Source organism: Pteropus medius, unplaced genomic scaffold (genome assembly GCF_902729225.1).
Source record: "Pteropus medius unplaced genomic scaffold, Ma_sr-lr_union100, whole genome shotgun sequence".
NCBI lineage: Eukaryota > Metazoa > Chordata > Mammalia > Chiroptera > Pteropodidae > Pteropus > Pteropus medius.
In genome coordinates, this window is record NW_024344241.1 from 2,867,536 (window position 1) to 3,155,893 (window position 288,358).

The following is a 288,358-nucleotide window of genomic DNA, read 5'->3' on the forward strand; positions in this document are numbered from 1 at the left end:
CTAGATTCAGAAACTCCAGGGTGGGTTTGAAAAGTTGGTGTTTCTAACAAGCTCCTAGGTGACCTATTGATCACACTGCGTAATAAGGCTCTAAAGTCCCACCTTCCAGATTTGTCTGATTGTTTTCTCCTGGTGTCTTTTAGCTAAAATTTATTTAACTTTGAAGATTATAAGCTTGATTAGATTTAAATTGCTCTTTTTTGGCTTCATAGCATACATCATATGTAGTTTATGAATACTTTTTACATCACATCAAGAAACAATTTATGATTGTTTCATCATTAGTGATGCTAAATTGAGCACTAGATTAGGGTAGTAGCCATGTAATCCTCCCATGTGACCAGGAAAAGTGAGGTCTTTTCTGCTTGTCACCTAGAAATTACTGTGTGATGTTACGTTGTTGTCACACAGATAGATGTCCAGTTCTCTAAACCATTCACCAGTTAATAATTCTCTCATGAAGTAATGTTTCAGAGGCTGTTACAATTCTCAGTTGAATTTTCTTTGGTTTTTACTAACTGCCATTATTTTGTAGAGTTTTTCCCTCATCAACTGGGACTTTTTGGTTTCCCTAAAAGACAGTTCCTACTGAAAAAGCCAAGTTCTTCCCTTTATTTTCCAACTTTCAAGGTAAAGAGTTAGTCTAAAAGCCACCCCAATGGTGACAAATGAATTTTTTTCCTTATTTTCTTCCTTTGTTTTTTGATTATCATCTCTAAATTCAGATTTTCATACAAATAGTTTTAGTTAACTATTTCTTTGTTGATGCTCAAATTGTCACAGTTTTGGCTAATGGCTGCCTTTTTGAACTGCCTCGAACTTTATCCCTTCAATCTTTGCATGATCTCTTACTTGCTGGCTCAACAAGATATTCCAAACTTGTACTTCTCTACTGTAGGCGTGGAGTTAGCTGTTTCTCCAAGGACCCCTGGATGACACCAGAAGTGAAAACTTAGACTTTAAGGATGTCATTGATACTGGGTGACATTGTTTCTAGGCCTGTTCTGTGAACCGAACTAGAAAATACATATTTTTTAATCATAAAATCATTGATATTTTCAACTTCAATAGTATTTTTAATTTTATGTGCTTTTTTTTTTTTTCTTACTACACTTGATTTCTTAGAGCAAGTCTTAGACGTCAGCATTTATCAGAATCAACTGGGTTGCTTGTTAAGCTTGCCTAGCCCAATCCCTAGAGTTTCTAGTTGAATCTGGCTCGGGTGAGACTCAAAAATTTGCATATCTAAGTTCTCAGGTGATTTTGAGGCTGCTGGTCCAGATGACACTTTGAGAACCACTGTCTTAGACCATGGTTTTCCCAGAGTAAAGGAATCAAGCCAAATTGCAGGTAATTTAGAGAAAAAATAGCCATTTCTTTCTAAGATAGGACACATACTTTGCATATTTGAGAATAGAATGGAGAAAACGAAGAGAAATTTTGGTGCAGGAGGTGTGCGTGGAAGTGAAGGTGCCTCAAGCTTTGAGGAATTTACCTTTGGAGAGGCATGTTGTGAGAAATAGGATATTTGAGAGGCTAATACTTAATTTGGCAAGAGCTTTTTCTCATCAGAATGTAAAGGAGGGGTGGTTTGAACCAATTTGGATCCATTATTAATAATCTTTTTCCTGATATGTTTTGTATTTCAGATTAGGGCGCTTCAACTTCCTTAAAGTCTTTTTAATTATATGCGGCAAGTTAGCTGATTTTGATAAAGACTATAGGATCTTTGCTTAATTACTCATGATCTAAGTATATATAGGGAAACCTTAATCAGCAACTATAAAAATGAAGTCTTTTATGTAATTTGACTTTCTTGTTTAACTCATGAATCTGTCAGAAAACTTGCGATTTAGATCTCATTAATGAAAAAAATCCATTTGGAAGCTATTTATATGGCACTGCTCTCTGTAGGTAAGGTAGGAAATTAGATTATGCTATCTAAGAAAGAAGAACAGGTTTAAGTTTCTGCTAACATTTTGCCTTTTTCTTCTAAAAAGGAAAAAAGTTGCAGTAACAATTTTACTACAATTAGGTATATTTCTTTAACATCTTTTAAATGGGCAGTACAGGCATTTTCAGATCTCCATTCAACATCATGTTTAGGTTTTTTTCTCACTTAAATGATTTCTTTTTTCGTAAATTCTTTTTCTTGAAACGTGAAATATTTTGACTTTAAATAATTAGTTAGATTTTTCTTTTTAAGTTTTTTAGGATTTGAGGGTGGTGGTGGGAGATTGGGCTGAAAAGCATCGTTATACATATCTGTTAATTGTTCTCTGCTGAAATAAAATGTTGCTTTCTGGGTGTTTGAGATATTTGAGCCATTTTCCCAAAAGCTCAGTGACTCCAGAATGCTCTGTTATTATTCCTTATTTGTCTGTTTCTTAACTTTGATGAGCTAGATGGGTAGGTGATGAAAGTTTTTTTCATGCATTATCATGTTTAAAAGCCTACTGCAGGTCATTGAAACTGTTGGAAGTCAGTAATCACCACTTAACGTCTGCCTGGTAACAGCTGTGTTCACACTGATAGCTGTTAGATTCTTAAGTACTACTTGAATCCTCAAAAATTATATTCAGCATATTGTTTATTTTTAAAAATTATTTACAAATTGGTCAACTGTGTAAAGGCAGTAAGTAGTTTAGCCTTTTTTTGAAACTGATGAAAGTTGTAGGCTATCTTGATCAGAAAAATGCTTCTATGCTCCATTTTAGGCAAGCTGAATCCCTTAAACATAACATTACTAACCTATTTAATAAAGGCCAGTTTTCATGTAATTTGTAGACTCAATATTTGAGTCATTAACTCTTAAGCAGATTTTTAAAAAGAACTTCTATTTTCTAAATATGCTTGATAAAAATCTGTTGTGTATTTTTAAATAGGTATGATCTAGTGATTTTAGAAAACAAAAATTAAGATCTTTTAGGCACATTATTTTTTCCATGCCACTGTTCATGAAATGCTTACAAACGAACCTCATATATTGACAAAAACTACCTTTTTCCAGCCCACTTTTTAACTGGAAAAATAATTATAGTTTGCATTTTGTAATTTATTCCACAAAGAAAGCTTATCTTCCTAATATGAAAAGTGTTCCTATAATATAAAAAGACAATGATCAGAGAAGTTAGCCCTTCTCTTCTTAAAGCTATTAAAAGATTACTCCTCTTACTGAATGAAAGTAGAAGAAACCACCAATTTATTTTTTAATGGACTCCGCTAAGACTCTAACAAATAAAAAGAAAGTAAAAAAGATAATGTTTATAGGATGGTTTTAGTATTGCTCTATACTGTCTAATGTCCTTTATCCTACTTACTCCAGATAAATTTATGAAATTACTAATATTACACAAACTGCATGGCTATACTTGTAAATGTTGTCTTTAATTTGTAACCAATAATAAATTTTTTTGAGCTGCAAAATACCTTTTATACTGTTCCAAAAGTGTTTACTTATGCATGTATAATCATGTTAATTTGTAGAACTCAGGAAGATTTTGGGTAGTGGCTTCATTACGGTAACCAAGATTAGATCTTCTCTTACTCTAATTGCAAAATTTTTCTTCATTTTAATTGAGTTACTTCTTGAAGGATTATTTTAAAGGTTAAAATATCTAAACTAAATAACCATATATTATTAGATGATATTTTTGCATGTTTTTGGGGTTTTTTTAACTTAATTATAAAATTGAAGTTTCGGAAAAATGTCTTTTGACTCCAACATACTTATTATATAGTCAGGCAAGTTAAAACTTTCTCTTTTCTTCCAGATAAAGCTTCACCAAGAAGGTTGCCCAGGAAACGGGCACAGAAGAGATCAGTGGGATTTGATGAGTAAATGTTCCTTTGTGCAACAATTCAGTCTTTACTTAACCTGCCCTAATGTTTTTCGGCCTGATGGGAATTAGTGCAGAGAAGCCATATCACCATAGAAGGCAACTACTACTTATGTGTGGACTGAGCAATCAGAGTCTATGGCGATAATATTGCTGAAAGTGCACTGCATTCATTTTTCTAAAGTAACAAATTTAGAAACCATTAAAATCTATGTGTGTGCGTGTGTATGTATGTGAACAGTTGGTCTTACCAGAATCATTGTTGAACTACCTGAAGCATGCCTTTAGAATACTAAGTATATTGTCTCTTCCTTTTTAACATTTTCTGATATTTTCTCCTCAAAATCAATATTTACCCAATATGATTATAGATGGTTCTGCCTTAGACTGTTTTAAAGAAAACAATTTGCTTTTTCCTTAGACTAGCTCAAATCCCAGTTGATGGTACAGATTAGTATTTTGTTATTGTTGCTACTTTACAACAGTATTCTAAAGGCACAAACAGGAGCGGCTGCTTTTTAGCAATAGAATTGTTTTGGTATTTTGCTGCTGTTTACTTTAATAACGCACCTTCAAAAAACTTCCCAAATGAGTTGAAGGAATTTGGGGATCTCTAGCAACAAAATTGTGAAACATGAAAATTCTGCTGATTTTGATATATAAAATCAACCCCACTCTCTTTTTATCAAAAAGAAAATGGTATATTTGTGGAAACTGAGTTGTGTTGTCCATCATTGTTCTATTTCTGACCCAAGAGATAGCTTTGGAATGATTTTATACCTTAGTTTTTTTTAAAGAGATTATTTTTCTCTCTTTAATAGAAGCATTAAGAAAAGTGGCGTTGGTCTATAGACTAAGCACAACATCAGTTAATAATGGCAGATGCCTTTCAACTAATTCTAATCTGTTTTAAAAAAAAAAATGAGTTGGGTGTTTTTTAAGTGGTTATTAACCAGTTGCTTTTTATCTAATCTTTTGGGGATTTTGGTTGTTGATATAATCTTTTTTAAGTTAAACTGAAGAATTCCAAAATTTTAAGCGCTTAAAATCTAAAGAACTAAATTGGACTTGATAAAATCCTCGTACAGAGTTATTCGCCCTATAGGTAGTAAATTAAGTTTGGCATCATTGTCAGACTGGATAAAGGATAAAATATAATAGCGTGAACAAATTAGAGGCTTTTTCCTCTGTCGTTAAGCCATATTCTCCCACATATATTTTGTAAGGAAATGATAAATGAAATTTTATCAGCTGATTAATTCCTGGTTGTCTTCATTATAATGAATTAACCCCTCTTCATTATAATCCCCACCTATACCAAGGCCCACACAAAAACAAAACACCAAAAAAAATCTTTCCAAGTTGCTTAAGTATTTACACATCTGAGCCAAAATCAGTGAAAATAAAATAGAAATTATTGGGTAGTTATTAATCACATTGCAAGTAGGGGCTATGGTGTCAAAATATCTGTGTTGGCATTGGTGAACTATAAACTTTCTATACCTGTAATATAAAATGTTTGAGTTTTTAATTGAGCTGTATGAGCAGTAGTTTATTTTGAAAAGGCTCTATGAGCTCTAAGAAACTGCATGGTTTTTTGTTTAATGTAATATAGGAGACCCTCCATTTTCTCGAAGAATATATTCTCCAGATATTTTTGTGAATGTCCAAGTTCGTGAACCTACTAGAACATAATGCAGTGAGGTGTGATTACAAAATTTAAATAACCTCTGGAGAGTTTTATTGAATACCTGGTGACAGGTGCCAGCCCTTCTGACTCCTAAATAATTTGCCTTACATGTTAGCCCTTCCACTTCTGAGGTTCAAATTAGTGTCTCAGAAATAATTTGTCATGTTTTATTTTTTTAGCATAGATCGGGAACAGTTGAAAACTCAGATGCCAGGGGTCTTCTCTCGTATCAGTTAAATGTTTAGCAGAAACTAACTCCATAATAATTGGAATTCAATTCCACACATGGTTTGTTCAAGCACACTTAATAAGTAGCCTATTTTTAAATGTCTTTTTTAAATGTAAATATTTGGATGAAGTTTTTGTTTGTTTTGATATATTCATTTGCTGCATCAACCATGGTTTCAGAATTTACCTTGAACAGCTTGGTTTCAGAATCTGTAAAATGAACTAAGAATCTTGTGTATTAATTCAGACATGTGAGACTAATGTGTTCATAAAGCATGGATCTTGCTTTGGTTGTATAGCTTCATCATTCATTTCATGGTCTTACATAGTGACTTTTAAAAGCCCTCTAAAGTGTTGGAGGCGGGAAAAGGAAATGGGACCTCCAAGGTAGAAGCAGAAAGAAGCCTGAGGCCTGAGGAAAACAGAAATCAGGAAGAAAGGAACCTTGACTTGATTTTAGTAAAGTTTTTAATTTTAAATAAGCCTCAGAAAATAGTTACTGACAGAAAAAGGCAAATTTAGATCTTAAAAAAAGAAAAAAACATTAAAAAACCGGTGCCTTACAGATGTATTTGCAGTGCAACAGCATGGAATTGTATTTTGGCTCTATTTGGGAGAACTAAATGATGGTAATGTGACTTCTAAACCTTTATTTAATGACTTGTGTTATTTTGGAGCTATAGTAGTGGATAAATGTAATATGCGAGGCTCATATAACATTTTTTGTGGTACAATGATATCCATACCCTTGGTATGAAGGAGATTTCACTTGGTTAATGCATTTAAATAATGATGTAGTTTTGTTTTTTTTTTAACTATGAGTTGCAATACACATCTTTCACCAAGAATTGGATAGGTTATACCTTCGTTTTTCAGTCTTAATTTTATTTCCAAAATTAGATGTTAGCTTAAATTTTAAAACATTTCCAAATGTGCTTGAAGTAATTTACCAGTTTGGGACAGCATCGTTTATAGTTGTAAAATTAATAAATTTTTTCTGATTTTATTAAATAAAATCCTACTTTTCTTTGAACTATCTCCAGAATAGTGGAAAAAAAAGGTTGACACATAAATAAGACCCTTGTTACTAGTATAAGTGAAATGTTAGGTTTTTTGTTAAGCTGATCTGTTTATAAAACATCATCATCCTTAGAGGACATTAGGAGGGAAGGGTATAATGTAAGGTTTTACAAACGCCTAAATAATAGTTTCATTAGGACTCATGAATTTTACTAATTAGTATTTGCATGATTTTATCCTTTTTTTCATTTACACAAAAGCTTGGCCTTTTACAGTTATGTAATCTGAAGCTCGAGTTTTTTTAGATTTTGGATTTATTTAGGAATATGGCACTAAGGTTTGAGTACCATTTAGCTGCCCTTTATTTATTTATTTATTTATTTTTTTAAATCAGCCCTGCACTGCTTTCTGTTGGGACTTTTCATTCATCATCTCAAACCTTCAAAACATCCCACTGAAAGAAGGTGATACTGTTATTATATAGATGGGAAAAGAAAACCTGAGTGCTCAGGGTCATACATTGAATATGGATTCAGAGCTATCTGATTCTAAAATTCACACATTCTTTCCCCTTCACTGTTTAAGATAGAAATTTTTATAAAATCAAGCATTTGGACAACTTAAAAATACTTCATTTTCTGGAATCCAGTCAGAAAGTCCAAATAACCTCCATATCAAATATACTATATATAGACAAATGCACATACTTGCTGTACTGTACAATAGTGCATAAATGCCACTCAACTCTAAAACAATATAAAACCCCAAAGAGTCTGCTGAGCTGTTATAAATTGATTGTGTTGTTTGTGATATGTATCTACAATTTGAAATTTAAGACTTCATTTTTTATATTTCAGTTAATCCCCAATACCCTATTACATCTCACCAATGACATATTTCTTGAAATGTCCCACTGATTAACAAAATCATGATCTTTAAAAACATTTTCGTCAAAGTAGACTTCCTAGTTTAACTGGGTTTTCAAGTTAGAAAGGGTTGAAAGATTCATCTTCATGTTAGAGATGATAGCGAAGTAAGTATCTGTTCTTGGGTTACACAACCTAATAGTGGTAGAACTGGGATTACAGGTTAGGTTTCTGTTTGTCTTCTTTCTGTTCAAATAAGGATTTCTCTTAATAGGCACAATGGAGCATTAAAGAGAACACATGAAGGAAAACTCTTATTTGAAATGCATAAGTCACAGCCAAAGATGATTTGACAAGGGCTTCTTTTTGTTCCCCTGCTGTCCTTTATGTAGATTTTTGTTGTACCTGTGACAATTATCTTATTGACATACCTGAATCCCTCTGCTGGACTGTGAGTTCTATGTCTTGTTTGCCTTTATTCCAAGCTTCTAGTTCACAATTGCCAGGGGGAAACCTATCACGGGTGTTAAAAGAAAGAACAAAAAAATGTGGCCCAGTTTCATTTACCATTCTTCTGTGGGATTGTGTTCAGAAGTATTGCTGGTGATAACCCAGTTCCATTGGCAGTTCTACAAGGTCACACAAAGAGAGGTGGTATGGTATGCTAGTTTGGGGATTAGGGTGTGGTCAGCCCTCACCGCTAACCAGTGATGACCTTCAAAAGGCAGCTCATATCCGGATTCTTAGTGTATGCTTCCTAAATTGAGAGATACTTGAAGTGTCAGTCCCAAATTGTCTGATTCTGTTAATTACATACCCTTACCTAATACAGTGTTATTAAATGATTCTTCCTTAAATCTCCTTTACTCAACAAAGGAAAAAAGAACTAAAGTATCAGGCTGCCTGGGTTCAAATCCCAGCTCCCTCTTCTTAGTTGGAGGCAAGTTATATAACCTCACTGGGCTTCAGTTCAGGGTGTTTAGAACATTGTTTGGCATGTAGAAAGCCATGTAAGTGATTGCTGTTGCTGTTGTAAGGCACCATATTGTCATAACATTCCAGGAAGTATATGAGGGGGAAGTGAATATGGTCCTTTTGGGGCTTTGGTGTGGAGTGATAGTTAAAAGTCTACTGAATAGAAAAGTTAAACAGTATTCTAACTAAAGAGTAAAAGTCTTAAGATGGTCATGAAATGTAGTTCTGTGGATTTAATAATGAACAGGAATAATACGGCTGCCAAGAGGAGTTTTGTTGCTGTAATAAATCTGTTAAAGCCTGCCATCTAATTGAGAATTATCTTTTTCAAAACACTTGAAAGGCTCCATGTTTTCCGTATCTCCGTTTTTGAAACTCAGAATTTCTTTCAGCTTCGGACTGTGAGCCACCCAAAGGGATTCAGTCTTCATATATTTTTAGAAATCCATTTGTCTGGTCACCCATCCTATTCACATTTGTCAAAATAGGTGCTCAAGCTTTAAAGGCATTTTAGAAAGCAGAGTGAGAAATATTTTAGTCAAGAATAGTATTTGGATTGAGCAAATATAAAGCATCTGCTCTGTGCTCTTTCACATACATTCTCATTTAATCCTCAACTACCCTAGATAGTGAATAACCCCATTTTCCATGGTGAAACAGCCTCAAGAAGACCAGCGGTACCCACATTGTAGATTTGGTCCATTGCTCTCTCCAGCTTTGTTGGAAAAAGGTACATGAACACTTCATCAGGGAGCACATTCACATTAATGCACAAAACATATTTACCTGTGTTCTGATTGGAACATTTAGGATTTGCTTGATATTTTCTCTGAGGTAAACATCTGTCTCACCACCCAAAGTCAAGCTACATTTATAAATACTCTTGACAATGGCCTCTTGAAAGGACCCGTTGCCTTCATCTTTGGTAGAAGATTTAAAGCAGTGGTCCTCAGTGCACATGAGAACAATATAAAACCCCAAAGAGTCTGCTGGACTCTCACCTTGAACTCTCCTGGATTTACTATCAGAGTTGCATGTATTTTAAGGTCTTGCATTTAATATCCCATTCATAATCGTTACCTTTTCATGGCTGAAAGTACTGTTAATGTATTTTTAAAATTTGTACAAGCCGATGGCACTCTTGTGTCTACACTAACGGGAAATAAGATCTAGAGTAGTCTGTAATCTGCTCGTCCTGAAGCTTTCTGCAGAGAAGACAGTGGCAGAAGATCACTCTAGATGTTGGCGTGAGAATGTTTTCTCTTTCGAACTTAGTTGAATTCCACCTGGATCACACATACTTGGTTTGTACTGAAGCCTCTGCCTAGAATTACTCTTTCTGGTACTACAGTGGCCTTTGACATGTGGCCGATGGCCTGATTTCAAGGAGGAATCCTGTACGTGTGCTGTCTTGGTCATGTTCTGTACAGTGAAGACTTTACTGTGCCAACTGCAAACTACACAAGGCTTTCACAACTATTAACTGAGTCTTACTCATTGTCGCCAGGTTCTGTCTTCCAGATTCTTGAGAAACCTTATCTCCAGGTGTGCACCCCTTTTCCTATCGCCCTCTCCATCTCTGATTTCTTTCCTGTTGTATCTACCTATACGAAAACCTTCCTGCCTTGAATCTTTTGCATAACCTTTCCTTTCTAGCTACATTCCTCTTTTTGTTATGTTTCCCCCTTTTTGTGAAAATATCATCTAAGCTATTGGCTTCCTTTTCTTTACCAAGCTTTCAATCTTTTAAATTTCCCTCACTTTAGCTTCTTCCCCTACCCCCCCAAAAAATCCCGTTCTCTTGGGATCTCATGGCTCTCTACTTGCCAGCCTTCTTCAGTCTTAGTTCTTCAGCCTTGACCTGTGCATATAACTCATTGACTACCAGCCCCCCAATTCTCTTTAGTTTCTGTGACCGGCTCTTATCTCTTTTTCGTTTCCATTGAGTAACCCCAAGCTCAGGCTCATTGTCCCTCTCTGTTAACTAGCCTTGGGAGAGTTCTCATCACACTTATCATAGCTTCCTCTGTTAACCATGTTTATTACCTCAACTCTAATTTTCTAGATATAAATTATTTTCTTAGTGACATTCTGTGATTCGATTTTACTTACATTTACTGTGACTCTAAACCAACAAATTACGGGTGTTTATTTCCCTCCGTAAGCCTCCCCAGTCTTCTTGTCATTCTTCAGTAACATGACTCCCATTTGTCCAACATTAAATTTTAAAGAGCCCAAGTATGGTGACTTACACATAAGTATATATTAAATACTTACTAATTTTAGCTCTTTTATGAATTAGATTTCACTTCTTTTTGCTTCAAAATTAACAATTTTAGAACTTTAAAGAAATTTGAATTCAGTGTAAGCAATGTACCTCTGGTTCAAAATATATATATTTACTAATTCACTACAGGAGATCTCGGGTTTGCTATTTTAATTCTAGCCCTTGCACACTTGCAATGTGATTTCTGGCAGTGTGTATTAATCAGGTTATTTATGATAAAAACTTCTGCAGTGTGAGGTGTTATCTGTTGACTGAGAATGTTATCTTGCTCTCTTTTAGGACTTTGTTTTTAGTGAAAGTGAGAGTAGTAAATCCAGAAAACTCTTGAGCAGCTTTGAGAAATGTTCCTGCTCTATAAGTATCTGGAAATCAGTTTTTTCAGTTTGGTAACCCCAAGAGCACCTTTTTTCCTTGGTTACTTCCATCAGTCTGCTTAAACACTTCTGCTGTCCCATCAGATGTATCTTTTTTTAATTAGATTATTAAAAAAATAACATATCTCTTAATTAAAGGTGATCTTCAAAGTATTTGTGTGTAATATGAAGTGTTTCCTAAAGTGCCAATGCATATTACTGCTAGGTCTTAAAGATGAAAAGGACAAAGTGAATCTAAAGTATTAAGCAAAATAAAAGAAAAAAAAAAACTACAATACTGATCTTGATTTTCTTCTGAATTTATAAAAAGTTTCACACATTTCTGCATATGAAATTTAGACGTTTTAAGTAACAGTCTTGTTTTAGAATAAAGATGATTAAAGACGAGTTTTACATGTGCTCTTTGGTTGTCAGCTAGTTGACTTTTCAGGTGATGGTCATAAGACTGCCTGCCGCCCATCCACACAGGTGTGGAGAGTTTAGGTTCACAGTAATTGTAAGGACTGCATATTCTGACCATGTAAACATTTTTAAGCAAGCAGAGATGAACTTGGATTTAACTTCCTAGTCTGTTTATCAGTAAGTTTTCCTTTTCAAGATTTTACTGTAAGTGGTAGAACTGAATTATGTGTTTTTCATAGAAAAAGTAACTTCTGATTAGAGGCGGTGCAAAATGAAAATTTAGTCTTTGTAACTAATGTTTTTAGTCTTTTCTGTTGAAAAAAACGAATCAAAATATTTAATTAGGACAGTTAAGAACCATTTAAATTTCTTCTTTGCAGTGCTTGAAATGTTTAGTATTAAATTTCAAGATTCATCCAAAATCTGAAAAGAAATATAAACAATGTTAAAGCAGTTTTTGCGGTAAGGTGGTGGATTTTTTTCCTTTTTAAAATGTAATGTGCGTATATTTTATAACACAAGAAATAAATGTAAATGTTAAATTCACCTGAGCTTCCTACAATGAGTATAATCACTGTGCTTGTGAGCATCTTCTGTAGCCCAAAATGAAAATGAACCCATCTTTAAAAGTTGAGTGTACTATCACTTTACATATTCAAACAAGTCAGGGTAGATTATTGCTTGAAAATACTTGAAATTATTTTTCCTTTAGAGGAACCCAAGCTTCCCATTTGTTACTTTTAAAAATTCTAAAGCCACCTGCATCGACAGATGGGTTTGTGCCAGGCACTGTGCTAAGTGCTGCCTTTCCTGCCCCACCCTTTGCCTTCCAGTCCCTCTGCACACAATAGCAGATGAGCCCAGTCCTGCCCCGGCCTGGCTGGAAACCCTCTGCCCCCAATTGCACTTAGGTAAACATGACCGAGGCCCTCCAGGATCTGGTCCTTACCTGCCTCTCGACTCTGTTTCCCTCCTGCCCCAGCCTTGGCAGTAAGTGCCTCTGCCCAGGTCTCAGCCCCTATACTCAGCCTCTTCCCTGACCACCTTACCTCACTGAAGGCAAGCACCAGCATCACACCACCCTGTCTATTGTCCTTCCATTGCCTGTCACGCACTTAAAATGTCAGCTTCGTGACAGCAGAATTTTGTCTTGATTCTGTTATCAGATCACCAAGTCTAAAAATAGTGCATGGCACATGGTAGATGTTTAATAAATACAATTTATTTATCACAATTGTACAGTGAAGTAGATAAATCCCATTTTGCAAATGGGGAAATTGAACACCCAAGTTAAATAACTTAATATCACTTAACTATTAAGTGGCAAAGCTGAGATTGGAACACAGCTTCACATGATTCTGCTGCTTCTCTTATAATAGGGAAGTTCTCTAGGTGGCCCCCTGGTCACAATTCACTGAAAACTCAAAAGAAAATACTAGGTTGAATCGTCATGCTTCGGGTTCGCATATGCCAAGTCTCCTGTATGCACTTACGCACAAAACTTTCAGGCTCGTGGCTGCATCTTGAGGATTCTAGAAAAAGATGAGAGGTTGAAATGGCCTCTTAGTTATACATTGCTGCTCTACCGGGAAGCGTTTACCAAAACAAAACTAAGGAAACTGGCCAGCAAGTGCCCAGGAGCTGCTGTAAGTGTGATTCCTGTGAAATCCCTTAGGTGAGTTCTAGAAAAGGAAGTGAAACAATAGAACACAGCCGGAGTTTTGGAATGAAAAGTTAGTTCCTAAATTGTGAGTGAATTGTAACCTTAAATATTTTTCCCTTAAATGCATGACAAGCTTAGTGAATTATACCAAAATGAAACAACTAAATAAGCTCTCCTGAATGCACAAATTGGCACACCGACCGTTATGAGAATGTCCTGAAGAAAGAGACCAGAAGGCACTGTCTGTAGACATGCCCGCCCCCTTCAAGTGGTGTTTCAAGTCTAGAGACTAGCTGTGTCATTAAGACTCTTTTTTTTCCAATGGCTGTTTCTGATAAGGGAATAATTCATTCCTGTGACTGTGTTTTTGTTTTCATAATTCTAAATAGGTAGTGTTACTCTGCAAGAATTCTCCAAATGATATGAAAGCATTTTAAAGGCATAACTGTTACTCCCAGGCCCCAGTGTTACTGGTCAGTATGAAGTGCTTTGCTGCCCTCTGCTGCTCATGATTGGTACAGCAGTGAAGAACCCGTTCCCAGGGCTGCCCCTTGGCTTTACCAGAAAGGTGGAGAAGGATTGGGAAGAAGAGAAGACTGTGTGTTAGGAATTGTTCTCTCCTAAACCAAACTACCTACTGCAACCAGCTTGTGTGTGCCTGTGCTCCACCTCTACCCCCAAACTAAACAAGTTAAAGTGAAAAATACTGCTTTTGCTAAGACATCAATGAAATTATTCGGACTTTAAAGCGATTTGAATAATCATGTCAGTAGAAAAATGAATGCTGTAAGAGACACACCCCTGTGGGTCACCTGTAGAACTGGCCGACCCCACTCAGAATGTGCTCTCTAGATTATCTTGTCTCCCAAGAGAGAGACACACCCTCGGAGGACAAAGCCAACTGCCCCTCTGCCTCCCTCCATATATACACACACATACATGTTTCTTTTGGATGAACTAATTGAATATTTTTATTTGTTGAACAGTATAGTATGATGGTTAGTAGCTGTTGAAATTAGCCCTTGTTTGAATCAAGACTTACCCACTTACTGGCTGGATAACTAACCTTTGACAAGTCACCTAATTGGTCTCCTCCTATTTCTTCATCTGTAAAATGGGAATAATAGTAACTAGAGTTATTAGTTATTAATAGTCCATGAACGTCAAATGGTTTTGTTGAATTTTTAAAGATATTGCACGTAAATAAGAACCCCAATGCGTGGCTCAGAATAACCTAATTTTCCCTACAAGGAATGTTTATTTTCCTCATTACACAAGCAATATTCATTTGTCAGCCAACTAAAAACTATCATCAGGAACTTTTTTTCCTAGAACTATGAAGTTCTGTTTAAAAGGTGTGGTCCTCTTATTTTTTTCTGTACTTAATGGAGCCTCGTGTAACAGTCATCCAGTTTCGCTTTTTGCCCAGTGCAGGACTCTCCTCCTTACTGCAGGAGCCCTGTACGGACACCCCCACCCGCGGTGAGGTCTCAGCAGCCCATCCCATCTTTGGATAGCTCAACTGTTAGTTCTTTCTTGAACTTAAATAAATGTCTTTATAATCTATGTCCTGGTTCTGCTCCCTAGATCACCTGAGGGGGAAAAAAAAATCTTTTTCTTATGACAGCTCTTTATATATTTAAAGAGATCTATCACTTTTTCCTTGTCCGAAATCATCTTTTATTCAGGCTAAGGTAAAAATAATAACCACTTCAACCTACATGAACTCTTTTGCTAAAACATTCTCATAGAGTAAATTTTCTTCAGGGAAACACTGCCTTTATTAAGATGATGGGAATTGCCTGGCTACATAAAACCTTACATATTTTATTGAATAATAGAAATTAAAGGGTCCCAAATGATTACTTGAGATACAGGATAAAAATAATTGCCCTTAGTTCTCTCCCTCCAAAATGCGTTACTTCAACAATTATTTCTTGATCTTAAGCAGCACTCAAAAACTTAATTGCCCATAATTGTGGGGGAGATGGGGGGAAAAGGAGGCATGTTTGAAATGCAGAGTTCAGGGCACCATCCTCAGAGCTTCTGGGCTGAGGCCTAGGATGTGCATCTTAATAAGCACCACTGGTTTCCCAAAACCATATGCAAAACGTTCCCCAGGATCCTGGAGGCACTGCCTGGCTGCCACATGATGAGCTGGTGTACCCTGCCTGCCCTCGGGAAGTCCTTAACTAGCCCTATGGCAGGACGGCACATGCACCACAGACAGTGATGAGCCTGGACCGGATTAGGCCCTTTTTCCTTGTGCAGAAGTGGAGCTGCTTCCTTTGCCCCTTCCTATTGTTTCCTATGCTCTTATTGGATGCCTGAGAGGCCAACTGAAATTGGTAGTGGTGGTGGTGGCGGTTGACTCTCTTGTGTACTTCCGCTGTTCCGGGGACTCTGCTAAGCCTTTTACCTGTGTTCACTCATTTCATTCTCAGGGCAAACAGCCCTATTTGACATAGGTTCTAATATCACCATGTTGCAGTTGAGAAGCTTGAAGCACAGAACGATTAAGCAACTTGCTCATGGTCACCCAGCTAGTAAGAGATAAGGCCCCCCAAAATTTGGAGACAGGCAGTGGGATGCCAAGAGTCCTGCCCATCCACTCTTAGACTGCTCCTGGGAGCCTCAGACTCATCCAGCCAAACACCCACTGTCACAAAGGCCCCTCAACCTCAACATGGGAACTGGACATTTTCCTTCCCTAAACTGCTTTCACTCAGTATCTGCTCTCTCAGTCAGTGCCATCACTCCCACAGGAGATTGCTTTTCTACAGGTTCCCCTCCATCCTCTTACCTCTTAAATCCAACTCTTCTCTGTCCCCGTTGCACCGCCCTGCTGCCAGCCCTCATCCTGAATGTATGGGAAGCCCTTAGCTTAGTTCCTGCATGTGAAGGAAGCACTTGACGCGTGCAGTAGCCCCACGTGGTTGTGCTGGCGTGGCCTCAAGGGCTGTGAGAGCTTGGACCCAGTTTCCTGCTGCCATCTCATCCCCTTCTAAGCCACCACCCACAAATGGCACTGTGATCATTTTAAAATTACCTTCTTTAGCTGTTTCCCCTGCTTAAAACCTTTCAGCAGTTCCCCACAGTCTGCAGGATGCAGACCAAAACCTCTACTCTTGCCTCAGCCAAACCTTCAAACCTGATCTCTCACTAGTCCCAGCTCTGAACTTGTACCCCAGCTGAACTGTGTTCCCTGCATATACCTCTCACCATTACACAATGGGACCTCCCCCTAGACAGAAGATGCTGATACCCTGCACCCTACCAGTTTGAGAGTAACTTAATTTTAATGCAATTAAAATAAATTTATAAATACAATTTTAAACTTACACAGAAGTTGCAAAATAGTACAAAGAAATTCCCTGTACCTTTCACCTTCACCTAGATTATTAATTTGTTAACATTTTCCCACACATACACATACACACATACGCACATTTTTTTTTAATCTATTTGCAAGTGAATTGTAGACATCATGCCCCTTTGCTCCTGATAGAGCAGAGTTTATCTCCTAACAACAAACAGTCTCTGACATAACCAAATTACAGTTATCAAAATCAGCAAATTTAACATTAACGCACTGTTTTCTAACCCACAGGCTATGGTCAGATTTCACTAGTTGTCTCAGTAAGACCCATCACAGCTATTTTTTTCCTGGTTCAGAATCCAGGCCCAGGTCACATATTACATTTAGTTGGCATGTCTCCTTAGTCTCCTTTAATCTGAAACATTTCCTCGGTCTTCCAGGACGCTGTTGTTTTTAAGGAATACAGGGTAGATGTTTGCTTTGCAGAATGTCCCCAGCTTAGAGGAGCAGAGTGTGCCACTTCCTTGTGATTAGATTCACATTATGCCCTTTCGGCAGGAACCACATGGAAGCAAGGCCCAACCCTTCTCAGGGCAGCCCATCAAGAGGCACCTGATGTCGCTGGCGTGTCCCTTTATTGTTGATACTGGTGACTTGGGAAAGGTGGGGTCTTGTTGAGTTTTTCAACCTCAGTTTTCTTGTCAACCCTTCAAAAGAGGCTTTCATAGGACCCCATCCGCATTCTAGGAGCCTATAGTTATGTCAGATGTCTGTTCCCATCATGCCTTAGACTTAATCTCCATTCACATGACTTGACTGAATCCTGGTAGCTATGTGCCTGTCTTTCCCACTCTACTGGATGCTCAATAAATATTAGTTGAATGAATGAAAGAATGAGTGAGACTATTGGGGAACTGATTCAGTTACAAAGCAAAAACTTTCAAATCTCTCTAGATGAATCTGGGGTTTTTTTGTTGTTTCTTTGGTTTTTTTCTGCTTTATTTATGGAGCATGGCTAAATTTTTGGATTTCTTTTTATGCCAGATTCTCATCAAATGCATGAAAGTCTGACAAAATCCCACTGTAGAGACACAGTATTTATCCTTCCTTTTGGGAATCCCAGAACAGGCTAATTTTCGAAACTTGGAACCCCCATCCTAGATTTTGCCATTTGTTTCTTCGTGGGAGGAAGGGTGAGAATGAAGCGGGATTCTCTGGGTCTTTTATTGTGTGAAATATTTGGACTCTTAAGAGCAGCATGAAGTGTCTTTCATAGTAAGACAGGCCCTCGGCCCCCGTCCAGACACAGCCCGCACACCCCAGTAGAGAAGTGATTTAAGGGCTGTCCCGAAGCCTCTCAGGAGATCACTCTCTCCCTTTGTTGTTTCAGACGCAGGAGGAGAGACACGCACTGATGTTGTTATCAGACCTCTCCTGCAGCTCTGCCACCTTATGGTCTCCTGGTGCCAGGGCTACGCACTTCTCCAAGGCTGCTACAGGAAAACCCCTGGACGTGTGGTTCCTGGAGACTGGCCATCCTTTTTGCACCGTTTTTGCTATTTGTGAAACTTAGGACAGCACCAGTCCACTCAGCTGGATCTTCAACTGCTCCTGCTGAGATGTCACCGCTGGGAATGGCTGTGTAACCAGGGCTTTGTGGCTTATGAATAATAGCTGTTGTGCATTGTTTCTGGGTGGAGATTTCACAGTCAATCAGGCCTCCTTTGCCAGCCAGTAGGATGGGGGATATGTGTCCCCACCAGAGAGGACTGGATGAACCCTGTGACCCAAGCTGTAGGTTTATTCAGTTCAGCTTGCTCTTACATAGATGGTGACTGAGGTCAGGAGACAAATGGCTCTGGGTGAAGTGAGCTCATGAGCCCCTGTGACATGATGGTTACAACACATGCAGCTTCCAGTTTCATCTTAAGGAGATGTTCGGAGATGAGCTAGGTGGGGAGGGGCCTCCAAAGAGCTTGGGCAACTGCAGCAATCACTGGGGCCTCCGGTGGAGGAAGAGCTTGTTGCTCGAATGGAATAATGCTTCATGTGAATACAAGTCTTCATGCCTTATCAGTGAGTGGGGTCCTTCCACCCTTAACTCTCTGAGCCCTGATTTCTGTGTATGAGTACTCATAATGGGCTCCCCAGGGCTCCTTTATTATGCTGACATGAATTGAGTTGCATTGCATTGAATCGAATTGGACTGAAATAAATTGAATTGAAAGGCCTACAAACAAGTATGAATCTCTTGCTGAGTGCCTGGCCCTGGGGGATCACAGAGGCATAAGACAGTCCCTGTCTTCACTCTAGTTGGGCCTGTAACTATGTTAATGTGGACTTGTGGCAAGAACACTTAGAGATCGTGGAGAGAATAGGGAGGGCAGATAAGAGGCTTCAAAAGGAGATGATCTTTGAACTGAGCCTTCGAGTACAGAGTGGGAATTTTGGAGAAAAGCAGGTAAAGGCAAGAAGGACAGTTTGGACTCCAGGAGGTAGCAGGAGCAAAGGCCCACTGTGTTTGGGGAATAGAAATGAGACGGTGATGAAGCAGATGGTAACTCTCCAGCTGATAGATGATACAGATAGCCATGTGCTCAGACATACTCATGTGGAGAAACTGCATCGCAAATGTGTCTGGTGAACCACATGCGTCAGAATCACTACAAGCAGAATCTCAGGGAGCTGGCCCAGGAATCTGCATTTTAAAACAAACTCCACTAGTGAATTCAAAGTTGGCGACTCATTGTTAGGGGGCGGGAGTGAGCCTCTGCTAGATGATAGGGAGCCACTAAATGATTTTAAGGCGGGAGCATCAAGATTAGTTCCTGTGTCAAGACACTAATTATAACACTTGAGTGCACATCAGAACCCCCTGGAGGGATTACTGACATGCAGACTGCTGGGCCCACTCCCCGAGATTCTGGGTCAGTAGGTCTGGGGAGGGGCCTGGTTATTTGCTTTGCTGGTAAGTTCCCAGGTAGATGATGCTGATGCTGTTGGGACACAGGCAGTTCAAAGGAGACTGATCTTAGAGATATTTCGAGGAATCCAGCCAAACTGAAGGAAGCCTCACTGGCTCTTCTGAGGCTTTGAGGAGTCAAGACGGTCGCAGTATTTGGAGCACTTAGATTTGACCAGATGCACCTTTCTTATTTATACACCCACCCCAGGTCTTAAACCTTCTGACAGAAGTGTGGCACTTGGGCATGTGACGGGGCATTTTGGCATTCCACCCTCAGGGCTATGCTGTCTCCCAAGCAGACCGTGCAGAGGCCTATGAGCTGGGTGCATTTCTAGGGATCCATGCAATGCCTAGATTCCTGCAACCAGAAACAGTTTTGCTTTCCCCCAGGATAACAGATAAAATCCCCATATGCCCCTTGGAAGGGCTGTGCTTACCATCACCCTTGGGCCCAGTCACTGCCTAGAAGTGTAGTAGGCATTTAAATATTAGCAGCCTACACAGAAATGAAATCAGGCTCCACTTGAAATGACAAGTCTGTTGCTGCTACCATCCCATTTCCCACTGGCAAGGAGCTCAGCGCTGCACTCAGGCCCAAAAGCACAACAAACCAATTCCTAAATCCCAGCCAGCTTCGTGGGTCTGTCTCCCGGGACCGTTCGCGGTATCAGGTCTGTATCAGCCGAGGTCCAGTATTTGAACAGGGAAAGTTTTATGTCGCTCTAATGAGGTTAGAATAATAAGGGATTGGCTAGTAAGAAATAAAGAGAACTCTAAACAGTATAGGAATGACAGCTACAAGGAGAAGCCTCTCCCCTGGCGCACTGGAGGAAGAGCCCCACCTCTAGCGCCACGATCGGCGCTCATCTGAGAGAGCGCTGCCACCTGCAGGTCACTGAACGGCTGGCAGGGTGCTGGTGGTGCCACATTCACGAGGCTTGCTGGAAATCCAGCCTCTAGGCTCCCAGGGTAAGCTCTTCACAGGGAGGTGTCTTACTAGAGGAAGCTTGCTACAAATCTTCTGAGGAGGATGCCAGAGGAAGGACTGGGTGCTGGGTGCCCGCATCGTAGGAGGCTGGCACTGGAGAATCCCGGAACTACTGCAGGAGTCAGCTGAGTGAGCACACAGTAACGCAGTCCTCTCGCAATATCTCTCCACTGCCCTCTGCTGACGAAACTGAGTGTCGTGCCAGCCAGCAAAGGACAAATGTTTAAAGGGCCCAGATCCACTTTCTCAGCGCAACCAACAAATGGTGAACTTGCAACTGCACTAAACTAAATTGACAAGTGACACAATTCCCAAAGATTGTTTAGTTCTTGACAATAGAGTCCAGGTTATGGGAGTTTGGCAAATCTATTCTTTGATCAGAGGAATTGACTTGTGGAATTGGAAGGGACATTTAAGAGCTTCTCTGTCAAATCCCTTCACATTATGGGTGCCAGATGATTTGATTCAGGCCATACAGCTAGTTAGGCTAGTCAGAGTGGGAGAGAGGGACCGCCTAACCCTGTTTTCCTCACGTTCTCACTCTGTCTTCCATAGGGCTTGGCCATTTAAAAAGGCAAGTAGACCATTAACACTTCTTTACACCCAAGTTGAAAAACCTCCTTTAAATGAATAAATACTCCCACCCCAAAGAGAACTCAAGTCTCAGGTTGTCTAGTTATAAGCCAGGGGAATATCTTGACTTCCAAAAAGCAAAACAAAACAAAACTCACTTTCTTGTTTGTCTGATTGTACAGAGTTATTTTTAATGAAATGTGAGGAAAAGATAGTATGACAAATGCAGCCCTTTACAAACTGAGCTTGGCATTGTAGGGCCCAGCAAAGATTTGTTGATTTGATTTATGCCTCACCTGGCACAGTCCTTGGAGGTTGGGCCATGTGTTCTCTTGTGAATATCAAGATAACCATTTTCATAGCAATGCCAATAACAATTCCTAACATTTATTGAATGCTTCTTGTGTACCTGACCTCCTGCTATATGCTTTGCAAGCAGGAGCTCATGAGACTCCACTTTCTTTTCCTCTAATTCTAAAATAATTTTCTCATCAGGTATCAAGTACACCCAGAAAAATCAAACCAGGGAAGTATCTTAATCTGCTAGGGCTGCCGTGACAAATATCACAGACCGTGTGGGTTAAACTACAGAAATTTATTTCCTCACACTTCTAGAGGTGGGAAGTCCTGGATCAAGGCAGCGTTGGTCTCTCCTGAGGCGTCTCTCCTCGCTTGCAGATGACTGCCTTCTCCCTGTGCCCTCGCACGGTCTTTTTCTGTGCACGCATGTCCCTGGTGTGTCTGTGTGTCGATTTCCTCTTCTTTTAAGGACCCCAGTCAGACTGGATTAGGGCCCACCCTAATGGTCCCATTTTAACTAATCACCTCTTGTAATGTCCTGTCTCCAAATATAGTCACATTCTGAGATACGAGTGGGGATACAATTGAAATCTGGAGGGGTACGATTTGTCAAAAGTTCAGAAATCACCGAAGTAAAATCAATGAATCACTGAGGTAGTGGTAATTAATAAAAGTTTATTGTGCACACACCAAAAAGAGTTTACAAACTGGAGCATTCAAACCAAAACATGGGATGAGGCTCAGGGGTGCATCCTCATAAAGCAGCTTACAGGGTTAGAAAGCGTGACTATTTATTCTTCGCAGTGAATGGTTAACATTTTAGAACTTTCAGTGGTCACCTCGTCTCAACCTTGGGAACCAGTTCAAGTTCTGCCTGATTTTGAGGCATAAGCAAAAAATAACCCAGGTCAAGTTAGTCTTGCTAAATAAGCTAAAGTTTGTATGACTAAACTGGTTTGTCTGCTCAGGGAATCTTCAAGGCTGGTCTCTGTTTTTTTATGTTAACAAATCGAACATATGAATATGAGGTGAATTCAGCCCATAGCAGGCAGTATTTTTTTTTTTAACTATAAACTTGAATATATACGTGGTTAAGGGCTTTGAGTAACAATTTAAGAAACACCATCTGTCAAATTTCAGCTGCCCTTCTGTACCTCATGATCCTGTTAAGTTTGTCTTCTGATAAACATGTAAGATTTGTGGCCTCCAAACTCTTAAAAATATGTGAAGCCCATTCTACTTTTAAAATTCGAAGTGGCTTCTTGAAGGCCTCTCTCTAGTACCAATAAAAAATTGAACTCTGGGCCCAGAATTTCTGTGATATAATAGTAGAGGATCTTGTCCAACCGCCCTGGGACACAACAGAGACCCATAACTCTTATTGACTAACGCTCCTCGCACACCCAATAGGTGAAAGGGATTATTCGCTGCCTCCCACAGACAGTGCAGACTTGGAAGAAGAGCTCACACTCCCTCACGGAGAGAAGGGGGAAGGGACATTGTCAGAATCCAGGCCGCTCCTCAAAGCTCAGGTGGGAGCGATGCAGGACTTGCCAACAGCAGGACTCAGCACTGGGCTTTGCCACAAGCTGGTCGCCTGCGCCCAGACCCAGGGTTTCCTGCCACCTTTTAGAAAATGACAAATTTTAAAATGAATAGAGAATAGATGATAATTTTGTATGACGTGAAGAAGCATTTAAATGGGCCAAGTTAGGGAGACTTTTTCTGTATAATCAGAAATGAAATTAAGGCTTTTCTTGTCCCACTCTGTGAAATGACTCTGGCGCCATTGTCTGAGTCACAGCACCCTCTGAAAAAGCTTCGTTGTCCCCATGTGATCCTAGATATAGAAGACTGAAGGTCTATCTCAGTGAAGGCCTTAAGTACTCAAAGAGGCCTGGGGACTGTCACTTTCAGGGGCTTCTACTTATTCGAAGCTCTATACGCACCTTACATTCTGGGAAATGGCATTTTATACCCATTTTGGAAACAGATATAAAGGTCCAGAGGAGCGGGACTGCATGCAGATTGTGGGGCTGAGATTTGAACCCGGGGCTGTTTGGCTCCAAATCCCAGAAGCTTTGTACCGTATCACCCTCCAGGACACCTGTCAGTGGATGGGTCCCAGAGTTCTGCATATTAGAAAGTTTGGGGTGGGAGGGGGTGGGGGTGGCGGGTAGGGTTAAAATTCAGCATGTAGCTGAACCTCAGAGACTCTGATGAAATTGGCCTGGGGTAGGGTCCCATCATGTGGGATCTAAACAGTCCCCAGGTGAGTCTAATAGGCAGCTAAGGCAGAAAACAACCGCCTTCCATGAAAAGCACTTGGGAAGGTCAAAGCTACCAAGTGTGCTCTCTGTGAAGTGAGTAGGAGTCATTAATTGAAAACTTTCACATCAGCTTGGCTTAGGCAAAGACACCAGTCCTGCTACTGGCCTACTTTAGGGATGAGCCAAAACCTAGCGTCCCACCCACTGCCCAGATTACACAGCCGCTCGGGGGTGGTGAATCAGCTTCGTTCCCATCCATAAAAATACAGATACTGAGTAGCTAAAATATGTGGGGCACTGGGCTAAGTTTTGGAGGGAACACAAAAGAGAAAATTGCTCCTGCCCTGTTCTTCAGTCTAGCTAAGACAGCTCAGTCAAAAAAAGAAAAAGAAAAAAAAGACAATATATTCCAATATATGATAAAAATAAAGAATGAAGTAAGTGATCTTTCAAGAACCAGAGTAGTCAGGGAAGGCTTCCAGGAGGGGGTGAGACTGAAGGAGCAGAACTGGACTTGGAAGAATCTGCCAGGAGGGCATGGTGGTGCAGGGGCATGGTGGTCATTAATGGAGTGGTCCATCAGGGGACAGGGTGGGTTGCACCAGCTTTGGGAATTAGAGTTTGGAGGTCATCCTCCAAGCTCTGAGGCCATTGGAGGTGTTGGGTAGGGAAGACTCTTGAGAAAGTCTCATCTGGTGTGTGCCAAGACAGGTGTTTGCTATCAAGAGACAGGTGATTGCGAGCCTGTCTTAATTTCCCCAAACCCCACTGCCCCCCTCACACATACTCGCCGGGCTTCAGTGTGAAGTGGGTTAACCTTTTTCCAGGAACAGGAGAACTATACTGCTGCTTTGGGAGGCTCTGCAGGCAGGAGGAAGAGTGTTGCTGTTTCTCTGCCACAGGGGGACCTGGTAAAGCTACCTCAGATGTCCCCCTATTCTACCTGAGGCGAGGACTGGGGGTGGAGCACACAAATCAGTTCCTAACCTGCGCCTGCCCCTGCCCCGGGCTGCGGGGCAGGTTGGGCCTTTGCCTTCTTTGGCAAAAAGAAGAGCTGTTCTCTAGACCTTCTTCACTGGCTGCTCCAGCCTAAAAGCTTGAACTCCCCAGTCCTGCCCCTTCTCCCAATAGGGCAGACCCTCTTGAGGCATTTGGCTTTTTTACCTTGAGTTTCCCTTTTCTAGAAACATCCAAAAACTCAGGGGGTTGGCCATGTCCTGAGTCCCTGCCCTTGGCCACAGCTGATTGATCCAGCTGATTGATCCAGCTGATTGACCCCAGCCAGCTCAATCAGATGCACTTGCCTGGGAATTCAGAGGTGACAGAGAGAAACTCAGAGTCCCTGAGGTGCCCAGCAGAGAGGAGAACCTGGACATCCATGGGAGTTACGCCAGTCAGAGTCTGTTTCTGCTGTTTTTCATTGAAAAGAGCCCACACAACTCCACCTGTCCTTGCCCCACCTCACTGTTCCACCAGCTCTGTCTCCCTTTTGGGCTCGCCTGCTTCCCTAGCCACTCCTTTCTTCCAGACCCATCCTCAGGCCCTCCCTGCCCTTCCAACCCTGGGGGACTCTACCCTGGAATGTTGCAAAGCTACGTGGGGTCTTCGGTGTTCAGCTGCATCACTATCGTTCCAGCCCTAACTGATCCCTGTCACTTGGTCTCAAGGAGGGCTGCTCTTTGCAGACGATCTCCGACTGCACTGAAACGAGGGAGCCTTCTCATCTGAATTTCTCAGCGTTCCTCCTCGCCTCGATGTGGGTCAGGGGCCTGCATTTTCTTCTCTTCCTGGGTCCCCATCTCAGAGGAATCTAGCCCTTGTTCTTTAGAGCCAGGTCATCCCTTCTTCCCTGTTTGCCTCCTCCAGGACCTTGGTCAGCTTTCTCCCTTGCCTTATCAATGATTTCCCCCCAACTGAGAGAGGGAATTTTTCTCAAACTTCCCCCACCCTGCCCCCCAAAATGTTTTCTTTGGTCCTTAAAAGTCTCCCCAGCACTCTGCAATGCCCTCCGATAACAACCTAACTCGCTCCTCCCCTCCAGTCTCTGCCAAACTCCCTGTCCTCACATCTTCACCGCTACTCATCCCAGCTGCGTCCATCAGGCTTCTGCCTCCATGCCCCTCCTGCTGGTCGGGTCACAGCAAGTCACCAAACCCAACAGCCTGACTTCATCTTCCCTGTCCTGGTGGTCATGGGCACCCCGTCTCCCTTTTTTTAGGCAGTACTGTTCTCACTGCTTCTCTGAGCTTTTTGTCCTCTTATCCTCCGACTCTTTCTTCCCCGGGGCATCATGTCTCTCTCTGGGTCTCTGTCTCTCGGTCTCTCTTCCCCTCTTTCCCCTCTCCCACTCCCCATTCGCGATCTCATTCACGCTTAGAGCTTCGGCTCCCACGTGACTCAAGTCCTGCCTGAGCTCTCACCTGTCTCCTAGCTGCAGGACATCCCCACCTGGATGCCCATAGTGGACCCTGAAAATGCTCCCTCTCCTCCTGGTGGCCACTCTTAGTTCTCCTCTTGAGGAACTTTCTATTCAGGAAGTTCAGGGACATCTGACTTGTCCACTGCTCCAAGAATGGCATGTGACCCAGAGATGGGGCACCTGGCTCAGACCAGCCAGAGTGAATAAATCCTGGTGCCTAGTGAGAGAGAACTCACTGCTGGGTTTGCTAAACTGTTGAATGTGAGGCTGAGTTCCTGGGGCCACTATCGCTGCCATTCTGGGCACCTTCCTTGAGGATGAAAGCAACATAAAGAAAGTGGAGGGGGGAGAAGGGACAAGGCAATTCCAGCGCCATCCTGTGAGCATCTGAGTCCGGCTGTGTGTAAAGGCCCCACTTCGGGACTTTCTGCAAGATAGCTAACCCAGGCCCATTTGTGTGTAAGCTGGTCTGGGTTGGGCTTCTGTCATTTGCTATCAAAGGCCTCCTATAGGCACCGCAAACAAGACTGAACCCGCGATGTCCATGACCCAACAGACCAGCTCCTCATCTGGCTTCACTCACGGCCCCGCCTCTTCCAGCCACACACCTGCGTCTCTGACTGTTGACCTCTCCCTCCAATCTTCCACGAGCAGTGCCAAGAGTTCTCTCTCCATCACTCCTGTCTTCTCCATCCCACTCCAAACCCTCATTATCTGTAGCCCAGATGATTTTAATACCTTCCTTGCTGGGCTTCCTGCCTCCACTCTACTCTATACTCTGCTGCTTGGATGTTTTTAGACTGCAGCTCTGACCTGCTTGCTAACTGACGTGCTCAATGACCTTCTGTGACTCCACTTGCTACCAGAACCCAGCTCAAGTTTTCAAAGCTCTCCCAATTCCCTAATTCACTTATTCATACATTTTTCACTGTCCAGGGTGTGAGTCAGGCAGGATCCCTACCTACTCTTCGGCCATTAGCTCACCCTACTCCGGCAGGCCCCTCACCCTGCACCCCACTGCTCCCTGAACTCTCCCCAGACCTCCCTGGTGTCCCAGCCCCACCATGCCCTGCCTGTTGAAACTTTCCAAGGTGCCTCTCTCCAGGAGCTTCTGAGTCCCCATCCAGAAGTATCCTGGCCACCTCTGAGCACCCACGGTGCCCTGTGCCTCTGCGCCACTGAACAATGCTGTCCTCCTACCAGGTTACTTGCCTACATCCCTCCCTCCTAGGCTCCTAGAGAGCAGTCTGTGTCTCTCTCCTCTTTGGGCTTCCTCCTAAGGAAGTCTCTGCACACCCTGGGTGCTCACAGGGATTTGCTGAATGAATGAAGGAATGGACACACCTGACTGCGACGCCTCCTGGGCCCCAGGTTCCTCTTCATCCTCTGGCCCGGCCTCCTTCCAGGTGGTTCCAACATGCCAGAGAGCCCTGTCTGCTATTTGCTTGGCCGTGCTCCCCTAACCCTGCTTTCAGAGATAATCACAAAACTCATCTCAGAGAAAGCCAACCTGCAAACACTTCTCCTGCTTCTTTCTTCTCCCACAGTTAAACACACAAACTTGCTCACTGCAGTGTCCCCAGATCTCCCTGGGCTTAGAGTCCCACACAACACAATGCAGGGAGAGAGGGCTGAATGGTGGAGCACGGGGAGTTTTTGGGGCAGTGAAACTACTCTGCACAATACTATAATGGTGGATACGCGTCACCATACATTTGTTCAAACCCACAGAATGTGCAACACCAAGAGTGAGCCCTCATGTCAACCATGGACTCGGTGATGATGTATCAACGGAGGTTCATCGATTGTAACAAACGTCCCGCTATGATGAGGGTTGTTGATAGCGGGGGAGGCTGCACATGTCGGGGCGAGGGGGTGTACAGGAGATCTCTTTATCTTCCTCTCAGTTATGCCATGAACCTAAAACTGCTCTAAAAAAATAAGTCTTAAAGAAAAAGAGATAATACGTAACAGGAAAAATTGGCATGGTATAATTCAGTTTCGATAAAAAAAATTACTAAGTGTTTTCCTCTTTTTATTTTCACTGCCCACACCCTCCAGGCCCTATGCCACATCCTCCCTGGCTTCTGCTGTCACTCTCTTCTTGGCACTGGCAGGTCCCCCTGTGACTCACCTTGCGTTATGCCTCCCCTTCCTTCTCCCTTCGCTCACGGTCACAAAGCCTTTCTCACTTCAGCCCTACCTTTCTCCGGCAGCATCCAAACTCTTGAGAATCACTTACTTTGGGTGAGGGAGGCGGGCTGTTCTGCTGGCCGGTATGGCCCCTGCTGGCCCACAGGTCCCAGAGCTGGAGGAAGGGTGTCATCGGCGAGCGGGCACACGCCACACACGGCAGAGTGCTACACTTTCACTAAGAGCTCAGGGCAGGGATTGGCACAGGCCTTGTGTGGTGAAGATGGAAGGAAGACAAACCCGACATTACTGCTGGCTTGACAGAGCCTCACTAGTTCTGATCATGAAACCAGAGACCATTTTCCGTAAAGCAGCAAATACCACTGCGTGCAGACCCAAGGGGAGCAAATATGTTCTGGGCTCAAGGTTGGTGGGGAGACAACAGCCCCTCAGGAAACCAGTGGACTGGCCTGAGACACTGACGTGGGTGCTGGGCACTGGGGCTGAGGCCAATGAAAACACACAGTCTGGGTTCCGGACCTCCGAGGCGAGCGCCTCAGAGAGAGGAGGAGAATGGAGCAGTGTCACAGTACCAGTGCTTGGAGTTCGGTGCTCTGAAGGCACCATCTTGAAATTCTTTATGATTTTATCTCCGAACTGGGTTTTGTGAGTGAAATCCCGTGACACGATGGCATGTGCACTGGGGCTTAGAGCCTTGGCTCGTGCTTGGTCCTGCCTCCCTCCACCTCCCGCCTTCCTGGGATAGAGTCTTGGGTGCCTGCTCTCTACCCTTGTCTAGAGATTGCCGCTCCCTTGGTCCCCTAGTGGAGGCCTGGGTATGGGTGCATGAAAAGTCAGAGTGTGTCCCACATGCCCAGTTTCAAGTGAGGCCTCAGGTAACCTGTGGCCACAAGGATCCCCATGCATGAGGGAGTGTGACCTTAGTTAGCAAAGAAACACCAGAGACAGACAGAGAGGGAGTCGGGGGAGAGGGAGAGAGAGAGGGAGAGGGAGGAAAAAGGAAGAGATGAAAAGGTTTTTTTCTGCTTTTTGAACCAGGGCTCCGCATTTTCATTTTGCACTGGGTCCTGCAAAGCATGCAACCAACCCTGGCTGAAAAACCAGCAGGGGTCAGAAGACAGGTGGCCCAGAGTTTTAGGAACGCAAGTTACGTGGAGGCACTTGCTTGCCGAACATGGTGCCGGGTACGACTGAGGGCCAGGAGTCTGGGACTGTCTTTGACTTCTGGAGCAGTGGTTTTCAAACTTTCCTGGGCTTCAGAATTCTCTGGGAATTTTCTAAGATAACTAGGCCCCACCTCCTGGGATCTTGAATCAATAGGTCTGAAGCTGAACTTTTAACAAACAATTCAGGGAATTCTTTTTAGTGGGTGGGTGACTCACACCGAGGTGCCTGGCGAGAGGGAGAAGAAAGTCCTCCGGAGGTTCTGGCCAGTAGGTGCAGGTGGGGCAGAGGTGAGCTCTCCCTACAGAGCCCCGCCCACTGCCGAGTTCTGACCCTACGTTTTGATGTCATTTGTTGCACGGCAGAAGAGAGCTGGAATGGTTGGGAATTCACTGAATAACCTTGTGAATATATGGATGGCACCCAAATCACATCTGTTTCCATGTCTCACAGAAGCATATGTTGGAGGAGGTCATTGAGAGGACATGACCTCTGGCTGACCCTTGAGCCGGACCTGGGCAATCGGAGGCTCCCCACCTCCTCTCCGTCCTTGGAATGTATGTATGTTCTACTCACTGTTCGCACGGTGGGAGCCATTTTCAAGGATGCAGCCTGGAGAGGAAAAGGTGTCGTTGAGACCACCCAAAGGTGCATGTGACTGAGCCCTGCTAAGGCCTCTCTACACACTTTTAAGATCCCAGCAGATAGGTGTGAAGATCTGCTGTCTTGCAGTTGCCGAAGAGGAGCCTCGTATGTCAGCTCCTTGCTTATTAACCTGCCACCTGCCAATCTGGAGCAGTCTGCCTCTTCCTTCCGTCTCTCCTTGCCCTCTGTGTGCAGGGGCTGGTTTAAGAACCAAAAGCACGTGCTCCTGCTTTTCTGTAGCTGCTCTTTAAGTGGACAACACACCATCACGGTACCCCATACCATCCACATTCAGTTTAGAATTTTTCTGGTGGGCAGTTTCAGCCTAACAAGGCCACGCATTAGCTGGCCAACCTGAGCAAATCATTTCAACCCTCCTCTCTGCTCTGAGGCGATAAGGATTTTTTTCCTTCCCAACTTATGGGACGTGGGTGACGACAAAAACTAGATACAGGAGCACACTCTTGCAATGTGCAAAGTGCTGTAAAAACAGGTTTGAGAATGAGAAAGGCCAAAAAAAAAAAAAAAAAAGTTGTGGGCCTAATTAAACAATAATATTCAATGAATAAAAAATGGTGTCCGAAAAGCAAGATGACTACTTTAATTTTTCTCTTCATATTTTCCTGCAGCGCCCAAATTTTCTAAACTGAGCAGCTATCACTTTTATTTAAAAGCCCCGTGAAAGATCTGTCCCAGGTCCAAGGATGAAGGCAGGGCATGGAGAGCAGATGCCTGCCTCTGGCCTCCTCCGCCAGCCTGCGCTGACTCTGCCCCGACAGCCAGTGAGGCTTGAGGCAGCCAAGAGCAAGGGCCACCAGGTATGTCACTTCACATTTGGCTGTGGCTTCCTTCCCGTAAAAGTAAATTGGGAAAGGAGCGCCCGCTGGTTTCTTATTTAAGACACTGACTTCGGCAGCCTGGAATCGAAGGGGACTGTTTTGTTGTTGTTAAAGAGCAACCTTCAATTTTAAGTTTAAAATAAACCCAGTCATCCTCTCTAGTTCCTGGCTCCTCAGGGAGTTTGGGATGGAAGAGGAGGGGCCAGGCAGCTGGGCTGTCAGCAGCACGTTGGAGTGTCTTTCTCCCCACTAGGTCCCTTCAACGAGCCTTTGGTATCCAAGAGTAGGACAAAAGTACAGAAACTGTGAAGGAGATTTTGGGGTGAAGCAGGGGCCGGGGGAGTTGCCACCAGAAGGGCCCAGAATCTGCACACTTCAGAGTCCTTTCTGGCTTCGAATTCCTCCTCTCGATATAGATTCTCTCTTTTAACTGAGAATCTACAGCCATCTCCGCAGCGTCTGCCAGGGCCATCTTCTTCGGAACCCAGCTTTGGGGCTCTGGACCAGACTTCTCACACATTCATTGTGTGCACGAATCCGCGGGGCTCCTGTCACCAGACAGGGCTGTGGACTCGGCAGATCCGGGCCGACCAAGGGGCTCATTTCTAGCAAGCTCCGGGGGTGCTGATGCTGCAGGTCTGCAGCCCACACTTTGTGTAACAAGGCTGAAAGGAAGGGCTGGGCCTCATCCCGGTGCTGGGGCCGCCTCACCCCCGTGCCCTCCAGTAGACAGACTGGGCCTGCACCGCAGTGGAAGAGGCTGAGATTTGGGACTTCCTCTGACGCAGCCCTATGTGAAGGAGGAGTGAGAGCTCAAGGCCCCTCCCTCCCACACCCCCAGGGCGGGATGTCTGATAAGCACCAAGGCCAAAACAGAGTTCCGGTCCACCGTGAGCCCGGTGGCTGGGAGTGGCGGGTGACTGAACTACAGATCCAAAGGGGGCAGCCACTGTCTGGGACGCGCCTCCGTGGAGCGTTTTGATGGGCTGGGTGAGGTTGCGACCCCACGCTTCTCCAGCCCAGGTGGGCAGCAGAACAGGTTGCCCCAGGGTGAGAGGCTCCCAGGACTCTCTCCTGGGCCTGTTCTCTTCTCACGGTCAAATTGGCAAAAGCCAGGCCTATGGAGGAGTGGGAAGAACCGGTGTGTTCTGGCAGCCTGGGGCTGACTTGGGATCTTGGGGACTGAGTGTGGTGCCAGAAATTGTTCAAGATCAAGGACTTTCCCTATGAAGAACCCCTTCCCTGCTTGTTTGTCTTCTACCCCCCACCCAGGTGTCCAGCCAGCAGGGCTTTCTGTCAGCCAGGGAGGAGGAGGTGGCCTTGAGGGCCGTTCCTAAAGCTCAGTCATCCCCCACAAGCCTCCTCCTCAGGCCATCCCTTCAACATCTGTGGAATGAATGTGTCCTGTGCAACGTCTGCCCACTTGCCTCCCCAGGCAACAGGTGCAGCATTCTTACGCGGAGACGTGCACAGAACCCACAGTAATGAGAGACGATGACAATTCCTGTCATGCTTACTTGGCAGCAGGTGCTGTCCCAAGCACCTTATGTGTATTAAGTCATTTGGTCTTCCCCCCAGTCCTATGTGGTGGGTACTATTGTTACCCTCTTCTTAGAGATGGGGATGCTGAGGCACAAGGCCATTCATCTGGCGTAAGAAGCAGAGCTGGGATTTGCATGCCAGCCAGCTTGCCCCGAGACCTGGCTCTTGGCCATTTCTCTACTCTGCATCTCTTATGCAGGGCAGATGGCTGGCTGTGTATTCAGGCAGGAGGACCTGACATTTGAGACCCTCCCCCCAGAGCTGGCTCCCCTCCACCTGCACCCTGGATAAATTCCCTGCGTGTCCCTCATCTGAGCTCCCACATATCAGTCTCTCAGTGTGTTGATTAAACTCTCTGTCTCTCAAGGGTTTAAGGTTTGCCTTTTATAGAGATATTCAAGAGCAGGTCTGCAAATGGAATACTACATAGCCAGTAAAAAAATCATATTGTAGTAGTAGAAAAATATTTCTTGATGGGAAATGTTTACGATCTGTTGCTTAGTAAAAAGTAACAGCTTCCATAACAGTGTGCATAGAATGATATCCTTTTTATAAAAACTATAGCAGGTGTGTATATGTGCGCATATGATATATACGTGTATATTAACATAGACCACATATATCTAAGTGATGAAATGATAAAGCAGTCATCTCTGGATGGTGGGATTATCTGTGAGTTTCTTTTTCTTTGTGCTCTTTTGTATTTTCAAAGTTTCCTGCATTATGCATGTATTACTTCTATAACTAGAAAAAAAAATTTTTTTCAGAAAAAAACATTCCCTCTCAGACATGCGATGATGTTCTTTCCATGAATGTGAGGTTCCTAGGGTAGTCAAATCCATAGAGACAGAAAGTAAAAGGGTGGTTGCCAGGGGCTGGGGGAGGGGATGGGAGTTAGTGTTTGATGGGACAGAGTATCAGTTTTACAAGGTGAATGGTGGTATTGGTGAGTGGACTTAGTACTCCTTGAAAAAGGGTAAGATGGTAAATTTTGTTGTGTATTTTCTCACACTCACACAAATAACATGTGTCGTTCTAACTTGAGATCAGCAGCAAGAGGTAAGTACTCGCTCCTTAATGCTATTTCTGCGGGGAGAGGGAATAGTGATAAAAGGGGCTGCTTGGATCTAAATCTTCAAGGCACAGAGGGACTGATGATTGTCTCATGGGTCAGCAGCACTGACCTTGGAATCAAGGAAGTCAAGGTCAAGCCCAGCCCCACCTTTCACTGGCCATGGCTGCTCCAGCAATGGCCAAATCAGAGAGAGTGATCAGCACGACTGCCCAGGTGGTTGATGTGCTCATGCCCATCTGTTATGTGGACTCATTCCCTAGAGAACGGCGACCAGAAATTGCAGGCAGGGCCATTTGGATTAATGTCCACTCAGCCCATCAAAACTTATCCTACTCAGGCAGAACCACCAGACTGTAGTCAGGAACTTGAAATTTTCAGGCTTTCCCTCCCCCTCGGGAACAGTCCCATTAAGGGCACGGTGTCTGGTGCTCCAGTCTTTTGCTCTGCCTCTTGTCCCTCATGCACATTTTCAGGGAGTGGCCTGACCAACTGCAGCTGTAGCTTGCCCTGGAGCCTCTGCTGGGTTCGTGACCTTCAGAAGACAAACAAGCAGGATGGTCCTAACAGTGAATACATAAGGATGAGGGGCAGGTGTCAGGGTGGTGGGGCAGGCCCAGAAATCACAATGGGGAGGAGGATGCTGTTTCTTTAGGACACACCACAGAAAGACTTTCATGCTCCTAGTCACAGGGACGTCAGCAGCCACTTTCCAGAAACAGGGTGCTTACTTGGGGTGGACAGAAAGGATCAAGGATTTCTTCCCTTTTTTTCTTTTTCTTGGCAACATATCCTCTACCAGGGTTATTTTTTCAGGAGTGAAGTTCCCTCTTTTAAAAGTTAATTCCAAACATCTAGAAGTTACGGCTAACCTCCAAGCCTGTTTTCTGGGTAAACTTTCAAAGCTTTGACTTGTCTATAGCTTCTGTATCTGTCCGATTTGTCATCCATTCCCTGGTGGCTCCCCTTGAAAACATATCCTAAACCAAACTTCTTCTCGATGACTTCGCCCCCATCACTCTGCTCCAAGCCACTGCCATCTCTTGCCTGCATTACTGTGGCTGCCTCTTGGGGGTCTCTCTGCATCTGCCCTTGTCCCCATCACTCCACTGTCGATATGCAACCACCATGCCCTTCCTTCTCCTCATCCATTATCACCCCCTCCCCCTGCTCACCCCTCTCCAGTCATGATGGCTTCCGGAGGGCCCAGGATGATTCCTGGGGCCTTTCTGTCTGGGGTCCTCCCCAGACATCTGGGTGGGAGACTTTCTTACTGCTTGCTGTCCTGCGACCTTTCTGGTCATCCTGCCCCGTCCCTTCCAGGCCCCACCCTTTCGTGGCCTACTCTTCCCCTTCAACTTGCACTTACTCTGTATCATCCTCGTCCAGTCTATTTACTATTTCCCCCCATTAAAATCTAAGTTCCACAAGGAAAAAAATTCGTTTTGTTTTTTTTTTGTTGTGTTCTGCATGCCTAGAACAGTGTTTTTGGCACAGTGGCTGCCCAGCAAACGCTTTGTGGAATAAACGCTTAGACAATGTCACTTGGATACCAAGCCAGAAGACTCGAACACCCCAAGCTCGGTTTGGGTCATAGGCCTTAGCTGCAGTTCGACAAAAACGGAAGTGAAACTGACTTTTAAACATAAGCTCCTTCCGTTGTCTCCGTTGTCTCCGTCTAACTGGGAAAGTCGACACCAGTGCCAAGAACACGGCTGCAGGGCAGAGGCAGAAAGAGCATCATGGCCCCTGGCTCTGTGGGCTACCTGTGCTTGACTGGGATTCTCTGAAGGTACAGCAGAAGAGAAAACTCAAACCCAATTTTTTACCTAACAAACATTATTCTTAACGATGAGGCTCAATCGCTACTGGAGTCGAAAAAGAAATTCTGTAAAAAAATGTCCATCTGCCCGTGCTTGCTTTCTCCTCTTCTGAGAGCACTACCTGGAAAACAACACAACCCGAGACCTGGGCCTTCTCCACCATCCGTCCAGGGTGTCAGCCAGAGTGGAAGAAACTCACCGAGGGCGTAGTGACGGAACGCAGGGGAGAGTGAAGGGATGTGGGAAAGAGAAGGGTGGCAGTGGAGGGCAGCTTATTCCGAGGCTGGAGTCGGCTCACAGGTACCAGTCTCGATGCACTGCATCTGCTCGACATCAGATCTCAACAGGCAGAACTCTTGATAAATTCCATCTTTTCATCTCTGATAGGCTTTCCCCCAACGTAACCCAGACCCAGGGGCTGTGCTCTGAGGACGGGCAGGCTTTGGGTGGGTACTTTTCCCACATGGTCCACACTCCGTTTTTTTCCTATCACACTCCAAAGGGCCGCCCCTTCGCCCTTCATGTGGACCAAGCACAGTCTGAATTCCCAGGCAGGAAAATGATTCCATCCATGTGGGTGGGTGTGTGTGGGAAATGGTGCTCACTGGTGGCCAGCAGCACCCAAACCCAATTGGAGAGGTTGGGGGGCTTGTTTCTTGTGAGCTGCTTATGTTATAATCATTCTTGAGTTACTTGGTTGTTTTTCTTAGCACAAGTCAGTACCCTTCACTGGTATCTCAGCACAGCCAGTCTCCTGGGGCTGGTAAGGGAGTGTGTGTGTGAGCACAGGTGCGTGTGGTGGTGAGAGGACTCTGGGAAGCTGTTAAGGGCCATAGCATTGCAACTCGTCTTGCTGTGACCTAGTGCTTAGGAACTATGTGTGGTCAACACATTTGAGCAACATCTACAATCAGCTTCCCCTGAGGCCAGCATCCTTTAAGAGTTGCTTTTTGAGAACTACTCACAGCTTAGAAGATTCAGGACTCTCTCTGCCCATTCACTGCTTTACAGTGCAGACCAATCCCCCGGCCCCCCCGCCCCCCGGGTTTGAACCTGCTCCATTCCCCTGGGGTCACCGTTATGTCCAGAACCCTCCCTTAGATTATAGAGGTTCTTCCCCACCTTAGAGGCAATGCTATCCCTTGTAAGTGGGAAGGGGAGAAGGCAGGGTAGACTTAGGAGTTGCTGCCCATAAAAAAAAAATTACTGGATTTAGCTGTTGCTAAACCAACTCGGGGCCTGCCCACTGGCCCTGGGAGAGCCCACCCTGTGCACTAGGGATGAAGTCATGACCACAGCCAAGCACGAGGGGCTGCTGGGTGATGGAGCTTTCGTGGGTACCAGGGATGTCTGTGCTGATGGTAAGCAGGGCAAGCTGACAGGATTACAGCAAATCACAGGACAACGGTGTGACAGGCAATCTGCCATCTTTAAAATATAACATTTATTGCTTAGATGGTTTGATACAGAACAGCTTTTCTTCTCATTTTGAATTTGGAAGTACTATACAACTGAATACAAAGAGGAACAAAAAGTACCAAAACCAAACTTGTGATTCTGTTCATGTGGCATAAACCAGTTTTGTACATAACATGTAGCAGCAGTTTTTAAGTTCCCTTTAGAAAAAATATGAATTCTACACATCTATTATTGTTTCCTGTTTAATGCATGGGCTGAAATCACTAGGATCAACTTCCTTCTTGAAGAAAGAGCGGAGAGGAAAGAGACGAACAGAGGGTTGAAGGTATGATGATTCTTTCTGAAACTGGCATCTGACTGTCACGTAGCTTCCCCGGGGCTGCTTGGAAGAAGAAGAGCCCTTTGGGTTTTTTGTTTTGTTTTCACAGCCAGTAGTTTCTTGTAGTGATTGAATCTCTGCATTGTGTCCACAAATCAAAGAGAAAAACAAAAGAGAAAAACTTGCACCTCAAAAAACTTTTCAAAAGATCCATATATATATATATGTATGTGTGTGTGTGTGTGTGTGTGTGTGTGTGTATACACACACACACATATATATATATATTTTTTTTTTTTCGTAAAAGCCCTGAGAGAAGGAGAAAGAGAATCAAACAAAATGTATGGAAACAAATTAGCTGGACATGCAAACTAAGCTATGATTCACCCAGAGTTTAAACAAATCACAAATTTCACAGTTTAATATTGGGGGTGGGGGAGCAGAACAACCAACAAATAATACATCTCTCAACCTCACTAATAAAATGTGGCAAGACCTTATTGACTATGAGGGTACAGATGAAGGCTAAATAAAGCTTTAAATCAATAGTGATTATTGCGAGCTGCAGCCCCAGCTGCATTTGCCAGGGCGATTCCTGCTACATCTCACTGCAGCGTAGAGTTAAGTCATGGCTTCTCCCCACATGTTGCAAGTTTTAGTGTGGAGAGTTGCAAAGAAAAACAAAACACAAGAAATCCCAAATAATAATAACAACAAAAATAACAACAATCATCATAAAAAATTAAGGGATGCATGAACTGGTTTTAACTGAGCAGACCACACCTGGTATGAAGTGATACAAGGGGATCATTGGTTCTGATGTGTATTCATCTAGAGTAAATAAAACCTCATTTTGAAACTGGTTCATACATCCCTAATACAGTTAAAAATCATATATACCTCAACATTTTTTCTTTCACATGCAAAGATATCACTTTTCATTATCTCAAGAACATCTATCTTCCTTTGAAGTCTGGGTGGTAGGATTTTGGCCACCAGAAACTGGTGAGGAAGTGGAGAGAAAAGGGTGTGTCTGCACACTTACACTCTGAGTGTCAAGGGGGAACACTTAGGGACAAAGGGCAAGGGTCCTGGGAGGGGCGGACAGGGGCTGGGGAGGCTCCCCCAGGGCAAGGCGAGAGGATCTGAGTGGTGGAGCAGCACAGGAGGCCCTGGAGTCACTAAGCCTCGGGCATCCTAGAGGTTCCGGCTGAAGGACAGGATGCCGAGCACAAGCTCAGCTACAGTAGGATATATTTCTTTTCACTGCTGGCGGCTACAGTGAGGGAAGTCTATTGCCTGCATAAGATGCTCACAGAAAAAAATCCTGCCTTTTTGCACCCAGGGGTTCAGGCTATTTCAGACACTAGAAACAACATGTTTATCACCAAGCACCAATCCCAAATCGCAGGAAGGTAAATATAAATCTACTTCTCATCTTCGACCTTTCTTGCATGTGCAGTTTTATTACCAGTAGTAGTATTTCCTTGCTTTGCAAATGACAGTAGCACAGGAGGGTAAGGCTTGGGCTGGGTCTGGCAGAAGACCGGTGAGTGACAGGTCTCCTTGCTGCCTGGCTTTCTCAGAAGCCCCGGGCACATGCGCCCTCACGCTCCCCTCTCTGAGCTGCTCCTCAGCGCATGTGGACAACTGCTCACGGCCCCTGCTGGATTCTGCAGTCACAGAAGAAAGGCTTGTCTAAGTACAGTAGAAGAGCTCCCACCCAAGTGGCGAGGAAAGCTGCGGGCAGACGCTTACACGGGGACCTGGGGACAGCCCAGGTCTCCAGGACAAATATTGCCCATTTGTTTCTGCTGACTGCAGAGACCAGCAAACTGATGAACTAAAAATAATAATAATAATAATATTAATAATACATATACCGAAAGGGGGGAAATCAGCTATATGACATCTGAGTATGTTCTCCATAGATTAAGTTGCCAGGGTTAACTCTTCTCTGTAAATTAAGAACAAATGTCTCGAGACTTGAACAGTAATAGCGTGTCTGACGCTGAAAGAGTGGAAACACGTATGAGGTTGCAGCTAGAATCCTTCCTGGTTTTGGCTTGAACCAAACTGGAAACCTTCATCAACCACATCCTGCAATACCTAGGACCAAATTTTAGCTCCACCATGTAGCAGACAAAGGAGAAAGAAAAAAAGAAAAATAGGGCTATCTGAGAAATGAGCATCTTATCCATGTTTCCTCTGGGAATTTACACGAAATTCACATCATTTTCTTCCAGTTATTATTGGCTGTGGGTGTCCTAGGGCATGTTTTTTTCTTCTGTTTCCAGCTCACAGAACAAATGTTACTATCACAGATTCGCAAGAACAAGCTCACACACACCAACACAGAAGGTAACGTTAATGCTTAAAGGAAAAGGTCCTCTCCAAATAATTCATTAAAATATCTGCTTTGTTTTTTAAAAAGTCAATACACTGTAACACCCAGGACGACGCTGAAGGGCTGGTTAAGTAGTTAAGGCACTCGAACTGTCCGTGCTGTGCTGGTCTCTCGCACGGGCACGTGTAAGGCTATGGCACCGAGCGGGTCGGCCCGCTCCTGCTTGGCTCCCTTCCTCCCTCTCTCTCGCTCTCTTTTACTCCCCGACAGCTGAAGGGCACTGAGGGACCCTCATGAAACAAGATTCAGGACACTCTGCTCTGCTGGTTCTCGTCTGCGTGCTGGGGGACGGGACGAGCCGTCATTCCACTCCCAGGAGTGGCGAGGCGCCATCGGCGGCGGCCAGCATGGGGCGGGCAGGCCTCTTGGCGTGCAGCTCCAGCAGGTCTTGCACAAGGGCTGCCGGGCTCTCCGGGTCAGGGTCACCCTGAGGCGCCTGCTCCTTGGGGCTGCCCTCAGAAGCGGCCTTGGGAGCGCTCCTGCTGGCTTCTGCCTGCCCGGTAACGGCTGTCCGACCTGCTGCCACCCTCTCCTCCCTGCGGCTGGCATCCTTGGCCAGGCTCTCCTTCCGGCTCCGGGTGACAGCCACGTGGTTGTTGGCCAGCAGGGCTGAGTCAGCCTCGTTCTCCGAGACGGGGTTGTTGCCGCTGTGGGTGGACTCGCTCTCACTGTCCTCCTCACCCCGCTCGTCCTTGTCACTGTCCTTCCCATGGTGTTTGGCATGTCTGGCTTTCTGGTGGACCCGCTGATGGCGAACCAGGCTGTGCTTCAAGGTGAAGGTTCGCTCACAGGTCTGACATTTATATGGCCTTTCTCCTGGAGCAACAGGGGAAAGAAATTGTCTGTTAACAGTAGGCTGCCAGTTACCACCTCTCTGTTCCACACAAGAGCAGGAATGAGAAAAAACCAAGGGGCAGTGGGTGACAGGGGCCTGGACACACTCCTACTCAAGGAAACCCTCTTATTTGTCTGAACTGGCAAAATGGAGAAAAAACAGATATGCCAGGGGCTAGCTATGCTTTCTCTCTTCTTTGCATCTTTTAACCCAGGTTTTTCACATACTGATCTAGGAACCAGTATCTCAGAAGTGGAAGCCTCAGAGACATCCGGACCAGTCTGAGAAGAATCTCATGGAAAGACAGCAGCAGCATCCCTCCCACAGGGACAGGCACCATTTGAGGGCTCTGCTGACAGTGGCACCTCCTAATTCAAAGGCACTAGACATGGTATGTTCTGTTATGAAGCAGCTGGGGCTTCCTTCTCATTCACAAACCTTGGGCTGTAAGCAGCTGAGACCACCACCTGCTAGGAACCCAAGAATATCTCTGTTGGGGGGCCAGCCCCAGAGCCCTCCAAATCCCTCAGCCGAGGGCCGAGCTGGCTGTACAAGGTGGGGGCAGGGTACAGGGAACGTGTGTGTGCACCATGGGCTGCAGCCGGAGGAAAGAGGAAAGCCAAGACCAAGATACAGGGCCTAGATGTTTTTCTTTGTGTGTGTGGCGGGGAGGGGGGAGGGCGATAATATGTTTGTATCTTCCGGCTTCATGAGTATATCTAGGTCTCCTTCTTTCTACCAAAACAATGGCCCATGCTGTGGAGTTAGTTTGTGGCCTCAACTCCGTAGCTGGCAAATTCCATGGGAGGTAAGGACATGTACAGAGCACAGACACGACGACAGGCCTCTGCGGCAACCAGGTGAGGACCCTGTTCAGTCACATCAGCCCAGCTGCTGCAAAGCCAGGACAGGAAAAGCCCCTCACAGGGCAGGTCTGCAGCGAACTTCCCACCTGAATTTGTAATAATGATGAAACAAACCCAGGTGTCTCCCAACAGAGCCCCACAAAGCACCTGTCCCCACTGCCTGTTCCCCAGGCCACACCCTACAGTCCTTACAGGTTCAGGACTTGATGAGCCACAGGCTCCAAATGCCCAGCAACCACATTCTTTTAGGTGCTTATATGAAGACAGCCATCATCCCCATTCTAGAGATAGGAAGACGGAGGCTCAGAGGGCTAAGCGACTCTCAGCGTGCTCTCAAGACCACCACTGCTGATGGACCACTCCACTGCCTCCCTGCACAGAGCCCGTTACAGGCACTACGAGAACTGGTTACATTCCTAGTTTAACAGGCACATGTGCAAGCTCAGGCACTGCTCTCTGGCCCAGGTTTCCTCACTGCTCCAGGGGAGGCTCCTCCTGAGTTTCATGGGTCAGAGGAAGAAAGGGGAAGCAAACTCACCTTCTTTAACAGGCTTGGGAACGGGTTCCCCTGAACCACCACCACAGCCCCTCAGGAGGCCGGGCCCGTCCTTACCTGTGTGGGACCTCATGTGCCGGGTCAAATCTTGCAGAGACCAGAATCTCTTGTTGCACACAGTGCAGACCTTCTTCCTCTTGTCTGCCTTGCTGGCCACACTTCGGGAGGAGTCTGTCTTTGGCTTCTTGTCATCGTCACTTTTTGAGGACTTCTTTTCAACCATGCCTTCCCCGTCGGAGGTGCCCTCAGCCTCCTCACTCTGCTTCTCCGCTGAGCCTTCGGACGTGGCCTCCCCTTCGGCCAAGGGCTCGGGCTTCTCCTCTGGGTCTAGGGCAGGGGTGGTGGGGACAGGCAGCGGCCCTTCGGCCACCCTGCCCTCACCCTGGCCCTCCCGAGGGAGCGTACTCTCCTCCCTGGGCTCCTCACGGCCATGGGCCTTCCTGTGGCGGCTCAGGGTCCCAAGGAACTTGAAGGTCTTGCCACAGATGTCACAGGCGTGCTTCTGGTCCTGCTGGGCAGAGCCTCCACTGCCCATGGCACCGGCATCGCCCTCGGCCAGCTTGAAGCCCATCAGCTTGCTGGCAAGGTTGAGGTCTAGGCTCTTGTTGCTGACAGTGTCTTCCTCAGGGCCATCTGCATCATCGCCCTGCTCCTCCACACCACGCTTTCCCTCAGGCTCCAGGGTCTCCTCGGCTCCCTGTTCCTCCCTGTCTATGGGCTCGGCTGTTCCCTGAGTCACCTCCTCTGCGGGGAGCTCCTCTTTGACCTGGCCAGACTCAGACACGCCCACTGATGATGGCTGCTCTTTTTCCCGAGAGGTGAGGTCCAGCACTTCGCCTCCTGTGGCTGATGTCTCCATGTCAGACTGGCTGTCTGTGGGAGCAAGCACAGGGGGCACGGGTTGAGACCAAATGCTACCGCACACGCCTCTCGCAAGGGCTGTTGTGACTCTCGGCTGGATTCCACCCCCGCCACCCAACAGAAGCCTGTATCCCAACCCCAGCAAGAACTTGTCAACGCCCTGAATCCTCATCACCCCAAACTTCCCTGGAGGACTCAGATGAATCTGGAGTTAACTTATTAAAGGCAGAAAGAGCCTCTACATATACACAAGCTGGGGTCACAGGGCTGACTGTGCCTCGGAACCCCTTCCACACACAGGGATGTTCAGGCCCCAGGAAGGTGTGAGGGACTGAGGGCAGCGCAGACAGAAGGGACGGCGAGAGAGGAAGAGTTGGTGCATTCCAAAGATTCGCAGCGCTAGGGAGGTTGAGGAAGCTGAGCTGTAAAAGTTATTTTTCCAGTGCAGAGATTATACAAACATGCAACATACACAAGACCACCCCAAACACCCCAAACCCCCAAATGTGATGTCTAACGAGGAAATGACCCAAAGCATGTACTCTGCGCTGTGGTACATGCTCTCGCCAGACGCCCAACTTCTAGGTAGAATTCCAAGGCAAAAGGAGACACATGCACACCTGTGGGCCTCTATGGCTGCTGTCGGGATTCTGTGTGGGGAGTGGAAACATTTCCTGTCTCTTGATTTGTTCCTAGCTGTCCACTCTCCACAGCAAAATCAGATGTGGACAGTCCACCACCTTCTTAAAGGACGGCACTGTGACAATACCACGACATCAAACAGATGACAATTTTCATTAGAAACACCATCTTTTTTTGATTCAGGGTGAACAAGGGCTTAATGACTTTTGAATTATATCCTATAACAAGGAAGCTGTCTGCTGAGACCTACTATTAAACTACAGATCCGGTGGCCAGTTTATTAGGCTGACTAAACTCACTGTTTCACAGCAGATAAATTAGATGCGCCTACCTTACGAGAGATCCCTGATTACAGTGTGTGAGCCAGCAGATTCATGCACCCTATCTGGACCCTCACTTGATGTACAACAATGTCCGTCCGTGTCCATCACTCTGAGTCACGTGCTCGATTATCTGTCATCAAGGTGGTCCTGGGACTGGGGGTAAAGGAGCTGGCACTGCCCCTCCTAGGGTCACATCTGCCTGGGGCTTTTGGCTTATCTACAATCCTCTGCTCAGCACTTATATCATTTCCTTGGTTTTATGCTGATGGCACCTTTTGGCAGAGATTGTTTATCTCAAGAGATTTCAGAAAAAAATAATTATGGTGTGAATATAAAATTTCTGACAATGATTTTTGAAAATTATCTAAAAGCTTAAAGATGAATCCTGAGCTATACACACCAATGTCTAGGCTATATTCTAAGGAAAAAGTAGATGCTCATTTTCTTGAATCATTCCAATAAGGAACATCTATTAAATGGAATTTGGTATAAATTCTACAATAAAAATATAAAATGCTCCGTTTCTTATTTGTTGGCTTTGCAGTAGTTGCATTTTTAAAAAGAGGTATAATCTCTGGCTACTTCCAATTTATCCCAGTACATTCTAGGTTGTTTCTCTTATTTTTTTTTTCACCAAAGAATACAGATTATTTTAAAGTTTAACTGTAAGACATATTAAGATGATCTTGGGAAAAGAAAAATAATGAATTCTGAAACAAAGATCAGATTGTTCTTACTCCTAGGCTCTTCTTTAGTGACGATAATGGAGAGATTCACCCTAAATGCAATGGAAGGGCAACTCACTACACCTCTGGGGAACGAAAGGGGCTTGGCTGTGCTCTACCAAACCTCCACTAGGGGGGGCTGTTTTAGCAGGGCAGCCTACGCCCTTCAAATTCCAAGCAACCTCAACTGATTTTTATTAGTGATTTTTGGGGACAATACACTTAACTTCTTCTCGTTATCTTCTGAATACCCAGCTTATAATATCAGGTCTCATTTTGATCCCTGCCCTTCTCAACAACTCACACTTCCAAATGAAGGTAGCCGAGCTGATGACTTTTATAAGCACTTCCTGTGGTGCAGTCCATGCCAGCACATAGGGTTCTGGGCTGGTAAGGGTTGCCACCATTCAGGGACAGTTTGAACACCTCCACATTTACGCTGATTTGAAGAGTCATATGTAGGTGCCCACAAATACAAAGGCTCCTATAAGCACCAGCAGAGAAAGAAGCACCAGTATTCCCCAAGGGCAAAGTGGGCCCACCTCTCTGCCCACAAGAAAGTAAACAGTTTCATTTTAACTCTGAATGATCTATATACCCCTTTAAGCTACAACTGCCTCAATTGTAGTATTGTTAGCATTTCTTTGGGGGAAAAATCTAGGGTAGGTTTTCATGAAAGACCTGATGTAATGAAAAAGTCAGACATACATTATAAAACACATTTAGGGATTTTAAGAAAATGCAACCCAGGCATATAAACCTAGAAACCCCCTCAAGAACTTCCTTGGTCATTTCCTGCCTTTGCTTTTTTACGGTCTTCCTGTAAGGCCTCACTTTTAACCTCATGGGAGGGAGGCCTGAAGGAACCCTTCGCCCCTCCATCACGCTCACCTGGCTTTAAAAATTCTCCTTGAAATCACTGAACTTCACCTCCCTGACCCTTTTTTCCCCTTCTTAAACCCCAGTCCTCTTTCTTACCATGGATTGTGACCACAATTAAACCAAACATATATTTTCTCTTTGCCGGTTTCACATTACAACTTTCAGTGAATTCTCTTTTTCCAGAAGCTTTGTCCCTTAAAGAAAACCTACGGAACTCCTGCAGCAGGGCAGAAGTAGGGAAGGACTTGGAAAGACAAAAACTCTTCACTACAAATTTAAAAACTAAATACACCCACAATGTAAAACTAGGTGCTGAACCGAAGCCAAGACACAGATTCCGATTAGCTTTGTGTCTGCAGGCTTCTACTACAGCTGCCCCCTCAGAGGTCGGCAGGAGTCCGGTGTTTGGCGTTCGTCCTCATGATCAAGAAGTGGAACCCAAAATGTGCATCCAGCATATGGTTATTACACTTTAAGACCTGTCTGCAAACTTGGGAAACCAAGGGGCCCCCTTGACTATCTTAGATAGCCACTGCTCTCCCTTCCTTTGGGACCAGTACAGGTAAAAGAGTCACATAGCTGCTTTCTAAACCAGATTGTGAGGAAATGTGCTAGCCACTAGGTCACACGGTGCCCACTGTTTAAGAGTGATCGTCTGCAGCAAACTCAAGTTCTGCCAGCATTGCTGTGGGTTTCCTGGGGGTTGAACAGAACAGATCATCCACCGCCTTTGGCTCAAGTGGATTCAAGTCACGGCAAAATTCTGTGGGCGTCCACATCTTTCTTTACTCACAGATCCTGGCAATTTATGTGGAAATGGAAGCTAGGGGTGGAGCCAGCACACTAGTCTACATTTTTATACCTTAGAGGGTTTGATCTTAACTGAAGGGCCTGGCAGTTCAAGGACTTGTTTCACTAGGGTTCAGTGGGAGGTGCAGGGATAAAGCAGAAGGTTCTGGATCAAATCTTCTTCCTGGACATGCTACCCATCCAGATGCACCCCTCTCCCCCCGTAACTGAGATAAAGAAAGGGGGCTGACCCTTTAGTCTACAGTAACTGGGGGGTAAGGGAGGGGCAACAACTCTCAGACAACGCAGAGCCCCTTCCCTACCCAATTCTGAGGGAGAGAAGCACAGGACTCAATTACAATCCTAGAAAAATACACCTGGGGAAATCTCATCTGCTTCAAGTAATCAGAAAACGCCAAGCTTTCAGGACTTACAGAACTGAATCCACACCTATACAACTGTTACTAATCAACAGCCAGCTAGCTGTGTGTCTAAGTGACCTGCAGCAGCCAATTTTTAGACTGTGGAAACGGCGAGTGTACTGAATAGAGGACATGAGTAAATACAGAAGCTACAAAAAAAAAAAAAAAAAAAAAAAAAAGGTGGCACGAGAGCACTGGCAGCCGTTAATGTAGCTCAGTGGGCTGGAGGAAGGAAGCGCATATCAGCACAGAAGAATAATACCCGGATTCAGGTCAAGCAGAAATGTGATTAAAGAAAGGACATGCAGAGTGCTTTTTCAAACAAGGCAAAAAAAAAAAAATTTTTTTTTTAATAACTGGGAAGAGTTATTGAAAAGAAAAACACTCCCAACTCCACCCTGCCCCTCCCTGTCAAGGGCTGGGCTTCTAGTTCCTGCAATACCCTGACATCTGGGAGCCCACCCCTGCTCTGCAGGATGCAGCAGAGGCTGGGGTTTGAGAAAACAACAGCCCAAGCCTTTAAGGTTTCACATCCCTTTTAGTTGGGTTCCTACCAAGAGCTAAATCTGTACACCCTCCCTCCTATCCCACCTCCAGCAGGGCCCAAAAACCTGAACAAAGGGTTCTGCTGGAGAACGACAGATCTTCCCTAGTAGCTCAGAAAAGCAACCTAGGGGCACTGTCATTGTTTCCCACATCCCCATCCTGCTGTATGCTCCTAGTGCTTGGCAGGGCCCAGTCTTCTGGACTGTGGAGTCCTACAGGGAGGTGGCAAAGGCAGCCCTGCCATGCTTGGAGGGCTGGAGTTTGCTAGGCATCTAACCAAGGCTATGGAAGCTAACCAACTGGCCCTCCTCTCTCCCTCTCCTCCTCTCCATCACCTGGAGGCACTACCTGTGCTATCATGGGGTCCAACATCACTCTCTTTTGACTGGGGGATAAGCCCGTTTCTTCTCAGGGAACAGTTGTTAACTCCGTGTTTGCGCAACTGGTGGCGTTCACAGTTAGATTTGGTGGAAAAGGAGGCGTCGCATTTTTGACAAGGGAAGGGTTTCTGACCTGAAGCAGGAAAAAAAATAGATATTTATCTGGCTTTCTACTGCAATGAAAAAGAAAGTCGCTTTCGATTCACTCTCCTGGGATTATTGGCATTTGTTTCCCCCCTCCTCCACCACGTTTTTTTTTTTTTTTAAATAAAGCACATTAAAAAAAATACTGAGAACACCAACAAGTCAAATGATCATCTTTCCTTAACCTGAGTAGATGGAATGAACGTTTTGATTTCAAAACACTAAGTTAACAACGAAACCAAGATACATATGTTTAAAGTAAAACAGTATTACAATTAAAAATCTGATATAACAACAAAAAGTACATAGATTTTAGGGTACAGCAAGAAAACACCTGTAGTCTGTCATAAGTTGAAGACAGCTTTTAATAATTTCTGGCCTGGCAAATGCTATGCATTCTGGAAAATCAAATGGGATGCCCAGCCCTCCGGGAGAAATCGGGAATCCCCTGCATGTCTTCTAAGGCCGGTCCCCTCTTCCAGACCTGGATGAGCCTGGCCTCCCACAGAGGGCTGGAAATAGTGAGTTCTGACCTCTCAGGAAATCCTCCTGTCTGACTTGCTAAGCAGTCCTGCAGTGACCTCTGCCCAAGGTCACCGTGGCCCTAGCCAGCAAGTCAGAGGAGGCCTGCCCACTACATGAAAGGATCTTTGTTCCCCTGCTCTAAGCTCTTGCTAGTAGTAAATAAGTGACCAGCAAAAACTGAGTCTGTGTTAGGAGATCATATCCTCCACTCAACAGACCTGCATGCGAAGAGAAATCACTGACCAGCCCCCAGTCCTACCCAACTCCACTAATGGGGTTACCTGTTGAGGAAGAACCATGCCCCTCCTTCCACCCAGGAGTAATCTGCTTTGGTTTGCCTATCCTCTCCTCTTATTTGGATTCCTTTGTGATGTAACACGTTTCAAAATGCAAGCCAGGCTCCTTTGCAACTTGTCCCATTTTTGTTTGGATGAGTGTCAGGGGGGAAAGCAAGAGCCAGGACAGAAAGTGTGGACAGAAACAGGGAAGGGAAGTGATCAGATGGGCCTCAGGAGAGAGAAGATGGGGGTAAATTATTCACTATCACTGGATTCTTCTGTTTCCCCCCAATTTCCAGATTCTAAGGTCCCAGTTTCTAATTTTACAGGGGAAAAGGTTTGTGTACTAACAAACCAGAGTTTAGAGCTGCAGCCCAGTATGCTGTCTGGTAACCTTGGGGTTGCTACAATCCCAGTAGCAAACAAACAGTAATTTGAAAAGGTATATGCACCCCTAGGTTCACTGCAGCATTACGGTTAACAGCCAAGAAATGGAAGTAACCTAGATGTCCATCAATAGATGAATGGATAAAAAGATATAATACACACATACAGTGGAATATTATTCAGCAATAAAAAAGAATAAAATCTTGCTATTTGCGACAACATGGATGATCCTAGAGAGTATCATGCTAAGCAAAATAAGACAGACTAAGATAAATACCATATGATTTCACTTACATGTGAAATCTAAAAAACAAAACTAATGAATAAATAAAACAAAAAGACCCACAGATACAGAGAACAAGCTAATGGTCGCCAAAGGGGAGATGGGAATAAAAAATAATAACCAAAAAAATAAAATAATAAAAATAAGGCATGACACTAAATGCAAATATATCAACCCAAATTGGATTATAGACGAGGAGGAAAAAAAATAGCTCAAAGGACATTTTGGGGTTAACTAATGAAATTTGATTATGACTGTGGATTACAGGGAAATAAACACTGGCAGGGAAGTCAACCTGTGCAGTTCCCTCAAAATACCAATCACGGGGCCTTTGGCCTTCTGTTTAGATTACTATGGAAGCACAGGTGCACAAGTCCAGGCACTCACTGCTAATGGATAGCATGGGCCTGGCACTTGGGCTTCGCAGAAGGAAGGACTAGCATTAGCATTAGCAGTATTAGCAGCAGCAACAGCAGCAGAAGCATTGCCGCGTCACAACTCCAGAAAGTGCCGTTCACACAGAGTACACTGGTGTGCAACCCAGCACCGCCAGAATCACCAACCCGCCAAGTTAGAGCATCAGCATTAATCAAAGAAAGGAAGCATTTATTCCCTCCTAAGCTAAAAGACCCTTTCAAGTGATGGTTCCTGAGTTTTTTAAGAATACGAATGCCTGGAACAATCAAAGACCAGGGAATTAGAAACCTGGGGATAGTGGAATCAGAAATCCAGGAACCCAGCAAGTGTACCTGTAAGGAGTTCCACAAGGGCCTATAGTATAAAGAAGCGAACCCACTGACCGCTTTAAAGTTTCTTTACAGAGCTCAGTAGGCGTTTTCTGCTAAAATTATAACAATGACCATGTTTTAAAAAATTACACTTTTACGTGAAGACTAATTTTAAAAGTGTTTTAATGTTCATTGTGCACCCTCCAAGTTATTTTTGCTTTCCACTAAAAATTGAAAATAACAGTTAATTATTTGGGCTCTGTTTTAGGTAAGAAGAAAATGCTTTTCCTTTAGCATTTTATTGCCAAGAGGCAACATCATGGCTTCTCTGAGTCAGGCCAGATGAGAAGAAGAGAACTAGGCCAAAAGATAAACAAGTCAGAAGCTGTGACTATGAACTATGACACGATTCTCAATTTCAAATAAAACAATTGGTTTCTTGCTTCTGCCTATTACATGATTTACTCTGTAATTTTCAAGTCGGTAAATGTTTCACTTTTATAGCTGCTTTGGACAGCTAGGCTGATGTCCCATGATGAAGATTCGTATTAATGCTAAATTCAGAAAACAATTCAATGACACCAAAGTATTGTATCAAATTACGAAGATTCCTAAAGCGACACTAACGGGAGTCTTTAAAAGTTCTTATTTCACTACATACATAAGTCTTACATTTTAAATAGCAGTATACTCTCTAGATTGCACCATAGGAAAACATAAACTTTTATTATTTTATAATCCTATAGGTTTTAAAAAAACTTAATTGGTAACCTATATAGAAAAGTATCAAATGATTTGGTAACTGGCACAAATTAACTCCTTAGCAGAATGTTTTTAAATGTACCTGTAACTCTAAGGAGTTACCGTTGTGTCAAAGACCTAAGACAGCCCCTCTACTTCCCACTTGCCAGTTTTCATTCTCATAGAACAGTCAAGGAAGAGAAGAATTTTATACTAAAAGGAATTATCTGGCAGGCACTGGGGCAATGAGAGTAGAAGGAAGAACAATGAGAATAATAAGGTTCATGATGTGGGTTCATGCCTCAGACTTCTCTCCATCACCCCTCCACCCTTGTAGTGAAGGTTTCTTTCTTTATTTGGCAGAGGTGCATATGCATGCAGGGCTGGCGGGGTTAAAATGGCCAAAGCTGCCACTTAAGGAAGTTAAAGGCAAACAAACACACCTGGTATCAGAAGTGATTGCCGCACTTAGGTTTTCACATCTTATGGATTTCAACTATGATGCCTGTGAGTAGTGGGTAGGGAAGGTAAATGGGGAGGGCCCCAGACTGGCAAAAAAATGGAGGGGGGGCAGTGCGGTTAAAACCAATCATGAGAGAATGAGTGAGCCAGGGCTCCCAGAACGTCAGAGCTGGCAGGCGTCTCAGATATCACAGGGTCCCAACTCCTTCATGTTATGAGGACAGGGTAGACATGGGTTGGCTATGTTTTTCTGGCACTCACACCTCTACTTGTGGCCTAAAAACACATGAGATGCTCACAAAGGGGAAAAGGAAGGAACAGTGGACTGTCTCCCCTAAAGAGGCAATACTGTGCAGGCAGAGAGAGGTAAGGAATCAGGAAATGTCCCCAATCAACAGGCCGCTGTGGGCTAGGAGAGGGGTAGAAGGAGGAAATTCGGTTGTGTGTGGAGAGCATGCCAGGGGACATGAAATATGACAGCCAACACCAGCTTCCTCATAAGACGCAACTCCTAGAACCTGAGCCATGCAGACAGGGTTGAAACCAGGTGCCCCTAACCTGCAGCAACAGTGAACCCCTAGCTGGACACTTAACACCTGTTCTACTCAATGCTGCCTGTTTGGAGGGTGGGGTGGCCTGGAAACTCGTCTATCACAAAATGTACAGACATTATGATAATGTTCGCCGAGTGGCTAGGAGAAGACTGACTCTCAAGATAGACACAGTTTGCCTAAATATAATCTAAAACTGGACACTGCTCATAGCTTCTGGCTGGAAAGCAGTTAGATTTTAATGCTACGATTAAAAAAAAAAAAGAGTACCTCTTCTCTGTATAACACTTGTTCACAGGATCATTTCAGAATTCATGTTCAATTTCTCTTAATTACTCTTAGTGTGAGCCTTAGTCTCATTTCAAAGTTCCTGGAGGGAGCATGTCACAGAAAGCTGGGGAGCTGGGAGCCAGGCAGCTCAGAGATTCTTCAAAGCAGAGTCGCCTACCAGGAAAACATTGGTCTGTGAAAGAGGGGGTGGATCGGATGACTTCCTAGGCTCTGTCAAGCTCTCACACTTGAATAGAAAATGTTCTAACATAGCACCAGACATAGCCAAGCACTCTATAAAATGATTTTAACAGAGGTGATGCTGAGACTGTCACTGGAAGATGAAGCAGTGAAACACAAAGGAAGTTAACAGAGCCCAGTGAGCGCCAACTTCATGTTTATGTGTGTGGCTAATGCCATTCCGTAGTCATTAAGTCTCTGATTAATAGTATTCTCGTCCATAACTTCATGTTACCTTTTTCTCAGACCTCTTCCCAATCTTCCACAATGGGACATATGAGAGGAAGGAGGGATGCCCTGTACATCTTCAGATAGAGGACCAGCAGCCACACCATCCTGACCATGGGGCAGCTGCAGGTATCTGGACCCTGGCTTTGAACTCTAGCTCTACTGCTCACTGTTCATATGATCATAGGCAAGTTACTCAGTCTTCCTAAGCCTCCATTTCCTCAGGACAAAATGCAGACACCACCACTCTCGTGAGGTGGTCATAAAAGACTGGCTCTGAAAGTTTTCTCTACCAACCCTGAATATTTCCCTCATGGGTCAAGGCCTATAACCCATTCACTACAAGAACATAGTGATGATGGGATGTCAGAGACAGGGCTGAAACAGATACAGGCTACAGCCATCAACGGTAGAGTAACAGTGAAGGGAGAGGTAGGAGAACATCTGTATTATTTACACCCACTCTGCCCTGCCCTGTCTTCAACAAACCTTCCATCTTTCTTGCCCGCTTTCAGATGCTACCAAATTTTAAACCAACTAGGAAATTTTGGCATTCAAAAGCCAGGCAATCAAAATGACTGGATTCACAGGGGGAACTTATACCAGGCATCTGCAAAGACATGGGCACAGCTCTTGAAAAGGAATCCTGGCTATGCCAGCCCTCCTGAGGAGACAGTTGGTTCACCAGGAAAAGAACGTTTGGGAATGAATAGCCTTATCTGAGGAAAATGTGCACAGGCTCAATCTACTAAGCACAGGACTCCTAGCTGGAGGAAGGTGGTAGGGAGGCTGGGTGATGGCAGTGGGAGTGGGGAGGGTGAGGCAGGGCAAGAGTGACACTCATCATCAGATCCAGACCTTCGGCTTTCTGAAAAGTGAGAACAGAAGTACTTCTCCAGACTCTGCAGTTGACAAATAGGTGTAGCAAGAGAGATGGCTGTGTGGGGCACTTTCTCTTTAAGATGCAACCTTTCTGAACTGCTTTCCTTATAAGAACTGTTATTTTACTTCGTCAGGCTTAAATGATTTTAAATGGAAAGAAAATGATGGCCTGATAATGCAGCATATACTTTACATATCTAGAAATTCTGGTTCTGGTTAAATGAACCTCTATGGACAGGCACGCTGGACTGTCACCTTTGGATTCTTGGATGCAACGTCCTACACCACACCAGAGAGAAATGCTGCATCTGTGTGGCAACCAGCCTCAGAGAAACTCCACAGCTTGTGCTCCCTTCCCATCCCCTCTCTGCACATTCTCGTCCATCTCCCATTCACAGCAACAGCTTTCCTCTGTTGGCTTCTCCAAAGCATCAAGTGATGATCAACTCTGACTGAAGCATTTCAACCTGTGTACACAGCGTGGCTCACACCCAGTTCCCACCACCTCCTCTCACTACACCGTCATAGGCCTCCTAATTACCTAGGGTTGTCAGACTAAACAATTAAAAATACAGGTTGCCCAGCTAAATTTGAATTTCTGATAAATACCAAATAAATTTTTAATCTACCCCAAATATTGCATGAAAAACATGTATACTAGCAAAATTTTTGTTACTTAATTGAAATTCAAATTTAACTGGCATTTTGTATTTTATCTGGTAATTCTATACCATATAATTCTTTATTTGGTTTTAGGTCATACCTTATTAATAGTTGGGTTATCCAAATATTATCTAAAGGTTAAGGATCTCACCCAATTTATCTTAGTTCAATGATATGAATCTTGTGTGAATAATCAGTAACAGAATTAAGATGAGAGTTGTATAGTCTTTTGAATATTAAAAGTACCTGGTATAAAATTTTTTAAAGTATATTTATCTTAAACTTCTTTTTAAAAATGAACATATGGAAATTTACATTTAAAAGATACTTTGAGGCTAACATTTTGGTAATTTAAGTCTGTTAATTATATTTGTGTGTTTCTCTAGAATAGCACAATTTTAGTACAAATAAAATTTTTTTGAAATTCTAGAACTATTCATCACTTATTTTCACAATAAACAGGGGAAGATGTGACCACTTTAGTAAACTGAAAAATAACTGTAAAATTTGTAATATTTCCCTTTAAAAATACATGGCAGTCAAAAGAACTTCACAAAATGTTGAAAATTTTAAAAGATGTCTTGAGAATACCAAGATGCAATTTATTATAAAATCCTGGCCGAATATCCTGATACCGAAGTTCTACTTCTCTCTAGCTGTCTGCTGCGGGTAATCAAGTGGATAATCTTGCTACCCTCTCCAGAAGGGGTAGGGTGGATCCAGTGAGTGAAACCTATGGGCCTAAGACCATTTTTCACCTAAAAACACTTTACTTTTAACACTTCCCTTCACCAGCAGCCCCCCGAGGGCTCAGACAATATGAACAGGTCATTCTGGTTACCTGAGCGCAGGGCCCCACCAGGCAAGCCCGCTGCTTCTGAGACCAAGGAGGAAGAGAAGCTGGAATGGGGCCGCGGGACAAAGGTCCCACGCTTTCGACCCCCCTTCTTGTTCTCCCTCACTCTGGCCAGGGGCCAGGCTCCCTGCTGGGAAGTAGCACTCATGGCCTGGCAGGCCTTCTTACCAGTGTGTGTGAGCATGTGCCTCTGGAGGGAGCTAGCCCAAGGGAAGACGCGGGGGCAGTGGGGACAGTTGATCTTCTGCAGGCAGTTGGCGTAGGAGTTCCGCTTTGCCCTCAACAGCTTGTCTTCTGGGGGGCTGCCCTGCTCTTCATCACTGGGTCCATTTTGGTCAGTGGGGGCACCGGCCACCTCATCCTGAGCATCATCATCCTCCGTGGTCTGCAAAAATGGACTGAACTTGTTGGTGTCCGTGGTGGCCAGCATCTTCTCGATGCTGGCAAACTCGCCACTAGAATCCAGGTCCACCCCGCCACTGCTGGCACGGGGCCGACTCCTCAGTCCCTTTTTCCGGCCCCTCTTCTTTGACAAACTAGCTGGCCCCTGCTCAGTGGGCGAGGCTGCCTCTGGACTGTTAACAGCAGGGGGTGAGTCGCTGGATTCTTTTCGGCTGGTGATATCAGTGGGAGCGGTGGCAGCTTTGGGGATGGTGCTTCCTAAGCTGTCTGAAGCTGTGGTGTTACTGTTGGTGCTTGTAGGCCCTGGGTCAGCCACCTTGGTTTTCAGCAAGGTGGGGGCCGAGGACACGGATGAGATGATCTGGGCAATGGAGGCCAGTGGGGGCAACTCTTCTGCCACGGGGGGCTTTGGCAAGAGCAGGGGAGGCTTGGGGCGCAGTGGCCGCAACAAGGCTGGGCTACTTATGAGAGTGGAGTTGCCCAAGATGGGGGAGCTGTTGACGAGGGCTGATGAGTAAATGGGGACAGCAAGCTGAACGGAGCCCTGCAGGGGCTGAGCATGGGCTTCCAGAGTGCTGGCTGCCAAAGCTGCTGCTCCTGCAGAGGCCACAGGTTTTTCTAGGATCCCATTGGGCCCCAAGGTCACTGGCAGGGCTGGGCATGGTGGTGGACAGGGGGAGGGTGGCTCCCTACTCCCTGGTTCCTGCTCAGGCTTCTTGGCTTCACTGGGAGCAGCCAAATCCTTGTCTCCTCTCCTGAAGTTCTTGGGGATGGACAGGTCAATGGGTTCCATGGAATAGTCATAGGGGGCTGAAGAAGAGGGGCTCAGAAATAAGGCTGCGTTTTCCTGCTTTACTTGGACCAGGGCCAGGCCCTTCTGGGAAAAGTCCAGGGGCTCATTAAAGTCCACTGTGAAGTTGCTGGCGGGCTCCAATTTGACCGAGACGTGGTGAGGCGGTGGTTGGGTGGGGCCTCCATGAAGATAGCCATTCTGGGACTCCAGGAAGGTGGCAAGGGGCTTTAACTCTCCAAAGGCCCCGTCTCTCTCCTCCATCCTTCCAGAGGCCTCAGCCATCGGGGCCTCCTTGGGGCCTAGGCCATCGGCTGCCAAGATGTAGCTTTCAATGTCGTGTTCCGGAACGTGCAGGTGCTGCTTAAGGATGTGGTGGATGCAGTTGCGCTTGGCTGAGAAGGCGGCGCTGCACTCCTTGCACTCGAAGGGCTTGCGGCCTTTGGGGCAACCGCCCAGGCCGCGGCCACAGTGTGTGCGCATGTGAACGCGCAGGGCGCGGTAGTGCTTCAGGTCCTCTCCGCACAGCCGGCACACGGTATCCGGGGAGCAGAAGGCATCCACCATCTCGGCCGCACTGCTCGTCACGTACTCAATGTTCTTCTCAATGTCCTTCCGGGTGGCCTTGAGGTGCTTCTTGCGCAGGTGCCGCTCGCAGTTGGCCTTGACGGTGAAGGGGTAGTGGCAGATCTTGCAGATGTAGGGCCGCTCACCACTGTGTGTGCGCAGGTGGCGGATGAGCGCGGCCTTGTCGGCGGCGATGTAGTCGCAGATGTTGCACTGGTATGGCGAGATGCCCAGATGGGAGCGCACATGCGCGCGCAATACCCCCGAGAAGGCGAACACCTGGTTGCAGAAGCGGCAGGGGTAGAGCACCTTGCGCATGGCCGGCGATTTCTTGCTGCTGGGGCCCGTCATGATGGCCTTGAGGTCCCCCTCCGTTATCTCCTGCTTAATTTTGGCCTCCATGTTCAGGGGCAGCAGGGCCTCAATGATGCTGTCCTGCTCCAGCTGCGTCTTCATCTCGGCCTGGCCTGGCAGTTCCACTCGTGGCTGCTGCAGGAAGAGCTGCATGGCCGTGTTTGGCTGGGCCCCGGACTTGGACTGCAGCAGGTGGGTGCTGGAGGCCACCTCCACCGAGCCTTTGAGGAGCTTCAGGGGCGGCGGGGGCAGGCTGGGGCTAATGCAGCCCGGGGAGGCCTGCTGGGCATTGATGAGAGGAGGGGGCGTGGAGGTGGCCACCACCGTCCGAGGTGTGACCAGGGGCTTTGGCTTCAGAGGGGGCATGTGTTTGAAAATCGCCTGTAGAGGGGTGGCAGGGGCCTTGGAGAGAGGCGGAAGACTGATCTGAGGGGGCGCTGAGGCTGCCATCTTCAGGATCTGCTGGATGTCAGCCAGCTCAATGGCAGACTCGCCAGAGATGGGCTTGACCACAATACTACTATCGGGCTGGATGATGAAGCCCTTCTGGAAGGGCTGCAGGGACAGGTGCTTCATGCTCTCCTTGGTAGCCGGGAGCACTGTGAGCGAGCCACCCAGGGAAGCAGCTTCAAAAGGAGACAGCCTCAGCATGTTGGTGCAGCCGGGGTCCTGAGGTAGCTGACACTTCAGTGTCTGGAGCTGTATTGCTTGGTTGTCATCTGGTATGGGTTCCTCGACCAGGACGGGCCTGATGTCTTTGGTGTGCTGCAGGCCCAGCAAGGCCAGGAAGACCTTCTGGTCCAGGGCGTCACCAGGCAGGGTCTTAGCTTGCAGCCTTTCCTGTCCCTGGTCCGCAGCGACGTGGGTCTGCTTATGCAGGGCGAGTGAGGAGAGCATGGGGAACGCCTTGTCGCAGATGTCACAGACAAAACGGTGCTGCTCGCTGATGCACCTTCGCAGGTTTGTTTCACACCAGGCCTGCAAGGAAACCGGGTCAGCAAAAGCAAGGAAATAAAGAGGAGGATTTAAAAATCATCACTAAACTGAGATGCAGGAAATATCTGTTGTACAACTGCCCCAGTGTCCAGCCTTTCTCCATAACATATAAAGAGCTGACCTTTCCCTGCTTGCTAACTCCCACGAAGGATAAGAACCACAAAGCATCTTAAGAATCCTGTTTGCCTGATGAATGGCATCAACTCCCAAAGTATCTCAGCAGAGAAGCGATGCAGTGGTTCTCTGCTTCTCTACTGAGAAGCGATGAAGTATGGTTAAGTAATACTACTACGAAGGTAAGATTTTCTTTTTAAAAATAGGTACCCTGCAAAACTAACTGATGGGGACTACCTACCATCAGTGGAGAACCAAGTACCTCTGTTATACTGGGTAAGCAGGCATGGACTGGGAAGGGGCACGAGGGTGTGCCACCCGGGGATTACATGAGTGTACACGTGTGCCTACATATAAGCACACATACGCGGAATAACTCATTGAGCTTGAGACTTATGCACTTGAAGAATTTCACCCATCCATTTGTCTTTTTTGTTGTTGCTTCATTTATAAATGAAAATAAAATGATATAACAAATTATAATAAATGAAAAGTAAAAATGATATTTAAAAAGTACAAATTCAATTCTGACAGGGTTGGGGTGGTGGGGGCAACAATCCAAATCCTAAGAACAGGCAAAAGCACTGATGAGCTAGACTCAGATGCAAATGAATATGAAACCCAACCACCCAATGAAAACTAAAAAGGCCAAGCTGAATTTCAAGAGGAAAAGTGTTATAAAAAAAACAAAACTCAACGAACACTTTAAGGAAAGGATACCTCAGTGTAAGGAAGTTTAGTCCAACTATGTGGACCACAGAGGTGGTGGCCAATTCTGCCCACCAATCAGCATACCTGAGAAATCCAAGGGAACTTCCTACAGGAAAAGTCAGTGAATCCTAAGTCATGGAAGCCAGCTGGAATGGAAGGGTTGTTCTGGATGAAAGGCCTTCCCAATGCATCTCTGGGAAGCTGTTTGTGGACGAGCGCATTGTGGCGTAGCAATCCTCGATGTGTTCGAAAGGTGATGCAGCAAATGTCACATCTGGGAGAAGAAAGGACAGGATATAAGGAGGCAGCTAAGACAGAATTTCCACCCATCCATTTATCTTATTTTTTGTTTTGCTTCATTTATAAATGAAAATCAAATAATACAACAAATTATAATAAATGAAAAGTAACAATGATATGACATCAAGAAGCCAGTATGCTCACAGTTAGCAATAAAAAAAACCCCTCCCTTAAAAAAAATTTTATATCCTACCAACTTCTAGATATCCAATCTTTGCAGACAGTACAGTTGATAACCACTGTTGCAGGCCTACTTTGTTCTTATCTGAATTATGGCACATAGAGTTACATTTCAAAGGCTTTCTCCTTCCTTCTGCTCAATGGCTTCTAATCATCAAAAATGTTTAAAAGTCAGAAACACAAATTTACATAGCATCTGCAGCAATCACATCAGCATCTCTGGTACCTGATCAGGATAAAATGATAATCAAATTCTCCAACTGAAGTAGCAGCATGTGACAGTGATTATGTACTCAATTCTGTTATCATTACAATCATTATCTGAAAAATAACCAGAGCTCCCACCTTTTGAGCCCACACTAAGTGCAGGACACCCTACAGGGGGCAGTGGGCATGACCTGGCAGGTTGGCAGGTATCCTGACGGTCATTTTACAGATGAAAACACTGAGGCCGAGGTCACATAAAAGCAAGTAAGATGCAAAGATGAAATGTGAGCCCTGTTCATACTCCACCCTCACCTATTACAAGGATGTCTCTTTCCTAGAAAGATCCCACAAATGCAGTCCCTCTAAAGATTATACTTTACTTTAGAGATGACCTCCTCCATCTTAAATGTCCTAGGCCACACCCAGATGCATAACAAACCCCATTTTAAAATACTTTCTCTACTTTTCACATGAGCGTCGTCTTCTAGCTCTTCGCTGAGAAACATCATCTTAAAAACTACACAATCATTAGGATATTATCAACGACCCACAGACTGGCACTGAATACAGGAGTCACTAGAGCCACATATGGCTATTTAAATTTCCTCAATCACATTAGCCTCATTTCATGGGCTATCATGTCGAGTAGTGCCAACCTAGTACATTTCCATGACCGCAGTGCCATGTGCCAAGCGTCATTCCAGTATTTACATGTACAAGCACACCTGGCCCTCCGAAAATCTTTTAAGGAAGATCTTATTGTTTTATAGAGAAAGAACTTGGGGCACAGAGAAGTAAAGCAACCTACTCAAGGTCACACTGCACACACCTTAATGGAAACTTTTTTTTGCTTTGAAATTCTTCTCTGAAAATAAAGATAACAAAATCACCCGTAAAGCAGCTGAGCTCATTTTCATCTGGTGATGAAAGAAAGAAGTGCCAAGTATGTGCAACTCTGCTCCCCTTATCATGCTGTGGCAGGATACAGCCAATGCAGTCTTGTTGTGTATCTGCCTCTCCTATCTCTCCTGCTAACTTGGCTGCATCTTGTCATCAAGATTCCTGTCATCATTCAATTAAATTTAGAATACTAGGTTCCTCAGAGCCACTCAAAGCTCAAAACTCCTTTTGAGGGAATTATTCTTAAGCTCGTCAACTGTGATAAAGGCTCTGGGGAGGAGATGGCTTCAGAGAGCCCAGAACACCTTCAGGTAATCAAAGTTCTCACAGCCCTGGGCTAAGACAATGCAGCGTCCCTCCCTCTCCTGGCTCCTTTCCATGGCAAGCCCTGTAGGCCATGCTCTGGGGGAATGAACCCCAAACCACAGGAACTATTCCCTGCCAAATGTACCAGAGGGCTAAATCACAGGCTATGAGACAGTTAAGTAGGGAAGCTGAATGGCTGCAGCCACTCTGGGCTAGGCTCTCCTGGCTGGAATGTATCCAAGTCCCACACTGCATGCTCCAGGGGGCTGCCATTCTTTGGGCCTCACAACTGCTCTGTCCTTTCCTACTGCCCTGGATAGGGTGCTCTTTCTCTTCTATCACCTTGACTCTAGTCCTAGGCTCAAGTTCAAATGCACACTCCACGCGGTCATCAACCCATCATCACACCACTGGTCAGCTGAAAGCTCTGTACTGAATTGAAAGGATGAAAGTAGAGAAACATCTGAATTGGGGAAATTTATCATTTAACCAGATATTAGATATTAAGATATTACCGTTCACTTTTTAGTTACGATCATGGTATTTTGGGTATGCTTTAAGAAAAAAGTCCTTTCCCTTTACAGATATATAGTATTTATAAATGAAATGTGTTGCCTGGGATTGGTTTTGAAATTATCTGAGGTGGGGAAGAAATGAAACACAATTGGCTGTGAGTTGAGAATTTCTGAAACTGGGTGATGAGTGTGTGGGGGATCATTAGACTATTCTATTTCTACTTATGCTTGAAATGTTTCTTAATACATCTAAAAGAAAGATCTCATTACAGATAGCTAGTGACAGTGGGTTGACTTTTTGCCTCTTCAAGTTTTAACAATGTCCAAACCACTATTTTCAGAAGGTGTGTGTGTGTGTGTGGGGGGGAGTACTCAATTTATAAAAACTCCAGAAGAGAAGTCCCTACACTGTCTCACTGTGGCACAGGCAGTGTGAAGGAGCCCATTTCCCTAGCAAGCGTACTGGACAATCGGAGCCTCTTGGAAAAGTGGAGGGGCCAGGGGTCTGGAGGGAGGTGCTGAGCCCAGGGCTCAGAAGGCCCCACAGGCTTGCAGAGAGAGCCACCTAGGACAAACAGGGAGGTCAAGCCTATGGCCCATCTGGTTTGGTGCTACATGACCTGGAGATAGTCCAGATTTTCTCTCTCCCTTCCCCTTCCCCTCTGTCCTATCTGAGGCATAAGCAGGTGAGGTCTGGGGAGCTGTGGAAGATGGATGCTGGTCTGTGCCTTCCCTGGAAAATGAGAGTAGGAGAAAGAAGTAAAGAAGCATAGGCAAGTAAAGGCAGTAGAGAGCTGTCACCCAGTAGGCTCTACAGGCATCTTCCCCTCTAAGCCTACACTCACACTTCCCAAATTCATAATTAGCACTGCCTACGTACATTTTGTGTAGAACATTTGCAGAATGTTTTAAATTAAAGTTTACCAGTGACCAGCACTGTCTTGGATACTGGGACATTGCAACAAATATCTAAGCTCATTCCATCCTAACAACCCAGTGAGACAAACATCATTAGTAAGAATCAGTGATTGTGTGTGATCAATCACACCTGAAGGTCAAGGCCTGTTCCAGCTTACCTTTCCCCTATGAAGACAGCAGAGCTTACGCTGCCTTGCAGAGAGGGGCTCATTAATCAAAGGCAAGAAAAAGGGGGGAGGGCTCATAATTCATGCACACCTTAATTATTTTATTTAACGTATACAGTTAAATAAACACATACAGTGATCCTCATTACTTGTGGGTTCTGTATTTGTGAATCTGCCTATTTGTTAAAATTTATTCGTAAGCCCCAAATTACTACTCATAGCAAGCACTTTTTCGATTGTTTGTGGACATGCCCAGCACAGTGAAAAATCTGGGTTGCCCTATGCACACATTCCCAGCTGAAGTCGCACCAGGAAATGCTCTGCCTTCTTATTTCAGCTCTCATACTGTCAACGAGTCTTTCTTGCAGTCTATTTAGCGCCACAGTCTATTTAGTTGTTTTTTGTTGCTTTTTGTTGGTAATTCTGCTGTTGAAAATGGTCCCCAAGCACAGTGCTGTAGTGCTGTCTAATGTACCTAAGTGCAAGAAGGCTGTAATGTGCCTTATGGAGAAAAGATACATTAGATAAGCTTCGTTCAGGTATAAGTTGCAGTGCTGTTGGCTGTGATTTCAACGTTAATATGTCAATAGTATTTACTAAATAAGGTGTCTTTAAAAAGAAATACACTTAAAACAAAGTAATAGATCAACTGATGAAAATGTTGTGACCCTGTATTTTCTGTAGGAACGATCGTTCAGTATGCACTAATTCTGTATTCCCAGTGACTCTATATAACATAACTACTCTGTCTGAATAAAAAGGATTGACTGTACATTCATTCACCCATCTTGTTTGAGTTTAGTTCCACTGAGTGAAGTTCCATGTCTCTGTCACTGCATGAATCATACTCATAACATTTTTGATTTCCAATTTTAGACTCTTTTAAGGCCGAGCAAGAACCTAGATTTCTGCAAACCAAACTAAGCCAGAATTCTACATTTTTACTTCTCTCAACTATTCATAGATATCTTGCCCACTCTGAAGCTGACAGCAATGAAACAAAAGAACAACCCAATAAAACAAACTGTCCAATTTGAACTATACACAAGTCTGCCCAACTCAGTTTTCAGACTTTTTTTTTTAAAACAGTATTTCATTGGCTCATATAAAATTTAATGAAATTATAGCAACTAATTACAAGTATTACTGACAAACAGGTTGGGAAGGAATAACCCGGACTCACTTTGTAGCACGCAAATCAACCATAAAAAGTGAGCAGGCAGGCCTAAAAAGTGGGCAAATTTGTGAACAGTACACCTTATAGTTATTTTTGAGCATGCATCCCATATCTGTTTGCTGTTTAACTGAAAAATGTGTATTATGTATAATATGTACTTATATACACACACACGTACACATTTCTATGAATATGCCTCTAAAATTTTCTATTTTTATATTATAAAATATTAGAAAATATGGAAAATTTTAAAGGGTGATCTAAGAAAGTTCTATTATTTTTTCTTGTACCTCAGATTTTTCCGAACACACTCAACTTTTGAGACTATTCCACAAGCGCACAACCTACTGGCCACGAATATTCAGTGTGAGGGGCATCGTAAGTAGGTTTTATTAAAAAAAAAAAAAAAAAGAGAGTCTCTCTTAATAGAGCCATCAGAATGTGCTGCACTTCTATTGTGGCAATGAATTTTTAGTAACACTGAATTTTCATCACTTATTTCTACATGTCTATCTCTCCTCTATTCTCTTGTTTAGCTGCAAATGAAGGTCATTGTACATCTGGCATCTAGGACAGCGTTTCATACATAGTAGGTACTCAATAAACACAAGGCAGCGTGAACCAGTGCCAGCCACAAGCTGTGTCCTCTGTGGAAGGCAACTATGGAGCCATGGGGGGATGGGCACAGGGACTAGAGACTCTGGGAGGGGAAGTACAGCATGTGTGACCTTGGACGACTTATTTCTGCATTTCAGTTGCCTGCTATGCAAAATTTCCCAAACAATCCTGATAGGAATCCCCTCATGACTTTATTAGGAAACCAGAATCCAAGTAACCAGAGGATGGGCCTAGGCATCTATATGTGAACGAGCACGCCAGGCGATTCATAGTTAAACAAGTGTGGAAAACAAATTATAGTGAGAATTAAGTGAAAGGATTTCTAATCTATAAACATCTTAAGCTACAAGCCTGATGGAGCCCTTTACTTTTCCTTCTCTAAGCCTCTGTTTCCCTCATCTGTAATATGGGATCTTCAGAGTTACTGTGAATAACAGATATCAACATGCTTTGAAAACTATAAGGTGCTATTTCAAATTTAACCATTATTTTATATTGCTAGGAACAACAACAAAAAAATCAGAAACAGCTCATTTCCTGGCAATTAGAACTGAAAATTCAGGAAAACAGAATTTTAATTTCAAAAGCAAGTATTCTCTCTTTTCACTCAAGAACTTCACAATTGTCTCTACTACTTCTGCTTAATCTTGAGACTCATGGGGAGAAACGCACGTTCTTCCTGGTCAACCCTCTGTCCTACATACAACACCAGCTTCCTCACCACCCCCTGCGACCCCTCCTGGAGCCACAGCTCATGAAGAGAAGTGAGTACCATCCCAGCCCACATGCCCACTCAGAACCTTCTAATAAAGTCTAAGTAAGGCCTTAGATCTACAACTTCACATCTCTATTTTCATGGGATTTCAACCAAGGTGCTCCCATTTCACTTCTGAAAAGATAAAGAATGTCAACCCACAAACGAGTCGCTTGAAAACAGCAGAGGAAGAAAAATCTGCTTTGAAACCAGAAGCACATCGTGAGGCTGGGCAAAAGGAATAAAAAAAACCCCACAGGAAAACACTGTTTCCCATCTCTCGCTCGAAACCTGGTGATGGATCTTACATAAAACCAGTGTGGAAACCCATCACCCAGGAACATTTGAATCAGCGTTGTCAGCCAGAGACACTCTAGTTTAACCAGCCCTCCCAAGGCCCCAGGAAGAATGCTTTGCAACTTTGTTTTTAAGAGGCTCTTCAAGGACAATGAAGGTCACTGTACATCTGTAAGCGATGCTGCTAGATGCAGAGCTGGCACAGGCACCGTTCTAACCTTGCTTGGGCCTGTCAGTCTTCATTAAGGCCACAGCCACTGGTCAAGTGGTCCCTACTATTCTCCCCTTACCCCAGTTTGGGGGACTCTCAACTCTGCCAGGAACTCGTAAACATGGTTGCAAAATATTTTGATGGAGCAGAACTGTACTTGTGTTGTAACTGTACTTAGAGTCACAGAAGAGGGGAGCACTGTAGGACAATTTCATTTTGCAAAGTGATTCTGACGATGTGCCAGAGGGAAATTTTACAAACCCAAGAGGCTGCTTTCTGACTTTATGGCAACATAGATGGCCCTATGTTGGGAAACTGAGGGTAACTTTTCCAAATGGAAACTTCGCTGTCAGTAACAAATACATTTGGGAGAAAGTGTATCTATCTAGCTATAGGATTTAAACAAACTAATAGAACCCCATCTAGTTCTAAAAACAAAACCTGCTTGCTTTCTTAAATCACATATGGAAATAGGTTACTCTAAGGAAAATAAAAATTCATCAGTGTAAAACTGCAAAAGACAATTTAAATAAAGGTGAGATACATATGAAACACAGGGATGCATGCTAATGTAGGCATTCAGCCCGTCTTCAAGTTACAAAAGGATTATCACTGGTATGTGAATGCTAAATCATTTTGCTCAAAGAAATAGTTTTTCTGTACCTCAAGGCAGTTCACCAGAGCCTATTTCACCCAGAAAACACCTATATTTCAGCACATGTTAGCAAATTCTGCTATAACAGAGTAAGAAAACTTAATTTAGGATACTGGAGTAGATTTTAGCATTCCCCACTCCACTACATGTGACATCCTAGCCCCTGAACCATGGGTTCTATCTCTCGTAGGGCCGCTCTGTCATGGTGGTTCCTAAAACTGGGGCAGGGGCTCCAGCAGCTCTGTTAGGGGTGGGTGGGAAGGGAGGAGCTATAGTTTTGGGAGCACACAAGTCAGAGCTCTCTCGAGCAGCAGAGGGGAAAAACAGCTGCCTGCAGCTTATCTCCTCTCTCTCTCTCTCCCTCCCTTAGTACCACTTGTAATGTCACTGAAGGGGCATGAGTAGGTGTGTAGCACATACAGGAGAGGATTGAGGCAGGGGTCCAAGGGCAGGGAAATGGCTCCTGGCAGCATGCAGAGGGGTTAGCCCAGCTTTCACTGTGGCCCCTGGTATACAAACAGACAGATGACAGGAATGGAGGAAGCCGACACTGGGGGCTGGAGGGAGGCACCACAGAGAGCCTGCAACACATACTTTTACCCTTCTTGTCCTTTCTCTTCTGGAAATCAAACACATGACCAAATCCCACAGCACACCAGCAACGGCCTTGAGATTGGCAGCGTTGGAAAAGAATGCATTACTGACACGGTCATAGAAGTCTGACTTCTACAACAGCAAACTGCTCTTGGTTCTGAAGGCACAGAGAGAGACCCAACCTGCCAGCCAGTGTTCAATCTCTGCCTCTGGCTGCCACAGCAAAGTAAGGGCTAGAACAAGCCAGCTCCCATTGGGTAAGGAAATACTCTCCTTAGCTGAGGGTTTGTCCTTTCAATTCTCAAAGGATTTTACAATAAATGAATGATGTTCTTGTTAATAGTCAGATCTACTAGTCTTGAAAAAAAAAAGTTAAAATTTAAAGTCATTGAATTGAGAACTGACATGTACTATAGATTGTCTAATGAGGCAGGGCACCGCAGTCTTTTCTTTTTTTTTTTTTAAAGAAAACTGCGCACAATTTTGGGCTGGGGTAGAAATGCAATGTGATGTGCTATTATGGTATTGGCGTTCTGTGTACAGAGTAAGGGTATAAGAAGCCTGAAGTAGTCAGCAGTTTTGATGGCACTTATCTGAAAAAAAACTGTCACCATTTAAGGTATCAGCCCTGATAACCACTGACTGAAGCATGTTTCCCAAACCACCTTCCCAAAGATGCTGAAGTGAAAGGAAAGCATGTAGATACATAAAAGATTAAAGAGTCAGGCCGGGAGGCAAATTTATCAGCAATGGGATTTACAGAAATGGAAAACAAGGCCACCAAAAGCTTTTTTTTTTTTTTTTTTTTTTAAACTTGTGGCTAAACAATTATGGGATTAGCTCCTCCCCAGTGCTTGCTACCATAATATTTTATTCATCTGGTGACCTTAACTCTCCAGAACAAGATGAAAACCCTGAAGTCAACAAAAACAGCTCAGAGTAGCCCAAAACGATAAAAGCTTGGGTGGCTTACTTTTACATCATTCTATCAATTCTACCATCATGGCAGGTTAAGGGACTTCAGATGACCCCATCAAGGGCAAAAATAATTTTTTTCCTATGCTAAACATATTTTCAAAAGAATGCTTTGGCAAATTTCAAACATCAGGAAACACATTTCTTTAGAATCTCAGGTTTCCCCAACAATCTAAGGAAAATGATGGTGGTTCTCTTACTTAAAGGTATCAAGTCTCTTCAAGCTTCTAAATATCTGGCTTTCAACACAGGCGGACTACAAAATTTGGTAGACAGGACTCAAACCAAATTTAAATAGTCAGTCAGTTTCCCAATTGTTACAAAAGCAAAACTACATAAAAGTGGCTTTTTATAACAATAAAGACTAAAGGACAACCTGCTTTCATGTTCCCTGTCAAGTATATAGTACCTGGGAGAAACCTGGGAAGAATTTGACTTCTCAGTTTCATTGGAATGGGGCACCCAAAGAATGGCACAAAACCATAACTATAACCGTAACTATAAATGTTGCAAGCCTTAAAATATTAAAAAGGACACATTCCAAATAATAGTATTCATTTAGCTCTTGTTAAGGACTGTGAATTGCTCCCTTCATCCTCACAAGAATCTTCAAATCCATTTCCCAGATGGGGAAACCAAGTCTCAACTTGCCTGAGGCCGTGGAGCTGCCAGGCAGTTGGGATGCAGCCAGTGGCTTAACTCCCTGCTACACTGCTAAGCTGTCCATTCAGAGGACAGTTATTTGCAGATGCCCAGCTCCTTCTATAACTCATACCACATTCTTAATGCCTGGACACTGGACAGGGGCTCAACTGGGAGCCTTTCTTAGCATGAAGCCCAGCCCGTCATCAGAACCTGTGAAATATCATGCTGAGAAAGCTGCTGCTCGACCCTCACCACCTCCCTGAGATACTGGATTTCTTGCTCATTATAGTGTTTTAATCAAGAGACTGACATTCCTTTTTTAAAGGGATTTCATGCTTCATTTTTCCTGCTCTGTCTCCGGAGGCAAGAAGGGCTAAGTACAAACAACCTCTCCTCGGAGCCCTGCCCAATTCAGACATTCCTCTCTCCTTGAGCCCACCCTCCCCTCTAGCCCTGTCCCAGCCGAGAACTGACATCCAACAGCTGCACTAATCTCTCCCAGTTGCTGGGAGCAACAGTGCGGGCCCTGTGACAGGGCTCTGGCCAGCAGCGGGTGGCAGCCTGCCCTCCCCACACCCAGGAATCCACCACCCTGCACACCCTGCTCAGACTGTTCAACCAAACCAGTGTGGCGTGAAGCCAGGGCAGGTCTAGGGACTTCACAACAGTGGCGGTGGGGGCGGGGTAGAAGGTGGCTGGGGTAAGCCCAAGTCACAGAGGCCCCTTGGGCAGGGCAGAGAGAGGGCAGTCCTGAAAAAGGTGCCTCCAGCTTCCAGGCCCGCTGGGAAGTGGGGGCAGAAGGGGGAGGAAGGAATGTCCTGCCTTCCACCCTCAGCCACCAGCATCCTTTTAAATCTACTTCCACCTGGCCGAGTCTCAGACCCCTGAGACTCTTGAATACAAGATGCTGACAAATATTTTGTTATACTCTTTCCCTATTTTTAGAATGGCACTTAACAAGCATGGGATCAATGCCATGTTAATTAGTTTGAGGGTCTTCCTGCAGGTGATGGGTGTATGTGTGAGGTGGGGGATACAGTAAAGGGAGCTGAACACTCAAGAATCCAGATGAAAGGTTCTGGTACCTCTTTCTGCTACCAACATGAGGGGTGGCCCCCAGCTTACCCTCCACGCCTGCAGCAGCACTTAACCTCCCCTCACACAGCCATGCCTGTCAGAGCCCACTTGGGTTCCCCACATACTAATTTCTGGCATAGATTTAAGAGCATCACGTTAAAATTTAAAATCACCTCACAGACAAAATCAATAATTTGATCAGAGCGAGGATGGCCTCTACTGGAGGAAATGCAGTGAAGCGCCCCATGACATCTGATGTAAAGTGCTGAGGAAAGCTTCACCCCAGCCGCCAGATCAGGCTCCCTCTGTTTGGACAATAGGCTCCCATGCACCCCTTGGCCATAAAGGGACCCCCCACCCCTTTGCTTTGTTTTATAACCACTCCTTTACTTGTTTTCTTACTGGTCCATAAAGGGCCCTATCTCCAATGTCACCATTTTTTTCCTCAAGTCTGGTCAAATGCCTGACACATAATAAGCATTCAATCATTTCCTGGGTCCATTTTAACTAAAGTAATTTAAAAATTATTTATTACCCTATCTCCTTTAATCAAGAAACCATGTAAGATTATACAGCTTTTGCCAAATTTTGCCCCCAGCTGCAGCTATATTGCCACGGTGACCAGCTGCCATTCTGGCCATTCTGCCCTGGTCAGCCTGAGAGAAGCCATTCATACATAAGGCCAGGGGCTTCCGAAGCAAAGCCGCTGCCTTGGCACCCTCTCTGCCATAGGTGGCCTTGTGTTAGACCTGCACTTGTATGGTGAGCTGCTGAGCACTTGAGATACACCTGTTCAAACTGAGATGGCCTGTGATCAAACCACACACCCTGGATTGCAAAGACTTAGTATGTAAACAAGAATGTAAAACGTATCACTGACAATTTTTATACCATGTCTATGCTGACATTATATTTGGAACATACTGGTATAATCAACAAAGCATGATCGATTTCACCTGTTTCTTAAGTAGCTACTAGAAAATTTAAAATGATACACATGGCTCTCATCCTACTTGTACTCGTCAGTGCTGACCTGGACTTCCCTCTCAGCTAACTTTACTCGCAGCAGTGTACGGCCTGTTACTCTGTTCTATTCTTATAACCAAGGAAGACATTCAACACCCTGAAATATCCTCGCATAGGGATGTCCTCTTTGCATCCACCTGCTCGCTGAACACTCTTGTCTGTCACCTCCAATTCCAAATGCCAGTTCTCAATAAGCCCTGTGTTTCTCCTTGTCTGGGGAGCTGTCCAGAGGGGCTGATTTATCTCTGGTCATGCCAGGGTGCAAGCAATAACGGATACCAAGAACAAGAATCAGTACAAGCAGCTTCGTGTCTTCTTTTTGCTGTATGCTGATACTTCATTAATTTAAAACACAAGAGAATGGAGATCGGCTTCAGCATTTATACAAGTTTGGATTTCCAATACTTTTTGTTAAGAACAACAGGCACCTTGCCAGCTTTGGGGGTGGGGGTGTAATGGCAGGAGAGAGAGAAGCCAACAGCTGTTTTGAGTTACAAACTTTCTGTTTAAACTGGTAGCGTCCATCCCACTGTGGTTCTGCTGCCTTTGGGGTTTGCAAATGGAGATGGTGTCTATTTTAGCTCTGGGTTAACAAGCAGTTTCTCCCACTAGCTCCTGTCACAGTTCATTGCCTGGCTGGGCCCTGCCGGCTCCTGCCTGCCCCAATGGCCTCCCTCTGATAGCAGGCTATTATGTGGAACAGCAGAGCAGAAAGGAGAAAAGGGAAATTAACTATGTTCTGTAATCAACTCCTTTTGGTTTCTAGACATAAGCCCCACCCCACCTAGCAAAAGCCACTAGACAGGGGACGGCCTGCTTGTTCCCCACAATGGACACAAGGCAACCCCTTCTTAATGGCCACTGCCAGGCACTGTTGGGTGCATGGTCCAGGGGCTCCAGTGAGAGGGAAGGCTGCCAGGCAACAAAAACTCTCCAGTCAACCCCTCACCAAACTACAGAGTAGGCAAGGAAAACAGGCAGGACTTAAGTTTCAGATTCATAGCCTGTTGACTACTCTGGTGGCCTTGGAGTCATGATAATGATAAGTGAATTAACCACCAAACTGTGCAGAAAGGAACAACCAGTGTCAGTGCAATTCCTATCTCAATCCACCCTGGGTAGCAAGCCCAGCCTGTCTCCGGAGTAGGTGCTCGTCCAGAAGGCCCTGCTCCAGAAGAATCCATACCCATGTCCAGGCTAGCATTTAAGAAGGGGAGACTTGAGACTTTCATCTCCCACTGCTATACACGGTGTTGTGGAGGCTGCAGTTACCCAGAAATCTCTCTGGAGAGTCAAGTTATTTTCCCTGTAGGATAGAATTATCTGAAAGGGGGCAAATGGGTAGTTCTTAATGATATCTGAGCACAGAATAAAGTATGATGTGAAATAAAACATAGGAGGGAGCAGTGTGTTTACTTTGCAGTATTCGGTCAGAGGCTGTTTGGCAGAAATGGGAGTTGGGGGTCCTATGCGCTATCCTTGCCTTTGTCCGTGACTGGCCATGTGAAGCTCATCTGGTAACTTCACCTCTGTTTTGCTCAGGTCCTCAGTCTAGAGAACTATTTAATATTCATCACCCACCACAAGCCCACATCCTGGAGATGCTGTGGACATTAATGAAACCATGAAGACAAGTTCGTAAATCTCACAGAACTATAGGCCCTATACAAAGAAGAGCTAAATGCTTTTTCTTGGTAGACAGAAGAACAACTGTTTGGAGACAGGTTTTGGAATCACAGAATTTAAGGCCTGAAAGGGAACACAGAGGTTATCTGGTCCAGCTCTCCTTCGAGGTTCATATGCAGCTGGTCGAAGTCCCAAGTGAGCAGAGATGAAACTGGGATCCAGGGGTCTGGACAACAGGTCCATGCTCGCTCCCACACATCGTGCAACTTCCTCAGACGGGGGAGTTATGTAAAGACATTTTATAGCACTTCAATTGCTCAGTGGTTAAAACTCTTCATAAATCCTTTTTCCCTTTAATGGAGAAAGGTCAAGCTAATAATGATTAAGGATTATGATATCTGACATGGCTTTAAGTTACTATACAATTAGGCTCCCCCCATCCAACATGAACGTCTTCTCTCTTCGGCTTGCTCAGACCTTTTCACTCCTAAGTCGCAACCAAACACGTGTCTTCAGGAAGGAAATGTGGTCCATATACCGGTGAGTCACACACACAGATGTCCAGATTTCTACCCTCCCAAGCCGTCTTCTGAAACCCAAGCTGCAGCCATGTAAGTGCTCGCTTCTGCCCTAGGTGACCCTGGCAGACATGCTACTTTCCAGCTTTGTACTGTACCAGAGATTCCCCGATGGCGCTGTTCTTTTCAGTGCTTAAAAACTATGGCATAGATTTTAAAAGTGGCAGTTCTGCAGGAAGAGGTTCCAAGCTAAGAACACAGGACTTTCTGCCTGATGAAAAAGTTCTCAGAGAAGATAGAGAAAGAAAGCTGAGTACCCTGCCCCTCAGAACCCCACACTTTGCTGGAAAGTCACATTACCATCTACGTTTTCTGCCTGGGGAGGCTGAGGATCAGAAAAACTAAAACCAGTAGAGTCCTAAAATTGAAGCTAGACCAGCAGAACGAGCACCTACCTATCACTGTTCTTCTGTGATGGGCTTTACTTTAGGTTGAATGTCTTACGCAAAATAGAACTTGGACTTATCCCAAAATGCGTTCTTAGTGTTCTGTGCTACCAGTCCAGTCCAGTCCAAACACCCACGGACAGCTGGTATGCCTTTCGTGTCCTTATTACAAACTCATGCACAGCTAACAATCATGTGGGTTGCAACACCTTTTGTGAAGACAATGTGTCTGCTGCCCAAAAGCCCCCTGTGAGAGGAGACTCCCCATGCACCAGGAGCTCGTGGTGATGGTTTCAGGGGCCTCGTTGAGAGTGAAGGAAGCAGACTGAACCTCAGTAAACACATCCTGTGGCTACAGCCGCCTTCTCTCACACCCTTCAGCCCTACTTCTTCCCCACACCACACACCATTCTGAAAGGCCTTACTAACGTCATCATATCCAAGTCATTTCAGCTGAGTGTGGAGTAATGGGAAATAAGGATGTGTCATATGCCAGAACAAACAGGAATGGAAAAGAGCTTCCAGGGGACAGGTACATTCCACCCTTTCTCCTACCTTAGTGGGTTATCTGAGTGGGTCTCCATGTGGGTCTCCAGTCCATACTTGCAAACAAACTCCTTGAAACATACTGGGCAGTGAAAAACTTCATCAGCTTTCTTTTCCAGGTCACCTGACTTCCCATCTTCCACCATCTTAGGGGGAAAAAAAAAAAGTGAAGTCATGAAAGAGGCCTCCCACATGAGTTTGCTTCTGAAGACAACATGAAATCCAGAGGCTATCTAAAGAGAAAAGGATGCCTCCCTCCTAGGTATTAAAAATGCTACTGACCAGTCCTTTATTCATATAACAATACTTGCTGAATTCTACCATCCATCCGTCCACCTATCCTTCTATTCACCCTCAACCCACTCATTCATTCAACAAATATTTATAAGAGCACCTAGCATCTGACAGGCACTGGGAATAAAAGAGGACAAAAGAGTCCCTAACACTTATGAAACTTCCATTCTAGCTGAAAAAATAAAAAAAGCACCAAACAGTGGAGCAAGCTCTACATTTCATCAGTGGGCTCAGCGAGGAGGCTCCACAGAGGAAGCGCAAAGGTACGTTTTTCTGCAGACACTTTACAAAACAGTGTGAAAAAACAAAAGTTAAAAGCTTAGGATGGATGTCTGCCAGGTCCCCAAACTGCGAAAATAAAGACTAGAGGTATTTCTGCCACAAGTCCTGTGGTTAGGCGCATCTGTGTTGGGAGCAGAAAGGACCTTTTTAGCAGGTGCTGGGTCTTCTTTCTCCGACTCAGCATCATGACTCAGTTTCCTTTTGGATGATAGCCGCCTACGTTTCAGTGGGGATGGAGGTGCTGCAGTTGTAGCACTGTTAGGGTCCTTTTCATGAATCTTCATATGTCTGGAGAGCACAAACACACACACACACACACACACAAACACAATGTGATTTAGCAAAAAACTGAATTGGTTTATTTGGAATTTTCTATATTTTATCATTAGGGATTGGTAAATTTTCTTAAGAGATAGGGAGTATAATTTATACAGCGACTTCTGTCTTTTTAAAACCTTATAACCTGAACCCCTCTTGAAGCTCTTGCAAGGGCTATCCAAAAAATGTTGCTTAATGCCTTGTTACCTATTGAGAGACATTCGTGAACTTCACTGGCACTAATGAGATGAAAACAAACTATCTGATGACCAGTTCTAATGCAGACAAAATATTCTTCCATAAAGAATTCCTAGAAGCTAACCAAGTAATTAACCAAGTAATTACTTTGTATTTGCCCCCTGGAACTCACACCTCCATGTACCAGTTAGTGTATGTTCTCTCTCTTCTGCCTTCTGAAGCATGTTAGGGGTAAATGTGAGAAGTGGTGACAGAGCAAATATCTGGAGTGCTTATTAAGTCCTGAAAGCCTTTCCATGTTGTTCATGGTATTACATGGATTAACAGATCATGAGAGTAGCTAGGACAATGAAGTGAGTTAATTACATGTTGCGACCCTGACATCTACGGGACTAGGAATACACATATAAGTAAGTAGCACATATACATACAATTTGTATACATATATACGTATTATAAAGAGGGTTTTATGGTGACCTGATTTAAGTAATCTAACTTTATCAAGTTCTAAAACAAACATCCTAACAAGGTCCCAAGACCTACAGGGAAAGAATGACATTACAAAAAAATAGTCTCAATTTCCTTACTTTGTGACGTAAAAGGTCGAGGTTTCCTAACGACAATCATCACCACCATCATCATCATCTTTGACCAGGGTTAAACTGTGCCAGAAGTAGGAATGTAGCCATAGCTTTTTATAAATAGCTCTTTTAGAAAAGATTATCATAATGGAGAAGTTCTTAGGAATAGAAAAAGACAGCAAAGTTTTCATAAACCACCCTGTCATACTTACCAGGAGTAGCAACAATTCAGGCTCTCAGGCCACTGGCGTCAATGACATTGCTAAGATAACACCTTTCCCTCACGTAACCCCTGTCCTGCGATACCCGTGTTTTTCTGAGCATGTGGAAGTAAGACGCTGACTGCTCTTGTTCTGGTTCTACAGACATACTCTAGAATGTGGAGGGGACCCCACATTAGCCCCCTGCCCAAAGAGCACCAGCCCAACCATCTGTCAGCAGGTTGGATGTGGCCTAACTTTTGAGGAAATGGGCCTCAGGGAAGGAGGCTCAGGCCAAACCTCTGCTTCCTTAGTGGGAATCAGTATGGTGGAACAGAAACACACAGTGGGAGAGAATGGAAAAGAATCACAACCATCATGCCCACGTCCACAGAGTTCTTCACTTCGATTATTAGGGAAGGAAGCTTTGTTACTAGTTTTTGGTTACTTAAAGCCTCGGGAAAGTTCATGGAAATAAACAGTGCTTTTCTAAGTACCTGCTCAAGTCTAAGGTGATTTAAGGAGACCATCACTTATTTTCAGCATTTGGAGGGACATTCCAACTTTAGAAATGTAAAAAAAAAAAATTTTTTTTTTCACAGCATGTAAGAATTGAGGAAGTATGATAATACTAAGGGATGTAAATTAGTACCAAAACCATCCTTTCAATAAATCACTCAAAATCAATTTAAAAAATACCTTTTCAGGCCAAGCCTTTAGATCACGGGCTACAATCTTACGGCTTGAACCTGAACCTGAACACTTCCTTTCCGAGTAACTGTGGCCGGCCTAAGGTCTAGCAGTTGGTACAAAACCAATAACCAAGTTTCATCAGGGAGTGAAGGGCCCAAGGTCAGTCACAGAACATTCCCCACCTCCAGTCCTGCCTGTCTTATTCTGAAAAACTGGGGCTTCCCCTGAACTGTGAACTACCAAAGGCAGGGAGAGGAGACCAGGTCAAAGCAGTCTCACTCAAGGGCCTGGTGGCAAGTACAAGGCTGCTGAACACATCCACCCACTCCAAATTTCCTACTGAGCCCAGCTAGAGCCCCAGGTTTGAAGCCCAAGCAATGTTCCATTCTAGGGTTAAACCTCCAGTTCCTGACCAAGACATGGGGTGTTGCCAATCTTTCCTTTCAGCTACATGGTGACCAACAGCTGCAGGCTCATTTAAGAACTTAATTCAGTCAATAGCTGAACTGCCAGAGTTGGAAGCTCCAGTAATTTCTGAAGTCGGGTGAGATCTATAGTTAAAAGATTCTCCCCACCATGACCCCTACTTTTCTTCCCTGGCCTCTGATAGCAGGAACGGCAATCTTAGCTGTCCATTTCCTTCTAAATGCTCACAGGAAGTGGGGCGAGTCACCATGATGAGCCAGTCATGGCCTTCTTCCCACGGAATGTTACCAAAACAGAGAAGAGGGCTGGTGGGGAGGAGAGAATTCTATTCCTCTTCTTTAGAAAGCCTGGGTCTGTTTTTGTCTTAGGTTTTATTTCAAGGGCTAATTCATCTAACTTCCAGGTATCTTAAGAATCAATAAATTACAACAAGCCTCAAAACTGGGAGGAAGCTGAGATGCCATCCAATCTCCCACTCAGCACAGAAAGTCCTCTCCACAGCACACTGGAGAGACCATCGTTTAGTCTGCTTGAATACTTCCAGCCACAAGGACTTCTCCATTTTTAACAGTGCTAATTACTAAAACCATCTTCCCCATGTTGAGTCAAAAATTCCATTCTTCCTTTAAAGTCTACCTGTCCTGGGGGACAACACAGAATCATTCTATATTCTCTTTTATGTGACAGCTCTTCCAGTAGTTCAGGAAGATGACTGCATTTCATTAAAACAATACTCCAGCTCCTTCAACTAGGCCCAAGTCCACTGAATTATACCAATCACTACTAACCTGGGATTACGCTCCAGTTTGTAAATGTCCTTCATAAAATGCTGGATCAGAAGTGAACATCAATTTGGATGTAGTCTGAATGAAAGCCACAGGACTGGGCCCACCACCTCCAGAGGCTGTGTAAACAGAGCTGGAATATCTTTCTGAGTATGTAATGGCAACATTGCACCCTCCATTCCTACTAAGATCCCCATGATTTCTTCATTCAAACTATCGAGCCACGTCTCCTCCATTCTGTACCCTAAACAGTTAACACCTTTCATACCTCTCAGATTGGCAAGGATGAGAAATATGCAATGTCGGTGTGGTGAAGTATCTCTCTTGTTCTCTTCACTAGTCCCTGGTGACACCTAGTAGGTGGTCAATAAATATCTGCCAAAAGGCTAAGTGGGTGAATAAATATTTGTTGAATCATTGACTAGAGAGATGAATGGATACATGAATGAAATACGTGCAGAATATGTTACCCTTGCAGTATCACCACAACACATGTACTGGAACTCTTAACACATTATTGACAGGAGTGAAAACTGGTAATAATAATAGCCCTTCTGCAAAGTGGCTGAGCAAGAGGGACCAAATTTTAAATATGTACACTCTCTTATCTCATCAATTGCACTTCTAGGAATTTGTCTCAAAGAATAATAATTGGAAGAATGTGCAAAGATTTATGTATAGGTATTGATGTATCACAATTCACAGATGGATACAGTGCAATAACACTAACCACAGAATTTTCAACCAGTTGGTCTTAATATTTTAAACTCACCACCTTGCTTTTCTTCTTTGCCCTCCTACTGTCCACTCTCTACACAGCAGGCAGAGTAAGCTTCTAAAACATGGATCAAATCATACCACTCCTCTGTTTAAATGCCTCTGACAGTACCATTCGTAGAAGGAAATTTGGTCTCGGCCTATTTTTCTGACCTCGTTTGTTAGCACCCAAACCCAATCCCACAGCCTTTTTAGACATACTAGCTCTCTCTGGGTTCTTCAAACCTTTCCAACTAGTCCGACCCTCGGGCTGCTCCACCAGACTTTTGAGGGCTGGCACCTGGCATTCATGTTTCTCGTCAAGTGGCCTACCCCACTCTTGCAGATGCTCACGAGTCTACGTTTTTTTTACTTTCTTTACAGCACACAGTAGTAATTGCAAATATCGTGTATTTACTTGTTGGACTTTCCCTCGGCCTCAATTGAAAACAAGTTCCATTACAGAAAGAATCCTCTCTCCCCTGTTCTCTGCACTAGTCCCTGGCAGCACATAGTAGGTAGTCAATAAATACCTGCCAAATGGTTGAATGGATGAAAACAAATGAAATGAATAAGTATTTGCTGAATCACTGAATGAAAGGAAGGATGAAGTATATGCAGAAAACCTGTTATACTTGCCGTATTACAACATATGTCTTCAGTTTCCAAGACATCTTATAATTTACTAGGGTTTAATGCTAGCAAACTTGATAAGAGACTATAAATAGCGCTATACTGAAGAGACTTTAATGAAAAACACCCCAAATGAGGACACATGCTAAGTTTTTCTCTATTGGAATTAATCTGTGTTCAGGCATTCAAACACATCTACATTTATAGTAGAGAGAAATTAAAGTCAAAATAAGTGACTGCTTTTAGCATAAAACTCTAGAATTTTCTTTTGGAGGCATGCCACATTAATATAGAAATCCTGCCACACCGTGGTCTTAGAAAGGAATTTTATCAGAACTCTTTCAGGAGTCAAGTAGTTTTCTCTCATTCATAACACCAGGAGGGGCTTTTACAGTAATGAACCAAAACAAATATTGCAGATGTTTCTTAAACTAGGAAAAAAGTCTAAATCTGAGTACTTTTAAGCACTTGATAGGAGTCTACTTTGAATTTTGGGATGGATATTTATTTCCTCCTGTAAATATAATCAGTCATTTTCTAAAATGTGAAAAGATCCATTGTAGCTAGGGTGGGTTATCTGCAAGAATATAGAATATACCAGAGCCAAAACAAATACACTTTGTATAAGAGCTGCATGCCAATCTAGTAAAGCAGGCAAAGGAGACAGACCCATTTCTAAAGCACATCCCTCCTTTCCTTCCTGAACTTCATTGGTTCCAGTTCCAAATACAGGAACCCTCTGCTGACTTTTCTTAGGTATGTAAATATGCAGATTTGGAAATGGAGGTAAACTCAACCATTCAAGCACTGGCTTGCTCTGAGAAGCAAGCAGGAATGGGGATAGATGAAAAAGCAAATTTTAGTGGAAGATGGTATAGGAGATAGACCATATGATGCCAATGAAGTCTTGGGGTAGCCTCGGAGGTGTGAGACATGTTAGAAGCTACATTCTAGTTTTACCATCTAGTAACCATGGAGACTCCTCAAATTATTTAGGTGACCTCAGCTTCAGTTTCTACATCTGTAAAATTCTCAGGAGAATACTATCAGTCTTCCAGAGTACTGATTTTCAAACTGTGGTCCTCTGATGAGCAGCACTGGCATCAGCCGGGGAACCCATTACAAATCAAATGCGAGTTCTCAGGCCTGGCCCCTGCACTCTGGGTTTCCATATGCCTTCCAGGTGATGATACTCATGCCAGGTCAAGTGTGAGAGTCATTGGATCACAGGGAAATTCTAACCCTTCATACTGTTTGTGGGTCTAGTTAACTATCTAAGACAATGACCTTTTTTTTTGGATGTAAACATTAAACCTCTCCCAGGCTCACTTGACAACATACCAGCAGTCCCTGCGCAAATTGAGCAGTATAAATACCTAACAAAAAACGTTGTGATGTTTAACATTCATAAAATATTTGGGATAAAATCATTTGGAAAACTCTCAATTTAAAGGATCATCTAGTAGAAGATGTCAAGGCAAGTTTCAACCATTCTTCAAATTTTCCCAAATCTAACTTACGTGTGAAGGTCAAAGCTCAAGTGAGATCTAGATTATTCCAGTATTTGCTAACTTTTCAGTCTTAATTTCCTCATAGGTTTCATAAATCTAAGAGCTGAATTATTTGATCCTCCAAGTGAATAGCATTATAAGAAAGGTCATTCTTTCAGGACAAAGGACACAAACTATACACAAATAGCACACAGCACCACTCAGGCCTCCAGGCGGCCAAACTGAAGTCAACAGGCTCCAACAGGATTTTACGGCCTGATTATAGATACATCTCCACCCCTACCTGTACTCTGTATTAGCTTTGCTTTTCCAATAAAGCCTTGTGATAAACAAAGAGGGAATGAGTGAGATTTAGAAGCATCGCAGCTCTACAACCTATGTTTTGGGCCAAAAAAAAGTAAGCCTCCAGAAAGATGTGTGTATGTTTTGAGGGGGAGTTTAAGGGTGGGGAGCTGTGAGTGACACCTGTAATGTCAACCAAGTCTTGTGCCAGCAAATAAGGGGATGGGGAGTGAAGACAGAGGATGGAGATGGACTTGGGGGTGGGAGTGGGGGTAGGGAAAGGATGGCATGGTATCAACCAAGCCATTCCCAGTGTGGCTCCACCTTTGCGCTCAAAGGTACCTTCTAGTAATTCGGGTGTTGTTAAGGTTCAGTCATGCTTATCCAGAAGGCAGGTCACACCAGCTGTGCCCGGGTGCGGAGGAAGGTTGGACAATAGTGTAAGTAGCCTTGCTGACCAAGGAGACAGCACTCCCATAAAGATGTAGATAGAAGTCAGCCTCGCATGAAGTGCAAACCTGAGAGAGGCGTCTCTGCTGTCTGCATGCTGGCTGTGGGAACACCTTGGCCAAGCTGTCCCCAGAGCTCTTGAAATGCACTTAGTGAAATGCTGAGATCCTGTGCCTACCGCACCAGGAGCCAGTAAGATTCCATGACCTCTGACGCCAGCACTGTGACTAACATAGGCTAAGGGAAGCTTTGCACCTTAGTAATAACACTCAAGTTTACTCCTGCTGCCTCTGCCTCCACTCAGGAGCTAAAGATAAGGGTGGTTGACTGTAGCTTTGTTGACTGTAGCCAGACACTCTATGGAGCCATAAATCTAAAGTGCATGAAAAGTTAAAGAATCTTAATTCAAAGTAGAGGTGTGCCTGGGATTCAGTTTCACATTACTCATTAACAATTGCATTTGCGCTATCTCTTAACACTCCTCAGCCCAGAGCTGCTCTCCAACCTCAACTCAAGGGTGCAGTTCTGGATGGATCCCCACTTCTGCTCTCCTGTCCCATCAGCTCCTGTCTCCTTTGTCATGTTTGAGAAGGCAATTCCCTCTCCATCTTGGTCTTGGGTAAGACCTTGGTACAAACACTGACTCATTGATGGACAAGGCTGGGAGGATGACTCCTAAAGAATATTTCTTCCTTAATGTTCCCAATCTTCCAGCCACACTTCAGGTAGGAGAAAGATAACCTTTTGGCTGTTGCATTCCTCCCCTCTACATTTCCACATTGATACTGGAAGCCGCTGACCTTGAAACGGAATTGAGGTACAATGTTTTCCAATTGCTTGTCTACTTCGAAAACGGAGGACCCTTCACCGCTCATTTTAAAGCTCCTTCCTCCTTTCCTGACTTTCAAACAGTACAGGGAGCTTGGCAGGCGGCCCATGTCAATAAATATCAACCTGTACAAAACCTTGATTCTAGATCTGTTCCTAACTGCCATGTCTTTGAATTAGTATACCCAAAACCCTTTGTATAATTTTTCCTTTGCCTGCTCTTGTTTTGTTAAAATGAATTTTTATTTGTTATAACATTCTCCATATATTACTTGGCTCCCTGGACACCTGTATATATCCACAAAAATACATAGCACATATTTCCATATAAAATAGATTCTTAAAAGACAATTGAAAGGCCTCAGAGGTTGGATGAGTTGACCTCTCTCTTACCCAATGAGCACCTTCTCATTCATGCAAAGCTGCTACTGGCCTGCCTGGACCTTCCCTGTGTTAATCCGGAGAAATGATAAGTAGAAAGTTCACTTTCTTTTAGCTATTTTAGGGCAGCCACCATGTTGAAATGGATTCTTCTCTTTCCCCACACTGTACTCCTTCCATTTCTTCAAATTTCCCATATAGGCCAGGAGACTGATCACATACTCAGAGCCGGCCCTGTCCCAGGACTCTGGCACTCACAGTCTTAGGTGACGGAGCCCATGTGAAGTTGACATTCCCAAAAGGGCCTCATCAGCTCAAGCCATTACCTCTGAAGGAAACAATCACCACCCCTACGGCTGGAGAATGCCCTTCTGTGGCAAATGACTAAAAAACTACAGTCAAGCCAATCCCTAAGCCTAAACTTCATGGTAGAATAAAAATGCTCAAGTCACCAAGACCTTTTAACACTTCAACTCTGAGGGAATTTGCTTTAGCTTTCTTAAGATGGCAGAAGCTAGTTATTCACATCCTCTTTCTTCTTGCAGAAGAGGAAGAGATGATTATCTCCATAATAAGGTGGTGCCAAGTCACTGTTTGCTGCTCCTCAGACACTTGTTCCAAAAAAGGAACAAAAAATGCTTAGGCCAGGCCCTTTGAGATGGCCTGCCACGCCAAAGAGGGAAATGGAAGGTGTGGGCGGTGGAAGCAGAGATGGAACACCATGAAAAAGAAAGTCATCACCCCTATGGGGACACCATTTTATATTATTTAGAGGCTGTAAAAAATAGCTGAGAAGGAACAGGGTACCAAGATCATTTCATCTCTGATTTGAAAGAGAATGAAAATTAATCTAAAGAGAAATGTCACCTGAAAAAACCAACTAGGCAACAGAGCCCCTGCTTTTATCTAAAATGGGATGAATATGGTACGCATGGCCTCTGCTTGCCACAGATGACAACATCATCAAATACTGTTGCAGAAAGAGAAGTATGCTGTTCTAACAACAGGAACCCAGAAAGAGAAGGTGCTCAGGAAGAAGGGTCCAAGATTTGCTTCTGATCTTAGCTGAACCACATAACGTTGCAGACCTCAATTTTCCCACCTGTAGAATTAGAACGATCCTCTTGAGTGAGCTGGGTTATATAAGCGTAAAGAATAAGAATTAAGTGCTGACACCACATACCAATGAACTAATTATGCAACTGAATCTCTGGTTTAAGGAAATACGAAATCCCTCCTCACTGAAGGCCAACAGGCTCTCCATCAACCCAGAGTCTTGGAGGAAGCAAAGGAGAAAGGCCCACGGGTGCGCACACACACCCAAGTGGGTTCCAGTGTGACACATACATATGCTAAGGTTTCTGTGCTGCTGGTTCATTGTTTAGTAGAGGAGTGGGGGCAGATTTTATTGCTAATCACCTTCCTTAACAAATCAGAAAAACGTTGACAGTGAGTGGGCACGTTTAGACGTTTGCTAGCACCAGCTTGTTCACCCCAAACAGGTTGGACAGGTTGAATATTTAAACAAAGGCGGAAAAATGCAGGTATAAAGAAGGACGTGCTGCGGTGGAACTGCAGCCAGCACCTGCAGGTTTACATTTGTGATCTCATGCTGGCGATCAGACTTGTTCTCCTTCTCCTCCTCTTCCTCTTTACTTTAATACTTTTGTATTATAAAACTATATGGGACACACACTCGCGATCTGTTCAAAGTTCTCAGGACATCAGAGAGCACGTGGTGAGAGAGAAGAACAGGGCCTGTCACACTCTGGAGCGGCAGCCAGCTCTCCGCTCCTCATCCTACCCTCAGCAAATACATACTCACCTTCTGTGACCTAATTTCTAGCTCACAATTGCCAGGTTGTTCAAGTGTGGGCAAGCAAGGATGCTCCAGGTTGGGATGCCATTCACCAGTTTTACCTGGTACAACTGAGCTTTTGAAATATTTCAACGAGATATGTCAAAACTATCGTACTGTTTGCATTCAAGAGAACATTTCTTTTGCATCTGCTTAATCTCAAAATCAAACTACAGACAAACACCACCTCTGCCAAAACAGAAGAAAATTTAAGTTATAAACAACAGCTTTCCAGTCGGCAAAATGATAAACTAATTATGAAGCGAGATTGTGATTTCGAGAATCAGTAATAGGAAGAAAAAGGCCTGACCGGTGTTTAAGACATCCTGAACTTGGATAATTTTATGAGCGAGCATTTTGGCATTACTGATCTTGAACTGCTCCGAGAGAAAAACACAGAATCAAAAGTGAGCACCAGCCACAAGCACATTTTTTGAATATTCTTTAAAAATACAAATAAATTATTCTGATTGTTAAGGAGAACAAACAAACAAACAAAACCCCAAACGAAATAGAAGGGCAAATGTTTTAGAGAATGTCAGTTTAGGAAACACAAAAAAGGCTTCAGAGACTGTCAATCAAAATGAATACACTTGCACTTTGCTATTTTTTAATGCTTTTTATCTTATTTGAATAATAAAATTATCTGACAAATCACTCTGACCTTTCCTTTTTAAAAATTTGAGGTATAACTGACACAGCACTATATTAGCTTCTGGTGTACAACATCACGATTTACTATTTGCACACAGATCGTTTTTTCTCAGGGAATGGCGGTAGCTTCCTATTATTTACAGATTTCTAAAATGTAAAGAATTCTGAAAGGAACCACAAATGCTCATCCAATATAAATGCTAATCCACATGAAACATACAAAAATACTACAGAACAAGCAATCCCCAAAATGGTATTCAAATAATAACGAGGATTTTCACGATTCGAAAAAGGAAATTCAGGTATAGGGCACACAACTACTCTATATAACACCACTCAAACACTGCTGGCTTCTTAGAACACAGCTAAAGGTAGGTACTCTTGTGGTTGGAAGGCACAGAGTCTATTTTCTTGGTTTTGTAAAATATACTTGCTTTCCAGCATGCAAAAAGGAACTGATAGGTTAAATTCTCCAAAGGGAGACAAGAAAGGAAGGGAACTACAATTTGTTAAGCATCTTCTGTGAACCAGAGGCTTGGGTATATATTATAACATTTCGTTCTCACAATAACTCTGTGAGCAAAACATTACCCTGATAAAGCTGAAGAGGAGGAGGCTCCCTTCGCCATTCTGCAAGCAACTTTTATCGGTCTTAGCCAGAGAGGAAGGAAGAGCTCTCAGGACACACAGAGAGGTGGCCTTTATTGAAACCACTATTGAAGTTAAAATAAAAGCAAACAGGTTTCAATTCTGGCCAATGAGATTTAAAGAGAGGCCAAAAACATTTAAATATAATCAAACAACAGAACTGTGATTATTTTTTTTCTGGTTAAAAAGGGTTTCGACTCTTATTAAACAGATAATTTTAAAATTTATCTTAAACTTTAATTTTAAACTTTAAAAGTACGTCTGACTATTTCAGTATACAGAGGACTAAATGTACAGAAACAGCTCTGATATCCAAGTGCTACCATCAGGAAACTACCAAACATTCACTGAACACCACTATATGGAAGAATCGCAAGTCCGGCACAGTTCATATGGTTATTGTGTCTATATCAGTCATTGAAATCTTGTTTATACAAACCCCTTAACCACCTTTGTACAGAGCCACATGTGTGGTCACAGAGCACTAATCATAAGTGGAGCTGAATATGTTACAATCTTTGAACATCCTTGAAAGACATATTCTTCTGATTTACCTTTCTCCCAAGGGAAAAAGACTTAAGTGTAGGTAACTGAAATATTATTATATAATGATTTTTTTCCTTCTTTTTAAAATAAATGTACCAAATAAAAGCAGATGTTCATACAGAAGGGTGATCCACAGATTTTTATCCTACAAGAAATTTCTTCCCATGTGAACTCGCCTGGAATCTTCCTTCCCTCTCAGGAGTTTGTCCGGGGAGCAGGCACCTGGTGACTAAGACTCATTTTACAAGATGGAACTAGCTGAGCCTCTGAGTGGTCACCTTTACTCTTGAGAAGTAGCAAGTACCACAGCTAGTCACAGAGTGTTTTCGGAAACTCAGTATTATCACGACAGAAGTTCACGGGGCCCTTCCTCTTGCTGAGCTCTGAGGGTAAAGAAGTGACCGACTATACCCTTCCGAGACACTGTCCTACCTCTGCTCCTTCTGTCCTTTAATGCTGGCCACCTGTTTGGATACCCAAGTTCAGTTGTGCATGCCAAGGGCTGGCTCTGCCTAAGCATCTGAGAGTAGCATGCTAAATTCAGAGCCTCTGAGGTCTCATTTGTCATGGAGCAGGTCACATTTCTGTGCAGCGAATGTTTTCTTCCAGCATAATAGGAACACATAAGCCTCTGTTCCTGAAGACTGTCCATTATCCAACGGCATCCTCAAGGGCTATGTTCCTCTACTTAGCAACAGAAAAAGTCAGGCTCGCTGCAGGAGGAAAGGAAGCCCTTAGCAAACAACTAGAGGATGTTCTAGGGATTTCCCTCCCTCATCTTCACCCTCCCATTGCCACAGCTGAAATGAGAACACATCTTGCTCTTTAAAGAATAAATGGAGAAGTTAGTTAGGGAAGTTTGCTCCTACCAGTTTTCAGCGTGTCCTTACCCATAACACATACTCCATAGCTCTATAGCTTAAAAGTCTACAGTCTGTAAAACGAGGAGCAAAGTATGAGTTAATTTCCTATCTTCCCAAAGCAAGTACATTCTACAAAAGAAAAAAAATCCCTATTTCTTTTCAAATGAGGTCTGTTTTAACCCTCTCTTTTAAGTATCATCACTTCTTCATACCTCTGCAGTTCAGCACTTTCTGGAAAGTTTTGCAAATTGCAAAATGCTCAATGCCCTTTTTCCTACAACAAACTCTCCCAGAGGGTGTGTTCTGGCTCAGTTTCCCAAGTTTGTTTTGGAAGACGAGCACCGCGCTATCCAAATTTTCAACGTGGGAGCAACTGATAAAGAGTTCTGGAAAGTTAAAAGCTGGAGCCATGATGATGTTTCCATGATACATGTTTTGTACTTGATGGCAACCTACTATTCTGCTCAGGAACTAAGCTGTGGTTAGAAAGGTTTGGGATAAAGGATTTTAAAACCTCAAAAACGTGAAAATCCACAGACAGGGAAGTGGCAACTTGAAACACTAAACTATGGTAATAAACTGAAAAGGTCTCTACCCCAACCATTTTCAAAATGAGCTAGATATTTGTATTGCTCTTGTCTCCCCAGTTACAAAATATTCAATTAAAAATATTTAAATTTATTTACTAGAATTAAATTATAAGACGTTATGAGCTCTATCAGAGCTACAAGACAACTGCCAACATGATTACACATAACCTAATTTAATGTGCTACCTGCGTAATTTAATGTGCCAAGTTTATTTTCTTTTACTAACATAGCAATTCTATTGCATTATGTGCTTGCTGATGGTACTCTCATCAAACTAAGATAAAGGAAACTCTACAAAAAGACTGACAAGCCTTGTAAACAAAGATAACTAACACGTCCTCATCAAATGACTAGTGGTCAAAGGAAATTGAGTTGTTCTATAAAGTAGGTGGCAACAAAGAGTACTTCCATATCAGTTAAGAATAACCTGAAACTGAAAAGGAGGGAGTTCTTGGGGTCCATGTTGTAAGATGTATAACGAGGCCTTCCTACTGTTGCAGCAACAAAAATCTGGGATGGAGCCCAGACCTGCCTCCTACAGGAGGCTGCTCAACAATAAACATGAGGCAGGCAAGGCTTATCTGCAGCAATGTGCGCACACAGAGATATCCATCACATGTGCATGTACAGGCGACCTTCAGGATAGGGGCGTGAGCAGAAGGTCAGGGCAAGTGAACTATGTACTCCTAAATGCAGCGTGTTCCAGACCAGCCTTGTGGGATCGAGGCTTGAAGAACTGGACCTAGAAATCCACACACCGGGAATCCTGTCATAGCAGGGGTCCTCAACCTGTGGCCCTCCGTGAAGAGACTGAGAATCAGACAGAGAGCCATGTTACATGAAGCTGGCACAGAAAAGGGGGGCTGGAGCACGGTTATAAATAAGATGAATGGGGACACGGGATGGGGGAGTGGTACTCAGGGCGCAAGGGAAATGCAGGCCAGAGGCTCTCTAATCACTCCACTAAGCAAGTGCTCCAGTGCCCCTCAAGTCAGCTCCTGGTTCTACTCAATTCTAGCTGGTCCACAGATCTTGGGAATTGCAGCGGCAAAAGGAAAATGAGAAAAAGAACTTTGTTCTTCAACACATGACATCCTTCCATGCTTTGAAAATCAAGCAAGGATGCAGCTAATCGGTTTGGATTTTCACGATTCTGTTTAATTCCTGCACACACATCCCAGGGCAGCTCTGGCCCCTGATTAACGCAACACAGGTATGTGCTTAGGAGAGATCACAGCTCACCATTTGAGTCTCGGATTCTGGAACAGATCCACTAGGACAAATAAATCTAACTCCACTTTCTCTGGCACATTTTTGTAACTGTTTTCACATTTTTATAATTTTTCCCCCAAAACTAAAGTTTCACCAACAAATAAAAATGGTAATGACTGTGATTGCTTACCAAAAATCAAATATTCTTTTAATCCATCATTTGTAATTTTCTGCAGAGAACATGAAAGTAGTGTGATAAACTCCAACAGTCTAAGATTTTGTTAAATTACAGATTTTGTATAGCAAAAAGCAAAACAAAAACAACCGCAATTTATTTTCTGGCATTATATGAAAGTTTACTTGGTATATTTTCCCTCAGTGGCACATACAACAACAATAACAACAGTAGAGTAGTGACCATTTCTTTATAAGTACTATTTAACAAACATCATCCTAAGTGCTTTGAACGTATTAATTTGTGATTCCCCAGAATGCTCTCATGATGTCAATAAAGGTATCGCTGCCTTCTACAGATGAAGTAACTGAGACACAGAAAGGTCAAATAACTTGTTTAGGGTCACACAGCTAAGAGTGGCACACCTCTCACAGATTATCACAAATGTGCCTTTAGCTTTGAAAATACAAACTCAGAAACATTCCCTACCTGGGACATTTCCATAGTACATTGTAAGTGTTCAGAATGATTTCAAAATATTACTGCATTTGAGCACAAGCTCTAAATGAGGTTTTACTATGCCATTTTGTTATAAGAAGAGAAAAAATAAAGAATTCTGCATAATTAGGACTAGAACTTAATCCCATCAATTAGTCCTTTCCTTCAAATCAAGATGATTCACAATAATAAAATGAGTACAAAGCCCAAACAAAACATCTCTAAGGCCTGCTTTTAAAAATATTTATAAATAGTAATTTACAAACAACTCCAATTTACACTGTTCATAAATGAGAAATGTATCTTAGGATAATATCAAGGGCTGTACTTTAAAAAATTCAAAATCATTTCTAAGTCTATTCTATTCATGTATACCCAAACAACACATCATAATAAAATTCAATAAAAAGCTATTCCATGCTCACCAAATACAGTTATGCTAGTAGGATGGCTTAAGTAGTTTAACAATGAAAATAGGAGACACCAGCCAGACCTAACAGCACTGTAATGAAAACATGGAATTATTTTGAGGAGGTGGGAAAGAGAGCTTTTTTCTAATATGCCAAGTAACACGAAAACTACATCAAATATTCCTCAGAGTAAGTAAAAGCATGGCCTCTAAGCCCCACTACCTATGTTCAAATTTCAGCACTGTTACTTTGATCCTAAGCAAGTTTCCTCATCTGCAAAATGGGATAATAATTCTACAAAACTTACAGACAGAGCATACAATAATAAATGCAGACATACATAGAAATAGAAGACACCAGCCAGACCTAATAGCACATCTAGAGAACACTCTACCCAGCAACAGCAGAATACACATGCTTCTCAAACGGATATGGGACACTCTCCAGGATGAACCACATGCTAGGCCATAAAATGAGTCTAAATTTAAAAGGACTGAAATCATACAAAGTATGTTCACCAACTACAATGGAAATTAATAACTGAGAACGAATCTGGAAAGTCACAAATATGTGGAAATTGAACACATTCCTAAATAACTAATGGGTCAAAGAAGAAATCACAAGAAAAATTAGGACATACTTTGAGATAAGTGAAAAAAAAAATACAAAATACAAAAACTTGTGGGATGACACTAAAGCAATGTTTAAAGGAAAATTTATAGCTATAAATGCCTATGTTAAGAAAGTAGTTCTCAAATCAATAACCTCATTTTCTCTACCTTAAAACACTAGAAAAAGGGCTAAATAAACCCAAAACAAGCAGAGTGAGGGAAATAATGTTTAGAGTAGAAAATTAATGAGATAATATTAAAGCAATAGAGGAAAATCAATGAAACTAAAAGTTGTTTCTTTGAAATGACCAATAAAATTGACATATGTTTTGCTAGATTAACTAAGGAAAAAAATAGAGAAAACTCACATTATTAAAATCAGGAAAGAAAGAGGGGACAATACTACTGATCCTACAGAATGAAAAGGATTCTAAGGGGATACTATGAACAACTGTATGCCAACCAATTAGATAACTTATATAAATGGCCAAATTCCCAGAAAAAAACAAAGTACTGAAACTGACTCAAGAAGAAATAGAAAATGTGAGCAGACCTATCACAAGTAAAGAAATTGAATTAGTAATTTAAAAACGTCTCAGAAAAGAAAGTCCAGATGGCTTCGCCGGTGAACTCTACCAAATATTTAAAGAAGAATTAATATAAACTCTTCACAAACTCTTTCAAAAAACTGAGGAGGAAATACTTCCCAACTCATTTTATGAGGCTAGTATTACTCTCACATAAAAAGCAGACATGGACATCACAAGAAAACTATAGATCAATATCTCTTATGAATGTAGGCAAAAATCTTTAACAAAACACTAGCAAACCAAACCCATCAATATATGAAAATGATTATATATTGTGACCAAGTGGGATTTATTCCAGGAGTAAGGTTAATTTAATATCCAAAACAGAATAGAATGACAAAAAAAACTTGACCATGCAGGAAAATAATTTGACAAAATCCAACATCCTTTCGTGAAAAAAACACTCAAACTAGGAATAGAAAGGAACCACAAACTGATAAAGGGCATTTATGAAAAATCCACAATTTCCATCATATTTAATGGGAAAAGATTGAATGCTTTTCCCCTAAGGTCAGAAATAAAACAAGGATGTCCATTCTCTTCACTTCTATTTAACCTTGTACTGGAGAGTTTAGCCAGGGCTAGCAGGCAAAAAAATAAATAAATAAAAGGTATCCAGATTAGTTTCAAAGGAAGAAGTAAAACTCTTTGCAGCCAGAATGATCTTGTATACAGAAAATCCTAAGGAAGTCACTAAACTATTAGAATGAATAAATAAGGTCAGCAACATAGTAGGAAATGAGGCAAATATAAATTTTGAATTGTATTTTTATATACTAGCAACGCATAGTCAAAAAATGAAATTAGAAAACAATTCCACTTACAATACCACCAAGAAGAATACAACACTTAGGAATAAATTTAACAAAATACAAAACTTGCACTCTGAAAACTAAAACATAGTTGAAAGAAATCCAGTAAGACCTATGACAATGGAAAATATCCCGTGGTCACAGATTTAGTATTGTTCAGATGGCAATGCCCCCAAATTGATCTACATATTTTACAATCCCCATAATTATTCTAGCTTCCTTTTTTTCAAAAATTGACAAGCTGATTCTAAAATTCGTATAGAAATGTAAGGAACCCAGAACAGCTACAACAATCTTTAAAAAGATCTAAGTTGGAGGCTCTATATCTCCCAATTTTAAAACTTACCAAAAACTACAGCAATCAGTATACTGTTAGCCTCAGGATAGACAGAGATCAAGAGGACAGAACTGAGAGGACATAAATAAGTTCTTACATTTATGGTCAACTGAATTTTGACAAGGGTGGCACGACAACTCAGTAAGTCTTTTCAACAAATAGTGCAAAAAACTGAACTTGGACTCCCTCCATCCTTACACATACATAAATATTAACTCAAATAGATCACAGACTTAAATCTAAGAACTAAAATTATGAAACTCATGAGATTCTACTTCATGCCTATTAGGATGGCTGTAAAAAGAAAGTTAATAAGTGCTGATGAGGATGTGGAAAAACTAGAATCCTCATACATTACTGGTGGACACATAAAACGATGCATTTGGAGAACAGTGTGGCAGTTCCTTAAAATGTTAAACAATGGAATTACCACATGACCCAGCAATTCTAGTCCTAAGTATCTACCTAGGAGAAATGAAAACATGTGTCCATATGAAGAACTGTTCAATAATGGTCACAGCAGTATTATTCATAATAGGCAAAAAGTGGAAATGACTTAAATGTCTACCAATTGATGAAGAGATAAGTAAAATGTGGTATCCATACAATAGACGATTATTTGACAATACAAAAGAATGAAGTATTGATACACGCTACAAAATAGCTGAATCTTGAAAACATTATACTAAGTGAAAGAAGCCCGTCACAAAAGACCACATGTTATGATTCTATTTATATGAAATGTCCAGAATATGCAAATCCAGAGACAGAAAGTAGATTAGTGTTTTCCTAGACTAGAGGGTGAGAAGTAATGGAACTGCCAATGGGTGTGGGTTTCTTTTTGGGGTGATGAAAATATCCTAAAATTAACTGTAGTAATGGTTGCATAACTCTGAATATACTAAATCTCACTGAACTGCATACTTTAAAAATGAGTGAAACGTATAGTATATAAATTATATCTCATAAGGATGCAAACAAAATAAAGTGTTCAGTTCAGTACCCGACAGTGTACCATAGGTTTAGTTATGATTATCTATAAAATGCATTGTCAGACACATCATAGTAGAAGATAGTAACTTCTACTTTTATAGGTGTGTTTACCATTTGTCATATTCAATCATGGATATTGTCTCAAAATGGAAATTTTCCAAATCAGGAGTGACCGGGCCTAATACCAGCAATGGCTCATGGAGGATCATATGCAGTAAGTGGTCAGGGTCAAAGCAGCCAGGAGGAGGGTACTTCTCACTGATGTACCCTTATCACTCTCTACCAATTTAGATCTGGCCCCTGGGGAGTTCTACTGAGCAGGGAGGGCTCAGGAGGAGAAAGTGGAGAAACTGCCCAAGAAGGGAACAGGCAATAAATATTTCAAGGACCAGATTTGGAGAGGGCAAATATGTAGAGGAGGACCTTATGGGGGGAACATGGGGAAGATAAGAGAAGCAGGCAAAACAAAATAAAATGACAAAAAGAAGGCAAAATGATACAGGCTGATATGGTGGTAAAAAGCAAACAGCTGAAATGTAAACTATCAGATTAAAAAATGGCTGCAGTGTTCATTTCCTTCATTGTACCCAAAAAACACTCCTGGAGGAGATGAGGGGGCAAAGAGGATTTAAAGTTTTACATGGGAAAAAAGGAACAAAAGGCACTTCGTAAAAAGTCTTTAAAATGTTGATACTTTCAGAAAGTCATACTATACTACACTTCTAACAGTTCAGATTGAGAAATCTATAGACTTTACATTATTGCAGAATTACTTAGAAATGTAAATAATAATAGGAAACATTTATTGAGTGTTTACCATGCACTGAAATGATTATTTCCTAATCCTCATCCTAGTCCAATGACATGGATACTATTAAAAATCTCATTTTAAAGAGGAGGTAACTGAGGTACAAAGATTCAGTAACTTGCTCAAGGATGGGAAATATACAAGTGGCAGAGCTGAGATTTGAAATCAGGTGCCTAATTCCAAAATCCAGAAATTTATCACTATATCAGTATTCCCAAGAAATCATTTTATATTCCCAAGAAACCATCTTATATTAGTGTTTACATATAATAAAACACAAATTTCACAATAACTAATATAAAGCTTTCTTTTGGAATAAATACGTTAAAAAAAAGATGTTAGTCAATTTTTATAAAGAAAGCAGCCTAATGTGTAGAAAGAAACATGGAAAAGTAAAATTAGACTGATTTTCTGAGAAGGAAAAATTTTGTATCCCTTTAAAAATTTTTCTTGGCGTTCTAATGTTCCTAAAATGTGTAAAAAAAAAAAAAAGAACATTAAAAAGTATTTCTGTTCTAATCTCGCAAAACATACGTATATTTTATGAAGTACATTTTCCATTGGTTCATCCCACAAAATTTTAATATGCCTACCACTCAGCTCCTTCCCACTTCTGAGTGAGCCTCTTTCTCCCTCAGGAAGTAAATTCCTGACATTTAGCAGGTCTTTTTTCTTCATTTTATCCTATCTTATCCTAAAGCTCCAAGACCAGGCCACTTAACTATTTATTAAAAAAGCCCAGAAATTTTCCACAATGAAGAGACCTGCAGGGAATCTGGTAGGCATATGCAGGTAGTTTTAAAAAGGCAAGAGTTACTGTGTTATTCCTTGAGGGTTCCTCTATATCTGATATGTTGTCCACATCTGGCACCCAAACAATTGGAAACTCCAATTGGCAAAGGCAGAAGGACTATATTTCATCCTGATCCCCAAAGGACCAAAGACCTAGCCCAGGTACTTCTGTACTCTGATGAGATACCTCTAATGCACTGGAGATAGTATGCACAAACAAAACCATCTCTGGCTTTTCCATACAGTGAACAGAACTCAGAACTCTTAACGCCTTTGGGCAAGTCCTATGATGGCTAAGAGGCCACCTTACTATCAACTCCCAGATGCTAGCCTCCAGGCCAAGGCAACCCTCACCCACCTGTGCATGTTCCCATTGGTGGTAAAAGACTGGCCACACACAGTGCACTTGTAAGGCCTCTCGCCAGAGTGAACCAGCATGTGGCGGTCCAGGGAGCTGGCCGAGCTCAGCGACTTCCCGCAGATGCTGCATGAATGGTCTGCTCCTCCAGTGTCCGTGTTGTGCTGCAGAAAGCAATCACAGTGGCCACTTAAGAAGACGGGTCAAACTTGGTAATGAAAATCCAGAGCTTTATTAAAAACACCAGTGAAGCTTCTTAGTTATTTTTTTTTGTTTCATTTTAAATACCTCCCTGAATGTCAAAATCTAGCAGGAACAAAGGCAAATAAATACTTTGTATGGTCTTCTTCTACTCCCGTGTTCCGTTTTGAAAAATACTTCTGCCAAGGCTGAGAGAGAGGTGGAATCTTTGAAGGTCTTCCTTGAAGACACATACAGATTAACTGACCACATATATTAACATGAACAGGAAGACTCTCAAGTATGAAATACGGTCCTCACATTAAGTATCAAAGTCCATTCATCAGCTTTGATGACCCAGTCTTGCTCTCAGGGAAAGAGAAATGAAACTTGAGTTTAGAGCGTTCTGGCCTCTGAAATATGTTAAGAAGGAACATTTCTATCCAAATTAAGTATACTTTGTCAGGAATCAGGCATAGCAGCGAGAGACAAGGAAAAAATCTCATAACAAAGGAGAAGAGCCAAAAGAGATCCCAATCAAGTCACTTCCCTGCTGCATGAAGTAAGGTTATTGCAATATAAAAAATAGGGGTCTACGCCTACACTCTCACTGTTCTGTAAGGGGATGTGGTTTATAGTGACAAGTCATGTATGATGCAGTCTTCTGTTATATGTGGTCAGTGAACTCTATGTTTGCTAAATTTTGAAAAGATATTCTGTGTTGACCTGGGGCTTTGATACAATAACACAAACGCACAAAAATTATTTCAGAAGCACCCTTCAAAGAATTAAATATTTAAATTAAATATTTAAAATAATAAATCTAAATTAAACACAGCCACAATGCATCCATTAAGATCAAATCATCTTGTCATCTTTTAATGAAAAATGATTTAAAACAAAAATATAAAAGCAGCAGCAAACCTGACGAATGTGCATAGTTAACTGATGCTGTGTAGTGCAAATCTTTTCACACAGGGGACAGTTATAGGAAGACTTCTCCTCTTTCGTTTCCTGAAAAGATAAAATAAAAGGGAGAATCAATTTCACCTCACAGTAAACTAGTGCCTTTTATTTCTGTTATGAGCATCTGAAGCAATGAAACAACTGAAAGCATAGGTTCTGGGGCCTGTCTGGGTAGGAGCTTGGGCAAGTCATCATCCTGTTGTCCCTCAGTTTCCTCGTTTGTGAAATGGGAAGAATAATAGCATCTACCACATCACACCATGATGAAGATTAATTCAATTAACATGCATAAAACACTGGAATAGCGCCTGGCACAGGGTAAGTGCTCAATTAAGTATTAGTGTTATTAGACAGATTTCGTTTAATTAATAATCAGTGCTGGTGAAAAATTAAGCATCAAGTCATGGGAGAGCTAGAAAAGGAATATATTTCTCCCCAAGTCCGACCCAGGATCCAGTCACCATTTTCTACCTGGTTTTGAGGTCCCCAAGAACACGTGAGAGGTAACGAAGATCTCATGACAAACACTCACCCTCTCAATGGAAGGACTCAGTACCCAGCTGTGTGCCCAAGAGGCATCGACATGACCCTTTTCACTTGCTGCTAGCATCTGCTTGATGCTGCTCATAAACAGTAATTAAGAATAAGAATGCTGGCCTGTAGAAACTGTGATAAGGAATGACAACCCTATCACAAAGGTGATGACAAAAGGACCAGCTCACTACTTGGTGTGGAGGCTCATTTTATGTTTTCTCAAAACACACAGGACAAGCTTCCCTGAAGCAATATATTTTACCTTTTTAAGAGAAATGACAAGCTTCTTCACTAGCCATATATTGTAACTCCTCTTACAAAGTAATTCATCGAGGGGTGCCATGGATGTACCCCATTATTGCCTCCTCACCCACATAGTCCCTAAGCACCACAGGGCTCTGTCCACATCCCCAGAACTAATGGGATCAAGGCCTGGACACCTCTCCCAGTAATATGGAATTGAGATGCTTAGAGACCTTTAAGATCAGCAGATTTCCAAAGATTAGGAGAATCACCTGGGGAGCTTTCTGAACTACAGATTTCTAGACCAGACTTGTGATAGGCTGAATTAGAATCACTGGGGCAGAGGGCCTGAACCCCAGGAATCTGTTTCACAAGCTCCCCAGAACATGTTGGTATGTGCCCAGGTTTGGGGATGACTAAGTTACTAAGTTAAGTCATCATGAGCACTTGAATTAAAAGTTCACGTAGCGTTGGGACCAGACCCAGCACTGTGGCAAGCCAAAGCCACGAGATGTTGGTGGGAAAACGGCTAGCTAATGAAAGTGGGAGATCAGGCAGCCTAAGAGAGAGGGAAGGGCTGGGCCCTTGGGCATCTTTCAACAGACCTCTTTTTCCCTGTACTCATTTGAATGAGTTTCTGTTCCTTTCCCAAATACCAATTATTGAATGCATACTACGTGCTAAACTCTGTACATAACAGAAACGTCGGTTTTTTCACAATCCCTAAGAGACAGCCACTATTACAGATCCCATTTTCTGGATGAGGAAACTGGGGTACAGAGAGGCAAGTCACCTGCCCCAAATCAAAAAACTATTACATAGTAGACCCAGGATTAAAACTCAGGCCAGCTGCTTGACAGTCCAGGCCCTAAACCACTATGCTGTATAAATCTGACGGGAAAAAAAAAAAAAAAAAGATTAACTCCAAGGCACAGAAAGGAAACACCCTTGTGGGTGGCTTATGAGAAATGACAAAAATAAGTCACCCTGAAGACGATAAAAACAAATGGCACCATACACCAGATGCGGTGGAGTGAATGCATGATGATGTCAAGTACATAGCTGCCTACAGTGGTTCTCTCACTCCTCTTCAAAGACTAGTAAGTCTCATTTTAAGCAATACAATAGTCCACCCCTATCCTCAGTTTCACTTTTCACGGTTTCAGTTACCCAGTCAACCATGGTCCAAAAAAATTAAGTGAAAAATTCTAGAAATAAACAATTTATAAGTTTTAAATTGCGCACTGTTCTGAGTTGTGTGATGAAACCTCACACTATCCTGCTTTGCCTGCTTGGGATGTGAATCATCCTTTTGTCCAGCATCTCCATGCTGTATACACTCATTAGCCACTTAGTAGCCAACTCAGTTATCAGGTCAACCATTACGGTATCACTGTGTTTACGTTCAAGGAATGCTCATTTTACTTAGCAATGACCCCAAAGTACAATAGTGATCTGGCAATTTGGATATGCCAAAGAGAAGCTGTGAAGTGCTTACTTTAAGTGAAAAGATATGTATAGGAAAAAACATTACATATATATATATATATTTGGGTTCGGTACTATCCGCTATTTCAGGCATCCACTGAGGGTCTTGGAAAGTATCCCCTGTAAATAAGGAGGGACTACTACTGGACAACCCTTTCTCTAGTCTGTGGCAATGGGTCTGAGAACTAAGTATACTATATATTTTTTCACTCTCAAATTTTTTAAAAATTACAGATATGAATTCTAAGGAAGTTGTTAACCCAGAGACAACAGAAAAGGGAGCATCATGATACTGGAAGAAGCTACACTAGAGAATTTTGAATCCAGTTATTGGGGCCGAGCTTGTGGAAGAAGCACACTTCCTGAGCTGACAGATAAAATTAGCAGCTAATGTGATAACTAGCCATTCCACAGTGAAACAATCTGGCACCTGTGTCAGCACTGTGCAGTGGCTAATCTATCCTGGAACTCGGTGTACTAGCGCCAATGAGACTTCTCCCCAGGGCTCCTTCTCTCAGCCCTCCCCACCCACTCTCAGGTGAGGCTAGAGAACCCTCTCCCTCCAACTGCATTGTTTTGTCTTCCGTTTTTTGTTTTTGTTTTTTTTAATGCACTGCTCTTCCCATGCTACCTCTGGTCCAGACCTCCTTTCAAAAAGGAAGCCAGTGCCCCAGGGAACTCTGAAGGGCATAGGAGGGAAATGAAAAATGGCCCAGGCACATACCTCTACCATCAACTTCACCACATTTAGAGTCACCTCCACTTACCATATAGGGATGGAAGTGCTGGTTGTCTCCTCTATGGCTCTACCTACAGTCCGTGAACCACTGGGAAAGGACTGGAGCCCAGACTTGTGCCAAGTCTGCTTAAGCAGGGGCAATGCTGGGCTATTTAAAGAAGAGCTCATTCTTACCCACTCCACTTTTTCCTTGTGGAACAGAGAAGAAAGAGGCCTTATCTATCTCATTCACCCTAAAATGCTGACACCTGACACAGTATCTGGCTGAAGTAGGAGCTAGGTGTATGTTGTGAAGTGGGAAATGGATGAAGAGATGGACGAATAGATGGATGGATAGAGACAGTCATGTCAGAGTGGAAATAAACCTTTTCTTCCCAGAGCTAGCACTCCTTCTTGCCTCAGGCCACATTCACACAGGCTGAGTATTTTCTCAGGTACCCATAGGAAGAGAGGCATGCGGAGACAAGGGAAAAAAGAGAAAAAGGTATCAATGCTCCAATCCTAAAACATTAGTTAACTCTGCCAAATCTTCAGCTCTGAGAAAGATATGGAGAAAACAGACACTCTCCTATGCTGCTACAGGGATTTTAGGCTGGTACAATTTTTCCTGGAGGGCCAGTTATATCCAAAGCCTAAGAATTTATAGAAAATCTTCACAGATGTGCTCAGACAATTCTGTATAAGAGCAGTCACTGTAGGGTATTAATCAAAAAGAAAATTCACAAAAGCCCAACAGGTTTACTTTTGTTTCTATCCTTGGTATCTAGACAAATTCATAAACTTGCCTTCTCCCCAAGGGTTTGGTAAAACCTCATTAAATCAGGTAAACCAAAAACTAAATGTGGAAGAATCAGTTCATATTGCGTGGATTCAGAAAAAAAAAAAGAAAACTATTTATCCCCTGCCTCACTCCTTGAGCTTCGTTGAACATCTTGCTAACGAGAGCAACAACTTTTCAAGTGCCCCATTTGTACATTATCTAAAAGATTCATCTTATTTCTCAAGGGAGGGGACACAGACTTTTGTAACATCATTAATCCTCCCAATCCCTGCCCGCTCATTTACTCTTTCACACTTCTTTTGATCCAATGCCCACTAAGTTCAAAAGGACTAACTCGCCTCTTAAGTGGAATTCTTTGGAGCTAAATTTTGTGCTTTGTCAAGGATGGAAAGCTGGATAGTGGCTCCAGCACAGCCAATACTTATTTGCTCCTTAATCTGAAGACACTTAAAAAAATCATCAAGGAGGTGGGTTCGATAAACAAATTAACCAGCTGTGAGCAAGAAAATGAACCATATCACAGTAGAGAATGAAGTCAAGTTCTTTGCCTTGGCCATCACGTGAAGAAAGCTGGCATTCAAATCAAATTACAGGACAGAGAATCAGGGAGCCTTCACCAGTACTGACAACACAGAAGAGAAAATTTTCTCCGTGAAAGGGAACTGAAATAAGCTATGAAAAGCTTGCTCTTAAAAAATGATTATAATCTCTGGGTATGTCTATTTGTTCTGAACATATCCATGATTTGGTCTTAGGAAGCTGGGGCTCAAGGGAACATCCTTCTCTCAATGTTCTGAGACTAAAGCCACCAGACGTCATCGCCTAGTGCACAAAAGCTTACCTGGTTCCTTCTGCCAATCCGATTTGGTCCTGGAGGCTTCGTGAGGGACTTGATGCTCTGGGGGCTCCCGCCATTCTCGGCGACCTTCCCTACACTCATTACCGCTGACATCATGGTGTTGATGGAAGACAAGTCTGAACCTTCCAAGCCAATGGGCGAACTTGACGTCATTGGGACAAGGGTTTAAGCTTCTAAGAAGCCTCTTCTACAGAACTGAAAATTGGAAATTGCTGATGTGATCACTGGGAAGTTTAGGCTTCTGTCAGAGCCAGGTGGCACTGGTCATGGCTACCGTAACTGTGAGTCAGGTCAAAACCTAAAACCCTCCTTCTTCAGTTCAAGCTGATACTCACACTCATAATGACTTAAAAGCTTTCATCTAAATAAAATGTCATACCAAAGAATAATCTTGCTTCCTTTCTAAGCGTATGCCAATGCAACTCCGCAACTCCCGAAGCCACCTGAGGCAGGTCTCTTTGTCTTTCCTAATCTTCCATTAGGCAGAGTAGAAAAGGCTGACCCAACAATTAGGAAGCTAAGGGAGCTGCCACTTGGCCAGCACTCTCCTAATAATCTAACTCATTTGCTATTACACGAATGTTGTATACCTGACAACTAACAATGAAAGTTATCAGGTTTCACTTAACTCCACTGCTGCAATCCAGCGATTTCAATGGGGAGCCTGCATTGTATAAGACAATTGAAATGCCAATCCTACCAGGATTACAACCAAATTTCAAATTAACATAAAAAGATTGTTTCTTTAAAAAAATACAAGTAGGTAAGATACCTATACCCCAGAAGATAGACAGAAGAAAACCCAGCCCGCACTGTGAATTACCTCCATTTTCTGCCCCAACTGCTATACTATGAGATTTTCCCCTGCTATAGCTATCTTCCACGTGGAGTAGGAAAGGAGTCTGTGTTTCGCTTTTTTTCTTCTCTTGGTATCACTCTTTGACACTAGAAGGGAAACAAAGGCAAAAATGTTCAGTGAATGTCTTTTCATTTAGTGAAGAAAAAACCGAAACCACTTATTTGCCATAATCTCAGACCACGATATTCATGAGAATATAGAAAACACAAATGAGAGGCAATTTCTAAGTCTTCTTTTTCTTCCCAAACCACATTTTGTGGTTGTTTTTCAACCTTAACTGATGTTCCCTACAGTCACCCTCACTCCCAACAGCCAAAACGATTTTGTGGTATTTTACTTTCTGAAGCCCATATTTATATATATGCCCCAAATTTTCTTTCATATTTTAAATTCCCCTCCCCCCATAAGGATGCTCAGACTCTGACTTGACCCATCTGAACCTAAAACTGACCAAAGACAAAGCAGTTGAGGAATTCATTAAGGCTCACTGTCTAGAAAGTACTGGGTTAGACCTAAAGGAAATCAGGTAATGTGAAAAGAACGATCAAAGGGAAAACTGTGGCCCATGGCCACATCAAAACTTACTTCTTCAGGCCTTTTCTAGTTATATTCCTTACAACTAGAAGTACTATGGCTTCTATACTATAGGTTTGGCCACAAATAAGTCTACAGGTAAATGATTCCCCTCATTTTATCTGAGATGTTTTATAGCTGAAGCTCTGCCATAAGCCACACACACTCTTATCCTACAGTGTGCATTAGTAAATTCGACAAATCCACAACTGTGAAGATCATTATCTCAGCAGCAAAGTGAATGCTTAGGAACAACACCAGAAAGAACATTTCTTGTGGTTTCCTCCTCCAACTTTAGGTGATGTGACCTAGGATATGACAAATGGTAACACCCAGAGCAGCTACAAATGTGTCCAGCACCAACCAGAGCAGGAAAGGCCTGGGAATATAACTTTAATAAGTGATGTTGCCATCAGCTCAGAAGTCCCAAGCTAAAATCCTACCAGAAGAATCATAGAGGATCTCAGGAACAGTACTTTTCTTGTCAACAGACAAACTGTGCCTTCTTGTTAAAAGACAGCTTGAAGATATGAACTCGATGGTTTTCCAAATGGCAGGCGAAAGGACTAACTGAAGAAACATACACCTTAAGGCAACTAAATGCAGCCTCACCCTTCACATATTTCCCCGTAAAGAAAGTTATGATCAAAATGAAAGAAAAAAAACCAAACTGCTATCTTTCCATGAAGTTTCCTCGTGCTAGAAGACCATTTAAACTTATTAAAAATTGTCCTTCAAATGTCCCATTTTTAACTATCTTTTAAAGTTTATTTGGGAGATTTCACTCTAGGAAAGAACATGTGACAGTGCACACACGTGTGCATGCACACGCATCTCATTTTCTTTTAATACAGTTCTAACAAAATTATCATCAGTTCCCTATAATTGCTGTAGTCAATCAGCACATAAATTATTTGTTTGATTCAAATAAGTGGACACCTTCAATACCAAAATCACCTTCATTCTTTTAAATATACTTCTCCCACAGTTTTAATGTACAGCGAATTATAAAATAACTGACTAGAATTCTTCTTTACTATAGTTATGTTATATCAGTAAAAAGAAAACCTTTCTACCCATTATGGTAGTTTAGAAGATAGATGATTTTGCTTTTGTCCTATGACTATACTTAGAAAAAAATGTGGTGAGACTTTATGCAAATCTGGCAATAGGTTAAAGTAAACAACCTGAGGACTAAATGTAAAATTTTAAGTTACAAAAAAATATATTTTAATTCTCATCTATACACTAACCAGAAGCCAGTAGCCAGTGTTAATTCCACCTATTGTATGTCTGGCCCTGGACTATACTGGAGTAATAATCCAAACTAACAAACCTAAAACTGTCAATACGCCATTCTCGGGGAATGAAAGATAAGTTTAACAGTTTAAAGTTCATTTACAAAGCACATTTTTCTTTATGGTTATTTATAGTCTTAAAATTTTCATTCTCTCCTTTGCCCCATTTCTTCTTCCTGATAGCACATCAGCATCCCCCCTTCTCCCATTGCAAAAAATAAAAAATTAAAAAATTAAAAAATTAAAAAAATAAAAGTAAAAATCACTGGCCCCCTTCTAATACAATTTCCTCCAACTGGAATCAGAGAGGACTGGGAACCAAGATGAAATTCCCAAATCACAGATATGAAAAGAAATCATCATCTTCATTGACACTGCCAAGTGGATGGGTCTCGTGTTCCAGTTTTTAACACAAACAGTCTGGATTGGGGGTGGAGAGAGAGAAGCAGGGAATGGGGGTGTCTTAAGTGTTACTTCTTGTGAGATAAACACTAGGCACCCTTTCTGAGATTTCTCATCCCACACCCAGGCCCAGTAGGTCAGGAAGAACTAGCAATTCAGTTACAATTTCACTGTGGTTTTTCGCCAAAGCCTCGGGAGGATCTGAAGAAGAGGGAGGGCAACTCAAAGGGAACATGGGGAGAAAGAGGGAGGGAAAGGAAGACTCAACATTCAAAGTTATTGTGACTCAAGGAAAGCCAATAAAGTTTTACCGACCTGTTTTCTCCGTCTTATCAAGCTGGCCCTTCTTACTAAGGGGCTAGTGCTGGCTGGGCCCAAACGTAGGCAGGGTCACACCTTAAAGCAACCACCTCTGGAGCAGAGTCGAAGCAACCTACAAAAACAGGAAAAGGTGACATTATGAGGGAGTCAGCATCAAAAACAATCCCATCTCTCTATCTATTTCTCTACTCAATACCACCGTGAGTCACAAATTAAGGACAACAAAACATTTTCCATCCCCCGCCTGCACTTTATAAGCAAGTTTCCAGCTCCTAGGTTGATTCCACCCATTCGTCTATCAGCATCCAAGCAAGAACAGCTGGAGGTGAGTGTGCCCTAGACAGAGAGGAACTCCCAGAGCATGCTCCAACAATGTCACGGGCAATATCACCTGAGAATGGTTTGGACCACTGGCTCCAGGTGGAGCTTCTAGCATCTTAATGGCATATTAATGCTGATGGACAGCCAGTTTAAGGAGTAGAGAAGGGCGAGACATCACTAAGCGCTATCAGAAATAGATGAAAAAAGAAGAGCTGATGAAAGTAAAAAACATAGAATTAAACGGTCCTGCAATATAAAGGAGAAATGATTATATCTTTTCCTCTAAGCGATGGGGGAAGTATCCATAACAATTCAAATAAGACCAAATGCATATTTTTGTTTTCTGTGGAGAAGATGCAGAAAACTACTCAAATTACAAGCACCCTTCAAGAGATTGAGAACCTCTGCTCTGGGTACAAAGGCCTCAAATGCCTGACCTAGGAGAAAGCTGTCTGGCCCTCTACAAAGTGAGGGGAAACTGGAATGCAGCATTTCCAAGAGCTACAGCGTTCAGCCACAGCATCCCATAGCTAAACTGAAGAGCAGAAAACTGGAAGAAGTAAAGAAGTAAAATAAACAGCCACATGGACAAAACCTGTTGAGAAATATTTGCTTGGCATGTTTTCTCATTTTTATTCCCTTCTGGAGAGTTGGGGAAAGCTGCCCAATAAGGTAACATGCCCAGCTATCATCTTGAATCTTACTCACTTTGTCCACACGTAGTTACTGAGCACCTGAGGTGGCAAATTCTTGCTAGACCGGTCTGTTGGGGGTGAGATAGCTCCACCAGCCCTTTCTGTTAGAAGCAGCTCCTCACGACTTGACACCATGAAGTTTCTGTCTTTACACATCACTGCTTCAATTTGCCGCTGTTTTTCTTTGGGCCTTTCTCTTTTGAAAAGTTCTTTGGATTTTGAACAAAGTATCAAGAAACAAGGAGTGACTCATAGGGAAAGCCCCTGAATGAGGCAGAGACCCTTGAAGCCTAGAGGAACCCTTACTACTACCCCAGTAATTCTCAACATTTCTTGGGGCAAGACCCTCCTTAAGATCTTATGGAAATTATGGACCCTCCCACAGAAAAACATACATAAGCAACATCCAACATTTTCTTTCATGATCAGGAGTGTCTGAAACTCCTGGAACCCATCAGGGATAAGTAGGAGAGGAATCCTGGTTCTATTTGATATATAATGCACCTTCCTTTAAACTATGAATCAAATCGATTTTATTAAAATTCTCATGCATTTTCAGAAATACGGGTGGGGGGAGAGCCACTTTTTAAATCATCTCCACATAAAAAAAAGGTAAGGTTTCCCTGTTATTCACTTTTTAACTAATGGTAATTTTATTAGGAAGAAAGTCTAGAAAGGAATAGCTGCATGGTTTTTTATTTCTAGAAACCACTAAGACCTCAGAATAAGTGAACTGTAGTTCTCTATATAATAAAAACACACATCAGAAACAAAAGTCTCTGGAATTAAAATTTTTCCAGAACATAACTAAGACTCTCATTAAAATTTAACCCACACCCTCCCCTCATTTAAAAAAAAAAAGATACTTTAAAAAGTCCAAGGAACCTCCTCAGCATACAAGAGGAACCAAGGGGAGGAGAGGGCCAATCTGAGAGACTTGACCGTGAAACTTCCATCATCTGATCTTGGATGTAAATGATGTGAATACTGAGAATGTCTTGCAATTAAGCTGAGTAACAAAAGTCACTACCCTTTTTGTTTTGGGTTCTATAGGGCAGGAGAGATTCACAGAACTCAGAGTGGAAAAGTACAGGCACTTCTTGGAAGAAAATTCAACATACTCCTTACCTCTATCAACAACGCCTCAGGGGAAAAAAGAAAAAAAGACCTGTGAGGAGAGGCTGTGCCCTAGAAGATGATTCCAGTAGGGAAAATGTGACAGAACACAGGCTGGGGAGGGGTGGGAGAGGGGTAGGTCTCTTGGCTCCTGAGGGAGGATGCTGAATTTCTGAATTTGCATTCCCACACAGGCTTTGCCCAGATCCAATGCAAGGAGGATAACTTGGAGAGGGCAGAAGTCCATCTGTGAGGGGGAAGAGAAGGCCAGCCCCTAGCCCCAGAGGAGATAAGGGACAATGCTATGTAAAGCCAGAAAGAAAAGATTAAGGAGCATGTCCCCAGGTCCAAGATAACAAAGAAGAGATGAAAGATAAAAGAGAAGATGCTCTAGAAACAAAGCTTTTCAGCTTTTGAAAAACCTGCAGATTCTTTAAGTGAAATCTAAAATCTGTCCTAAGGCTTCCAGAAAAGATGGTCTTAGATGCCTGAGATGACAGAAGAGGCCCCTCTGGACAATAGTGAGCTTTACAACACCAAATCAGGATAGATGCCGTGCTGAGCCTGCACAGATGTCCTCAAATACTTGGGATGGTTGATCCACTGATTAGAACAGCCTAGTGAACAGCCTTGTTGGCCAGTTATGGCCAGCCCAGGATAGGCTAAAAGATTTTTAATTGGAGTTCAGATACTAAAATGCTGTGAGCTACTATGGAGTTTAACAACAGCAAGGACAACTCTGGAAAGATGGGCTGAGGCAGAAAGTAAATATTCTTCCCTAGTCTTGGCTAGCTGGGGACAGAACCAAACCAGACTAGATGTTGCACCATGGCACTGCCTGTTCTCCCTTGCCTGCCAAGCTCAGGGCAAAACCATCTCCTCTAACCAGGACAGCCTCGCGTGTTCTCTGAAGGCTAAGACAGCTGTGATGACGCTCTGAGTTCCAGGAAGTTGATGTGTTTCTTGGCTTAGGGTTCAGTCTATGCCTTGGATAGGGCGGCAACCCATCCAAGTTACCCTCCCCCACTTGCTGACATGGGCTTTGGTCAAACAGAGCCTTAGAGTGTCACACAGAGTATTTGAGCAGGCCCTGCACAATAAGTACCACGAGCTGCTCCAGCCAGTTCTGGATCTTCCCCCCCTGGGTGAGGAGGGACCACTAAAAGGGGTGATGCACCTCTCAGCTGGCCCACATTCAAGAGAACAAAGTGTGGAGGGAAGAGTGGGGAACTGTGGCAACCCTGGGACCCAAGACCAGAAATGAGGGCCTCTCCTTGGGTTGTCTTCTGATCTCTGCCTCAAGACCACAGAATGGAAATGGTCAGACTTTTTAAACTGCCATTCAAAGCCCTCCATACTCTGGCCTCAGTTTACCTTCTGGCCTTCTCACCTATCAGTCCCTATGGTTATCTCTCTGTCTAGTTTCTTCCCCCAGAACATTCCTCTCTCCACCCTATCCCTCAGGGGCCACTTTCCACATGCAGCCTCCCTGATTCCCACTGACCCCAGGCTCTTTCTTCCAAACTTTAACTCTAGTAGTAGTAGGAGCTAACACTTTAAATACCATGTGCCACATGCTTTAATCTTTATAACAAACGTGCCATGAGGGGTATAGATCAGAAAACTAAGGTGTAGGGGTTAAATAACTTGCCCCCAAGATCATGGGGGTAGAGGGAAGTGAATCCAGTTTCTAATCTCTATTAAGTTTCTTTTGGACAAAACTTGCAACTCCTGGCACATGGCTTTAGAGAACAGATGCGCTCCCCTCAGTCACATTCTCTGACTTCTAACAATCATGTTCTGAGTCATTTCTGCCCTTCCAGACTGCGCAGCGCCTGGCCTCCCATTTCCGCCTGTTTCTAGGCAGGAAAAAGGAGCTCTCTCCTCCTATCTTCACCTCTGCCTTTCTCTCCGTGGCAGGAGGCAGGACTGGACTTCCATCTCAGACTAAAAAGCTCATTGCACAGAGTAAGAGTTTGCAAACCATTCACTGCCCTCGCTGCACAAAGGAAAGAAGGACTCCACAACCGGCACCGTTGTCTTCTAGAAGTACCCAGGCAAGGAGACGACCGGATGGAAGCCACCAGGCTCTGCCTGAAATCCCGACAGCCCGGTCCTGTCCAAGTGGGTGGATCCAACTGATCCACCAATGTGAGCTCGGGCTCAGAAGTGACCTGCATGTGCTCCGGGTCACTTCTGCTTCCGTGGAAACTGAATGCAGACCTGGAGTGAGAGGAATCTCTGATAGGGGAGCCCACACTTTCAGGTGCTGGGGTTCCAACAAGGTACGTGTAGGAAGAAGGAGGAGGCAGGAGATGGGAAACACAGATGGTGGGGATTGAGTGGGCAGAACTACACAGATCAAAAATTAAGCAAACACCACATGAAAGAAATCTTTTGGTCTCATCTAGTGATTGAGCAGTTACCTGCCACTGACCCTCCAACACAGCCACCCATCCCAAAGAATAGTCCCCATCAAGAGCTTTGTTAGAAATGTAGATTCTCAATATATGGAAGTCATTATGTGGTACACCTTTAACTTACACAGTGCTGTATGTCATTATATCTAAATAAAATTAAAGAAAAATGCAGATTCTCAGGCCACACTCCAGAACTGTGGCCTCAGAAACTCCTATGGGGGCGGGCTCTGCAGTCTGTGTATTTGCTCCCCCGGGGACTGTGATCCATCCTTGAGAACCAGCACTGGCTTTTTGAAGAATTCTGAAAGAAGTCACCGTGACACAAAAACAAGGATTTCTCTGAAAAACCTTCCTTCTGTGGGGATTTGGAAGGGGACACTGATTTATCACATCTCCAGAACGAAAATCAAGGCGCTGGTTATAACTTCGGCTTTATTTACTACAATAAAATAATAAATAAGGGGGGATTCATCTATGCTTCCTCAGGAATGGGATGTATCGGATGGATGTGAGCATCAAACAGGGCAGGCCAGCGTACAGTGCACGAAAAACAAAACCCTTTAGCCCGGGCCTCCCTGCAGCTCTAGATCCTCAAAGCCATTTGTCTCCAAAGGCAAGCCCTTTGGCAAGAATTTCCAGTGCTTCTGGACACCCTCACAGTCCCCTCGAATTCCTCCCCTTCTTTGCTGCTTCTGGGCACTAAGAATGCCACAAAGGGCGGGTGAGGAGGAAGAATTAGGGAGGATAACCCCAAGGGGAAGTAACCCTACCTGTGGTTCCTCCCAAGGCCTCAGAACCACTTCACCATCTACTGCAGTTTGTCTCTCAATAATGACACACCGATGAAGGAAGAAAATTCAACCAGAGATTTTTCCTGCAGCCTAGAGTGACTGCCTCTTACTGACTAGGTTTCAGGTGCCCCAGTGAATATCAGTACTAACACAAGCTGCTGATGTGACTTTTCAAAAGTTATGTTTACTGTCCTCAGGTAAAGGAACATTTTGATATTCAGCAAATTGAGGGGGAGAAGGACCCGCTTCCTGGAGAGTGACAGGTTCCATGCTAGAAGCAGTTTCTCTCTTAAAAACTACTTAAGACATTTTAATTGTTCTATTACATACAATTTCAGCAGGCAGGCAAGTATTGACTGGGAAGACAAGGTTCTCGTTTACCAAATTTATCTACCTAAGTCAGATTAAATTTATTATTTAAAATATGAACTGCAAAAAAGGTAGATCTTCTGGTACATGCTAGATAAAACCATCCTATGATACTCCATTCTTCTTCCTGTACCTCTCTGAAGGGCTCTTGGCTTCTTTAGAGGGAGGAAATGGGGCAAAGTCTTGATTATAAGCTTTTCTGTCAGTAAATAAGACGGAAGAAGCTGGCTCCACTTCTTGCAGCTCTTCTCCTGGGGAGCAGGTCTTACTGACAGTATCTAACTATTGCCAGACTCCCGAAGGCAAGAAGTGGCTACCACATGGCAGCCATTTGTTATCCAGCGCCCTGCTCTTTTGAAAGGGGGCCCTGTTCCTCTCCCCAGGTGAGCCAGTCTTTTCCTAAACATTACATTCTGCAGGGCCACCAGGATCTGGTATTTCATCACCTTCTTGTCCAACTTAGTGGAAGCCTATATGGTTCTCCATTCTGCCTGAGGAAGCTGGTGAGAAAGGAGGTGGGTAGCAAAGGGGGGCCTGAATAAGAGAATGCTCAAGCTGGGCAGAGGGGTACAGGGCCCAGTAGTTAGCTTCACCTACCCCCAGGGCAGGGAAGGGTCTTCCAGGCTAAGACAGAAGTAGTCTCAGGAAGAATGTCCTGCAGGGAACTGAGTTCAGGAGTCAGGACCCCGCCCCACCCTAAGAGATACTGTTGGCTTATCAGGAAAGGGTGGGGGAGAGGCCTCCAAATCACACATTGGCAGGGGAGTTTAAAAACAGAAAAGAAGGACATTGCTATAATAGAAAATAGGAATTGAGTTAGAGAATATCAGAAGACTAGTTAGTGTATATCCAATTACACGTCCCTTCCCCAATAACTAGGGGGGTATTAGCTATTTGTGATATAAACTCAAGGCCAGAAAATATGTTAGGCACTTTACATATATCTATAATTCTTCCCCAAATCTTATAAGGTAATGATTATGTTATCTGCTGGGTATCACATAGCTCCTAAGGGACAAAGCCAAAATTCTTGTACTTTCTGCTGCACCACAAAAAAGATCATTGAAAAATCATTCAGAGAAGGGAGATTAGCAAACTAGAGGATTGGGAAACCAAGTCGGGGCAAAACAAGAAATAGTTGAAGGAACTAGAGATGCTCGGCCCATCACAGAGAAAGAACATGCAAGGCTGAGTGCAAACACCTGAAGGCCTAGTGAAGAGGGGTACACTCTTCCCACATGTCCACTATGGCAGGAACAAGGTTTGAGTGGGAAGCACAAAGGAGCAGGTCTGGGACCATAATTCTTTATACCAAAACTTTGAAGGGCTGATGTTGCCCATAAAAAGAATGAGGCCTCATAAGGTAATGAGCTTGCTATCCCTAGGAGTATTAAAGCAGAGGGTACTGTTGTTAGTGGGAGACCAAATGAGATCATTCTCTTAATGTCCAGAATCTGTGCTTCTAAGAGGATGGTCCCTTTTTCATAATACTGTAAGATTCCGAAGCATGTACCAGGAGCATAAACTACATCAGTATAACTAAAAAAGTGCATGATGTAGAGTCTTAAATCTTGGACTGGAAACTCTGCTTGCCACCAGTGGAGCAATTTTCAGTCTCTGGGCCTCAGTTCTCTCATCCAGAAAATAAAGCTAGTGATATCTGCCCTCCATTCCTTACGGTACAGGAATCAAAGAAATATTTGTTAAAACGCTTTATAAATGGTATAGCATCAGCCAGGACGAGCTCCTGATGTTTTGCTCTTTACCTCCTAAACATTACAGTTTATTTAGACCCTGGGGGCCAGCTCTCCCCAATTCCTTAATTTACCCACGGGCCTCCCCACTGGACTGCCAATTCTTTCAGGGCAGAGGCCAGTTTGATAACCTTAAAAATTTTCTGCTCCAGCCCCTAAGTTTAATAATGAAATATACATATAATTTAGTTTAGCACAAATGCAATCCCACTGACAACAAGTAGAGCACGGTCTGTGACAAGCAGGAAATAAAACCCCTCCCGATTCTGTTCACCCACTGAGACACATCCTAGTGAGTTTCAGATTTGCTTAATCAAGAAAGTTCACACTGCTGGCTCCCACAAGGACAAGGGTCACGCTTCCATATTCTCCCATATCAATTCCCTCCTAGCTGTAGAATGTGCTACAGTACGGCTGACATCCAGCAACTCGCTCCAGACTCTCAGGCAATGGGACCATAGTAAAGGGCTATTTGGACACTACTCTGAAGTGGATCTCAGTGCCTTCAGTCACAATTTACAGCTTAGGGGAGGAAGCTGGGGTAAAGTTCAGTAGCAGTTTGCTGAGAGTTTTAGGCAATATCCTGCAACTCTTTCACAGGCCCTGAGGTGGTGGGGCTGGCCTTTCTGACATGCTCCAGTATAGGGTCAGCAGCTGCAGAAACAGAATTCTCTACTTTTCCCCTAAGGTAGAGCTGGATGCAAGCTAAGTTCACCCAGGGCCGGTGGTTAACCTAGGATCTGAGCTTTAAATTCCCAGAATTCAGGGCAGGTCAGCAGGACAGCCCTTATAAAAGCAAAACTACTTTGTGAAAGACAGTGTTGCTTGAAATGCTTCTACTCTAACAGCTCAGAGAAGGCAGTGGAAGGAGATCACATCTTTTCTTGCCCATAAGAAAAGCGGTCAGCTGTGGTCAAAATTTCACAGTGGGTAACCAGACATTACAAACCATCAGCTGAGAATGACTATGCTCGGTGAATTTACCAGTAGTTCGATGGCCTGTTTTCTATGCTTTCTAATGGATGACCTTTTTCCCCTCTATTTTGCCTCTAAAAAAGTTATTCACCACTGTATCTATGAAGAAAAACAAATACTCCAAGATATAAAGTGGTTGATAAGTGTTTATCACAAGCCGACCAATCAAAAACACTAGCGAGCCAATGGATTTTCTTAAAGTAAACTGAGCAAAACCTAAAAGCTACTGCGGGGCATTGGGAGGGAAGGCTGCATGTGGGGCAGGTTTCTGTCCCCACCCCAGCACTAGGAGCACACCAACAAAGGCACCTGGAAAGGAAGGCAGCGGTGTGAGATTGGCATGGTCCTAGAGGAAGTCTGAAGCACTCAGGCCTCTTTGGCATTTCTCCCCTAACCTGCTGAGGGGAGGGTGATTAGTTCATGACAACTGCACTCCCTGGGGTGTCTAATTGCACTGTGCTAGACCAGCACAAAGGGCCAAGCCCCATAGCCCAGCAGGGTCTGAAACAACCATAATGTGCCCAAAGCACATTTATTCCTTTGTGTGTTGAATAAGCTCACACAGGGCACTGACCATGACCTGGCTCTTCAAGGTGGGTTCACATTTTACAAACTCCACCCTGAGAAAAAGATAACCTATTTGCAAGCTCCTAATGCCCCACCCCAGACAAAGTTACCAAGAACAGAAAGGAGAATCTGAAAGGGGAGATCATCAGGAGGACAGGTCTCTTCCCTTACCCTCTCCTGTACCTGAGTGAGAGTTCAGCCAGGTTAACAGAGTGCTGGCCGGCGCTCCCACTGGCAAACCTGGTACATGGCCACAGTGCAGGGCTGCTCTGCTCATCTGCTTGGCCCACAGCCTGACATTTCTACCGGGTGCCCATGGATCAGACACTTTCACAGGTTAATCTCCAGAGCACAGAGATTTGGAAACCCAAGCCAATGCCCATTTATTTCAGCAGTATATAATGAAAACACTCCTAGTCCAATGGAATATTTTGGTTGAAAAAGGACTGGCCTCTACCAATATTTTCATGACAGGAAATTGTTTTAGTGCATTTGTGAAACCATGTCCTGCTTCTTGCTCAAAGAGTTCTTTAACGTACTTGCAATCATAAAGCTGAAGATCTCTTGCTCACCCCCTTCGTTTTACTTGAAGGCCTGTGATAAAGGCACCCTCCTGTTGTTCAAAAAGAACATCCCTGCTCTTTCCTTTTATCTTCCCTTAACAGTTTGCCATCCACTGATAGGAGGGGCCTTGCCTTCAACAGTCCACACTTTTATCTCCCGCTGACCATGCAGCAACATGAAGCCAAGGGCTGGATTTCCTGCAGCTTGCCTAGAGGGGCTGTTTGACTTGTTTAAAATATTACTGGCCTCTAGAACCTTGGAACAATGCCCAAGCAACACCTACCCAGCATCCATTTCAGCTCCAACTTTAAAAGTCTCCAAGTCCAATGTACCAGCACTCCCTGTGCCTCAGTGTGGGAGAGGCTTGGCCACTTCCAAGAAAGGGAACTCACTTTCTGGGCTCACATACATATTTGCTTCCTGTCTGCAGCAAACGGTAAGAACTATCTTCATCAAAGTCCACATACCCCAGAAGTTAGTACCAGTAGCTCAAGTATAGCTCTCTGAGCTCTTACTACTATTATTAAAATAATTCAGTAGCATTAAATAACCCTTTAACCACTGGAACTTGGAACAGTACACCACGTGCTTCCTTGCATAAGCAAATGGCCGAAAACACAATGAACCCCTCATCTGCAGAGTAATGAGGCCATGACCTTTGACATCCCTCCCAGGTCTGAATCTGTGTATTTGAGTCAACTCTACTGAAATGCTTGCATGTTTTTGGGTCCAGTGTCAAAATCACTTCCACCTGCCTAATGCTATGAGCATTCTGGTGAATATCCAGGACTGGGAATAGCAGCAAACTCCACTTCTTAATCAAGGCAGTTGTGGGGACTGTGTGCCACTTTTTAGGCTGGGTTGGCCAGAGGGAGTGCACACATTAGAGCAGAGGACCCTGACTCCCTGCCATTCAAGGCCAGGAGTTCCATTTTATTGGCATCACACCAACATCTGTGAGGTTAATGGATTCAGGGGATAAGATCAGATGTTTAAAACAGTCCCCCAGTGTTCCTTCCTAGAGTATAAGGAATCTTTCCAAAGTCAATTAAAGAAAAGAAAAATGTCCTTGCCTAAATAACCCTTCACCCCTACAATTGCAGAGGTAAGAAGGCTGGGTGGGAGAAAGAGTGATGACAGCATAGGCAAGGTGATAGAGAAAATGGTGGCAAATGAGTGGCAGAAGCCAGGTTACAGATTAAATTCACAACATCAATTTCTATGCCAACACTGCGAAACGAACCTGATATTTTTAGGATCTTCTTTTTATATAAGGCTAGATAACAGAGTAACAAAGGGTGCGCAGAGACCAGAGCAGCCATGCTGTCTTCCTGCAAAACCTAGCACGTTGCATTCTGTGTGGCCCTTCTCCTATAGCCACAGGACTTGGCTCTGTCATTGGCCCATCTGAGAATAGGAGCCAGCTAACCGGTTTGGCGGCAAGCACTCTTTAACATCCTCAATTTCCTCCCAGCCATGAAGTCAGGAACAACCTGTACAGACAAAGAAAGTAGAAAACTTGCGAAACAACGGCATCTACCGTGCTCACTAAATATGCCCGAGGAAACTTTCAAAGCCCTTTAAGATGCGATGCTTCATTACAATTCTGGAAAGAAAAAGCAGTCCACTACACCCAAGCATGCACACGTTCATACAAACCCAATTTCATGCTCTGCCGGCCCCAGAACTAAAGCGCAGAATTCAAACTATAACTCGAGAGAGTGGCCCTCGTTGCTTAACAGATTTAGAATTGTAACGGGCACTTTTCCATAAACTCTATTAGAGGCCAGTGACATCCTGGCTTGTTCCCAACCTGGAAATAGAATTTTCCTAAGGAGGGGGAAAAAGGGTCTAACAGATTATACAACAAATGCTACCTGGCCACGGTGAAAATGCTGTTTACAGGATGTAAGAAACAAAACCTTAGTGTCTCTTTATTCCTTGTAATTAACCCCTAATGCTGTGCTCTGGCCAAGGCAAGAATAATCCTTTCAAGGCCTCTCCTACAAAAAACTAATTGTTGTGAAGACTTTTTGGTTTTTTTTGTACCCTACTAGCCAAGATTCATTTAATAGGATGAGTTTGGAAGACAAATACTGAAAGTAATTCTGGTTCTGCCTATTTTACATAAAGATTTTGAAAGAACCATGCTACTCCTATTCTGTACAACCCAAATTTAAAGCCAAATATTATTTTCATTCATAACATTAGGCAAATGCTCCTTTAATTTTTTTTTTTTTTTATCTTGGAGAAAGAGAAAACAAAGAGACACATTAATCCATCAAAGTTCGAGGCCTTAAAACTTTCACAGCTTCTTCATACGTATCTATGGCTCTGGCCAACAAACAAGTTTCATTTCAAAAATGGGTCTCTTTAGTTTTCTGCAGCTGGATTCCAGGGCCACCCCTGCTGCTTTCAGAATGCTCGAACCAAAGTCTAGGAGAGAGAGTACATGGAAAAATGTGCATTCTCTGCAAGGGGTTAAAATTAGTTGCTGAAGATGTTCTATACCATTTTTGTACCCTAGACATAGAGCAAGATTTGGTGTCAATGTAAAGACCTGAAATAGGATGAGGATTGTTCTTGGGCATGTCTACTACTGTTCCAGCTGTTAGAACCACCAAAAGCTGAAAGGCAGAGCCCCTGGCCTCAAATGCTTATACTTAGGCTAGGGAGATAGAGTAGACATGACACAAAGAGATAAATTCCAATCTAGGGGAAAATGTATTATGAGCCAAACACTCTGAGGGCTGCAGGGCTCCCCAGAGGTAAGCCATCAAGCATGATGGCCGTAGGGCAAAAGCAAACCTGAGCTCGAAGGAAAGATCTGGCTTTCAGAAGATAGGGCATTCCGGTTAGAAGGAAATGCAGAGGGAAAAGCACAAAGATCCAAGAGGTACATCTGGATGGAGCACACTGTCATGAAAACATTCTCCTGTCTGTGTTTTTACACTTCTCTAGTGAAATTTAAAAAAAAAATTATTGAGATTCTCACAATGCTGAATTCATTTTTTTTAAGGTTAAAATGCCCCGTTTTAAAATGTGATGATAAAGACAGTAGATGGTAAGACTGTTTTTTAATGCCCTTATTTGGCAAAAGAAAAAAGTGGCAATCCTGTGTCTAACTGCAAAAGTTCTGCCTTAGGTTTCTGGTCCATGAAAACAAAGCCCTTGGGAGACCTGACTACATTGCCACATCATGCTGAAAGGAGGAACAGGAGTAGGGGAAATGGCAAAGATGGGGCTGGCAAAATTATGTGGAGGTCAGGGTTCTGCATCACAGGGATGGACTTTATCGAGAGGGAGAGAGTGAGCAAGCGGTGGGGAAGGGGAGTGGGGGGAGAGAGAAAAGAAGGAGAGGGAGAGGAGAGGAAAGGAGAAAGGAGAGAGAAAGGAGAAGGAATAGAGAGGAAAGGAGGGGAAGGGAGGAAAGAGGAGAGGGAAGAAGAGAGAGAGAGGGAAAAGATACTGACTGGGCTTCTAGCATTAGGAACAGAGAGGGCAAGGCTGCAAGGCCGTTAACTGAGATGCAGAAAAAATTTCCCATACAGGAGAGAATAAAGAGAATACAGCAGGAAGAGACTGGTTGTCCAGTAGCAGGATTAAGAGAGGAGTTCTGTTTAAAAGAAAACAAAGAACTTCCATAGAAAGAAAAAGATAGGAAAAAGGAAGAGGTCCTGGAAAAGGTAGGAAAAGAGGACCAGGGCGCTCCCAGGTACTGGGAAAATGAAATACCTGTGATCACAGAATCCATAGCATATGTAGCCATATAAATATCAATAAGTATCACTGTCCCATCAGACTCTGCTAATGAAAAGTGACCATCATAAGCAGCTGATGTGGGGGGAAGTGCTTAAAAAGCCTTAAGGTTAACTTTACCTAAAACAAGAAAAAAATCTAACCTTTTTCTCACTTTCACTAACATTGTAGATACTGAGTTAAAATATTTTATTAAATTGATGTGATCTACAGCAATGCTGTCCAGATGAAAGTTCTATAAGGATGAAAATATTCTCTATATGGGCTCTCCCATGCGGTCATATCCACTAGCCACACATAACCATTTAGCATTTGAAATGAGACTAATCTGGGTAAGGAACTAAATTTCAAATTTTCATTTAAGTTTAAGTTAAACTTAAATAGCTACATGTGGCTAGCAGCTATCTGCCTATTGTACTGGATAGCACAGGTCTATAGTATTTTTTCTTTCACCAGTAATCTTGGGTTTCTAGATTGTAGTCCTTATTTTGTTTGCTGCCTTATTTTGTTTGTTTGCTATCTGGAGTTTTTAAGCCCTGAGGCAGAAATAAAGATGATCTAATATGATTTTATCTGCAGGCAGGGGACAGGATAAGCTGATCCCAGAAGTAACTTACTTTACCATGATTCTTCATTCTTCTGGTGTTTATCAGCTTCAATGTATAAAGAGAAATAACCCATGAAATCAACAATAGAGGGACATCTCCTAAAGTAGACTGACTTCTCCTAGGTGAGTCATCGCCACCCTGTCCCATCTACTCAAAACCTGCTCAGGCCTGGTCCCACCTCAAACGTGAAAAGTAAATGTGTGAAAACATGGGACAAAATGTTTTTAAAATCAGAGCAAGTTTAAAAAGCAAGTTAGTACATTTAAGCAGTCTAGTATGATAATGGACTTAATGGATAAAGTCTGGAAGATGCAATCTGAAGTGTCATTGGAATATAGTGATTTTCAAAAAAATAAAAGTATAATGTCACTGTAAACTTGATTTTTGTAATTTAAAATTAGTTTTTTAAAATACACAAGAAAGAAAATAATCAAACTGCATTTCTTCTTAAAATGTGAAACTATTCCCCTTCTTCCCTCCCCCAATTTATATCTAGTCATAGCCCAGTACCTGGCACACAGCAGGCAGTTGCTTAGTTAATTCTGCAAATATGAGCCTACTATGAGCCACCTATGAAGGGTACAGATATGCTCAGGTTCTACAGACAAGTAAAAGATTCATACTGTACATAAAATTTATGTGATACTCATTTTTTTTGGAAAAGAGTCCATAAATTTGATCAGACTTTCACAGACCTTCCTTTTTTCTATGATGATGAGATCAACCATGCAATTCATTTTAAATAGTATCTGACACATACATGGCAATAACAATAAAAGTTAGTGAAATCAATCCCCTAAATTTCCCACTGGCTGCCATAAACAGTTATAATTTCAGAATAGAGCTCATCCTACAGAAAGGAAGGGGGCGGATTCCTGTGCTCCCCTCTATGTCCTGCATTTCTGTGGTTTTGTTCCATCTCCTCCCCGCTACCCCATTACTCCGGGAATAACAACCTGTTAGACTAACAAGAGCTAGTTTCTTGACTATTAGATTTAAACTTTCTAAATGCATATTATCACCATCTCTAGGCCATCAAAGGCATGGAGGTTTTTCATAATCCACATGTAAGTGTAAATGTGGCCCAAGCACTAGCAATTCCTGGGAATCTCAAAGGGGTCCCAGAATAGTGTGTGGTCTTGTGGAGGATGTTTGTTTTGCAATTAACAAAAAGGTAATGGAGGTCTTAGTGAGCCTTTTAAATTGAAGCCAAAAATTAAAACTGAATCCTCTATGCACTGAATAGTTCCTACCTAAATTGCAATGCATAAATAAAACAAATTGGCTATAAAAGGATTATATCAACTATAAAATTCAAGAGTCACAACCAAGGGAATGGGGAAAATGACTGTAAATAAAAGTGGTAGGTGGGGTGGGGGACGGCTCTGCCCTTTTCTCACGTGTCCTGTGAAGGTAAAAAACAAACAAAAAACCCTTCTGAAAAAAAGAAACCACACAAATGAGACCTGCAATCTCTCTTAAAATGATTTCTGGGGGAAAATATTCCACTTAAGGTCTTCATATATTTCTTGATAAAAATGCACTTGTCATATACCTCAATTAATTAACTATCCATCTACTAGTAGACTTTGGATGTGGGGTATTCCAAGAGCTCACCACCTAACTGAGAGTATAAAAGAAAACATGAGAAAATAAAAGAATTAAGCAGTGTCTATGTGATACTAATTTTAAATCCAGAAAAAAAACACTGGCCTGTGTAAGTGAGGGGGTATCAGATATGGGAGACAGGGTGGAAGGAGCTGATACCCAGTAAGGATCACAAGAAGCCAGGAGCCAGGTCCTAATTACAGAGGGTGCATGGGGCAAATTATGGGGAGCTGGGAAAGCTGGGGCAGTAGGGGGTGTCGGCTCGGTGCAGGTGTGAGCTGATGATGTCAGTTTTAAGAAAACCTGTTTGAACACGGTATGGGACTGCAAGGGAGAGAGACCTGACTAGAAATTAGAACAAAGAGAACAGAGAGGGAAAGGTAAACCAGAACACCTTTCAAAGAACTGTGGGACCTGGAGGCAAGCAAAATACACAATGGAAAGAGCAGAGAGAGCTATAGATAAGTCGCTTATGCACCCGCTAGATTTCCTTGGCACTACCAATGGTGACTGTTAAGTGGCTGGGGCACTATGGTGGTGACTGTTAAGAGGTTAGGCCAAATTCTTTTCAGACACTTGGAAAGTGAAGAAAAGAAGAGGTAGCAGAGGGGAAGGTCTTGGTACTACGGTGTTAGTATATTGGTGAGAGATTGGAGTTAATGAGTGCTTTGAGATAGATCCCTCCATAGAGAGGTGAGCCCTGAGCTAGATGAGCTGAGATTCAGAGACAAGAGGGACCAGGATGGAACATGACGAACATCAATTTTAAGCCAGTGAGCTAGGAATAAAGGCTGTTAGTTAATGAGAGCCCCAGGAAGGAGGAGACTGTGTGTGGTGTCCAAATAAATGTGAAAGCATTAGCAATGAAGGGGCATAACCTTTTGAGTTTAAAAAGATGAAAGTAAAGAAAAGAACATTTGTCAGAGTGCTCAAGGGAATGCATGGTTAGATGGTCTTAATCTTGAGCACACAGTAGGCACTCAACTATTGTACTGATTAGTAATCTCAAGAAAACAGGCAGTGGATCATATGCTGTGAGTAGGAGGAAGAGAAAAGGGGAACTGATGGCTTAAGGAGCAAGGGACTCCAGGGAGCTAGCGGGAGGAGCAAAGTGGCAGTCGGTGATAGTAAAGGCCTCCCTGTGGCCAGGGACCATGAAACTGAACAGAGAAGGGCTGGCTCTCAGTTAGCTCAGGTATTTACAATCGCATGGTCTGGAGGTGCTCTGCAACAAAAATGGGCTCAAGGTAGCAGAGAGAGGGCCCTCCGGAACACTCTCCTCCTCCTGAGGGTAAGTATGGCATCCTGTTTCCTACTCTGGCTGGCTGGCTAAGGAGAAGGGAGGAAAAGCGTGTTATTTCAAATGGTTGCATCTTTTATTCCTGCTATTTGAGGCAAGCCTGTTAACAGTTGCCCAATTCACACATGTAGCTGTTCTCCTAAACAGTAAACAAGTGGATTCTCTACAAATACCAGGGGCACCAGGTCTCCCAGAGAGAAAACATTTTCCAAACACCCAACCCAAAATGGTTTTCACTTTTTTTTCAGGGTGCAACTTTGCGACTCTAACCCAGATGCACTTCAGTGCAGAATGCCACTGGGACACCACACAAGGCTTGCACACAGCCCACCAGGAGCATTGGGTTCACGGGGTTCCCTGCCTTTCTCCCAGGGCAAGCTGGTCTGAGCAAATCTGCTCACAGGGCTCAGTGATTCAATTAGTGTGAATTCAGTTGCTCTTTTTTAGGTCAGTTCTTTCCTCCTTTGTTTAGATCTGACTAAAGATTTACTTCAATTATCCACACCTCTGTTAAAGCACCTAAGCAAATTAAACCATTTCAAGTGAGGATGGGAAAGGAAGTGACAAAGGGAAAAAGCAAAGGAACTGAATCTTTAAAACAGCATAAGCAAATATTCTCTACTCTCTCCCCTCCACCATCTCTATTCTCTTAAATTACTAAACTCCTAGACAAGGAATTATTTCTCAAAGGAAAATTCTAGACTCTAAGTCTGAATGTGAAAACCCCGTGGTTAAGCCCTGGCTTGCAGAAAACTAAAAATTTCAGCAATTCTGGAATGAAATGTTATGTTCAGAGCTATACAAAGCATAGCAGCTGTTCCTAGCCAACATGAAAACCGAAAGGGGCGATGCTATCTTTATCCTCTACCTAGAGTCAAAGCTGGTACCGTCCTGGGCAGAGCTGCCAAGAAGCCGTCTCAGTTCTAGTTTGCTGAGCACAAGAGACAAAGGAGGCAAGGGCATGCATGGGCCATCAAAGTACACCTAAACGACAAATCATAAACTCTCCTGTAAGAAAGAAAATGCATTTAATAATTAAAAATGTTGAAGAGATACAAGAAAACAGAACTGCTTGAAAAGTAGTTTTTAATGTCATTTGGAAAATACTTTTCAATCAAATCAGTTCAAAATTCAAAAGATTAGATCACGTCTAACTCTACCTCAATTTCCCAAGTGGAAGAGGGAGAACCTTTTTATCAATTTTCTTGGAAGGACAAACACTATTTCTCCATTTAAACTCAAGTCCTGCTCATAAAAACTTAACAGAAATCTTCTTCAGACCACCTCATGGGATCAGGCCTCAGATGAGCATCTCAGAGAGGGCAGATGATGATGGAAAATGAAAGACACGAGAAGAATCGAAAGAGAAGGTTATGAGAACAGGCTTTTCATAAGCCTGAAGCTCACACACAGGTTAACTGAAGAAAATGTTCTTCTGGTGAGACTAAACTATCTCACTCAGAAAACACTTCCCACTAGTAACTCCATTCAACTCCTAACAACCCCATTTTATTTATTGTTCAGTTTTAAATGTCTGGGCTACTGCTGCCTAGCTGTGCATCTCCAGGATTGGCCAACACCATCACCAGCCCACCACACATGTAAACCACCAACGAATGAAGCTGGTGGTAAGCAGACTTAACTTGTAATGTGAACTGCCACTGACACACACTTCCTGCTAATTCTGACACTGTCTCCATTCAAGAAAAAGTGAAAAACTACCACAGGGCCTAGTGGGCTATCACTCTAAGCTCAGCAAGCAGAATTGCACAATTGTTAAGGAGAGGACTCAGGGGCTGCATTGCCCAATTCAAATCCTGCTTCTTCCACTTGCCAGCTACGGTAAGTGGCTTGACCTTGTGGCTCCGCTCTTAAGACAGTTATAAAAATTCTGCCTCAGTTTCCTCATCTATAAGATAGAGGCTGATAATACCTACTTCACTTGGTTACTGCAAAAAACAATGAGTTAAATAACCTGTAGTGCTTAAACACAGTTTAAGACAAATAGTACAACCCCCTTAAGTGATTGCTATTATCATGTTACGCGCTCACATCTGAGCATACCTTTACTATACAAATACACTAGGCAAGTGCCTACCAGCGCTTCAGGGTTGATTCACTAATTATCAGTTAACAGGTGGTAAAGACATTCCACTCATCAGGGCAGTGGTTTTCAAATGCAGTGGTTTTCAAACTATCATGCATCCAGAGAGCTTTTTGTTAACAGATTTCTGGGCCCCACCTCTAGAGTTTCTGATTCAGAAGGTCTGGGGTGGGACCTAAGAATCTGTGTTTCTCACAAGTTCCCAGGTGATGCTGATGTGCTTGCTTGTCTGGAGATCAAACTTTGAGAAACATTACTCTAAGGAACAGTTAACTCCTTATGTTCTATGCGTCAGGTCTACACTTTACCCAGTTTATGTGCACAGTAAGCCTACAATAAGAAAGAAGCAGCAAATATGCCTGTGGCAAAGAGGTTTACTGCTCAGAGACTATATGTTCTTCCACATTGCCAAGCACCCCTACACCTTTGCATGTGGCAGACCACATGACGAGTTCTGGCCAATCGGCTATAAGCAAATATGATATGCATCACTTCCAGTTTGAAGCTTTTAAAAGCTGACACGTGACCCGCTAGCCTTTCCTTACTACAGTGACCTGGATGCATGTGTAATGGCAGGGGTAGCTATAAGATGACAGCAGCCTGGGTACCTGGGCTACTGCTTGGAAGGGAGCTTTACTAGAGAGCTGCTAGACCTGTAGTGAATTTCTCATGAACAATCAAGAGCATTTTATGGGTTGGGCCACTGAGATCTTAAAGTTGCTCTGATACTCAGCAAAGTTTAGCTTATCCCGACTAAAACAATTCCTATCATCATTAGAAAAAGGACCTCCACATCAGTATTAGATCCAATCTACCAAACACAGATGTGAAAATAAAACTGGCCAGGATTTCTACCCTACTCTCATTCACTTCAATTTGTTTGTTTCTTTGGTTTTTGTTTTTTTTTTAATTTTTTAAACTCCTATTGGGGTCTGTTTCTCACCAAATATAAAAATTCTTCACTGCAACATGATTATGTATGTAACGGTTGCCAGTAATTTAGAAAGCTAAATTTAGCATAATTTATATGCTAAGAAGTGTTGAATATGTGAAAAGTAAATACCTGAAGGATTCGGATCAAGAACCCTATGAAACAAAGCATATAAACACACACATACACTACTGGAATCCCTTGACTCTAAAGGGCAGGCCAGGAAGAAAGGACTTCAATTTTATTTATTAAATCATATATGAATTGGTAACATTTTGCCCAAATGGGAGGAAGTAATTTCTCAAAAGTAAAAACGTCACCACTGAACCACAAAACTGTTCTTAAAATACATAACAATTTCTAGTCAATCTAGAAGTTTGCAATTTACCGTGCAGGTAATGAGCTGCCCATGGTATACTACCTTCCAGGCCATGTGGAATTGAACATGATAAAAATTCTCATCTCAAAAAAATTATCACCACCTATACACAGCCAACACAAAGTATAATCGAGAACTCAATTAACTTAAACAAGAAATTTATGAAATACAAAATTAAAAGAATTAAGGACAGAGAATTTAAAAACATATACTGGAATCACATAAGTCCTTCCTGGTTTATAGAGCAAAACAGCACTTCTTTGCAGAGGACTATGAGTGGGATCTACAACCAATCTCAAAAGTGAGAAAATTCTCTAATTCTTCCTACAAATGGCAGAAGAACAGCCCCTTTGTGCACACACACACACACTGCACACATTTGCACACTTTCAAACTCATGTTCAAAGCTCTGTGGTCCTCTGCTCTGGCAAAGCTCAGTGTTAAAATGAGAGATCTTGCTGCTTCTGGCCTTCTCAATTTCTGAGGCCCTTTGAGTGCCTCATTCTCTGGGTGTGTCACATTCCATCTCTTTAGGTACTTCCACGTAGCCAAAAAGGAAAAAAAGGTAAACACTCATGCAATGCATCTGGTCACATATTAAAACTCAGCTGTAAAATCAGAGTTGAAAATAATAAAAAGGCCCCAAACGCTGAACTTCTCTAATAAGTTTTATAGCTATTCAGCAACTGTAAGTTTTTTTAGTGAGTAGATTTTTTTTTTTCATTTCTTTCAGGAGGCATGAAAAACAAAAACTTGAAAATTTAAATATCTCTTTTTAAAAAAATTGTATGACACACTACCTTTAAAACATCAGAGAGACCAACAGTCTCCACGCACAGCCTAAAACAGGGTTACTTCTGTATTTTTAAGGAGCTAACACTAGGTAACATTCTCATAGGATACCAGAGATAATAGGAATAATGTACAATTAGATAATAGGCGGATGTACTAATAATCAAAGAGTTAAAAAAAAAAATTCTCAGCATCACATCTTGCTAATACTCTCCCGTAAAGCCCCTTAAAACTTCCTATTATTTAGCAAGTTGATTTTATAGCACTCATAATGTATCCTCAAATTAGTCACTGTGTGCACCCTGCAAGAGAAACATAATAGGAACATCCACCTTTAGAAAATAAAAGCCATATAAAAGCAATCTTATATGACTTTTGTAGTTCAACTTGCTCAGATTTCTTCCATAGTCATGTTAATTAAAGAATCAAGCTATAAGTAAATTCCTAGGAGTTTATAAACATGCTTTATATAACCAAAAGCCCTTTTCCATTTACTTATGCCTAAAGAAGACTGTGGTTGCAGACTTTTTTCTACACATTGTCCACATGTCAGGAATTTACTTGTGAGCTTAATTAACAAGATGGTTCTCTCTATTCCCCCACGCCATCCCAGCAGGGCCAGCCAGCTTCTCCCCAGTAGCACAAGAACTGCAGTGTGCTCATCCGCAGAGTTGCTCCCTTTGCTCTCACTTCTGCTGCCTCCTCCAATGTTCACCCAAATAAATCTTAGGCCATAGAAATGTCATGTCTCTGCCATGTGCAACTTTTATGCAGACCTAAGGCCATGACCAAAACCCGTTCTTGGCTAAATGAGTCCCAAATCAGCACATCCCACAGACTCTGAAGTTGCTTCTCTCCACACACTCCTCAGCAGAGACTGCTGCGCGTGCTGCTCCTGGGGGCTGGTGTGCAGATCATATGACTACTGAAATCCCTTGGATAAAAGCAAGCATTGTCCACTTTTCCTTAAAATCTCAAAATCCTGGATAAGATCAGCAATCAAGTAACATTTCAATCCTTTAACAGCCTTAAACCAATTGATCAAGTTCTTCTCTTTGGCTCTCAACATACCCCTCCCCTAATAAATAGGGAGATGTCCAGGAAAAGCCAGGTTTAGTCAGCTTTTAAAGCGGACTGACAGTATTTACTTTAAATAAAAGATTAGGATTACGAGAAGAAAAGCTTCTAAACAAACAATGTACGTTATGGACTGAGATGCTAATAACTGCCCAACATCTCTGTCATGCCTTTAAAGTACTCTGAGGGCATCAGAGTGTTAACTTAAAAGCATGCTCCCTTCCTTCTTCACATTCAGTCTCCAGTCACACAGATGAGTTCTCTGTGCCTGTGTTTGATTCATAGAGGCTGATCTCCAGGCAGCCAGCAGCTGTTTAAATCCATGACTGGATGTTTTCCTCTCCTGCACCTCCAGCTCCACACTTGTCTTTGAGGCTTGCCTACCTAGTGGATGCTATAAAAGCACGTCATCTTAAACTGAGCCAATGTAAGGAGCTGCAGGTCACTTCATAGGTTTACACACAGAACGAGACACAAACCTTTTCACCCTCTGCCACATCTCTCCTGCAAGCCTCTCTGTGCTGTTCCCACCCAAAGAGTCGGCACGAAGCTCTCTCCTCAATTCCTAGGAAGTAATGGTTTTTATTATGTTTCCATCTGCTGTGAGTCTCTAACACCCAGAGAACTATTTCCTATTCCTTATATGCAATTCACATACATTTCCATTCCCTGACAGAGGCACAAACGTGACCATAAGAGAATACTTTCCCCCTTCAGCATGGCAATCAGGAGGCAGTTTCCATGGACACTCAGAAAGCCACATTTCAAAACTAATTAAATTTTCAAAGGGAACAATTTCTCTTAAAAAAAAAATAACCTATTTGATTAATGAACAGAAAAGTTTGTACCAACCTTACCCATATGTTAAATGAATTACAGCAAATCTAAGCACACGACTTAAATTTAATACTATTAGAAGCTAATATGTGAGTATTTAAAATGCATCTGTGATTATTAAAACTTAGGCCCAGCAATGCTCTCAGAGATAATCAAAATGCTTGAAAACCTTTAGTAGGTACTGCCTACCCTGGGGCATTTTCAACCCTGAAATTTCCATGAAAATGCCCGTAAATACCTAACAATGTCTAGAGAGATTTTGGTGTACCACCATGGAGTGCTGTGGTCATCTCCATCTGTAAAATGGAGCCACTGAGAAAAATAAAATTAACAACCTAAAAATTATAATAAACTCTACCAAGTGAACACATTTAATTTTTCAAGTTAGGATTATTTTTCCTGGTTAAAAAAAGTCACATGGACACTACTCCAGGTGACATATTCAATTCTGAGCACAGAAATGAATTATGGAAGAATGTTGAATAAAATGAAGGCAAATTAATGAAAACAGTCCAAATGACTGCTAAAGTCCCTTCCAGCTCCAAATTCTATGGTTCTTAGAATGAGCCTATAGTTGGGTTGAGAAGGAAAAATACCATTCCTTCTTTCTAATTGTCATTTGATGGTTTAAAGCTAATGCATTTAAATATTTATTTTCTAAGGCTTTCTTTAAGCTTGGAATTCCTTTTCTTAGAGATTGTATCTCCCAGGGTATCGATGATTCCTCTGCTACCTACCAGATAGAGGTTTTCACCACCACCTTCTTTTCAAAAGACATGACTTTTAATGTATTATTTTAGGTAAAAATATGAAAGAATAATTCACATTAGGAATACAGATAAATGACCTAGTAATGGTATTTGGACATCACTGGAATCTGTTAATGAATTACTTCTTTCTCCTACAAATATGGACAAAATAAATTATATTTTAGTAACTATCTGAATACACTGGAAGGTTCATCCTAACCCTTTACATTAACTCATAAAGCAGCTGCACATTACTCAGGGGTGTTCAGAAGTTACTTTTCTATATAAAACTCTTGGGTGTAAATCATTCTAAAGTATCTTTCAAACTTCCCCCTCTCCTTAAAGCAGATCATGGTGAATCAATGTATGATTAATCCAACTTTTTTGGGCGGTGACTAAGGATCATTACAATGAACAACTATTACACAAGGAAACTTCTTCGGAAACTAGCACAACATCCCTTCTGCTTCAGTTCTGCCCTTGTACCACATGACCTCAGTCAGCCATGCTTTTTTTTTAACTGACATTTTTATTGAGAACATTGTGGATGCATATGCAGTTGTAAGACATAACACAGAGGGCTCCTCCACTGACTTTGCCCAGTTTCCCCAATGGTAACCAGCCATACTGTTTGCACTCTTCTGTCTCATCTGACATCCTTTCTTATTGCTGTCACTGTACTTCCTTCTGACAGCTTTTCTCCACCCCCAACTACCAACTTTGACTTCTAATTTATTGTTGACTGGAAATGGGAGAAACAAGGTGATCAGGGCCATACCTACAGTAAGAATAATCTGCAAAAAAGTGTGGCCTAAAGGATCATCATAAATCAAGAGGAGGGTTAGTACCAGGACTTCCTACACCTGCAAGGCTTTTTCAAAAGCCTTATTTTGCATACCCCCACATCTCCTGCTGGTTTTCCTTCACTCACATGCTGCATATTCTGGCTCTAATAATGCCAAATAAGTGACCTCCACATAAGTGATATATTACTTTTTACTCAACTGAATACTAGCTAATTAGTTGCTGTTTCCATACTGGTAATTGGTACTTTTGGCAGTACCCAGGATCGTATTCTGAACATTTTTTACCAAGCCCTCTTAAAACTTTGAAATGAATATACGTAGCCTTTAAAAAAATTATTTTTTTTCTGGACTCGCTGATATTTTTGAAGACGTTTTAACTCATCAGTCACTTGTACTAATTGGAACGATTCAATTATATAAGTTGAAAAAATAAAGTTCTAAAAAAGATATGATAAAGAGCATAATAAATGTGCTTTAGAGACTTCAGTAAATAAGAAAACTGTCACTTTGTTCTATTGCATTAGGAACTTCTCAAACAAAGAGGCCTGATGGAGGCAGACAGAAAGGGGCTTAACAGCTTATGAAACGGGAAGGATGGTACAATTAACTGTCACACAGTCAGATATAATTCACTCTGATGAGGCCAAAGAAAGAAAACAAGGCAAAAAAAAGTGCCCAACTTGTCTCTTTACTTAATACCCAGATATTCCAGCATTGCAAACCACCTTTTCCTCAAGGGTTATCTATGCAAGTGGCCTGAGAAGAAAGGAAATTGCCTTTAGAGGGAAGGAGAAGGAAGGAAAAGAAAAAAGGAAGAGGAAAAAGTCTCTTATCTGAACCACAAATGCCTCCCATGGCTCACTTCAACAAACTGAAGTGGCTATCCTAGGTATTTCCAAGGCAAAAAACAGCTGCATTTCTTTCTTATTACTGCGTCCTCTCTGCTCCGCAGACCCCACCCTGCCAAGTGCAAAACTACTGCCATCAGTTCTGTGGAGAGCTGCATGCTTTGCCCTGGCAATCTGAGGGTGAAGTGTTATGAACACACTAGGACAGTTCAGGGAGGATGGAGAGGAAATGGGGGGTGGGAGGGACAACACAAACACTAAAGCAACTTCTCCACTGGTGCCAATAATGCATGCTACAGAGGAGAGCTCACTCTCACAGTGTTAAAAGATGCTCCCAAAACAAACAGTTGAAGACTAGGGATCATAAAACACAAAACGTGTATGATGTTAAAGATACTAAGAAAAACAAGGTTTTTATTCTAAAACAGATGTAGAAAGAGAATTCAGTTTCTCCTCACGTGACAATACAGTTTCTTTAGTTTTCAGAATGCCAGACAAACTAGGATCAAAAACATGTTTCAAATAGTGTGAAGATGGAAAGAAAAAAAGCCTCCTTCCCCTTCCCTCCAAAAAAAGAAAACAGCAAGCCACACCAGAAATAGTCTGAGCCTGCTGCTAAGCATGGGACGATCCGTGCATTATGAGAGGCTCCTTGCAATATGTGTTATAGGGAGCTCAAGCATGCCTATATATGGTATGTTTACTGTGGGATTAGACACAAACATCATGCAGACATATCAGACCAGAACCGGCATTTAAAGAGCACCATTTCTCCGCTTTTTTGGCACAAGATATCCGCTAAATCCAAGCCAAGCTAACTTCAGATGCTTCAAGGAGCAATGTCTCCAGACTTACTGGCCCTTGGAGCACAGGGACTACCACTCACGGCCCTCCACTCTCCTTCCCAACCTCTCCTCCCCTCTCTGCCTCCCACTTCCCTCTCACAGGCCATCCACCCCGCAGTCCCACAGAGGCATAACTGCACACTGAAGAATGTCTCTGCTGAATGGGGCCAATGTTATATGATGAAGGGCACAGACAAGCGTGCCATCAATTTCTCAAGAAACAGCTGGGAAGGCTGAGGCCTCTTACACAGGCTGCTCATCATCACAAAGTATTTTCATCACATCAAATGTTCTGCTGGGGGTAGGGGGTGGTGGTTAGGGGATAAGCTGAAGATGTTCTAAAGTTCTGGAGAGGTAAGGGGAACAGAGGAGGAAGGAGGGGGAGAGGAGGAAGGAGAGAAGGGGTATGGGGGGAGGGAGGGAGGAGTGGGGGAGAGAGGAGAGAGAGAGAGAGAGAGAGAAAGAGAGAGAGAGAGAGACAGAGACAGGAGACAGAGACAGAGACAGAGACAGAGACAGAGACAGACAGACACAGAGAGAAGGGCTTCCTAACTGGCTTTAACAGTCTTGCCCAACCTGTTCTGCGGTATGTTCTGTTAACTCCTTTCTGGCAAATGGATGCAAACAGCAACCCCTTTCTTTCCTCCTCTTTTCCCACAACCATATTGCAATTTAAGGCAGACTTGTAGAGAAAGATCCCAAAGAAAAAGGCTAAACCCATTACTGACTGGACTCAAACCCATAATTTTTATCATATAGTGTGCAACCTTCACTACCAGCTCCTTGGGCTGTCATCTTGCTGAATAATATCGATTTCCCAGCCCTCCACATCTCAACTCTCCTCCTCCCCTTGAAAAAATATAAATTGAGGTTAGGTCCTCAAAAACAGGTAAGTCAAAGTTAGGCTGAGCTAGGCCTAGTTTTCATTCACTTGAACAAAGCACTACATAAGAAGGAAGCATAAAGGTGATGGTTTTTCTTTTTTGCTTGACATTGGGCATTTACAGGGTTAACAGATGGCCTGCAGACAAGAAATCTACCTGCTTAGAAACAGAAGCATCAACTAAGCCACACTGGTTGTTTTGACACAGGAAAAGCAGTTTCTACCTGATGAAAATACCTGGTGATCTTTCAGTTACTGTTTTAAGCAACACACATATTAATCACATGAGAAGAGCAGTCAAGAAACAATGTAATGGGAGAAAAGTCCAATGAGAGTTTACCCAGCTTAAAGGTACAGATCAAAACTAATCATAAAAAAGCAGGACTACATACGGAAAATGCAAAGAGCAGACTCAAGGCTGAGAAAATTGCTCGTGGAAGCGGTAAAACCTGGGCTCACTTTCCCTTGAACTTATAACTGCTTAGTCTCTACATGGACCTTGAGGACTATTCAGGCAGTGGGAAACTTAATCATCACAAAAAGGCCAATTTCCCCTTCCATATAGTGAGAAGAAAAAGCATGAATCTAACAAAAGATTATACTTTTTTCCTCAATAAGTTAGTATGTCTCAATATTAACAAAAATGCAAATGAAACCCAGGCCTCCACAACCTCTTTGAAAGACAACAAATATTTCTTAAAACCTAAGTATCTACTTTAAAATTCAACTACAGAAAGCTTCTTCATTTTCAGCAAATGATTATTTCATTTTTGAAAACTCCTGGATGCTGAGGCTAGTAGAGTTGATTGTTGTAGGATGTTTACTGCTTTTTTTTTTTTAACAGAAATTTGTCTTCTTAGCCAGAGCAAAGAAGGCCTAAAAGCAGTTATAACTAACAATTTTGCCCAGTTGTTGAATAAGTAAAACACAGCAAAAAAATGTTAATACACTCTTTTAACTAAAATACAATTAAATAAAATGTGAAGAAGGAATACTGTCAAAGTATATATAAATGACAAATATAATCGCAGGGCCCAAGAATGTATATGTGAAAGAAACAAAACAGAAGTGAAAATTTTAACATTAATGGTATCTTTGTACGTGACCCTGTTTCAAGAGATGAAAAGAATGATAAACTGTTATCTGTAATGACGATATTGAAATATTCTAGAAAATCACATTAAGACTTTGGTTTTGATTGCTTCTCTAAAATTCTAAACTGAAGACACTACTTGATGACAAAGAGACTGTGTATAAAGCTTAAGAAGAAAATATAATGACCCAGGAAAAAAACAACTTTCTAACTTCAAGGCGATTTAAAATAAAAATTTGAAGTCATATGGTTCTTTGAGGTTATTTTAAAAAGCATGTAAGCAAAATGAAGCCACAAAAACAATTTCCTTTAATAAAGCAAAAGACGTGTGCTCATTCAGAACCCCTAAACTAACAATTGGAGCAAATTAAACCTTATTTCTGAACTCACATTTCGAAAATGTAAGTTGGGTCAAAGAAACTAGTTTGGATAAAATGGTGGTATTTAAAGCAAAAATCTGGCCTATGCAGAAACTGCCTCCCCCACCCCCCAAAAAAAGGGAAAGAAAAGGGGGAAAAAAGGCCACAGTGATGCACTCTGGTCGCAGGCAGAGTGGGCTGCAAGGCCAGTTGTATCTAACAGTTGTGCTCAAAACAACAAATGGTGCATTCATAAACTGCAAAAGCAGGGGCTGTTCAGAGGCTGTAAAGTCTGCACATGAAATGATGAGCAGCCGACTTTGCTGTTGTTCCACAGTAAAGGAGTGAAAAAAGGACTGAATTCAGTTAGAAGCACAGGCTGTTCCTTCAGCTGTGGCAAAGTGGTGAGCAAGAGGGTCTAGATAAAGAGGTCCCAAGTACCATATACTCTCTTCTAACAAGAGCTGGGCCTAATGATAATTGAGTAAACACCTCTACATAAGATAATACTGCCAAGAGCCTTACAAGGAGAAAAGGTCAAGTAGAAACTAGAGCATTCGGCCTCTCCCTACCCTTTTTCATACTCTACCCTTTTTAAAGAAAATATTCAGCATCCCAAACTCCATAGCTTCAAACCAAAAGATTAAACGCCCATAGCCTTATTACCTGTGACATTATCTCTCCATGGTTTTAACAAAAGAAACATCTGGTACCAGCTACTCAGCATCCCTAATAATTGTCAGACTGCCAACTTCTTAAAAAATTAATTAGTGGCATTTACATTTGCCAGTGCAGACAGCCTATCAGGGTTCTAGCATAGGTATTACAATATGTCACTTAATAGGAAACTCAGGGTTGCAACAAGCAAGCATTACATGGAATAATTTCAAGGTTTATATGTCCTTTCCTAACTATTTAAAAAAAAAAAAAATTCCCTATGGCTTAAATGTATTCATTTGCCTCGTTAGAAACAACTGTAAAAGTAACCTGTTTGAATCATCTAGGAAGCATTTTTCAATGGACAAGCCCCAGCCTTACAACTGACCTACTGAATCGGAAACTCCTGGGGTGAGACTGGCATGTGTGTTACAGAAAAGTTTTCACCCAGTTTAAGAATCACTGTTTTGGAATCTGCAGCCAGGTGAAAAGTGATCACAAAAGAGAGCACACCAAAAATAAGACAAATCACAACATGGAGAGGCTGTGCAATGTAAGTAACCGGAATTGTTCTACCATACTATGTTTGTTGCTCATGGAGTAGGAACGAAGTCTCCCTGGTGCAGATGGCAGTGTCCGTGGTTCAGTTAGCTGGCCACCTCGGATTTTGCTCCAGCCACACATCCAAATGGAGAAGCAGGCAGGAGCTGTGTGCATCGTCCACTGTGCCAGCTCATAATGCAGGGCCGCCCAGGGAAGTAGGGCACACTCAGCAGGGTGTCTCGGTGGCAGGTGTAAGGCTAGTTACCAAAAGACCTGTTGTCCTTACTGGTCATGTACCACAGTACAGAACATTAAAGAAATTGAATGGGCTCAACATTAACCACTGATTCTGGAGGGAGAATGGGGGCATGCCCCACTTTCAGAAGAGGTACCCAGGGTCTCACTCCAGCACTGCTGGTAAGTGGTCGAGATTTAAAACCTGAAGCCAGTATGGCTTGTTTGGTTCTATTTCCTTGTTCTGCTCCATTCTCAGAAGGCAAGTCATACTACAAAGGAGAAAATAACTGCCCCATTACTCTTTAGAAAAGGACAGAAAGGACCAGAAGCCATCCTGCTTCCAAGCTCAATGTACAGATTTTGTCTCATTACACACAAGCTGCTCCGTTCTTTCTCCTCCACACATTCCTTTTCCTTACAGTTTCAGGCTTAGTGCTGGTAATGTCTGCACCCCTATTCCTTGTACTGAAGGGCTCTGAGGATAATTTTTTAGCTACATGCTGTCTTCATTTTTTTAAGACAGCAATCAGGTAAACCAAACGTCTTAACATGGACTACTTCTGGGAAATAAATACAAAATGTGAGTGGGCAAACACACGCCTATCCTGAAAGTTTAAAAGTGGTCACAAGTTAAATGGCCTCAAATTGCCCCCCCAAAAAAAGAGGGGGAGGATTTTGCCCAAAGTGCACATATTAAGAGGAATTCATTTTTTAAAAACGAGCTCAATTACTGAATGGGTTCTTTGAAGATCTCTGGTTGTTCATTAAATTGCTGTTCGGCCGATGCGGGCTGAGGAGAGCGCGTCAAGGTCTTGGAAGAGACACGGGGCTGCCCACCGAGAAGACCAGCCCCGGGCACCGCCCCTGCCCCGCCCCCGCTGGGCTCTGGGGCAATAGGCGCCCGCAGCCCTGACTGACGGCCCCGCTGCCCACTCACGGGGCCGCCCAGCGCGGGGGCCGAGGTAGGGCGAACTGCCCAAGAGGGCCGGGGCTGAACCCGCGTCCCCGCAGACCCCGCCAGCCCGGCCGTCTTCCACCTACTGGTTACTTGCCGCACTCGTCGGGGAATTACACGAACGAGACCCCCGGGACAACGGCCGATGCGCTTTCAGCTTTGCGAACACTTCTGTTGAGACGGCGTCCTAGTGCACAAAAACTCCTTGGCCCCAGGGCAGGGTCGACCTGCCCAGGCCGCCTTCCATCCCGGCGTCCTCCTTGGGCCCAGCCGGCCGCCCACCTCTCAGTGTGCCTTCCTGACGCCTATCCAGGATCACAGGACCCAAATCTAGCGTAACAACTTCAATTCAGTGCTTCCAGGGAAGGGACACGACCCTACGGAACAACTCGTGTTTTCTCCTTTACCCTTCAGAGTTGTCTGCTATAGTCGTCAGGGCAAAGGCAGGGACGACCATGTGGCCAGGGAGCAAAAAACGATGCCCAGTGGCAAATTTTATTTACCTGCTTCCGTATATACTACACTGAATGGCAGGAAGAGAATAATTTTGTTGTCAGTAATTTTTAAAAACTTGCATGCCCTTTTAATTAAAAAGTAAAAAGCATATATCATATTCCTATTTTCGAAAAGGATACAGAGAGGAGTTTTAAAATATTGCATGATTTCCAAAACAAGCATGTTTATTCTATATTTGGGCAATATTTCAATCTAGCACTTGGTTTACGATTTAATGTGCTAACTCCAGAAATGAAATTAGTTACTAGAAGGTAATCCCAATAATTTTTGAGAAAGGAAACAAAGGAAATCTCTATAAAACTGAAAGAATCACCATGATAAATGTTATATTTGCTGGGACCTTGAGAATCTTTCATCCTAGAAGGCAGCCCTATGAATAAAGCTAATTTTTTTTAATGGAAGAAAAAATGTTTTAAAATCACTTGCCTTGCCATTCAGAGGGAGCTTCTGAAGAAATCTGTTTTAACCCCAGTACGTAAGTGCTAGGCAAAACAGCCTTGTAGTAGGCCCACATGTCTAAAGAGAAGCTATTTAGTGTGAAACAATGTCTTTTCCTTAAATTCTCAATGATTTTTAAAAATTCGACATCCATGTGACCTTGGACTCTCATTTTCATCTGTTTCTTGCAGTTCACTCTGCTAACCATTCAGCACACTGCGAGCTCTGATAAACGTAGTTAATGTTTACTAAAACCTGTGCATGAACTGTACTAAACCTGATAGGAGTGAAAAGGCAAAGTTCTGTTAACAGCATCCATGCACAATAAAAGGTGGGGAGGTAGGAACCAAGAAGGGAGGAATCGTTTTCTTCTTTTACTTTGAACTTAAAATTTCTAACTGATGAATAAGTTGCTATACATCACCAAAGAGGCTTTTCATCTATTTTGTTCTTTTTGGGAAATTTTTGACACAAATATACTTAAACTATTTAATAACATTTTTCTAATTTTTTTTAACAGAATTTAAAACTGAAACTAATCTATTTATATCTCATGTTCCCGCTCACTTTTTTTTGAAGACCTGATCAATAACCAGTTTATATTATACTCTCATTTATTCATCTGAATGGCTGCTTATAGGTAATAGCTGAAGAACTATTTCATGCAAAAATAAATTTAACATTTCAAGGGTTACCATCTAAAATTTTTCTTCTCTTGACTCTTTAGTTTTTCAAATGTAAAGTTAAATTTCAGTCTAATCAGATTTTTAATTCTAACATTTTTTAATATCATATGCAATCTAAGTATACTGAGTTAAATATCAGAACTTACTGAAATTTTTACCTTAGTGATAATTTCTTTTTCTCTCATTTCTACACAATCCACTTTTCTCCCATTATCTTAGTTAAAATATTTCAACTTACACACACACACACACACACACACACACACACACACACACACACACACACACACACACACAGACTGTATCCAGAACAGGATGCTCTCAGGTGTTTAAAGCCAACTTTCTCCCCCACCCCCCACCCCCTTGCTTAAAGGGCAGCAATAGAACCAGTCACCTTGGAAACAAACATCACCCAGTGTTTGCAGAACAAACAATGGTACCTTTTCAGCCAGTACCAGGCAGGCAGGCCAAGGGGCAGCCAGAGCAATTCTGGGCTGTACAGGAGTGTTAACATATTGCATTCATTCTGCACACGAGAAAGTAGTTCAATACTGAAAATAAAGTGCTCTCAAACGTGTGAACCTTTGGCCAGAAACCATAGACAAAGTGAGTAAGTTTTAAAGTCAAATAAGGTTACCCCTAGTTAGAAAAAAAAACACCTTTTCATTTGTAGAATTGTTTTACCTACCTTATAATACATACAAGAAACTACACTCTCATCACTGAAAACTACCTTCTCCAGCAACTAGGAAGATGCTGCTTATATTTTTTTAAAGCATGTTTTATCTTATTACTCCTACAAAATCATGTTGTTTTTCCTTTTAACATGCCACCATATGTACTGCTTTAAAAACGTATTGGTGTTGATAAGTCTGACTGTAAGCTAGAAAATTAAATTCAAATTTTTTAATGGCACCAAACAGATGTACGAACTTATAAGGGCGCTGAGTAACAATAACCACTTTTTGACCTTAGATAACAATTACTAAGCTTCTATTTATTGAAGACTTACAAAAGCTAATCATTTGTGGTAGCTCAAGTTTTAGGGGAGATTCCTGTCACTGTTTTTAAAAAGTTCTACTGAATAGTTAATTTAAAAAATATGCAGGTGTTCTTCAGAAATTTTAAAATGTTAAATTTAAGTAACAGTTTCCTCCTTATTCTGGGTGTGAGTGGAAATTTTCCTTTTCTCCAATTAAGAGAGAAGGCTGGGCCCAACTGTTATTTGGACAGGAGTTTCATGTCAGTTAAATACCACAGCATTTTCTATCACCTCCAAACTAAAGGACAAATGCCTAATTAACATGGACCAACATGCAGCTTAAACTGGAAAAGTGCCTGTCCTTTTTCTTTCTTTTTTTTTCTCAAAGACTTAGATCTTTAACATCCTTGAGTTAAAGTACACAAAAAGTGTCTAACGTCATCTGACTGAGGTGTAAAAGTCTAATTAACTAATGCCTTTTTTGCAGTGACAGTAAATCAGTTAACATTATTAATCTTCCTCACTGGGCATAAGTGAGTGAGGAGGGCTATTGAAACGGAGCTAAACGGTATACTGGGTGCCCTTGAAAATGAAAAGAAACTCTGCAAGTGATGACTGATAATCCTGAAAACTACTGAGAAATACTTTAAAGCACAACCGCTGGGCGCAGCACCAGGCCCGATACTCTAAAAAGTGAAGCTGTGGCTCCAGGGCAGGGAGAGGAAGAGGAGGAGTCAGACAGGCCTGGCGGCTGAGGAGTGACTCTTGTCTCCCATCCTTTCCTTCCAGCATCATACACAGAGAGCAGAGCGGGTGCCCAATGAAAGCAGAACTGGAACCTTACACTCCTTTATCTGATACTGTACCTTTCCGAGTATTTTTTTTAACTGACCATGCAAAAATTACTACCCAGAGTGGTTTGGGCAAATGAATCCCATATTTGGGTCAGTTAGGCTAGTTTCAATTAGTAAAACAACAACTATTTTAACATTTGGCTTCTTAATTTTACCAGTTTAGTACTCCCCACAATGTATTTGTATATCACACTCATATCAGCAAACCATCAATTTATCGAATGCATTCACTGAATGCCAATACCCGCAGACAAAAAGCCAACAGCTAGACAACTTCCGAACCACAGCTTCGTCAGTACTGAAACAATGGCAGTAACTGGGATCAGCCTATCCATTCTCTGCTCTGGATTCCAACTCCCTGTCCCGCTCCCTGCACCCATTTCAGAAGACAGCTCCTTCTCTTGTGGCCAAGGGGGCAACAAGGAGGGCATGGACGAGTAAAGCACTTTCTCAATCCTGGTTCTGTCTCCTCCCAAGCCTTCCCAGGAAACCAGGGGACAGTTCTGAATGTGAAGAGTCAGCGGTGGACTTTGGGGAAGGAACTCCCAGTGCTGAGAGCCACTCCCCTCCCAGATCCAGATCCAGGGTAATGACCCCAACTGCAAGCAGCTTCCTCCATCTTCTCAAAGAACATCTCAAAAGGGCAGAGTTGGGAAAGGAAGTGAAAAAAGGCCCAGGTGCCACCGTGACTTTATCTTTTTCCCTACTCAGTATTTCTAAGTTTCTGTTTCACTGCCCCCTCCCATAAAGGGTATGTAAACCAATGCATACCTTTTAAATGAAATTCTGCGGAAACACAACAGGTTTGATTAACGACATGCTTTTACAAGCCACCTGATAATAAAGCACTCTTGGAAGCGGCAGGGTTCAGAACTCAATCCGTTTTGAATATAGTTATGCTTTGTAGATTGTAGATTTAAATGTAAATGTCTTTAGAGAATGGTATACATTACTTTGTGCGCTATTATGCCTAAAAATCATTTTTCTCCTGTTAAAAAAAAAGTTTATGGAAAACCCCCCTCCTTAAATAACATCTCTTACAAAAAGCTTAGTTGTTTGCTATTATTGCCTAATCACTGGGACCTGCAGCAAGCTACTAAAGAGGGAAAAACTCTAGTTGATTAAACAATTATTCAAAATAAACTACACTGAAATCTTTAAAATATAATTTATAACTATTTTTTAAAAAGATAATAACATCTATAAAACCAAGGCAAGAGAAGTTGCTGATGGAGTCCCTTTTCAAATCAAACCTGTTAGAATCAGAATTATAAAATTACTTTGGAATTCCTGAAGTTATGTTTGGAGGGTTTTTTCCTTGGAAACCTTTATGAGGTCAGTGTCCCTCAAGTGTAAGCATCACCTTCAGTGCATACACAGGAGCCTTGCAGTGGCTGAGTGCACCAGTCAGGGGAAGTATGGGTCCCACTGTTCAGATGGCCACACCAGCCTGTAACTGAGGTCAGCTGACTCTAGTCACATGCCACCTTTCTCACCAGATCCACTTAATGTAGTACATAATTCTTTCTGCTTACTTCGTAAGAATCCAGTTTTAATATTTGTGGAAAATAATAAATAATGGTCTTTTGGGGGCAGTAGCTTCCCAAACCCTACTCTTCCCCAGGCTCAGCTGATACATGCTTATTGTGTACCCTGATTTGCTAAGAAATTGAAGATTCCCTAGAGCAATTAGAAAAAGCTACCGAAGCTTGAAATAAAGATTATATTCAATATTCACCACATAAACGGAATGCCTGCTCCCAGCCCTGACTCCTAAGAAAAGGTGGAACACTGGGATGAGTTGCCTTCAGATAACAAGGCAATATCAGCCATGAGACAGCTTCTTCTACCAGAATCTCGGGAGTTAAGCAATACAAGAACTTTGTTATTGGAGCCCAAGAAGAGGAGTATAGGCATCACTGCTGAATAACAATTACTAAGCCGCTAACACCCCCATTTTAAAGAGAATAAAATAGGACCACAGGAGAATAGAGATAAGGTTTTCGAGAAAGGTCACTCCACTTGGCTGGTCTTTTGGTTGCTGCCCTGCCTTAAACTTTCAGGACACTTAGAATTCCCAGAATGTGATGGTACTTCTCTTTTATACGAAAACAATAGCTTCTAAATTCACAAAGATTTTTTTCTGTTTGTTTTTACTAATTAAAAAGAATGATAATGCTACCTAGGGCATCATATGTCACTTCTAACGCTATGATAAAGAGATTTTGCCCATTTTACAGATGGATAACCTGAGGTGCAGGGTATGGTATCTTTTCATTAACCATAATCAAAGTTGGGCTGGGTGTAGGATCTCACTCAGTCTCCTAGCTAACAAATCTGGCCCTCTCTCTAAAGATCATATGAAATTAATTAAAAGGGCAAAGGAAGATAGGTAACGAGGTATGTTGAAATGTTTCTGATTCAATTCACTTCAACATTCCTTCCTTTGAAATTATGAGAATGAGGTGAGGTGGGCAGCTCTGGAAACTTCAGTAGTGAGCAGGTGGGAACAAAATGCATCTTCCTAACTTATACAATGGCCCTCAGATCCTTCACCCACACAGTCAGTCAGAGAATTTCACTTGGCTTTCAGAACTGGTCTAATTGTTATTTCCCTAATATTAGATCTTATAGTTATTCATATGCAGAATCTATTTTCCTCCAACACAGGGGACTCCAGGGAGTTACTCTGAGGGGTCTACTTATTCATATGTTCATCATATATCTTCAAACCAAGTAAAACATACACATATTTGTACTATTATTTGGCTAGTGTATGAAGATGCTGATGTAATTAATATAAATTCCACTAAAAGCATTATTTTAAAGAATTTTTTAAGAGCTTCCCAAAAAAATCTAAAAACAAAATTATGTTTGCTCTGGAAAAAAATTTTACAGTAAAAGAGGTCCTTATATTTGAAAAGATTGGGAATAACTGCTCTTAAATGTCCAAATAACATGACATTGATTAAAACAAAATATCTAATGAAAAACATAACCACAGGTAAATAACATATAAATTCATCGACTAACTTCACAATACAGTATCTTATAAGACGGAAAACACCCTCCTCTCATGAGAATTTGACCCTTTAGAAGGACTTTTTGAACTGCTCGATTTGTTTTTCCTAGGTAACTCATTTGTTTGGAGTAATAAGATGACAGATCATATGCTAATAAAAAAATAAATATATTTTGTTCAGTGTAGTATTTTCCTCTACAGAATAAGTCGATTCTGGATTAACTGTATATTGATATATTTAGAGTAAAAATTTTAATCCCACATTGGCTTCATTTAACCTAAGGAAAATACCTTTCCTTACCTTACACAGTAAATATCCAGGGAATGTAAAATAATTAAAACATTAGCTTAACAAATTATGCCACATCAAAATAATGTTGATTTTCATGTCTAAGAACATTTGACTATATAATTTCACCAATTTTTAATAGATATGGTATAATTTAAGGCATGTACAAAAATGAGCTTTTTATTGTCCACATATATAATAAATCTCATTTCTGTAATATGTCTATATAGCCATACAGGACCATTTAGAAGGAGATATATAATAAAGTTATCTCTGACTCATGAGAGGAAATAATTTTACTTTCTTTTCCTTTATGCTTTATTAGATTTTTCTTTTTCATTCATTTAGAATTTTTCTATGGTGAATATGAGTTATATGTGCAATGAAATAAAAACCTAATGGGAAAAACAATTTTTATACTTAGGAATATTCCTTTGTAATCTGACTGACAGGATGACAGCTGGTTTTTATTTTCTTCACACTCCCTCGTATTATCTACAGTGAATATGAACATTTTACAATGAGAAAATGTTTACACAGTATATAATTCTGATTTATCACTCTTGGTGCGTTATTGATATATAACCTGATAACTAACATCCTTAGCAGTATTAATGATGGCTTCACCACACAAGTGTTCAGATGAGCCCACAGAGGATCTAACTCCAGGCACCTAGACTTGGCAGGGTTGCTAACTTTGAAGAGACTCTTACACTCAAGACTAAGGTTCTCCTCAGCCCTGCCCCTGCATCTCTCTCAGCCTCATGTTCCTCACCTGCAAATTACAGGAGTATAAGGAGAATAACTAACTGTGACACCTGAGGCCCCTTCTAGTACAATATTCTGATTGTAAACAGAGAAGATGAAAATATAGTTTAATCAAATCTTGCCAGTCATAACCACTTGCCCAGAGTAGATTTAAACTGATTTCACCAACTTTACTACTTATATCACTTGATGGATAGTACAGCAAAGACAGGAACATCAGATTAATAAAACATGTTTTTTAAAAGTTTTAGTGGCTAGCAAATTTTCAGCTTGCTAATTTGTATGGCAACTCTGCCCAAAATGAAGGCATACGCAGACAAGAGTCCTGAAATACAACAAATGCAACGCCACTTATCGAATGTTTACACTGTGTCAGGCCCTGGGTAAGTATTTATAGTGCTTTATATCATGCTCTACGATCCCATGACATAGATCTGATTACTCCCTAAATTTTACAGGTGTAAAAAAAAATCTGTTAAAAAAAAAAGTCTGTGGCATGAAGAGCAAAAGTTGTTTTCAGCTGCAGTGTGTGCCTATGGGCAAGTTATCCACTGCTCTGTCGCAATAAAACAGGTAAAATAACCCCCGCCTCATTCACTCATTCAACAAATACTGACTGATCATCCAGGATGTGCAGACACCAAGGTAGGTGCTTAGCATCATGGGTGAACAAAACAAATAAAAAGGGACAAAAAGCTCTCATGTTACACTCTAGTACAAAGAAAACAAGTAATAAATAAGTGCCTAAAACATAGTGGGTGTTTGATGAACATCGGCTCTCTCTCTTCCTCTTATAGAAATGGAAAAAACATTGGAAAACAAATCCAATAGAAGCCACCAGCTTTAAGTCAGCCCCAAAGTTGAAATTTGTATTTAGTAAACAAGAGCACTTGTATTGAAGTACACTGGCTGAGCTCAAAGTCTGACTCTGTCTTATGGCTAGAGTGACCTCAGGCAAGTTATTTAAACTCTCTTAAGCCTCAGCTTTCCCATCTGTAAAATGGGAGACGATGACCTCATAAGATTGATGCAATGATTATATAATGCAAAGTACAAAAAGCAGGGAGTACAGTGCCTCCTATACATTAAGGGTAGCTGGTATGATTAGGGCCTCCTCTTCAAACCCCATCTTCCGTATCTGCAAAATGTGGACAATTACACCAGCTTGGTAAGGCTGTTGTGAGGACTACAAATATAATGCACAGAAAGCATCTAACACAACTGGCACATAAGATGGTGCATATTTACTTCTTTAAAATGACTATTAACACGAATGAATGGGGAGGGAGGATGGATGGTATCCCCATCGGCAGAGCTCCAAGAGAAACAGCTGGGAAGGCCATACCCGGGGTTAGAAGCTAGGGAAGAGCACTTTGCTCTTAACATAGGTATGAGTTATGTTCACAGAGCGGGATCAGAAGCAGATGATTGTGAAATGACAAATCAACCAAATCTGAGTCACCAGGGTGGCATCTAGAATGTGTGGATTATGTAGGCCCTGGCTCTGGCCACCTTTCCTTCAGCCACTTCCAGCTTCATTAGAGGGCTGAAGGAGTAAAGGAAAGGAGTGGAAAGGGATTTATACTTTGCAGATTTCTAGAGGGAAGAAAAAACTGGGGGGTTTATCGGTAAAGCTCAGATATCCAGACTTCCTGTTGCCCTCAGGGCAAGAGAGGGTACCCCTTCTCTCTTTTTGGGCTGTGGCAGAAAATACCAGCTTATTTATCACCACCAGGAATGCCAAACACTACAAACCTGAAAACTGGGGTAGGTAGGGGGCAGGCTGGGCTCAAGTCCCACCCATAGCTGCAACACCTGGGCAGGTGTGCACAGTGCTGTGGGCCAGGTCTCCATATACCACAGAACACACCAGCTAGGAAAGCTTTCAGCTCTACCTTCAGTTAGCCAGTGTTACTAACATATAAACCAATACGCCAACATTGTAAACATGATACTTAAGTAAACAAGCCCTCAAAGAGATATACCAGACCAAATGGATCTGAACCCAAATCTCCTATGTCAGGGCCCAAACTGAAAACAGGTCTCCTGCTGCCCTATGTACCCTTCTCATCATGCATCATCCTCTCAAGGGTGGCTCACCAGGAGTTAGTAGCTAAGAAGTCAAATTCTAAGCCAGAGTATGTGATTCACCTTTAAAACAAGTCTATGGCTGTAAAGAAATAAAGCCTGCCTGTGTGTGTGCATCACTCCAGTGGCCTTAGGCAATTCAGAGATCCTGAGTGCTACTTGGTTCATCCTGTACCAGCTGACGTGGGATTCGCTCTCCGCCTCCGGCCAGAAATAAACAGTGAAGTGAGCCACAACAGCCACCCAAGCACAGGCATGGCCTCTCCCCCGCCCCCCGTTCTGAGGATACCTCCAAAGCCTCATCAGGTCAACCAGTCACTTCTTGACTTAAAAGCTTAGGACTCCCTCCTACTTACAGAAAAAAAAGTCTCACTTCTGCTCCACGCCCCCACTCTGCCCCAGGTGGCCCTCCAACCCTATCATCTTCCAGTATGCAGTCCTCGGCCCCAAATTACACCTGAAACTCCAACCCACCCTGCCTGGACATCAGCCTATGCTTTTGCTTTTTCTGTAAGCCTCAGCCTTTTCAGGGGAATCTGGCTCAGGGTCTATACTGCACTGCGAATTCCATTCGTAATGTAAACTCCCAAAGGCAAGAACCACCATGCTCTACCATGCCTAAATGCAGGAGTTGCTCAATTAGAGATACTACAAACGAATTTTGAAGTATTCAAATAATGTGTTATGCTGTTTAAAAATCAAGACAAAAGAACCAAGTTAGGGTTAAGAATTGCTGGACTAGAACTCTCCAGGTACCAAGTTCTAATGAGATTTTGTGTAACAAAAGAATGTCCCTTAAGCCTGTGGAGATGCGCCATAAACTTTCCTGGTAGTCTAACTGTGGCTGCAAGATCTCAGAAATGGGAACACTTCTAAGCTTGTTTCTTGTCTTTAAAAAAGGAGTATAATACCTATACCTCAACCATGGAATAACACATGCAACCACCCAGCACAAGCCCTGGGCATAACAGAGCTTTCCTTCTGTCACCAATATGCCCTGGCTGGTCACACAGGCAAAAGGAACTCGGCAGCACTTTCAGATTCCTCCCGGCACCAATTCCCCTCCTGGGCCCCAAAGCCCTGCTACAGCTTACCAGCATCCCACTTCCTCCTGCATAATTCTAGCTCAAATGAGAGAACACATTAAAAAACAAAACTAAACAAAAAAGGTTGCCAACAGTTCATTAAATCATAACATTTAAGTCATTTTTAGGTGATGAAATTGTTAAATTTAAGGTATGTATTCTATCCAGCCTACCAAATCCACAGGGGCCTACCCAATTTTTCACAACCTTCTCAGTCAAGTCTGTGGGCATGTGCTTTGAAATGTATAAAATCACGCATACAAAAAAGTGATTATGTCCTCCCCAGAGAACACTCTAAAAACCTAAGAGTAAAAGGCAATATTGTATCTCTATAATAATTAATAAGCCACTAATTGTCTTTGAGGCCTGCTGATTCCCTTCACATCCCTCATCCTGGATTTTTTAAGCCTTGGGTGGCACACAGTAGCACTCCCTTTTCCTGGCTGAGCTCATCTGTAGTGAGGGAGTTGGAAAGCCCAGCAGAGGGGCAGAGCAGTTACCGAGGTGAGTGCAAATACTATGCAGGTGAGCATGGCCTCTGCTCAAAGATAGCCCCATCTTTATAAACAGATTCTATCTCCACCAGCAGCTTTCAGCCCCTAAAGCCTTCATCCGCTGGGTCATCAAGATGGCAAACAGCTAGCCCCCACCTGCTCTCTTTTCCAAGCCCATATTCACTCCCAGCTGACAAACTGGTGATAATAATGAATAAACAGTCCCTTCCAACAACCAATGTCCACCCTCAATATTTGAGAGAAAAAAATGATTCTCTCCTCTAATTCCACTACCCGATGAGCTTAAATACCAGCGAGTACAACACAGCTAAGGGAGTTTAAACACAATTAAATTGAATTCCATTTGCTGAAAATAAAGGTCCCATCTTTCTAATTATTTATCAACACTTCAGATGGCTGCCCACAGGTTCTGGGATGAAAAATCTCTTGGGGTTAAAAAAAAAGAGAGGGAAGAAACTACTCTGTTAAATATGGCACCAAATTCCAACTTCATTCTGCACTTGGCTGAACTGTCTCCTCTACAGACTGCCTAATTTTTCTAAAGGGTTAGTAGTGTTCTCTCTAAGACAGAGCTACTCACATCACAGCCCTGCTTCAAAGCATTTGACAGCCCATAACTGCCTACACAACTGAGCCTATCTGTTTTTCTAGTCGCCTCTCAACATCCCTCTCATCCCAACTCAACACAGCACCTCCAACCCTATTCTCTAGTCACTCTCCTGCCCCATCCTGTCCCCAAAGAAACCTCATATTTTTGTACTACTGGGTCTGTAGTTACACTGTTATTTTGCCTAGAAGTTCATTTTCCTTTCCCCACATGTTTCTCCACATGGTCAGCTCTTCACATCTGAAGACATCACTTCCTCTTTTCCAGACCACTTCTCACTTCCAGGTCCTCTGCCTGTCCTGGTGTCTCTGCTGTTTTGATGCACTGGTAAATTTTAGGGCAATATCCATGTTGTACTCATCCTTGCATCCCCAAAGCCTGGAGATACAAGAACCGGTTCCTGATACAGGGAAGCCAATGGTGGTATTCCATAGATGAGAAAAAAGGAGCACAGAATGCTGATTTCCCACTCCAGATTTCTTTTCACTACTGTTCTGCTGTAACTAGCAAATGCCAAGAGCAAACTGACAATTATTATAATAACAATAGTAAACAGAAGATAGCTCAGTTATAACTGAGCTGGTGGCACAAAAGGCTGAAATTTTCTATTTGTTACTAATTTCAAAACAATCCTTCTCCATAGACCCACCACAGAAACAGGAAATAGGCCATCAAGTACTCATCATTAATTCAAGATCTGCCAGTTCCATAACCTGCTCAGGCACACCCACAAAAGGGCAGGAACAACACACACTGGTGACCCCCCCATCCCAAAAACATCCTAAGAGAGACTGGACGTTCTCTTATTACTGTTCTGTGGTGCACATGGCTCCTACTGCTTAAAAAGCAAAGCAAAGGAAAAAAAAAAAAAACCAAACCCACAAAAATACCTTCTACAGGCTATCTCCTTCGAATACACACAAATTTTAAGATCAGGTTAGTAATTATATCGATTCAATTGCTGCTCCTATTTCACTAGTACCCCAGATCACTGGGTCTCCTATACTGCTAATCCTGACTACCAATACCGATTTCAGGACAAAATCTTGAATTTATACATTAAATGACAATAATCTATTATAACATAAAACAACAAGGAGCTTATTTACAAGGCACTGGCCTTACAGAAACCCAAAGCAACATAAAATCCCCTAAATGCTTACAGCGCTTATAGTAAAGTTGCCAGGCTCCTCAGAAGTGGCTGACACAATATTCTTACTTTCAAGCAAAGCTCAAGGACTTTTAGTGAAGTTAAAAGTGGGTATCCACAAGAATTTGAGAGACTAATGTGCAACTCCTCTGCCCACCACAATGGACTAGCAGAAGCCCCACCATGTGAAGACAATTTCCCTTTCATTGGAAGCCCTGGAATGGTAACTTGGGGAAAATTTTACCCTCCAATAGGATTTGTACAGGGCTGCACCCTACCTCTCCACAGAATCTCTCTCCTACAGTGCTGGCCCGAGACACTCTGGAGACAGCCACTTCCCCACTGGCTGACCTGTGAACCAGCACCATTTCTGCAAGTCTCCCCTCCTGATCTTCCACAGAAGTGATGGTCTAACTCACTTTGTCAAATACTGGGTAGAATGACCTGCTTCACAAGTAAGTTTTAATCTGCTATTTCCAGAAGCCAGCAATCCCATCACACACTTGTTCTTGCCCATCTTTCCCCTTGAAGTGTATTACAGAGCTCTCTGCACATTGCATGTTTTCAGGGGATATTTATTTGGTGACTGTATCATGTCATTATGAAAGGCAGTTTGACAGTGGCTGCAAGCACAGGCTCTGGAGTCAGGCTGCACTGCTTCCTACTAGCTGGCTGCCTCTCTGGGTCTCAATTTCCTCATGTGAATAATGGGGTTAATAATTGTTCCTGTATCACAGGATCAAAGACTTGTGAGGAATGAATGAGATGACTGATGTCAAGGATTTAGGACTATGGTAACTAGTACCTGCTCAAGTAATGCTAGATCTTATTTCTACTATTCCCACTACTCTCATGCTGAGAGTTTTTACACATTGAAAAGCCTAATGACCAAAAAAGGGTGAAAATTAAAGTGGAATAACTAAATGACTTATCAGATTGGAGTCATATGAATTAAGTCTAGCAAGGGCAGAAGAGAAACTGAAAGACTTAACTTCTGGTTTATCTGACTTACAGCAAATATAAGGGAGTCTTGAATAATGATGTTTTTCCACCAAACGAGGTCTATAACTCAAATACCATGTTTAACTTATTTAAATGTATCCTTGGTAGATTCTCTTGTAATATGAATAACTACATCATCGTTTCTGCTGTTTAAGGCTGGATTTCTATGTATTATGTTTTCTGTGGAGATACAGGAAGTAGTACTATCTACTATCAGACTTCTCAGAGGCAAGCTAGCCAAAGATGCCTTTCTAAAATTCCATTTACCATAAAAATAACAATGAAATAAAGTGCTGGGCCATTTTGATCATGTTCTCTAAATAAAATAATTTGACCAGTGCTAACCACACCATCTCCTCAATATACATAAACTCCCCCCTTTTTATCTTGACTATACCACAACGTGGACACATGACCACACACCACCTACTCTCCAGTGGACTGGTAAAGACACAAAGCAAGCTTCAGAAGACATATGCCACGATTATTCACCCACATCAACATCAAGAGATGCTCAAAAAGAAAAACAAATCAACAACAAAAACGAGAAGAGGGGTAACCACCCCCGTTTCCCAGCACTTACCGCCACAACATGACCCACCATGTATGACACTCACCCATTCTAAAGCAGAGCAGCCACTTTCCTGAGGAAAAAGTAGTATTTCCAGCATGTATCCCAATGCCACACTCTTAGCATGATCACAATGGCTTTGGGTTCAAAATGAAGGGACATATCACAGACACTCTTAATAAGCATCACATGATGTGGGCCTGTTTTTGAACTTCTCTGAAGAAAGCTCACTAAAATTCCAAAGGATGTACTTCTTTATTAACCTGTTTAATCAACCTCTTCAAGAGCTTTACATAAATATATTCAATTTTCATTCAGTTGGTCTTAACACAGCAGATGGTCTAACATATCCAGAAAGCAGCCAAGAAGAAGACATTCTAACATCCCAAAGGCTAGGGAACCTAACGCCACAAGCCCCTCAAAAGCCAACACCAAGGATGCAAGTGCACAACTGTTTAAAGAGAAGGAAATTACCCAATAGATAGAGGCATCATCACCACTATCTAGCAGTTATGGATGGGTTATCTAAAAGTGAGCTTATATATGTTTGCCACCAGTACTGACACCAATTCTGGATATCCATTACAAGGTTGTTATCTAGCAAGCTACATTTGCAACAAACTTATTAGACCTCCAAATCCACCCTTCTGCTTGGGTCACAGTGAAAGACTGAGCTGTTTGCTCAATACTGTAAGATTAAAATTTTCTAAAAACATGTTTAAACCTAGTTTTAAAAACTTTTCTTCCCAGCATCTCCTTACCAAGCTATTTCAATTAGAAAAAAAATGGGAGGGGGCAAGGTCATTGCTGAGTTTTTCCCTAATCAGTTAATCTTATCAAAAAGTAAGACTGGAATAAAGTGTGACCTGTTCCATGCTCCCGAGCAAGAGATGGAAAATCATGTTCTCCCCAATGTAAGCAAGTGACCAGTGTTATCTGGTGTCCAGTGAGAACTTCAGGTTAAATTGGTCAAGACTGATACCATAAAGAAGCGTCTCCTGAGGTTTTCAGGAATCATTTGGATGACATCAGAGAAAAGCATTACCCAAATCTAGGAGCATTGCTCAGACTTTCTTGTGAGATAGACTTAAAGGATGGGTGTCCCAGCTCACACACAAAGGAATGGCTGTGTGGGCAAAAGAGGCAGGCACTCCCTCAGAAGCAGGAATTCCAGTACAGGGGACAGTAACTGAGGGTGGCACTCACGGAGTAGGCCCAGAACACTCACTGATGGAACTCCCCGAGGATCATGGTGCACAAGGCAGCATGCCTGTGCTCCAGTTTATAGTTTTTACCTACTCAGCGGAAAACACATCACTTTCTATCTGGTTCCACAAAGATTCTGTTTGCCTTGAATAAAGTTAATTAACACAGTGAAAAAAAAAAGGACTGCCTGGGGGTAACAAGTCTGCCATCACCAGAGGTGTTCGAAAATAGGCTAGACAATTGCTCAGTGGGGACAAACTTCATTCCTTATGGAAGAGATTAAATCTTTTTGACACCCACACATCTAGTGTAAAGCCCTAGCAGACAGCAGATACACAAGTCTTGTTTACTGAATGAACCTTGTTTTCACAGATTACTGGTCAAGCAAAATAATATGGTGTAGGTCTAACTAAAACACTCAGAGCATCAGGTGACCACTGGGAAACTAAGAAATTGGAAAATCAGGACATGAAAGCAGTCCTGACACTCCTAAGTAAAAGGCTCCAGCAATCTGAGTCCTAACTTTGTTCTTATCTGAAGCCTCTTCCCCAGTGCTTATGAATCAAACAGATAAACCATCGCTAAAACAAATAGCAACTTAAAGGCTCTTCAGATTTAATTTTATATCTCATCTGAAAATCATTCAGAAGCTCAGGCTATCTATAAGAAATCATCCATGTTCCTTCTGGCACCAGGAAATTAAAAGGAAGAAGGAAAAAGAGAAAAGGGAAGAAAGGAGGAGGCCATTCATTTGTTTCCACAGTAAGGAACATAACTTCCCTTTTCACTTTTGTAAGTACTTTTTTTAATGCTTCATCCATGCCAAGTATATAATTTTTAACCAATGAAAACGTAATACAAGTAGAGAAAATGCTTTAAAAATCTAAAAAAATAAAAATTTAATACTTTAAAAGGGTAAGGGATGTACCTTGCTCATAATAAACCTCGCTTTATCCTGCTTTCTGATGTCAGAGAAAGGTGTATCAGCATCCACTCACCACAAAAGCCAGAGACCTGGAAGTCATCTCTCTCTTCCCCCACCCCGCCCCATTCCGCCCCACCCAGCAACAAGTCCTTCCTACTGCTTAAATCTCTATCAAACCCATTTTAGCCTCCCTATCTCTCTTGCCACCATATTCCACTGGTTTTCAAGGTTTTGAAAAACTAGTCTTCTCATCAATCTTGAAAACAGAAAGCAAATTAGTTGACTCCTTCTGGTCTAGTCTAGTCTATTCTCTGCTCTGGGCAGGAACAATATTTTAAAATACAGATCTCACCATGCCATTCCTTAGCCTAACACTCTTATGGTTTTCCAGAGTTCTTAAAAAAAGAAATTCCAAATAAATGTGAGCTACAAGCAGTGTGTTTTAGCCACCACCAACCTTACTATGCATGTCATTCACTCCTTCTGTGTCTTTTCTCCCTCCACACACACACTGCGCTTCACACTTGTGAGGACAAACCCTCCACTCCAACCTCAGAATCTTTGTATAAGCTGTTCTCCAACATACTCCCATTCTCTTCACCATCCTTCAGCTATTAGCTCAAATGCTACTTCTGTGGGATGCCTTCCTTAACCTGCCTCCCAGCTTCCTCTGGCCCTCCCACAGATACAGAGGCCAAACTTCACTTCATATGTTCTTTTCTTAACTTTTAGCACTTAGCACGGACACAAATGGCTTAGTGTTTGGATGTCTCTTTTAACATCTATGAAGCAGCTATCAACTGTCTCTTTCTCATATTAGTAACCTTGGTGCTTATCACAGCCCTCACATAGTAGATATTGAAATATTTATTAAATAAAAATCAGTAATAAAGATCTATAAATGTTTTTATTTATTTAAAAAAATAACACCACGAGGTTGGCAAATTTAAGGCTGAGAAAATGCCTGTTTTCCAAAAGGATACTGAATCTGATGTTAAATCCAACTTGATAAAATATTTTAGTTAAAGGGGGTTGTGAAGTTTTGCTAAGCTCTTGAACCACAATTGTTTTTTAGAACCCTTATTTCCATGATTTTAGTACAAATTAAATTCAGAGATGTAAGAGTTAAGCCTCCTTTAAATTATACTTGGTTTAAAATTTTAAGTAGAATAATTTAATGCAATATAGGTTTAACTAATCAAGTCGTGAAAAATCTGTTTGCGATGTTCACTGAACAGTTTTATATAGTTTTCCCTTAAAACAACAATTGAAAGCCCTATAGCAGATGCGAAAATGACTTTAAAAATGTTTTAATTCCCTATTTTAAAAGGAAACCCATTCGCAGGATTCAAAAGTAAAGGTACAAAAGCAAAACACCTCTCACCCCATCCTCCTGGTATCTCCTCTATTTCTGGAGATATAGGTACCTCTTTTAAAAGAAAGCTCCCCTAAAACCATGAAAATCATTTTCTAAAAAAATGATCTATAATTAATTTCTATCAAGTATGTATATTATGCACGCACACAAACCAAAAAAGCAAGACTCATATCCCACAGGTTTCTGGTTTGGTATTTTGTTTTAAATCCAAAGAGTAATGGGGAAAAAAATAAAAGTTAAATTATACATAGCTCCATTAACGTATACCACTATACATTAACTTATACCACTAATGAAACAAAAATTTAATTAAGCAGAGAAAATGGGCCCACATACTCTGAAACGATTCTGGTCTTTGATCGGTGTGCCCATCTCTCCTATTTTAACATAAAATTCAAACCAAAAGCCATGAAAAGTGGTTATAAGTAGTAAGGGCCCAAGTGTGATCGTTTTAGTTCAGACACTAACAAAGACTTTTTTCTCTTAAATTTCGAGTAAATTAAGTTGAGAAAACTTTTATTTTAAAATGCCTGTAATTAAAAATTCTTTCTCACCAGTGTGCACTTAGCACCAAATTTCTGCATGATGGGTGTGCTGAAAATGTTAGTTCTATTTTTTTCTCTTACTTTGTACTGATATTTAGGACTTAGCTTCTAAATTACATGTGCTATTCTCTAAAAATAACCTGCGCTTCTTCAAAAACGTTTTTGTATTAGAAAACGGCTCCAATCAACACACATTATCGAATAAGAACCAACTATGCAACCTTTGAGCTAGGTACAGAAGATGGGAAAATATGATTACAGTCCCTCCCTATTCTCGAGGTGGGGATAACATGTATGTCAACAGGTAAATTACAACAGACAGACTGGACAGACAGGAGTAAGAGTTATTCTGGGTGAAGGATCTAATTCTCCCTGCAAGAGGTGGTATTTGAGATGCATATTAAAAATAAAAAATTAAGGATGTGGTTCTATAGTGTAGCGATTAGCACATTTGCTTTACACACAGAAGGTCCTGGGTTCGCACCCCAGTGGAGCCACGGTCCATGGTCTATGGCCATGCCACCCTGAACAAGCCAATGTCTGATCTCAGAAGCTAAGCAGGGTCAGGCCTGGTTAGTACTTGGATGGGAAACCACTTAGGAAGATCAGGTGCTGTAGGCATAAATAATAATAATAAATAAATAAAAAGATTTAAGAAATGTTTGCTAGAAGTGGATGAGGACAAAACGGAATGACCAATCCAGGCAAAAGCAGAAGCAGTGAGGTATTATTCAGGTATTATTTAGTGTGGCAATTATATAGAAAAGAGAGTAGCAAGAGCTGAAACTAGAAAGACAGTTTGGAAGCTGATGATGACGGTCCTTGTGTGCCATGTTGAGGAATTTGGATTTCTTCCTGTAGACAAAAGAGAGCCAAGCAATGTTTTACAGGAGGCAAACACCATTTCCAGCTTTAGTTTTAGAGCAGAGAATGAACTGGAGTAGGGAGGCATCGGTGGCAGGAAATTAACTTAGGAGGCATCTGTGACATAATAAGGGCCTTAGGTCACGAGCAGTGGGACAGGCAATATGAGTTATATTGGACAGAAATTCTGGGGAGGGTCTGGTGACTGAATGTGGGGCTGAGAGAGACGTGGGTCAAGGACAGCAACATGCTTTCTGGCCTGGAAGACTTAGGTAGATGGTGCATTTCAGATCACCTTCTAGAAGTGAGGGAGATGACTTATCTTTACAAGCTGCCTCTGAGGTTACCTGCAGGTAATCCAGGTAACAATATGTCCCAGTTTGGGAAAAGCTGTAAATGGAGATAGGGAGCAGGGAGTTGCCTGTTTATAGGGTTAGAGAAAAGGGAAGAAAGGCACCAGAATTCACAGCTCTAAACAGGTACAGGAGGGCACAGGCAGCTTTAGGGCAGGTCACTAAGCACGTTCAAGAGATACCCTTCTAGAAGGTTAAGTGGGAGTCCAGGTCGTTTTCGGGCTAATTATCACTTCCCACCACAGGCAGCCCTTCCTTTTCAAGATTCTGTCTCTCCCTTCCTGCCTGCCTCCTTCTCTGCACCAGAGTTTGTTTCATCCTCGCCTCCTGCCTGTGTGATAGGCTTGGGAGGACCCAGAACAAATGTCTCCTAAGGCTAAAATATCACTCCTGTCACTATCCAAGACATTTCTGGTCTGAGGAAATTCAATTTTATATTTGTACGCCACATATTTTTTTCTTTAAATCAACCACCTTTTTGTGTATTTGAGGTCCAGGAGTCCCGAGAATATAAAAATAACCATGGTCTCTTCCCCATTGTTCCCTGCCAGCTCCTTTCCAGTCCTGGTAGCAGTCTACTTATCCACCCTCTCAAGAGATGTATAGTCAGAAGACCAGACTCAAAAACACCACCCTGTAAAAAGGGCGGTTAGTTATGTAAGAATTTTGCAAAAACTTGAAAAAACAAAATAAGGGAGACTATGAGTGCAGAAACATGAACTGTCAGACGAGTAAGGGCTAGTTCAGATGCTTTTTTAAAAGGGTGGGTGGAGGTATACTCTAGATAAGTTAAAACATGAGGGTGGACTGGCAGCTGACAGCACCAGAGCAAGGTTCCTAAATGACTAAAGAAACGACTCAGAACACTGAGCCACCTACCAGAACAGCTTCCCCGTGCCAATGAATCTGGTTTGTTTTAGAAGCAGATGAGTTCTAGAACTTTTATTTATTAAGAGGTTTTTAAAATACATTTAATACCATTTAAGGTTTCCCCAATCCCAAATTTTCTGTGAAACCTTGAACTTGCCAACCAAGGTATCCTGTAGGCATGTAATAATTACTTGGTTTATGAAACTTCAGATGTCCAAATATATCACATGCAATACTGTGAGTACACCAAGGCTACCTGTACATACCACACAGACTGGACGACTACAGTACCTTTAAAGCAGGATTTCTCACTCTCCACTGACATTTGGGACTGGGTAATCCTTTGTTGCGGGGCCATCACTGTGAGATGGGTAGCAGTATCTCAAGCCTCTACCCACTGAAGGCCAGTAACACCCCTCCCCCAGCAATCAAAAATGTCTCCAGACACTGTCAAATGCCCCCTGAAGGCAAAACCGCCAAGTTGAGAACCACTGCTTTAAAGGGAGAGTCCAAAGCTTACAGCCTGCCTTTCCTTAAAATCCAGCCCTATGTGAAGTTTGCTAAGAAAAATTTGCTAGTTCTGTTTGTCTATCAGCTCTCAAAGCAAAAAAAAAAAAAAAAAAAAAAAAAAAGTGCTACCTTCCCAGATTTGAACAAACTCCTAGGCAAATTCTGCCTAAAGGAATGGAATTGTGCACAATTCTGGAAAGGAAATCCAGAGTGGGCACCCACAAAGCTTCCTGAGCTCAAAATATACCACTTTCTTCCATATATAGATTTTGACTTTCTGGGATATTTATTTCATCCTTACAACAACCCCGCAAAGAAAACCTACTGAAAAAAACATGTAAAATCTCATTCATCAACAGAAATGCTGCCAAAGGCTTAAAAGTTTTTTTAATTGCCTTACATCTTCAAATTCAACCACAGAATGAAAAGGATCTGGTCTCATTTTAAAAATACACACAAAGATAAAGAGGCACTGTATAATGCTCAGTCTTCTGAGGCCAAGCTGACTTTAAAAAACAGGTGTTGTACCGAGTTAGGCTGGGGTTAGAAGTTTTAGGTCCTAGGCTTGATTTATTATCAGCTACTGGGTGGAAATTGGCACAGTTGTAAAATGGGTTAATATACTCACTCAACCCTCACTGTGCTGCTCTGAGGATAAAACTGGAATTTTTCTTAAGTGCCTTTATAAAAGCAGGAGAAGTTAACTTTGCCCAAGGTACACCCTAACGAAAAAGAGAATTTTCAAAGTAATTAAAAAACTAAAAGTCTCAAACATTCATGTAACAATCCTATCCCCACAGTCTCTGAAAAGGGGGTAAAAAAACAGATGAGATACGAAGCAGGCCAGGGAAAAAACAAATAGAGCCATTTAAAAGCTTTATCTAATTACCCCCACTGAGACTTTTTCTCTGCAGTCTGGCTGGCTGACAAAGAATGTGAAGGTTTTCATTGGGCTTTCTCCACCCTATCAGGACCACCCGCTCTCATGGAGTCTGAAAGGCCTCAGGTGAATCCTGCAGGAGCAGTCAGTACCCAGTCTTGGGGATTTTACAGAGGCTTTCAAATTCTCTTAGCATTACTTGCTTGAATCACACTGAACAAACAGTCTCCACCCTCTCCCACTTCTTTTGTCTGAAGTACCTATTCACAGGCAGTCACCTTTACTGATGGCTGACTGGCTCACCTATACCTGAAGTACCATCAGAAACAAGATGCACCAGTAGCTGAAAGGAACAGCTCCCTGTGCCCACCTCTCAGGGCCTCCCTTCCTCTCCACTCCACCCCATCTCCACCAACCAAACATCAGGGTGCAAACTCCAGCTACACTTGGCTTGACTTCATACTAATAGTCAACACCCAGGGAAGGTGACGAGAAACTGAGACCAGCACAGTCAACGACACTGTCCCGCAGGATAGCTAACATAAAAGGAAAAAGTTCATCACCCTCACTCCCTATCTTCCTCATTCTTCTACCTCAGTCATAATGCAAACACAGCAGATGGTTTTCTTCTCTGTATTCTGCCTCCTATGGGAGTGGGGGAAATTAAAAATAAGTGATGCATTTCAGAAAGCACATCGTATGCCTCCCTCTGTGTTTCATATGGTACACCTTTTACCTCTGATTTATGGGGAGGCCCCCCAGGGTGTGGAAATCACAATATGACTCCTGCTTTTTGAAGAGGGCCATGGCTATTTCTACTTAAAAATCCCTTCCTAAGTCAGAGAGAGAAAACTCATTTGCCCTGCCCTGCAAAAGAGCCCATCCAATTTCTTAATTATATTTGGATATAAAAAATATTACTCAACTTTGCCTGTTCAGTAGGTCAGATGTACACAAGTAACCCTGACGCAGGGAAACTTCTGACTTATGGTGGAATTGCCCTGTCACAAAGGATGGTTTCAGTCTGATTTCAACCATTTTATCTCACTGAAAAACTCCAAGATCCTTTGACATACTTACGGCAAAAATATAATGTAAATCACAATTTTTTTCCCTAACATTTGGTCAGTCCTTCCAAAGATACTCAAAAACTAATTTTTTTTTTAAAGGAATTAAGAACTGGGCTGACTAAAGTGAGATGGAGTAGTGGAGTGAAAAGGAGAAAGACCCCTATCAAAACCTAAGGGAATATCAGTAAAGGGAGAAGAAAACTATCATCCTGTTATCAAGAGAGACTATACTGCATACTTCCTATTGATACTATATTGCAGTCTATCTTTTAAATGCTAATCTGTTTAATAAGAAGTGAAATATGACATCGCTTTATGTATTAGGTAGATGTTCCAAAACAAATTAAATGTTCTGTTATTAATAAATGAAATATGGTAATGTTACTCGCACATATCCTGGGAAAGAGAAAGTTCAACCTAAACACATGGGTAATAGACAAGAAGTCTACTCAGACAAGCTGCCCCATCTGACACCAGAGTTGGTCAGAAAGCATGAACTTCAATTAAAAGACTTACAAAAGAAAGAGAGATTATTTAAATATGATAAAACTTAACATTTTACTTTCTGGGTCAGAGGATGCGGAGGACTCAGAAATTAATTAAATCTAGTAAATAATGTAAAACGAGGAAGGACTCCCTTTCAAAAATGCTTTGGTTAATTTTAGCATCCTTCTGTTTAGCTGCTTAGCAACCCTTATCCTATGACCTTTTAAGCATCACCTACTTTTCAGAAGGATAATGAATAGAAACATCAAAAGAATTCACTCGGACTGATTCTACTGAACACATTTAACCAATTTTTATAGGACTTAAATTTATGTTAATTATGCCATACAAAACCCTAAAAGAGTAGAATTTTTAAAATTTTACTAATCATCAGGAAATATCCTTTGCTGAAGGTAATAAATGATATTCACAACTGAGTATGAGATAGCAAGCAAAGATTGCCAAACTGACCTAGGTCGTGGACCAACACAGCAATTCAAAATTGAACAGTAAAAATGAAAGCTACATAATGGCAATTAGCTACTAACTGATATACAGCAAGTAACTAATAAACAGCTGTTGATCAGGTGCAGGACTAAGAAGGTTAGGTTTCTTTTGTACCTGTCTTGGATGCAAATGAGACCTCAGGAGTCCGCCTGAAGAAATTTAAAATAAAACACACTTCAATCAAAAGGTCACTTGTTGGGTGATGTAAATAGTTAGGAATGGATGTACCACCACCTTGCCAGGTGAATCAGACCCATCTTCTCCAATACATTACACTTTTCTGCCATAAAGGCTTAGACTTTTATTTTCTGATGAGAAATAATGGGAAAAAAAAAAAAAAACAAGAGAATGATATGCCATAGAACAGTTACCATCGGCAGCACTTAAGAGTATCATATAACCAGCAAATTCTCTTTAAAAACAAAACATCCTAAAATGCAACCAGTTTAGCAGTATTTTTAAGAATGATAAAACAGTGCAAGTTCATTAACAACCTAAAATGGAGCACAAGCTAAACAAATAAATCAAAGGGTTCTCCCTTTCTTTTGTAAAAAGGGTGTAGGAGGGAAGGTATTTTTTCACACATTTAAAACTTGATAAAAGCCATTCAAATGTTTAATTCATCAGTGTAACCAAAGCTCAAAACACATCAAAGCAGGATCCATCAGCCAGTACCCAGAAGCCTCCCTCCAAAGGTAAAAAAATACACAAAAATAACCTCCACCCCCAAACCATAAAATTAGTGGCTCACCTTTGCAAAAATTATTTGAATAATAATTCTGAACCCATTCCTTCAAAAGTTCTTTTTGACTATTGAAGGAAGCACAGAACAAAACGTTTGCAAAAAAAAAAGTTCAGCCAAGACTTCGACCTCTTAGACTTCCGGGTTACATTATGTCTTAGAACCATACCTGCCTACTCAAAAAAGCACCAGATCTGGAGGATGCTTTTAAGGACTGTGAAGGGGGGCATATCAAAAAACAAAACGAAAACCATTCTTTTCTTTGCAGTTCCCTTTTCTCCACCTTCCACTTCAGCTAAATTTATTTCAGAATCCACGCACACGCATGCACATACTGCGCATCTAAAAGGAAAAAAGTCTCAAAAAATATGGGATGCACATTAGCAACTCAGCCTTTGCAGAAATTACCTCATGTCTCCTCTTAAAGACAGTATCCCTATCCAACAGGCAAACTTTATTTCCACTGACTTTCAAAAGGCTAAGTTTAAATCTAAACTCTAAAACAAGCATAAGGTTTAATTCTGCTACTGACGAAAACCCTCGGACAGGTTTTTCAGCATACCAAAAAGTCATATTTTTTATTCACCCTTCTATCTCTCTCCACCACCATCACCATCCGCCCAAAAGAAGAAAAAACTCCAAAGTGCCCCGAATGTGTGCTGCTGCTGGCTCTGAAGCCGTGTAGAATTTCGTAATGGAATGTGAACTGCTCGTCCGGATCTGGGCTCACGTTCTATCTTCTAACCAGTAAGGAGCGAGGGAGGGCAAATCTGCTGAGCAAGGAGAAATACTTTCCTCCTCTTTTATAACCCATCACGGATGCACCGCAGACGCTGGACGCGAGCTGCACGCGGCGCCTGTCAACCCGCCCGCCCGCCGGCCAGTCCTCGCGACGCCGGGGTCCTCGCGCCCCTCGTGCCCCGCTTCTGCCCGGGGCCGCCCCCGCCCCCCAGCCCCCCAAAGTAAAGTAGCTGCGCCGAGAAGCAGGCTCGTCTGCCGCGTCCTACACTCCTGTGCCTCGCCCGGCCCCGCGAGCAGCCGGGGAACAACTCACCACATCCTCGACGCGACCCTCGGCCCTGTTCAGAAAACACGCAGCTTCCCAGGGAGGGGGCCGGCGACGGGAAGGACCTCCCCTGCTCCTTAGCAACCATGAAGGTCGCAGTTTCCTAAGAGACCGCGAGCGGGGAGGGGGCGCGGGGGGCCGGGCCAGAGGTTGGGGGGGCACACTGGGTCCCCAACCTCTCGACAACACCGCCCCTCCGCCCCGGCTCGGCACTGAGGGCCGGGATGGGAGGAGGAAGGGAAGCCCCAGAACTCGCAAAAAATTGGTCCAGCGGGCGGTGGACAAAAGTTTCCGAGCGCGCTCCACAGCTGGGAGGCGAAGCGGGCCCCGGCGGCCAGCCCCGCCTCGGATGCTCCCGGCCTCCTTCCTGTGCTCGTGACGGCGCCGGCCGCCGAGCCCCCCCCTCCGCCCCCCCGCGATGCAGGCTCCGCTCCACACCGATGGCTCCCACGAAAACACGTACACCGCCAACGGAAGGGCAAGGGAACAATACGCGGACAGGGCTCCGGCCCCCTCCTCCCCTGGTCACCCGGGGCGGTGGTCTGCGTGACCCCCAGCCATGAGCCCGGAACGGGCGAGGGCGCAGGGCTACCCGCGGCCCCCTCCCGGCCGGCGCCGTCCGCCGGCGAGGATCAAAGTCCGCAGAGCAGGGCGCGGCGGATGCTCCCACCGCTCAGCTCCGAGCGGGCACCCCCGAGCCAGCACCCCAGGCGGGCACCCCGGGCGGGCACCCCCGGATACCTTGCGGCGGCGGGCGGGCGCCGTCATCTCCGCGCAGCTCGGCCCGAGAGGGACTCGAAAGTATGTAGGAGAAAAGTTTCCCCTCCCACATGGGGGGAGGATGTCGGGGGAGCGAGGGCGGAAGATGGAGAGCAACGCTGGGAAGATGTTTCTGGTCGGCTGTGCGTGCACCATCCAAGTCCCCGCGGTGCTGGTTAAAAATAAATTGGGCAGCGGGCGCGGCGGCGCGGGTCGGGCCGGATTCCTGCGCTCGGACGGCTAATATGGATGCGCATCAGGTCCCGGCGGCGGGGCGCTGCGGCGTCCGCGGCGGCTCGCGCTGGGAGCTGGTTGGCAGAGCCGGCAGCTCGGGAAGGGGAAAGGAGCGGAGGAAGGGGAGGAGGAGGAGGGGGAGGAGGAGGAGCGGCCCGGCGCGCTGCCCGAGGGGAGAGGGCTGCCCAGCTCATCCCGGGCCGGCCCCGCCGCCCGAGCGCACGCAGCGCGGCGTGGGGCGCTCGGGTCCTCGGCTCCGGCAAACGGCGAGTTTGAAAAGTACAACGCGCTCTGCAGACTTCACCCTCCTCATCCCTAAAAGTTCTTTAAAAGGTCGCTCCCGCTCAGCCCCAGACATCTCGCTGCCACCCGAGTCCCGCCAGCCGGAACCCCGGGCGCGTACTTACGGCTGGGCAGGGCTCTTGGCTCCCAGGCATGATGCCGTGGGGACCGGTGGGCTTCGGGAAGAGAATGAGGAGAGATGCAAACTTGTTCCGGAAAAGGAATCAAAATGGCGTTTCTGGATGTGCAAAGTTCATCAACTCCGCAGTCACTTCCCCTCCTCCTCTTCTCCCACAGGGAGGGAGGTGGGCGAGGAGCTGGCGACCCCGGCGCCCCAGCCGTCGTCCCGGCCCCCGCCTCGGCCCCCCGCCCAGCTTCCTCGCCCGCACGCTCGGAGACTCGCTCTCCCCCTCTCACCCTGATAAGTAGACACATCACGTGTTGCTCCTGCGAGTCTCCTGGGGACGTGTTACTGAGCGGCCGCAGCGGCGGCGGCGGCTCAAGCTGGAGGGTGGGAGGGACCGCGGTACCCGCCTGTCTCCCCCGTTCGGATTTTAGCGGGGTGACCGCAGTTTCCATCCCGGGATGGATGGAGGTGGAGTCCCCCACCCCACCCCCACCGCAGACCCAGGTTTGCCTCACGCCCTCCGCAGGCGCCCCGGGCTAGGGGATGGGCCGGGCCGCTCCAGGGAAAGGGTCTCAGCGGCCGCAGCTGAGCGGGATCACGATCAGCCCAGTGCTCGCCCGCCGGCCACCTTCTGGCACCTCCGCGCCCCCTCCCCTCCAGACCCTCACTGCAGGCTACTCTCCGCCCCCAGCTTCCCATCACTTCACTCTACTGTTTGTTTCACTGTTTTAACGAAGGGGGGGTGAGAGGGGGAGACAGGCAGCAACGCCCCAGAGACGCGAGAGGAGCGCCTCGGAGGCCAGGAGGGGGTGACGTGGGGATCGGTGTCCCTGACCTGACGCCTCCCCTCTCAGTCTCTGAGGCACATGGGAGGGTGAGCCCCACCCGCGCCATTTCATCTCCACGCGGTCCTCGCTCTGCATCCAGGTGGGGCGAATAGATGATGAGGCAGGAGATTAAGGAACCCGTGCTTCACCCCGCCCCCAACTTCGGGCAGTTTCTCTCCCAGGGCCCCGTCCTTCTAGCTCTGGTGCTGCCGTCCGGGATCGTGTCCTCCGTCCAACGAATTCAACGCTGCCTTGACTTTTGTCACATTTCCTTCACTACAGTACACAACTGATGCTTAAGGGAGGGTTGCTGGCCCCCAAGGGGCCAAGGATGGCAGAGGCTCCTACTGCCACAGTGTCCCCACCCCGCGATGGAACGGCTGATGCTGTGTCATCCACATCGCCCTCGGAGGCATCAGGGAAGCCACATGCAATATCTCTTTCTCTCAGAGGGCTCCAGTTTCAACTCTGAAATGCAGGGGCCTCCCTCCTCTGAGCCGCTCTCCATCTCTGCAGCTCCCGCCACCAAGCTTAGCCCTGGCTGCTGCGGCCCAAGTTATCACAGAGCCCAGGGTAACCAGGCCTGGGCTGTGCTTCCTCCCTGAAGCAGCTGACCTGTTTCCAACTGTTAAATACTTTTCCTACGGAGGTTCTAAAAAGGCCTGTTCTCAGCCTTTGGAAACATCTTCAGACAGATAAGGATGACTGTAGTTGTGGAAAATAAACACCATTCACACCCCAAATCCTAAAGACAAATATGCCTCTTAACTAGTTGCAGAAACTACTACTGTAAAATTACACATTTAAAGACTAGTTAAGCAAGATGATGGTATACATACAGAAAGCTGGCTACTCTCTACTTACTATGACCTTTGACCCTGACTCCACCACACCAGCTCCTCTGAGGATACCTGCACACCTTACAAAGTTCCAAGCCCAAACATAGGCCTTTAATTTGCAGCCTTCAATGGAACTCTAGTTTTCAGGGCTGCAGATAGAAGTGTCTGTTTAAGGACAAACTAAATGGATGGGTTCTGGCCAAGACAGAACTCTCTAGAACCAAGCAAAAGCAGTTGGACCATTACCTCTGACTTGAGATAAGTAGGCTAAACCACAGCCCAAGAAAAAACTAATTCAGCTGGCTATTTTTCTCTGATGTCCAATCATCAACATTAAGTTTTCAGAACCTGTTATGTTTCCCATGGTATACTGTTTACTGAGGAAAGCTACCCAGAGAAACTTTTAGTGCTTGCATTTTTCTAAGTCTCCCCTTTCCCCTCCCCCATGTCCTCAAATGTATTATCAAATGCTTTTTTTTTTGAAGACAGGCCTGCCCCTGGAGGAAATGGGCCAGTCTCTAAACAGGAGTAATAGTTCACACAGTCACCACAGAATTGGTGTTTGGAGCTTCCAAGTTGTAACGTGTTCTGATTAGAAGGCAAAGGAAAGGTCATTTAGGGAATGCTACTTTATTCATTTGCCCTGCCTTAGATTCAGGAGTTAACCTTTCCTGGTCTCCCTATTCAGTGGTAGGGTCTGAGCAGGAACAATATCAAAGTTGCAATTTTGCTTGGAATTTAGCTTATTCTGTAAAATACAGTCAAACCTGCAACGCTACATTACAAATCACCTTTACAATGTCACTTAGATAACACTAGCAACTAAAAAAGAGAGAAAACAGTATAAAAGTAACTTTTAAAAACTGAATTCTAATGATAGTGGGCTATGTTCATCTTTTTAAGCTAATAAACTTGCAAGTCAAATGACCTCTTCAAAGGTCTATTTGTTAATATTACATATAAATGCCATTTATCTGACAAATATTTATCAAACATCTAATAGGTAAAAGGAGTCATGCTATCAAAACCACAATGAGATGCTACTACACACCCACTAAGATAGCTATAATCAAGATAGATAATAACAAATGTTGGTGAGAATATGGAGAAATTGGAACCCGTATACATTGCTAATTGGAATGTAAAATGGTGCTGCCACTTTTAAAAACAATTTTGCAGTTTCTCAAAATGTTAACCATTGAGTTACAATATGGCCCAGCTGTTCCACTCCTAGATACGTATACAAGAAATGAAAACACATGTCCACACAAGAACTTGTACATGAATGTTCATAGCAGCATTATCTGTAATAGCTAAAAAGTACAGTCAACCCGAATATCCATCAACTGATGAATGCATGAACAAAATGTGGTATATCCATACATGGAATATTATTCAGCCATAAAAAGGAATGAAGTACCAATATATGCTGCAACATGGGTCAACCTTGAAAACATGTGAAATGAAATAAGCCAGACCTAAAAGAACAAATATTGTATGATTCTGTTCATGTAAAATGTCCAGAATAGGCAAATCTATAGATATAGAAAATAGATTGATGTTTGTCTAAGGCTGAGAGTTTGACTTGCTCATATGTATGGGGCTTCTTTTGAAAGTGATAAAAATGTTCTAAAATTGATTGTGGTGATGGTTGTACAACTCTGAATATATTAAAAATCATTGAATTGTATACTTTAAATGGGTAAATGGTAGGGTATGTAAGTTTTATCTCACTAAAGCTGATGTGTGTGTGTGTGTGTGTGTGTGTGTGTGTGTGTATGAAATTGTGCTAAGTTCTTTAGTGGCAAAGCAATACAAAAATGGATAATTTTATAATCCATGCCTTAAAAGAGTTCATAATCTAATCTCTACACATTGAAGTATCATGAAATGCAAACTGACAGCATATAAGAACCATTAAATAGGTACAAAATTCAGGGGATCAGAGAAAAGCAGTTACTTCTAATAATAATTGAGGAAAGCTTGATGGAAGAGAAAGCAATGGAGTTGAGCCATGGAGAATAGATAGAAATTTTGTAGGTGGAGCGTGGGATAAGCAGCAGATACAAAGGCATGATTTTAGCAAGCCATGAGTCCTGTTCTGAGATCAGTAAGGATTCCAGTGTGGCTGGATTATAACATACAGGAATATATTGGTGCTGAGACTGAAAGGTAAACAAGCTGAGGCTATCCCACACATCCCATGGAATATGAATACCATCCATGGAAAACCTCAGGTATGGAAGCCTGAACTAGGGTGGAGGTAGAGGGAATGGAGAATAGATGATTAAGAACCACTTCAGAGAAAAAACTGACAGAAAAACAACTGGTAGACTGGGAATGTGAGGGTGAAGAAGTGAGAGCCAAGATGATACCTGGGTCTTAGCCACGTATCTGAGGGAATGAAGGACGGAATGAGAAAATCTAAGGTAGGAGCCCATTTAGGCGGAAAGTAAAAGATTAGGTGATATTGAGTTTGCAGGAGAAAAAAAAATGGATAACATAGAGCTCTGCCATGGAGCAGAATCAAGAAGAAAATGGATGTGGATGTTGGAGAAGGCTGATTGGATGAGGTGACACATTCTGCTGAATCTCACAAGACGTGTTAGGTGCCCTGGGCAAAGAGGAGGGGGCAGGGGCCTCCAAACAGGGAGGGTAAGTAGTAAGCTCAAGGGCACAGAAGTATAAAACAAGGTCAGTTTCTTGAACTGCAAGTATCTCCCTCTGTGGCTGAAGCAGAGGGAGGAGGGGAGGCAGCAAGAGATGGAGCTGAAGAAATAGCCAGTGGGCTAGACTACCCAGAGCTCTGTGTACCTAGCACCTGACTTGGACTTTATCCAATGGTGAGGCCCTGAATGGGCTTAAGGAGGAAGGTAGAAAGAGCCTCCCTCATGGTACTGTGGAGAAGGGTTTGGAAGAATCGGGACAAGAAGGCTAGTTAAAAATAGAGTCCATCTAAGAAACAATACGGACCTAGCAAATCACTGGCTGCAGAAGTGGAGAGGAATAGATGGATTTGAGACATAATTAGGACAGATTCAACAGAATTTGACCCATATGATATGAGAGAAGGGAAAAAAAATCCCTCTGGAGCACTGACCAAGGGGTACGTCACCAAAAGAAAGTAAACCACTGTAGCAGTCAGTGGTAGAGTGACAAATGACAGTGCAGGCATTAAAGTGAAAGCAGTGAGATAGGCAGAGGGACTAGAGATAGATATTAAAGAGATGGAATCCACTGAGCTTGGTCCCAGTTGGTTGTGGAGTGAGAAGAGGGGAGAATTAAGGAAGGCTTCTCTGATCTCGGTTTTGGCTGTCTAGATGGAGGGTGGGTCCATTCACCAGTGGCATAAGTCCTGGGTAGAGGGAGTGGTATATGAACAATGGAAGGAGGTTAGACCCAGGAAAAAGGCATGGAGAGACATCTGAGGAATAGAGAGAATGGACAGTGAAGAGCTAGAGGTTGAACCCAGGGAAATGCCTGCAATTAGATGGCTGAAGAAGGAATGACAAGTGCTCTTTTTCCTCTAAAGCAGCAGAATGGCCAAAGAAGTGAGGGCTCCCAAGGGAAAAGGTGGTTGCCTACAAATCAAGGCAAGTAGCTGAAAAGGTGGTGAAATCTGAGAAAGTAAATTAATTTGAAAGTAGAAGGCAGGGGCCAGAAAACAAGTGGTTAAAGAGTGACTTGAAGAGGAAGTGAAGGTCATGCTCTTTGAGAAGTTAGGTGATAAAAGGGAGAGAAAGGAAAGTAACTGGCATACATAACAGCAGCTAATATTTATTGAACACCTTCTATGTGCCAGGCACTGTTCTAAGGGCCTCATGTGTATTATCTTGCTTAATCCCCTCCACCCTCCTACATGGTAGGTGCTGTTATCGTCCCCGTTCTGCAACTGACTAAACTGAAATGGAGTCCCAACATCACACAGCTGGCAGAACTGAGATGCACACAAAGCAGTCTGACCCCAAAACTCACTCTTTTATTGTTGTTATCACCACCCTTGTTAGTCAATTGAGAATTAGTTTGCTAATAACAACGCCTACTTGATTGTCTTGACTAATCTCAATGAATGCTCTTGCTTGGAGTTTTGCATAACAGCCATTATTGTCTGCACAGTTGTTCAACAAGGATTTAATTGGAAATATAAACATGGTTTCTAATATCTCTCTTTCTCATCAACCGAGGTTCAACCTTCTTTCTGTTCTCCAAGTATTATGATCCCTATGTGCAGACTATATTCTAAAGCTGTAGCTGGATATTTTATGTTCCCTATAAACTACCAGAGTTCACCCTCTTAACATCTACAATAGCAGTTCTCAACCAGGGTGATTCTGACCCCCTAGGTTTGGCAATGTCTGGAGACATTTTTGGTTGTTACCAGTTGAGGGAGGGGTACCAATGGTATCTATGAGTGAAGGCCAGAGATGCTATTTAACATTCTACAGTGCACAGGACAGTATCCGCAATGACGAATTACCCAGCCCCAATGGCAGTAGTGCTGAGGCTGAGACTCCCTACTCGATGGTGCCTTGAAAATTATCTCTAGGAATATCAGAGTCTGGGAAAGGGATTTTAGAATGGGTAAACCACCCAGACCATTTATGTCAACAGGAAAGGAATGTAGCTCCAGAGGGCAGAGAATACAGATATATGAAACAGAAACAGCTTTTGAAGGAAACTGTTTGTGTGTGTGTCTATCTATGGCAGAGAAGAAATCAGCCTTAGGAAAAAAAGTATTCTATGACAGGAGGGAAAGGGAAAATAGTAGGAACATATTAATGGGGAAAAGGCAAGTTGTGAGAGTTCCGTCCGATGGCTCTGAAAGTGGAAGAGCAGCAGTACAGGAGAGCCAGGGGAGCAGCATGGGGCTGAGGCTTAAAGAGAGAACCAGGTATCGGTGGTAGAAAAGTTCAGCTGTTTTAGCTTTGATGCTGTGGAGCCACAGAGGAGAGAGAGCATGTGGGAGGGATAAGTAACAATGGGAAATTGAAATGAGTATAATCCATCACAAAGGGGATGATACTGGAAGGGGCTGAGACTGAGAACTAGAAGTGGTAGAAAGACATGCGATGAGGAAGAAAAGCATGTTCAGTGGCTGGGAGGGTGAGGCAGGTAATGAGAAAGAAGCAAATGGAAAGCGGGGAAACGGGGATGGAGACTTTAGCAGAGAAAGAGAACCAAATGACTTGTGAGATGGAGAAGAGATTATACTCATGGGGTCAAGAAAATGGAGAAAACTATTAAGGACAGAAAGTGAGTCCTGTCGCTGAAAATGAAGGAGATGGGCTTGAAAGGAAAAATGTGAAGTTGGTCTCTAGGGCTATGGAGAAAGAAGGGCATTTTAGAGATCAGCAGATGACTGGGGTATAGATAAGAAACAGGCATCAACTGATGACACCAACATCAAAGGAGGTATTGCGGGCTAAATTGTGTCCCCCAAAATTCATGTGTTGAAGTCCTGGCCCCCAGTACCTCAGAATGTGACTGTATTCGGAGATATGGCCATTACAGAGGTAATTAGGTAAAATGAGGTCATTGGTGTGGGTCTAATCCAATAGGGCTGGTATCCTCATAAGAAGAGATTAAGACACAGACATGCACAGAGGGAAGACCAAGGGAAGACACAGAGAGAGGCAGCATCTACAAGCCAAGGAGAGAGGCCTCAGAAGAAACTGCCACTGCCAATACCTTGATCTCAGACTTCCGGCCTCTGGAATGTTGAGGAAATAAATTTCTGTTGTTTAAGCCACCTAGCTTAACTTCGTTACAGCAGCCCAAGCTGACTGATACAGGAAGGATGAACTCGAAGATGGAAGAGACAGTAGAAAACATGTTCATAGACTCCACGGTCTCCCCCCGTGAACTGGAAGAACTAGTCTTCCTAAGGAAAGGCTTTGGAAAGAAGTGATATGTCTAAGGAGAAACCATCAGGATACAGGGGTAGAGCAAGTGCTATGGAGAAGGCTGGGAATTAGTTTTTTAGAACAAGGGGTTCCACAGCTTAATGAATGGGACATCTCTTAAAAGGAGGAACAAGTCTTGGCTAATGATTTCTCTATCCCAGCACCAGCATAGGACTGGAATATTGCAGGTCCTTAATGAATACATTTTGCAAAGTGTGCCTAGGTGGAATAGGCATATAGAAAGGTTGAGAATAGCCTGGAAAGGGTTGGAGGCATAAGGGAAGTTGCTGGAGGAAGGGGTTTATCTAAGAGTGGCGAGTATAGCAGAAGGCTGAAAGGCAAGGGATGAGATATCATTTAGAATTTCCAAATCCCCTTAGTAATACAGCCAATTAAACTCCTTCTCAGACAACCAGTGTAGTCATAGGGATGGGCTACTGAGAACAGCTTAACACAACTTCTGTTATTCTAAATATATTATTATTTTAGCCACCCAAATAACTTGAGGAATGCATTATTTCTGATGGTTGACAGTTTGCCCTTTAAATGTTAACCATTTAGAGTAGAAGTTTTTTCTAAAATGTATTATGCACTGCCTCGCTTTTTCTCCCTTTTCTAAAAAGATCCAAAACATAAAAAAAAAAAAAGATATAATAAATTTCAATTTATTGGATTGTCATACAAAGCTAACTTTTTATAAACGAGATTTATATTAGGCCACAAGATGGTCACATCCTCAAGAAACTAGACATCCTTGAGATATAGCTGTTTGTTAGCATACCCTAGGACTCCACAGTAAATTCCAATCTGAGTTTTTTGTCTGGTTTTGTTATTTTTCCTCCCTATCTAGCTATTGCTTGTCACTTCTTTCTGAACTCAGTGTGCCTGCCAATAGCAACCTCCTCTTCCCTTTCTAATTGATTGTTTCTCATCTACAGTGGTTAGGAAACTGGATAACCAAGATTGTTAGAAACATGTGAAAAGTAAGCATGAGCACTAGCATCTCCTTTTTCTGCCAAGAAGCCAAAAGTTGCTTATTTCTTGATACTCAGTTGGGTTTTAGGTTGATGAGTTGTTAGCATACTTCTAAACTATAAAACTTGTTTCAAAGATATCAGAATATTAGAGAAAGTTAAAGAACTCATCTAAGCCAACCTTCCCTCCATTAGTTTATTGCTTACTAGAATTTTTAAATGATTTAACTTCAGGGGACAGGGAAAGGGCCATTCATCCTTCCTTCTGACCTCAGACAAGGTATCAGATTATTTTTTTAATAATTGTACTCTCATTGGTTGAAGATTTTTTCTTTGCCTAAAATACTTATACATATAATTCAATTATTTGTTTGTAAGACTGAATTCTTCATTCACAAGAGTATAAATAAGTGAAATATTTCTTTAATAAGGAGTATGTACGTGTACTTTTGTGTGTTCAAAGGGAAATGCACAGAACCAAAGCAAAATTTCCGCAATTTCAGTTAAGTAGACCCTAAACGGTACTTATAAGTGGAGACCACTGACAGTGCTTTAGTATTCCCAATGACTCTGTCCACACTGCATGGCCACTGGTCATCTTGCCCAGAGATAGGTCCCCATGTACCCAGGTCAAAGGATCAGAGTTTTCAACTGTAAAAAGTGCTGAAGAAGTTGCAATAAATCACACAACTAGGTAGCCGTGAAAAACCCTGACCATTTGTAAACACTGAAAATAGCAATGTGTATATCGTAATGGATAGAAAACTCTCTCCCTCAGAAAAAAAAAAAAAGTCATATTGAGCGCTTGTGTGTCATTTTATAGTAAGTAGGGAATTGAGTGATTTACCCACTGCCTCTGACTTCTATAAGGCAACGGACTTGGCAATTTCAGGCACTTTATCATATGCACACCTCAAGTAAGTAATGGAATATATGCTCAAAAAATAAGTGTGTAGGTTGATTCTATGTTACTATTTCATGTTACTAGATAAACTTGACATTCATTTACTCATTCATTCAACCAGCAATTGGTAGATGCTGATGATGTTCCAGGCTCTATATGCAAGAGTAAAGAAAACACACATGATCCCTGCCCTGGTGGGTCTTACAGGTTACAGATTTGTTGTGTTAAACAACAAAATGTATTGTGAACTTTAAAAGCTACACTACAAGTTGCCTCCTCAATGGGGCCTTTTACATTAAAGCCAGTGTATGTGTCTGTTGTGGGCTGAATTGTGTCTCTGCCAAGTATGTTGAAGTCATAGCCCCTAGTATCTCAGAATGGGGCTGTATTTGGACATAGGGCCTTTACAGAGGTAATTAAGCCTTTAGGGTGGGCCCGAATCCAAAATGGCTAGTGTCCTTATAATGAGATTCACACGTGCGAGCGTGCATGCGCGTGCGCACACACACACGGACACCACGTGAGGACACAGAGAGAGGAAGAGGAGAGGATGACAAGCCAAGGAGAGAGGCCTCAGAAGAAACCAACCCTGCTGACACTTTGATCTTGGACCTTTTGTCTCCAGAACTGTAAGGAAATAAATGTCTGCTGCATAAGCCACCAAGTCTGTATTACCTTGTTATAGCAGCTCTAGCAGACTAATACAACCTCCAAAGCCTAAACCTTATCTGCCCCAAGTGTGGGGAATACCTGTAAGCTAGAATAATTTCATCAGAACTATAAGCTAGGATGCTGAGATGCAATCACCTATGTGTAGACACAGTGGAATGAGAAGAGCCTAAAGGAGCAAGACAGTATTAGATAATATTATGGTAAAATAATTTTGTGCTAATCCTGCAAGTAAAGGTGAAGCAATCTGTTTAAGAATCTGAAATTAACTACTAAAACTATCATACATCCATGACATGAATACTTTACACTTATTAAAATGATCCAGGACAGAGACCAAAGGGATGGCTGCCAGAAGTGAGAGGGGTGAGGAGATGGGTAAAAAGGCAGGGGAATGTAATCAATAATATTGTGATAAATTTGCACGGTGACATATAACTACTAGAATCGGTCGGGTGATCACATTGTAAGGTATAAAAACATCAAATCACTATATTGTATACCTGAAGCTAATATAACTAATATAATATTGTATAGCAACTATACCTAAATAAAATTTTGAAAATGATCCTTGAGAATACTTAATTTTATTTTTAAAGTTTATGATATATTTTTAAGTGAAAAAAGCTTACTACAAATAGATAATCCCACTTTTGTAAATAACAAAAAGTTATATGCACATAAAAATTTAAAAAGACAGAAAGGGTAGATACCAAAAAGTTAAACAGTGATTATTTCCTGGTAGAGGGATTATGATTTTCTCTTTCACCATTCTGCTTATCTCTTATTTTCTTATTTCTCTACAATAAACATGCAATGATTTTGTTATAAGGAAAAAAAATTAGTTTCATTAAATCCATTACATGAGTGACTATTTTTAATGTCATAAATATCTGTGTTAAAGTCAAGGATTTGAAGCAATTATCTACAGAATGTGATAAATGTAGGTAATTCAAATTTTATAACATAGCTCTCTACATCAAGTCCATTCTTCTTCCCTACAATTTATCTTTACACTGTAATTGCATCAGTTCTTCATATATCTTATGGATTACAGCCATAACATTATGTTACCAGATCATGTTTTATTCATAAATTGAAATCCAAGTTTCAGGGCTTCGACTAAAAGAAGAGTTTTTCTTTCTCCTCCAGTTTCTTGGAAATTAGATTTTATAAAATGAAATAAGGACTGCAAATATACTTGGAAATGGCACGTTACAGTGAAAAGGGAATCTACTGGGACATGAGACAGATCTGGGTTCCATCCTGGCTCTATCACTTTCTGGCTGTCACTAATACAGATATCCAATCTGGAGAACTTCAGTCCCCCCAACTATAAAACATCTGGGCACTGTCGTGAGGATTAAAAGAGATGACTTGCATAAGGCATTCAAAAAAGGCATCTGGCCCATAATAGGTGTAAACTGCAGCTGTTCTACATTTAAAAAATTGATGTTTAATATTTACATTTTGCAGTCAAACACCTATCTCTTAATTCAATGAGTGTTAAGGTTACATAAAATTCCCTACATAATCTTAAAAAAAAAACCAAAAAAACAAACAAACAAAAAAACAGTGCCACATCAAGGTCATTACTTCTTCCACGGCCATGCCACCCTGAACACGCCGGATCTCGTCTGATCTCGGAAGCTAAGCAGGGTCGAACCTGGTTAGTACTTGGATGGGAGACCACCTAGGAAGACCAGATGCTGTAGGCTTAAAAAAAACAAAGGTCATTATTTCTTGACTGCGAAATGACCATCATCCATTTATGAGTATGTTTATATAGCTGGATTTACGTATGCATTCGTGTGTATGCATATAAGGTGTTTATAAAGTAGAGTTGCTCATTTACATTATTATAGCACGGTGACAACAACACACAAAACAGTTAGAACCAAAATACTGAGTTGGAAATTTTCTGCAGCATTAAAACGATGGCTTATTTTATAGCAAGAGATGCGACTCTATGATTGGTCAAATTGGTCTCGTTGTTTCATATGAATTTGGGATAAGTGCTGATTTTCACATGATTACTTCAACAGAGAACCTGAGGTGCACAGAGAGTGAATAATATGCCCAATATAAACAGCTAGGAAGTAGTAGAGCCAGGTGTGGAATACAAATCCTAGGAGTCTGTAGCCCAAGTTCTTTCTACTGTTATTACTGAATAAAATGACAAAAAAAATTTAAATCTTGAGCATGCTGTAAGTGTGTAATTGCGCACAGAAACAAACTTGCAGTTTCAAAGAAAATAGATAGGAGGAAGAGGGGATGAATATATCCAGATATTAAAGATGCAATAATGCTAGAATGTATATAATGCACACATGCTATAAATAGTATGCTATGGCATCAAAGTAATAATAGATCGATCAATGGAATAATGCAGAAAACCTAGAAGTATCTTATATATGATAAAGATGACATTTCAAATCAGTGGAGAAAAAAGATAGGTCAATATAGTTAGAACAATTAAAGGGGAAAAAAAAATTCGTACCAAATAGTAACTTCATACAAACTTTACACCACAGGCTAAAAGTTATTCCAAGTATTTTAAAAAATTATATGTAAAATATAAAATGATAAAAGAACCAGAAGAAAAGTAGGTAAATATTTATTTGACCTTTGGGGGTATAGAAGGGTTTTTGGGGTTTTGTTTTGTTTTGTTTTGTTTTTTAGGGAAAAGGAATAAACCTAAACCATAAAGGAAAGATATACATTTTCATTTACATAATGAGTTTAAATTTAAGTACATAAAAAAGCATTATAGGCTAAATTGAAAGGGAAATTACAAACTAGGAAAAAGCATCTTTATAGGCAGAGTTGGTTAAGAACCTCACTATAATAAAAGCTACACATTATTGAGCCCTTATGAGGCTTAAGACATGTTAAACACTTTGCACACAATATCTTATCATAATCCTATATGGGAGATATATTTAGTTTCACTTTTAAAATAAAGAAATTGAGATACTGAGTGGCTAAGAAGTAACATGCCCAAGGTCTCATAGCTAATAAGTAGCAGAAGAGATGTAGATGTAGAACTCTGAGTTCCATGCTCCTAATTTTTATGCTCTACTGACTCTTCTAAGTCAATATAAACAGAACACGTCAATTACAAAATGGGCAAAGGTAATGAAGGAGCAATTTACAAAAGAAAACATATAAATACTTAATAAACATTTTTAATGTTCAGCCTCAGTAGTAATAAAAGGTGCAATGAAATATGCAGTAAGACTTTTCCCCCCTATCAAATTAGCAAAAATATTTTAAAATTTCAACATCTGATTTTGGCAAAGTTGAGGAAAATAGATATATGTTGTTGTGGGAATGATGTTGTTTTCAATTGCCTGGAACAGAAATTTACAAATTTGAGTATTATGTTCTTAAAAATGTATACCTCTTTTAGCCAGCCAGTCCACTACTAAAGAAAAGAAGTCTAGAAACTTTCCCAAAGAAATATAGACAAGGATATTTGTATAAGGATGGCTGTCATTAAATTATTTGCCATTATGAAAACCTGGAAACAAGCTAAAGGTCTACTAACAGGGCTTTGGTACATAAATGGTAAAATAGTCTCGTGATGAAATAACATGTTAACTATTAGCAATCATGAAGTCTAAGGCTACTTAAAATTGGGAAATGTTTAAAATACAATAAGTGAAAAAAAATCTTACAAAACTGTATGTGCCATTTAATTTTTGTTTTTGTGCTTGTCCACATTTTCCAAATTTCTACAATGAATACAGATTACTAGAAAACAACCGTTATTTTTAAAGACCAATAAGCTTGAACCTGAAGAATGCCTAGTTTGTAATTACAGAATTTAAATATGGTTTCTACTTAAAACTTAAATGTTCCAAGTTTCAGTATACATGGGAATTCAAAGTAAGATTCAAAATAAAAGGTTCCTGTGAAACCCAAGACAGATATAAAAGCAGTACAGATTTCTACATGTAAAGAAACCAGTGGTTAGGCCATTAAAAGGAAGATTCCCCCTCTTCCTAACCAGGTCACCCCCAGGAGATTAACTGCTTTTCAGTATTCAAATCCATAAGAGAACGTTAAAGACCGCACACAGAGACAAGTATTTTTAGAGGAAACAATAACCTGCATATTCAAGATAGGATTGATTCTTAATTTCTATCTTTCCTCTTAGGTAACATTAATATTGTAATTTATAAATATAGTTGTTCAAATTGTATGAGTCGTCCAAGGTAATAGATTTCTAACTTAAAAATACTTAAAAGGTCAGAACTGAAATATCCTTCTCCAACATATAAAGAGCATCCATTTTAAACCACAGCCAACATAATTTATAGTGAAAAGTTAGAGGAATTTCTTTAAAAATAAGAACAAAAATTTCTCAGAAAGAAAAATTATGTAGTATTGTTCTGCAATAAGACATGAAACAGATAAAGAGATTTAAATATTAGAAGGAAAATGTTAACATGATTGTTAATTATAGATACTATCTTTTGTCTGACTAGAAAACCCAAAGAAATTAATGGAAAACTATATTCAAGAGAAAGCTAATAGTAATAGGTATCATTTATTGAAATCCTATACGTCCAACACTGCAGTGCTGTACTCTCAGAGGCAGGCATCAGGTAAGTAGTAGAGGTGACATTCAAACCCAAGTCTGACAGATTCCAAAGACTCCACAGACTGTGTTCTTTTCAATGCTTTGCTCTGTAAAGTGGATAGCTACATCATACATGTGTGTGCTTGTGTGTGCACATGTACACACACACACACACACACACACACTTCCTATATGAAAGCAATAACCATCACAAAAATCCAATTTAAAAAACTCCATTCACAAAGCAACAAATTCAACAAGGTTTGTGTGTAACCAATAAAAGGAAAAAAAAACCCACCTAGACACTTAGACAGACATAACCTACACATATATTTGTAATAATAGAGACAAAGCAAGATTTAGATAGAATTTTATTTTTTAAAGTATATTCTAAATTTATATGTTAAATGCAATTCTGATCAAAACCCCAACTGGATAAAATATTTTATAGGGAGAAATACAACAAGATAATTCCCATATGCAACCTAAAAGTAACAAACAGGTGAGAATAGTGAAGAAAATTTTGCTGAAGAACTACAGAAAGAAGGGGTACAATATATTACAACAATTTTAAGTCTATGGTTGACAGAACATGGGATTATGCAAGCAAAAACAAATTAATAGAACAGAATAGATAAACTAGGAATAGGTATGTCTAATATACTTATTAGAAGTCAGTTTATGATAAAGGGAGTACCAGTAATCATCAGAGATGGAAAGAAGTCTTAATTAATCAATTAATTGTTGGAATGACTAGCTACCAGTTTGGGGGAAAATATCAAGATAAGTTCTTACCTCACACCATATATACCATATAAATGCCTTAGGATTAACTAGAGATGTACTTTCAAATCAGAAAAATAAGGTAAAAACAAAATTTGTCGTACTCTTGCTGGAGTGAAAAAAAAATGTATCATTACCACTAAAGGGGAAAGATAATTTAAAACTTGAATGCAAATAAGGTATGGACTATATAAAATTAGAAATTAAAGGGACATTAAAAAAAGAAAAATCATAAACAGCTTAACCCCATAGAAGTATGAACCTTCTCTATGTCAAAAATAAAAAAGTAAAAAAAAATCTTTTGTAACAAAAATTACAAAAGAAATTTATACGTTAAGCAAAGTAGTTTTTAATTTTTCTCTATAAAAATACCCAAAGTCCACCAAGATATAATGAAATGAATACTTTCATATGCTATATTGCTAATGGCATTATAAATGGGCATAACCCTTTTAGAAAGGTTTATTTATACACTTTATGTACATATTATTATAACTATTTGTTTAAGGAAAAAAGTAAAAAAGGACTGGAAAGAAATTAACCAAAATGATTTTTTAAAATGTCAGTGATGAGAATGGGTTATATTTTTTCTATTTCCCAAATTTTATGTAATGGCATTATTTTACTATTTTAATAATTTAATTAGACTTGATCTTACCCATATTGAACTTTATGTATTATCTTCTTGTATTACGGAATCTGGGATTAAGGACACAATTTTCAAAATCATCTAGAAAGCAATCATTCCACTTAAAACATAAACCTATGATAAATACGTCTTGCATTTTTCCATTTACCTTGGAAAACTAATGCTTTTGTGGTAGGTGAGTGTCTTTTTAAAAAGCAGTGGAAGGATTAGGATATCTATGTAAAACTAAAAAATGTGTCAGTGGTGAGATAGCCTCCCAATGAAAGCACTTCCCTCAACTGGTCAAATTAAATGCTTTTGCTCCTGGTCACATGCTTGGGAGAAAGATCTTCAAGGAATCCCAACCCATCTCAAGTTGCTACAACCTCCTTTCTCCAGGATGGAACTGAGAAGCAAGTCCTAGTCACATGTCTCCTATCTGTAATTGCCCAAAAGAGCCTCAGAGCTTAGCTAGGGCAGAACAGAGCGCATGCTTAGATTTCTGGACTCCAGGCAACAAGAAGAGTAAGAAGCCTTCTCTTCCTGCCTTGTCCCATCGCACAGATATAGTAGGAGGGCTCAGCTGTGCATGTCACCAAACACCAACATTAAAGCGGCCACTGTCTCAAACCACCATGAGATACCACCTTACACTCATTAGGATGCCTAGCATCAAAACAACAGAAAATGACAACTGTTGGCAAGGATATGGAGAAAATGAAACCCCTGTGCACTGCTGGTGAGAATGTAAAATAGTACAGCCTCTATGAAAAACACTATGGCAGTTTCTCAAAAAATTAAAAATAGAATTACCTTATGATCCAGCAATTCCACTTCTGCATATATACGTGAAAGAATCGAAAGCATATTTTGAACTCTCATGATTCATAATAGCTAAAAAGTGGAAGGAACCCAGGTGTTCCTAGATGAATGGATAAACAGAAGTGGCATATACAGACAACAAAATATTATTCAGCTTAAAAAGGAATGATACATTCTACAACATGGATGAATCTTGAAGACATGCTGATTGCAATAAGTCAGACATGAAAGGACAAATGTTATATGATTCTACTTACATGAGGTACCTAGAGTAGTCAATTCATAGAGACAGAAAGAATAGTGAGTGCCAGGGGCTGGGTAGTGGGGTGATGGGGAGCTCGTGTTTAATGTACAGAGTTTCAGTTTGGGAAGATGAAAAAGTCCTGGAGATGGATGATAGTGATGATAGTACAACAATGTGAAGGTACTTAATGCCACCGAAAAATGGTTAAAATGGTATATTTTATGTAATATATATTTTACTGACTATATATATACATATATATGTATCTATATCTATCTATCTATCTATCTATCTATCTATCTATCTATCTATCTATTTAGAGAGAAGAAGAGAGGGAGAGAGAGAGGGAGAAAGAGAAATAGACCATTGTTACATGAATGCTAAAAGTGCCAGTCATGTTGAGTGAATATTTTATTTGAAGATACAGATTGCTCCTGGCAACATCCTAGTGACACAGCTCATACTGTGGCTGGGCAAACAGGATATACACTGAGCCATAGCCAGTTCTAGGTAACTAAGAGCAGGGTCATGCTTGCTTCTTAGGCTTTACATGACTCAAATCAAAGAACATGGGACGCCACAGGAAACTGAATGCTGGAACCATAAAACAGTGCAGAGCAATTTCCTTATCGCCATCTCTTCGACTTAGAATTTTTTACAAAAGTAATTTACAAAGGGCAAAGTTCTCAGCCCTCGGAACTCCTGGGGCTTGGCCCATGTGCTGACAGAGTTTTCATGTTCCATAGAGAATACCTGAGAGCCTCTCTCTGTGGAGTTGTAAAGGATGACAGCACGTATAAAATGAGGCTAAAATGAGGCCAGCTGAGAAGTCTGGTCTGAGTACTTGCTTCAACAGTTTAAGCTCCAGTTTCAGGGATTATTCTGAGAACTTAATTTAGCTATAGTCAAACATGTCAATTTGTAACTTGCCTAAATAAGTCACCTGTCCCTAAACCAGGGTCCTGAAGCACCATTCAACTCCTCCAGCATTGTTTGCTGTACAAAGATACAAACACACTTTTCTTTTTTTAAAACTTGGTCCAATGGCTCTCTGAAGCTGTCTTTAGTCTTCTAAAGACTCTCTGGCCACCTACTGGATTTTTTCAGCATGAGAACTGGGCAGAAAAAGAGCAACTTACTGCCCTTGTTCAAAGGAAAGCGAGAAGAGTTGCAGACTAGAAGCTAGAAAGACTTCATTATTCAGTACCCAAAGGGATTTGCAAGAGAATAGCTCAGACAGTCTGTTACTACCCTCCTCTCAAGGAAAAAAAAAACAATTATTTCTCTTACCTAAAGAGTTTAGTAGGAGTGTGAAACATAAAAGCTTCTTTACCCTAGGCACAAGGAAGGAAAAATAAAAGGTGACAAATTCAAGTAATTTTAGTTTTTCTAAGTTACCAGGAAGAAAAAGGATTAAATGACTCGCCAGTTTTTTCACATATAAAAAAGGATTATCAGCTACTTTCACTTTCTAAGGAACAGCTCTAGTCTTCTAAATGAGTTGTGTGTAAACCATTTAATTTAAATCAAAGTTGTTTTAATAGAGAAAGATGTTAAGAAAAAAAACTCTTTTTTTTTTTTTAAGCCGGAGTATCCGGTTGAATGTGGCGCTAAAGCTCAGAGAGCAAAGCTAGAAAAAAACTGACGTTACAACTTGTTCAGGAAGAGCACAGCAAGAGTGAAAGATTCATTGATGAATTTCTAACTCTCAGGCTGTGTGGTAGAACAGAAGCAGGTTCAAGGTGGAAGCTGAGAAAGTCTGGACTGAGGGGGAAGCAGAAGTGTAGCTGGGCTGCAGGACATGCTGGTAACTGGTGATTTAGTTGTTCCAGCAACGCTGGTCTCAGCTGTGTAAAACAAAGTCCAAAAATTATAATTTTTCAAAAACAGATTGGCGTTTGAGGTGCTGGTAGTTAAGAGACTGCTCCTCAGGTGCTAATCCTGACAAGTGGTGCTGCCTCTGAGAAGGCCTGGAGAGAGGGTTTCAAATGTATACACGTTAGTGTGGGAAAGATCTCGGGGCCCGACGAGAGTAATACACACATACACACATTCATAATACTCATAATATTCATATATATGAGGAAATGGGTTCAGAGCTGACTTGACTTGCTGAAGGTCCAAAGCTACACAAAGCTCTGACTTGGACTCAGGCCTCTTGACTCCCAGCATCAAGCATTCTTCTCATTCCTTGACATCTGACTGCATTCACTGGTGCTAGCTAGCATCAGTCAGAAAGCGACCTGACAAGGCAACGTTGCTGTGTGCAAGCACCACCAGTGTCTGCTCTGTCTTCAGGATATGTGGCATTGGTACAGACTCTCAGAACCCTGCCAAGCTCTCCAGTCATCTGGTGGCAGCCTGTTCAGTAGTAAAAGAAGTCAGGAAAAGAGGGGAAAGCACCTAAACGGCCAGCAGGCTGGGGTGCAAACACACCCAGCTGGCTCCCCCGGCTTGCATCTGTCTCGGTCCTTTTCATCTGCCCCCAGCCTCTCTCTCTAGCAGTACCCGCCGCGTCTCAAGTTGCTAGAAACATTACTTTTTACTTTCTGCTCTGTTCTTGTTCCCTTTCCCTTCCATCTTTCCAAGCAGCTGAGGATACCCTCATGGACATGATCTCCTTTGGCCTTATTAATGCTAATTGTTGGGGGGAGGGGAGTTTCAGAGCAACAAAAACTTGCCCTGTAAACAAGTTTGGATTATGAAGTTGGATACAAATAAAAGTTCACATATACCAAGAGCCCTGACTCAATCTTGAGCCCAGTGGTTTAACTACATGATCCATTTAACCCTTTGCTACTGCCTTTAGAGACAGATATGTGCCCCATTTTGCGGAAGACAGGTTTAGAGAGATTAAATTGCCCAAGGCCAGAGTGAGCCCGTCTCACTCTAAAGTCTCCACTTTACCAACATTGTTTCAGAAATCACACCAGTGAGGGTCCCTCTGACTGGGTCAGTCTGTACTTGAAATAAAGATTCTGACTCTTTTCTAAGGGGCTGTGGTTAAATCAGAGCAACAAATCTTATGAGCTTTGTTCAGACAACTCTGAACTGTACTAGTCTGCTAAAAAGCACCCTCCTGGACAACAAGCCTTACCTAAGGATAGGAAATGCCAGGTGGAAGGGAAAAGCTGACAACCCATTTTCTAAGAAAGGGGAGTAAATTCACAATTACCCCTTGCCAGCTGAAAACACATTTAGCTGTAAATACCCTACTAGAATCACTATTACCTCTTTCCCCAAACACAAACCAAGACGCAGGACTTGAGAAAGCTAGGGAAGGACTCTTATTTAAACTAAGGTTGAAAGAGTTGTGAGAGGTAAGGAGGACTGTGGGATGAAAGGGAGAAAAACTGTTTTGGGCACAGAAGTATTGTTTTCCTGCCTACGTCGCGAATGTACCAAAAGTTCACCAAGCTAGCAGGACAAAGGTTAGAGAGCGATTGATAAGCTGGGCACGAGATCTGAGACTGAGATTGCTATAGCTATTTAACTGCTATAATGAGTAGCTGCAGGAAAGGAGAGGAAAGTGAGATGAAACATGGCATGCACAAGAGAGGCTTCGTTGGCAAGCTAACTATGGTAAGTAATTTTTCAACAGAAGAAACCATCCAGAGCAAACTGGTAAAACTGAACGCTTCGAATGCATACGTGATAAATGCTATTCCTCTCTGCACAGTCTACTATTACCAGCTACCTCTCCATGCTTCATCAGCTACACTTACAACAAGTGTTTCAAATTATAGAACGATATGCATGGAGTTAGGATGTAACTCAAAAAGCTGGCAAGCAGAGGCCCTAATTCCATCCTGAAATGAAGACTATTTGTTGGTGTGTATAAACGTGCACTCTCCATTTAGAAAAGACTTATTTCTAGTTCCTGAGACTTTTGAAAGATCCCAGAATTGGACACAGACTTTGAACTGTTTTCTGGAGGGGCTGATACACAAAGCAGTTACTACACTGGGCTCTGACCACAGGTGACAATGTCCTTCTGGCAGCTGATGGAGAAAGTTCTCTGGGAGGGTGAAAGAGGGAGGGGAGGTGGTGCATCAGAAAGCTCAGAAGAGGCTCCTAGGAACCACAAGTACCTACCACTGTAGCTACCAGGAAAAACCAAGCGTCTGAAACTTACTGGCTTTGAAGCCAAAGGTGCTTCTAGACCTATCAAGGTCCAGATAAAACCATTTACAGGTCCAGATGACAATAATAATCTAGGTGACCCTTAATAATAATCTCTGGCAAAAAAAGAAGAGATCTGAAATCTTAGCTGGCTGTGGCAGAAAGGTGGCATGAGAAAACAGGCCTTGTGGTGGTCATTGCATTGGCTGGTTTTGGCGTGGAAGATTCCCAGCCTGGATTTCAAGGTTTCTATACCATTGTTCTCTGCGCCTGTGCGAGAACATAGTCCAAAGACACACTGTCACAGTATGGCAAGGCCAGTCCCTTTATATTACATGTGGGGATGGCTAAAGGGGCGGTCTATTGGTTCCTTAAAATAGAAAGATGCTATAAAAATGCACAAATCCTGATTCTCTTATTAGCTGACAATTCAAACGAAGTATCTAACCTCTCTTAAGCTTCTGTAGGCTGCTTCCCTCCCCCCCCCAAAAAAGTATCTAACCTCTATGAGTTTCAATTTCTTCATTTATAAAGGCATATGGTATTATATACTCGATAGGATTGCTATAAAATTAAATAACGCACAGAAGCACTCAGCATGGGGCTGGGCCCAGAGTGAAGAGCGGTACTCATTCAATCAGAGGTTCACTTTCTACCAATTCCCGGCTCAACTGGAGATGAACTGTATATATTGATCTTTTATATAAAGTGCTGCAAATGCTTAAAAATTCTGCTTTCTCAAAACACATTTATTAGAAATAAGTTCCATGAGGGCAGAAACATTTTGTTTTACTAATTGTCATAATCCCAGTGTTAGCTAAATATCTGTCGCATGAACCCACACTGACAAAGTGGAGATGCCAACACTATCTAGAACCGTGTGTATTTAACTTGTAAGCTTGTGTCCAGGCAGTGATGTAGAGGCGCATTTCTAGATCTTAGGGATCTAAGGGCGCACACTGTTCTGTGTGTCATTATTAATGCTTGGTACCAACACAGTCTACAGTACACATCTTTCTAACACGGGGGTCTCAAACTTTTTGGTCTCAGGACTTCTTTGATGGCCCCAAAGAGCTTTGTTTGTGTCGGTTATATCTATTGGTATTTTCCATGTTATGAATTAATCTAAACCTAATTTATCTAAAATAACAATGATAAACCAATTACATGTTGACATAAATGGCACATTTTTATGAAAAATAACTCTATTTTCCAAAGTAAAACTTAATGAGAAGTATATATTGCTTTACATTTTTGCAAATCTCTTATTGCTGGGCTCTAGAGAAGATGACTGAATTCTCTGCAGTCTGTTATGATACCACACACGTATCCTTTGGGTGGGTTCAGAGAGTAAAAGAGTGAAAAAAGCAAATTTTATTAATGTTATAAAAACAGTTCTGAGCTCATGGACCTGCTGAAAAGACATCAAAGATCTCTCAGGTTTCCCAAACCAGACTTTGAGACCTCCTGCTTGACCAATGATGACAATAGAGCATATTTGCTTCTACTATTAAGGGTGGTTTTATTTTGCCAACATCTGAATTTCAAATTTCAAAGCTGAACCCTATTTTTAATTATTTGCCTCTATGTATAGCCCTGATTCAGCTGCAATCTGCCAGATTCTCTAGCTAACCTAATAACAAGGATACATATTTATGTGTGTGTGCGTGTGTGTGTGTGCGTGTGTGTGTATGTGTAAAATATAACTTTTCATGCAGGGGGGCTGTAAACCCAACATGTTCAAAACTGACTGCCTTATCCTACTTCCAAACCTACTCCTCAATGGTGAGGATATCATAATTTTTTCAATGAAACACTTCCCCAAAGTCAAGTCCTTCATGGCACAGGCTTGCATTCTCTAACTAGAGCTGTCACCTAGAAAGTCTACTCTGCCTCAGCTTCTCCCAGCTTCATTTTCCCAAGTACTTCCTAAAAATCATGCTTCCTCCTTAAAGTCTTCTATTGAAGAGTAGTTGAAAATTCTTCTTTCCCCATCCAGCCTAAACATACTATGCCCATTTACCATGCCATTGATTAGTAGATTTAGAAACTTCATAAATGGATTTGTTGGATACATGTAACCAGTCTGTATTAATTTTCATCGTATTATTGTTATAAAATGGAGAATAGAATTTCATCAGTTTATGGTCACTTATAAAACTATTTTTACTAAATCGGGCATTGTTTTTGTGCCACCTGTATACACTGATGCAGAGCCTAAGACACAGCACTATAAATCAGATCATTTTATTATAGGGAATCTCACCACTTTACATAGTTTTCCTTATGAAGACTAATGGAAGGAAGGTTTTTGTGCCAAGGATAAAACTGTTTCCCCTGCAAAACTGGTTTGTTTTTATATCACAAGGGCTCTCTGAATCTTACTAATCATTTTGCCTATTTGCTTTCAGTGCTAGGAAGCTCAAAGCTAACTCTGAAACCCACACCTAGCAAATGATCTAGATTTCATGACAGCATTTCATGTGCCAACCTTACCCCCAAGCTTTAGCTTACATTTCCACATTAGCCTCGATTCATCTATTTGCTTATTTTAAATATTGTTGTACTATGTGTATTTCTGAAATCCCTTTTTGGGGTGAATAAATACAAAGTGTGAATCTTTAATTTTTTTCAAATCAAGTTTCCCAGATGAGCCCTTGAGTGGGACATAATCGGCTGTAGCAAAGTAGGAAGTAAGGACCCCTACAGGGATTTTCCTATAGTCCATATTATTAACTATACTTCTAGATTCACATGAGCTATTACTTAACATTATAAACTTTTAACTACCACACATGTAATCCACTTTGAGGTTGTTCATTTGCAGAAGCGCTCCTGGGATTAGAGAAAGGAAGAACAACACCAGGTAAATTAGACGTATTATCTTTTACTACCCACAAATACCTATAAAATGCTATTATTTCCTTCCCATTTGATAAGTGAGAAAACTAAGACTCTAAAAGGTTAAATAATTTGCCTAACGTTACACAGATAGTAAGTGGTGAAGCCAGTTTATGAAACCAGGTCTGTGGTACTCAAATGCTGCTGGGGGTGTGTTCATTTTGTGAAATTCGGGGAGCTGTACATTGAGAATATGTCCACTTTCCTGTGTGAACATTATAATTCAATAAAATGTTAAAAAGAGAAGAAAAAGGCTCTTCTCCTATATCCCAGTGTGAAGTCAATGGCACAAAATTAGTATGATGTAGAGCAAAAGGACAAAGCAACAAGTTAAAAGCCTCAGCCCTGATGTTACTGCCTTATCTATTCACTGATGGGATTATTTCTAATGAATGAAATAGTAAATTTAATAAATGGATTTTCTGTCAGGTCTCCTTCATTCATATGCTCATTCTCCAAAGACACTGGGTCAGAGGGATGGCATACGTTACAACCCGTGCCTGTGTGTCTGAGGCTTCCACAATAAGGTAGGAGGCTTAGAATAGACTGGAAAGTAATGATGATGAGAACAACATGTACCTATTCCTTTTATTATCTTTTTATTAGGTTTTCTTCTTCACCATTAAAAACACGTATAAGCAAAGGGAATACCCATAAGTAGGTTTTCCACTTTGCTGGGTATTAAACCCTCCTGCAGGCCTAATAATGTTTTAGAAGAGCTTTTCCCAGAATCTGCCAATGTATATTTAGAAATGTAAAATAACTTTATCACTAGCCTAAATAATACATAACAGAAAAGGCAAATCTACCTTTAAAAGAAAGCCCTACCATATGAATCATTTTGAAGTTAAAATTCTTATGGTTTATTCATGACATAATTCAGCCTGATTAAGGCAGCGCCAGTATAAAATCACATGAAAGAGACAGAATGAAGCTACTGTACTGGGTGTCAGGAACCAGGTTCTAGTCCTACCACTAACTAGTTACCTTGAACGAGTCACTCCTTGTTTTCCTTTCCTTTTCAGTAAGATGGAGACATGGAACTAGATGATTTCTAAGGTTTCTTCACAACCAAAATTTCTAATACTCTACAATTCTGAGGTGGCTCGAAAATAATTCTGAATTCCCGCCTGCATATAACACAATATCAGACACTGAACATTCTTTCATAAAAATTAAGGAGCTCAATTAGGGCACAAAAGGCCACTCCCCATTTGCACAGTGGTAAGCAAATGGAGTACTTATGGACAAAGCTGTGATATTCCTTCAAAAATGTCTGGGCCTCCTCCAATTCCTAGACATCTGTCAATCTTGTTATAGGCCATGAATCTGTCCATGATAATATTACTTCTGAAGGACTTTTACCTTCAGAGGCCAGGCAAAGACAATAGAACCAGTGGACAAAAGAGGGAGGCCAAGTAAATGACAAATGACATTATAAGCCATTGAAAAGATCTCTTGAAACCTCAGAGTGATCTTGGTGACTAGGGTGTCTGGGTCACTATCATGTGAATAGCAACACTCTAGAAAACAGGAAATCCTATTTGAGTGTATAGTCAAAAGCAGAAAATACAGTGGAACAAGGATAGACTCTAGGGAGAGAAGTGTTATCTTCATATCACAAACATGATGTAGAAGTTGTATGACCACGGGTAAGTTTTTTATGTCACTAAGCCTTAGTTTCCTGCTCAAATTGATTATTAAGAGAAGTTAATTAAGAGGGTCGTTGTGAGGAATAAATGGGAAAACATGTGTAAAACTATTATCACAATGCCTGGCTCAATGAACAGTACCTTCCTCTATTCTATCCCAAAGTCTTCTCATCCATGCATGGACATCTGCTAAGAAGTTACTAGTTTGTCTGAGAGACTGTAATTTCTCGTATATGCCTTCCTTTTGCAGAATCCCTACCCCAAGCCATGTAAACTCTGAATGCTCGGTAAGGACTTCCTAAAGGAATAATTTGAGCCACGTAACAATACCAAGGCATGGTTATGATCCAAGTAGACCCTTTGGGTCCAATTCTGCTGTAGACCAGTTGATTTTTGTTGCTGGTGGTGGTATTGTTGTTGGGGTTTTTTTTTTTTTTGTTTTTTTTTTTTTTTGTAATTAACAATGGTCAGGATTTTGCTTTTTATTTTTTTATATATTTTTTAGGCAAGTCAACCCTTGGTTGACCTCACAGATTGCAAGGACCTTGTCAGCTTACAATCCCTTATTTTTTATTTTTTATGCCTACAGCACCTGGTCTTCCTAGGTGGTCTCCCATCCAAGTACTAACTAGGCCCGACCCTGCTTAGCTTCCGAGGATTTTGCTTTAAAGATCCAGAAAGACAATGACAATTCTCTATCAGCTGTTTGACTCTAGGCAAGTTATTTAACCTCTCTGTGCCTCAGTTTCCTCTTTTATAAAACAGCACTGACAGTATTCCACTCCTAGGTTTAAATGTGAAATGCCTGACACATGGCATTTGATAGGTGTTGGCCAAATTATTTTAATCCTTTTGTGAAATTTTTCATTGAAGTGCTATGTGACAATGAAAACCTAAGCCTACCATACCTTCAGCATTGTTACCAGGTCCTGTTGACTATCAGTACCACTATCAGTACTAGCGAATCTTTTAAAATATTCAAATCCCTGCCTCATCCAATCCCCTTGTCTTATTCCCTTGGTCTAGGTCAGGCCCAGAAATCTGCATTTTCAACGAACCCCTGGAGTTAGTTCTAGCTGGTGGTCACTGAACTAACAAATACTCCTCTGGATCATGCTCAAGAAACCGGATCAAATGTTGGGTGATTCCCCTCTCCCTCCAAGAGACAGATTTATGGTTTGGGTAAAAACCATTAAGAACACATTGGTTTTTTCATTGGTTTCACTTTGAGTTTCTGCCTCCTGCAATACAAAGTGAAATCATACCGAGCCTGGCAGTTTAGGTCTTCACCACCCACGTGAGGTAGAGTACCACATGACCAGAAAGTGTAGAACTGAAACCAGAGGAAGACACAAGTCAAGGAGACTCTGTTTTTTTCCTGTACTTTCTCTCTTTTTATTAAAAAAAATATACATATAACCCGAGATATGTGTGTGACAAATGGAAAAATAACAACATGAGTTTTTGTCCAGAGAAAGCTTACTTATTCTGGATGCAAATCAATGTGCAAAGTTGTGACTCTAATCTCAAAGGGTGTGGCATCTTTAGTACAGAATTTAGGGAAAAATAAGAGCATTGGAAATAAAACCTACAAGGATCCGAAGCACACTGTGGGTAGTCTATAAGCAAATATGGAAATATGATGACCTCATGAATTTAAAAGAAATAATGAACTGAAAGTAGCTCAAAAAACAAGATAAAACAGACTGCTAAAATTCTCACGTTTCAGCAACAGAAGTCAAGGGGCTACAACAGTTTAAAATTATGCAAAAATCATAAAATATTCAATTCTATGAAATCAGAACAACAACTGTGATGGGCAATCACCCAGATGGAAGTGTCTATATTTCTTGCCTGCTCCTAGCAGTATCTTATGCAACACAAGCACTTGGTAATTATCAATCAAACATTACCATAAGCAGATCATAAACACACTAATAAAACAGTAATATTATATACTCCAAAAAACTTGGGGTATACACTGTTTATAATAGCATCAAAATTTTTAAGTTCCTAGGAATATATATATTACTTATTTCTATATATTATACATATATGTAGCCATATATTTTATATATATTATATATAGTTTTATAAAGAAAATAAAACATTCTTGGGATTTCGAAGAGGATAAAAATAAACATAGAGAAATCAATGTTCATGCATGCATATAATTCTTACTAAGTGCCAGACACTATTCTAAGCACTTTATACATATTATTCCAACATGTTTAATCACTTAATCCTCTCAATTACCCTACAAGATAGGTACTATTATGATCCCTATTTTATGAGCAAGGAAAGTGAGGCAAACTAAGGTTAAATAAATTCTCCAGAGTCATGTGGCCAATGAAGAGTAGAACTATGATCTGAACTCAGGAAGTTGGGTACTATCCTTTTAAAGACTACAGGCTGCCTTTCACTGTGGAAGATTCCCTACTGTAATAATGTCAGTTCTCCCCAAATTGGTCTACAGATTCAGTGTAGTCCTCATAAAAACTCCAACAGGTTCTGTTAGGGAATTTGAGCTGTTTCTAAAATTTACATAGAAGGGCAAAAAGCCAAGAACAAGACATGCTTGATGAAGAACTAGGGGGAAGAACATGCCCTCCCAGATATCATGATTCACCATGAAGCTGTGATAATTAAGACAGTGTAGAGCTGGATCAGGGATTGACAAAGAGACCAGTGCAGTCGAAGAGAAAACACAGAAACAGATACAGCTCAAATGGCCACCTGGTATATGACACAGGCAGTATTCCAGATTATGTGAGAAAGATGGGTACCTCAGTAGTGCCTAGACAACTGTGTATCCATTTAAACAAAAAATAAAAATAGACTCCTACCTTACAACATTCACAAAAATCAGTTGAAGATCAAGAAAATACAATAAAATAACACACGAAAGGCAAAACTACACAGAATACAGGAGAATATCTTAATGAACCTGGGACAGGGAAGAATTTCTTTAACAAGCTACAAAGTGTATTGACCATAAAAGACAAGACTGATACATCCAACAATATTAAAATTAAGAGCCTGTGTGCATCCAAAGGCATCATAAACAGAGTAAAAAGACAAGTCACAAAGTGGCAGAAGATATTTGCAACATATATAATCGACAAAAGATTCATACCAGAATATATAATGGAGCCCTACAAATCAGTAAGAAAAAGGCAACCCATAGAAAAATGGGCAAAACATCTGAATAAACACTTAAGAAAAAAGGATATCCAAATGACCAATAAGCTCTATTATTAATCAGGAAAAGCAAATAAAAACCACAATGAGACACCATATCACATTCATCAGATTGACAGAGTCTCATAATAGCAAGTTGTGGTGAAGATGTGAAGCAAAAAAACTCATTCATTGTTAGAGAGAGTACAAACTGGAACAAACACTTTGGAAAATCATTTGGAATTACAGCATAAAGTTAAACATACAAATACCTTATTGATTCCACAGCCACCTCCTACATACACCCTAGATAACTTTTGCACATCTGTACCAGGAGACAGATATGTGTGTGCGTGTGTGCGTGTGTATACTACACACGCACACACGCACGCACACACACACACACACACACACACACGTTCTTACCAGACTTTTTCATAAAAGCCAAAAGCTGAAAACAGTTCAAATGTTCCTCAACAGTAAAATGGATTTATGCAACATTGTAGAATATAGGGATACCAAACAATGAAAACCAATAAACCACAGCTATAGGCATCAACATGGCTGTCTTACAATCATATTGTTGATAAAAAACAAACAAGGAAAAAAGTAATATATACCAAACACTTGCAAAACTAAATGATGTCATTTAAGGATACCTACATAATAGTAAGCTTCCTGTGGAGAGAAAAGGAAGGTGGTTTTGAAGTAGACAAAGTTCTAAAGCAATGTTCTCCTTCTTAATCTGCATGCGAGTTACATGTGTGTCCACTTGCCAATTATTCATTAAACCATATGTATCCATTTTTTACATTGTTCTGCATATATATTTCATAATTTCTAATTATCTTCTTAAGAAAGTGCAATTCATCTTCCTGAATAGGAAAGAGACCTGCTATTTAAAAAGAAAAGCACAATGCAAACTTCCAAACTTAAAAATTCAAAGATATATTTTGGAAGATAATCCATTAAAGAGAAAAAGAATGTTCAATTACAAAGAATCCTAAATAAAAGCAACAACTCACCAAAATCTGATTTTACTACCATTTTTATAAAAGTTAAAAGACAAAGCCTAATAATTAACATGGATGTTGGGCTGTATTATACACTGGAGGAATTATCATTAAAATAATTAGAAAACAGGTATAAGAAACGCAGAGCAGAGCAAATACCTGATGATGTTTTAGTCACGTTTAAAGGCAAGCTATAAAATTTAAATGTAGCAATACAACTATAGTTTTTTTACTTAATAATGCTTTTACATTTCTTCATATTTCCATCTTCTTCATTTTTTAAAAAAAGAATTATGAGACCTTGTCCAAACCTAAGACTTTCTACTTTGACTGCAACTAAGCACAAAACTATACAAAAAGTACAAATTACTTCCCCGAATGACTGAACTGAAACACTGACAGCAAACAGATTTCTGCTCAGCACGAGTTTTCTAAAACCAGTTCTGCATTTGTTTTTACTAGGAGGCCACTTAAATTTTACCCACTTGTTTAGCTGCAAGGATTGAAACAAAATGTTTGCTGGCAAAACAAACACTGGTTTTAAAATTCTCCACTTGGGCTGCTGGATAAAACACTTGTTTACTGAAACAAATGTTTTATTTGGAAAAGGCCTGCCAGTGTGGACATTTTCCAAGAAATACACCAGGATGTGCTAGGATGGTGATGTCACGCCCTTGATAGAAGTTGGCATTTTAGGGCAACTTCACAAAGTTTACTTTCAAAGAACAAAATAAGAAAACTTATCTGTTTAAAAAAAAAAAAACCCCCAAGGCCTAAAATGCTCTTACTGGGTCATTAAATAGGCCTGTTCAATCCCTCCAAAAGCTAATCTCTTTATATAATCAAACAAGTCTTATATGTGACATCCTAATAATAATTATTATTACTATTTTAGAGCCAAACCTCTCTCTTTATATTTATTCTATGCCTTCTGGCTCTCCTATGTGACATGGCATGAAAAACCATTTCTATTACTATAACCCTGAAATGCCATTTTTCACCACAAAATAAGGCAAATCTAACTTGAAGCCCATCCAAGAAGATTTACTTGAGGAAACATCCTAACAGATATCCTCAGAACTCTGTGGTTAGTCTCATATGGAGGCTCCAGTAAACACATGACATTTGACCAAATCAGATTCACTTACGAATATTCATCAAGTTTCTTGCTAATGTTCGGCAAATAAATAAAATAGATCATTATTAATAGTCCATAATAATGGTTTCCAAACTACTTAAAGTATATCTCCCATATTTAAAAAACATTTTGCATATATCCAAGCATATGCATATTTTAATTTATAAACTATACAATATTATTAGACATTATAAAACATACAAAAATGGACAGTGCAAAGGACTTAATAAACATTTCTCTAAAAAAAAAAAAGACATATAACTGACCAATAAGCACATGAAAAGATGCTCAACATCATTAGTCATTAGGGAAATGAAAATCAAAGCCCGGAGATGCTACTTTATAGCCACAAGGATGACTACGATCAAAAACAGAAAATAACAAGAGCTGGCAAAGATGGGGAGAATCATAACCTTCGTACATTGTTAACAAGAATGTAAAATGGTACAGCTACTGTGGATAAGTGTGCCAGTTTCTCAAAATGTTCAACATGGAGTTAGCACATGACCCAGCAATTCTATTCCTAGGTATATACCCACAAGAACTGGAAACAGAGATTCGAACTGATAAGCTGTACAGGCATGTTCACAGAAGTATTATTCAAAATACCCAAAGTATGAAAACCACCCGAATGTCCATCAAGAGATGAATGGATAAACGAAATGTGGTTACATAGACAATGAAATGTTATTCACCCATAAAAATAAATGAAGTACTGATACATGCTACAACATGGATAAACTTTGAAAACATTATGCTGAGTGAAACAAGCCATACCCAAAAGGACATATGCTATATGACTCCACTTATAGGAAATATCTAGAATGGGCATAAAAGACAGAAAGTAGTTTAGAGTGTAAAAGTGGACATGGGGAGTTACTGTTTAATGGTTGAGGTTTCTGTTTGGAGTGATACAAATTTTGGAAATAAGAAAGTGGTGACAGCTGTATAACATACTGAATGTAATTAATGCCACTGAATTGTACTCTTAAATATGATTACAATAGCAAGTTTTATATTATATCTATTTTGCCACAATTTTAACAAAGGAAAAAAAATGGACAAGCTGAAAATACAATAGCGGTTCAAAGATTTTTCTATCACATTCTAGTGAGTCACCCTGCATTCTACAGGACTGGGCAGGAAGTGTGGGGAGCACTCCCAAAGTCAAACCAAGAATTAGTGAATTGGATATGGGGTAGAGGGAATACTGGGGAAATAACAGGGTCTGAGTTTTGGTAATGCCTACAATCAAAAATAATTTTATTTTTATTTTTAATTCCAAAGGAAAGAGGACCCCTTTCTGTAACCTTTCCATCCAGCTAAATCCAGACCATCTGTGAGTTCTCCCCATACCTCACACCACAGACCTGGAGATCTGAATCACTGCAAAAATACCAGGAAAAGCCTCTTCATGTCTACTACAGTGTTCAAGCACCGCCTTATAAAACAGACTGTGTGCTTTTTCAATTGTGTTGTGGTCTCGGGTAAGACCCAACTCCAACTTAAAATACTCCTTTTAAAAGCTGTTTTCAAAGTCGTCTTCATCACTTTTCCCCCCTCAGGCTCAAAAGCATCAATCATGGGGAAAGGTGACAGGAAATAATAAAAAGATTAACAGCTCAACATCAAGAAGCACCTATAGTGCCTATGCTGAAAGTGTCGAATGTGAGGCTGGCCGAGGACCAAGGTAATCAAAAGCTAAATACACATGAGTCTGAGGGCTAGGCTGACATTTCAGGAGGCAGAAGGCCCTGTTACACACAGAAATGACAAAGCAAAGGGGCATGGTTGTAGAACAATACATTTCTGTACTAACACACAGCATAGAAATGTCCTACGTTTACCACAGTTTCACCGTGAAACAAGCTCATTGTAGACTGCGGGATGGTTTGACTTTAAAAGCTGAAATACCTTTATATAGTAAAATGTAAACACTTGGCTTTAAAAGAAAAGTCAAAATTGAGACTCCCAAGACCATGTAAACTTGCATTTTGTATAGGTTTGTGATGCAGCAATATGAATTAACTGCTGCTTTCCTTTTGGAAAATCCGTTGAAGCTCATGATTACATTGGATAGGGAAGGACAAATATCTTCTAAAACTGCAATACGAAATAGTTAATTCGCACCCTTCAAATCCCTTAAGCGACTGACTCCCAAAATAATCCTTTAGAGAAGGCTCTCATTTGAAATATTGTATTTCTATACTATTAAAGTACAAAGTATTCAAAAAGCTATATAAAGTCTGCTTCTGAACAGAATCGGTAAATTATATAAATTATATTGCGCGTGGGTGTGTGATTATATTGGATTGTGATTATGTAGGTATTCATACAAAAGAAACTATCTTCCAGTTCTTGATGAAACTCTAAATTGCCCATGCCTCGTATTGCTACCGTTACTTCCATTGGTAATTAAGTCTTACCACAAAAATTCTGGCTTTTAAAAGATGAATCCTCCAAGCACAGAGAAATATATATCACGAATATTGTTTCAGAAACTCATTCAGTTTTAGTTCCAACAACTGATATTGTTTCAAAACTCTTTTCTCAAAGGCCTCTAGCATGGTATATTAAAAAAAAAAAAAGTTGCCAAACTGGTTTTAACACATCTTCTCAGGACTGATAAGTAAAAGTTTACTAAAGCAGTCTTAGAGAAGGTAAACTCTGGAGAAGGATTCTGTAAGTTTTCTCAAATTCGGCAGGACTTTTTAAATGGAGGGCTGTTAAATAAACTATAAATCTCCAAAGCCAGGAGAGATAAATGAAGGCATATCTCCTTTGGTAAAACACGAACTCACAACTTCTTTGGAGCTGCAGTTGACATCCTGTTGGACTGACTAACTTCAAACCTGTTTTGTGGGTATTATGAATGACTGAGTGCAAACAGTAAGGGGTTGTGAGAATAAATTTTTTAATATTAAAAAAAAAAAAGTGAGCTGTTAATAGAACTCCAAAGAAAGCAATGATGTTTCTAATCTTCCTTGTGAATCTAAACCATTTAACCTTAAAAACTGTTTCCTTTAGTGATGTGATCACCTACATGATAATGAATTTAGAGGTTCTTGCTCATTTAGGATTTTTTTGGTTGATATCCATATTTTCATAAATAAGATGTATTTCACTAGAAAAAGTAAGATAACAGCAGCAAATATTACCTACCAAATATTACCTCAGTGTGTGTCAAGAAAATATTTTCACAGAATATACAATAACAAACTCTGGAACTCTAGGAAATTGTGTAAATTAAATTCTGTAAATTCACATTTGACAGAATCTTTTATTCTTCACAGCTTCAAGAAAATTTTTTTAAAAATCTGTGTGAAGATACTAGCACTATTTCTGGCTTCTTAAAGAAATCTCAAGCACAAAATTGCCTTTTTCCTCTGTACTGACTAACTTTACAATTAGCTGCTGTGAAAGGACATACTTGGGTAAGCCCATCCTACAAAGAGCCATCCATCTCTGCCTCCTCTTAGGAGAGAATGTGAATGCTTTAAGTGTTTGCACTTAAGACCATTCTCTCTCATTCATAGTTTTTTGTGTCACCTGTGTTCATTTTCTGACATTTTTAGAATATTCCCTTATATTCTAAATAAATTTAAAAACCTGGATTCTACTGCATAACAAAGTGAACGTACTTAACAGTACTGAACTGCACAGTTAAAAATGGTGAAGATGGTAACTTTTATGTGATATGTATTTCACCACAATTAAGAAAAAAACCCTAGATTCTATCATCTTCTACTGTTCTTCGGGGAAGAAGGGGCAGGTGGGGAGCTCAACAACAAAATAACCCATCCTCAGCTTCAACAGTTAGAAACTTAGAAAAATGGTTTAAATTCTGTATGTGGGGGGGAGGGGAAGATGCTGCTGGCCCTACAACTTCCGCCATCAATTTTAATCATTAGTTTCTGCCTGCATGTCCACCAGACATGTAAAAAGTATGGACATATGAATTCGTCTCATTATAGCTTACAAACAAGAAAGGAAAAGGAAGGGCAAATGATCATTTGTAGCCAGGTAATTAGCATCTGGCTAACTGAAAGTTGGCTGTGACAAAATGATTGCTGCTGCTTAACAGGACAGACTTTTGTTTTTTTGATAGTAAAGAAATAAAGTTACATAGCTAAAAAGGTATTCCTTGAAAGAAGTGTGAATAGTTATCTCCTTTCAGAAATCCAACCCCACATTTCTGAGTACTCATTTCTCTCTAAACTAGAAGACCTGTGGTGTTTAGAGCTGACAGTTTGCCTTCCCTTACCTCTGACTACCCAGCTCCCCTGGAGAGGGTCAGCCAATCTCCTCCTGAGAATATTGCCAAATACCACACCTTGGATCTGTGTAGCCAAAGGTACAGGAAGTGGTCTGCCGAGGGCCCGGGTTATTACTTCATACTCAACATGCTTCGATGGACAAAGTGTGAGTCACTAGGCACACATATGGCACCTCAACCCCAATCCTTCCTACCTAGCAGGGCAGAAGACTTTTGATACATCCATCCAGGCTTCCAAACCAGTCCTAAATTTGGAAAGCAGAAGGTCATGTGGATATAAACAACTTCAAGCAAGTAATGCCAATCAATGACTGTCCATCAAATACAAAAGCAAAAGAACAGGTTGAAACCAACACATAAAAAGTAAGAACTCTTGCTCTCCCCAGGGGAGACAGGGGACACAGGGGAAGGTTTCTGACTGTCGAACAATTCCCAAAAGGAATCCATATCAGAGTGATCTGTAATGCTTATTAGAAATACAGACTGCCAGCCCAGGAGATCGTGATTCAGTGCCTATGGGATGGGATCCTTTAATCTAATGAGCCAGGTAAGTCAGCTACTGGATTTAAAGCACTTGGGTTAAACAGTGCTGATTCAGTAGATCATCTCTAACTAAAGCCCCAGGAATAATCACCTTGTTGTACTTTATGAGGAAGGAGGAGAATTTTGAAAAATTATATATATGTAAATTTTTTCTAATGTTCCGTAGTTTTTTACCACCAAGTTCAAATTTAGGAGTTCATTTCACAGCTCTAAGCAACAATCACCTACTTTTATGAAGATGACTCACATCTCTACTTTCAGCCAAGATCTATCCATCTTTCCTAAACCCAACTGCCAATCATGGCTTCAGATTCCATTTCTCAAAATTAACCCTTTAGTTTATCTTGAACACTGGCTTCCTATTCCAAATTTTGTTGGTAGTGCCACCTCTCTAAAGGTATCTAGATTTAAATTCTCAGTCACCTTAGACACTTCAAGTCCATTGCCTTTCACATCCAAACATTATAAAACATTGTCAATTTTCTTTTTATAACAACTCACAATGCATTGCCTTCCAACCAATTCCCATTGATACCCCCTCTTCCAGGTCCTCATGGATCCTTGCTATAGTCACTTGTGGTCCCTAAACTCTCACTCTAACCTAACTCATAAGATTAACTTTCTCCAACTCTAACACTGTGCACATCTCTTGCTCAAAATCCTGTCACAATTCCTCATCACCTTCATAGCCAAAACTATAGGAAGTGGTCTGCCCCCTAATACCAAACTTGGCCAGGCATTTATGGTCCTTCAGTAGCCTGTCCCTGACCTATCATTCAAATGACATAACTTCATACTTGATCCATCTCCTTAAGCGAAGCTGACCTATGCAAATTCCCCAAACATGCCTTGCAACTTCTTAACTCTTAGCTTATCTCACTTCTACCACTTCTCTCTCTAGCTATAAAAATTGGGTACATCCTTTAAGACCTAAGTTCAAGTTCTATATCACCTCCCTCTGGAGCACTTCCTGATGGCTGCCACCTGACAGCTACCCTCCCAGAACACAAAGAGCACCCTGCAACATCTGAGCCTTTCTCAAGGGTGTGCCCTCTCTTACCTTCTCTTTCACCCCTGCTCTCTAGCCTCCCCACCACAACTCCCTCAGGAAGTTCCCCGGGCACTTTATTACTGACCTCCTATTGACAGTCAGCTATACAATGGCTGCCTGGCAACATTTCCCTAAAATAAGCAAACCTTTATTCTTGCACATAAGCAATCCAGGTTCACTGTTACCATCTTAGAAAATAAATAGAAGAAAAAAATTTTAATCTCTCATTATTCCATTTTTCCACTCTATAACTCTATGAATCCGTTATCTCCTCTTATGCATATGTACACATTTTTTTACTGTTTTTTTTAAACATAACTTTTGAACAGTTAAACTCCTTATATTTGTCATCTAGTTATGGTCCCCAACTAAACCCATATTAAACTCTTTTAGGAACACGAATACACTTCTCTGTATTCTCCACAGTGCTTAAGACAGTTCCATACACAAAGCAGGTAGCTAAGATAAAGCATATGCTCATTCAAAAAAAATTTGGGGGGTGGCAGTGAGTAAATGGTTACAAATGCAATATCTAAAATAGTCTACGTTAAAACCTGCTACACATAGATGATTTCTTGAAGTGTCCAAAAATTTACGTAACAAGTGTTTTAAATATAAGAGAACACCTCACAATATTAAGGACCCTATACTTTCTTAACAGATATTCATTCCTTAATTTGCTTTATAAATCTTATTTATAACTAAAATGAAGATCAATCTACACACAAATGTTTCATGAAGTCAGAGGAAATTTGGGGATGGGAAGAAGGGATGGGAAGAAAAAGAAAGTTTGCCACTTCATTTTTTAACTTAAAAAATGAATTTTCAATTCATTTCTATAGTAACAATTCTGGTTTGAACCAAGATTTTAAAGTCTAATTATCTCACCAAGAAGGAAGTCATGCTCCTTAACAGAATGACAAAAATCTAAGCTCATGAACATGTTCATTTTTTCAGTTTCCAGAAAATTTATGTATAACTCTGCCATTTTCACTCAGAATGCAAAACTATTCAACATAGGGAATGTGTCAACTTCCAACTATAGTTGTTCTACAGTTTAGGCAAACACCATAAGTGAAAATAAAGACTTTTGCCAGTTGAACTGAAGATCCTCTACCTAGAGAATAATGTAAAAAGTCCAGTCTACCACCCTAAAGAAGACCAACTATTATTATTATTATTCTCATTTTGCTAATAAGACAATTCAGGGAAGTTTTTTAAAAAGTAAACTAAGGATGGTTAGATCTCCAAAAGTTTTCAAAACAAAATGACCTTTTATATATCTAGAATGTGATTCAATTTATAAAAATTCAACTTAACAGTTTTTGCTTTCTTTGAAAACATACTCTAATCCAAAATACATCTCAATTTAGATTTATGTAGGGTTGCCTTGGAAACAGAAATTTACAATAATTTCTAAGTCACCTTTTCAGATAACTCTTAAGATCTCTTTAGAGTATAACACACCCTTTTTGCCTCTGAATAAAACTCCAGCAACTACACATTTCTTCTGAGTTTTCAGCGGCATGACTCTTTGGGCTTTGCCTCTGCAGCCCTGTCCAGCACTTTGTGACTATAGTCCATGGAAAGAAAAATGGAACAAAACTCAGGAAAGGTGCTCATGAAGAATCTGGGCTGCAAACTAAACACAACTAAGCTTTCTCTTTGCAGTCTTATCTTTTATTATTTCTTCCTTGACTCTGTGTCACCAGTATTCAAACCCAAAGCCCACTACTTTTAAATCTGGATGCCTCCCACTTCTAATATTTGGGTGCGAGGTGCCACTGTGCTCAGGAGGGAACTAACTGGGCTGCTCTCACTTCTTCTGCTTTGAGGGCTCGGTTTTTTGTTTTGTTTTTTTGTTTTTGTTTTTTCCCTTTTCCTTTTAATAAAAGCCTTTTCATGTTTGTTTCTCAGGCATTCCCCAAATACAAAACTGTCACTGTCTCCTGCTCCTTCCAACTCTAGGATACCAACTTCAAACCTTTGTATCAACTAAGTCAGTGTTTGTTAAGAACTTTGGTAAATTTATGGCAGCCTGAGCCTGCATTTGGGAGACTCAAACTCTAACGCAAAAACGTTTAATTGTTCTCTGGAACAGTAAAAAACAAACACGAAACAGGGCAAAAAGCCACCTCCTCGCCAGCCTTCCTTTCACGTTTTGGTTCAGAAATAAGAAAAATTAATCCACCCCCCAGTGCAACTGCAGCCTCCTTTCGGTCAGGCTCACCTAGAACATTCACTGCATCATTGCATCCAAGCCAAACTCGGTTACTGAGGCAACTAAGTTTTTCTTCCCAAAGGGTCACAAGGAAACACATCCCTCGGGATCCCCTGGTAACCATCCACCGATAATGCTGGGGAACCACAACAGAAAAGACTCACTTTCCAAGGCTGGCGCTGGCCGCCTCTGCTCGCAACCGGGGGGAGGGGGGGTTCGTGGGGAGGGGGTTGCGCAGAGTCCAGTTACATTCCTGACCCACTTTCGCATCCCCTCCCTCCCCCTCCTCTTTCTCCTCCACCCCGGCAGGCTGCGAGGGCACCCGCGCTCTGAAGAGCCGGCCGCCAGCACTCCCCAGGCCACCGCGGGCGGGGTGCACCAGCAGTCAGGCTCTGCGGGGGACTGGGAAGGAGCCGGCCCCGCCACTATCCCCGGCTTCCCTTGCGCGGCCCCTCCCTGGTCACATGGGCTCGCGAGCACCTGTTGGCGACCTCAGCCCCCAGCGGAGCCCCTCCCGCCGCCCCCGGCGAAGCCCCCTGCCGGAGGGGATGGGAACTCTGCCCCATTCCCATTCTGCACACTCTGCTTTGCTCCAGGAGGGCACGGAGGCCGGCGGGCGAAACCTGCCCAGCCCTTCAGCTTTACAAAGTGCAAAAGCGCCACGGCCGCGCAGCGACTGGGTGGAAGGGATCGGCCCCCTTCAATACCACCCCCTTCCCGGCGGAGTGGGGAGGTGGGGTGCGCCCGCCCCCAGCCCGCCTACTCTGGAAACCTGGGCTCCTCGCGGGCGCCGAGAGGGATGCTGCCGAGACTAGGCGGGGGCCAGGGCAGGTAGCGGGTGGTGACGGGTGGGTGTGTGTTCCGAGCCGCTGAGTCCAGGAAGGGGGCGGGAAGCTGCCTTCTCAGCTGCAACTTCTGAGCGTGCAGAGCAACTCAGCAACTTTGCCTGCGCCGCGCCCCTCCCCCGCGCCGCTGGGCTGGGGGCTGCGCTGAGCCCCGGGGCCCAGGCGCCGAGCCCGGCGGGGGACAGACCGAGGTGCGGGCGAGTGGGAGGGAGCTGGGCTGGGGCTGCAGGAGTGGCACAGCTGCGAGCGGAGGGGGTAAACTGGGGGTGCGCCTCCAATGCCCCAAACTTGGAAACAACGCGCGGCTCCTGCCTCGGGTCCCAGTGCAGCGCACGCCCCCCGCAGCCCCCACTGGCTGGGCTGGGCGCGAGGAAGGGGGCGGAGGATGGCGGCGGAACTATGGAAACTGTGCTGGGTGGTTAAATAAGGAGAGGGCCGCGCGCCGCCGTTTCCCCGGCTGCCAGCATCTCGGCGGCGGATGCAGCGCCCTGGGAAGCGCGGCCAACTTCTCACAAGTTTTTCCTCCCGCCCCGCAGCTCCCTCGGGGCCGGGGAAGGTGGGCGCCGCCTGGAGAGGCAGGCCCCGGCCCGGGAGAAAGCGGGCAGGGGAGATCGAACCCGGGGCGGAGGAGAGGGCTGCCAGGTGCGGGTCAAAGGCGAGTGTGACGGTGACATGGGCCTCCCGGGGTCATCGGCTGTTTGTCCCGGGCCCGAAGAACGGCGCGAGGCCCTGGCCGGAGAAGTTAGAGGAACCACCCTCGTCCAGAAAGATGGGTTCACCCAGTTTAGACTTTCAGAAGCGTCAGAGAGGCTAAACTTGGGCGTGCGGAGGAAGATGGGGACCTGGGTTAGCTTAGGGTGGTACACACTGTCCCCAAAATCATGCCCACACCCCTCAGGCGTCCGATTGGCAAGATGGAGAGGGATGTCAGTGGGTCGACTGGGGTCAGACAGAGCACTCAAGCATAGGGAGCCTGAAGACCCCAGCTATCCAAGGTACCCTTTCCCTTTAAACAGATTTACTAATCCTCCAAACTCCTCCCCACCCCCAACACTCACACACTTCATTTGACTCGCTGTAGAGTTCCTGATGCTTTACGCCCATGCCTATTGCCTATAAAGTGCTGGAGATGTTAATGGGATGTTATGAAGTTGAGTCACTTCAGGGTGTGGGGCTTTTCAAAGGCAAAAGGGTTACTTCAAATGAAAGTAAACTACCTGCGTGGAGAAGCCTGTCAAACGGCTGAATAATTTAATTACATGCCATCTTAATTTAAAGAGATTTACATGCTCGTTGAGGACAGCTGGACAGTTACATGCTGGTGTGGACCTGGAAATTTTTAACTGAGCAAGGTCTATTTCACACCAAAAATGGGTGACTAGTATTTTTCTTTTTTTTAACTTCAAAACTTGGTTCTTTTACTTCTTAATAGGAAAAACTAACTTGTTCTCTATATCTCTGAAATAACTGTGAACACTAGATTCTTGGTATGTCCATGGATGTTGTTTGAAAGAAAAAAAAGGGGGGGTGTTTCTGGTCATATACGACATTTCATTGATTCCAAGATGCACGTATTTTTGAATTTTATCATCTCTGGTGTCATATTTGATGCCATCTTAGCATTGAGTCCTAGTTTAATTGGCAATGTTTTTTTCTTAGTGGCACATGAAATAAGTTTGAGAAATGCTGAGTTACATTTATTCGTTATACAACAAAAAAATGCAATATATAGCTTTATAGCAAGGCCTTTCAGAATCTTGTACTAAGGTGTTTTTGAATCACCAAGAAGAAGTTATAATATGTAAACTTTCCTGAATATATTTGTCCAGTCAATGGGTTTTGTGAGCATTATTGCTTAGGACTGGTATTACTTTCAGGAAATGCCGCTCTAGGGGTTGTACCAGATTTGAACACAGTTAAGGGAAATATTCACCTTTTGAAATGATACTCGAGTGTAATTATGAATCTTTAAATGATAAACTAAATTTAGTGTCATTATAAAAAAAAGATCGATTGAGGAAATATTCAAAGGCAGAACCGTCCATACTCAACTATAGTAGAAACTAAATCAGGGTCATCTTTAGGGAACTAGTTTCAATGAATGTTTCAGTCATCAGAAAATTCATAGCTGATATATACAGTTGCTGTTATACTACCTCTTGCATTATTTTGATTTGTAGAAGTTAATAAAAATGCCTTATTTAAATTAGGCTGGCACTAAGCTATTAACCAATTACTCCAAAAACTTCCCCCAAAAGATGATTATGAAAAAATTAAAAATGGTGACTGCATGGAAGTGCACTTTTAATTAAAAAAAAGATGTATAGTAAAAAATTCCAAAGAGAGATAAAATTTAGCATAGGAAAGATAAAAATGCCTATCATTCATCTCTTACCAAAGGTTAAAGGCAAGGTCAGATTTTTATGAGTGAATGAAATATTTTACTTGCAATGTTTCAAATACAAATAATGTTTAATGTTTTTAATACATAATATAAAAGGTGCATTCTCATATATTAGCTCATTTCACTATATGATAATCCTGTAAGGTAGATGGAGCAGTTATTCTTATCCTCAGATTGCATATCCATCCATATGTTTATAAGCATTTACCTGGTACCTACCAGGTCTTTGATGATAGAAAGATGGGTATGAGAGAATACCACTGCAGAAGTTAAAGCTGGTAGGAGAGATGGATAAATAAGATAAATAATTGTAATAAAGTATGACATTCAGGCTTAAAAAGGTTATTGACTTATCCGAGAAAACTGGAATCAGGATTTAATCGATCTTATGATTTCAGATACCCTGCTCTCTTCTACAATATACATGCTCTCATCTTTGCAAATAACATCATGTAGATACAGTATTTGAAATTAATTAAACAAAAAATCAAACATGTTGAATGTTAAGAGCCAGAAAGAAATTTTAGAGATTACATAAGCTAAGCCACTCATTTTACAAGTCTGGAAATTGAGACACAGAAAAGAAGATGGATTTGCTCAAGGTCACACAGTTATATAATGACTGAATTGAGATTAGAATCAAGGTTTCTCGATTCCCAGCTCTTTGCACCATAAGGTGCTACTTTACAGTAAGAGATAGTGAGAATAGCCTTAGTAGAGTCAGTTTCTCCTGTTGCACAGTGTATGGGCCCATCTCAGTAAAGCCTAGAGTGATTGTTAAATCTGTGATAAATTGCCCTATGACTAAGCTCTTATTTAAAGAAATATTTCTAAGAGGAACTGCAAGGGGATTTCAGCTATGTGGTTTCCTTAAAAATAGCCACTATCCTTAAAAGTTGAAGATCTATTTGATAAAAAATAAATATGGGACATTTGGGGAAATTTGAACACTGACTGACTACATGTTAGAGAACATTAAGGAATTATTTTTACTGTTTTAAATGAGTGGGTTTGTGCTTATGCTATTTTGAAAAAAGAATTCTCATGTCATAGACATATAGTGAGAGATTTGCACTGAATTTGTGTGATGTCTGGTATTGAAATAATTTGGGTTTTTTGATAGGGGGAGGGGAGGAAACGAAGACTATAAGTGAAATACAATGCCATATGCTGAAACTAGGATGTATGTGTGTGAGAGCTCATTATACTATTACCTCTACTTGTATCTTCAGAATTTTCCAAAATAAGACTTCTTTGGTAATATGTATATCTATATATATATATTATTATTTTTTAATGTATCACTCTCACTCCCACTCCAGGAAAAAAGCTCTTCATAATGTTGAAATACTTTCTTGTTGGAAGTTTCAGAAAGTCATTTTTCCTAATAATTGAGTCAAGGTTAGAGAGAGGCATGATTAGTCATTTTAATTGCTGACATTTGCATAGGCTAGCATCTTATAATTTACAAACTCTATTCACATCAACACAGACCTTTCCTCATGCTCCTGATTTGTCTGAAGTTGAAAGCAAAAGATCTCAATCGTATCTGTACAGAACAATGCCCGAAGCCCTGTCTGAAAATTAAACTTTCTTAGCACTTTTAAATGGTAGTAAAAATCTGAAGGATTTCCAGGAATACTGAAGCCAGGTACATGCTGAGCTACTTCTGCCTTGCAAGAAGATATTTTCCCCTTCATTTTAGGTACACAAGAGGGCATGTGCTAGGATTTATTTCAGCCAGGTAACGTTCTTCCTATTAAATATTAAGCCAATTCTAAAGCCACATCATCATGGAATCTATAGTATTATTAAGGGCCTTTTTGCGGCTAAGAAGAGTTGGTGCGTTAGTGTTTTTATTATAAGATTTATAGAGCTAGTTTATAATACTGTATTCTTAATTGTATGGATAATATATTTAAAACACATGTGGTAGCTATAGTTCTGGTTCTATTTTGAGTTACTTTGGGGTTTTTTCCCCCTTTGTATTCATATAAGGTATATCTGCATCTGGAAACTATCAAAGTATCACAAAGACAACACAATGAATGTGGTTAATTAAAGGGATAGACACCACGGAGGTTATAAGCAAGATCATTATCATTCAATAAATATTTTATTGGCAATACTTCTTGTTTTGTAGAGACCAGGAAAACTGTAACATGGGTGGGATTTGGAAGCACGTAGAAATGGAACTAATTTCAAGATGAGACTAACTGCATGTGCTCAGATGTTTAGGGGAAAGTAGTTTTATCTCTTCTTGCTTAAGTTACAGGAAACACTTTAAGGATGTGTTGAGCATCCCTTCCTGTTTTCACATCATGTTTCAGCTCTAAGTCAGTGCTTCCCAAATGGTGGCCGAATACCCCCTCAGGAACACTGAGTAATTGCAAGGAATCGGAGATGCTTTATGTGTATCAAATACTTTCTATAGGCTGAATAATAAAATGACTGGCATAGAAATGTACTCTGTCCAATTATATGTATTTGTCATTAATTAATAAACTACAAATTAATTTAAAAGTTTTCCTGTTAACCAATGTCACCTTAATATAAATAAATATTTTCTAAATTTATGCTATCATTTTGTTTTCATGTATCTTTTAAATCAATGAATATTAAACGTACAACTACAGTTAAGCCTGAAAACAGTTCAAAACCCTGGATTTGAACTGTATAAGTCACCTTATACATGGATTTTTTTCAATAAATATGTACAGTACTGTAAATATATTTTCTATTGTAATTTTCTTAACATTTTCATTTCTCTAGCTTACTTTTTTGTAAAAATACAGAAGATAATACATACACGAAAATGTGTTAATCAACTGTTATCGGTAAGGCTTCTGGTCAACAGTAGGCTATTAGTAGTTAAGTTTTGGGAAGTAAAAAGTTAAATGTAGATTTTTGACTGTGCAGGGGTTTGGCACCCTTAACCTCAATGTTGTCCAAGGGTCACCTGCACTATCTTACACATGGCGGGGGCAAAAGAGAAGAGCCAGCTTGTGCTAGGGCATGTGCTAGGATTTATCAATTTGGTCAAGCAAATTCTTCATCAATTTGGTGAAGCAAATTCTCTTTCTCTCTAGCCTTATTCTAAATAACACATACGATATTTTTGTTTGTTTGTTTAATTACATAGCACATGAGATAAAATGGTGCTAGGGTTAATCCAATGCACTCATCCCATTCATTTTTTGTCATCTGGTTATCAGAACTGGAAGTTCTAGGCATACCTTCTTTGCCACTTTTTTTATACTTAGTTTTACACTCATTGTAGTGTCCAAAGCCAAGAAAAGTCTTTGCAATTTATGCATACTATCAGACTTGAAATACTCAGGATATAGATCTTTGCAAGAACTTACAGTAATAGATACCTAAAATTAGGTGATACTTGTCAGAAATGCAAATGATGTTCAGACTTTTAACAGAGTAAATTTGTATTCTCTAAATTTCTCTACTTGCTCTTACACTCTCCCTTCAGCGAGGTATCTTTTTTGTTTTTGTTGTTTTAGGAGACGTTAGTCTTGGATTATTACAACAAGCAAGCAAGCAGATGGCATTATTGCTGAGCGGGTCCAGCATGAGCTCCCAAATCATAATTGGAGGGAGGATTAGTTGGGAGAATCTTGTTTATTAACAAATCCTCTTCATTTCATTTATTTTCCAATAATTATTTGCCACATGAAACCCTTACTCTGCACCTGGCATGTTATGCTAATCTTCATGACACTCTTACAAGGTGAATACTATTATTCTTCCATTTTACCAGTGAAGAATTTTACACTTAAAGAGGTTAAGTAATTTATCTAAGGTCATGCAGCCAGTAAATGACAGAGTAAGATTTGAACCTTGGTCTATGACTCCAAACACTTAATCAGCACAGACTACTCACTCCTTCTCAGAGAGGAGTTTAAACTCTTGTGGGGCCTCCTCTCCAGCTCTTAGGTTTAATGCCTTAAGCACCTGCCTATTCTTATCTTTAGAAAGGCAAGAATTGCTATAAACTAAGCTAAAATAATGACAGCTATTTCCTCAGACCATCCATCATTAGTCACTTCTTCCTTGATCACTTCCCAGCAAATAGTAGGTTAGTAAGTGGCTTAACTGTTACCAAGATCATCCACACTGTCTATGTACAGATGGCACTGGGCTAGTTATGACTTAACCTAATTACACTGGCCTTTCTAACATTTCACTTCTAGAGATAGTCATCAAAAAAGGGGAGATTTTGTAAGACCTATTTAGGTCTTACTACCTTAAAGAAGAGGGAAATTATTTTTGAGGCAAATAAGTCCAAGCCTTCCCATAGAAAGAGAGATTATTATTGTCTAAGTAGAAGTTAATTAAGAGGATATTGCACAGAATAGCTATTAAGTCGATAATGACATGTGAAAGCTGAAAGATCCCACTATGTGGTGGCTCAAAAAATGGGACATCTTCTTGATACGACTTCCCCCCTTCCCTCTCAAGGCTTTGGCATGGAACTCACTCTTACCTCCTAAATTCATTTCAGGACTCTAAGCCATTTTGTCATTATCAGCTGGGGACTTTATCTGGTCACTTTCCTTAGTGTACCTCTCATTTTTGAGATGGATGGAGATGAAGTCTTTCTAACCACTCCTACTTTAAATCCAATATGACCCTCTGCCAGAAATAAACTCTCCTCTCTTTTATTAGGAAGACCAAAACCAAATGCAAGCAGTAGCACAGGCTGACATCTTATAATATCTTCTATGCATCGCATAAAACATCATTACTCCCTTGGTACAGAAGTAGAAGGAAACCTCTTTTATTTGGGAGTTGGAAAGAAGGGAAGTATTTCAGCCAGGCCAGAAACAGTGGTTTCTGGGTCCTAGGAAGCAGTGACACAGCACTTCCAAGAGCATGTGCCAAGTGTCAGGTAGCAAGCACTGCTGCTGGACCCTGGGCTGCTGGTGTTGGTGGGCGGAGTGGGGGGAGTAGGGTGGAGGAGTTGGGGGGGAAGCCTGCAGAGGGACAGAACAGTGGGAATACCAGACACTGCCTCTTAAACCAGCTAACACTCCTCAGTGAGACTGAGAGGCTGCATGCTTTGTGGAAATAGCCAAAAATATAGCATGAGGTTAGGTCCTGAATACTGGCTGCCTGCCAGTGGCAAGGAGAGAATCCAGGGTCTCGTATATATAAGACCAGACAACAGCCTTTGCAGCCCGGGCCTGACATGCCCGCCTGCCCAGGATTCTGGCTTAGCCCTGCCTTGTAGAAAGAGCTCAACTTTTTAATACTGTTTGTCCTCTTGCCTGAATAACCAAGAAATAAAAAGGTGTGTCTGTTTTTTTTTCCCCCTAGTTGGTCGATTTGGGTTACAGTTGCAGTTTGCACTGTGCCTCTAAATTTTATGTGGAAGAAAAAGCAATATTTCAAACCACAAGTTCAGCTGCCAAGAGACGGTTTGCTCTGGCTGTTGTTCTTGACCAGATGAGGCAGGTTAAACCCTTGTCAGCCATCCGTTGATTTGTTAACACTACCCATGTCCCAGGTAGCAGCCTCAGATAGGTCCCAAAATAGACCAGGCACACATGGCTGATAAGATGCCAGTGGGCAGAAGGTAATGTTACACCATCTATGACATAACTTCTAGAATAATCGCTGTTGCCCTTTGCTCCAGAATCTAGTTTCAGTGCATTAAAAAGTGAAAAAGTCTTCAAGTAGTTGAGGGTTTAGTGTGTATCTACTCTCCTTGAAATTGATTAAAACTCCATGCAGCTTTGGAAGCTTATAATAGACAGCTCACAGCCTTTTCTTTCTTTTCCTTTTTTGCTTTAGAGGGACAGATCGCCAAATAAACTTTCTGGTGGCCTTTAAGAAGGACAAAATTCTTTGTGAAGCAGTGCCAGCGTTTTACGATGCACAGCACACGTATCAATTGAAAGCTTTTGGCACACACTGGGGCACAACTGAGTTCTGGAGCTCTAAGGCCAAAGAGTGCTGCTAATTTATGCAGCTGCTGCTTTAAAATGTGAACAGGGAGGACACTCATTTAAGCAGCAGGAAGTCAGGGCATTCGGGTAAACTGATTTTTTAGGCTGAGTAATGCAGGTAAAAGAAAGGGAAAGCCCCACCTCAGAAGAAATGTCAGTATCTGCTGACCTGTGTGTCTGATGTCAGGTATCTTGCCCCTCCCCAGGATGACCTGAATCTAAAGGCCTTCTCTCCTGGGAAACTGCCTCTCCAAAGGGAATGTACTCTAATATTTATAGGAGAAACCAGGAAGTGAGCAGTCACAGGCCCTGCTTCCTGGTCAGGCTGCTGACTCACACTGTGATCCTTTAGGCGATTTCCTTCATTTCTCTGTACCTCAGTTTCTAAATTAAATGAAGGATGAAAATGGAATTCCCCTAGAGGCATTGGGAACACCTAATTAATGTTTATGTTTCTTTGAGATAACTGGGATTAAGAGGTCTCATTACTGCAAAGCATCATTACATGGAAGATTACATCTTTATTGTCAACTCCAGGCATACACTGAATAAATAGCTTCAGTCTTTGGGACTATCCACTCATGACATCCCCTTCCCCTCTACTTTTATTCTTTTCCATGTCAATTTCAAGTTACATCATTTACATGAAGTTTTATTTCTAAAAAGGAGAATTTAATTTCTCTTTGCTCACTCTAGATCCTTTTAGCCCATAAGTTTCTGCCACATGGCTGCCTAGATATGAGAGAGAGACAGACAGACAGATAGACAGACAGACAGGTTTCTGAGGGAAGGGATGGGATGCTGCTAACTGCAGTCCTTTCAGACACAACTCACCACATTCTTTAAGGAATTTCGGCTGTCCCTTTGTACTTGATTTTCTTTTTCCTTTTCAAAGTGTTAACTTCATTGTTTGCCTAGGGTGAATACATCACTTCCTCTTGGGGAGAGGGGCCTGCGTTTTGTCTCCTGCTGGGTCTGAAACGTCATGTAATTTGTTGGGTTTTGCTGGATTATGTTGGGGGTTTGTTTGTTTTTCGGTGTTCCCAAATCATCACTGGTCACCAGAACCCTTGCCACTTTACCTCTTGATTAATGATGTGATAGAAATTGGCAGCCCTCAGCATTTAACAAGAGATATGCGTTTATGCCTTTGTGTGTAACTGTTCTCTTGGTTCTGTTGCCTATAAAGGGAGTTTCCTTGCATGGGCAAACCCAACAAACCCACACTGCTGTTATCTTTTCTTCCTGCTGTATAGTCAGGCTGCTCTGATGCTTTGTTCATTATCTGAACTTCATTGAAGAGTGGATCTCCATGCCTCTCCTCCAGAATATGGTGCCAGCTTCAGATCTTTTCCTCTTCAGACTTACCAGCCCTTTCTTGGCTCCTCATAGATTACTTTTTCTCCCCGCTGCCCTTTCAATTCTCGGCCCTCCCTTCCACTCCGACCCATGGTCACTGCGTGCACCCAGGGCCTGGTACCCCCCGGTATACAGTCCGTGGCTCGAACCCAGCAACTTCTGCATGCAAAGCAGACATGCTAACCACTACACTATGGAGCCACCCCTATAGATTACTTTTTCCATTCCTGGAAGCAGCATTTCTCTGCTCTCATCAGTGCATTTTGGTAGATACACTTGGAATTTATTAACTCATTCTACAAGCATTATTGACTTACTGCATGTGCCAGGCACACTAGACACTGGGTGTGTGATAGGAATTGCGAGGCTAAATTCCTGCTCTCTGAGAGCGGTGTTGTGGGCAGGGCAGGAGTGTGGAGGTGCAGGTGGTGATGGGGAGGGTTAGGAAAGACCCACAGACTCATAAATTACAGTGCAAAGAGAAAGATTTCAGAAGGTGCCTGGGATCTAGGACTGATGATATTCATAATATTCACAGCATGAAATTATTATTTATTACAACAACTATTTCCCTCAGCTATTACTATGTGCCAGGCACTATGCTAAGTAATCTTATTGAATCCTCATTCAGCCCTTTGTGCTGTTCTGTTTTCATCTTTATTTTCCTAATTAGGGAATAGAAACTTGGGAAGGCTAAGTAATGAATGTAGGGGCTAATTTCAAACTATGCTGTCCAGGGAAAGAAAAGCTGGCCAGGGCCCTTTTGGATGGGGTCCTACCTGTACCTGTGATAGCACTAGAAATTAAGTCCTGTCTCCCATGTTTTCCTGAAAAGAAAGAATTTATTTTTTGTGTTCTAGGAGGACGTTGGGTGAAGTTGCTGTTCTCCGAAGCACATTGATGTGTTGGGAACTAGGCTCTCTAATATGTTCCTACCTCAGTGTTGTCTTAGTGAGCACTCTGATGAATTTAGGGAAAACTTTGGGCCATTCTGCCAATCCAATCTACTTAGAAAGGGATTTTTTGGAGAGATACCAGGGGCAGAGTAGCTTTCCCTTTATCTATTCATAAAGAAAAAAAATCTTTCTAATGTATGTAAGGCTATCAAAATTATCTTGGAGACCTCAGATGAACATCCCTGAAGCTGATGTGCTAATGTGCTATATTCAAGGGCCATATCATAGTTCTTACTATTTGACTTTTAGTGTAATTTGCTGCTAACTGCCATCTTTTGAATGAATTGTTCTTTTGATTTCCTAATTTTCTTCACATCTCTATGGAATTGCTTTATTTGCCTTTTCACTATTTGTGCTCTCCAAAGATACATTCTCTTGTTTTAGAGTACTCTCATTTTTGGAGATTACTCATTATCAAGGGGTCAATTTTCAGCTTGATGTGAAGGTCTCCCAAGTCTCTATCTCCAGACTGGTTCTTTCTTCTAAGGGGTGGAACATATTCCCAACTAGCTTTTGTGGCTCACAGTTACCTCAGATTCAAAAGGTCTAAAACCGAACTTGTCCTCTCTACAACAAACCCTCTTCACACATTCACTCTGTGAAAGGTTCCACTTGCCCAAGCCAGGGGCCTGGACAGTATCCTTCATTCTTCCCTTTCCCTCCCCTTACAACAGCTATTCCTTCAACAAATTCCATTGTTTTTTATTCTAGAATTACTTGAATCTTTTATTTCTCTCCATCCCATTGCTACCACCTTAGTTCATGCTACCAACATCTGCTGCTGGCTTCCTGCAGTAACTTCCTAACCGGTCTTCCCTGTGTGAATTTGTGCTCCTGCCAATTCATTCTCAGCCAGGTAGCTAGAGTGAATTTTCTAAAATGCGGATTTCTGATGATGTGACTCCCCTACTTAAAACTTTCCAATGGTTGCTACAGCTCTTAGGATAAAATTTCAGTGCTTTAACATGGTTTATAAGACCCTGTGTGATCTGGTCCCAGTTTTTGCTATATTCCTTCAATTCACACTTACGACTCTCCAGTTTAAGATGTTATAAATTGCCTACATAGTCTTCAGCACACGCCAATCTATCTGCCTGGACTATTCTCCCCTCTCCTCGTACGATTTCTCCTGGATTATGGGTTGAATTGTGTCCCGTCCCCCACCCCCTACCCTCAATTCATAAGTTGAAGTCCTAACCTCCAGTACCTCAGAGTGTGACCTTTTTGGAGATAGGGGCTTTACAGAAATGCTCAAGTTAAAATGAGGTCATCAGGGTGGGCCCTAATCCAATATGATTAGTGTCCTCATGAAAAGGGGAAATTTGGACCTAGATATGCATAGAGAGAAGATGATATGAAGACACATAGGGAGAAGATGGCCATCTATAAGCCAAAAAAAGAGACCTAGAACAGATCCTTCCTTCACAGCCTCAAAAGGAACCAACCTTGCCAACACCTTGATCTTAGACTTCCAGCCTTCAGAACTGTAAGGGAATAAATAGCTGTTGTTTAAGCCACCCAGTCTGTGGGACCTTGTTATGGCAGCCCCAGCAATATAATACACCTGGATATTTCCTGCTTATTTTTTAAATCTAAAACGTAGCTATCATTTAGCTATGGCCTCCTAGACTGGGCTAGATGACCCTCTTCTGTGCTCCCCTGAATCTCTCACTCATTGATATCTCATTCTTTCTATTAGAGCATATGTCGCTATATTAATTGTATTTTGTCTGTGCTGCCTAACAGAGCTCTATGAGGGCAAGGACAGAACTATTTTACATACCCTTGCACATAGTGTAGGAAAGGTCTGTATGAGGTATATATTGCTGCATAACAAATGACCCACAACTTAGTGGTTTAAGACAATAAACATTTACCATCCTTTGGTTTTTGTGAGTCAAGAATTCAGGAGCGGCTTAGCTGGATGGTTCTCTCATGAGACTGAAGTCAAGATGTTATGCTGTTATCTGAAGGCTTGACCAGGGCTAGAGGCTCTTTTTCCAAGATGGCTCCCTCACATGGCTGTTGGCAGGAGGCTTTAGCTCCTCACTCCTTGTGAGCATCTCCGATTGCCTGTTTGAATATCTTCATGATATGGCAGTTGATTTTTCCCAGAGAGGGTGATTTAAGAGAGAGAATGGAAACTTCTATGTCTCATATGTCCTAATCTCAGGTGGACTATTATTTCAGCCATATTGGTCATGTTCTATTAATTAGAAGTGACTAAATACAGTTACACTTTGAAGGGAAGAGTATCAAAGGATTTGTGGACGTATTTTAAAACCACTACAGGACTTGCTAAAAAATGAAAACATTTTGAATACATGTACTGATATAAGACTCCCCCATTCATTGACTTAGCCAGAAGTTTACTGAGCACCTACTACACAGGACTTCTGGGTAGAAGGTGACTGACAATTCCCCTATGAGAGTAGAAAACATAAAAGAAGAGGTGGCACTGGTGCCTAATCTCTCAAATATGTGTGTAACAAAGACAAAGGGCCACTTTATCCCAGGAGCCCTGTCATTGCTGCCCCCAAATGATCCTAATTCCTGGTCTAATTTTACCCATTTCCATTGTTTGTTTCTCTTACATTACCCCTGAGCTTTTAATAACAGCTTTTTCTTGTTTTTATTTTCTAATATATGTTTTGGAACTATTTTCTTAATTATTTGTTCCACATCTCATCAGATCACCAGTTCTGATGTTTTTTTTTTGTAAGGTGAGGTGTATTATGTTTAGTACAGAGCTTTGCATATATTGGTTGCTGAACAAATGTTAATGGACTGTGTAGGTGCAATCTATCACAAGTGTGTGCACATAATGGTAGCTTTGGTTTACACAGCACGGGTCTGCTGCTGCTGTCATTTTTTGGAGAGGTGAGGAACCATATGGCCCTTCTACCATTCCCATTCCTGTTCCTCTGGCCCCATGAAAAGAGTCAGAACCTTGACTTTATTTTTTTCTAGGTCGCCAACCTCTGACACAGCCTTTTCTATTTTTTAACACTCTTTTGCAAAGATGTCCTCATTTCCTTCCCCTGCAATCCCTAAGACTCACGGAAGTCAAACTTGTGGTTTCTGGAAAATCAGAATGAAAGAGCTAAAAAATGGCAGTAGAGCATTTTTTGGCCAAGCATTTTCAGATCTTCATTCTACTCAATGTGTCAGAGTGAGCTAGTAGCAAGTATCAAAAGTCAGACTTGAGGCTAAGTCAGTCTTCTGACTCCTCTGCAGTGCTCTGCCTTCCTAGTCAACAAGAAGGCAGTAGAGCTCAGTAGTGAAGAATATGGGCTCTCTAGAAAGACTGGGTGCATAGCTTGGTACTGCCACTTGCTAGACACTTTAAGCTTCAGTAGATCATCTGTAAAATGGGAATAATAGTGATACCTCCCTCATAAGATTGTTGTGAGGCCTGAATGAGATAATCCATGCAGAGCTTGGTATTTAAGTACTCAGTAAATATTACCAATTATTATATCATCTCTGCCTATATTTTATTGGGGGGAGGGGATAGGCAAATAGAAAAGATTCCTTATTACTTATGTCAGTTGAGGATCTACATTTCCTCATTTTTATATCCTAAATCAGCAACTCCAAATGGTTTATTTTTTTTTTTATATACAGTATATTTTTGGTTTCCCTGAAGTAGAAAGCTTGCTAGAAGCAGTTCTGACAATTTAATTTAAGGCAGTGCATGTGTGTGCATATATCATTTATTTGATATTTTGCATAAAGTTCCTTACTGTCAGCACGTCAGCTTTGGGTTATGAGACTGTTGATGGAGCCACTCCGCTAAGATCAACTTATTGGAGACTCCTGTTTCATACCTATACGAGAGAGAGAGAGAGAGAGAGAGAGAGAGAGATGTGAATTTTTTAAAATTTTGTCTAACACTGGCAAAAAAACGTAGGCTGGGACAGGGATTGGATATTTGTTGCATGAGTCATGGAGAGTAAAAGGTGGAAGAATGGATCATGTTTTCCTTAACTACTTGGATAAGAAGAGAAAGGAGAAGGGAGTTTTTTTCTGGTAGGTATCAGCATCTGAGGAAGGAACCATAAGTCAACAATTCCCAATTTTTTAAAGTTTCTTTGTCATATTGCTCTCTGATTAAGAGCTTCCCCTCTGACAAAAAAACATTTTAAATCAACGCAAATCGAAAATAATTTTAATTGAGGATAAACTAAATCACAATTCCCTTAGGTGATAATTTGAAATAATGAGATTTATTCAAATGAGGCCCAGAAACCCCTGGGCAACTTTCTCTGCCAGGTGTTTGCCATTGACTGAGGTGGGCTCCAGTGTTCACTCCTGATGCTCTTTCCATGCTTCATTACTTTCCAAAGCATTGGAGCTGTTCTTTTTCCTTTTAATTCTTCCAAAAGGAATTTTTTTCTTAGAAAATCCCCCGTAGCTACTTTATTTTGCAGACATGGAGTCCAACTTTCTACATAACCTGAGTAGCTTAAGCAAGTAGCTTAAATTTCCTTTGATTCTCTTATCCCCATACAGATAACTTAAGACAGAAACTTCAGATAAGGTCCCAGGCAGCAAATGGATTATTTGTGGCATAGACTGAAAAGGAGGAGGAACTCAGATGGCTTTATTTAACTCTAATTCCAACCTTATTTACTAAGGAAATTTGGAGATGAGGGAGGAGGGTGGGGAGAATGTTTTGTTTTCCTGCTTTTAAAGTGCTGAGATGCTCCTTCCCCCTCTCATTCTTCTCCTTTATCCCTTGGCAGTGATTCTTCTTTTGCAATCCAGTGTAGCCTTGCTGCTCACAGTGCCTCCTGATATATGCTGTACATTCCTTTTAAAAGCACTAAGGTGAGGGCTGATGTCCTTGAAAATCCTAATGCACTTCTTAGAAAGGAGTTTTTATTTTGAACGTTCCTTTGAATAACTTTAGTTGTGTTTTCCCAGTTTTTGCCTTCCTTCCATTTTTAAAATTCTGGGTCTAGCTTCCGGAAGTCGGATTTATCTGAATAAATGCACAATGAAAAGTAATGGATTTTTAACTGAGATGCAGCATGATCTAGTGCTTAGAACTTGAGCTGGGAGACCTGGCATGTGGTGCCCAATCAATGTCTGATGTGACTTGGGTATGATGATTTTCACAAACTTCTATGACTTGCCTCTCTTTCTGGAAGATACCAGTCTCAGCAGTTTGCAAGGTATGTTTTCATTTTACACCCCTTAAGATGTTCATTTCTTGATTTTTCTGCTCTGCCCTTGATCATTTACATTTTACTTCTCTGCCCCATATTGCTGCTACAGCTCTTCATTTTTCAGACTTGGGAAGCCAAGGAGCAGGAGGTTTCAAAACTAGGAGACAGCAGTGGAAACTGCTCAGAAAACACTGGCCTAGAAGGCTTATAATTCAGGGTCAAAGTTCCATTTCTTGTCCTTCACTGATAGGCGATATCAAGCATAAGAGAGCTGCTTTCTGTGCACAGGGCAGGAAAAAGGGTATTTTTCAACATTACTATGTGCAAACATGTGGCCTGCCTCAGAAACAAGGCCACATATTGTGTAAACTCATCGATATTGTCTGAAGCATCTTAATCTACATAGAGTATTAGACTGTTTTCTTGAAAGATGTCCCTTTTGCAGAAATACATGATGAGCTTATAGTTCCTGGGTACAGGAGAATGACAAGGAAAATCACGCAAAATGGAATTGGAACACATGGGATGAAAGAGACAGCAATGACACCCTGACATATCTGAGTCGTCTACATTTTACATCAGAATGGAAAAGCAAAGAAACTATAATGCTTTCAGAATCTTTACTTTTCAATGGTTTTCCTTCTTTGCGTGTATGTTTTTCCCCAGGCAAACTCATCTTCTTCAGGGTGTGTTTACTCGCTAGGTATGCATGAAACGCTTATAAGAAACCCTCCTTAGTGGTGAGGTTAAAAGATCATCAGCCTTAGAACCATATACACCTGAATTAGAACTCTCTCATATGAGCTTTGTGATGTTCAATATATTTGCTGACATCTGGGAGCCTATTTTTTTAAAGGGAATATGTGATTTATTATTTTTAAGATTGGTCTATAAGGCACGTTCCCTAAGTTTTGAAATAGGACTGGCAATATCTTCCTTTTGATATTGTCATTGTGAATTAATGAAAGAACGAATAAAAGTACAGTGAGTGGCATCAATAAATTCTTAACCATTTTAGTCTCCTTTCTTTTTGTGTTTATTGTACCTGGACTGCAGGTGTGCCCCACTGTATATAATAAAAGGTTATGCATGCACCAATTTTTATTTAAGGGTTTGAGAGTAACTCTCTAAGAAACTACTGGTGAATTACTTAGCACAATAAATTTAAATTCATAAAACCAACAACTTCTTTGGTTCGTATTTATTTTATCTACTGTATAGCCAGACTTATGGAGAAACAGACGAAACCAACAGGCTCTGCCATCAAAAGCTCTTGGTCTGTTAGATTTAACTATGTGAAATTGCCATATTAATGAGATAGACACTTTGGACTGTAGGCAGTTTCATATGGCTCTACCTGGTGATAGGCTAGAGGAGGGGGATATTTGTGGCCAAAGATCTGGGAAGGCTTAATAGAGGGGTGGCTACCCAACATGGCAGAAGGCCCTTCAGTAGCCACCCCTCTGAGTATCATGCACCATGTTATAGGGGAACTTGCTATGTTCACAGTTTTCCTTCTGAGCTGCTTGCTTACACCGATATCATGCTTTGCCCTTTACTGCTCTTGACTCTCAGCATTCCAGCCTAGCCCTTGGGACAGGACACAATCATGTGGGCATTGACCTTGGTTTTCTCTCCAGCTGGCTCAGGCTCCTCCTCTCTCTGGACTGTATTGGGAAAACAAGGCTTCTGGTTGGACTTGGCCCCAGAACATCTTCCTCAAGGTCACTCATTTAAGTATATAGGGTTCTGTTTTAGGTGCAGAGGAAAATAGTCTCAAAAGGTGATGGGGTGTGTGTGTGTGTGTGTGTGTGTGTGTGTGTGTGTGTGCACGCGTTGGGGGAGAGGGATTGGGATATGGCCTGTAGTCCAGCTGGGCAGCAGTGTGGAGTCCTGTCCTGGAGTAGGCCTTATGGGATCCCTCTCTGATCTCTTACTCAGCACAGGGTCTATTTGAGAGGTCCCTCCTTCCCAGTGAGACATGCTTTCCCTTGCATTGGGCCTCCTGGATGCTGACTATACTTCCATCGCCTGTTGTCACACTTTCCACTGAGCATCTTCTTCCTCTGAGAGGGACTCCTCCGCTCCCAGCCACTGTAGTGGGCCTGCTGTTCCCAGAGCCTGCTTCATCTCTCCCTGCTACAAGAGTGCCAGCCCGCTGCAGCAATCCTCAGGGGCCCCCCGGGTTACCCCCAAACAGGATACCTATAATAGCATAGTGGAGATAGGGCAGAGGCAGATTTGTTGTCCATTTGTTCATCTCTTGCCCAGTTTCTGAGCTCTGGGCTGAGTGCTGGGTGGAGGGTGGGAGAGTAGGGGGCTTGTGATGAGGAGGAGTCACTGGCGGAGAAGCTTGGTCTCTGGGCAAATGATCTGGTATAGAGAGCAGAGTGCTAAGAAACAGATACGCACAGGTGAGGGGATATCTGACGGACAGACTCAGAAAAGCGAAGCTTCCATGAGAAGCGGAATCTGGAAGGACTGAGAAGAGAATTTATTTGTTGTTTCACAAAGCAAATATTAACTGGGCTCTATTTTGTGGCAAGCAGTGTACTGGGCACTGGGAGATGCAATGATAAGCAAAATCAGATAAGGTCCTGCCCTTGTGGAATTTAGTGTCTATTGGGGGAGACAGATTATCAGTCAAATAAGCACAAACATAAATGAATACTTAAAAACTGTTGGAAGGATGAGAGAGCATGGGCAGAGATTATGACAGGGGACCTGGCTGGTCTGGGGCCTGAGCAGAGATTGGGATTTGAAGAATGAATCAGAGTTTGGTGTAAAAGGAGTGACAGAGCATTTCAAAGAGGGACAGAGTTGGCGAGGGCTCAGTGCTGGGGGAGAACCATATGTCCAGGGAGCCGTGGCTGGAGCACAGTGTCAGAGGAGGAGAAAGGCAAGGATAAGGATTTGTTTAGGCTTTATCCCAAGAATGATGGGATCCCAAGGTCAGGCTTTAAGCTAGGGTGGCGAGGGGGTGGGGAGGGTGGGGGTGGCGGGGCGGGGCAGGGTGGGCACAGGACTGGTGACAGGATCAGATTTGAATTTTGAAAAGGTCTCTGGCAGCCAGATAGGGGATTACAGAGTGTAAGCTTAGAGGCAGGAAGTCAGTATTTATTTATTTATTTACATATAATTAGATTCTATTGTATGTATTTGCCTTTTAAAAAAAACTTATTATGTCATATTGATCTATCTCATTCAACTTTATGATGTTCAATATTCCAAATATAGATGTACATAGTCTATGCAACCATTCATAGTTTATTTAATGATTTCTAAGTTGTTTCTAATTTTTCATTTTCACAAACTGCTAGCAGGAACATCTTTGAACATGGATGTGGTGGCTGGACTTCTGAGATAGCCCCAAGATTTCCACCCCTGTTGCACCCAACCTTGTGTAGTTCCTCCCCTAGAGTGTGGGTAGAACCTGTGAATAGGTTGGGATATAACTCCTGAGACTAGGTTAATGAGCCTGGATTATCCTGGGTGAGACTGGTTTATACTGGGGATCCCTTAAAAGGGGATCTCCGAAGCGAACAACTTAAAGTGTGGGGGATGGGGGGTGGGGCTGAAGGAGGGGGTCACATGGCAAGGTCCTGAGAGTGGGCTCTCCTTGTGAGAGTGGCCTGACTGACAACTAACAGGAAATAGGACCTCCCTACACAACTGCAAGGAAATGAATTCCATGAACAGCTTGAGGGAGCTTGGAAGTGGATCTTTCCTGAATTGAACATCCAGATGAAAACGCACTGGGCCAACCTCTTTCTTCACTTGAGTCTTATGACATCCTGGGCAGAGGACTCAGCTAAAACATGCCTAACTCTTGACCCTCAGAAACTGAGATAACAATTTGTGTTGTTTTAAGCTGCTAAATTTGTGGCAATTTATTATGTGGCATTAGAAAACTAATATCATGACCTTTTGAATACATTTTCTACTATGTCTCTAGGGTTGACATAGAGCAATGGATTTCCTGGAGTTTGAAGCATACATATTTAAATTTTTAGTAATTATCTTCAAATTATTCCCTCAAAAGATTGTACCAACTTATATTCCCACCAGTGGAGAATAAAAATTTTCCCATACTCTTGCTGATTATTATCGATTTTTTTAAGTTGTGCCAATCTGATGGGTAAAACATCCTTTGTTTTTTTCTCTATATAGTTTTTTTGTCTTTTTCTTCTATTAAAAAAAGGTATAAAATGTCCTGGTACATGCTAAGTGCTTAATAAATTTTAGTGATCATCATCATCATCATCATCATCATCATCATTATGAATTCATAGGAATTAAAAATGTAAATATTCTATTACTTTTTTATTACAATGGTTGCATATGTTTTATTTCAGCATGATTTTTATGAAGAAAAAAATCTCATTTTTAAAATGTTGGCAATAAATTGAGCCAATTAAAATTAGTAAATAGATCGACTATATTTTAATAAAAAATTGATAAAGCCAATTGTTTGGGTCGAACAAAACTGCTAGTGAGCTCCCCACTCCCTTCCTTCCATTTTGCTCTCTTTACTCATTTTTTAGTACAATGATATTTATTTCTATTAAATGAGTGAGGATGCCTTGGATCATTTCCCATGTCTGGAAACAATTTTTAAGTAAGAATTATCTGTTTTCTGAAGGATTGAAAAAACTCACCTATAAACCTATCTGCAGTTTATGGTGTTTTGTTTTGTTTTGTATTGTTTTCGAGGGGGAGATGAGGTATATTTTTGTCTGTCTTCTTAATTTCTTATCTAGCCATTAACCTTGTCTGTTTTTCTTTCTTTTCTTGGAGTTGATTTTTGACATTTATATTTTCCCCAAAATTATCCTTTTCATCTAGATTTGCATATGTATTGGAATGAACATTTAAATGAGGTTCTCTGATACTTTTTGAATTTCTGTCAAATGTATAGTTATGACTATTTTGTCATTCCTAACATAATTTGTTGTAAAATATTATTTTATTTATTTGTGAAGAGGTTGTTGTAAATGTGATACAAAATTCAATATGCACACAAGATATACAGTACACACCCCATCAAGTTCCGTTCTCAGAAGCAACAACTGTCATCTGTTTCTTGTGCAACCTCCACCACAATTGATTTTAGAACATTTTCATCTTTTCAGAAAGAAATCTTGTACCCATTAGCTGTCATTCCCCATTTCCTCCCAACGCCCTTCAGCTCTAGGCAACCATTTATCAATCTACTTCCTACTTACAGATTTCCCATTCTGGACATTTCTTATAAAAGATATCATAAATATATAGTCTTTTATGACTAGCTTCTTCAATTAGCATACTGTTTTCAAGGTTCATCCATATTGTGACACATAGCAGTACTTCATTTTTTAAGTTGTCAAATAATATTTCATTATATGGATATACCACTTTTTTATCCATTCATAATTTGATGGATATTTGGTTGATTTCACTCTTTGACTATTATGAATAATGCTGCTGTGAACATTCTTATATAACATTTTGAGTGAATATGTTTTCATTTCTCTAGAATGGAATTGCTGGGTCATGTGGTAACTTCATGTTTAACATTTTGTGGAACTGCTAAACTGTTTACCACAGTGGGTGCACCATTATATATTCCTACCTACCAATGTTTAAGGGTCTCAGTTTCTTCACATTCCTTCCCAACACTTGTAATTTTCCATTTTTTCCATATGGCTATCCTTGTGGGTACGAAGCGATATATTATAGTGACTTTGATTTGCATTTCCCTAATGAGTAATGTTGTTGAACATTAGCCATTTGTATATCTTCTTTGTAAAAATGCATTTTCACATCTTTTGCCCACTTTTCCATTGGGCTCTTTGTCTTTTCATTCTTGCATTAAGCTTCATAGCCATATTATCCCCAACTATTTAGACCAGTGCTGTGCAATTGAAATACAGTGCTAACCACAAATGCAAGCTGCATATATAATTTAAAATTATTTTGTAGCCACAGTCACATTAGAAATAAACAAGAAGAAACAAATAAAATTAATTTTAATGGTATGTTTTATTTAACAGTATATTTTACTTAACCCAACATATCCAGAGTAGTATCATTTCATGTGTTCACTTTATACAAAAATTATTTGCATTCTTTTTTTTCATATAAGTCTTTTAAAAGCATATTTTACAGCACATCTCAATTCAGACTAGTCACATTACAAGGGTTCCATAGCCTCACGTGGCTATTGTCTATCATGTTGAATAGCACATGTTTAGATTCTACGATGAGGTTTATAATAGTAAAACTATTGTTTTGCTTGCTGCCGTTTCTCATATTCCACGTTTTCATCTCTGTTGGTTTCATCTTTTGGGATAGAAATTTGAGAAAATTCAACTATAGTGGCCTCTTTTTACTCTGAGCAGCATGAGGCCAGTTTGGAGATGGTGTTTGGGACTCACGGGGAGCAGCTAGAGATAATGAAGAAATATCATAGACTAGATAATAAAGAAATATTGTGTGGCACTTGTAATAGTACAGAATAATAGCTATAATTGGGATAGTGGCTGTGGAAAAGGAAATGAAGGGACATATTTCAAAGACATTGAGGAAAAACACAGAAGGGGCTTAACTGAGCAATTGGGTGTTAAGAATTAGGGAGAGGGGAGAGTTGAGAATGACTGGGGACTCTAGTCTGGGTAAATGGGAGCTGCACACTCAAGGAGAACTTCAGAAGAAGGAAATGGTTTGGCGAAGGTGGTGAGCAGTTTGATCCCATTGAATCTGAGAGGCTGATATGACATCAAATGGAGAAGCAAGTTTGGAAATGTGGGTGTGGTGCTTAGTGGGGAGAGTGGAACTACAGAGAAGTAATAGCTGCCGAGGAGGGGTGGAGTGAGAAGATGAAGAGGATGCAGGAAAACAATGAAAAGGAGCAGCCAGGAAGAAGAGAGAAAATCTAAGTGACCTAGGGTTTGAAGAAGGAAGCAAGTGATCAATGTGAGATGCAGTAGGAAAGTAAATAACAATAATAGGATAATGATAATAATCACCTTGGGGCTTATTACTCCTTGACTTCATCCACTGAACTCTGGAGAATGAGAAAACTATAGTTTTTCATGTGTAGGTATGTGACGACTACTAATACATTTAATAACTCTGAAAGATAGGGTATATTTTTGGGTCTTTGAAGGTAGAATTTAATCCAAATGCTAGCTCCTTGCTGTTTGGGAAATCCAGGACCTTAACACCCCCCCACCAATCCAAAACCCACTGGGTAAACTTAGTAGATCCTGAGTATGTCAGTTCTGCTTCAAGACCTCCAGAACCTGCTTGGAACCTTCAAGGTAACTGTCTGGTGTGGTACGTGAGAACCTTGGTGGTCTGGCCCTGGCCTCTCCAGCCTCACCTCTTGCCATCCACCTGGTTCTCTGCACCTGGCCTCACACACACCCCTTGGAATGGGCTACACTTCCAAGGGCCTTTGCACATGCTGCTTCTTTCAAGCATTCTCTTTCCTCCCCACTCCCTCGCATGACCAAACAGCTCGGGAGATCGCTTTAAACACAAATCCAATTATGTCACTTTCTGGCTTAAAACCCTTTAACAACTTCCTAGGGTACATACAATAAAATCTAAACTTGTAACCTTAATCCATAAAGCCTTGTGTGATCTGATCTTGCTTAACTCCCTGACCTCAGACCCTTCACACTGCTCCTTGCCCTCTAAATTTTAGCCACACTGGTCCTTTTTAATTCCTACTCCAATAACACACCAAGCTTGATCTTGCAGGCCATTTTCTCTGCTCAAAAACTCCCTCCTTCCATCTGATCATTAGAGTCTCAGCTTAAATACCTCCTCCTCAGGCCTCCTTGGCCATGTGGTCACTCTATCATATTCTTTTGTGCATTGGTGAGTCTCTTCTTCCTGAAATGTTTCTAGCAAGGAGAATCTTGAGTATTGGGTCCATGGCTCCATCTCAGCACTCAGAGCAGGTCTGGGTACATGATAAGCACTTGATACAGGTTGAATGGATGTAGATGCTATAGGGTCACCTCCTCCAGGCAGTCTTTCCCTGACTCCTGCTCTACCTCAGTCTAGTTTAGGTTCTGCTCTGATGTGCTCACATGGAATCTAGGCTTCTCTTGGTTTGAGAACTTCTACACTAGTTTGTAACTGCCTTCCTATCTGCCTAGTGAGCCTGGAGGCCCAGGAAAACTCATCTTGTTATTCCTAGTGTGTAGCAGAGCTCATTGCCAGCACAGACCTACAACCAATGTCCATTGGATGAATGAAGAAGGGGTAAGAATAACTCTAAGAGAGGAGTCCCTTCTTCCTGTGACTCCTGGAAAAACATTCAGGTCCCTGTGGCTCCCTCTTGCCAAAGCAGGAGGCAGTCATTCTTCCAAAGTGGAGGCCCTGCCTTCACCTCTGGGTATGTCATTTCCTGGTGTGTCTGTTCCAGACAAATGCCAGCAAATCTTTCTGGGAGAGCCAGGTAGTTGGAGTGTGCCTGGGAGGACAGTACAAAAAATACAGACTGCCCTGGAGGGTTGTCCTGTTGGGAAGAGGGGAATGTCCAGAAACTGGCCTGGCTGATTTTTATCAACCTGTTTTTCAGTGAAATTGTATGGTGTGAAATGTAACAAAACAATTGCTTAACAATCACTGTCTGCAAAACCATTTTAGACAAAAGCAGTTTTTATTCAACTTGATTTTGGCGAAACAATAAAAGCTTTAAAAATCACATACCTGGATTTAAGTGTCAAACATTGTTTAAGAATTAATAACACTAAAATTTAACTTTCCATTTGCTTTAAAAGAATGCCACCCTTAGGTATTAACCCCATTATCTTTTTACAGGTATGGTGCTAAGGATGAAGGGTGAAATTAATTAAATAATGTGGGGTGGGAGATACTGGGTTTTTCTCGCTTTAGGGAAATACAATAAAGCAGAGCACATGGAAATGGGAAATTAAGCAATGTAAATCCAATGAAAATGTCCTTTTGGTTTTTTCATTCTATTCTACTGGTCCATTTATTCTCATTTCTTGACCCTCTTGATCTTTTCTCCCCACCCCTCCTCCATCAATTCTTACCTCTAACTCCTCAAAAAAAAATTGATTCCAAGTCATACTTCCTTGTTCAAAATTAGAGCCGCAGGCATTGTCTCAGAGGGCTGGAATTCTCCCTGTGACAAAAGCAAAGGGAAGAAGTTTGTGGTAGATTGAGAGAGAAAGTTATGAAATAATTCTTATTTACCTAGTATTATACTCAGGCACACAACTGTCCACTGACAAACTGACTCCAACATTGGCAAGGCCCTCCCACTGTAACACCTACGGAAGTGCCAGGCGGAACAGGGTGTCCCAGAACTCAGGGAGATGTCTGCTGGTCTCATGTGCTGTGACTCCACATGAAGGTCCTTCCTTGGTCGAATGACTTTTCAATGAATTACCAGAAGTGTAGGCAGCAAAGTAGCTTCATTGTGATTATTTTTACATTACAAAGCACTTCCAATATTGTCACTACCTCTCTTTTATGTTTATTTGTTTTTGAGAAACTTGTATTTCTGTTGTGTTTTGGGCAGATTGGGATGGGATGAAGGTTCTTAAGAGCCCTAACCCTCACCCCTGGCAAAGTCTGCTTTTACCTGGTCAACTTTTTTTTACTACATCTTTGCTCCTGACTTTTACTGTTCCAAGCTTTTGCTGTAATGGATGTCCTCAGTGCCTTTTGCCAGTATTCAGCCTGGCTGGTCAGATGGGCACATGGATGACCTGAGTCCAGGACCCTTTAGTGACACCTGTGGAATCTTCTTCCAGTGTAGAGTCTGTACCATGCACCCAAAAATCCCAATTTAATTTTATGACTTTTATATTTGCTCCCATGCCAAAAAGGAGTCACAATGTGTCCAAATGTTTTTATGCAGTTTATAATACTGCTAAGCTATGGGGATTTTGTACCCATTTCTTTTCATCCTGAGGCAAAGCTTCCACTTATATTTTTGTAAGGGTTCTTCATGAAGATGGGCCTGAATTTCCTAATTCTGTCTCTTCTGCATAGTCTTTCTTCACCTTTCCTCTTTTGTTCCCTCTTCCTTCCTGTGGCTCGGCTGTTACCAGGACTTCTTGGACAGATTCCACCCGTCTGATCATTGCTAGGTACTTTTCCCAGCAGCCTGCTTCTTGCCTTTTCTGAGTGGGTGGCCTTTGGGAAACTTAGGTTGACTTTAGAGCCTCTGTTGTTCTGATCACAACTGTAGATGAAACTCTAAGTAAGGTATGAAAGATGGAGGTTTTTGAAATCCAAAATCTCCTTTGAATTCTCTATAAAGTGCTATATGGGTGACAAAGACAGATAGGCTTTTCTTAGAGAGTCCAGAGCCTAGTAGGGGATAAAAGAAGTAAAGCAAGGATGATAACCAAAGAAAGGTGGGCTAGAGGCTATTTAGGGAGATACAAGTAACTTATTTTCTCATCCAGATGTTCCTTTCCTTTATGTGCTCACTATAGTAAATAATTTCAGGGAAGGAAAAGGAACCAGGAGGAAAATTGTACCATTATCTTCTCCACCCAATGTGTTTGTCTCATTCATGCCTTCCAAACCTGCCCAGGCCCTGACTTCCCCATTTTTGTACCTGCATCATCTTCTCCCTGTTGTGGGTCATGTGGCAGTCCTTGCTGCCCTCACTCCCACAGAGTCTGCTGGGGCATGTCCAATAGATTCTCACATCTGTCTTCTTTCCTCACTTTCCTGCTTTATTACTCAATAGTTCCCTTCCCTAGCTTCCAGTGGTCTGTACTCTACTCTGTCTCATCCTGGGCTCTTTAAATATGGCTGACCAGCCCACACATCATATCCTTGCTTGAGTGTTTGTGCTCTGTCTCTCTTTTTGTTTCCTTGGCTCTGTACTTTAACTTGGTCTACACTATCCCCTTCAAGCCTTCTTAGGTATGGTACTTTATTTTGCTTGCTACCTTTATTTGGATCTCTGTTCCCTGGCATGCTTTCTGTCTGGCCAGAGCCGATCCCTTCGGGAACAGTATTTTGAAGAGATAGGCAGTTCCTTTGTTTTTATGTGACTTTTACTCAAATGAATGGGGTTAGATTGAGAGAACAGGTTGAAAGGACAAGTTCTCTGGGGGTACTATAGAGACCAAACCCCCTCTCACATTTCTGCTAAAAAGCTTATAGGGAACCTATGGAAGATCTAGGATCTAAGCCGTATCTATTAAAAAACAAAACAAAACAAAACACACTACTGTAGTTGTAGAACAGTGAATAACAGGAGATGTGTAAATACTTAGAAAAGGTGCTAGAAGAATATGGTATAGCAAACTAATAAAAGGAGAATATTCTGTGTTTCCTTCTATAGTCTTTCATAATAAAAATGTACTAATATAATGTGTTTTGCATATATAATTTTTTAATGGAAAAATAAAACCCAGCCTACCAGTGCTGGAGAGAACAACTTTATTGGCATCTCTAACCTGGTCCTTGGTGGTGATCAACACCATGATAGGATCCAAGGAAGGACTGACTGTACTCTGGGTTCTGTCAGTGAGCGGTTAGCTGAAAACAATCCACTATGCTCCTTTAGGCTATACGAGACAGAGGATAAGACCTCTGGGAAGGATTTTAATAGGTAATGTGAGCTTGGCCTACTGGGAAATGTGAGGGAATAAAACAGATGTTGACTCAATTAACTTGCCAGTGAAGCAAACCAAACATCACCATAGTGAGAATTGGATTAATGTTACTATTTTATTTTTATTGTTTAGGTGAATTTAGTGTGAACTCACTTTTTTGGTGTTGACTTTATCAGTTACTTTACACATCATGATAGCAGGCCCCTGGAAATATTGTGTTTGAGATTGTCGTAAGAGCATGCTAGATTCCTAGTTCATAAACTGTATAGGTAATGTGTATGAACTTCCCTAATTACTAATATCTGGTTCTGTTTTAATCACTCAATTTCCACAACCTCTGGACTTCCCTGCAGACGTAACAGTAAATGTCATGTCCTATTGTCTGGTTAGTTGTTATTTTAACAAATAGAAGGGTTTCTGTTTTTGCTGGCTTTGATTTTTAGGTTTGAAAAAAATCTCTCTACATCTTTTGTGTTTATTGTCAAATATATTTGTACGTGTATGCTTTCCTCGGGCTACCATAATTCCCTTTTCAAATTGCATTGTTCTTACATAGGAATAGTGAAACCACTCCCCAATGTTGGAATTAGAGGTAGAAATGACACTCTCTGTAAGACTCCATAATAATCTTACTATTAAGGAGCCAATATACTTACCATGTTTATAGTAAGCACTTTCTGACCTGAGGAATGTTCAGATGCTTGTGCTAATGAGCTGTGTTATAATGATGTTCTCCTGGTCTTCAAATACTACCTTTTACAGACAGAGCTACCTCAACTCCATCATTGAAGCACAAACGGCAACTGGGGGGATTGAAACCTGTTGAAGCAAAAAGATTTCCTCAGTTGGTGATACATTTCGTCACTTTTCATTTTTGCTAAAAGGAAAAAAAAAGTCTTTCCTTATATGGTTGAGGAAACCTAGCAAAATATTTCATTAACAACTAGAATTGAGTCATGGCCCTAAATCATTTATAGAAAACCTACGCTTTGTCATGAAGCACAATATACAGTAGCAAGCAAGCCAGAGAGAAAATAGTAACATTGCCTGAGTTGGTCGTTAGCCTCTTCTAACTTCACTTTTCTGTGTCTTAAGACTCTCAACACTGGTATTAACTACTCCTGGATAGTTGGAGCTCCTCAAGAGATGATTGTCTCCTTGTGAAGTATCTATGCTTAAAATTCTTTGTGACACCACCTCCTGTCCTCCCGTTGAGCCCCCTGTTCAGTCTCTATTTCCTAAGAACTTCACTCCAAGCTTATTGTTCTGTGGCAAACCAGTCTTTCAAGATAAGGTGTGTGGTTCAGTAATGACTTTCCCTCAGAGCTATTTTTATTTTACTAGGAGATTCCTGGTAAAAGTACCAGTGCTTTCATCTAAGTAAATAAATCTCTGGTGTTGGGAATTTGAGGTATGTAGCATGACAAGTTCGGTAGATCTTTTTGCCTAGGAGAGAAGTTCCCCTCCTCTGAAAATGTAGGAACTAAACATTTTACAAACTATCCTAGTTAAGTCGCTTCATGTCCATTTCCTCATTTACAAATAAATATTGACGATGATTTCATAATTGTTTTTTGCTCTACCATTTTCTGATTCCATGAAATGAGTGATTTGCTGGCACTAGTGAAATAGAGGTTACCTATTTAATGTGGCTCACTAATTCTTAAAATCGCATTGAATATTCGTACATCCATGTTCATCATAGCAGCACTATTCACAATAGCCAACAGGTGGAAGCAACCCGAGAATCCATTGGTGGATAAAGGCATAAGTAAAAAGTGGTATATACAAATGATGAAATATGATTCAGGCTTAAAAAGGAAGGAAATTCTGACACATGCTACAACATGGATGAAACTTGAGGACATTATATGCTAAGTTAAATAAGGCAGACACAAAAGGAAAAATATCGTATGATTCCATTTATATGAGGTTCCTCGGTAGGCAAATTCATAGAGCTAGAAAGCAGAGTGGTGGTTGCAAGAGGCTGGATGAGGGATAGGGAGTTAGTGTCTAGTGAGCACGGGGTTTCAGTTTTGCAAGAGAAAAATATTCTGGAGATGGATGGTGGTGACGGTTGCACAACAATGTGAATGTACTTAATCCATTGAACTGTACACTTAAAAACAAATAAATGGTAAATTTATGTTATGTGTATTTTACCAAAATAGAAAGTTTTAAAGAAAGAAAATCTAAGTATGTGTTTTACTCTGATACTCAGGGAAAAAATAAAATTAAGGAAAAACTAAATTAAAATTATGGTTTTGACTAAATCATCTCCCTTCCAGATTTAGCCTTCCATGCCTTAATACCATGTTCAACGTTCAGCTTCAACATAAACATGAGTGCCCCAAGGCTGAGCTAAAGAGAGATCTTCAGACTCAAAACTCAGGTATATGGAGAAGCTGTTATTTAAGTAAAAATAATTAAGCTTAATTATTTCCTTTTAATAACCTTGCTTTATGTTTTATACTAAGTATTAACTCTCCCCCGATAAGAGAGAGAGAGAGAGCACAACTGAGAGAGGAGAAAAAGAAAGAAAATTCCAAATTTAAACTCAGTGCTTTGACGGTAAAAGATATATTTGTCTTTAAATTTTTTTTCATAATCATGAGGAAGAAATTAAAGATAGTGTCACATTACTTGTGAATTTCCTATATTATGTCACATTTCCCCCATTTAGATAAGTGATAATATTTGGCAAAATGTGCTACACCTTCCTATTCAATGATCTTCAAAACCAAGATGTGGCAGAGTCATGACTGTCTTCATACCCCTGCCTTTTAAACTCACTATGGCTAGAGAAACTGCTGTGTAAAAACCAACTAAAGAGTTATGGTAATGTGATTCAACTACTTTTAGCAGGTATAAACAAATAGAGTAAAATAAAATGACTACAAATTGAAATATGATGTACTTGTGTTCACGTATTGATCAATTATTATCAAGTACTCACTCCAAGATCAATGCAAACTTTTTATTGTGGCAAAATACACATAACATTTTAAACATTTTTTAGTGTACAGTTCACTGGCACTGAGTACATTCACATTGTTGTGCAACCGTCACCACCATCCGTCTCCAGAATATTTTTCTCTTGCAAAACTGAAACTCTGTGCTCACTAGACACTAACTCCCTATCTCCCGCCCTCCAGCCTCTTGCAACCACCATTCTACTTACTAGCTCTATGAATTTGCCTACCGAGGAACCTCATATAAGTGGAATCAAACAATATTTTTCCTTTTGTGTCTGCCTTATTTAACTTAGCATATAATCTCCTCAAATTTCATCCATGTTGTAGCATGTGTCAGAATTTCCTTCCTTTTTAAGGCCGCATCACATTCCATTGTATGTATATATCACATTTTGTATATCCATTCATCTGTAGATGGATATTTGAGTTGTTTCTCACCAAAGATAATTTTGGAAAATACAGCTACACGTAACGAAAAAGAGAAAAACAAAGCTCTGTTATCCTGTTGTTGAGAGGCAATCATTGTGAACGTTTTGGCATGTTTCCTTTTAGTGGTGATCCTTGACATTTATGACTGACTCTTCTCAATCGTAAGGGGTGACATCTTTATGCATGTCTTTTTGTCTGGATTTCTGGTAATGTTTCTTAGAAAGGGAATCAATGGGCCAATGGGAGTAAGCATTTTAAAAATATTTGATGGATAACGCCAAAGTGCCTTCCAGAAATAATGTAATTTTAACACTAGAAAACTGAGTAGCAGAGAGGCTTCATTTGTTTCTTTGTGACTCTTTTTATGAAAAAAATACTCTGATAAAAGACGAATTTACACATTCAACTGAGTAATTTCACATGTGCGGGCTATTGGTACCATGCAAATAAAATATCTGGATACTTGATTAACTTCTTTCCCCTTATGATCTATCAGAGATTAGTACTTGAACGTTCCTCTTTATGCAGGGATAGAATTATTGCTTCTGCGTGCAGATTTGGTTGGGATCTGGCATCGGGGACTGGAAGGGGCTCAGGAATTTCTGCTGATTTACATGAGGCAATGACAGCGAGAGGGACGGTGTGAGGTCTGGCACATCACTCGGACTACTTCTAGACTCACCTGCTGCCCTGAGAGTGGAGCCGAAATGGAGTGTCTCCCTCTTGGGTGACTGGTGTGTGGGGGAGGCTGGGCACTCAGCTCCACCCTCTAGAGCTCTCCATGTGGTGTTACGAACAAGCCCAGCAAAGGTCCTGGTCCTGGTGAATCTTTGTTAACAATGGGCAACCACGTTGAGATGCTAGACTGCCCAAACTAGCCAGTTTCTTTCCAAAGGCCACATGGTTGTCTACAGAGCACCTCACGTAGCATTGAAAGTCCAGCCCTGCCATTTATTAACTTGGTGACCTTGGGGATGTTTATCACTTCTTTGAGCTTTGGTTTCCTTCTTGGTTTCCTCAGTGAGAATCAACCCAGACTGCTCTTTTAAAGGAACTTGGAAACCAGAAAAGGTCTAAATAAATATCTTGTGTTATTATGAGTCCAGGAGCAATTATTTAGTGATGCAAAGATGGTGGTGTTTATCAACTTTGAAAACAACTAGTTCTCTCAAATCTTATTATCATTGTAACAGTATCACTTCAAAAACAGTACAGCATTTCTTACATTATTGCTTGATGCATTTAATTTACTATTATTTTACATTTGCACAGCTCTGTTACATGTTGTCTCATGTAATCTCTACAGCAACAGGAGATAGGTACTGCCATTTTTAATACAGAGGAACACACTGTCCCGTGAGGCTTAGTGATTTATCCCAAATCACACAGGAGCAGAACTGGAGCTGAATGCTGGACTCCTGCATCCAAGGCCATTATATCTCTACCAAATCCCTGGAACCTGAACATCCTTGGATAGGAAGATTCCATGGATATTTTTGCTTTGTGTGAGCTTGGGCAAGTTACTGCAAATTGAGGACCTAGCAGGCTGGAGTTCAAGGGTTATGAAGATTCTTTCCAGATTTAGATTCTGTAGTTCAGGCAGTGTTTACTCTACAGGCTCTGCTCTTGCCCCAAGTTTACGTGGCCTTGCATCCCCCCTCTGTAGGGAGTAATGCAAGGACAAGAACTGAGTCCCGAACACCTCCTGTTAGAGCTCCCCTCCACCCCCAACCAGTGAAAGCTAGTTCTTACTGTAGTGCCCAGAATAATATGCTTCTCCTCTGTTGTTAATTTTGAAGGCAAGACACTTATTATTTATTAGTCATTCTGAGTCAGTCTATTTAGAGCCGTTATTGCCTATTTTGCAAACATACTTTAGCGATATGTACATATTGTGGTGTTTGACCCTGTAAATAAGAATTTATTATTATCCTCAAATGCTCACACTGCCATATAAAAAAGTGACATTAATACCTTACATGTTTCCTCACTGTGGTTAATGTTAACTAGTAATCTGTGTTAACCATTTTCAGACTGTTCTCATGGTGAGGAAGAAAAAGGACTTCTTATGCTATTTGTGAATGGAAAATGGCAGACAGTCAGAGGAAAGGTAAATGGTTAAGGTTTTAGTGCTTTTTCCATTTTCAGATGTGAGGAACCCCTGTGGAGCTACTTGCTGGGCACAGGCGTGGGAGTAACCAAACTTTGGTGTGCTGGATCTGATTTTATGCAAACCTATAATAATGCCCAAACTTGGTTTCAGCATGAGATGTCCAGACAGCCTTCTGTGGACTGTGGCCATGGAAAACCATCTACTGAGTTGAGCAAATCTAGAGTCTACTAAATACCAGCAATTGTCTTGCCGAGGAGAGTTCTGTGCTCTATGGAGACGGGTGATGTGAATCAAGGAAATTACAGGCTGCCAAGCCACCAGGGCTTCTGAAAAGATTATGGGGTGACTTACTGATCTTTAGGTAGGTCATGGGTTTTGGGGGAAGGTTAGATTTAAAGTACGTAGTTAGAGTTGAAAAGACTGGGTTTGGAATCTCAGAGTTCAAGAGATTGGGCCTGGAATCTCAGAGAGATAGGGATGAAGTGGAGAAAGCTCCAAGCAAAAAGATCTGGGCTCTGGTACGGGTTCTGACACAGCCGGTGGGAGGAACTTCTTGGAGCCCCTTGAACCTTTTGTATAGCCGGTTGTGCACCCCTCCATCTTGCTCAAAAGCTGATGGGAGTCAGAATCAAGACTATAACCCATGTGTTTTGAAGTCCAGGCTAGGACAACTTCTATTACTAGAAATCATTTCATTTTAGTGATTCACCATCGGTTTTTCTCTACTCCTTTGGCAGTTTGCCTGATGCTTCAGATATTCTACTTTTTTTTTTTCCATATTTAATGAAAGAGGTGTCACTAGGGACAACCATAAAAAGAGTGAATATAAGAGGAATTTGGGAGGTTTCAGTGTGAATACTGACCTCTGCTTCTTGTTATGGGCTGAATTGTGTCCCCTAAAATTCGTATGTTGAAGTCTTAACCCCCAATACCTCATGATGTGACCTTATTTGGAATTGGGTCAGTGCAGATGTAATTAGTTAAGGTGAGGTCATACTGGATTAGGGTGAGCCCCTACTCCAATATTAATGGTATCCTTATTAAAAGAGAAATCTGGACAGACACATACACAGGGAGAACATCACGTGAAGATGAAGGCAGAGGTCAGGGTGATTATTTCTACACGTCAAAGATATTTCTACTATAGCAACCATTGGAAGCTAAAAGAAGCCTGAAACAGTCTCCCTCACAGTTCTCAGAAGGAAACAATCCTGCCGACACCTCAGTTTCGGACTTCTGCTCTCCAGTACTGTGAAATAATACACTTTTGTTGTTTGAGCCACCTCGTTTGTGGTGCTCTGTTATGGTAGCCCTGGAAAAGTCATTCATTCCTCAGTGCTCTCATTGGATGAGCACCTCACTGGTTGTCTGCTGTATGGTCTTCATCGGCTTCTTCTCTCACCCACGTATTTCATGCTCTCTATAGTCGTTTTCTTTCTTTCTTTCTTTTTTCTTTGTTCTTTGTTCTTTTTGTACCGAAAAGAGCATGGTAATAGGGCAGAAAAGTTAAGGAAAAAGTAAGTACCCCATTTAATTTTAAGACTTTTTATGTTTTTTGACAAAAAAATGAAATATTTTCTAAAGCAATTTATTTGGCAATTTTTTTAGGGATTTTACTGGCATTCTGCTGTTTAAGCTACTCACCTGGGTCATTTAACCCTCAAGTTAGTCCCAGGGTTTATATTTCCTGTGAGATTAGTGTCAAATTTTATGTAACAGAGAATGTGCTTCTTTTCTTTGGCCTGAATATTGCCCATACATCCTACCACGTCAGAAGGGTTGCTAGGGTCATTGATTCTGCGGAGCTGTTGCTAAAAGTTTCCACTACTCATTGTGGGTCTTTCTGAAGTCCACTCTTCTAGAATGTCTTTGGCCTGACCTGATCACTCAGAAGCCATGTCACAGAGAGAGTTGAGCTGTCTCTTCTGCAGTCAGGTCCTCACAGGGGTGGACTAGCATGTGTCCATCAACCCTTAAGGGCTATCCTTGGCTTTGTAGAACTCGAAACTTAATTATATCACTTATTCAGACTGTTCCGTGACAGTGAAACTCTTAAAAGATCGATATGTAAGCCTGCATGTCAAGAGGTGTGTATCTTTCTGGGAATCGGGGTACCCATGCTCCTAGCCCATGCTGCTTAGTGCAGGCAGGGTCAGAACAAAGCTGGTGTCCCTAAAAAAGTCTCCTGATCACTGCTGCCCTGCTAAGTTTATATAGTTCAATCTAATAGGTTGTTAAACCTTCTATTTTAGTTTAATAACGGATGAGCAAAAAGTTTGGAAAGTAGATGTTCCTTGTACCCATTACCCAGCTTCCCCTACCAGTGGTATCTTCCATAATACGGTTCACTATCGAAATCAGGAAATTGATATTGGCACCATACAATTGACTAGTTTTCAGGCCATACTTGGTTGTACCACATTTTCATTTGTTATAGTTTCACCGAGTGAAAAATAAAGTTCTGAGAGTGGTTTCCTCTGCCCTGTTTGGTGATTTTCTCCACCTTTAGCTCTCTCCTTTAATCCAGCCTCCATGATACAGATGAGGTTGTCTTCCCTGAATTCCCTGCCTCCTTGTCATTCCATTTTTCCAAAGTGATTCCATCCTTTTCCACCAGGGTCTACACAGGCATGAACTCCTGGACCCTCTTTAGTGGGCCAGCTTCTCTGCCTTCTTCTCTACCCTGTTCACCCTCTCAGGGCCAGCTATGTGTACCAGCAATCTGTGATCTCCTCAACCTGCCATATTTATCATTTAGCATTTCTCATTTGTCAGACCTGTGTCTCTCCTAAATTGTTAATTCAGAACACATTTTTTCAATCTTTATGGACTTTTTGTTTTCTCATGGGTAAAGGGAGAGGACTAGATCACCTATAGGCTATATGGTCTAGAGCAGGGGTAGGCAAATTTTTTTCTGTAAAGAGCCAGGTAGTAAATATTTTAGACTTTGGAGACCAAATGATTTCTGTTACAACTACTTGACTCTGCCCTTATAGTGCAAAAGTAGCCTTAGACAATATGTAAACAAATAGGTTTGGTTATGTTCCAGTAAAACTTTATTTATGGACACTGAAATCTGAATTTCACATCATTTTACATGTCCCCAAATATTCTTATTTTTTTAAAAAACTTTAAAAATATAAAAACCATTTGATTCACAGGTAGTATAAAACAAAAGGCGGTGATCTGGATTTGGTTCATGGACTATAGTTTGCCAACCCTTGGTCTAGTGGAGAGACTGAACTGGGGAGCCAGACAGATAAGGATTTGAGTCACTTTTCTCACTTGCTAGCTGTGTAGCCGGGACAGATTACACAACAGTCTTAAGCTTGAAGACTTGCAGAGTTGCTGTGAAAATTAAAGATACCTTATGCAAAGTTTTTGTAATGCAGAGGGCACTCAATATGTATTAGTTTCTTTTTCTTTCCCTTGAGGATCTTTCCAAAAGTGGAATCCAGTCACCCAGAGCACAAAGTCCCTTTCTGTCATGAAGCCTTTTGGGCTGGCTTCAGCATACTCTTAGCCCTAACTGAAAATGTGCATGTGTGTGCAGAGAGTTTTATTGTATACATCTGGGTTCCATACCTCTCCATGACAACAGGGAGAAATTACCTCTCACCATGTCCACCTATAAGAGGTCCTGAATTTTAGATTGTATGTGAAATGCCTCGATTTAGCAAATCCTTAACTTTTAGAATTTTATAGCACTTTATGGTGGTGGTGTTTTTTTTTAATCAGGAAGTTTTAATGAAATTTTAAAAATCAATATGTTTTATACATTCTGTAAAAGAGACACTTCAATAACTCAAAAACCCTGCTATCTCCCAGTGCGCTGACATAAAAGTTTGGGGTTACATTCCCTGGATGAGGAATCTTTCCAGACATCCTCTGAACTTACTCGCTTCCCTGTCCAGCCAGGTTTCATGCTTGGATATTTCAGCCCATTATAGAATTTAAAGTGATTTACCCGGATTATTTCACTTGACACCCAGGCCCAGGTTTATTGGCATCTTTTTATATGAGGAAACAGGCTCAGAGAGGTTAGAATAATGGACAGCACCACACAATAGTGGGAGAGACTAGAATGCAGGCCCTTGGATTCCGGGTCTGGTGCTTTGTCAGCTGCACAGCCCGTTTTCAACACTGCTTCGAAATCTTGTGTTTGGTTCATTCTGCAACTTCATCATATACTTTTTGAAGCTGCAGTCTACATCTTTTTTTGTGTTCTCTGAGAGATCCTAAGCAACTTTATACAGTGCAATTTGTCAATTGACATTTAATAAATATTTGTTCATTTATTCAGACATCTAGGAACTGCCATTTAGCAGTTTCCTTCAGTCAGTCGGCTGTAAGCATTTGCCGAATGCTTCCATGAGCCCAGGGAAAATATCATAAATGCTATGGAGGCTACACAGAGATGGCTGTGTATGTCAGGAGATCTTCAATTTGGTAATAGATTTAAGAACAGAAACCTCTGGCATTAAACTGACTCGGGTCTAGATCTCAACACTGGTTCTGGTCAGGTGTCAGGTTATTTAACTTCTACAGGTCTTGTATCCTCATCTGTAAAGTGGTGAAATGAAAGTCTACTTCATAATGATGCAAGTGTGTGGTTTCTAGACAGTGCTTTAAAAATAGTAACTGTTATCAATAATGAGCAATTAATAAACATATCAGAGAGGTTACATTGTGGTAAAAAGGGCTCTAGATGTCAGTGGCTTACACTCTGTTTCCACATGTTTATGTTTTATGTCCATTGTGGGTGAGTTGAGGCTCTGCTCTAAGTCATCTTTCCTTGGTCCTCAGGTTAACGGAGAAGCTTCCATCTAGAAAAAGAGAGCATGGGAAAGCCCGAACTGGCTCTTAGAGCTGGAAGTGACATGCATTACTTCTCACCTGTTGGCCAAATCAAGTCAAAATAGTTAAGCCTGACACGATTCGGAAGAGAAAATATAATTCTCCTTTAGGTAGAGGCAGCAAATATTTTTGAACACTATTATAGTTTACCACAATATATATGCAAAATAGTCTGTAAGAAGTACAAGAAAGGTGGTACAGAAAAGACATGTAAATGCTGAATAAACATTAATGCTGAGTGTGTTTTCAGGCTTAATTGCTTCCAGAATAAACGATTCTTTAAGAATTTTCTGAGAAAGGCTTGTCATTGTCACTCTCTTGTCAGGTTTATATAAAACCAAAGATTACTGTACATACACTCCTAACAATTGTCAAATACGCAAAGTTCTGTGAAAGCCAAGCTTCTGTTTATCTTCTTGAAGGCTTTTAGAGGCAAACACTGACTGATCAAAGCAAATAGTTTCTTTTTGTCAACCAATCTAGGCTTTAAAATGAATTTGGAGAAATTAATGGCATTCGGAGACTCATTAATTAAAACACACACACACACACACACACACACACACACACACACACACACATACATGCAGCGCGGCGCATACACACACGTCAACCCTTTGGATCTGGTATCAGTCAGGGTCCACTAGTTACAAACAATGGAATCCATTCTAGGGGGGAAAAATCTAGTACAAGCAATTAGGTATTTCAGAAACTTTCCAGGAAAGTTTTGCACTTAAGAAACAATGGCCGAATTACATTGATTACATTGCCAGGCTGTTCCAGGAGAGAGGTGACTGCTGCCAACGTTGGGCATGAAGCACTGTTACTAGAACCTCTGCCAAGATGCCCCTGAAAGCTAGAAGCCTCCCTTCCCTGCGCTCTGCCACGTTGCCACAATGGATTTTGGATGACTGCCTCCTTTTTTTTTAATTTTAATTTTTTAAACAATCTTTTTCAAATCAAAATCTCATGCATTTACCACTTAACAAAGTGATCGAATTTTGCATCCTTAATAGTGAGAAAATCTGGTATGCCATGTCTCCTATGTGATACATTGTGATATACAACGTCTCCTATAAAATATTCTTTTATCTGGATGCATATCATATCTGGTTTTCTTTATTTTTGAACTGATAGCAGCTATTGGTAATTGTTACCTAGATGTATTAATTCAGTGGGGGTTATTCTAATTGGTGTTCTAATTTTACTATTTCTTTAACAATTTTGTAATAACTTAATAAAGATACTGTTCTTATCTATTTTTGGGTTATCCAGTTGTTCAGATCATAATGGAAAGGCAGGATAAATATTTAATATTTGATTCTTTCCCTTTATTTATTAGTTTTTAAGGTCATGAATTGGTTCCCTATTACCTTACCATTTTCTAAAGATGACCAATTAGTTTTTTTAAAAATATATTATTATGACTTTTTGAATAAAAACATTTAATGAGTTTCGATCAAATTGCAGTTATCATTTTCAAAGTTCAAACTTTTCTATCTTTTGCTAGTGAAAGACTCAATTTGGCTCCTGAGTCCTTTTGGCATGATCCTTGTGGTCTTGAATAGTTTCCTCACTATCTGGTAGAACAAAAAGTTTCAGGCTCATTTTGTACATCTTGCGCCTCAAACTACAATCAGTCATTTCTTCAAGAAGCCCTAGCTTTTTTTTTTTACCGAGAAATGGCATTTTGAGGCCATGATCTGGTCATGAATAATAATTGTTGCTACTGGGTTGGCTATTGTTTCTGGGTCTCTTCAGTGGACAGAGCTAGTAGATCTATATGTAATATTACACATATGTAGCATTACATATATATGTATATATATATATGTATATATATGTACTTTGACCCTTTATCTTACCTTTATATATATATAAAGATAAAATAAAAGGTCAGATAAAGTACCTCATAGATTTATAACTGGTACTTCCAATTCGAATTTATGACTAGTTTTTTTAACTTAACTTTTTCTGTGTTAAATCTATGTATTCTTTCTTTTATACTGAAAATCTTGATCTTCAAAAATACAGGAGATGATATAATTACTAATTTATTTTATCTCATATTGAATACGCAATGGTCTTAGACTAACAATACTACTACTACCATCACAAATGGAATTACTGTGAACAGTTAAACATCTTTTTCTTATGTTCTCATTCTTCTGATTTTTAAATAGTCATTATATGTTTAATTTACCTGAGCACATGGTCATTGCATACTGTCTGTCCTTTCTCCTCTTTAAACCTCATTTAGTTTTGGTTCTACAAATAATTATATGTTTAATTGTCATCACCAGTCCTTACGCCAGTGTCTCTCTGGCCATTTTTCTGATGCTTGTTCTCTAGTACATTCTTCAAAAAAGGCTTATACATGTCAATACCCCTTGGATCACATTGTCTCTCCCTGAGAATCTTTATACATTATTTTCTCCTGGCATAAAGTATTGCTGTCAAAAAGTGTGATGAAAATTTAATTTTCTTATCTTAAATATCACTACCTGTTTTTGCTTTTAATCTCCAATCATTTTTTCTAGAATATATTTTGCTGTTGGTCATTCTGGGTTGGTATTTTTAGATACTCCATGTACTCTTTCAATATGTAGTTTCAATTTTTCTTTTTCTTGGATAGTTTTTGAAATAAAATTTAGTATTTGTTATGCTCCCTTGCTTTGGTTTTCTTCTTCAGTGTCTCCTATTAGCCTATGTGTTGGATCATCTTTGCCTATTGTCAATATTTGTAACTTTCTTCTACATCATTTTTATTTTTGTTGGTTTCTTGTTTATTTAAAAATTTCCTTTAAATTTTTTTCTATTTCTCTCAAGGCATTATCTATTGTGTTTATTCATCCTAATTTTCATTTTTAAAATGTTTTCTTTTATATACAATTATTTCTTGAATTCTGTCATCTCACTTCTGAGTTTTTCTTAGTTCTGATTTATGGTGTCCTTTTATGTCTTATATCATTTAAATTTTATTTATTTTTTAATAGAAGGTTACAATTTTGATCCGTTTTTTAGACATGTTTTTCTAGTGTTTTTTTGATGACCTATAGGGATGTTTTTCAACTTCTTGATCTCTTTTTTTTAAAATAATAACCACGTGGAATTAGGTCTTAATATTTTTATGTTGCTTATTTTAAAATTTAATTCTCTTGAAGTTTTAGAAGGAGGCATGGTTGAAATTCTCTTTAATTTTTATCTTCTGTTGTTTTCATGTAATGTTTCTGACTTTTCCTCTACTTTTAACTAGACTGCCTCTTTCCTTTGTTTCTACCCATCTCGATTATGATTCCACTTCCAGAAGTTCTCCTCAGTGTAGAGCCCTGTCCTGAAAGAAAGCCCTGACTTAACAGTTGCAAGAAATCACAAGAGCTTAACTTCTCCAGACCCATCAGGCCTTACCGAAAGCCTCGTGTACTCACCCACTGTTAGACTGGGAAAAGCCTTTCCAGTTTCAGCTGTTCTCAAATTGTCCCATTGAGCGCTCCTTTACACACCTGTTGGCTATTTGCAAGTTCTCTTGTTCTCAGGCTCAGTCTGTGCTGCTTTCTCCTGCACAGATGCTGAGACCTTGCAGTTTGTGTGACAGTTGGTGATCTTGTATCTTGGGGTTTGTGGAGGAAATGTTGTCATCTAGTTTTGTTGTAAATGTTGGATATGGCAATTTGGTTTTGCTATCTAGTTACTTTATCTTTTTTTTTTTTTTTAATGTGGGGATTCAGAGAGATTAAAAAATTATACCCCACCGCCCCTTTCAAAATTTTTTCTACATGTATTTCTCTTTGAAACTTCCCAATGCAACTGAAAAAAACAAAAACAAAAACAAAAAACTCTCATGCAGGTGTACCTGATTGGTTGAGTTTAAGTCACATGTCTTTGCCCTAGTTGTGTGGGGTGGAGGTGGGGGATTGGGAAAGTAGTTTCCAGCTTCCACTTTGGGAAAGTGGGACTTATAAGATTGGAAATGCCCTAACACAGGAAGGTTATTGAAAATGTATGAACTACATCTATTGTGGATCTATACACGAAAGCATGGTTTTTACACAGATAAGCCAGGTAGATGCCTTTGCAATGTCATTTGAAGGGCTTTCAAGGTCCCAACTGCCCTAAATATTTATACTAATGACTTGCCATAAATAAGGGGCATTAGAGTTACTTCTAGAATAAAGATATTGTCTGTTAAAGACTCTAAACTTCATTTTAATAATAAAATGATATTTAGGAGGGTTAGATCAGTTTATCTGATCAGAGGCGGGTTAGATCAGTTTATCTGATCAGATGAACTGGTTGGTTCATCTCACAAACCAGTCATTTGGACAACTGTTTTTGAATTGACTTAATCTTTATAAACTGTCTGTATGTGTACCTAGAGCTCTTGACTCTAGAGATCTACAGAAGCACCTTACATGTAATCTTGTGCCATTTTAGATATAAACTTAAGGCAAGCTATAATTGGCTACCTCTCTTAGGGTCTTGTGTGTTATACTGTTGAGCATCTTCTTCTGTGCTGGGACTACAGTTCCATTGATTTTGACCCTTTTCTGGTGTATCCCAATTTGTTCACCTTCCCTACTGGCCTGACACAGAAGTTCTGGCATATTTTAGAGTGAACTCTTATAGCTTATAAATCAAGATATTCAGGAAAAAATTAAACTCTTTTATACATCTGCCCATTCATTAAAGAATGCAGATTTTTTTTCTTTCTTTTCTTTCTTTCTTTCTTTCTTTCTTTCTTTCTTTCTTTCTTTCTTTCTTTCTTTCTATGCAGATTTCTTTAACTCTTTCATCACTGTGAACCAAGCTCCATAGGGATTAAATAAACATGCAGGAGATGAAGTAGAGAAATTTGTGATGTGTGACATCTGTCTAATCTTTTCAGTAAATGAACTCCTCATTTCTGTACCAGCCAAGGGTTCCTGGTAGAATATGTTATTTATAGCATTACATGAAAGTGCCTAGAAATACAGTGTGGGCAATGAAACATGACAAATGGAAGTTGACTCCTAGGGGAGGAAAGCTTCCTTTAACATTGCCTTGTTTCCTGTTTTTGCTGCTATATTTGCTAAGAGTGTCTGAAGCATGTCATTTAATGAGTGTCTAGTCTGAATGCTTTTTCACCCAGACACGCCAAGACTACCACTGACTATTTTCTAAGGAGATGTTGATTAACAGCGGTAGAGAGCCTGCTGAGTAGAGCTTACTATTGATTCTGAGGGTAAAAGGAGTTGAGTGGTGGCATGAAAAATCCTGGCAGGTATTGAGCACTTACTATGAATCGATTTCATCTCACACATGTTTATCATTTAATCCTCCCAAGAACATCATGCAGTAGTACTATTATTTTCACTTTACAAAGAATTTTAAAGTTCAGAGAGATTAAACCATTCAGCTCATAGGCATGTAATCTATGCAGTTTCACTGGTCCCAAGCTTAAAGGGTGCTCATGTTAGGTTTAAGGCTCTATTATTATTATCTTCCTGAAATTCTTAATAATTTTTTTTTAAGCAGAATGCTCTGCATTTTCATTTGCAGTGGATCCCAGAAATTATGCAGTTAATCTTGCTTAAAAGCACTAACCTTGAACATTTCAAATGCCCATGTCTCTTTCTGTGGAGTTCATGACTGCCCTCAATTCCCTAGATCTCAGGAGGCAGGTTGGGTAATTCTGCTGTGTGATGAGAGATATTTCCTGGATCAGGAGTAAGAGTGGCTATAAGTGGAAGAAGGAGGTGGAAGGAGCTCCCTATAGGTGCTGTCTTTACCCCTCTCTTGTCTGTCATCTCTTTCTCTCTGCAGATTCTTCCCAATCTCCCCAGTTCTGCTAACCTTCACCATACTCAGTGGAGTGCTGGAATTAGAACCCAGTGCTCTTGATTCCAAACTCCACACTCTCCTTGCTAATCCTATCTGTGGACAGACAGGTGTGCTGCTTAGTTCCAAATGCTCTAGCAATTCTTTGATTAGCTCAGATTTACACCACCCACATCAACATTTTGTGTTCTGGCTGGACTTGCTTGCAATTGGGAGGATGACTCTCTAGCTTCAATCTCTAATCAACAACTGCCTTCTGAACTGCAGACATTTATTTCCAGACACCAACTGGACAAATACAGCTGATATTTCTACAGGCACCAAAGCAAATCATCTACTCTTTTACAGTTAGCCTTTCTTCTCATAGTTGTGATCTCAGTTAAGGGAGTCTCCTCTCAGCCAAGTGCTCTAGCTGAATAGCTTAAATTGTCTTCACCTCTTCCTTTTCTCTCATTCTCAACATTGCTAAATCCTATAGAGTTTTTTTTTCCCCTCCAGAAAAGTCCCATCCCCTTTACTACTGCCTTAGTGTGTTCCTTGGCGAACTCTGCTAGATTTTATAGCCATGGTAATTGGTCACTCTCTCTCACTGTCTCTCTCTCTCTCTTTTGGTTAGTAACACTTTATTTTGTAATTAAATTTACAAAATCTATATTTGATGTGTTGAGAAGGGGAACCTCTGTTTTAAAATTTTTATATTTAATTAAATTAATAAATTGAGGTATAATTGGTATATGTATTAGTTTATAATTGGTATTTTATATTAGATTTGGGTGTGCAACATAATGATTCAACATTTGTATACATTGCAAAATGATCCCCACAATAAGTCTAGTTAACATCTCTCACTTTACATAAATTAACCAGTGTCTTTGCTTTATCATCGTCCCCTTCCAGGCTGTCCTCCACTTTGCTTCAGAGTTATCTATCTTTTTTATTTTTATTTTTTAGGCGAGGCAACCCTTGGTTGACCTCAGAGATTGCAAGCACTTTGTCAGTTACAATCTCTTATTTTTTATTTTTTTATTTTATTTTTTTTAATGCCTACAGCACCTGGTCTTCCTAGATGGTCTCCCATCCAAGTACTAACCAGGCCTGACCATGCTTAGCTTCCGAGATCAGATGGGATCGGGCTTGTTCAGGGTAGCGTGGCCGTAGAACAGAGTTATCTATTGATAAAACAATCTTGATCATTCAATCTCTTGCTTGAAACCTCCATGGGCTCTTGTTGGCCACAGGATAAAGTCTAAACGACTTTCACTGTCTGGCCTCGCTCAGTCTTCTCAATTTCACCTTTTGTTTCTCTCCTACACTCCATGCATCAGCTGCCCTTGATTCCTGTTCCCCAGTAAAAGTACTTTTTATGCCTCTCTCCCTTTTCATGTGCTATTTCTTACTGGAATTCTCCATCTTGTCTTTCATTATCCTCTTAGTGATGTATGCATTCTCCAAGATGTGGATCAAATGTCGCTGGTGCTAGAAAGTTTTCCCAGATCTCCACCTACCCCTTCCCAATCTCTCTTTTTTTCACACTTTATTTGTAAGAATTTGGCCATGAATCTGTCAGTGGTCAGAGGGTAGGAATAATGGCTGTTCATCTTTGTACTCCCAGTGACTACTGCAATGCCAGACATTCAGGAGGGGATAATGACATATATGTGTGTGTGTATAAAATTTTGAGTACAACTCAACCAATCATGTCATCAGCTCAGAGGGAAAGATTCTTACTTCCAGAATTTTCTGTTGCCAATTACATAGTATATGACCATACGAAAACCATATTTTATCAAAAATGTATTTTCTAATTCATGTTTATTTTGCTCATTAAAAAACTCTATACCACAAGGTAGGAGGAAGGGGCGGGGTGGACGGGGTAAAAGGAGTCAAATATGTGGTGACAGAAAGAAATCTAACTATGGGAGGTGAACACACAATGTAAATATATATACGCCTTACTGTTAAAATTTACAGCTGAAACTTATATTTCGTTAACCAATGTCACCATAAAAAAATTAATTAATTAAAAAAACTCTTTGAAGATAAATAAAACTCTTTTTAAATGGTATGTAGTTAATATACAATGAAATGCACGGGTCTTAAATGTTTATGTTGATACACTTGATGATTTTTATATACCTTTGCAACGACCATCCCAAGCAAGACAGAATGTTTCTGTTAACTCATAAAGTCCCTTCGCTTCCCATGACCCCAAGAATGACCCATTTTTTTGACTTCGATCATCACAGGTTAGCTTTGCCTTTTGTAGAAGTTCATATAAATGGAATCGGGCAGTGTGAACTCTCCTGTACCTGCCTTTCCCACTCATATCATGTTTTTTGAGATTGTTCTGCTTAGCAATCGTTCATTCCTTTTTATTGCTGAGAAGTATTCTGTTGTAGGAATGTACCACAATTCATTTATTCCTTCTCTGAGTATGCATGAATAATCCTGAAAATCTGAGAAGGCATAAGCCATCCTGTAGTCTTGGACGGGGGCATCAGGGAGAGTAGAACAGTCCATTTGGCTCTTATCATGGACCCTCGAGGTCAGGTGTTACATATGGCAAATGTCACCAGACCGATGGGTTCTTTTTATTGCTTTTGTTCTATCGTCATTAGACTGGTTGACATACCTTTCTGCACACATTGTGCTTGTTTATGTCATTTCTCTTGCAATGGAACACAGATAACCAAATACCTTAGAATCATACTCTGTGGAGTGGTCTTTTATGAGGGTCCATGATGTCGATTTTGGCTCCTCAGAGGTGTTTTTCTCCATATTTCTAGCTTCTTAGCCATATTCCAGATGGTTGGAATCACTTCTGGAATGTACTCTCTGGCTCAGTTTGGGTCTCTGAGCTCCAGATTCCACTCTATTCTAACCACAGGTGTCCCATGCCCACTGCCGGGCTTACATCTCTATTGACTAGCCCAGCCTGCACACCCTCCAGGTGCCGCTTATGATCCTCTTGCTTAGGATTCTCAACACCAACCTAATCTCCTGCTTCGATAACTGGAACTTGTCTGTGTGTCCCTAAGCCCAACTTTGTGTCTCAGACCCTGACCTCAGCTTTGCCCTCAGCACCTGTTATGTCACACACCCTCTTGGCATAGATATCTTTCAAAGTGAAACTACATAGGTGCCAGCTTAAAAACACTGAGAAGAGCTAATTGCATCCTTATTTATCACACCTGCCCATGGTCCCTCCTAAGACTGCAAAGTATTGGCTCTATGTACTTGTACTAATGTCAAACACTTTAACTCTCACAACAGAACCATGAAGCTAGTGATAGTACCACTGTTTTAGGACAAATGTAGGAATGAATACGGAAAAATAAAATAACTAAAAAAGACCACCCCCACCCTCCACAGGTTATGCATTCCTTAATAGATTCCCAGTTCCACATAATTTAATAGGGTGATAAACTGTCCCCGTTTGCCCAAGACTATCCCAGTTTAACACTACATTCTGCATTCTGGGAGATCCCATGGTTGTAGGCTCACCTAGCTAGCTGGTTAACCTAAAACTTAAAAACAACATTGAAAAAAACCTGTTTTAGTCAGAAGAAATTCTTGCATTTAGTTTATTTAAATTAAGCAATGGTATTATAATCTCAAAGTGCATTTATTAACCCAAAGAGACAAACTTTTAGAGTATGGCTTTTACAGAATATGCCCTTCTCCAGGATTAGCTAGCTTCATGTCTGCATTTTTCAGTGTTTCAGGGTTTGGTATAGGCCAGATTGAGGACAAGCACACGAAGCTTACCTCTCTGGAGAGTCCGGATAGTCATGTGTTCATGTATGGAAATTTTTTCCTTAAAAAAATTTTTTTTGACTTTCACATCTGGAATTTAACACATTTTGGATTATGAATGTTTCAGGCACTTTGTCCTTAGAATGTATATAATCACTTAATACTGCACTATGGGAGGAGAAATTTACTCCCTCTATGCACACCCAGGAAGTGCCAGCTTGCATAAACTCTTTATTCAGGAAAATCTAGAAGAAAGCCATAACAAAGACAAGAAATGCTCTCAACACTTCTCACACAGGAGTGCATGCTTTGAACAGTGGAGAACGTGGCATCCTGACTCTCGGAGAGTGGAGATTTATAGCTCTTTGTTTCATGTTTTTTCAACCTTGAGAGAAGGACATTGTAATGTCACTGAAATTTATGCTGTTGTCAATAAAATAATTTCTTCTCAGTAGATATCTCAGATTCAGGGAAAACTTTTGAAAACAAAAGTGGCAGAGCAAAATCAGACTTATGGCCAGATGGGCATGGGCGAGGCTGGGGAAATGGTGTAAATATATGGAAATTAGAATCACTTTCTAGGCAGAAAGGGATTCGTTTTCAAAAGAGCAATGGAGACCAACATCTCAGAGGAGGGCGAGTTTATCATGAGCTATAGGCTTTGGGGGAGAAGGAGTTACCTAACTAGGTCCTGAAGGAAAAGTGGTATATATGAATCTTGGACTTCCAGAACTGTGAGAAGATAAGTACCTGTTGTTTAAGCCATCCAGTCTGCAATATTTTATGGCAACCCTAGTAGACTAGTATAGAAGAAAACCAATGCTTACATGACAATTAAAATTTACAGAATGCTTTCTTGTGCATATTCTTTTCTTTTTCTTTTTTGTTCACAGGGTAACAAAATGCTATCAAGTAGTGTGTAGAAATTTGATTCAATTAAGTGCATATGTTTCTTGCATCACGAAGTGTAGAGTTTAGGTTTGTGTCTTGTCTTCCTTCCTGCTGCTTTTACGTCCTATGAAGCAGGTGGAAATGTCTGACAGTTAAGTAGAGCAGCTAAAAGTGCAGACCAATTGGTATTCTTTGGAAGAAACTCCTTATACTTTTTACCCTAAATCTCCACCCTACTGTCACCCTGCACGTTCTGGAGCTTCTGGAGCTGATATAATTTTTTTTTCCAGTTGTGAGAAATGGTGTGCAATGCTGGTTTAAGACAAGAGGCTACCATCTTGAGAAAAGAATTCTCAGAAATGTGAATTCTCTCTCTCCTCCTTGCAACTCTGACTTCTTTTACTAGTAAGTCATGGACATAATTGCTACACTCTGGTTCCAGTTTGTTGTTCCTAATGGTTCACATGAATTTATCTGCCTTTTCTCCCCTCCTCTCTGCTCCCTACTAACAACTTTCCTCTCTTGCGTACCTCACCAACACCCTGCTTCTCCCTCTTAATTTTAATAAGAACCATAGACAGCTGGAGTTAAGAGGGACCATCTCATGTTATCTCAATCTAGAAGGGCCTTGGAAAGCTAGAAAGAAAGCATCTCCTTTGTCATATCGGTAATATATACTAGGCACTCAAGTACTTTGGTTTATATTGACACTATTGGCGTGACTGATTCACTGATAGAAAATGTAGCCCTTCTGGTCTTTTTTCTTTCCTTTATAAAATATGTTAATCTTGACCAGGTAGGGAAAGTTTCCATCTTCAAAATCTTCAAGCATCGACCTGTCACCTATAGATGAGTGACAGTTTTAAAGGGCCGGCTGGGAAGGATCAGGGCAAATGTGGCCACAGGCATTGAGGGTTTTGCGGGGTAGTCTCAATGGGAGGATTATCCTCAGAGTAGGCACCACATTTCCTTTCTTTTTATTTATTGTAATAAAATACACATACATAAAATTTACCATCTTAACCATTTTTAAGTGTACATTTCAGTGGCTTTACATACATTGACATTGTTATACAACCATCTCTGCCATCCATTTCCAGAACTTTTTCATCTTCCCAAACTACAACTCTGAACTCATTAAATATTAACTCCCCATTTCCCCTCCTCTCAGCCCCTGGCAACCATCCATTCTACTTTCTGTCTCTATGAATTTGACTATTCTAGGTACTTTATATGAGTGGAAAGAGGACAATGTGTGCCCTTTTGTGTCTGGCTTATTTCACTGAGTGTAATATCCTCAGGTTCATCCATGTTGTAGCATGTGTCAGAATTTTTTTTCCTATTTTTTGCATGAATAATATTTTATTCTATGTGTAAGCCATGTTTTGTTTATCCATTCATCTGTGGATGGACACTTGGGTCATTTACACCTTTTGGCTATTGTGAATAATGCTGCTATGTATATTGGTGAATAACTATCAGTTCCAGTCCCTGCTTTCAATTATTTTGGCCATATACCCAAAAGTAGAATTGCTGGGTCATACAGTAATTCTATGTTTAACTTTTTGAGGAGCCACTAAACTGTTTTCCATAGCAGCTACACCATTTGACTTTCATACCAGCAACGACAGGCATCTTCATAATGGGTACAGTGATGTATTGGGCGTCCTGTAAAGCTATGAATAAATGACAGGTACGCATTCTAAAAAGTACAAAGGCACATGGGCCATTAGATACCTTATAAAGCTGTCTTTTTTTCATCATTTCCCATCCAAACAGATAGAAAGTACAATAACTTTGGGTTTGGGAGGTGTAACACATAGAAATATTTGATCGAAGACAAACCGAACTACTGTGCTCTATTAAAAGTGAACTTCTTCTAATAAATAAACTCCATGGACACACTTGCAGCCATATGCCCAAACGTGATATGGTATTTACATGCCCAGTAACAAAATCTATTTCTTCATTTATTCTGCAAGAATTTGTTGAGCTTATTTGGAAATATTCTTCCTTAGTCTAAGTTTTTTCCCTTTACCCTTGAAATCAAATAAGTATATACTTTTTCTTCAACTTAAAATTTTATGAACTGTACAGGCATCTGGAGGGTAGAGTATAGACGATGCTCAGTAAATGTCTCCTGGAACAAAACGAGATGTTTTCTGCTCAGGTTTTACAACCGGTGGTGTATCTATCAGCTCTCCCCACCCCCCAAATTCTTAGCGGGTGGTGGGAGAAAGACTTTATTTTCACGTGTTGTTTTAGAGAGATGTTTTAAGTGTGACTGCTCTAGTACTTGCCAGTGACAAGCAGAACACTAGTCTTTAAAGACTCCACACAAGTCTCCCCCACAGTGCCAACCATACAATGTTTAAATGGTCCAATGAAGCAGCTGGCTCCCCTACTGGACTAGAAGCTACTCCAGGGCAGGTTTGCTGGAGAGAGACTGATCCTGTGGGGATGAGCCCCAGGAAGGCCCAGCCCCCAAAAGTGACCCTTCTCTACCTGACAAGATAGCTTAGAAGGCAGTGGGAAAGGATTGAAGGCCCATGAGGAACAAACACTAATCCTAGGTTTACTAGGGGAAGAAACAGGGGTGACCTTTTTTCACCAGGTGCTGCTATGTCCCAGACCTGCTGCTATTCCTGAAACTTATGCAAATGAACAGGAAATCCATGCGTGGGGAAAGGAGGAGGTTCATGGTCTCTAATTAGTTTCTTTGGTGTGGAATCTGTTTTTCTTTTTCTTACAGCTTGTTGACTTCACATGTTGACCAATTCTTTGCCTTCAAGAAGCTTGGGGGAGGGACTGAGAAGCAAAGAGTCACATCAACATGGCCATTGCTACAGCAGAGGTTTGAAGCCGATGCATAGCGATGGCTTCTCTTTCTTTCATAGAAGAAAGGAGAGCTCTGAGGAAGCAGGATGAGTGAGGGTTGAGCTAAATCTAGACCAGAGTTTCCCATGCTTGGAACTGTTGACATTTTAGACCAGATCATTCTTCGTTGTGGGGGCTGTCCTGTGCATTGTAGGATGTGGAGTAGATCCTTGGCTTCTACCCACACTAGATGACAGTGATAACCTCTCTCCAGCTTATATTAATAAAAAAATACCTCTGGACGTAGCCAAATGTCCCCTGGGGGACAAAATTGCCTCTGGTTGAGAATCACTGAGTCACTGAGGAAATCAGAGAAGAAAAAGACCTTCCAAGCACAGGCACGGAGTTGGGAGAGAGTGCAGCCCATTTGGGCTCCCTCAATGGTTTCAGAGTGGGTGGAACTCAGGATGCCAGAGACCAGAGCACAGACTAACCACTTAGGTGCAGGGGCAGGCATCAGGGAACGGCACTGCGCAGTCAGCTCGGGGTGTTATTGGGTGGCTTTCCGATGGGTGTCATTGACAATACGTACCATCTGGCAGCTTCTTATTATAAGTAATTAGTTTTACTAAGTATACTCTAAGCTTTTAAAACCCCAGTTAAACTCTAATCATTATTTTAAAATGCTGCACCTAAAGTTCAATGCCTTGGGGCAAAGCCCAGGTCTCTTTGTTCATGGCCATGCTTTGGAAAGAGGGCTTCGTGTGTGCTCACCGGGAGCCAGTGAGGAAGGGTATAGTAGAAGACCCTTGTCATAGCAAGACAATCTGCTATGGAGCATCAGAGGGCACCAAAACTGGAGTCTGGGAGATGGGATAGAAGGCAGCAGAAATAATGAGGACCTGAAATGAAGACCCAATGTACCAGGGTGGAGCGGAAGGCTGGCTCGTGAGTCTGTTAGGAGGTATAATTGGCCAGACAGGGGACTGAGGAGAGGAAGGAGCAGCCCCGATGAGCCCGGCTTGTTTGGTTTGGACATCTTCTTTTGGTAGGTGCACTGAGATGGGAGGTAGGAGAGGAGCCAGAGCAGGTACAGAGCCGGAGAGGACAAAGCTGGCAAGTCAGAGTTAGAACAGCAGGGAAATGACCTCACTGACCATTAAAATCTGGAGTCAGGGATAAAGGACCAGGCCGAAGATACAGATTGTGGGTGTTGTACTGAGGCGGTAGTTGACACTGGGCAGGATAGCCCAGGGGAATGTATAGAAAGAGAAAGAATACAGGGGTTAGGATGGGGTCCTGAGGAACAACAGCCGTTTTTATTGCTATCAAATCCCACTCAAGTCCCTCTTCCCACGATCCCTTTACAAACCCACAGCCCACCATGATGTCTCCTAACTACCCGCTCCTTTTAAAATCTAAACCACTCATGTTCTACCTAAACAATTACCACACTGGATTCGTTTTGAGTCCAACGGCTCTTTATTTCTGTGAACTGTTCTGTGTTTTGCTCTTGTCTTCCCAGTTCCACTGGGGCTTCATTTTTATGTCTTTTCCCACCTTATTCTGAATTGGTTAATCCTAGTAACAATTCCCCCAAAAGGGCTATGGGAAACTTAGTTGAAGATTCTGCGTCCAGTTAGACATTCTGACAAGAGGACAAAGTTCAGTTCGCTCGGAAAAGCCTTACACCCATGTCCTTCCTGCCAGCACCTGGGGCTTGGGGATGACTCACTGAGTCAGCACATCTTGGGTCTCTTGGTGGATTCCAAACCTTGATTCCATGAGCAGCCTGAAAAGGGAAGAACCACCTTGGCCTTAGCTCTGAAAACACCCCTTGGAAGACTGGTGGTTTGTTTTACTAAATATAATAAATGGGTGAACTATTTTTTTTTTAGTTTAAATAAATCGAATTAAAAACAAAGAATAAAAATAAACTGGATGTTGAAGCAGCGTGTTGAAAAATAAGACACTGTGCTCATTGTTTATTTTGGAAAAAATATTAAAATCCCGTTAATCCTGTTGCAATTGGTGATCAGCACCAGAAAGACTGGTTGGAGGCCTTTATTAGCAAAGCTGCTGGAAGGACAGCTCAGAGGTATTGTAAAATGTGTTCTCTCCTGATGGGGTTATCTGCTAGGAAAGGTGCAGCTTATCCCTGTGGGTGTTTTTACCAGGCTGCCTCTGAACTTTAACCCACTGTTGCAACTGGGGTCATGCGCAGGAGCTACAGGCTTTGGGCCCCTGGTACAGCAAACCCAGACTGCTGGCTTGATGTCAGCAGCGTGCTCCGACCTGCACAGCGGGCACAGGCGATGAGGGATGTCAGTGGCTCAGTGGGTAGTTCTGGTGTATTAAAACAGGGTGTGACAGCAGTGGGAAGTGGCAACTCCCTGGAGAAGCAAATGTGGTCCAGATGGAGCGAGGCTTCCCTACTCTAGGCTTCCCTCTCCTCTGGAGGGAAAAGTAGCACTGTCTGGGGGCAGAAATGCGTCTGGCAGTCACACCATATGTACCCATTTGTCTATATGTTCTGACTGTGCACTCGTTTCAATTTTTGCTTTCAGTTCTGGGTCCTAGGTGATTTTGCTTCTTGCCCAAGTTGCTGGTTTAATGATGGTGTGAATCAGAAGCCGCGATTAGCCAGCACCCACAAGCATGTAGCATCCAGGCATGTTTCAGCGTAACAGAAGCTGCAGGAGTTTCAGTTTCCCTAAAGTCAGGGCTTTATTTCAGGGCTGTGGCCAAGGGCTGGATTGACTGTTGCTGGTGTGCTCTGGCCTCCCTTCTCCCTCCACTCAGCCAGGTTTCCACCCCCGCATCTACCAACAACTCAGGAGTGGAGAGTGGCTTTCCTGGAACTTATTGAGGTTTCATACCTTTTTGGGGGTTATCGGAGAGGATGCATATACCTGTTCCCGCATATCCAAATCTGTCTCAGCATCACTGTGATGTTTTTAGGTTTAAAGGCATCAAGAGAAGCAGCAGGGCATGAGTACTTCCATTCAGAGTAATGTAATTTGAAATCTGTGCTCTCTCCTGTTATTTCCACATGTGTGCCAACTTTGCAGTTATCAGTTTCCATAACCTCAATTGCACATGACTTTTTAATTTTATTTAATTCTATTTTTGGTTGGAGGCATACAGCACAGAAAGAAAGGTGTGTCAAGCCTTGCTTCTTCATCTTTACCCAGAGATTTGCTAACAGCTCGGGGTAGATGAAAGCCTCAGGTGCCTCTGTCTTCAGGGCAGAGTGAATTTGGACTAAGGTTGGGACCGGAGCAGAGAGGCAGGGAGACCTGGCCTTGACTCTGCATGTTAGTTGGTGTGACTGGGGAAAAGTGGATAAACCCTTATGGAGACATAGAAGGTAGAGGGAGCAGTAGGGGAGGAATCAGGCGAAGCTTTTTGCTAAATTCTCCCTCCATTACTAACACTCCTCCACCCTTCCTCTTCTGATGGAGACACTGAAAACCAGCCATGTTTCTACTTCCTCATCTGATGAAGGGGGCCCTTCTGTTTAGCACAGCCTGTTGGCTGCTGCTGCCTGGGAGCTGTGGAAAAGTGGCAGCCACAAAGGCAGTGAGTCAGCATCCCACCTTTCTAAGAGGCCCTGGGAACCCCGCAAGAATGTTCATCACCTCAGGTTAATATTAACTGTCCAGGCAGGCCCAAGGCAAATCCAAGAAGAGAGGTACAGCGTCCTCAGGGCAGATGGCCGGGTGCAGGAGACAGGAGCCAAGAATCCTCTTAAGCTGGCCCTTTTATCACCCAGCTTATCCCCTCCCCAAAATTCATTTTCTCTTTCACTACTGTGCAGGTTTCTGGGTAAAGTACTGCAGCTGGCTTAGCCCATGCTGGGGAGGGGCCCTAGGGCCAAAGTATGGTCATGATTTTTTAGAGGTTAAGAATGACTTTGGGATCAGAACAAGATTAGAGGTTAAGGTCCACTGTTGATTGTTTTAAGCCCTTGGAAGGGTTATTGTCTAAGCCTTAGTTTTCTCATCTGAGGAAAACAGACATCACAGCATGTACAGTGAATATAACACAGAGTAGGTGGCAGTTATTATCTTTCTTCTTATGAATGACTATTTCCCAGCTTTCCTGCCACTTCAACTAATATGGGAAGAACTTCTCAAACAATTCTGCTGTAAAACCTGGAGATGGAATTTGATGCATCATAATGGGCAGCTGTTTTCTGCTTCCCTGGGTGGGTGTGAGAAGGGGAGGGTGACTGTGTGCGTGGAGATAGTGGGACCATGCAGGAAGTGCCTGCTGGGCTGCACTGGACTCATCACAAGTGTTGGAGGGGCCATAAAGAGTCTCTTCATGTACAGAGAATGATCTTTAGTGATCCTGAATCCATTAGGGGCCTGAGATGTCTTGATTATGGAATAACATCAGGCCTCTGACATTGGGGAAGGTGAATTCAGAATGATTGTGAGGGAGCACTCTAGCCTTGAGAATTTTGGCAAAAGAGTCATGAAGTTGGCCTTGTCAAGTCTCCTGTCCTTGGAGCCTTATCATCATCTGCTGACGGATAGCCAGCCTCTTGACCAGATGACTCAGGAGGATGGTTTAACTCCTTCTGGGATTGTTCATGATCAGCTCCGGTAGGGAAATTGGGGAAAACAAGAAAAAGAGGAAAATTTGTTTGTTTACTTGACACCATTATGTGACAGGCCTGTTCTGAGCCACTGAAGATGCAGAGTCATGAACAAGATGGATAAGTTCTCAGTTTTCATGTACCTTCTATTCCAGCGAGGGAGGACAAGAAATAAATAAGGCATTTAAATAAATAAACAAGAGAACTCAGTGAGCAGTAATCACTGTGAAGATAAAAAACTAGGCCATGGTTCTCAAACTTGCATCACACTTACCTGGAGGGCCAGTTAAAGCAGAGGGCTGGGCCCCATCCCAAGCATTTCTGGTTCAGTGTGTCTGAGGAGGGACCATAATTTGCCTTTCTATCAAGTTCTCAGGTGATGGACACCACTTTGAGAACCACTGACTAGGCTCCTCTTTTCAAGGGGTGGGGGCTGGTTTAGAAACAAAACTCCAGAAGATTAGGTCAAGGGTCGCATTCTCTTTTAGTTGGCTTGAGGTAAAAGGGGTGGAGGCTGTATGTTATTTGGAGTTCTTTTGTGGAAAGGACAGCTGCAGAGAAGAAGAAAACAGTCTCTCTCTTCTCTCACACGACTTTTGTCCCTATTCATTAGCATTGGAGTCCCATTGCTCTGGGAAGCTGGCCGATTCCCTTGGCCTTAAGGAAAGATGCTACACTGTGGCCTAGAGTATTCTCCTTTATTTGTTGGTTCTCATGAAGCAGCAGTTTTAAGGCCAGATCTGAGTCTAAACACTTCAGAAATATCACTGATACCAAAGAGAAGAACCTTCTTGTTCTAGTTGTAATCTGCTCTAGGGATTACTGGGTCCTTTCTCATCAGTTACCCACTGGATAGTTTGTTTGTTTGTTTGTTTTTTAATAAAAAATCTGTCTGTACGTGAAATAAAGGTAACAGTCATCACAATTAATAGGTTATAATCTATCTGAAGGCAGAAGACATAATTCTTCATCTTCCTATTTTCATTATCTAGCAGCATGATTGCCCCTAATGCTAAGCCATAAATGTTTATTGAGTTCAGATAGTCATTCAATCATTTATTCACAGCTGGGCACTATGTTAGGTGCCAGGGATACAATGGCAAAAAAAGACAGACCCAGGTCCTGCCCTCATGAGTTCATGGTCTAAACAGGGGGTAAAAGTTAACTGGTAATTACCATGTGGAGTGTTGGCTCACTTTCTAAGCTAGGAGTGGGACAGTGTGCTATGAAAATATATTACCTGGGAAGGTCAGGAGTAGTGCAGATAAGGGACTCTAGCAGAGAGTTTTCTGGATAAGGACATGGCAGATACAAAGGCCCAGAGGTCAGAGAGAGCATGGTGTATTCCCTGACAACTGAGGCCAAGAACTGGAATTCAATCCTGACAGGCCTTATAGGGATCAGGCAAATGTCTTAGGGTTTTCAATGGTTGGTTGCTAATTGTAAAGGTTCTGACTTACGCCCAGAATGGGAATTAACCTAGTATCTAGGTTAAGGAAACTTACTGTGGCAATGATTGGATTTTGTTTGGAGTTGGCTCTTTTTGCAGGTCTTGGTTCCCAGATTTTCACTTCCTCCCATCTGCTGAGCAAGGAGGTCTGGGTAAACCAGTTTGGATCAAGGAAGAAGCTTGTTGAACTCTTCACCATCAAAGAGCATTCTTGTACAAAAATGACAACTCTATTACAAGGTGGCTTGGGGAAAGATTATGTCCAAAATGATTGTTGAAATGCTAAAATATAATTTTAGCGTCAATGGCTTTTGCCTTGAAGAGGCAGAGATAGTTTCCTGTGAACTCTTTTTGCCTGCCTGGCATGACCTAAGGCAAGTCAGTTAGCCTTTGGTACCTCACTTTTTTCTAGTTACAAACTGGGGATAGTCTGCCTCTAGGAATGTTCTGGGAAGGTTGTGTATAGAAATGAGATGGAGTTTATAAAAACACTGGGCTCCTGAAGGGAAGGGTCAAACATCCAGGATGTTGATTGTTAAAGGCATTTAGTTGATATGGCAATGACCACTGCTTATTCTGTGTGTGTGTGTGTGTGTGTGTGTGTGTGTGTGTGTCATATGTATTGTACTTAATGGTTAACTATTCAGCCTAGAATTTGTATCTAGTTTATTTCCATAAAAATGCTTTCTATTTGCTTTTATATAGCCCTTCTTCTGTTTTATTTATGTAGAGAATAGTATGCTCAGAAACTTTAGGTTAATAAAGCATTCCAAATATAAAGAGAATGGCTGAACATAACTCTTTTAGCTAATCTTTAATACGCATGGAAAAGCTGCAAATTTAAAGCTAAAAGTTTGTGTTTTGTCCCAAAGACTCTTTGAATTCCTCAGCTTCCTTTTTGAAATGCTTTTTCTCTAAATGATTGAGATTCCCTGGAGCACCCAAGTTCTTTCTTCGTCATGCAGCACCCCCTTAGAAACATTTGGGTCTTGTTTAAAATTGACAATCGACTTACAACACCCTCTGTTCTGAGGAACTTGTTTTCTGGTTAGGCTTCTTCCTGCTACAGCTGGCCTGGATTCTCTCCCTTCCACTTTGACATTTTTAACTCTATGAATTACTGAAGATGAGACTGAAGTTACTTGTAGGTAAGACATGTGGAATTTTGTAATTGTTCAAGATACTCTATTTCTCAGGCTGACTCGTATGTTTGTTTTACACACAGGAAAGAAACTTTCAACTCTGAGAGAAAGAGCGAGACTTTTCACAGGTTTGTCTTTTTGCATGCCCCTTTTCCTTCTGATTTCTCTACTGTTTTGAAGAATGTCATGGAAGGTCCACCTTAAAACATGAGCAATGTACTTGATGTAAGAAAGATGGAAGTTACTGATTCTAAGCGGCTGATTTTAGTTCATGGCAAATTTTAGTTTGTGTCTGAGAGAATAGTTAAGCTCAACTTTTTCTTCTTTAACCCTGAAGTCCAATGTGCAGATTTCTAAAGGAAAGCTAAATGCTTTTAACCAACCTTTGGACGAAGCATGAAAAGCCAACTTCCATTCTTCTGATAGGTGTCTTAAGGATGTGTAATTAGAGGCAGAGTTTTAAATTTTTGTATTCTTTTATAGTCCAAACTTGGCTTCAAATGGAAGAACATTGGAAGTCCAATATAATGCAATTTACTTCAGGCTATATGAGGTTGACTCACCTTGAAGCATCATTTCCTGTTTAAGCCTATCACTTTTTAAGGCCATCTGCCCAGACTAGAGCCTTCAGCCTTCTAGCTGGTCTTCTTGATGTTAGTCCTGCTTCCTTTAGTCATCTTTCCAATAACTACAATGGATATATTGAAAAACAAACAAACAACAACAACAACAACAACCAGAACTATTGTGTTTCTCCAATGCTTAATTTCTTTCAGTGGCTCTCATGAACTGTCAAATTCATTCCAGACTCCTTTATATACATTAGACTTCTACCTTTTCCCCGTAACATCTACTGCTCTGACTACAGTGTATCTTTCACACACCTGCCAAGAATCCCTCTGCCGGCTTTCCTTCCTATCCTTCAGCACTCAGGCCTAATAGCCTGTTCTCTCTGCAGCCCTCTCCTTCTTCCCAACTGGACGCCTCTCCTCTGGGCTTCCACAGCACCATGCCTACATTGTCATGTTACCACCTTAACTCACAATTTTTGTTGATGCTCTGTGTGCCTTACTAGGCTGGGAGATTAGAAGGAAAGGATGTGTCTGATTTCAACTAGCAGAGGGTCTGGTTCAGAGCAGGTGATCAATAATTTTGTGTTGAACCAATGAATCAATCATGGGATGGGATGGGGGAGGTATGAAAGTAAGAATTCATTAAAAAATGTAAGAGTCTCATTAGAATGGGGGCCTCAGATATGACTGCTGAAACTAGAAGAATACTTACTCTGGTTGACTGGTACCTGACCTGGTGTGTCCTTGGTCCCAAATCCTATCAAGGAAGCTTTGCTGTCAGAGATGAATGACTGTGACTGGAGAGTAGGGAGACTGGTAGGGGGAACAACTGACAGAGTTTAAAGCATGGAGAAAAGGGATATATGGAGACGTGGAAAGATTTTGGAACACACTGTGAGAATAAGTGGAATTTCAAGATGGAGCTGTCTGGTTTTCGTGATTTTAAAAATTGCACGAGTTACCAGAACTAGAAGAGATTTTCAGGAAGCAAAACTTATCCTAAAGATAGCTAAGAAGTGATCAGGCTAGAAGACTATAGTCTGATTTTGGTTCTTTTTTTTTTTTTTGTCAGTTTTCCATTAGATTGCTAGCTGACTAAAGTCAAAGGCAATGTTCAAAATTTCCAGTTATTTTCCAATTATTTTAATTGTAAGAGTGATACATGTTTGTTTTACAAATAATGCACAAATATACAGAATAAAGATGAAAGTACCCCTTCATAGGACTGTCACTAGCCTATAAGGTATGTTAGTATGAATTAGAAAAAGGCACTCCTGCCTGCTACCAGAAAATTGTGTAACAATAAATATGTAAATTACCCATGTCCATTGTAGGAATGTGCCATGCTCAATCTACGTAACCACATGTGGCCACCCTACCTCTGTATGCCTCCCTCAGTCCACTCTCCTCAGAGGGCAGATCTTTATCTATCCACATATTCACCTACATGTGTGTGTGCATATGTATTATAAACACATTTATACACAAACATGCATATTCATATACATAGAGGAGAATAAAGAGGAGGTTTATAGAAATGGGACAATATTTTACATACTGTTTGTCACTTACTTTTTATTCCTTGACAGTGTATCTTGGATATAATTTTCTGTCAGTTTATAAAGATTTATCTCATTCTTTCTAGTGGCTGCATGGTATTTCATAGTGTGGCTGTACTATATTTAATCATCCTTCCATAGAAAGACATTTAGTTTGTGTCCAGTTTTATTTTATTATACACAATGATGTAACATATATGACTATTCTAAAGTATAAGTTCATAGGTCTAGGCCAAAGGGTACTAAGCTTTCACATTTTGGTAGATAATGCAAAGTTGTCCCCTGAAAGTTTATTTTGAGTTATTGTCTTGTTTCTTAACATCTTTGCCAATGGTTACTATTAGTCTTTTATATTTTTACCAGCTTGATGGAGGAAAAATAGCATCCCATTTTAATTCTAATTTTCCTGATTACTAGTGAGGTTGAGTATCTTTTCATGTATGTATCAGTTATTTGTGTTTCTTTTCTAAAATGCATGTATTTATACTTTGTATTTTTTAATTGACTTGTTTAACTTTTACTTTATAATTATTTATTACCATATTTTGTTTTCAACATACATTCAATTCCTGTTAACTGCATTGGAAATACATGATGAAGGATGAGCGAGAGAGAATGCAGTAAATTAGAAAGATCACAGCATTTTGGAGCAAAAAAGAGTCATGCAGATTATGTTGTCCTAATGCTTTATTTTATAGATGAGAAAATTAATATTTTGAGAGGCGAAAGATGTCTCATAGCTGGTAAGTGGCACGTCTGAAAACTGGTTTTAATTCAAGTAGTTTTTTTCTCCTCTTGCCTCTTCATGAAACAGTGTTTATGAAGAATATCATTGGTTATTCTTTTCTGGGTATTGTGTCTTCCAAGTAAATCTGCACTCATTTAGCAGAAAGCAAATGGAAATCTGTGTAACAAGGGAAGAGTGTAAGCTGTATTAGTCACGTGGGAACGGCTCTCAAGAGCTCTATTACCTGGTAAAGTTAAGGACAGTTTCTTAGTGAAACAAGCCAGTTTTGTGGGAAAAGAAGTGTCATATGCTGATGGAGGAAAGGTGTTCTTTTTAAAAATGGGGGAGGGGCTGCTAATAGACCCACTGCCCACATGTAAAGCTTCCAGTGGCTGTGCATTTTCATTTTTCAGTTGTTTCAGAATCTATAGTAAGTTATCAGTAGAAATCTGATTCAGGAACCTCCTCCCTATAATACTTAAAAAAGTACCCCAGGTAATCTAGGTGTGGGCTTTCCAATGTGCATCACATTTGGCTTGCAGAACAGACTGAGTGTGAGCCTTCTTTTAAGGAAAGTAAAAGTGCGAAAGATCTGGCAAAACATTGGTCTTCAAGTCAAATTAGAGACCAAAGCCAGACTTCCAGTTCAGGACCTGAGCACGATGACAGTTTCCTCAGAGTCCAGAAAAGGAATCTATGCTGTTGAAGGGAAGGCAGAGAGAGTGACGGCAATGTTTTGTGCTGTGCATGTGGTTAGAGTTTGAGGTGTGTGAGTTTTCTTGGTTCTCACATAATATTACAAGGCAAGGAGGCAAGATGGGCAAGACCAGGAATGTTCTCAGGTCTGTCGGCCATACTGTCCAGGGTAGCCTGGGGCTGCGTTTCCCACACATGTCGGACAGGAATTTGGGAAAGTGAAACAGTTTTTATCTAAATACTTGTCTGTAGCACTGGGACTGGAGGCCTCCCTGAATTCTCAGCAGATTCCAGATCCACCATCTCCCTTCCCTGAATCACGTGTCTACCAGAACGATTCCAGAGCCTTATTATCACTTAATATCCACTCAGTGTTTATATTTTCTCAATTATAAGACGGTGATGATTATCGTTAATCATAAGACACTTTGCTTGTTTGAATCAGGATCCAAATAAAGTTTATACAGTGGGATTGGTTGACATGACTGTCTTTTTTAATCCATAGGTTTCCCTTTACCTTTTTTCCCTTGCAATTTTTATAATTTTTGCTTGTTTTTGAAGAAACTAGGTCATTTTTCCTGTGGAGTTTCCCACCGTCTTAATTTTGCTGATTACATCCCCAGGGTGTTGTTTACTATGTTTCTCTGTCACCTATATTTCTAACCCTCTGAGGTGGTGGTGATATTTGACCACATCCGAGTTTGATTTGGGAAGTGATCTTGCTGCCTCTCACCTACCTGCTCCTTCTTGCCCATTTGGTTTCTATCCCGCTGGCCTTGATCATTCTAGGCTCCCTCCAAAGGGCTGTTGCATGGCTGTCCCATCTGTTTCTTACCTCCTTCGAGTCTTGGCCCAAATATTCTCTTCTTGATGAGGCCTGCTGTGGCCACCTATGAATACATATATCCTCAGACCAGCACCCCTGGTTCTAGAAAAGTATCTGACACATGGTAATGGTCCATACGTATGCGTTGGATGAATTAAAGAAAGGGAAGAACTCTTCTTCTAATTCTTACTCTGCCTATGATGACAATAGCAATAATAGCAAACATTCACTGAATACCCACTCTGTGCCAGTATGCTATGTGCTTAGCTTATTTCATTGTCACAACAACATAGGATCAGTCCTATTATTATCATCCCATTCTACAAACAAGTGTAGTGGGCATAGAGATGCACTGCCAGGTCCTCCTTGAAAGGAAGGCTTATATTCCCTGTCGGTAGAGAGTGCTGTCAGTAGAGAGCCTCCAGCAGTCAGCCTCTTGTTTAATGCCATGCATATCCTGGCCTGTCTAAATAGATGATTGATCCAGGCCATCCCAGCCAACAAGGGCCAACTTTGTTGGACCACATACGTTCCAGACTTCCCTTTGGGGTTGGCTGAGGCTTTGTCGCAGTTCAGTGTTTCCTTCTGCCTAATCTTGATTCCTCCACTTCCCCTGTCTGCAAGCATTGATTTCTAATAAATGCCCTATAAGCCAAGCTCCATCTCAGCATCTTCATATGGGAAACCCCAGTTTGTGACGTCAAGGAAACGAAAGTTTAGAGAGTGAGCTAATCTTCCCAAGATTATAGTGTGGTGGGTGGTAGGGCAGGGATTTTACTGAGCTGTGGTCTCTTTGATGTGATGTGCTGTTTCTAGAAGTACCACACACCTCTCAGAACCCAGAATGCAGGGAAGGACCATAAGCAGTACAGCTCAGCTCTTTTCTGGTTTTCACCAGTTTTGGTGAGGCAGCCTATCAACATCTAACATGTTTCCATAGGAAATTGGGTTCTTAGTCACAAATGGCTGGGCTGAGTGAGGTGAGGGGTGGTAGAATGTTAGAAGGGTGGAGAGAGGCCCCTCCGTGGAGAGCCTGGAAAGCTAGCAGAGGACTCCATCCTCGGGCAATTGGGAGCCTCTGAGTTTCTTATGGAGGGAATGATCTGCTGAAAGGGATGCTTTAGCAAGGTAAACGCAATGCGTGGAATGGGCTGGAGGAGGGGAAGACTGGAGCCAGGGAGACAAGTTAGGCCAGGAAGATAGTAGCAGAGAAGTGATGTGGCTTGAACTGAGCTGAGACATCAAGACAGGGACAAAGTAGAGGTACCGTCAAAGAAAAAACAACGTGGCTTTGGAGTAGGGGGCAAAAGAAGGAAGAAGCAAAGTAAAGATGAATTCCATGCCATTAAACTTGAAAACATGCTTAATTTTACTAATCAAAGAGGTATAAAGCAATACAACTATCAGATTCCATTTTTACTCATCAGAGTGACATCAATTGAGAGTGCTCGAGGTTTTTAAGGGTTTGTGGAAATGGCCATTCTCATATTCTCCAGTGGGATCAGTACACCCTTTTTAGACAAATATGTCACAATTCTGAGAAGAAATCCTAAAATGGTGGTCTTTGATTTCTTAATTTCAGTCAATTAACTGTGTGGGGAATGGGAAAAAGAGGTGAAAAGGATCACATTTCTTAAATCAGGGATCCCTATGAGTCCCTGCTTTCATCTTTGGAGCTTTTAGTGACCTCAGGTCCATAAACCTTGCCTTATCTCCTGGTCCCACAGGTGGGTCCCTTCCCTGTGTCCAATAACATTGCTTACTTTTTTTTTTTTTTTTTTTTTTTAAACCACTGGAATCACTTTGTAATCTGTTTTATTTCTTCCCTCTAGACTTCGGGATCCTCAAGTTATGATTATATGTGTTTCTCTTGCCCAGCCTGGAGAAGGCACTCATCACATATTTGATGAGTAAATGATTAAAGGCTAAGTAGTGAGGAATGACTTATTTTCAAGTTCAACTCCTAGAATTCAATAATACCTGCAAGCTACAGGTATATGTGTGTGAGGGTACCATGCAGAGAGGTGACTGTCCATCTAGCTTTATCTAGTTTGAGGATGAGTTCCTGATTCCTTTGCTGAGCTCCAGGGTCCAGTCCCTGGGGCTGTTTTCTATGCTTCCTTAAGAAGTATGTATGTTCTTCAGGTCCTGTCTGAATTCTGCTCAGGTTCAGGTAGAACTCCTTTCCAGCTCAACTAACTGCCACAGAAGGAAAAAGATCCCTTCATCTTCCCAGTCCTAGGGCAGGTGTTTCCTAGGTGGAGTCAACCAACTCTTTCTTCTTTCTTTGGCTTTCGTGGCATATTTGGGCTCCTCTTTGATCTATTGTTCCATGGATACCAGAGGTCTCTTGAAAACTCCTCCCTTGTTTATCTGACAGCAATTAGCTGCTAACAACCAACCACCTTTTACCAAAGTTCTCTGGCTTTGAGCAGGTAGTCTAAAGGCTGTGGTGTGACTGCCTCAGAGAGGTGGTGCGAGAGGCTTTCAGACTAAAGGAGAGCCAGCTGTCATCCTGTTGGCGAAATGGAGGCTGCAGACTGGGACCGTATGTTTGTGGATTGGCTAGGAAAAATGAATATTTATTGAACTCCGGTTAAGTGAAAGCCACAGGGCCCTCTGAGTCAGGCCTGGGCATGCCAAAGTGGATGCAGCTGGATGGGGAGGCCCGGTTATGGCTCAGGGATCCTTGCTGAGTTAGTTTGGCTATTTCAGGTAGTGAAAGTGGAGACAACGCAGGTTGCCTCAGGTCTGGGGCTTTGGTGTAGGGATACCAGGAAGGAAGGTGGTGGGAAACATTTCTGTAGGCCTCATGGAGAATGGGAACGTTGTTCAAGGTCTAGTGTTACTCTAGCAACCAGCTTTTCTCCCCTTGAAACTGCGGTGGGGGCTGGGATCCCGGCTTCCTCCAAGAATTTCCCACCATTATGGTATCTATGCTATCTCTGCCTCTGCTCTCTTACGGCTGCAGACTGGCTCTTTTTTTCTGCTGCCTTGTGGCCCCTGCTTACTGCCATTCCTTGTAGTGCTCTCTGCTTCATGTTACCGCTCTGCTCTCTATTGATTCTATGTGTATTATATTTAGAAATTCTTAAGAATAAAGAGCTGGTTTGAGAATGGGCATTGAGGGTGAGTCGCAACCCACCTGTCAGGCTGGTCTATAGGTGGTTACTTTTGGGGAAGTTCTGACACCTAGTTCAATCAGAAAGCCCAAGGTAGCAAGATAATCTGGTGCAGAGGTGTCCAGAGCTGCCTGGGGGCCTGGTGGGCCCTCAGAGTAGCATGCCCCATGCCTTGCCAAAGCAAAGCAGAGTCCCTGTCCTAGGGGGCGTTTGATATCTATCGGGATACTAAGAAGATTTCTAGAAATTTCCAGAATATCCAGACAAGGGGAATGAGATGAGATTTTACTTTTCAGAACTAAAATGTAAGGTGGGTAGGATGTGGTGTGTGGAGCAACCCACAAGCCCACAGCTGGGAGAAATATTAGAGAAAGTTGGATGAGGTAGAGGGAGATGACAATAAGTGTCAGAGGTTTTGAGCTAACAGTACTTAAACCCCTCCTGCCTGGAGTAGGACCTGATCTGGTACTAAAGCTGAGCTGGGCTTGCAGGAAAGGGTCTGCAAGCTTCAGCTGTGAGTATAGGCAGTGATGGACTGACCATGGCCACAGTGGACAAGTGAAGATGGACCCACATGTAATAAGTGATGACAGTACCACGTCTATGTAGAAAAGGGGATGTTCCACATAACATACGCTGTTGGGACCTGTTTTCAAATGAAGAGAATTCTGTTCTCACTTTAAACTCCTAAATGCTGGCAAAAATCACCTAATCTGTGAACATATTGCTAAAGCCACTCCTAAGGAGATTCTACCCAAGGAAAGGTCAGAAGCCACAGGATAGAGATATAAGGAGGGGCTGGCGATGAGAATATTCCAGCAGGGGCTGAAGGGTCGCTGACTAGCTCTCCTGCTTAGGGGCTTTAAGCATTGGTGAAGGCAGGGGTGAACCTTGTATGGCTTAGAGGTCCCGGGTTCTGTCTTTGCCAGGCCTACAGTCATAGGGCTGCTCATCCCCTCCTTCCAGGAGCAGGAGGGGCCTTCAGAAGACAGTCCTTTTGAGTTCTTTGCTGTCCCATAGGTCATTGGCAACTCATTCAGGATGCATAATTATCTGAATGACAATACAATGTATGTGTTATAGCTATCTCCCATAAGGCCTCCCCTGGCAAAGTAAACTCAAGTCAAAGCAAACATATTCTTTTAAAGTCCTTTTGAGGGGGATGACTGATGTGCCCTCTTATCTTCTATCTGTGGAGTGTGAACACCTAGTCCACCTACTTTCCTTCCCCTCTCCCACAAAAAGAAAGAAAATAAAAAGGAAAGAAAAAATGTCCCTTTGTCCTATGTTGGTACTGCTCTCACGGTGGGTCATTTCCTACACTGGGTTATAGTAATTGGTGTCCTTGTCTGTCCTCCCCCGCTAGACTGTGGTTCTCTAAGCAGGATCTGTGCCTTTTAATAATGACTTCATCTTGTGTTTGTCTGTCTTTTGACACATACTGTACCTTCTGTATCCATCATGTCAGTGGACCCTCACTTTGTGAGGGAAGTGAAGAGGGCATTACCATTATATACTTATTTGGTAAATGAGAATTAAATACCTTGCCTCAAGTAATAGGCAATAATGGTTTTGCACACCATTAGAGCAGCTTCAAGCTCTGGCTCTGCTAGCTTCTCCCTCTGTGGCCTTATGAAGGATAATTTATCTCTCCAAGCCTTGGTTTTTTTCATCTACAATAGGTAGAAAACATTTATTTCATAAAATTACTGTGAGGCTTGAGATAGTTGATGTGTATGTGTGTGTGTGTGTATGTGTGTGTATACATACACATACATATAATCTTTTAGCACAGCATCTTTCACATAGCAAATGCTCAATAAGTGTTAGATATTACTGTGAATAGAAAGCCTGAGTCTTGCTCCTTTGTGATGTTATTCATTATTATTTATTGAGCAATTATATGTGCTACCTCTGAGTTATGTGTCTTGCCCCAGTTAATTTTCATAAAACTGTGAATTTTTCCCTCCTTTATTTTATAGATAAGGAAATGGAGACCCAGAAAGGTTAAATTCTTAACCGAGGTCACCCTGCTGTTAAGTGACCCAATTAATATTTAAATCCATTTTTTGCTAACATTTATGTTTGTGCTTGTCACCATTATGCTAAGTTGTCTCCCCAGGTTTGTCATGCTTCTACTCTCTATAGGGCCTGATCTCAGTTCTGGATTTAAAGGTAGTCAAAAATGACCTTTAAGCTCTGTCCAAGTGAATTGGACAGACTTTCACAATTTGGTTTATTTGTGAGCCACCTAAGGGTGCAAAGAAAGATGAGTTATGGCTACAAAAGAGTCAAGATCTGTGCTCATTTCAGCCCTTAGCAAGTGAGTGGTCTTCCACCTGCTCAGCTGAGAGCTAGGTCATGTCTGTGACCCTAGGTCTACCTACTTCCTTGAGAAGCAAACTCTTCTGTTCCTGGTCTAGTTTCTACTGCTTAGCAGCCAACAGGAGGCTGCCAGGTCCACCTAACTGGCGCCTAGAAGATGCTCAAGAAATATCACCTGCAAGTGAATACATGAGCTAAGCCCCATGTTATATGTGCAGCACATGTAGGAATTTTGAAGGGAGAGATCTGAAGGGATACAAAAAAATTATAGACCGTCCCTTTTGAGTGACGTGACTCAAAAGCATTTTGTTTAGAGACCCGAAGGAAGCTAATATTAATAATACTGACTAGTTATTAGGTACTCTGCCAGATGTGTTCATCATCTTTCCTCATTAAATATTCTCATAGCCGCAATGATAACGACCCTCTGTTGGATGCAGAGTGTATTATAATTATGGGGAACGGAGTGATTAAAAATTACGGTCTTGTGTCAACTGTGATCTGTCCCTCTACTGTGTGCAGAACTGTGAAGGAGTTGAAGGGGGAGTGCAGCCTCCTTCCCCCAGGCCCTCCTGCCTAGAGCTTTGCCCTGTGAAATTACAGTGATTTCCCCCGCTTGGAGTCTGAGAGTACAAGGATCCAAAACTTGCTTTAGCCCAAATCATATAATTAATTCCATGGTGGAGTTAGGATTAAATTGCACTTCTGTCTAGCTTTCCCCACTACTACACATTGCCATATAATGTTTCATGAACTGAAGCCTAAAGAGAATTGGATTTATTTCTAACTTTACTGTTGACTAGTGTGTCACCCTGATGAGTCTTTTTTTTTTTAATTAAATTTATTGGGGTGACATTGGTTAATAGAATTATATAGGTTTCAAGTGTATAATTCAATGCTGCATCATCTATATAATGCATTGTGTGTTCACCACCCAAAGTCAAATCTTCTATCACCATGTATTTGCCCAGCTTTACCCTCATCTTCCTCCCCACTCCCCGCTTTCCTTCTGGTAACGACTAAACTATTGTCTGTATCTATGAGTTTTTGTTTGTTTTGTTCATTTGTTGCGTTCCGTTTTATATCCCACATATGAGTGAAATCATATGGTTACCTTCTCAGTCTCTTGGTGTTTTTCTGTTTCACCTGAAGGAAGCCTGTCTTCACTTGGCCCATGCTCTCAGACCAAAGTGGGAGGGCACAAAAGAGGAATAGTTCCATGTCTTCTGAGGTACTTAGAGGTCAAGATTATATTTAATACAAAATGAGCTCGCTACCCTGAAAATATTTGAAACTGATGAGAGCTGAGAAATTAAATTAGCACAGAAGCAAATCGGATTTTTGGAATGTGTAATCTGTCTTTAAGACTCCAAACTTTGGGATAGAAATATTTAAATAATTGAGTGTGTTTACTTTCTTTCATTTTTTTATTGAGATGTTTGGCAGCATATGAATTAGATTATGAATCTTGTTTTCTCAATGTGTGGTTTTGCTTGCATACATGTCCTTAGCATGGAATAGATGCTCAAATAGTACTTGTTAAATTCATGAAAAATGTAGCCTTGCCTGCTAATTATTTTATTGTCCTAGAATATACATAACAGAAAATTTACCATTTTAACCATTTTTAAGTGTTCAGATCAGTGGCATTAAGTACATTCACAATGTGAAACCATCACCATCATCCATCTCCAGGACTTTTTCATCTTCCCAAACTGAAACTCTGTACCCATTAAACACTAACTCCACATCCCCTTCTCCTTGCAGCCCCTGGCAATCACCGTTCTACTTTCTGGTGAATTTGATTACTCTAGGTACCTCATATCTGTGGAATCAAGCAGTATTTATTTATTTATTTTTTAGAACTGGCTTATTTCACTTAGCATAGTATCCTTAAAGCTTAATTATGTTATAGCATGTGTCAGGATTTCTTTCCTCTTCAGGCTAAATAATATACCATAGTAGGTATACATCACATTTTGTGTATCCATTCATCAGTTGATAGACACTCAAGTCGTGTCTGCATATATGGTGAATAGTGCTGCTATCACTTTCAGTTTATAGATGAGGCCCCTTTGTTTCCATCCTAGCTCCTGCTTTCAATTTTGCCTGCTTATTTTCATATCCTGTGTCATCTTTAGCACTGAGAATTAATACTTTTTCTAGTCTCCCAGAATAGCATTTTGGGGTCCTCTTTCAATATTGTATCATAAAGCCAAGCGAAAAACTTGATTGGAAAAATGTTTCTGACGGTAAACTTGTGGGCAAGCTATTTTGCTTCCTGCTTTGAATCTTGCTATTAAATTGCCCACTTTTAATTCTGTCAAGACATTGATCTTTCTGTTTACTTGCCAACGTGTGGTTTGTAGGGGAGGCTGTGCAGGGTGGAGTGGCCCATTCCTGTGCGATGCTGGGGCTCCCGGCTCTTCTGCCCTTAACGTTCTGCACGTGTTCTCTGCTGCATCACTGTCACTTCTGTCCCTGTATTTCAAATGGAGCTTCCAAAGCCCGGAGCAGTCGCCTGGTTGAGAAATTAAAACAAGAACAACAACAACAACAACAACAACAACAACACCAACAACAAAACAATACTTAAAGAATAGCTCAGGTTTATTTAACTCTAAAAGGTTTGACTTTATTCAGGTCTCAATCGTAATGCTTCATGAATCTTTCCAACTGGGTATCTTTTGGCATTTCAGTTTCCCTGAGCCCTACACCCTTGGTTTGGGGGTGGGGGAAGGGAGGTGTCCTGCCTTGTGCTTCATCACAGTAAAGTTATTCTGGGTCTCAAAAGGCCTCATAAATCTGTTCCCCAGATGGAAGTCTCCATAAAAGGCTCCTCTCTTTGTGCAAGTCTCAAATTTCCCTTCAATTTAAATTCAACAAATGAATAATCAAATGGATGAGGTAAATTGTAATACCGAAAACATCTTTTTTGAGGTAAATTGTAATACCGAAAACATCTTTTTTAATAAGTGAGCGCTTGTGAATTCTGACCTTCCTCCTTAGTTTATGTGTAGCCACGTCTGTGGCAGGTTAACTGGCAATTCCTCAGAAACAAAAGTCAAGGATAAGCCGAAGGCCGTTAACCAACACACGGCTTTGAGTGAGCAAAATGTCAGCAAGTCTCAATATTTTAATTACTTCTTTTCTTCCTTCTTTCCTTCGTTCGTTCGTTCATTCCTTCTTTCTTTCTTTTCTTTTTTTTTACGCCTATAGCACCTGGTTTTCCTAGGTGGTCTCCCATCGAAGTACTAACCAGGTCTGACCCTGCTTAGCTTCCGAGATCAGACAGGATCAGGTGTGTTCAGGGTGGCATGGCTGTAGACTTAATTACTTATTTCTTAAAAGGAATTTCATAACACAAGTTTGAGTTTCTTGGGAGTAGTTTATAAGAGCCTAAGATTTTTTTTTTAAAGAGGAAAGTTAAGGGAAAGGTAGACCCAGAGGCACAGGACTCACTGGTTGACCTTGGGAGTGAAAAAGGTGACTTTGGAGTGAAGGACAGGGTCTCAAGGTGCTGGTCGTGGTTCCTGCTCTACAGACCCAGTGAGGCATTGTGGTGCTTTTAGGACTGGTGGCCTGGTGCTATGTGCTGCCACAGGGCACTGGCTAATGACACTGTGCAGGATTGCAAGCTTCGAACTGTCCCCTAAATCAGAAGCCTTGCAGCAACCTGGGGCTGGATCTTCCTTCTGCCTGGTACTGCTGCTTTGCATTACAGATGTGTGTGTGTGTGTACTCTTCTACCGGATACATAATTCTCTCGGCCTTTTATGATTTTTTTAAATTATAAAAGTACCACATATTGATTGAAACAATTTTATTTTATTTAGTCTTATTTTTTATTCAAAAAAATTTATTTTATTTTATTTTTTATGATGATATTGGTTAACGAAATCCAATAAAGATTGAAACAATTTTAAGCAATGAAGAATAGCATAAAGAAAAAACTTAATTATCTCCCTTCCTTCTGGTTTCTCCCCATCATAGAACTGGATGTGAATCCTGTTGTTTTCCTGCTTTATAGAAACACAAACCATATATCTTATTATCTTATATTAAAGAAGTGAAGTCATATTATACTATTATTTTGCAATTTGTTTTTCTCAATAAATCATGATTATTTCCCCAAATCTACGTGTTGAGAACTAAATCATTTAAGATTGGCATAAATTATATATAAAAATTTGCTATAACTCAATCCTATAAATTATGTATAGACTTTCCAATTGTTTTTAGTTTTTTAGTATTATAAACAAACTGAAGTCCTGTGTACATAAGTGCTGAAGCTTTTATTTTCTGTAGAATAGATATTTTGAAGCAGGATTTCTAGGTATGTTTAACTTCAGTTTTAACATATATTGAAACAATTTAATTTCTGAAAAATAGAGTAATTCACATCACCAACAATGTATGAGAGTGCCCATTCCTTCACATTCTCTCAAAGACAGATGCTGTCGGTATTTCAATTTTTTGTCGAAGATACCTTATTATTGCTTTAATTTCTAATACTTTGATTACTAGTGAGAATGAGCATTTTTTTCATAAATGTATTAGTTATTTGCATTTCCTCTCTCATGAATTACCTGTCTATGTGTAATTTTTCATATTTTGGGGGTTGTTTCTTTTTTGTTATTAATTTACATGATTAAAAATATTAGCGATATTAACCCTAGGGCTGTCATGATGATACAAATATTTTCTTATGGTCTATTGCTCATCTTTTGACTTTGTGGTGTATTTCGTTATGCAGACACCATGACAACATGGCAAAATCCTTTTGTAGTCAAATCTCTCAATCTTTTTTTTTTTTTTTTGGCTTCTGAGATTTTTGTTTCTCTTAAGACCTTTTCTACTCTAAGCAAACATTTTTCCCCCAATATTGTCTTCTACAACTTTTATTGCTTATTTTGACATTAAAACTCAATCTCTCCCGGAATTTACTTTTTAATATGGTATGGAGGACAGGGCGCTTAATTAAATTTTTTTCCAGATGCTTTCCAGTTATGCCAACATCATATATGAAATAATTCATTTCCCTCCCTTTGAATTGATGTGCTTCCTTTATCGTATAGTAAGTCCCTATGTACCCTTGGATCTGCTCCTCGGTTCTTTTCTCTTTCATTGATCTATTCGTCTGTTCCTGTGCCAACTCTATAGAGTTTATAATGGCTTTAAAATTAGTTTTAATACATGGAATGGCAAGCTCCCTCATCATTTTTGTTTTAAAACTTTTTTGGGGGGCAGTTTTTGTACATTTATTCTTCCATGGAAATGTTAAGATTATCCTATCTAGCACGTAAACATTCTGGTGTTCTGATTGGAATTCTTATTATTTCAAATTATTTAATTAATTTTGGAAGATATATATTATTTCATTGTTTTTCCATCCAGGATCATTTTGTTTTATGTCTTCTAATAAAATTCTATAGCTTACTTAGTTTAAGTTTTATGTTTCTTGTTACATTTATTCAAAGATACTTTTCTCCTCTATTATGAATAAGATTATCTTTTCTTTTTTATTTTTTGTTATTGAGAATTATTTTTTTAGAGCAGTTTTAGGTTCACAGCAAAATTGAGTGAAAGGTAAGAGATTTCCCATATACTCCCTGCCTCCACATATGTATAGCTTTCCTCACTACCAACATTCCTTACCAGAGTGGGACATTTTTTATTAATTGATGAACCTATATTGACCTATCAAAATCACCCTAAGTCCACAGTTTACATTAGAGTTCACTCCTGGTGTTGTACATTCTGTGGGTTTGGACCAACGTATAATGATATGTATCCATCACAGTATCATACAGAGTATTTTCATGGCCCTGAAAATCTTCCATGCTCTGCCTGTTCATCTCTCCTCTACCTGCCAACCACTGAGCTCTTTACCGTCTCCACTGTTTGCCTTTTTCATAATGTCGAATAGTTGGAATTATACACTATGTAGTCTTTTCAGATTGGCTTTTTCATTTAGCAATATGCATTTAAGTTTCTCTATGTCTTTTCAGGGTTTGGTACTCATTTCTTTTTAGTGTTTACTAATACACCGTTGTCTGGATATATCACAGTTTATTCATTCACCTGCTGAAGGTCATCTTGGTTGTTTCCAAGTTTTAGTAATTATGAATAAAGGAGATGTAAACATCCTTGTGCAGGCATTTGTGTGGATAAAAGTTTTCAGCTCTTCTGGGTAAATTCCAGGGAGCATGATTGCTAGATCATGGTAAGAGTATGTTTAATTTTGTAAGAAACTACCAAACTGTCTTCTGAAGTAGGCTTACCATTTTGCATTCCCACCAGCAATTAATGAGAGTTCTTTCTCCACATCCTCACCAATATTGTCAGTGTTCTGGATTTTGACCATTCTAGTAGGTGTATAGTAGTATCTCATTGTTGTTTTAATTTTCATTTCCCTGGTAACATATGACACGGGGCATATTTTCGTATATTTATTTGCCATCTGCATATTTTCCTTGGTGAAGTGTCTGTTAAGATCCTTGGACCCTTTTAAATCAGCTTGTTTTCCTAATGTTGAGTTTTAAGAGTTCTTTATATATTTTGGGAACAGTCCTTTATCAAATGTGTCTTTTGCAAATATTTTATCCCAGTCTGTGATTTGTCTTCTCATTCTCTTGGTTTTCACAGAGCAGTAATTTTTAATTTTAATAAGTCCGGCTTAATAATTCTTTCTTTCACGAATTATGTCTTTGGTGTTGTATCTAAAAAAATCATCATCACACCCAAGGCCATCTCAGTTTTCTCCTATGTTATCTTTTAGGAGTTTTATAGTTTTGCATTTTACATTTTGGTCTGGGATCCGTTTTAAGTTAATTTTTGTGAGAGGGCTAGGCTTGAATCTAGATTTATTATTATTTTTTTGCATGTCCAGTTGTTCTAGCACCATTTGTTGAAAAGACTATCTTTGCTCCATTGAATCACCTTTACTCCTTTGTCAAAGATCAGTTGACTATATTTATATGGGTCTATTTTTGGGCTCTCTGTTCTGCTCCATTGATCTTTTTGTCTATTCTTTTGCCAATAATACAATAACCAAGAGAATCAGAAGACTGTATTGATTACAGTAGCTTTATAGTAAGTGTTGAAGTCAGGTAGTGTCAATCCTTTAACTTTGTTCCTCTTCTTCAATATTATGTTGACTATTCTGAGTCTTTTGCTTCTCTATGTAAACTCTAGAAGTAGTTTATAAATAGCCACAAAATAACTTGCTGGGCTTTTGATTGTGATTGTATTGAATCTGTAGATCACATTGGGAAGAATTGACATCTTGATGATATTGAGTCTATTTTTATCCATGAACATGGAATATCTTTTCATTTATTTAGTTCTTTAATTTTTTTCATCAGAGTTTTGTAATTTTCTTTATATAGACTTTACACATATTTTGTTAGATTTATACCTAAGTATTTTAATTTTAGGAGTGCTAATGTAAATGGTATTGTGTTTTTAATTTCAAATTTCACTTGCTTATTGTTGGAATATAGGAAAGTCATTGGCTTTTGTGTATTAACTTTGTATCCTGCAACTCTATTTCCTTTTTAAACTGGTTATTGTTATCATAAATAATAGCATGTGAATTTTGTTCTTTTATTATATGTGGCTACCTCATCAAATTTTCTTACTATTTATAATATGTTTTAAAAATAGAATCTTTTAGTTTTCTAGGTGTACAGTCATATATATCTATTTCCATACATCTAAACGTCTATACAGTCTTATTTCTTTTAATATTTATACCTCTTAAGTTAATTTTGTCTTATTGCATTAATGAGAACTTGTAAAAGTAGATTGAATAATTTGGTGAGGGAGCCATCTCTGTCTTAGTCCAGATTTTAATGGCTTTAGTATTTCATTGTTTAATATAATGTTTGTTGTAGGTTTGATAAATAGGTTTTTATCAAATTTTTAAACAAATTAGAATTGGTTTCTGCATTTTATCAAATACCTGTTTTTCTTCAGTATTAATATTATATCCTCCCTCCAAGTAAACCTGTTTCCAAAGGCTCCACTAAAACTGTTGCTTTCAGCTGGTAATAAAAGTTTCACAGTTAGCAGAGAATGTCATATTTGGGTAACCTGCCATATCCTCTGGAGGCCCTGGCAGGTGTCAACTTGGAGATGTCATATACATATCAAGGGGCAGGGCACAGCAAGACAGAAACTAGGGCCTTACAATGAGGGGTGGAGGTGAGTGTGTCACTTCTGAAGGAGCTGGAGGAGCACTCAAGTAGAGTGCATGAAGCAAGGGCTGGGTGAGGAGAGCAGATTACCAGCTGTCATCAATCAAAATGTCAACGTGAATCTTTGAGGCAAGGGTGAGGCTGAGAGTGGAAGCCAGTAAGATCCCTCACTAAGCATTGGGTCGAAAACTTAAGAAACCAGTGGAGCAGTTGATGTGAACTGCAGTTGAGGTCCTGAGCCAGCCCAGGTGAATAGGGTAGTAGGAAATGAATTGTGAGGAGCAGATATGTGTGGTCCAATGTAATCTTCACAGCTTAGGGCTCTTTGTTAAAGCCCTAAAATCTTGCTTCTTTGTCTTCTTCTGGGTTGTCTTGAATACAGAGTTTGATAGGCATGTGTGAATAAAATGCTGGCTGAAAAATATTGAATAAGACACATAACAATCTTTCTCAATTATTAATGGATGCTTTCATCCTTTACAAAGGAAGAATTATGTTAAGGCAAACATTTTAAAACAATCCTTAAAAAAAATAAAAACAAAACATCGACAAAAAGTATGATCTGGAAAATGTAGAAAAATATAAAGGAAAAATAAGAATAGCTAATAATTCCATCCCTTAAAGATAACTTCAATTGATCTTTTAGTGTATCGTCTAGTTTTTTTTCCCTATGATTTGAGATCATATGGAATCTATATAGATAAGCAATTATTTTGCTTTCTTCATTGTTGTTATACCATAAGCGTTTTCTAGTGTCTTTAAGGTATGTGATCAGGGATTTCATCTGTGTTCAAGCTCTATCCTCAGTGCCTAGCACAATGCCTGCCATGTACGCGAGGAGCTTATTTGTTGAATGACTCTAGTAAGTCATTAAAATCTCTTCGTGAATATAGCTTTAAAAGCTACATGAAATTCCTCTTACGGACATGCCCTAATTTACAGAAGTTTTAGAGACCACTGTTCTCCTTTTTTTTCTAGCCACCTGTCTTCCCAGGAGGTTCTAGAGTGCACTAGTTCTTCTTCTCATCTTTTCTGTTTTGTGCTTGATATTTCCTCCACCCTTTGCTCTCTATGCTTGGCTAACTTGTCCTTGCCTTTTAGGTTCCAGCTTAGCAGACATTTCTAGTGAGACTGCCATGCTCCCACCCACAGTTGGTTAGAGTCCCTTGTCAATAGTCCCTTTGCACTCTGACACAACACTCAGGCTCCTGGCAGCAAACAGAAGGCACAGTCTAAGTAGATCATTGAGGAGAACTTAATGACAGACTGTTTATGAAGGTGAAGTCAGGGTCACGGAAAACCAGCAGGGGAATTGGGGGCACCCTAGGCTAGCACCAGGGAAACCATGACCAGCCCTGAGCCTGAGTGGCAAGAAAAAGAAGGGGTTCCTGGAACCCAAAGACAACAACTACAGAAGCATTAGCAGGGGTTACACAAAGTGACAACCTGTGGCCTGGCACAGAGAGAGTACTCCTTCTTCTCCTCCCATTCCGCCATCTCCTCCTGGAGCTCTGTGGTCAGCTACTGGTCAGCTTTGTGGAAGCCAGGAGGCAAGGGAAGCCTTGGATACAATCATGAAGACCAGCAACCTGGAGTTGAGAGCAGGGCAGAGAGGGGCGAAGAGTACACCTGGAGAAGCAGACCAAATGTCCAGCGCTTGCCCAACTGTATGACCTCGCGTATTGCCACCTTTGCATCCCATACTCATAAAAAGATCCTTGAAGTCAGGAACAATGCCTTATCTCTTTGGGGGCAAAGAGATAGGGGGAAAATCAGTCATGTGCACAGTAATATTCGCGACACTTCTGTTTATAGGAGTGGAGGATTAGAAATGTCCCCAAAGAGGAAGGAGTCCAGCAAGCCAGCCAGGATGAGTCATTGTACAGCCCTGATAGGATTCTCTGGGTGGGTCCTGTTAGCACCTGCGAATGGGGGCATGGGATAATGATGACAAAAGCAAAGCCTGCTGATTATAATAAATTTGTCAAAATGTATAGATGTGTCCCATACAGGAAGAGATTAGAGGCATATGTGTTCATAATAGTTAAGAAACACTGGCCAAATGTCACATCTCCTAATTTAAGAAAAAAATAGCCAGCTTCTGATAGAATTTGTCACAAAAGTTAGTTCAAAGTAGCTAGCGTAGTTAGGACTGTGAATAATATAAAAAAGGGAGGTGACAGTTTATTAAAGGAGGCTATATAGGGAAGAGCCACTTAGCTATTTATTGTCGATTCTCCCTCCAACCCCATGGTGTTCTCACTGGTGATGAAACTCCTTTTCCAATATCCCAGGTGCATTTGCAGTGAGTTTGTCCACTGACACACAGAAAAGCAGCTTCTAAATTTATCAAACTTTCATGTGCACATGAATGCCCTGGGAATCTTGATAAAAAGCAGATTCTGATTCCCTAGGTCCGGGTGGGACCGAGATTTTCCGTTTAAACAAGTTCCTAGGAGATACTGATGCTGAGAGGTCTTGACTGCCTGCTGAGTAGCACGGCTTTAAATCAGTAGGATTTAACGTTTTAAAGTTTGCTTGTTTGCTTGTTTACCTTTTAAAACTTCACCTACTGTTTATAAATAAGCAAATGACACTCCTTTGTCACACATCCCATTCCCAGGTTCTGATATGCCTCTGATAGACTGATGACCCGCTGGGTGAGAATCCCAGCATCCTCTGTGCTCCTCTATTAGCTAAACAGAATTTTACTTTTTAGAGCAAGTATTTCAAAAACAATATCTTTAGTGTTCCTGACACAAATATTATCAAATTGAGAAGGATTTTTTTCAAACTGTATACTATTCCCACCCATTTTTTTTCTGGTCAGTTATTTTTATGGTTGCCATCTTGTGTTTTTCATATTATTTTCACGTGAGAAACTTAAAATTCTCCATGAATCCTCCCAACTTCATGAATTCTTCACAACGACCCTATGAAGGTGATTGATGCAAGGCTTCCGTAATGTAGAATTCCAAATAATATTGAGTGACTTAGTGTGATTCTACTAAACCATAAAGGAAGCAGGCCCTTATAAGAGAGTAGAGTAGCATTTGCTCTTTGTTTCCATGATTCTCAAAGTTTGAGTCAGGTACCACGTTAGCCAGCTCTTGCTGCAGGAATGAACTGACTGTGGGAAGAAATATCATCCATCCTCACTGATGCCATTATACATCCTTTTTTTTCCAGACATTATTTCATTTCCACTGAAATGCCCTTATTTAGCACGTGTCAACAAAGAAAACATTTCTACCGTGGTTAAAGGTCAAGGTGTTTGGGGTTTTATTCTCTCTCTTCACTTCCATTGAGAAAGTATTGAGAATGTTAAGTTTCTATTTACTTAGTAGGCTTTATTACCAATTATGCTTTCTAGCTGGGGCTTTAAAAATTAATTTCTAGATCTAACGGTCTGAGAATAACCCATGTAACTCTGCTTAGTTTTTTTCTTTTCCCTACCTTATCCCTCTTTGCTCCATTTTCTTTTCCTAGCCTGATGTTGCTGTTGAACTGTTCTATGGACTGGTGGAGAGTCCCATCATCCACCATGACCCCAGGCTCTCTTCAGTGGGTCATGGCCACCTCCCACGAGAGGGTGAACACATCCAAGTACATGAACTGGGGCGGGGGAAGGAGTCTGCAGGGTGGGGCTTTCTCCACGGCTGTGTCCCTGACTCAGTGTGTGGCCTTGGGTACACCTTTTAGCCTGTTTGGCTAAACCTCTTTGCTCCGGATGCTACCCGTCCTCTGGAAATCTAGAAAGCAGTTCCCAAAGAATTATGACATCTTTATCCTTGCAGATGTTTTGTGAAGATTTAGGAAGAACTCTGTTAACAGATTTGTTCTCCGGCTCTAGTTCCTTACATTGTTTATAAATACACCTCTCACACGAGAAGATCTACTCTCACAGCTCCTAAATTTGTGTATGTACATGCACGTACACACTTACAGAGAGGCAAAAAATGAAACGCATCCTATAGTAAATACACATTTGCCTGGGATGGCTTCTTTGTCACTGCAAAAATATTGCCCCTAGCCAGTTACCAGAAATTTACATAACTCACTAATAAATACCCCAGATCTGTTCAATTTTCTTCCTCAAGCACTTATCTATTCTTTTGCCATCTCAAGCAATTAAATATGCTTGTATCAGCGTTTGCCTTTCTAGCTCTCCTTTTAACATTAAATAACTCTCCTTCCCCCTTTTAAACCCTCTGAACTTCAGTCTTGCAACACAGATCAGGAAAAAGCCAGGTTTGGAAACCATGGAGGAATGGGAACAAAACCATCTACTTTTTCTTTGCTGTGGAAAAAAAGGTTTTACTTGGGGGCGGAGTATTTTTTAGAGGCTTCCAGGCTACTAATATTCTCTTCTTGTTTGTAAAATTCCCCTCCCAGATTGAGACTCCCACAAATCACTGTGACCTCCACAGAGAATAAAGATCCTTGGGATACACTCTCATTTCGAAATATTCTAAAAACATGAAGTTTGGAGCTGTAGGACCTGCAGTCCCAACTCTGTGCTCCTCTCCTCAGGGACAGGACCACCAGGGGCATCCCTGTCTCTAGCAGAGGGAAGCACATTGCCTGGCTTGGATGAAAGGTGTCTAAGTTAGAGAGGGACATGGAGGAAAGGGAATAAAACAAAAGTGAGATCAATTTGCATTCAGATGTTTGCATTAAATATTAATAGCACTTGGGGGTGAGGGTAGCTTCTCCTTTATTCGTGCTCAGGTTGCCAGGATGTCTGGGGTTTGCAGGGTTGGCTCTGGGAGGAGGAAGGAAGGCAAAAGGGAGGAAAGGAAAGGGTGATTATATCCCTGTGAATGGCTCAGGACTCAGGCCCTCACCTTGCATCCTGGCACTCTGGCCCAAACCACTGGAAGCAAGTTCAAGGAACTGAAAGATATGGAAGTTTGCAGCAACCAGAGAACATCTGGTGGCCAATCTTTAACCAATGAAACATCCTCATGCTTCAAAAAGCCATAATCTGAGTTTAGGGTCAACAGAGAACACCAGTGGAGAGACTGAAAAGTGCGGTGCAGTGGCAGAGCCCGGGTGCAGATGTCTGACGGATGGAAGTGTCCTGTGAGCTCCCTCGCAGGTAGGGGCTAGAGAGTGAGGTCAGGTCAGGTTTTTCTTCAGCTTGTGGGGCCAGCAGCCCCAGTAATGCTTTCTTGAATGAATTCATACAATCAGTAAAGAGGAGAGTGTGGAGGTGGCAGGCTGACGGCCCCTCTGTATCCATCTCTAGCTTTTGAAGGGAGGTCAAGAGGTTGTGCTATTAGTGACTGTGGAGGTAGCCGCTGCTTTGAGGAAATGGTGCTCTGCGCACAAGGTGGGCTTCGGGATGGTAGACTATTTACGTAGCCTTCCCCCAAGGCTGGGTCACATCTAGGCCTGTCCCTGTGTTTTCTTCCACAGGGGAAACTGGGAAATTTTGATGGCCCTCTTCTAATCCGACTACCCTGTGCCTGCCAGGCCGCCCCGAAGGGGCCATGGTCATACAGCAGACTCGCTGTCAATCTTGGCTGCACATTAACATCACCTGGACAGTTCTGAATAGTTCAGATGTCCAGCTGACACATGGCCCAATAAAATCAGAATCTCTAGGGGTGGATCCCAGTCTCAGTAGTTTAAAAAACTTCCCAGGGTCATTCCAGTGGCTGCCAAGTTTGAGAGCCACTGGCGTGGGGTGGTGAGCTCTTCTGCTTGTCTGACTGGACTCTTGGCTTTGCTGCTGGTACTAGCCTTGGGAAAGTTATTTACTGCTCTCTGCCTCAATTTCCTCATCTGCACAATGGAATAATAATGGTACCAATAATAGCACATAGTATTGGTGTGAAGTCCAAGTAGATTAATAAGTACCAAGAGTTTGGAAATTGGTGGCACAGAGTCAACACTCTGTTTGCCGTTTATTATGCTGGGGAGCACATCTTAAGAGGGACATTGACACGTAGAACAGGCAGGATGATGAAGAAACATGAGCATGTGTCTCAGGGAAAGAACTGGAACTATTTCTCCTGGAAAAGAGGAGGCTTTGTTGAGATATCATGGCTGTCTTCAGATTCCTATCAGTTGAGAAAGGAATGTGTCTTGTTTTGCACGACTGTGAATGGAAAGTTTCCAACAGAGTGATTCAGCAGCAAGGCAGACTGTCTTGGGGAATGGATTCCTGGGCACTGGTGTGTTTAAGCAGCAGTGGGATGGTTTTTGGTGGAAATGTTATAAAAGGAATCACCGTGGAACTGAGTGACTTCGAAGGCCTTCTCTAGCCCATGCCCTGCACTTACTAAGCACTACTAAATGTTAGCTGTTATTAAATGTCTTGAAGTAGGTAAGGACTGGCAAGGTTGGCAGTCAATGCCATAGGTGAGTCTAAAACTCTGTCCGAGAGAGGATCAAGGTCCAAACAGGTGGAGTCAAACTTGTTTTCGAGTCAAAGGGGTCCTTGAACCTGGGCTGAGCAGCAAAGCTTGGCCCATGCAGGTCTGGGGCAGAAATCAATGAAGAAGCCAGCCTGATGGTGTGTGTGTGTGTGTGCATGTGTGCCGTGTGTGCAGGTGTGCACATGTGTGTGTAATACATGTGTGCGTGTGTGCATGTGCACATGTAATGTGTGCATTTGTGTGCGTGTGTGTATGTGTGTGTGTGTGTGTGTGTGTGTATTCTGGGACTTCTGCTGTACATAGGGATTGGGGTCAGAGGCTCTTTTTTGTTGAGCCCTGGACACAGGATAGATGGGTGGGTTGGCTTTGTGTAAGTCAGGAGATCAAAGAAGTGGACATGTTTTGAATCTGAAACTCTTGGCCTTGGCAGTTTCCCATCCATAACACCCATGGCCTGTTCCTCACCATCCTACTGTCTTTATCACCCTTGCCTCCTTCTCACTATGCAGTTTCCTACTGCAGCTCATCTACTTTGGGAGAACCCTCGGAAGCCTATTTTATTCGCCTTTTCTTTTTAGAAGTGAGGTGGGGAACAGCACTAGTTGTGACACTATTTCACTAGAAATCAACTTGAACTTCCCTTTTAATGTCAACTCTCCTTTTGCCCTTCCATCTTTGTTTATCACATTGTCAGCCATTTGCCTTGCTGGGCGCTTGGCAGATGGTATCATCACATGGCTTCCAATCCTCCCTCTCCCAATGTTCTGCCCTCCTCCTCTGCAATCCTCGGTCATACTTCTCTCTCCCCTCCTTGTTACTACATCTCTCTTCTCAGTGCACAGATATACCCTGGACCTCACTGCCCTGCTCACCTTTAGGCTATCCATCTCTGAAATGCCCTCTGTAGCCATGACCCCATGTCCTTCTAGTTTCCCACTCATTCCTACTAACCCTCTTCTTTGCCTTCACTGTGGCCCCTGGGGCCCTTCTTATTTTGGAGCATCTTGGACCCATCTTGGTTGCATCTGTTTCCTCCCTCCCTGTTGTGTTTGGATTCCTTGGTTTCAGCAAAGTTTTCAGAAGTGCTCTATTCCCTTACCCTCTTGACCTTCCCCTGTGTCTTCCTAGATGACCTTGTCATGTGCTCCCGATCCCAAACGGCTGAATTCTGTTGAAGGGATTTGTGCACCAAAAGTAATTGGACCCTCTGCCCGTTTCTGCTCTCGGACTCTCATTATGCCCTCGGCTATCTTCCTTTAACTCCATTTTTAGCTCCCTATCAGATTCCCACAACAGCTGCTCCAAATCTTTTCCACTCTGCTCAAGCCCTAACTGACCCTGCTACCTCCTCGCCCTGGACAGACCACTTCCCTGGATTGGCTAAGAAATCTACCTCTCCCCACTGCTGAGCTTCCTTCCTTCTTTCCTTTCTTCTTTTCCTTTCTTTTCTTTCCTTCCTTCCTTCCTTCCTTCCTTCCTTCCTTCTTCCTTCCTTCTTCCTTCCTTCCTTCCTTCCAGCTTCCTTTTCCTTTCAGCGGCTGCAAATACCATTTCATTTCATTTCCTTTCCCCTCCTCCTCCTCTATATATATGTTTCATTCATTTTATTTCATTTCATTTCATATAAACATTCATTTCATTTCACATTCATTCGGCTTCATTCCTTCCTTCCTTCCTTCCTTCCTTCTCTCTCTCTCTCCTTTCTTTCATTTTATTTCTCTCTCTTTTTCTTTCCTTATCTCTCCTTCCTTCCTTCCTCCCTTTTAATATGGACAATTTCTTATTCTTTTCCCTTTTCAGTCTGTTTTGGGGAGAAATGTTTCTAACTCTTTCCTCTGGAAAATGGATGCCCCTAATTCACTGGGTTGCTGTGAGTACTAAATATACCTGTAAAGTGCCCAACATATAGTTGGTGTAAAACAAAAAATATTCCCTCTGTCCCTTGCATTAGCCAATGTTGATTCCTTCCTTTGCTTTCTTCCATCTCCCTGTTGAATTTTCAACTACCCCTCATAACCTGGTCACATTCTTTCCTCTCCACCTGCTGGGCCCTATCCCTCCAGTTCATTTTTGCTCTGAAACTTGTTCCTCTGTTACATGGGGTGCCATGGTCTATGCTGTATCAGGATGTACCAAGATCATTTGTTCATATTTGTCTGACCTCATGAAATCAAGAGCCTCCAGGGGCAAAGATATTGAATTTGTCTTTGGATCCCTCTAGAGTACCTATTGCAGCACCTTACACATAACAGCTATTCAATAAATATTAAATTTGAAAAAATTTTAAAAGAATTGTTTGCTGCTAGGTATCTCTTTATAACCGAGAGAGAGAGAGAGAGAGAGAGAGAGAAGAAAATCTAAGCTGTTCTCTCTTACTTATGAATATACTACCTAACGTTGTAGAATTTATAGTGACACAGAGATTTACAATGTAAATCAATCTAAAGACCTGAAAAAAAGCTCTTAATGAAGACCATCAACAGGTCTAGCCAGATTTTTGTGGTCCTTTATGCTATCTCATGATAATTATTTGCCTTCAGGTTACTAAGATTCTGTTTTGAGTAGTAGTTAAGATATTCTCCACTTGGTGGAATTGATAAGATTTCTCTTGTGAAAGAGGAAATGATAAGACTAGCCAATATCCAAGATTCCTTCTAGCTAGAACAAATTATAACTCAGCGATCATGTGTTACAAGTGTGACATAATTGACACTCATTTATAAAAGTGACCAAGGATGCATCTAATGTTTATTCTATAATAAAAGTTCTTTGAGGAACACTGTTTTCTGCAGGTGCATTTTGTTGTTGTTGTTGTTCAAGCAATAAATATTTATTAAGCATGGACTCTGTGTGCTTGGTTTGGTGTTAGGTGCTGGGAACCCAGTGATGACTCATGACTGGTCTCAACAGAGTGTTGGCTGGCATTGGGCATATTCTCCCTGGGGAAAAGATGTGTGGAGGTGAATTGTGTACTAGGCCGAGTGGGGAGGCTGCCTAGGCTTAGCGACTATCAGAGAGGACAGTCTGAATGGATATTCTTCAGCAGCAGCAGCAGTAGCACCTGCCCCTCCTGGCAGGACCCTCCATGCAGTTACTCTGGTTCTGAGTCTCTGGGCTTGTCACATTATCCACAAGCAGCCTGGAATGCCTCCTGCTATACACACCAGCTTCCCTCATTTCATCTTTCAATCTGGAGGATTTACAAAGGTTTATACCATTAAGAGCAAGGTCTCAACAGCATGCTGTATGGGAAAAACATGTTTTGCTCCTGCCCATATACGTATTAGTGTGTAAGCTCTTCTGGGCAGGGACCCATTTTATGTGTCATGTTCTTTGTGTAAAGCTTCATTCC

At 41.4% G+C, this 288,358-nt stretch overlaps 2 protein-coding genes, 1 non-coding gene and 2 pseudogenes across 9 annotated transcripts in view; 2 read left to right on the forward strand and 3 right to left on the reverse strand.

Moving 5' to 3' along the window:
* SSR1 (signal sequence receptor subunit 1) overlaps positions 1-6,337 on the forward strand; it is a 23,269-nt gene extending 16,932 nt beyond the window's left edge. The window contains exon 8 of the mRNA XM_039869392.1: positions 3,774-6,337. Within this exon, the coding sequence (XP_039725326.1) occupies positions 3,774-3,841 (68 nt within the window). The 3' untranslated portion in view covers positions 3,842-6,337. The remainder of the gene's footprint in view (positions 1-3,773) is intronic.
* Positions 6,338-36,827: 30,490 nt separating this feature from the next.
* RREB1 (ras responsive element binding protein 1) lies at positions 36,828-162,600 on the reverse strand. Of its 7 annotated transcripts, none has more exons than XM_039869396.1 (13): positions 162,445-162,600; positions 103,830-103,947; positions 101,206-101,327; positions 100,365-100,577; positions 95,697-95,786; positions 94,593-94,756; positions 73,939-74,083; positions 73,229-73,365; positions 58,646-58,835; positions 54,796-57,718; positions 47,358-47,522; positions 41,877-42,692; positions 36,828-40,378 (listed from the first exon to the last, which is right to left on the reverse strand). In XM_039869396.1, the coding sequence occupies exons 4-13, from the start codon at positions 100,533-100,535 to the stop codon at positions 39,864-39,866; spliced, it is 5,316 nt and encodes a 1,771-aa protein (XP_039725330.1). In that variant the 5' UTR covers positions 100,536-100,577; positions 101,206-101,327; positions 103,830-103,947; positions 162,445-162,600; the 3' UTR covers positions 36,828-39,863. The 7 variants fall into 7 exon arrangements, with proteins under 7 accessions (XP_039725330.1, XP_039725332.1, XP_039725328.1 ...); XM_039869398.1 differs by lacking the exon at positions 162,445-162,600 and adding an exon at positions 162,153-162,407 and having other exon boundaries at positions 100,365-100,504; XM_039869394.1 differs by lacking the exon at positions 162,445-162,600 and adding an exon at positions 162,153-162,407.
* Positions 162,601-173,869: 11,269 nt separating this feature from the next.
* LOC120607764 (uncharacterized) lies at positions 173,870-173,988 on the forward strand (annotated as a pseudogene).
* A 72,983-nt stretch (positions 173,989-246,971) lies between these two features.
* On the reverse strand, positions 246,972-247,090 carry LOC120607746 (5S ribosomal RNA). The gene has a single exon (XR_005654228.1). It is a non-coding gene; the product is annotated as a 5S ribosomal RNA (ribosomal RNA).
* Positions 247,091-273,629: 26,539 nt separating this feature from the next.
* On the reverse strand, positions 273,630-273,748 carry LOC120607751 (uncharacterized; annotated as a pseudogene).
* Between the last annotated feature and the right edge of the window lie 14,610 nt (positions 273,749-288,358).

What these genes read in the sequence shown, in the direction of transcription:
- RREB1 (XM_039869396.1), bottom strand. Translation starts at nt 100,535, where the DNA reads ATGACGTCAAGTTCGCCCATTGGCTTGGAAGGTTCAGACTTGTCTTCC. An exon ending in GGATTGGCAGAAGGAACCAG is followed by an intron (nt 95,787 to 100,364) that starts GTAAGCTTTTGT and finishes TTATCTTTTCAG; the next exon opens with GAAACGAAAGAGGAGAAGTC. An exon ending in AGTTCCCTTGGATTTCTCAG is followed by an intron (nt 57,719 to 58,645) that starts GTATGCTGATTG and finishes GTTTCCTTGCAG; the next exon opens with GCCTGGTGTGAAACAAACCT.